The sequence below is a fragment of the Leptodactylus fuscus genome, chromosome 5 (assembly GCF_031893055.1).
Source record: "Leptodactylus fuscus isolate aLepFus1 chromosome 5, aLepFus1.hap2, whole genome shotgun sequence".
Classification (NCBI taxonomy): domain Eukaryota; kingdom Metazoa; phylum Chordata; class Amphibia; order Anura; family Leptodactylidae; genus Leptodactylus; species Leptodactylus fuscus.
In genome coordinates, this window is record NC_134269.1 from 79,690,160 (window position 1) to 79,978,517 (window position 288,358).

At 41.2% G+C, this 288,358-nt stretch overlaps 6 protein-coding genes across 7 annotated transcripts; 1 reads left to right on the top strand and 5 right to left on the bottom strand.

Moving 5' to 3' along the window:
* Positions 1 to 9,273: 9,273 nt before the first annotated feature.
* PIGBOS1 (PIGB opposite strand 1) lies at positions 9,274 to 11,295 on the bottom strand. 2 transcript variants are annotated; one of them, XM_075273541.1, is made up of 2 exons: positions 11,151 to 11,295; positions 9,274 to 9,590 (listed from the first exon to the last, which is right to left on the bottom strand). In XM_075273541.1, the coding sequence occupies exon 2, from the start codon at positions 9,532 to 9,534 to the stop codon at positions 9,370 to 9,372; it is 165 nt and encodes a 54-aa protein (XP_075129642.1). In that variant the 5' UTR covers positions 9,535 to 9,590; positions 11,151 to 11,295; the 3' UTR covers positions 9,274 to 9,369. The 2 variants fall into 2 exon arrangements, with proteins under 2 accessions (XP_075129642.1, XP_075129641.1); XM_075273540.1 differs by lacking the exon at positions 11,151 to 11,295 and adding an exon at positions 10,931 to 11,089.
* On the top strand, positions 11,161 to 22,787 carry PIGB (phosphatidylinositol glycan anchor biosynthesis class B). Its single transcript, XM_075273526.1, has 12 exons — positions 11,161 to 11,384; positions 12,413 to 12,545; positions 13,019 to 13,139; positions 14,022 to 14,126; positions 14,776 to 14,906; positions 14,993 to 15,133; positions 16,730 to 16,781; positions 17,817 to 18,028; positions 18,411 to 18,475; positions 19,712 to 19,913; positions 21,065 to 21,245; positions 22,387 to 22,787. Exons 1-12 carry the CDS (start codon positions 11,258 to 11,260, stop codon positions 22,504 to 22,506), a joined length of 1,590 nt encoding a protein of 529 aa, XP_075129627.1. The 5' UTR covers positions 11,161 to 11,257; the 3' UTR covers positions 22,507 to 22,787.
* Positions 22,788 to 22,807: 20 nt separating this feature from the next.
* On the bottom strand, positions 22,808 to 49,771 carry CCPG1 (cell cycle progression 1). The gene is made up of 10 exons (XM_075273508.1): positions 49,640 to 49,771; positions 44,505 to 44,569; positions 39,861 to 39,972; positions 39,705 to 39,778; positions 36,728 to 36,989; positions 31,383 to 31,622; positions 30,726 to 30,847; positions 29,546 to 29,671; positions 24,535 to 25,907; positions 22,808 to 23,365 (listed from the first exon to the last, which is right to left on the bottom strand). The coding sequence occupies exons 2-10, from the start codon at positions 44,562 to 44,564 to the stop codon at positions 23,182 to 23,184; spliced, it is 2,553 nt and encodes an 850-aa protein (XP_075129609.1). The 5' UTR covers positions 44,565 to 44,569; positions 49,640 to 49,771; the 3' UTR covers positions 22,808 to 23,181.
* A 5,850-nt stretch (positions 49,772 to 55,621) lies between these two features.
* DNAAF4 (dynein axonemal assembly factor 4) lies at positions 55,622 to 76,607 on the bottom strand. The gene is made up of 9 exons (XM_075276204.1): positions 76,470 to 76,607; positions 75,046 to 75,193; positions 73,392 to 73,525; positions 69,423 to 69,633; positions 66,010 to 66,131; positions 62,394 to 62,503; positions 61,102 to 61,255; positions 58,666 to 58,771; positions 55,622 to 55,871 (listed from the first exon to the last, which is right to left on the bottom strand). The coding sequence occupies exons 1-9, from the start codon at positions 76,590 to 76,592 to the stop codon at positions 55,768 to 55,770; spliced, it is 1,212 nt and encodes a 403-aa protein (XP_075132305.1). The 5' UTR covers positions 76,593 to 76,607; the 3' UTR covers positions 55,622 to 55,767.
* A 9,458-nt stretch (positions 76,608 to 86,065) lies between these two features.
* On the bottom strand, positions 86,066 to 95,752 carry PYGO1 (pygopus family PHD finger 1). The gene is made up of 3 exons (XM_075276205.1): positions 95,428 to 95,752; positions 89,864 to 89,949; positions 86,066 to 88,968 (listed from the first exon to the last, which is right to left on the bottom strand). The coding sequence occupies exons 1-3, from the start codon at positions 95,453 to 95,455 to the stop codon at positions 87,895 to 87,897; spliced, it is 1,188 nt and encodes a 395-aa protein (XP_075132306.1). The 5' UTR covers positions 95,456 to 95,752; the 3' UTR covers positions 86,066 to 87,894.
* A 15,033-nt stretch (positions 95,753 to 110,785) lies between these two features.
* Positions 110,786 to 216,245, bottom strand: PRTG (protogenin). The gene is made up of 20 exons (XM_075273490.1): positions 216,146 to 216,245; positions 210,206 to 210,508; positions 177,995 to 178,139; positions 177,243 to 177,376; positions 175,639 to 175,776; positions 175,353 to 175,511; positions 174,656 to 174,815; positions 174,111 to 174,358; positions 170,685 to 170,849; positions 169,360 to 169,665; positions 167,708 to 167,896; positions 128,516 to 128,611; positions 124,161 to 124,347; positions 123,724 to 123,851; positions 122,918 to 123,088; positions 118,418 to 118,600; positions 115,561 to 115,675; positions 114,040 to 114,205; positions 112,717 to 112,821; positions 110,786 to 111,136 (listed from the first exon to the last, which is right to left on the bottom strand). The coding sequence occupies exons 1-20, from the start codon at positions 216,213 to 216,215 to the stop codon at positions 110,810 to 110,812; spliced, it is 3,495 nt and encodes a 1,164-aa protein (XP_075129591.1). The 5' UTR covers positions 216,216 to 216,245; the 3' UTR covers positions 110,786 to 110,809.
* Between the last annotated feature and the right edge of the window lie 72,113 nt (positions 216,246 to 288,358).

Genomic DNA, 288,358 nt, shown 5'->3' on the forward strand with positions numbered 1-288,358 from the left:
GGAGTCAAAAACGAAAATCGAAATATAATCACCAGCGGGAAGGTGTTATTTAGCGGGCACCATTAAACAACCAAAGATAGCCGGGTTGGGCATCTTTTTGGGGGCTCCTTTCTATATTTTGCCTATAGCAGCAGAGAGACCATGGTCACCCCTGGACAGGCGCTTTTTCACAGTCCTGAAAAGCATAAACAACGAAGCCATAAAATAACACTGAGCCATTCTTAGGGCTCATTAACACGTGGGCAAAGGGGCGGATTTTGACAGTGGATTTCGCTTCAAAATCCGCCCCTTTACAATGGTGGTCTATGCAGACCGCTGGGCTTCTTTTTTCCGCTAGCAGCGGGCTTCTGCTAGCAGAGAAAAGAAGCGACATGTCCTATCTTCAGGTGGAAACCGCGGCACGCTGGGCCGCGGCTTCCGCCTACCGGCAGCACCCTCCTATGTCGGCTCATTCATTTGAGCCGACATAGGAGGGGAAAGCCGCAATGGTCGCGGCAGGCGGGTTTTCACCAGAGAGAGACGCGGCTAGCTGCGTCTCTCTCTGTGTCAAAACCCGCACGGATGGTGCACATGTGAACTGACCCTTATATGGTGTCCAAAGGAGTGATATCCTGGCACTGGCAAAAAGAAATCCAGAACATGTAGCACTGCACTATAGTGTAGATGGGCGCTACTCATCCAGTCAGTGCATGCACTTCAGTATTGCAGGGGTTTTAGCAGAGAAATAACCAAGATGATTTGTTGGAACCTTCCGCTAAGCACTGGATGTATGTATTGCATTGTATATTGAAAATATTGTATCCTGGGGGAATAAATTGAAGGATCACTGTATAGTATGCTAAACCTATCGATTTCGGTTGTCCAATCCTTATGTTCTTGTGTCTTTAAGAGGAGTCCAGCAGCGACTTTCTCCTTTCTCGCAAGCGGAGTGTGGAAAGGTAAGTAACACGTTTATTATGTTCCTTTACCTTTCCGGGGCCTCCGATCCTTATACTCGGGGGTCTGAAAAGACCCCCGAGTATAATGATAGTGCTTGTGGGGCCCGTGGAATCACTTACTAATCCCGGCCTTTGCCAGGATCAGTAAGCAAATAAGACCCGTTACCGACTGGAGTAACTCGGCTGATTAAGAAAAAAACAAAAAACACAGGCGTAGCGGTTGTCGCCGGGCCCCTAATGTCCCGGGCTCTGTGGCAGCCGCTACCCCAGTAGTTACGCCACTGCTCTTGGAGGATTGTAGATACCATTCTTTATTCTTGAGTAGTCTTGTTAGTGAGCCCACTCCCCTGAATGAAAAGCAACCCTATGAATAGTCTCATGATGCTTTACTGTTGGTGCTCCCATTGCAGTTCTCCCCTGGTCTGTTCTCTGTTTATACGAACCTATTCACATTTGTGGTTGAGTTGGGTCCGTGAATACATAGCCAACAGATTGATCTGTGAAAAAATAGAACATATCTTATTTTCATAACGGATCGTAAGCACCACACAGCCGAGAAACTAGGTCATGTGAATAAGCTCTTAATCTGCAACTATTGGGTTTTGTTGTAGCATTTGACTTTCTCATTCAACTCTGAAACGAAACTCGCAATATACTCGCCACAAATCAGATGAATATTAATCTACAATAAAACGGTTTGTCTAGACATTGTGGAACTAATTGGAAAATCTGTATAAAAATCCACATCTTCACATGAGTAAGAATTGGTGAAATGCACTGTGAATGTATACAAAATATAGGGCTTGCTATGGGTTTAAGCATGCTAAACAGAATTTTGCTAAACTTTGAGGCCTGGTGTTTATCAATGTTTTATCTCATTGTATCAATAAACAGCACTTGATACATTGATAGTTTGTGATATGTAACAACTAGAACAGTGAGCAACCCAGTTTGGTAGATGCCATTATTTTGGTCTGATTTTGACCACAATCCACTGCTATTGAAGTTCATTTTTTTGGACTGTGATGTGCCTATCATGCAGAAGGATGCTGTGAGAGGGACCCCTAATGTGCCGCATCTAGTCACAAAAATTACGAGCAAGGTTAGACTCAAAATGGTGGCACACTAGGGGCTGCTATGTGACTCCATTCACTACGGCCTTATGCACACGGCCATGTGTGGTATACAGGTCAGTGAAAACAGCAGACTGGTATTTGTGTGTCATCCGTGATTTTCACTGACCCACACATTGCTTTGAATGGACTGAGCCACATATAAGGACAGGTACATTGCAGCGCTTCACTATAGCCCAGACAGACAACCCCAAAAACTCTAGCTGTGTTATGGGCCCATAGAAATGAATCAGTCCACAATTGCAGATAAAGACTACAGTTGCGTTCATGGAGCCTTACATTAGTGAAGGAGTCACAGGGTGACCTGGCAACCTTTTGTCACATGACATGGGTTATGGTAAAATTTCCCATGTAGCCCTAGCCTAATTCTTTGTTTCTGTATATCATGTTTCTAAGGATTAAAATCGTCAAGACAAAACCAGTGGGTACCCAGTAAGGTTTATAAAAGGAATGGTGGGATCGGTTCATATCAGAGTATCATGTAGAAAAAATAAAAAACGGTTTGTAGGCGGAGAGGCCACATACGGACACCTGCAGTCACCTTTAAAGGGATTCTACCATTAAAATCGAATTGTTTCTCGTTGACACATAGGAATAGCCTTGAGAAAGGCTATTCTTCTCCTACCTTTAGATGTCTTCACTGCGCCGCCGTTCGGTATAAATCCTGGTTTTCGTCGGTATGCAAATGAGTTCTCTCGCAGCACTGGGGGCGGGCGCCAGCGCTCAAACAGCACTGCAGGCGTCCCCAATGCTGTGAGAGAACTCTTCAGCGCCGCCTACATCTTCTTCAGGAATGGTTTCTTCACATGTCTTCTTCCGGCGCAGGCGGTCAAACTTCTAGGGCAGGGCTGACTACGCATGCTGTGTAGACTCGCGTTTCTAATCCTCTGGTGATGGTACTATGTGAAGACATGCATATCTAATCCTCCAGTGTGTTGAACTGTGTACAGATGTATGTATCTAATCCTTCCCTGTGTGGTATTGTGTGAAGAATGTTATCAGAATGCCGAAGTATAACTACTTAAAAATATATCTAGTCATTAAGCATTTTTCATTGCGTTTTCACTGAGCTTTCTGCCTCTATTATACGTATACGGAAAATGCCAGCATTTCCACAGGTATAATTGACATAGAGTGATTTTCAAAAAACGCGGATGTATTTCAGAATTTATTTTTTTATGTAATGTGTGGTTGGGATTAACCAAAATCCCATTCACTTTGCAGGTACTACACCGACGGGCTTTAGGCTAACGCTAATGCCCCACGTACCGATCCACACCCAAATAAGGCTGCGGAAAAGACTATGGCAGAAACAGTGTTTTTCACGGAAAGTATGTACAGTTTTCCACTGCAGACTTTCTGCTTCTATTATACCTATACGGAAAACGCCAGCGTTTCTGTAGGTATAATTGACATGATTTTAAGTGGAATCTGCGACGGAGTCTCTTATGGAGACATGAATCCAGCCTTACGCTTGGAGGTGAGTGCACTGTAACACTATAAAAGTTTATATTACACTGCCATCTACTGGTCAAACAAAAATACAGAAATATACATTTTTCAAGATCCACTTATAGCCAAAAAATAAATTGATACCACTCATCCAGCCAGATGAAACTGGTCACAGCAACATAACAAAACGGTGCAGAGACAATCCCTAGAGCTCCAGGGCTGACTATACTAAAAAACACAACAAATGACTTAAAACTTCACTTTCATTCCATCAATTAAAATCCATGGGGTACATTGGCAGACCACTTAAAGGGGTATTCCCATAACTCTTGTTCTGCAGCCTGAAGGCTCTGTACTCTCTTCACTTCCTGGATTTCTCGCACATTGGTGGGCAGGGTTTCACTTGCTCTGCTATGATCCACAGTATGACGCTGATGTGGAAACTGATGTAGCAGAGCTGGATTTGAGTCAGTTTGCATTACATACAGAGGTAACGGACTCCTTATCTCAGCCTGTATGCTGGGTTCACACTAGCACCCGGACTCCGTTCTGCATGCAGAAGGCGGAAAGCTATCAGACTGGGTCCGGCTGTGAGCACCGGTGAGCGTTTTATGCTCTCCGCCGCGAAACCGTTTGTTTTAAACCTGACACAGAGTACTGCATGTCCGACTCTGTGTCTGGTTTAAAAAAAAAGGTTTCACGGCGGAGAGCATAAAACGCTCACCGGCGCTCACGGCCGGACACCTTTCAAACCCATTCAAATTAATGGGTTTGAACAAGTCCTGCAGCTTTCCGTCTCCTGCTGTTTTGTGCAGGAAACGGAAACCTGTATGAACGGAGACCGGGCGCAGATGTGAACGAGCCCTGATCAGTCAAATTCAATTAAACCGGCTGATAAGTGGAAAAGCTGAAGACAGACAGCACACTAATCCCGGAGCTCTCACCTTCCCCTCCCCTATATGAGGCACTCCGTTGCTTATCAGCCCCTTCCTCCCCCCTGAGAGCAGGCAGCTACATCACTTGACAAATGAGCAGATAATCCCAAGGGCCAGTGTCAGTGGCAAAACTAGGAATGGCGGGGCCCCGTGGCAAACTTTTGACATGCCCCCCCCCCCCCCCCAAGCCGACGCCGAAGACCTCAACCGACCCCCTCCTCAGAACTCTATTATGTCCATTAGTGTCCCCTGCACACAGTATTAACCCCAATAGTGTCCCCTGCACACAGTATTAACCCCAATAGTGTCCCCTGCACACAGTATTAACCCCAATAGTGTCCCCTGCACACACAGTATTAACCCCAATAGTGTCCCCTGCACACAGTATTAACCCCAATAGTGTCCCCTGCACACAGTATTAACCCCAATAGTGTCCCCTGCACACAGTATTAACCCCAACAGTGGCCCCTGCACACAGTATTAACCCCAATAGTGTTCCCTGCACACAGTATTAACCCCAATAGTGTCCCCTGCACACAGTATTAACCCCAACAGTGGCCCCTGCACACAGAATTAACCCCAACAGTGGCCCCTGCACACAGTATTAACCCCAACAGTGGCCCCTGCACACAGAATTAACCCCAACAGTGGCCCCTGCACACAGTATTAACCCCAATAGTGGCCCCTTCACACAGAATTAACCCCAATAGTGACCCCTGCACACAGTATTATGTCCCACTGTGGACATCCATAAACAATTATTATACTCTGGGGTCTTTTCAGACCCCAGAGTATAATAATCGGAGACCCGGGGGAATAAAAACATTTAAAAAAAAAAAAACAGTTGCTTACCTGTGCCCGGCTCCTAGGCTGTCGGCTGCCGCTCTTGTCCTGCATTAATGACGTCGGACGTCACATGACCCGGGAAGCAGACCCGGGTCATGTGACGTCTGAGACGTCAGACACGAATGAGGGAGGCCGGAGGCACGATCGTGGAGAGGTAAGTAACACTGTTTGTTATGTTCCTTACGTCTCCCGGTCCGCTGATCATTATACTCGGGGGTCTGCAAAGACCCCCGAGTATAATGATAGTGTTTGTGGGGCCCGCGGTGTCACTTGCTGATCCCGGCCCAGCCAGGATCGGCAAGTGAATGGGGCCCGTAACGGACTATTTAAAAAAAAACAAAAAAAAAACGCAGCGGTAGCGGCTGTCACCGGGCCCCCTAATGGCCCGGGCCCTGTGGCAGCTGCTACTGCTGCTACCACGGTAGTTACGCCCCTGGCCAGTGTCAACAATGAAGTGAATAAATTAAGATAGTGGCCAAACAAAGCAGTTTTGATAAAGCAATGTATTTAGGAAAAGTCTTAAATCCACATAAACTAGCAGTATAGATAGGATCCTTGTTATGGGACAACCCCTTTAATGCATTTATCACAGTGCCAGACCTAGCTAGTTTTTATATAGCAAAAAAATATTGCTTTGAAACATATTTTTCCATATACCTTGAGGTTGATTTTACAAAAAGTCCTTTATATGCAAGTTTTTGACTGAAAGTGGATTGAAAGGGAATAAGAAGTGTAATGAAAACTTTTCCTTTCTGCTGGATTCACTTCTGACTACCACAAATAGACCATTTGACAACAGCCAATGTAAGAACACAAGTTCAGGTTTTTTGATGCATCTATTGAAGAGAAACTACCTACCTCTGGTTTCAAAAAGTGTATCAACATACTTGAATATGTGCCCTTAGGCCCGCTGCACATGACCATATGCGGATTGCCGGCAGTGATTGAGCATAAGTGTCAGCCTCAGCGGTCACATGGGTCACGCAGAGTTGTGATGCTTTACGTCTATACGGCATAATGCCACATGACCCACCAAGTCCAAATCACAGGCCTCAGCAGTCCCTGACGTTAGTGAGAAGACCCGAAGACAGCAGTTAGACATGCCAGAGCCCAGGAGAGGTGAATAACACTATTTTTTTTTTTTTTTATGGACCTCAGCATATTATACTCTGTATAGTAATAACAGTTTCAGTTTGGACATATTCTGTCTGAATGAAGCTGCAGGCAGAACCTTGCAAATATTGTAATAACCGAACTGAAATAAGCGTCGTGAACACAATTCCATCGGTTACATTTGGGCTGATGTTCAGATTTGGTTATTTTTTAATTAATCACCCAACCCTACTTTCCAGGTCACACGGCTGCAGTGACAAAGCAGTGCTGGGACTAAAGCGTGCGCCGGCAGTCAGAAGAAAGGGAGAAGCCGTCCCACAGGAGAAAGTCTGGACGGAAGAGAAGTAAGTATGATAGGGTGGATAGGGAGCAGTAGTAATGTTCCGTTTCCAAAAAAAAAGGGAAACGGATCTTCACCAGATAACCAGGCATTGTCCCTGGGACCGCCCCAAGGATATGGACAAATATACATTTTTGTTAAATTATGTAACGTAGAAAGTAGGCGGGGGGCTGTTTAGATTAGTGTAGTAATTAGTTTTTATGCCAGAAAACCCCTTTAAACACTCATCTGGCTCTGTGAATATAAAAATAAAAAAAGTTATGAGGTTTGGAAGGCGGGGACCAAAAACAAACATTGAAAAATGTCAACAGCGAGAAAGTGTAAATCTGCACAAGAAAATTTGCACCATATTTGTTCTTTGTGGTTTCATAAATCTGTCATAATGTTAGACACCTGTAAACAATGCCCATTCTGGGGCACACTCTCCAAATGTGCTGAATGATAGATAGATAGATAGATAGATAGATAGATAGATAGATAGATAGATAGATAGATAGACTCATCTCCAGGAGCTTCAGACACATCTTGAATCTTCAGACAGCATAGCATGCTTTTCCGTGCAAGCTTCAAATGCGCACTGCACAAACGCATGAAACTACCAAGTCATGACTCTTTGGCTACATCTGTTCTAAATGTTTAAATCCAATAGGTGTGTGACAAGTTTGTGTGTGCCCTGTTCTATCCAGAACACACTGTATATAGAATATATTAGACACTGCTCATAATCATTAAAGGGATCCTATCACTAAAACTCAAATTTTTTTCTGCCTACCACATAGGAATAGCCTTAAGAAAGGCTATTCTTCTCCTACCTTTAGATATCTTCTCCGCCCCGCCGTTCAGTGTATAATCTGGTTTTCGTCAGTATGTAAATGAGTTCTCTCGCAGCAGTTGGGGCGTCCCCAATGCTACGAAAGAACTCTCCAGCGCCATCTCCATCTTCTTCAGGAACAGGTCTTCTTTGCGTCTTCTTCCGGCGGTGGCTTCTAACTTCTAGGCCTCGGGCCTAGGACAAAGTTGACTGCGAATGCCCGCCGGCCACAAGAAAATGGCCACTTACACAGTATTGTAAGCGGCCATTTTCTTGTGGCTGGCAGGCACGCGCAGTCAGCTGCCCGAGGCCTAGAAGTTTGAAGCCACTGCCGGAAAAAGACGCAAAGAAGACCCGTTCCGAGAAGAAGATGGAGGCGGCACTGGAGAGTTCTCTTGCAGCATTAGGGATGCTCCCAGTGCTGTTTGAGCGCTGGGGCCCACCCCCAGTGCTGCGAGAGAACTCATTTGCATACCAACGAAAACCGGATTATATACCGAACAGCGGCATGGAGAAGACATCTAAAGGTAGGAGAAGAATAGCCTTTCTTAAGGCTATTCCTAAGTGGGAGGCAGTAAAATTTGAGTTTTAATGATAGGATCCCTTTAAATTCAGGCTTTACTGCTCGATGTTCCACCATCAACTTTGAGTGGCATTATTGAAAAATGGAAGTATTTAAGAACCACAGCAACTCGACCACAAAATGGCAGTTCACATAAAGTTTTAGGGCAAGTTCACACGGGGTTTTTTGGAACGGATTTTGACGTGGGAAGCTGCCTCAGAATCCGGACCAAAAAACACTTCCTGTGGCTAGCCATGACTGGATTAGGACCAAATGAATGGGCCTAGTCGGGAGGGAGTGTCGCGCCACAGAATCACGGCAAGACAGGGCAGCTTGCTTCTTTTTCCGCGAGCAGGAACAAACCGCTTGCAGAAAAAAGAAGTGAACGGCTCCCATTGAAGTCAATGGGAGGCATTTTTTGAAGCCGGATTCCACATCAAAATTCGGTCCAAAAAACCCCATGTGAACTTACCCTTAAAGTGGGGTTGCTGAATGCAGAGGCACATAGTGCATAAAAGTTGCTAACTTTCTTCTGACTCAATAACTACAGAGTTCCTAACTTGGCAACATTTTGAGATAAACATATAGTCAAATAGCCTTTATGAAGGCTAAAATCAGGCACACCTTTTGTTTGATAATCCTCCAAGCGGTTTTGTTGTAAATCTCTTATTTTCCCAATATGTAAATAAGCTCTATGGAGCACAGGGAACGATATCCCTATACTCCGAAAACAGCCGTGTCATCCTAATTTGAATATCTCCTTCCACCTTGCTGTAAAATCTTTCCATCTTGTTATCTTCTTAGCTGCATCAATAGCAGATTCTGACATAGATGAGAACCAACTCTCGTGCATGCGCTGTACACCTGTTCACTCCCAGAATGAAGTTGGAGCATAAAGCATTCTCTGTACTCTAGGCCCGAACCCGAAGCGGCCAAGCGTACAGCACATTCGCAAGATTTGGATTGCAACTATGTCAGAAGCTGCTATTGATGCAACTTAGAAGATAACAAGGAGGTGGACTGAATTCAACGATCCCTTGTTGTAAAAGTCCTCCTAGCTACAATAGTGGCTCACACTAGCACCATTTTCCTTTATCTATATTATTGGTATATAATAATAAAATAATAGAACAGATAAACAGATTTTTCTTAGACATGTTATTACAAATTGTAAAATATATGAAGAACAGCCGTTATTATAAACCTAAGCAAATTCATGTCAACAATTTAACAAATGCTTCAATCATTTTCTTTCTTCTCAGCTTCAGTTTTGGTGACATCAGCTTGTAATGCTTTCCTCTCCAACATGTACTTCTCTAAAAGGGGCCTGTAGATGTACACACCACCAGCAAATCCTAACAGCACAGCCAGAACTACCTGGCCAGAGGGAAGTCTGCTTATCATCCTCAATGTGCAGCGTAATCTTCTTCCCAAATGGAAAACTCACAAAATCTGAACTCCTGTAGCAAATTAAAGAAAAAAAAAAGTCAATGAAGGTTTTCACATGGAAAAACATATTTTACATGATTCCAATTGCACTAGTCTTGTGTTCACTCAGTGCTCAACGACCTTGATCAGACAACTTTTATACTGTTTATAGGGAGGGGCTAATAATTCCCTTATAAATAATAATGTCCTCTTCTAAATAATAGTCCTTAAAAATAGTCCTCCTTATCAATAATATTTCTGCTTATAACTAGTTCCCTCTTATAAATAATAGTTCTACTTTATTTATAAGGAGGGGAATTATTATTTATAAAAGAGGGTAACTATTATAAAGAGGGGGGGCTAATACTTAAAATATTGCCACATAGCCCCCTTATAAATAATAGTTCCTCCCTTATACTATCTCTCCTTAAATATAATAGTTCCCCTCACTATAAATAATATGTTCATGTTCAGAAATGTGTCCCCTCAACAGCAATTGCTCCCTTTTACTATAAAAACAAACAGCTAATCTAATACTCACCTCACCGTGATCCCCTGATGAGTGGAGCAGATGACTCCTTCTCCTGTTGTTGCACTGTGGTACAATTCCAGGCCTGGCACAGGTGACGCGATGCAGTGACGTCACCACCTTTCCTAAGACGTCCTGTACATCACTTTAAGTCTCTCTTGGCAGAGGAAGGGCTTTACACCTCCCTGCTCTGTAACAGATGTAAGTGGGACTCTCCCAGGCAGAAACTCTGGTGCCTGCCACAACCATATGGCCTGGTACAAGTGCACCGTTTGCCCTATGGTTAAAGTGGCCCTGTGTCACTATATAATTATACGAACATGTTACGCCAGTCTTAATAAAGTCACTGACTGATGTGAGCCGTGTCTGGATTATTAGCAGCCTCTGACCTCTTAATAAATCAGATGCACAGCTGTCTGTCAGAATAGAAGTCTATGCAAGTCAGGTACTGCTATAGATTTCCTATGGAAGTATAATTGCTGCGCCAAGGCGTCTCTGTGGTGTTCCGCTCAGAAAACTGGCATAGATGGTTTAATAAATTCCACCCATGGTATAACTAGCCACACACAAGTTTACTGACTTTCTTGCCCAGTGGTGCCCAAGCCACCTGTTGTTTAGGAAACTGCAGAACAGCCTTATTCAGGTGAATGGCGCTGGTTTAGAACTGGATGAAGGGTTATATCAGGACTGCAGGCCCTGTCATTCCCAACATTGCTGGGGTCCCCACACTATAAAATCATGGGATAAGATAGCATATTCCATTCGTGATATTATACACAGCCTCATAATCTGGGAGCCATTCTGAGACTTGTGGTACTACAAGCATAGCTCCACACTGCCTACCTCTGCTGTCTCAGCTCCCAGTGTAGCCCCGCACCGAGCAATGACAACTGGATACAGATGACCTTCTTCTCACTGAGCCTGTCTCCCGTCATGTATTAAAGCTGTGTGGGCAGCCATATTGCTGGTGATCACACGCTACATACAGGAACAAGACCTACACTGTTGTATAACTGATGTAAGCAGCCATTTTGTTGGAGCCCGCTGTAACACACAACCTTACCTCCAGTGATTTGACCAATGTTATGGACGAAACTGGTTGGTTCTCTAGTTTAACCTGACTAAGTGACAGCGGGCGTGGTAAGCCATGACAACAGAGCGTGCAGAGCCATGGAGGTGATCAGGAGCCGGGCACTGCCAGCCATCAGGAGGCCGAACACGGAGGGCTCTGTGCAGCTCAGGAAGAGGAGATCCAAGCTGTACAGCAAGGAGGGGGAGGAGGCGGCTGTGGGTGCAGGTAACTGCAGCCGGGGGATGAATGGCCAGCCTTACTACATGGGCCAGAGCTCAGCCTGGATCACATCTACGGCCATAGAGAATGAGCAGTTCTGTCAGGTTCTGGTTGTGTGCAGTCTGAATAGTGGGGTGTTTGATAGGACAGAACACACACTCTGCGGTTCTGTACAATAGGTGGAAAACGCAAGCAAGGATTCCTGTGTTTTATGTACTGCAATATGGACAGTAACATGCCCATGCCTTATGTAAAGCCATACAAAATGAAATTGACCCTGTAAAATGCAAAACCTAAAATCCTTAGACTTTAAGGAATTGTCCCAAGATCGACACTTAGTGACAGGATAACTGTTGGTTCGCTGGAGGTCCCACTGACTATGAAGGGTCCTGTTACCTGAATGGAGTGCTGCTCAGACCTGTGGACGCCCCTACATTTTATCTGTGGGGCTGACTGCTGAGCACAATGCTTGGCAGCCCCATAGACTTAGAATGGAGCAGTAGTGCTGCTGCCTGACCTTTACTCCATCCAGAGTACACAGGATTTATTGTCCTGATCACAGCAGGAATCAAATACTTATTAGACATTCAGTGACCTGGTAACAACCCTTGGAGCTAGGTGCGGAACTGGCGCTATCCTTGGAGCTAGGTACGGAACTGGCGCTATCCTTGGAGCTAGGTGTAGAACTGGCGCTATCCTTGGAGCTAGGTGTAGAACTGGCGCTATCCTTGGAGCTAGGTGTAGAACTGGCGCTATCCTTGGAGCTAGGTGTAGAACTGGCGCTATCCTTGGAGCTAGATGGGGAACTGGCGCTATCTTTGGGACAGGTTCAGATTAGTGGTAACTGGGGGACATATAGTGCCCTCGACTATCAGGGCTGTATTAGCTAGACATAGCAGCTCCCTCATATCACTGTCATGCCAGCGGCCAGGTCTTGTGTTTGCTTTCTTGAAGACATAAATGGTAATAATAAGGTTATTTAGGTAATGTCTTGTATTTGGTTATAACCGGTCTCTCTTGTGTTGTTCCCACAGGCCTGTTCGGAGAAAATGTTTACTTTGTCTTATTCACAGTTGCCTTTCGGATTGTTAACTGCGGTTTGGTACAGACCAGCTTTGTCCCCGATGAATACTGGCAGTCCCTTGAAGTGGCGCATAATATGACTTTTAAATATCCTTTACTGTAGTAGCAGTATTATTTATCACCTGAACCAATATATGTCTTATATATCACCTACTTAAGTTTATGGGCAAGTAGTCACTGCTGTTCCATAGCAACTTAGTTGTACATTGCACCAGTGCTTGCACGTTGACGACTATATGTAGGGAAAAAACTGCATGCCGCTGCCAAATAGCACTGAGAAAAAGGTGGCGGCAGAAATGCATCCCAGTTTTTTCTGCAGTGCTTTTCATAGAAAGTTTCTCTCACTGTTATACCTATACAGAAAGCACCAGTGTTTCCTTAGGTATAATTGACATGCTATGATGTCCACAATCTTCATTTAGGTTTGATGCAGCCAAGCACTTCCCTGCCACTTCTCTTATCTTTCTTGTGACTTCTTATCATAGGGAACTTTTATAGGTGAAGTTCTGTAAAATATTCGCAAATGTAAATTCATTCTGTATTTACCTTAATGGTGGTAATTATGGCTATTTAACATGGGAGTGGAATGAAGGTTTGAGGGGGTTCACATACCCCCTTCTGTTTGCCATTGTTTACAAAGTTTTATACTGGATTGGCAAGGATGATGTCTCCTTTCTGGTAAGTGTTCTTCCCCATGAGATGCCAGGATAGTATTTATGAGTTGCCATACATACAGTTTTCTAATAATTGGATCATCATGAACAATGACCTAGAGCTGGGGTCACACGGACAGTAATAACAGTGGGTTAGTTGCTGCAAACTCTCCAGCCGCTAACCTTCTTCCATCTACAGAGGCAGCTTAATGGCTGAAATCAAATCTCATTCACATGGTGCAACTAAAACCCTCAATGCAAAGTGACCTGTACTATGGACTTTAAACCTGCAGCTTGTCAGTTATTGGTACAGTTTTTGGTCGTCTTTCAAGCTTTGCATTGCAGTTGCAGGGGGCCCATAGAGAATGCCTGTAGTTTATCCAAATCAAAAAACATCCGATATGAGCTGGTTTTTGCAGAAAAAAATGTCTGCACAATGTTCATCCCATGTGGCCCCAGCAGTTGAACACTTATCCATTCAGATGTAGTCTGAGTATAGTCATGGTGTGAGGTCTTGCAGCAAATCTGCAGTTTTGTGGTTTAAGTGCGTTTCACTTTTAACTTTGGTATCTCTCCAGTAAGTGGTAAAACTGCATGCATGTGCCAAGGACTGCACCATGACTGCTTCATCTTAATACACCCTTTCTGTAGAAGATACTGCTTGCCTATACATCTGTGGTATGTGCAAGAAAGTTTCATCCCCTCTGCATTTCAGCATCTCGGCTCCATTACTTTCTATAAAATGTAACTGTCTGTGTGTATATATATATATATATATATATATATATATATATATATATATATATAATATTTTTCTATATTCCTCAAATAGTCTCATTGATGGCTTGTATCTTGGTTACTAAATTACATATATAACTCACTTGTGTTTTTTTTGTGTTTTCTCCAGATTTGGCTTCCAAGGCTCATTCAGGCTGTGTTCTCCAGCATTGCAGATGTAAAACTGTACAGTTTAATAAGGCGAATAGAAAATTCAAGCGTGGCAAAATGGGTGGTATGTGTTAATACAAAAAAATATATTAAGGCTTTCCCTGCTACATGTAATGGCTGTAGTAATTACTAAGGCTGTATTCACACTGCACTTTGCTTTCTGCAGCACTATTCTGGCTGTCAAAGATACCTAAAGCCTGTTGTGGTCTATTTAAGAATGTGTCCGTCATATCTCTTATGTGACAGTCTTGATGCTAGTATCAAGAGTAGTTTCACTGGAGGGAATTTTTCCAAAGGAGTACAAAAATAAAAATAAAACTTCACCTTTATTGATAATGTCGATAAAAACCTTATGGTTTTTATCGACATTATCAATAAAGGTGAAGTTTTATTTTTATTTTTGTACTCCTTTGGGAAAATTCCCTCCAGTGAAACTTTTGTAATTGGAAGTACACAATATCTGTAAGTGAGTGAATTCCTAGTATGAAGAGTAGACCATTTATATTATTTTTATATTTCACAGCCAATACACAGTCGTAGTTACGAGTATTTTTTCCCTTGGTGAATCACTGAAATCACAGTAACACTGCAATTGTACCACAAATCTCAGGCAACTCTATGTCACTGTAAATGTGGCCTAGTGTTTAGAGTGACTATTCTGTATGTGTATATATAAAGGGGGAAGATAAGCATTAGTGTTAATTTTATTCCAGTACTTCAGTCAGCTCTGCTCCTGGTTTACATGGTACTGCTCCTCCAGAACCCTTACAAACACAATGGAAACAGTGCTTGGCACCCTGGCTTTGTATTACTACCCTCTGGAAGGTTCACATACAAAGAACAGGTATGACATCCTCATAGTCATCTGAAAATACTCCTCCTTCTCCATTTAGCTTACATATTAAGAATGTCACTTTTCTTGTTTTTCAGCACCAAGTACTTACTCTTCGTGGCTCTGGCCTTTCTAGTCCGGCCAACTGCACTAATTCTTTGGATTCCATTGCTTCTATACCATTTTTCCAAAGAACAGAAGAAATTAGACTTAATAATTCATCAGTGTTTACCAGTCGGGTAAGTAGCAAGGGAAAACTGCATGGTAGCATCATGGTAAAGTCAATATGATAGCACAACGATAAAAAATACATTGCTAAAGACTGAAATTGCTTAAACTGAAAGAGTAAGACTATGGAATTTGGAGCTGATTTTGAGGTGGATTCTGTCTCAGTATCAGCTGCTACCTGAATCATGTTATTCAATTGGATGGAGAGACTGAATCAAAACGCTGAAAATATGTGTCCTACTCAATCTTACCATTGATTTAGCCATAGAACCCCTAGCTGGAGACCATCTACTGCATAGTCCTACTCATCTGACTCATCTGGGGCTGATCAGTGAGTAAAAGCCGCATCAGAAAGTCTAAGCTCTACTTCAGCTTTCCGCCACAGGAAGCTGAAGGTCAGAATGTGGAGACTTTAAGGAAGAAGCCTGCCTCCTTCTTCACTTTCTGCCATAAGAAAGGATCCTCTCATGTCAGAAATTTTTTGTAAATGAATAGTTCAGGTAAATATAAGAAACTTTGTATTATAACAGATTAGAGAATTTCCTGATGTAGAATAAAATAGTATATTGTATTGATTCCCATTGGGTTTTCCAACAGCTTCTTGGTACACAGTCAACAATACAAAACAAACCATCACAAATAACAGCGTATATAGTACAATCATAATACAATCAGGTAGTATACCGGCTAATACAGAGTCATCCATTGTGTCAGCGATAATACAATTAATACCTCTGACCCCCCCCCCATTATGGTTCCACCCTGTCGTTGCAGAGAGATCCCCCCCAGAGTTAACCTTTTAGACCTCTAACTACTGTAACAATGTTGTATCTTCTGCTGACAAAGCTTTGTTGACCCACAAGGACCCTATGTGGAGGGTGAGAGGTCTTTTCTCTAATCGATTTAAATATCCCCATGGTCTTCCTCCTCACTCCCAGTGGTCAAATTGTAGCCCTGCTACTGACCCCGCTCTTTAATCAACTTATCAATCTTCTTAACTTGCCCTGGCATTGTTTATTCCCATGCTGGACCCGCATAGAATAAGAACACAGCTACCACCAATTGGTAAAATACTCCAAGTAGCTTGTTGCACACATCAAACGGCCATAATTCTTGAAGGAAGAACAACCTACTTTCTCCCCTCTTTTACACACCTTACCAGCACTCAGTCTCCAGTCTAGTTTGTCATCCATAAGTATTTATAGGACCTAGCCTGTTCCGCATCCTGACCCTCGATGCTGACTGGAGAAACATCCAATCTCATCTTCCCAAAAACAAATTTTCCTGGTTTTAGTTATGCTCAAGATGTGGCCATTCTCAACCTGAGAGCTTCATTCTATCTCTCTATCAGCTCCTTACCTGCCTGCTAAACCGCTCAGCCCTAAGATAAAGTTACACCGTCTTCGAATATACTTTTTGGATCAACGCATTATGGTTCCCATCATTCAAAGGGAATCTTTATTATTAACTGGAATTTCTGACGGTGTTTCCCTCATATGACTAGTACTGATTTGTATCCAATAATAGTACCATGCAGTAATGTGTTTCAATGCACAAGGGTTTATTTTCAATTAGTTGAGGGTCATAAACGCTGTTCTTTTTTGCAGCCTGTTAACCCTTGGAGGCTCAGTGATAATTGACTGGATATACTTTGGCAGGGTAAGACCAAGTAAGCTTATTGAAAGTTAATAAAAATGTTTTCCCTGGCTTTAAAGGAATGCTGTAACTCGAACTCTGCATATTATCCCAGCCCTGCAGATAGGCAATGGTCACCTAAATCAGTCGGTTTCCCCTTTTGGCGAGATATCAGTTTTTTGGAGCAATGCGGATCTTCGCACTTTTGGAACAATGACAGCACCCTAGTTGCTCCAAAGATCTTGTTTGCATATTGGCAAAAACAGTGATAATGTTACAAAGGAGGCATCTATTCACATGGGGAAAACACTGTTTTATTTAGGTGATCATAGCCTCTCTACTGAGCTAGGTTGATATGCTGGGTTCTGATGACAGACTCCCTTGACAATTTATAACCTATGTTTAGGGCATGTCATCCATGTCAGCTGACTGAAGAGGAAGAGGAACTCTTGAAGTAGCCACAGCCCCATACCTTGTGTGGTGGCTGGGAGTGGTAATGCAGCTCAGATTGAATGGGATTTAGTTATGGATCATCAGCACCGCAATCCCATTAAGCAGTTAATTGGCAGCTCATCCCATTCTGACTAATTTGATATTGCTGACCTATGCTAAGGCATAGGTCATGAATCTCTAATTCCTGTTTCTTTAAAACAAACAAACATATCCTGTGATACGGTTATCCACATTGTGGATTCAGTACATGACCAATAATATCACATGCAGGGAAAAATAAATTGGAAAGGGAAAAAAGGATCAGGGCTCTAGGTTACCTGGACATATATTAGCAATAAAGCTTTCCAGTTCAGACAATGCACTGGAAAGTTTTATCTTTCTCTGCAAAACCCCTTTAACATAAACTGCTGCCATTATAGACATATAACATGCGTGATAATTTAGTGTTTTTGTTGCAATGTATGGTTTGGTGCAGCATGTCACAGATCCCCTTCTTTTGCTGTGTAAACCTGTCGGCTGCCCTGTGTCTGCTGACAAGGAAACTGCCAGAAACAATCTTTCCGATACTCTTGTATATAAATGTGGCGTTTTTTTCTTCTCTTACAGTGGACAGTTGTTCAATGGAATTTTTTGAAGTTTAATGTGCTCCAAAATATTGGCTCATTCTATGGGTCTCACCCTTGGCACTGGTACATCACTCAGGGATTTCCAGTCATTATTGGTATACACTTGCCATTTTTTGTACATGGCTGTGTAGTGGCACCAAGAAGATATCGTGTTCTATTAGTCGCCATAGTTTGGACTGTATTAATATACAGGTAAGCAATACTATGTATACTTCATGTCAAAATGCAGAAATCTGCAGAAGAACAACTATAATGTAATGAAACTGAGTGCAAGGAATGGTAAAAAAAAAAAAAAAATTGCTCTCCTCTTCTGTGATGTCCTCCCTGGTGCTACATATCTGCTGCAGCCAATTACTGAACTTTCCCGTCATCCGGCAGTAGTTTTGTCATTGATGCAACATGGAGGGCTACTCACGCCAGCCCCATCTGGCTTCTTATGCTGCACTGTACAGCTAGGTTGTAATACAGATAATCTATAAACCAAATGAAGGATTCTGCTATTGATGTATAATGTGTCCCAGACTATGGGATAGAAAGATTTAATCTCAGCTGTAATATCTGTTTAATTTTGTAGCACTTTGAGTCATAAGGAATTTCGATTTATCTATCCAATACTCCCGCTCTGCATGATCTTCTGTGGTAAGAGTTGCTTTTTTTATTTCTTCTCTTTGGAGCACTCTTATTTTACTAACTTTCAATTACACGTTCCTTAACAGCTGATTAATACGTCACATTTCTAAAAAAAATAATTCTTTTGCAGTCTTCCCTTATTTTAGAAATATTTCCTAACTGAACACTCCCGTTTTACACTATGGCATCTCTCACCAAAGCATGAACAAGCTTTAAAGGGAGTCTCTTACCTAGGAGAAGTATATTAAGCCAGCAACACAGTTACATAGGTCAGACACTCCTAAATGCAATGCCTTTTTCCCCATGAATATGCAAATAAGGACAGCTCTGTTACTCCAAAGTGCTGTAATACACCCAACTTCCCCCTCCTTTGTGACAGAGTCAGGGAACTATGCTGAAATCACCCACCCCTGTGTTCTTGCGTTCACGCTGGAGTATTATAGCAGTCTGTAGGCACAGAGTCATCCTTGGTTCTCCAGACTGCTCATTTGCATATTCTGAAATAAATTACTTTCAGATGAACCTGATCTATCTTGCTCTTTTCCTGGTTTAATATGCTTCAACCCGGAGACAGACTACCTTTAAAGAATTAGGGTATGTTCACACGGGAGAATCTGGTGCTGCAGATGCAGAGTCCACATCGCGAAACATTCAATGGCGAAAAGCTGGGGGGGGGGGGAATGAAAAGGAATCTGAGATGGAATCAAATTCCTCTTAATTTTTGGCTCCAAATTGCTGTTTCAAATTTTTTTTTTGAATGAATAGTTCAGGTGACTTGTAAGAAAATTTGTCATATGCTTTTCATTACTCTTATCAGCTTCTCTCCTGCCTGTTATCCTGCTCAGTTCACTGCTTAGACCTGTCTTTGCTGAAGACAGGCTGTAGTTCATAGAAGTCTATGTAGCAGAGACGAGGAAGAGGAGTGAGAAGCAGAAAGACACATACTGTAAATCATGGGCAGGTATAGTAAGATTTTTATCTCACCAGAGCTTTATTCACATCTATAGTGCTCAGTGTGCTGGTAACTGCTATAAAACCGCAATAAAACATATTATAGTCACCTGAACTATTAAAACATAAAAAATGAAATGACAGTATTTAAACAAATGTACCTTTCAGAAAAGCTTGTTATCAGGGAGATCAATGTGTACAAAGCATTCCTCAGACGTTTTTGTTGTTTCCATGGATGCTTCTGGTATTCTGGTGTGGATTTCCATATTCTTACCCAAATAATTCTGCTTTTAGGTTATTCATTATCAAATATTAAACGTTGGAAGAAACCAGCCATTGCACTTTTGGTTTTATTAAATGTACCCCTTGCCCTCTACACTGGGTTGATTCACCAGAGAGGAGCACTAGACATAATGAGCAACATTCAACAGTTATGCAACAAGGAGAATTCTTCCCTATTAACTCTGATGCCTTGTCACTCTATTCCATATTACAGGTGAGTAGCGGTTTATCCCGTAGTTGCATTCCTCCATGCACCTTAGACAACTGATTGTCAAACTGTTCCTCCTGACTTCCCGTCATTATACACATCAGCCAAATGTGCATATATTTTCAATAAGGAGGGAGAAACAGCCCCCTCTGATGTTGGCTAATGTTCAGTGAAAATGAGCCCAATCCTTGTTTAAAGAAACTGTCATGTAAAAATGCTGTACAATTTGTAATGTTATAGAGTAATTTGATACATAGGTTGGTAGGAAAAAATTCTGTATAAGTAGTTATTCTTATCTTTACTGTTTCTAGGTTTATAAACAGTCACCTAGTCATGGGGGTGGGCCTATTAGTGATTGTAAGTTGTATCTGTATAATGGGAGTGGTCAGCCAGCCCCCATGATTATTTCTAGCAAAGGTATAAATTAAGGTTTTCCCATAAAATTATTTATCAATCTGCTCAACTCCTCCTTCCCTATACTATGCTGCCTGCAGATAGAACCTCTTGCTCCTGATCACAAGTTCACTTTAACCCTTAAATACTATCATGGTGTCTATCATAATGATATGTTTATGATAGTGGTGTATGATAGACACATTGATAGTACTTAATGGTTAACCCAACAGGAAAGAGTCGTAACAACCTCATACACAATAGATGGTTGGCAGGTGCCATCATAATCTAATATGTATGGGGCGCCTTTAGGCTTGTGTAATTGAAGTGGTTGCCAACCTGGCAGTCAGTTGATGTAGCAGGATGACTCCTAAAACCCCGGTCATCTCTTATCCCTGAGGGAAATGTTGGTTGGTCACCCATTCTTTCAGCAGCTCCTGGAAGGAAAAGGTTGCATTATATTTGCCTATTCAAATAAATAGGTTAGTGTGTAATATATGACTAGACTAAGCAGGGGCCACACTCTCAGAAGCCCCTCTACTCTGGCTTATACAGGGGGACGCCAGTATTTGACATCCTTATACATCACATATGGACATATCGCCATAGCTTTAACTGCTGGCTTTGCACCTGTTGTAATTTTACCTCCTAAAGCTATATACTCTTTTCCACATCATTCTATAGCAAATTGTCCTTATTGTGTTTTGTTTTGTACATGATCATCTATAGTACAACAGAGATCTAATTTTCTTCCTTTTTTTCAGTCATGTTCATTGTCCCATTAAGATGAGTTTCCTTGAGTGTCCTCCAGACTTAGAAGACCATGACACATATGTTGATGAAGCTGATCTATTTTACTTAAGCCCCCTGGCTTGGCTCAATGCAGAGTTTTATGATTCCAAACGATTACCAACGCACTTAGTTATGTTTAGCGTTCTAGAAAAGGTGAGTATAGTAAACCCAAGAACAATCTGGTGGTCATTTTCCAACTAATTTAAGGGGCCTCTGGAATTGTTGAGTCAAAATCTCAAGAGTAAAGATGGGTGTCCATATATGCAGCACTCCATAGGTTTCAGTCCGTGAATAAGCCAAAGATAAGAAAACTATATACTTGAGGCTGGGTTCACATCTGTCCTGGGCTTTCCATTGTTGGGTCCGCTGGGGGGAGCTGAACTATGGAGATCGGGACCACTAAAACAGTGTTTACCCGCAAACACTCCATGCAGGACTTTTCTTTCTACTGATTTTTACAAAGTTTTAATATGAATATTACAAATGACCAAGTAGAAACTGGAAGCAAGAGAGAGCTAAAATTGTAACTTGCCCTGTAAACTTGCTGCCTCATAGATACGGATACTGGGTTATAGGTTACTATCATGATGCTCCAGGGTAGCATCTCTTAGAAAACTTCACCATTTAAGACATGTTTATTGTCAATAAATCAATAGAAAAATCTTGTTTGTTTCCAAAGACTAAATCCATATAGATGTAAGTCACTTCAATGTCTGCATTTTGCATCAATATTTATGAGCCAAAACTATGAAAGGAGACTACACAGAGAAAAAGTAACTGGAACGATCCACGTCTCCTCTTTGTTCTGGAAGCATTCCTTAATTTAGCTTACAAGTACTGATGCTAAATACTGATGAAACACAGGCCGTGTGAAAATGGCTTTATAATGATCACAGATGTTAACAGTTTGTCAATCTGTATCCAGTCCAGGCAGTCCTGTTAGCTATATACATCACAACGTCCTTCTTTGTGCAAAGCGTCCAGTGTAGTTAACATGTAAGTGTAGACAGACAGGTGATTGATAGACAGCACTTCTCAGTGTCCACCTCTATATAGGATGTAAAAACCCTCACCGCTTTCAAGATATCTGCTTGTTACAATCATTAGAAACTTGCATATAATGCTTTGCTATATGCATAAAACTTACAACTGAGACCCTCTTAAAATATTTTTTGTAAAGTGTCACAGTCTTTATAATCCTACATTTTAGTGAAAGTTTGGTTAAATTGTGGGGATGATGTTTAAAAATGATGCAGCTACTGAATCTTTATCTGATTTCCTATTTTCTTGCCAGGAAATAACCCCATTTTTGGTAACAAACCATTATGTGAGGACAGCGTCTGTGTTCCATACTCATCTACCAGAAGGTCGAATTGGAAGTCACATATACTTGTATGAACGGCAAGTGAAATAAAGACCTGAAGTCTTTAGACTAATGATGGGTTTATGATTATGTGAAGGGGGGACCACTGGAAAGGATGAAGGATTGTTATTACTGTGCCAATGCCATTCCTTAAAGACCGTGACTGCTTCTAATTCGTAGATTCAGTGTGATTTTTTAAAGCAATCCAGCTGCACCTACAATAAGAGGAAAGCAGAAATGATGCCAACGGCTCCGCGCCAGCTCTGTGTATATATGTGTAAATAACCTTACAGACGACAAAGATGATTTTAAATAAAGTTTCTTTTTTTTAATTAAGTCTCCATTATCTTACAAATAAAAGAGAATAACTTTTTTGAACTGCAAGGAAGATGCCAGAGAGAAGTAAGAACTTTAGTTTAAGTAACCAGTATTCCAATAGAAAAAGAAAGTGAACACTGCACGTGTAACAGCACAACAAACATTAGACGGAATTACTTGGGATTCAAAGATAATAGATGACATTGAATCGTGCAAGCAAATGGAAAGGAACCCATTACAAAATAAGACACTATCAAAGCTTAGATTGCACAACAGAAAACACCAGACATGTATCTCTAGGATAAGACATCTGTGACTACAGCATCAGCAGTTACAGAGCCATGTGGTACTTATCCCACCTCTAATCTTATACCTATGCCTTTAAGATCTGAAAGTGATCCATGCTGGTCAATATTTAGGATCAAAGGGCAACTGCCCTAATTCTATTTCAACATTTGCCATCTGTCGTCCATTGGCACGTCCATGCTTATTCCATTTACCTTCTCTCTTATATCGTGCCTGGTTCTTTTCTTCCTCCTTTCTGTGATTTTTATTTTCTGTGTTCCTGTAAGAAGTTACTCTTTCTGGCTTTCTACAAAAGAATAATGTTAAAATTACAATCTGGAATGGTTCACATTGATAAAATCATACATAATTAATATAAGGCGTTTATGCTGTTCTTCATGACAATCCTATAACTAATGTCCAACAACTAGTTGATAGCAGCAGCAGAACTGCCTGGAAAATGGGATTCATGTAATGCACAGATGTCAGGGTCTGATTATAAATGATACTGGTAGCTATACAAAAATATTATAGAATAATCCTTATTACATTTCCCCTGTAGTAAAATGAATAGCTAGTAGCAACTCCCCCCCAATATCAGTCATCTGCTCTTACTAAATGTCCTAATTTCCTTCTCTTTTCATTCAAGTCTTAACATCATGGTAACAGTATCATTTTGTGGTTGTTGTTAGGGGCTAAAAATCCATTGCAAGTGCAGTTGAATTCATTGTGCAAAGTTTAAGTGTCAAACCAAATAACGTATATGTAAAAACCCATACATTTTACATAAGCACGCTGCCTTGTCTACAGGAGCAACTGTTATTTAAAGCGATTTTCCGGCAAAAAAACAATATTTAAATAAGAAAAAATTGAAATTCAAATAATGAAACATTTTGCAGAGTTTTAAAGTTTTCCTCTCGTGGTGACAAGTCTTTCTTGACCAGTTGCCAATGAATACAACCATGAACCATCAATGTTCTTCCACTTGTTAGAAACCCAGTCTTGTTTCCTTACTGTGGCCAGGTTATTGTCTAATTCATGTAGTATTCCTGCCTGATACCTGAGTTTCTGACAAGTAACATAGACCATAGAAACTTCCTGCTTTTGTGGTCGTATTTGTTGGCAACTGATCAAGACAACAGATTGCCACCAATAAGATGATTATTAGAGTTGAGCGAGTACTGTTCGGATCAGTCGAGCACGCACGCACGCGGCGGGTTAAGCGGCCGGCTGCCGTCAAACCGGAAGCACCAGGTGCTTCCATTCATTTCAATGTGTGCGTGCTGTTTGGATCGGCTGATCCGAACAGTACTCGCTCATCTCTAATGATTATAAATAATCTTAAAACTCTGAAAAATTTTAATTGATTTATTTCAATTTACAAAATTGCTTGTATAACAGTCTACAAATTTAAATATGGTTATGTTCATGGGAAAACCCCTTTAAGACACAGAGTTCTGGAGAATATCCACCAACCTTGGTCCGTAAGGTATAGAATATGAATTCCCAAAGTAATGCCTGTACACAAATTCATCCAGATCTTCAAACACCCCTCCAGTGTTGGTTTGATATTCTTTCATGTCTTCAAGATAATCCTCAACATTTTTTACAAAATCTGTGAAAAGCATCTGATCATGAATGAAAATACCATTTGGGAAAAATCTATTGATGAACTCTTCTAGTTCTTCCCAATGTTGGAAATTATCTACTTGTTCCTGTAAATATACTTGCATTAGGTCATTGAACTCTTCTACTCTCACGGGGTCCAGAACCTTGTTGAAGAGGCTGATGGATTCCTGATGAGCACAGTCGTATACTCCGGAGCAGCCCTTTTTATTGGGGTAGTTCTTGATCTTCTCTTCACCGTCTGAGTCCCAGGCAGCTGTACCTTCAAAGCGTTCATTACTTTGGTCATCTTGTGGATCTTCGTATTCATGGTGACTGGCTGTTGCTTTCTTAGTATACATTTTCTCAGTATCAGTTTTGTACTCACGGCGCACTGTGCGAGCTCCCTTGGTTTCTTCCCTTCTCCTTTCGCCATGTTTCCTATTGCGGTTTTTATCAAACATACCTCTAGTGGTGTCTTTGAAGTGCCTGAAAGTATTTTTCACAGAATCTGAGAACTTCTTCAAATTCTCCTTCACAGCTTCTTTTGCTTGTTTGATCTTTTCCTTGTGATGTCTCACAAATTCCTTGGTAGAATTCTTCATGGCATCAAATGTATCTTTTACTGAATTAAAGAATGTATCTTTTGTTTTCCTTTTTGTCTTACCATTAGATTTTCCCTCCCTAGAATGACCACTTTCTTGATGAGATTTCCTAGATTCCAGTTTCTCATTTTCTTCCTTGGTCTCAATGTAAAGCCTTTCCCACAAATCTGACCTTTGTTGCTCAAAATTTAGTTTTTTCTCTAACTCTGAAAGGCGGCCCTTCAAGTCTTCTATCTCATGGTCACTTTCGAAGGAGGCTGCAGATGATCTCCTCTTACTTATTTCCTCCAGTTCTACCCTTAGAGAGTCAGTAATTCTTCGCTCATTATCCAACTCTTGTCTTAGCAACTGGGCTTCATTTAACAGAGTCTCCTTCTGTGTTCGGAAGTTACGAATCTTCTGCCTTTCCTCTTTCAGATGTTCTTTTAGCTTTTGGTTCTCTAACAGTATGATCTCATGCCTTCCCTTTTCATCAAGGTTTCTGATCTGCTCTCTTAGTTTCCTGAGCTCCTCTTTCAGAGAGGATAACGCTTGTTCTTCTTTCTCCAAAGACTCCCTTAGATGTTGGTTTTCCAGTGCAAGGTTTTTCTTTTGTACCTCAGTAGTTTTAAGGCTGGTTACAAGGTCTTCTGCTTCTAACTGAAATATTAGAATAAACAAGGATTACTTATTGAAGTATTAATTGTTTTCTACTTCTTGTTCTTAAGTCTAAATTATTATTATATAAAAGGAAGCAGACAATAACGGTGCTGCTCACTCTGCTGTCACAGCTATCTTTTACAAGAGAAACCGTGTGCTGTGCAGAATTCATCTTATGGCAAATATGAAATGAAATTGTGGTGGCTAACATAGCTCACCATGCTGCACTTTTCTTTATGACAAAAGTGACATAAACCACGATAGAATGTTAAAGCACTAGTAGGGGCCACACGGTGGCTCAGTGGTTAGCACTGCAGCCTTGCAGCGCTAGAGTCCTGGTGTTCAAATCCCGCCAAGGGCATAAAACCATCTGCAAGGAGTTTGTATGTTCTCCCCGTGTTTGCATGGATTTCCATCCCATATTTCAAAGACATACTGATAGGGAAAAATGTACATTGTGAGCTCTATGTGGGGCTCACAATCTACATTTATAAAAAAAAAAAAAAAAAAAAGAATGTTAAAGCACTAGTGTGAACATGGCCTCAATTTAAGCTTATATGACCTTGAAATGTTTGCGGCTCTGTCCTAGGAAGCCTCCTGGACCCAGTACAATTGCTGGGTGACAGAAGGATACTGTCCATGCTGGAGAACAACTCCCATCCCATGTATGAGACCTGACAGCACTGGGCAGTACTGTCAGGGACCGACTGCTTCACCCCAAGTGTGAGAAAGAGGGTTATTGAAGAGCCTTCCTCCCAACCACAGTCAGGCTGTATAATCAACATCAGGCTAAGTGGAGATCACTCCGCACAGAGAACTAAATGATCCTGAAGTCTTTCTTTTTCTTCTTAGTTGCTATGACTCCTAGTATCTTTTTTTATCTGCTATGAGCTTGTATGAGTGCTTTTGTAACATATATTACTGTATTATCATGCTGCTGCAACACATTGAATTTCCCCATGGTGGGACTATTAAAAGGATTATCTGATCTTAGCACATTTGGAAGGCTGTTTTTCCAATCCATGAGGTCTCTCAATACCCTTACTCACTGCATAATCTCCTGAACCTATTTTACTTTCCATTTGTAGAAATTAAAATTTCACAACAAAGGAACCACCAAAGCTGCAGAAAGTAACCAGTAAACACAATTGTTCCTTATATATTACAGGTATTACTAATTTGATCTAGTTTGTGTGGGGATGGCTCATGCAGAAGGGGTGTTAGTTCTCAGTAGGGGTTATATCATATTCGATCTTCATATCTATACCTACCATAATTGCTGAAAGAAAAAAACCAAAAAAACTTTGTTGCCCATAGTAACCAATTATGTTGTTTTCCAGACTAAAATATGATTAACTGGTTAATAAATATACCCCACAGCAGATTAGAAGCTATTATGGAGAAAAATGTTACAGAAAAACAAGTGCAAATACAATGATAAATTTGAGCCAAAGTTTTTTGATGGATCTTCATTTTTTTCCCCCACTTTAAGCATTGAAGAAAGGGAAGGATTTTTGCATAACCCGTCAAATTTGTTACCTATGCCATAGGAACATTTTTGACCAATACCCAGCTTGCTCTGAAACATCAAAGAGGTCAAAAGGCTGACTCCTATTAAGTATAAATAAGTAATCCGTAATAAAATTTTGACATCTCAATAGTAATGACTACCGTAGTTTGTTTTCCTCTATATACATGTGGAGGTATTTCATGTTTTATTCATGTTATTTGTATTTCATCTTCATAATAACACACTGAATAAACTGGCCTACAATATGCAAACCCCAAAACAGTATACATGTTGCTACTGGATTTTAGAACCTGTGATAAATTGTTCATGTTCTGCTGCGTGAATAATTCAGTGCTGCCTCTTAGGTACGGCGTTTAGAGATGAATTATTAACCGAGGTAACAATCTCAATGAGGGAATCCCTCTCTAACTCGGTTACTGGAAGCCTATAAGACACTGCTGTTCGATCTAAAGCTGCAAAATGTTATCTGTCCATTTCCCACAGAATATATAAATAATGTGAATAATGGTAATAGGGGATTACAACTCATGAAAGAAGTATAACAAGATACAAACAAAAATCGAAGCAGCAGCTATAATGGTATTAGCTATATTGTTTCTAGACTGGCAAATTCATAGGTGAGTTGTAAGCTGCAGCTTATTGAGTGGGAAGAGGGGATTATTGAAATAATTAGGCTAGGGCTACACAACAACTTTGGTCACATGAGATCATGTGATGCTAAACAATGTGTTTCGTTTGTGTGTTACTTGATGTTGTAAGTTCAATTTGTTTGCTAGCCGTATGCAGTTTAGAGTTAGCAACACCTATCAGACATCCCAAAAAATAGTAAAAAAAAAAGTGGACATGTTACAAGTTAGACATAGTCGTTGATGACATACATTGATGTCTGTGCAACTGAAATTCAGTGGGTTTGGATTTTTTGGTTACGGTTGTTTTGCGTAACTAATCTAAACACCCTCCGTCCACCTATTTTCTAAATGACATAAGTAAGCAAAAATGTATATTTACCCATATTGCTGGGACAATCATGTGACTGACCCACGGACATATTCTGATTATCTGGTGACAATCCATTTCCCTGTTTCCAGAAAGAGTAGGTCACTACTACTCTCCACCCCCCCAATCCTCCGTACCTATCTTATTCCTGTCCAGATTTCCTTCTGCAGGGAACCTCTCCTCCTCCTCTTGAGACGTCTGCTGTTAAGCTGAAGCCGAAACTCCATCTCTATTGCGCAAGCATGGGAGCCCGAAGTAGCTGCCCACGCCTGCACAGTAGAGATGGAGTGAAGGCTACAGCACAGTGACGGGAGTTCTTCGCACTGGTAGTCACAAAAGAGGAGGATCTGTTCCCCACAGAAGGAAGTCTGGGCAGGAAGACGCCAGGTAGATATAAAGGGGTTGGGCTGAATTAGTTGAGAAGAGCTAGTAGTGGACAAGGTAGCTAGGGAGACAGGGAGGGGGGAGGAGTGAGAGGGGGATAGTGTGAATGCCTTCAACTACCAGAATGCATTGCATTAGGTAAGAGAGCAGGATGTTACACCAAGTAAACAAATGCAGAAGATGCTAAGCGCTCCCAGAGAAATCCAAAAATCACTTGAAACACTGCTAAACGTATTTGGGTGTGCTTATTAACCCATTAATAGCACTAACAAAAAAAACGTTTTTTTTTGCCTGAAAAAATCCTTTTAAGTTTAAAGTTTATGCAAACCATTTCATGAAAAAAAATATTTGTTTATAGGTGCAAGAGGTATTGCTGGCAGATTCCTGTATTGTTTTTTAAAACTGCTTTTTAAGTTATACCTATCTGTGATTCTTAGTGCCCATCCCTAATACATAATGTGCTCTTCCCTTCACTTAGTGCCGTAGCCTGTGACAAAATGCATCTCAGAGGTCTTCTCAGAGATATGAAGCCAATTCTTTTTATCTAACCTGTTCTGACTGTGGTGCACAACTTTTGGGATGAGAAATGTTCTTATTATCAGAAAATACAATTAAACAGAAACCCACTAAAGTTTATGATTTTATCTGGTCTCTTCTAGATTACAGAAAAAACAATACATTTTGTAGGTTTGCTAGTTGCAATGTATGGAAACAACATAGCAATCACCTTTAGGTCATTGTGTTTTTGTTTTAGTACATGGTTTTCTTTGGTGATTTTATCCATTAGGTCTTCAAGGGATAGTACTAAATCTTGTCTCTCTTCAAGGTCTTCTGTAAGCTGTTCCACAACTTCCTGAAAATACAAAACAAATTCACAAAAAGGTCAAGATTATCCAGAATTCTTTGACAACCCCAAATTTTGTAGCCATCAGTTTGCAAAGATTTACACAAAGAACATGAATGAAAAAGTTTCCTTGCTTAAAGGGATCCTATCATTAAAACACAATTTTTTGTGACTAACACGTAGGAATAGCCTTAAGAAAGGCTATTCTTCTCCTACTTTTAGATGTCTTCTCCGCGCCGACATTTGGTAGAAATCGCGGTTTTCGTCGGTATGCAAAAGAGTTCTCTCGCAGCCTTGGGAGCAATCCCCAGCACTCAAACAGAACAGGGGGCGTCCCCAATGCTGCGAGAGAACTCTCCAGCACCGCCTCCATCTTCTTCAGGAACAGACTCTTCATGCGTCTTCTTCTGGTGCTGGGGGTTAAACCGGGATTTCTACCGAACGGCGGCGCGGAGAAGACATCTAAAGGTAGGAGAAGAATAGCCTTTCTTAAGGCTATTCCTACGTGTTAGTCACAAAAAATTGCGTTTTAATGATAGGATTCTTTTAAATCATGGGATTAATCCTGAAAAGTGAATCCAAAATATATACATAGGGGAGCTTATAGAGCATTTCATCATTGTGTCTTCCAATTTTCTTTTCTGTAACAAACTTGCCACACAACCTGTATGCACTCCAGTGCCATGTTTTCTCCCTGTACATCTTGCAGTAGGGTGGGTAGGTATGCTGGACAGCACATATAACGCAGCACAAATGGACTATTTGGTTTGTGTTTGCTATCTGAACTTGAACTGCTGACCTGTTTTCCTGACTACTCATTTGGATTCTTCACTGTAGTCTAACCCTGCTTGACCTCAGTTTACTGACTACTTGGTCATCTACGCTTCTGGCAAATTCGGCTTTACATTATCGACACCAGCTATCACCGGCCCAGCTTTGGGTACCTAAGTCTACTGGATACTCAGTTTTTTTTCTTTATAATTAAGATGCCATTTTACGACTACAGTTAAACTATTCAAAAACATCTGTAGCTCCTCAAACAATAGTAGCTAGAGTTACTCACCTTCTGTTCAACTGTGGCTTCTTGGTCCCTTTGACACTGAACTAGATCATCCTTCATTTCATTAAGTTCACTCTCATGGATTTTGTCTACATATTTTTGCCGTTCTAATATCTGGATAGTACCTTTTTTGATAAAAAAAAAAAAGGGGGGGGGGTGTCTTTTAATTTGCATTCCACAACAGCTGCTTAACACATTTACAGAATTAGATAGGATATCTCGTGACTATTCCTAAAATATAAAGGTACTAAACGTGATGAACTATAAAAAAAAATGATTAATATTTGGGTAAGGACTACAGTGCGACTTTGGAAAAATATCACATTGTGGTACCGTTTTCACTGCAAGCTGTAAAATTGAAGACAGCAGCACTGTGGCTCAAATGTTACCACAAATGCACCACAGCAGTTGCAAGAAATCCAATCCAATTTTAGTTTCATGGTAACTTGCAAAAAGACTGCATTCACTTTCATTATTTGCAATAAAGACAGCGCTACACTGAGATTTCTGACCACAGGACATGTATCACAACCAAAGTCATCTTGTAGCCCAAGTCTAAACCTGTATTGAGATGATTCCAAAGCAAGTTTATGAGCAGACTCTGGTTCAGAGGATCAAATGGGAGGCGATCTGGGAACATCTTATAGCAAAAACACTTACCATAAAAATGTCCAAAGCCCATGCTTATCGCTATTACTAGGGCAAGGATAATGCACTTGTTTAAGCTGCTACTCATCCACCCCAGGGTCCTTGGAGCAGGAGCAGCGGGTTGTTCAGCAGGTCCTCTATTCTCACATTCTGAATTAGACTTCTTAGAACGCCGGCGTCGCAGAATAGGAGCAGAATCATCACTTGCTTCATCATTACTTGAGTCTTCTCCACTAGCCTGGGATGAAAACACTGTCGAGAGAAACCATAACACAAATCTCAAGCAGTTCCATGAAACTTTTACCAATCCAAATTATACCTGCCTACAAACAAGACTAGAGATATTAAAGATCACTTTACACAGTACAGAAGCTTCCTCTGGGAATCCTATTAAGAAGAAAAGGATCTTAGCTGCAGAATCTCCCATACTATCTAGAGAATCCAAGGAAATGGAGCTCATGCTTAGCCCTCCCTCTGTTCTATCAGTGACCGAGGTCCTATAAAAGTATTATGTAACAAACTACCCATGTAATTAATTATACAATATTAAAATAAAATAATTTTATTTTTAAGCCAAAGTCTGTAACTTTTTTCCCCGATTCCACCCAAAATAAATGCTAACTATGATACAGCCCTGATTATTACACTCAGCCATATCAAAATGCCAAATATTGTTTAAGCTAAAGGTACACTTTAAAAGGAATATCCAGCAAGTAAGTTGTTGACTAAATAACTATGAGCCTCTGGACTTCCTGGTCCCTGTTGACATAAAGATGTGGCAGGTAAATGCTTCATTCCTCTGCTCTTTTGTCTACATGCTGACCAATGCCAGGCCTATCGTGTGACCTCACATTCACCAACAGCTATACACTAACTCTAATATAACAATACATGTACCAATAATGTAGTATATTTGGAAAGAACACCCTGTTCTACAATTACTGAATTATCAACAGTACGCTAGTCTGCAATGTTTGCTTGGTCTTGCTACCATTACATAACCAATATTTTACCATAAGTAAGGGGAAGTTCACACTACCGTCAGTGTCCAACAGGTAGTGTCCGTTCCTACTGTCTGTTCAAAATCTCGCACGGACATTAGGAGCGGACACTAGCTGTGTCTGTGACACTTGTCATTCACTTAAATGGCGATATATATATATATATAGTATTCCATCACAACTGTATGATTCCTGTGCCCAAAGTTCATCCCAAAAACTATATATTCAAACACACTGGTAAACCGTGCACCTATTATTTTACATGGATATTTCACATTTGGTTAGAACTATCGTGATCATTTTCTTTCCTTTTTTTCACAAAATATTAGTTATTTGTCACTGCTTAGATACAGCAGCATAGGCATACCACTGTAGCTACTACATGCCTACAACTGCAAATAAAAAGCATAGTAAGCCCCACAAAATATGGGTTTAAAACAGAATGGTTGTGTGAAAAGTAAAATTTTAACTGAAAATACAGATCTCCTTTAATCTCCGATGTTACTTTATACAGAATTCACAGACTATATATATCAAAACTCTCTATATAGAAAAGTTATGTGGCTAGAAATGTTAAGAACATGAAGAAATGTTTACAACAGACAGGCCAATGAACACATATTGGTTAGAGTACTAACATGCTTAAAAACAAGCACCAAGAATAGTGTATATTAGCTACAGTACAGAGTTTCTCCAATTATATAGCTGTGTAATATATGGCTTGAATGTTGCTCTGTTTTTATCATTATGACATACTAAATATACTGCACTTGGTGGAATCTATTAAAACCACTCTCAGCATGATTTGCTAGTTCAATCCTTTTTATGTACGAAGTGTGGAGCACATTACAAATCCTCATTATACAATGTACTCATTGATGCAATAAAGACTAATAAATTATAGCTGGTGCCTGCTGACTCCACTGGTCGGCTGTATTCCATCATTTTTACTTCTAACACGTAGAAGATACATATGAAAAACATGTACGGTACATCGGTTAGTAGTGGCGGCAGAGTTTGTGCATTACTGGTGTTAGCAGGTTTATCTTAAGATAATGTCACAAAATCAAGACAGGAGCATGCCACCGCCCTTACATTATCTGCCATCTTCCTCACTGCTCCAGAGCACACTGAGGTGAAACATATGGAAAGAAAAGCCAAGGGTGGAAAAACAAGGAAAAAGAAAGATACACATTAAAGGAAACATGTCACATGGAAAATGCTGCTGAATCTGTAGACAGCATGTTATAGAGCAGGAGAAGCAGACTATAGCTTTATGGGAATAGACTCAGTATAACTGGTCATTTATATCTGTGCTCACTCTTTGCTATAATGTCAAGGAGTCAGTACTATCAATGATTGACAGGCTCCCCTCTATGACTGTACATACAAAGATAGCTGTCAATCACTAATAGGACCACCTTCCTAACTTAGAAAGAGCAGAGAGTTCATTGGATACATACAGGTTATACTGAATGTTTTCCTACAAACTTCTACATCTGCTCAGCTCCTCCTGCTCTATAACATGCCATCTACAGAACAGACTGTATTTTTCATGTGACAGGTTCCCCTTAAATTACAAAGCAACAACATAATTAAAAATATTGTACATAGTATAAATAATTCTTATTCCTTATATCAAACATATAACTGGCAGGTAGGTAGCTTGTGGCCACCAAACCTCGAAATAGCTTCAGGCAGTCTTATAATGTAGACTTTGAAACTAAACAATAATTTAAAGAGGACCTTTCACCACTTTTGGGCACAGGCAGTGTTATATACTGCTGGAAAGCTGACAGTGCGCTGAATTCAGCGCACTGTCGGCTTTCCCGATCTGTGCCCGGTGTAAAGAGCTTACGGTGCCGGTACCGTAGTGCTCTATGGTCAGAAGGGCGTTTCTGACCATTAGCCAGGAACGTCCTTCTGCCTCGCGGCACCAATCGCGCTGTGCTGTGGAGCGGGGAGGAACGCCCCCTCCCTCTGCTCACACAGCTCGTCCATAGACGAGCATTATCAGGAGCGGGAGGGGGGAGTTCCTCCCCGCTCCACAGCACAGCACGATTGGCGCCGCGAGGCAGAAGGACGTTCCTGGCTAATGGTCAGAAACGCCCTTCTGACCATAGAGCACTACGGTACCGGCACCGTAAGCTCTTTACACCGGGCACAGATCGGGAAAGCCGACAGTGCGCTGAATTCAGCGCACTGTCAGCTTTCCAGCAGTATATAACACTGCCTGTTCCCAAAAGTGGTGAAAGGTCCTCTTTAAAGGGGTTTTATGGGCTATAGATATTGATGATCACAGTATATGGAGCCATAAATGTACGATGTACAGTGGCTGTCCCTGGTTATTGCAGCTGAGTTCCTGTTAAAGTGAAATAAAACTAGTACTAGGATATGGATATATCAAGATACATTATGTAGCCCTATTTAGGGCGTTACAAAAAGGAAAGGGTTATGAATTAAGGTGTACCTAGAATCATAAAATAACTTCTCATAAATTAATATTGCAAGAAACTTTGTAGTATATCTTATTAAAGGTAGTCTATCATTTGAAAAACTCATTTTCAACTAAAGGCACGATGGAATAGCCTTTAAAAAGGCTATTCTACTCTTACCTTTACTCTTTTGATTCTTCCTGACGTTTCTTCAAAATTCGGTTTCTTTTGGTATACTAATGACGATCACGGAACACCACAGGCATTCCTCCAGCATTCCGAGCACCCCCCATGTCATACCTGTCCACTGACCCTTTCATGCTCGTGCTTCATCCCCTCCTCCTCTTCTCTGGAACTTGTGCCTTGCACTGGCCTCTGACACCATGCTGCATACGCAATCTGGTCTGCCACTGCAGGTTTAGGTAGACCTAACTGCGCATTCTCGAGCGGCCATTTTTTGGTGGTCTGCTACATCAGACCACCAATTTCTAGTGGTCTGGAGAACTGAGCACACGAGTGCCGTACGCTCGTGTAGCAGACCACCACAAAATGGCAGCGCGAGAAGGGGCCACACGGTGGCTCAGTGGTTAGCACTGCAGCCTTGCAGCGCTGGAGTCCTTGGTTCAAATCCTGCCAAGGGCAAAAAAAAACAACTGCAAGGAGTTTGTATGTTCTCCCCGTGTTTGCATGGATTTCCATCCCATACCCCCCGCCCAAAAAAAAAAGACATACTGATAGGCAAAAATGTACATTGTGAGCCTTATGTGGGGCTCACAATCTACATAAAAAAAAAAATGGCAGCACGAGCATGCACAGTCAGCTCTGCCTGAACCCAGAGCGGCAGAGCAGATTGTGCATGTCCAAAACTTTAGATAGGCACAGCGCAGCGTCTTGTGCAAGGCACAAGTTCTAGAGAAGAGGAGGCGGGGACGGAGCACAAGCATGTAAGGGTCAGTGGACAGGCATGACATGGGGGGTGCTGCCTCCACCACCCTTCTCCTTAGACTTCTATTTTTCTTTAATAAGGTATAATACAAAGTTTCTTAAACTCACCTGTACTATTAGTAAGCTATAATATAAATGAAGGTATGCTTTAGGTTAGCTGTATGAATGTCTTCATGTAGCTAAAGCTATAGTTAGAAGTGGAGCTGACTTCAATATTAAAATATGAAAGGCTGCCAGACTAATGGCATTAAATATACAACCAACCTTAAAAAGTCAGTTGGTAGTAATGTTTCTGTTTAATATCAAGTATCTGAAAAGTGAAGGAAATAAAAATTCTGAATATAATGAATCTTTAATCTGGAAATTCTGAGAAAACAGTAATTACAGTTTCTATTTAAGGATGGTAATGAATGTTTGCTATGGGAGGATGCCAGGAATGTTTAAAAAAATAAAAGGGAAGAAACTCGTGAAGCGTGTATTTATGAAGAACATTATTGGTATTGTTTTCTATTATTTCTGACAACAAAAATTGTACTCTGCTGTCCTACTATTGTAAAAAAAAAAACCGGAAAGCTGCCAGGATTTTGTTGCATTTGCTCACATCTAGCATAGTAACGACTATAGTGGTATTTCAGAGCCATGACAAAAGTATGCAGTGAACAAAACTTAAATGTGATGTCTCGGAATTAACACAATGAAGTGTGTGATGGTTGGTGGTCCCTCCACTAGTATTCTTATAGGAGCACAAGTTCTATGCCCCCATCTGAATCGAGTGGCATCAGTACAAATACTTGAGTGATACTTCATTCAAACTGTGGACAAGGGGCCCTCGTTCTCTTGATCTGTGGGGGCCCCAGTGGTGGATAGGTGTAAGTAAGTGATAAGTGTGTTCTGGGATAAGCTCTTTAGGCCCTGCTCATCTCTACCTTTGTAGCAATCCATTTACCTAACGGACTAAAAATGTGCAGCAACTTACCAGCTTCTGGTTGGTTGAATGTATACTGGCTACTAGAAGAAAAGCTCATGTTAAGATCATTGATTCCAGACAGATCCCCTGTAATCTCCTCCTCCACAGGCCCAACTTCATCCACTTTGGGAGTTTCCAAGGTAACAATGTCGGAGTCATCACTAATGGCCTCGCAGTGTGTATCCTCACCCAAAGCACCTCTCTCATTATCATGTTCAGCATGCACAGGTACATTTTTTGGTTTTGTGTATGATCTGTAAGAAGGCAATTGCTGCAAGATAAATAATAAAAATAGTTGTAAAATAAGTCATCTCCACATATTTAATTAGTTTAACCTACTGGATCCTCCAACAAGTATCTAATTTTTCTAGGGGTAGCTACAGTGAGCTAGCCAGCCACTTTCTGCTATCAGGACAGCTATAAAAGCTTACTACACACTGCCTTCTAGGTTCCCTCTAGTGGTAGCTGCAAGTAGCTTAACTTTTATATCTACTGTGTGTCTATACAGGACAATCTGGAGCTTTGTATCAGAAAAAGAAAGCTCTGACCACTATGATGAAAATTATAATAAGAACAAAATTTTGTTCTAACAACCACAAAAAAAAAAATCAAAAAAAAAAAATCAAAAAAAATGTCACCTTTTATTGGAGATTTTGAATTTCCATCTTAAGTAAATATAGTTGGCCCATGACCCCTATGTCACAAGTGCAGAAGATTTTATTACTGAATAGGACATGGTGCAGGGGCGAGGGGGCACTCTAATTTGGGCAGAGAATTCCTTAACAATACTTTGCCATGCTTTATTTTACCTCTTGTTGGTCTGAGCTAGCAGGAGAAGTTGTAGCTGCTATTAATAAGCTTCTCCCTACAAATAGGCTTAGGATGAGCTGTAGTCATTTAGAACAGTATTGGCATTTTCCATGTGGACAAGCACAACTCCAATAATTAATAATTTCATTAACATAAATTTCAAGGGCTTACAATTAATTGGAGCACGCACTCAACAATGACAACCCCCCCTCAAAAAAAAAAAAAAAAAAATCAGCAGATCAACTTTTCCAAAAATACCTGCCTTTGGTTTGCATGTGTTTGAATCATTTATGTTAATAAAGTTGTCAGCAGCCAGCAAAAAATAGTCTAACTAGGCTATCCAAAATCTCCAGCCTAGTAAATAAAGGACACTAAACCACAAACAAGTCCTTATGAACCAGTGGTTTAATCTCTTAAATATCCCGAATAAAAAGCCTGTCTGTGTCCAGAATAAATAGAAAAGTACACAGACACTGGGAACATGCGTAATGAAGCAGAAATGTATTGTCCAAGCTTCACTGAAAAACTGCTTATGTGCTAACAATCAGTTATAATCAGGTAACTATATACTTTTTTTTTTTTTTTTACCCCCGGCACTGACAAACTTTCAATATGGATATTTCAAAAGCTAAAATATTAGTCTACACAAATCCTTCTGGTGATCCTGTGTTCCAAATTTACCTAAAAAGGGTCCCTTTAAAATCCCTAGTAAACATAGTCCAAAAAAAACCCCCACATATAATAGCTCAGTCAATTGTCAGCAATCTAAAAAGTGACTATATATCTGCAGTATATTATAAATAGTTATTCCAAGGTTGACAAGCAGTGATAACAAAGACATTCTGCATGAGATCTCATCATATGACAGGCTTAAGAAAACATGTAACACGTGAAACACAGCTGAAGGGAATAAAACAGTTGTTCCTTTATTAACCTCTAAGACATCATGGGAACAGTGACCAAGCGCATATATTACAGTGACCGCTGCATTTTTACATTTATAATGATTCTTACATTTCCTATGCCTTTCCACTACTTAGCTTCCAAAGGGTAAGAATTTTCAGAACACTACAGGAAGCCTACCACAATCAATAAAGCTTCTACACCTTTTAAATGCTGTTATAACTTTCATTGCATATGAAAATGAGTTGTTTGGTGTACCCAGGGTATGGCTGAGTTTTTTTGAAGTTTTCAGCTGTGGTTGCTACCCAGCATTGTCCCCTAACAAAGCCTGACAAGTCCCAATGTGTGGCGATTACAAGTCTAAAAGGGGTTCTTTGGCCGACATGGCATTGTCCAATGTGCACCAATCAGCTCATTTGCATATGGATTACAAATTGATTTTTTTTTCACACCTCGGTATGTGCACTATACCACTAACAGCTCCTCCAAGAGCCTATAAGTAGTCTAGAAGAGATTTTGATGGTAGTAGACTCCCTTTAATACTGATAACCTATCTTTTGATAAGTCATCCATATCAGCTGACTCAGTGGTGTCCTGGGTGCCCAGGACAGGGTGGAAACTTCTGTGCAGCTATCTGGCAGTGAAGAGGGCAGCTACATCGACTTCTCCTCTCACACTTCGATGCTGAAGAGGGGGAGGGGCGGCACCTGCAGATGATTTCTCTGCTGCCGATCTTGTCCTTATGGTAGGGAAAGGATGGGGCCCCTGGGCAATTGCCCAGTTTGCTTCCCCAACCACCCCCCACCCCCACCGCCAGCCCTGGGGCCTGGTTTAATTCCAACCGGTAACAGCCTATTAAGGAAAAAAACCTGCAGGGGTAGCGGCTGTCGCCATGCCCCTAATGTTCCGGGCTCTGTGGCAGCCGCTACCCCTGCTACCCTGGTAGTTATGCCACTGAGCTGACTGATGATTCCCTGCTGCTTTGGAAATGGGGACAGCGCTATTCACTGAATAGTGGTTGTGAATGGTACTGCAGCTCAGACTCATTCACTAGAATTGAATTGAATTTGGGAAGTTCACAATAAATAACACACAATAGTCTATCGATAACTACATAAACAAACAAATTATTTAAAAAAAAAAAAAAAAAACGGTAAACCTGACAGAAAAATGTGACCCGAGCCTTAAAATTTACATTATCATTTGTAATGTGCTTATAATTTACAGATATGCTAGCAAATTTGATATTAATATCCCAAGATGATTGCAGTACCTCAGAAGCTTCTGGGTGATCTTCTAAGTGAATATTTTCCACATTTGATATAGTAACCACATTGCTGGAGACATCTGCATTGAATATAACAGCGTCAATAGGTACATGTTATGTTTCACAATGTACTCTCTATAAACCATGTTCATATGCTATTACCTGCGAATCCAGCCGAAGAATCTGGATGAACATTTTCAGCAATCGTACTTTGTTCTAAAGCAAGTTCTGGACAAGGTTCGACTTCAGAGTGAAGAGTCTCTATATCTGAGCCCTAATAAACATACAAGAAAATGAGTACATTAGGAGACGTCTGGGTAAATTATTAGTAAATTAATAGAGGGTTTTGCATCTTCAGTACAATTGTATGAAGGCTATTAAATGCCACTCTGGAATTGTCAATTAACTGGTTACCTATACTAAACCCATTAAAGGTACTTTCACGCTGCATGTCGCAATGTCTGCTTAAAAGGGTTGTCCAGGATAAAGTGAGAATGAACCCAAGAGCAACGCAGCGGCTCAGTGGTTAGCACTACAGCCTTGCAGCGCTGGAGTCCTGGGCTCAAATCCCGTCAGGAACAACATCTGCAAGGAGTTTGTATGTTCTCCCCGTGTTTGTGTGGATTTCCTCCCAATCTATAAAGGCATACTAATAGGGAAAAATGTACATTGTGATCCCTATATGGGGCTCACAATCTACATAAAAAAGTGATAATGAACCCCTAAACTAAACTTCCAATTTACTTCAACTAAAAAAAAATAAATCTATAATTACCCATAGCCCTGGAGCAGTCATGTGACCACCCCAGGGACATTTTCTGATAATCCGGTGACTTTTTTTGTACAAAGATGATTCTTCTTAGGTATATATGACTTTTGGCTCACCACAGAATTGAGTGATCTGTAGTAATCCAGGTTTGTAGGGGCAGAGGACTCACATAGCCTGGTCTTTTTTTGTTGTATAAACCCATACAAATCTATCCAGCCTTGTTGAAATGAACAAATCTGTACTTTAGCGTACTCAACTACCATATTATACTTTTGCACCTGCTTCAAGGTACATAAATGAAAATGCAGAGTCAATTGTTGTCTTCTGACCCTCAGTGTATTAAACATTAGAGAGATCCCTGTGCCGAATAAACATGCCTGAAGTGTCAACCTCAGCAAGATTGCTAACTCCTGTGGTGGGAACATGGTGTGTGTGTATTATATAGTATATATAAATGTAGAACTGTTTAACTCGACTTTCTGCAGCTTGATAGCCAATATCAGAAGACAGCAAAAGCCATTAAAACCCATTACGGCTTTTCCCCACATCGCTTTTCAGAGAAGGCTCCTGATTCCATCAACTACAGGGAAACCGCCAGTGTTTCTGTAGTTATAATTGACATACTGCGATTTCCAAAACCACGATTTTGAAAATCAGAGTGTTTCCGCTGCGTGTATTTTCTGCAATGTGTGCACGGGATTGCAGCGACTGTAAAACGCCACATCTTTTACCATATATTTTTAGACTAGTGCAGTCTTCTGCACTACTCTATACGTAAAAGGAAGGTATAATGAGTACACAGTTTATGGCTTCTATCAGATTAATCAAAGCATATGGATAAATTTGACAGTAGAGGGTGCTTTGGTGGACATGAACAGGAATTGGATGCATCAGGCTTGCATTCTTTATGTGCTAGAATCACCTAGCAATAAATCTGTAAAAAAAAAAAAAAAAAAAAAAAAAAAAAACCGGATAAAACTAGGACAGTACACAGATGACATGTGTGGAGTCAGTTTTTTTTCTTGGCCCCATAGACTTGCATGGCTAAGAAAAGGATGCAGATCGGATTGAGGTATAATTTTGTGGGAAAAGATTCATTATAATCTGTCATTTATCCATTGACATCTCTACTCTTTCTATCTTGAAATGTCAAGGAGGCGGTTCTATCAGCGATTACCAGCTACCTCTGTATGCAAAGTCATAGGGGAGACTGACATGACCGCCTCTTTGACTTCAATATATAGAAAGAGCAGAGATTTTAATTGATAAATGACAGATTATGCTGAATCTTTTCCCACAAAACTATATGTCAGTAGGCTCGGCTTCCCTTGCTCTATAACCGGGGTAGGGAACCTTCGGCTCTCCAGCTGCTGTGAAACTACAACTCCCAGCATGCTCCATTCACTTCCATGGGAGTTCCAAGAACAGCAGAGCCAGTATGCATGCTGGGAGTTGTAGTTTTGCAGCAGCTGGAGAGCCGTACGTTCCCTACCCCTGCTCTATAACATGCTTGCTGCACGTTACACTGCATTTTTAATGCAACAGGTTCCCTTTAAAAGGTGGAAAATCCTTTTCAATGTTAACTGAGCTACAAATGACACAGAATCTAAAAACAGCTCATCCAATAAATTATTCATTTACACTGCTCTAAAATGCAAGTGGCTGCGCTCAAACACTATGAAGTATAAGTTGGGTAATTGCTGGTGGCAGGAATAATTCAGAAAAGCAATATATGAAAACTGCATCAGTGCTCTATTAGAAGATGTACCATACCTTTTAAAGCCCTGTTCACACAGCATTCTGTGTATAGCCTCTACTATAGAACCATACAACCACATGTCAGCTATTACTGTAGTACAACTATTTCAGTATAGCACAATTCCGTGATTAAATGGCACATTCTAGCATTTGTACTTATGACCTTTTATGTATAGCATGGTGCCCAACGTACAGTGTTTGTTACAGTTCAATGTAATCAAAATACCTATGGTAGAGCAGTATTAGTTGCAGGTTTTGCCAAGTGGGTTACGACCACTGGAACACGGATTAAAAGATATATTACTCCCATACACCTTGACCAAATAGGTTTACACTGATACCCAGGTAACAGCTAGGGGCACTAAATATATACACTAAAAGTCAAAACAATTACGCACCAAGAAGTTGTTAGAATAAAATTAAACTTTCTATGTGTCAATGTAATAAGGATACACGGTAGTGATCACAATATTATAACAAAAGGATAAGTTTACAAGTGAAAGGAAGCTCAAGTACCGTGTTGGGCCACCCTTAGTCTAGATACAAGATGAGATACAGTTGGGTATAGTGGCATACAAGTTCCATATGGTGTTCTGTGGCACATTTGCCAACAGATGTTGCACCTGAGCCTGTAGGTCCTGAACACTTGTAGTTTGCCGATGCTGGTTCCATAAATGAGTGATTGGCAATAAATCTGGTAACTGAGTGAGCCAACACAGTATCACAATCAGGCACAGACATTTGTAGTAAACCCTGTTGTGTATGGATGAGCATTACCCTGCAGAGAAATCCAAGTTGGAAGCCCTACCATGAGAGGCAACAAATATGGCCACAGGATGTCCTGCACATATTGCTAAGCTTGTAGAGTTCCTGTACTACTACTAGAAGTGACCGACTGTGGTGTGTGATGGCTTCCCAGATCATCACACCAGTAATTGTGTGTTTCTCCACAACAAAGGCAAGATTGAAGCGCTCACCAAAAGTCCTCCATATTGGAATCCCAAAAAGAGTCTGTATTATTTGCTGAAGACAATATATAGTTCCAATCTGTAGCAGTCCCAAGTTTCTCACTCATGACACCACTGCAAACAAAGGTAATGGTGGCTGGTTGTCAATGGCAGGACATACAATAGGAGCCATGACACCAAATTTCCTTCTGCTAAGTGCCTGGAAATGAGCTGGGCAGAGACAGGGATGCATAATGAAGTTGCCACCTATATCTGGATGGTGAGAGTTGCTTGTACTTGTCAGCAAATCAAATGATCCTCTCCTGGTGGTCTGCCTGGGACGTTGAGAGTCTGTCATTTCTGCATGCATGCCCACTTATAAGTACTGCTCCCAATACCTCCTAACAGCTGGGTTAGAAAGCCTAGATGACAGGCATTTTGTCAAAACTAGCATCCTTCCTGCTTCTCTCAGTCCAATGATGCACCCCCTCTCAAAGTCTGTCAACTGGGAAAAATGTCTTTCAAAGCATTGTGGAGAAATGTCTAGCAGTTAAGAGGTTCACTACCCAAAAGTAGCCTATGAAAGCCTTTTATAGGGAAGTGGGAGAAGCGCTTTTACACACTCTTGTGGCGAAACTCAGAGTCTAATCAGATCACACCTGTAATCCTTTACATATCTGCCTCAGACATTACTACATCTTGAGTTTTGTAATCCAACATTTCTATCTGGGTGCGTTTTTTGTTTGTTTTTTTTTATTTGTCAAAGAGTATATATGACTATACCATATATGTCTTATAGGCTGTGATTATCACAACATATACCCCTAATGATGATCATAATCAATCAGTCAGTCATCAACGCCCTTCCTCATAGCACCATATAGCACTGTACTGTGAGAGTGGTGAGGAATGCTTCCCTCCCCTTCTCATAATACTCCTCCATAGATGAGTACTGGGGGGGGTGTTCCTCACTGGGCGGTAAGGAACGCTCCCCCTCTCACAGCACATCCATGACGTTGAGCGGTGGGGAACGCCTCCTCACCACTCTCACAGTACAGCACAATAGACGTTTCTGTGAGGAAGGGCGTTTCTGACTGACTGTCAGAAATGCCCTTCTGACAGTGAAGAGCTGTGGTACCAGCACCGACAGCTCTTCACTGGGGGCACAGAATGGGAAAGCCGATAGTGCGCTGAATTCAGCGCACTGTCGACTTTCTAGCAGGGTGTATTAAACCACAAGCCCCAGGTGGTGAAAGGTCCTCTTTAAGTACCCTGGTAAAAATTGGAAAAAGCCTAAACACTGTAACTAAAGTATAGAGAAAAATTCCTTACCTCATGGTTGATAATTGTCCATCCACATGATGATTCACTGTCACTTGAGTTTCCCGACATTTTTGCTAAAAAAACAAAAACAAAACAAAACATAAAAAGCTCATAAAAATTCAGTACAAAATTAAATAGCACTCAGAGTTAACTGATTTGTACACCAACGTACACTGTGTCCAGACTTCTGCATGGGTTCATGTCCTACTTTATTATTAACTCCACTCAAGCCTCCTTGACATAGACAGATAGCACAGAAATACAATTTAGCAGTAACATAACACAAGATGCAATATAGCTTCCTGTGGAGTAGGTGGAAGTCAGCAGGAAGCAAACAGCAGAATATTACTTATTGTAACCACATTGCTGTCGTGGCGTGGGCTCTCTTTATGTAGCATATTCTAAGCATAACTAGGTTACAAGAACAGGTGTCACATATACCCTTGTCTGAATGAAGCAACGGAACTGCTGGAGACAGCTGAGTTGTACTGGTGAAGAGAGGTGTACTGTCCATTAGACATGTTAATAGGTATTAAACTCAAAGGGACATCAGGGACTCATACTGGAAGGTTTACTGCCTAAGCCTCAGTAGAGAGTTAAAGCAGGCAGATAATTCTTGGGACATGTAGTTTGTCTATAGATTCACTACATGTTAATAACAGGGATACAACAAGGCAGAAACTAAACAAAGACAAGAATAGGCTGCACAAGAGAACAGTACTGCTGGGAGTATTGAGCACTGCTGTGGATGGATTTGCAGATAATTTTTGGAAACTGGATAACCCCTTTAAAGGGGTTGCTCGTGATAAAATGCATTTTCTACACTAATCTAAACACCCTGCCTACTTTCTAAGTTACATACTTTAGCAAAAATGTATATTTATCCATATCCCTGGGACAGTCACATGACCACCCCAGGCACATTTTTTGATTATCTAGTGAATGGAACATCACCAATACTCCCACCCCAACGTACTTACCCGTCTTACTGTCCAGACTTCCCATCTAGCTAAACTATTCCACCCACTACTAGCAGAGTGGAAAAGGGGAGGACACAGGAAGGCTTGGTAAGTACTGATGGGGATGGGGAGAGATTAATGGTGATGTTCCGTTTCGAAAGCAGTGAAACGGAACATCAACAGATTATCAGAAAGTGTCCCTGGGGCGGTCACATGACCGCTGCAGGGATATGGCTAATTATTAGAGATGAGCGAGTACTGTTCGGATCAGCCGATCCGAACAGCACGCTCCATAGAAATTAATGGATGCACCTGGTACTTCCGCTTTGACGGCAGCCGGCCGCTTAACCCCTCGCGTGCCAGCTACGTTCATTCATTTCTATGCGAGCGTGCTGTTCAGATCGGCTGATCCGAACAGTACTCGCTCATCTCTACTAATTATATTTTTTTTTTAAATTGAAGTAAATTAGAAGTTAGGCAGGGGGTTTAGTTTAGGGTTAAATCTTAGTTTATCCTGGACAACCCCTTTAATTCACACTATACGCAATAGATCATGGTGCAGTATAATCAGAGTTGTTGGACATAACATGCTGTATAGACGCGATAAGCTACATGTTCCAAACAACATACAGTGGCCCAGTTTTATTATTATGGTTAGGACTAGAAACGGATGTCAACTTGGTACATCTTCAGTCCAGTGTGGCACATGTAGTTTGGGTAAAAGTTTTTGCTTGACATGCTAGACATGTGGGCGTGGCTTCTGAGAGAAAGGTATGCGGCTTAAAACATGCCAGAATGTGTCAAAACTGTGTTATACAATGCTGTCTCAAAGTAAGTTAACTAGAAGGTGGTATAAATGTAAACTAGAGTCTAAAGATACACCAGATTTATCATCCAGCCAGTGATAAATCTGGTGTATTGTCACACTGCCTCTATTAGTAAATCTGGCCAAGGCTGTGCAGCTTTAAATGCAAATGAAGCAGCAATATTACAAGTAAACAGGAACAGCACTGACTCTGTACTGGGGAGGAACCTCTCACATTTGTCCCTGCAAATATAGACTACTTCAATGTGTTAGAAGTGACTTTACTAGAGGGGAAAAACTATGAGTGCTGACACACAGACGTTTTCAGAAAGCAGAACAAGCCCAGGCAATATAGAGATTGTAAATACACACGGTATATACATCGTAGAAGACTGTTCCTACAGTTTACATATAGAATCATTCTACATACAGCAGAATGCTGAATAACACTGTAAATGGATTCCATTATTTTACATGGATAATGATTTATAACCTGTATTACAGTCAAGTTTACATTAAACGGGTATTTACAACTCGGGAGGGGTATTTACATCTCACAAAGAGTATACCATAAATGTGTAATAGATTACAGGTCCCACCTCAAGGATAACAGCTATCTATGCATTGAGGAGTCCCCTGATCCCCATATCTTATTTGTGTATATATGCCGGCTCTCTCCATTCATATTAAAGGAAATTCTGAAAACAGCCAAGCATGCAGCCTTGCCTCTTTTCAGAACGCAGCGAGCCTGTGTATTTGCCATAAATGTGTGAGATAAAAATACCCGTTTAATAACCATTTCTGCTAATTCCTTTGGGCCGTGAACTTTATCCTGTGGCTTTACAGCTGTTGCAGAACTACAATTCCCATAATGCCCTGCAAAGAACTGTCCTTTATACCATGTTGTAGAGCCTCAACCTGAGATAGTGTCACAAGTTAGGCTACATTCACATCTGCGTCACAGTCTCAGGTTGGAGACACCACCACTGTGTAAATACAAAATTCCCAGGCAAAAAAAAGTCCTGCAAGTCCAAATTTATTGTTTAATGGTTTCACTTTAAAAAAGTGGACACCCAACGGATCCCATTAAAGATAAAGAAGACCTTTCATCACCTCCAAGTCCACTTCTTTACACCAATTACTATCTGCTGCTCCACTGATTCTGGCACAGTTGGAAGTTTTTCCATAGCCCTCACCATTCCCGAGCAATCAGTGCTGTTAGTTTTGGTGCCTGATATACTATTTAGTCTCTGTACTGTCAGCAGTGGGTGTCAGACAGGAGCAGACAAGGGGTGCGAGTCTGTATTTTGGCACTGGCTGCCTCTGATTCACATCCCCTGCCTAACAGTGCACTTCTGACATTACAGGGCTTAAATGGCACATCATGTACCAAGAACTAACTGTGGGGGCTAGAGGAAAAAATTACAACTCAGAATCAGTGGAGTGGTGCCTATTAAAGAGGACCTTTCACCATATCCGGGCACAGGCAGTTCTATATACTGCCAGAAAGCTGACAGTGCGCTGAATTCAGCGCATTGTCGGCTTTCCCGATCTGTGCCCGGTGTGAAGAGCTTACGGCCCGGTACCGTAGCTCTTCTATGGTCAGAAGGGCGTTTCTGACCATTAGCCAGGAACGTCCTTCTGCCTCGCGGCGCCTATCGCGCTGTGCTGTGGAGCGGGGAGGAACGCCCCCTCCCTCTGCTCACAGGGCTCGTCCATAGACAAGTATTATCAGGAGAGGGAGGGGGCGTTCCTCCCGGCTCCACAGCACAGCGCGATTGGCGCCGCGAGGCAGAAGGACGTTCCTGGCTAATGGTCAGAAACGCCCTTCTGACTGTAAAGCGCTACGGTACCGGGACCGATAGTGCTTTACACCGGGCACGGATCGGGAAAGCCGACAGTGCGCTGAATTCAGCGCACTGTCAGCTTTCTGGCAGTATATAACACTGCATGTGCCCAGATATGGTGAAAGGTCCTCTTTAACAAACTTGAATCGGTGGAGGTGGTGAAAGATCCTCTATAATGGGGTCCAACAGGCTCCGGATGTAACTGCTGTTATAGCACTGCCTAACGCCAGTGTGAACCTAGCCTCAGACACAAAACACAATGTTCTAAAATAATGTTTTCCATATTCATTTATCAATGGCTCTCTGATTCACAATCTAACAGCCCAGTAAATATCCTACTTTTTAGAAGAACTGACTGTACCACTTTCTACCAGCAGCATAGACGTTTGTTATCTGTCAGGGTTTGTAGTGCATTTTATTATTTCCTATTACAGTCAACATCTGCTGCATTTTCTACCACAAAAAAGTGGAAAGAACACTAGGAAAAACACATCACATGTTTTTTTTTGTTGCTGATTTTTTTCTGGTTTTTGAGACAAAGCCAAGAATTGCTTCAAAAACAATAAAATAAAAGGCTTTTATACTTCATTTTGCTAAATCCACTCCTGGCTTTGGTTCAAAGCACAGCAGCAAAATCTGCAATAAAAAGCTGCTTTTCTGCAATCTCTACTGAAAGAGGGAAGTTTTTCCTGACAAACCTCATGTATGAAACTGCCCTAAGGCTGAGGTCACAAATTCTAGAAAGCAGTGTTTTGGGCCTTTGCAGAAACAAAGGTCAGAAAACGCTGCATTTTACAGTCTCAGAAAAAAAATCTATGGAATTTTTTTTTTTTAAAAAAAAAGCAGTGAAACACAAATGGTTTTGATGCATTTTTTTTCCACTAAATTTTTGCAGTGTTTTTGAGCTGCGATTTGCTTTGTGTGGCCTTAGCCTTGGTACAATGTGGGCATAATGTACATATATTTACAGCAGACATGGCTATGCTGAGGGCAACCAATCAGATTCCAGAGCTCGTATTGCCACCTGCTTCAGAGAAATGAGAGCTGTATCCTGATTGGTCGCTTGCAGCCTGTGGTACTTTCCATAAATCACCATGTCATGAGCTTGTGTGCCAGTGTGGAGCAGACGCCCAGGGAGAACATCCTGCATACACCCTGGATTCCTGTCACATGATGGTGGTTACCTCTGAAAACTCGTCACGACTTCATATGTGATGCAACGACCTGCAAGATACGGCTGCTGCGACCATAACAGGGCACTATAATGAATATGCAAGCAGTTATCGCCCGCAACATATGGCCAGCAGCTCGCTTATCCTCAGGACATGCACACTAATACTGACAAGTCTCCTTATGAGGCAGGCGCCTGAAGAAACGCTACTCTATTGTTCCCTCTGTTCAGAATCAGAACAATAACAAGCAGCCAGCAAGTCACCCAATTATCAGGACTGCCCCCACTCTCAGGCCAATGTCACCAGGGACCCGCACCGCAACCCCCCAAGCAGACATGACACCCCACCACTTGTCATTTACCGCTGAGGAGAAGGCAGGCCCTGGGGACCCCCACTCCCGCTGTTTACATGGACTGCGCTCCTCCGCCTGCTGCTCGGTTATTGTCACTTCCAGTCCCCCAGTGACGTCTCTACAAAATAACAGCGCTGGGAGAGGACCAAAAGCAGCTGCTTCAACAGGGGGCGGGGTCTGCAGGCGCTCAATGCTGGGAATTGTAGTTCACCAGGTCGCAGTAAGAGAGCGGTATCTCTGAGGTGAAACTACATTTCCCAGAAAGCACAGCGGCCGAGTGGTAGTTGTCAACAAAGAGGCGAGGCCTAGAGGCGGGGACGTCCCCGGCACGGTTACTATAGCAACATAGGTGCACACATTGCTGGAGGTCCGGTGAGCGCTACTGGAGCAGGTAGTACATGGAAGCGGTTAGTACATAGCGGCGGCTTTCCTTCGCTGTGTATTGTTTCTCTGATATGTTCTGATATGAAGCCATGTGTTGTGTCTGGCTGTAGGCGGCCATGTATGTAGTTTCAGCGTCACATACTGCCTACTGAACAGATCAGGATGTCATTGGGGGGATTCTCACTGCGCCAGCTATGTCCTTTTGGACAAAGATAGAAATTGTCAGTTTTTTATGGCTGTTAAAAACAGTCAATAAAAATGGCCATATGGACAGACACAATGGGGCAAATGTATCAGAAAACTGACTTAGAAGGATGATATAAAGCACACATATGATGCACGGCACTTTCTTACACCAAATGTGCAGCTCATGCCCCTGTTCACACCTCACCTACCACATTATGCCAATTTGGGTGGGGATCTAGGAGCGCCGTCAACTGGCATAGATTTCTATTGAGATGCAGGGGTGGAAGACAAATTAATGAACACGTGGCATCCTGGTCATAAATCTCTCAGTCCCTGCACCAGTTGGGTGTCTATTCAGACTAGTCTATGATACGCCAGTCTTACGCTGGGTTCACACCTGCGTCTGGGGTCTCCGTTCTGTGGTTTCCGTCTTCTGCATGCCAGAAGACGGAAACCACAGACCGGGTCCAGCCGTGCGCGGCAGTGAGCGTTTTAGGCTCTCCGCCGCGAAACCGGATTTTTTTATCCGGACACAGAGTACTGCATGTCCGACTCTGTGTCCGGATTATAAAACCCGGTTTCGCGGCGGAGAGCGCAAAACGCTCACTGCCGCGCACGGGCGGACAGCTTTCTCACCCATTCAAATGAATGGGTGAGAAAGTCTCCTGCAGGCTTCCGTCTCCTGCATCTGTTTTATGCAGGAAACGGAAACCTGCAATAAGGACCGACGACGCAGATGTGAACGAGCCCTGAGGGGGAGTTCACACGGTGTAAAGTGGCGCGCAATTTGGCATGTATACGCGTGTCAGCAGTTTGCGCACTCAAAAAGATCCTTATCGATTTCAATGGGAGTTACGATTGTGCAAAATTACGCGCTGTATACGATCGTAACTCCCATTGAAATCAATAGGATCTTTTTGAGCACGCAAACTGCTAACATGCGTATACGTGCCAGACTGCGCGCCACTTAATGAGGACCTTCACGTCCTCATAGATGTGCAGTATTATATACCACTAAAAAGTGGACAGTGTGCTGAATTCACCACACCTTCAGCTACCCTGTATGTGCCCTAGTCCTGGAGATATTGGTGCCATTAGTTTTGGCATCGGTATCTCCCCAACATCAGAAAGATTGGCCTTAAAGCCTAGTGTCATCAGCAGATTGTGTGGACACCACCACCCACTGTTACAAGGCTATGGAAAAATACTGTATTGAACTGCAAGAGCGGCTTCCCTAAAATGGCCGCCGGCCGGCATGCGCACTCGGCTCTGCGGGTGTCTCACTGGCAGAGCCAACTGCGCAGGCTTTGGAGGTGGCGCAAAGGAAAACGACGAAAGGGAGGATCCAGCTGAAGATAGAGGCGTCGCTGGAGCGTGTTTTTGAGCAGCAGTGGGGACGCCCCCATCGCATTTTCAGCGCTAGGGCCCGCCCCCATTGCTGCAAGAGAACTAATTTTTATACCGGTAAAAAACTGTATTTCTAAGGAACGGCACAGCGGAGACCATGTCTAAAGGTAAGAGACGAATAGCCTTTCTAAAGGCTATTCCGACTTGTGATCGCCAAAAAAATTCATTTCAATGGTAGAATCCCTTAATACAGTTTGAGCTGTATTTGCACAAGAAATCACAAGTACTCAACCACACCACCTATATTGAAGTCCTAGCAGGTTTATGTTCATTCACTTTGTATACATGTATTTAAAATTCTGCTCATATAACTTATACCAGTTAGTAATACCTGTCCCTGCACTGTAGAATGGTATAGCTCATGGACTAATCATCCCTGTATAAGGCCTCATGCACATGACTGAGTATGCAGATTGAGGGGGTTCTAATGTTTTAATGGAAGGCACTTGGATGACACTCTGATGACAACTGAGTGCCTTCCTTGTTACACTGTTTTCAATGGTGGGTTATGTTCTGAATACGACTTGTTTCATAATTATTGGAACGGAACAGCAGCAGAACCTCCCTCAGACTGCCTTGTTCGTGAGGCCTAATGCATCCATTAACTAACTTGATAGGACTAAACATTGTGGCTGTCATATAACCCTCACACTCACTCTCCATTCTCATATGACTTGTGGCATTCAATAAGCAGCAGTGTTATCCATTACCATGGATATCATAACATTACTGTCTCCATGTAATTTTAATTAACTTTAATAAAACACACATCAGTCTGTGGGTAATGATGTAATTTTGTTAATAAAGTAAAAATAAAAAAAGGCACACAGAGAGGAGGCAGGGAGAAGAATGGGGCTGCTTCCCCAGACATGATGAGGTGCTGTAGTAATATTGTATATACATTGACAGACATGATGAGGTGCTGTAGTAATATTATATATACATTGACAGACATGATGAGGTGCTGTAGTAAGACTGTACATCTTCTGCTCCTGAGTAAGCTACTATTTATCTGTGAGGTACCTAGAGTGGTAAATAAATACCAGCGGTCAAATGATTGATGTCATATTTAGTCCATTCAATAGGATGCATTTCTATGGACGAGAAAATGGCCGCTTACACAGTAGGCCGTTCTCGTGGCCTGTGGGCATGCGCAGTCTGCTCTGCCCGAGGCCTAGAAGTCTGAAACCTGCCCTGGAAGAAGAGGATGAAAAGGACGTTGCTGACGAAGATGGAGGCGGCGCTGGAGAGAGCTCTTTCGCAGCATTGGGGACGCCCCCAGTGCTGTGAGAGAACTAATTTGCATACCGTCAAAAAACGGGATTTCAGGCGAACGACAGGGCGGAGAAGACGACGAAAAGTAGGAGACGAATAGCCTTTCTTAAGGCTATTCCAACGTGTTACTCAGGAAAAAAAAAAGCGTTTGTATGATAGGATCCCTTTAACTGAAGGACCCCAAAAGAATTGTGGTAATGGGTACAGCACTGTATAAATAAATACATACCAAAGAACTTATGTTATCATGGCCAACTCCTTGTGGGCACGCTCCTCATGTACAAGGCCTGTACTGTATCTTTATACTCCACAGGATATTTATTCCATTGTGTTTTTAGATCTTACATGCAATACATTTGGTTCTTGCAGGTAAAACGTATACTGCAGACGTTGAAATACCTTCCTTTACTACCCAGGTGAAGAAAATGTCTTCATTTCAAGGATCATCTGTTGTTCCTGAACCAGAAAAGAAGCAGGACAATACTGAATCTCACTGCATGATCCTTGGCAACCCTGTGTTTTCCTGTACCATGAATCCCAGCACTTCCCCAAGCAACATATTTCAGGCCAGACAAGGAAGTATCCTGTTCAGAACAACCTCCAGTGAATATGGTGCAGTGCGGCCATCCTATGAGATGGCACCATGTTACCACTACCCTGTTTCTCAGCAGTTTTCAGAACACCTGGGAACTTGTGGCATGTACAGAAATCATTCTTTGAATACTGTGGTTGACAAGAGCAGGGTGTGTGACTGTGTAAACCTCCACAATACATTATAATCCTGTGTTTACCAACTTGGAGAACCTATTATATTGTTATGTCTGGCTAGATTTGTATTTTCAGTTATTGTTCTGCAGCCATGAATAAACTGCAATGGAAAGTGCAATAAATTAAATTTCTTCAAAACCAACACACTTCTAGTATTTTTAAAAAAGAAATCAAACCTTAGCACCATAGGTATGGCATAATGTATGAGCAGACAGCTCTCAGGGCTCGTTCACATCTGCGTTCTCCTCTCCATACTGCAGGTTTCCGTTCCCTGCATAAAACAGAGCAGGAGACGGAAACCTGCAGGAGTCTCTCACCCATTCATTTGAATGGGTGAGAAAGCTGTCCAGCCGTGAGTGGCGTTGAGCGTTTTATGCTCTCCGCCGTGAAACTGGGTTTTATAATCCGGACACAGAGTCGGACATGCAGTACTCTGTGTCCGGATTTTAAAAAAAACGGTTTCGCGGCAGAGAGCATAAAACGCTCACCGCCGCTCACGGCCGGACCCGGTCTGTGGTTTCTGTCTTCTGGCATGCAGAAGACGGAAACCACAGAACGGAAACCCTGAACGCAGGTGTGAACCAGGTAGTATTGGCTTTTACATGCCTTTTTCCTGAGCTGATAATGCACAGTGGCCAAAAGGCTTGAAACTGACACAAAGTTTGACTTTTACAAAGTTTGCTGCTTCAGTGGCAGGGCTGAATAGTAACATAGCTAATTTCCCACAGCTTGTAATACTGTAGTATTGAAGTTTATGGCATAAGTAATCTGATGATTGCTAGTTCAAACCCCCAATGGGAAGGGCTAAAGAGCAAAAAAAAAAAAATTGCTAATTTTTTACCATTCCCAAAATTTGTTTTCCCTTCACAAAAAGTGATCTGAACAAGTCAGACATTTCTCAAATTATATAAAAATAGCAACATGCTATGCAACCAAACAAAAACAAAAGACAACTCCCACTGTTCCTTATACAAAAGAATAAAAAAAAAAGTTAAAGGGTGTCAGAAGTTGGCAACAAGAAGATTTTTATTTTTTTATTTTTAACTTATTTATGTATTTTTTAAGATGTTAAAACAACAAAAACTATAGAAACTTGGCATTGGCGTGACTGTACAGAATTGAGATAACCTATCACTTCCACATAGTGAATGCAGCAAAAACAAAAACTGAAGAATTTTTTTTTAAAAAAAAAAACATACGGTGCAATTGCATTTTTTTCACACTTTCACCCTCTTCTGATTTTTTTTTCAGCTTTCCAGTAGATCATACAGAAAAATAAATGGTACCATTGTGAAATATATTTTGTCCCGCAAAAATTCAAACCCTCATATAACTGTCAGCCAAAAAACCAAAAAAGTTATGGGTTTTGGAAGGTGGGGAGTAAAATGTGGAAGCATAAAAACGAAAATAATCCTGGTCCTAAAAGAGTTAAAGATCCGATTTTTGTCTCTGTCAAGCAGGGAACCTTGTGGTCACTGGTAAATTTCTTCCTTTTACTGACCTACAGAACAGCAGCTCTGCAGGAGCGAATAAATATCTGTTTTGGCTCCTTGCCCCTGCAGAGCTGCTGCTTTCTTAGTAAAAGAGATAAAAATCCCTAATAACTACACATGTCAAGGGCAGGCATAGGGACAATACAGCAATTGTGCAGTGTGAGTACTGATCCTTACATCTTTATTTCCAGAAGCCTGTGAATGTTTGCAACTGAGGTGAAAGGTATTAAAAGAATGTCGCGGGTAACAGTCAGTGAACCCTATTTTTTTTATATATATATATGTATTAAATTCTGCTTACATGATCATCCTTGAGATCAAAAGTATTCAAGTATTTATACTGGTAATTGTGGAAACAACCAAAAAAGAAATATTGATCCTAAGAAGATTATTTGTAAAATTGTGACTAAATCTCCCATAAATAATCCAATGTCTTGAGGTCAAATAGAGATGAAAGAAATGAGTTCATTTACTGCAATAGTTTCCTGTCCTAGCAATAAAGCATTATGTATAGTAAAAAAAAAAAAAAAGAAAAGTAGTTACAAAATATACACATATTGGACTCTGGGTATGAATGTACAGATGAAGGGAACATGGTAAGGAGACATGCATCTGGTCAGCTACTCAGGAACTGGTGCCTTGAATGAGTCTTCTAATTTTTTCTGCATCAGATTTCACAGTTATGTTGGCAGGGTCAATCTTAAGTGCTGCTTCATAGTCCTGTAGGCCTGTGTGTCAGAGAATATATAAAATAATCAGAATGCTGTTCAATCACATTATAGCATAAAATCATGAGAACACTACCCTGAATATATTTGGATGTTTTAGCGGTCCAGTTCTCCGTCGTTCAGGTCTCCCGGTGGACCCAAACAATGGAGAGCCATGCGCAGGTGTAAACCAAACCTTAATCCACAGGAATAAATTCCATGCACAACTTCATCTTCTGTTACAAAAGTAAAGAAACATGACAGAAGCTTTGTTTACATTAGTGTCAATGGGAACGGACACAGAATCAGTCCTATGATGAAAGGCAGCAACTGACATTAAAGGGGTACTCCCACGTCGCATACTTACCCGTCTTCGTTCCTCTAAAATCTTCTGTCTTCCGGCTTTGTCTCGTCATTGGTGGGCGGGGTCACATATGCAAAGCCAAGCGGCGAGATGTCGCCGGCCCTGCGTGCGCGCTCATACACCAGCCTACCCTTCACAATGCAAATACAGACCCGACACCCTGCGGGTCTGTATTAGCATTGTGAAGGTTAGACTGGTGTATGAGCTTGCACGCAGGGCCGGCGGCATCTCGCCGCTTGGCTTTGCATATGTGACCCCGGAGCGGAACAGCATCGCTTCTGCCGCTGCTGTCTTCATGCAGGGCAGAAGCATATCGATGTGCCTGTGCCGGCGTCTAACAGAACCCAGCATCCGCCTATTACAGCGGATGCCGGGGACAGTTAGATGCCGGCACAGGTGAAGCCAGAAACATCGCTATGTGCCTGCCCTGCATGAAGACAGCAGCGGCAGAAGCGATGCTGTTATTCCGCTCCTCCGCCCCCCGCCCCGGAATAGCAGCATCGCTTCTGCCGCTGCTGTCTTCATGCAGGGCAGAAGCATAGCGATGTTGCTGGCTTCACCTGTCCCCCAAAGGGTAAACTACCCCCCCTCCAGGCTCGCTCCCGTGCTTAGCCCCTCCTCCCTCCCCCTGAGAGCAGGCAGACACATCACTTGACTCAGGAGCAGCTAGGTCAGGGCTGTGGCCACAAAAAAATGAATAAAGTGAGATAATGGCCAAACAAAGCAGTTTTGCTGAAGCAGTGTATTTAGGAAAAGTCTTACATTCACATTTACAAGCATTATAGATAGGATCCTTGTGACAGGACAACCCCTTTAACAATGGTAGTGTGAACTGAACTCAGTTTCAGTGAATCATCTTTAATGTCTTGGCACAATGGAAAAAGTGAAGAGTTGAGAATGAGTAATTGTCTACTAGTGACTCTGAAGAATAGCTATTGTTTTCTTAGTCTTCTTTGTTGAAGTTTCATGCCACGATTCATTTCTCTGTAACCAGTACATTACCAGAAATTTCAAGCATTATATAAAGTGGCCAGGTTAGAGTTTACTTCTATTGTCAGTGACTTATTGCAATTTTCTTTACTGTAGTTATTTTGCTGTCTACTGACACTGGTCCGTTGCACAAACATCTCAAACAATACAAAGAAAATTGCTTTATTCAGGAAAACCTTGAATAGTTTTATTTTGTTCTATTCAATGTCAGAAGCCCTTGAGAAAAAACTGTTCCTTGCATCTGCACTTTTCATAAGATGTAATTGCAAAAGACAAGGATTAATAAAGATGACCTTTGGGAGAATATGGGGAGCAAGTGAACAATAAATCTTTTTAGTTTGCTTTAAAGGCCTTCCATACATTCCTGCCTTTACAAGTTCCGCTGCTTCAGTTAAAATACTCGAACATCAAAGCATTTATATATAAAGAGAAAAAAAGAAAGGGACAAATATTGATCAAGAAAAACTATTGAGCAAAAGTGCAATATTGTGAAAAGTTCTCCAAATGTCACAACACGCAGAAAGTAACTAGTCACAAGCAGGTCAGGAGAAAACTCCTTTGCCAGTGTACCAAAATGTGTAACACCATTGCACAATTACTTCTATCCATTTGTATTATATCCCCTAGTTCAGGGGTCAGCAACCCCCAGCATGCTTGCCAAGAGCCATTTTTTGTTTTTCGTTTTTCCTCCCATAAAAATTTGAATAAAAAGCGAGCAAAATATCAGACATTCCCCAAGATGATATAACTTAGGGCAGGTACACAACTGCGCCTGGTCTCCGGTTTAGTCAACTGTCCCGTTTCCTTCTTCTGCCTTGCGAAACTGGACAGGAGATGGAAACCCGGCGGTCAGCTTTCAAACACATTCACTTGTGCGTCTTCTGCCTGTCCGCGGGGAAACTGAGTTTTTTAACCGGACACAAAGTCCTGCATGTTTGACTTTGTGTCCAGCTAAAAAAAAACGGTTTACAATACAGTTACATGTCATTTTGGCTGCACAGTGAACACTGTAAAAACAACACCCATTCTATTTAAATCCTCTCCTTTAGACACGCTTTCTGAGGAATATAGCTTCAAGCTTAGCATGTTCCTATGAGAGTATCTGCTAGCTTGTCCTCCATTCTGACAATTTTCCTATGTTTAGACAATTGGCCTGTATTCTGTTCATCCTGACCTGCCTGATACCCATTACCATCCTCGGTTTGCCTCTGATGTCCCCCCCCAGACCTCTTGCTTGTTTATGAATATGAACAGATTCCATCAGCCAACAAACTCAGCCTTGTATTTGCTTTGCACCAGTGTCTCTCTGGCCTTTGGCCAGCTGCAACCTACACTGGGCCACTGCTTTTGGCCAGCTGTAACCTATACTGGGACCACTCTGAGAGGTACCAACCAGTTAATCTCCTGAAGTTTGACTATTCGTTTTTTTAGGGGTTTTTTTTAAACAAAATCTTTACCTACCTTCCACATAGAGTTCTAGTTCACAGAAGGCAGTGCCACGTCTTACATAAGCCTTCAGCCTGGCTGCCGCATTGTCTGGAACTGGTGGTGTGAGCAGGTCCAATGCCTATATAGAAAACCACAAATAAGAGCCATCATTACAAATAACTAGTTTTCAGTAGAATCAACTTTATCACTAAAGCTAGGTTCACATTAGCGCTCGCTCTACATTCAGGGATTCCCTTCCCCATTCCGCTTGAAAAATCCGGGACTTTTCTCTCCAAATTTCTCAGGCAGAAACCCGGCAGACCCTGTTATAGTCTTGACATGTTTGTTGCCTACGATTTCCTGCCAGTGATGCCATGGCACACCACATCAGAGCTATGGCATCTCATTGAATTGAAGCCACTTTTGATAAGCTGCAAGCTGATGATTGTGTTCCCTACATCACTTATTAGCTCAAGCCTTGCTGGCAGATCTATCGAAAACTTTCAGGGGTTCTCCCATCATACAACTTTATTCAAAACCATTAGCATTTGCACATTAACCAAAACTACTTCTGCCTTTTCTTCCAAGATCTGACCCCAAAGCTCCATTATATTTTCAGTATAAAATGGAAAGGGTGGGTAGTCCTATGCATCATGTGACTGTCCACTTCACTAGTTTAAGCTACACAAGTACACCATTCTTTGGACACTCATATCCTAATGTAAATTTTTGCGCTGCACCTGCTCCATCTGTTAAAAGGAGTCGGTCAGCAGGAAAATTAGTGTCAAACTAATGAGAGTACCCTGTAGGGTTGCTTCTACACTTTCCAAAGATGTCTTTCTCATTTGATATGGTAGCTTCATTTTCAGGAAGATCTGCATTTAATTATTATGCAAATTAGCTGAAAAGGACTTTAGAGGAGTTTCTTCTCCTGTTGGGGCTTCGCTCTGCATGTTAGATAACTGCCCTTAAAGAGGTTGTCAAGGCTAAACAATCATTTCTAATTAGGCGGGGGATGTGAAAAAAGTTTTAAAAAAATACATTAAAAACATATTCACCTGCCCCTGACATTCTATTGTCCTCCCAGGGCGGTCCAGTCCTGCAGAAAGGCTGCCTTCTTGCTGCTGAATTTTGCCAGCTGTGACATCCCGGTTCCCTTTCGCTGAGGCTGCTGATTTGCCTCAGTGGTCACATGACTGCTGAAACCAATCAGCGGCCTCAGCAAGGGAACTAGGATCATAACAGGTAGTGACGTCCCCAGTTCCCTTCTTGAGGTTGCTGACTGGCCTCAGCTGTCACGTGCGGCAGGTACTTCTGCCAGAAGACAACAATGCAGCTGCAGGACTGGACCGTGCAGGGAGGCACCAAAGCACTGGAACAGTATGGTTTTCCTTTATTTTTTTCCTCCCACAGCCTAATTAATTAATAAAATTTTAGCCTAGACAACCCCTTTAATTACCAGCAAGCTCCACTGTCATAGCTTGAGTGACATCTCCCATTTTGTCTGTAGTTAGGGGGAATTATTTAGAGTGGAAAACAAAACCCTAGGAGGTGAGAAAATACTCTTAAAATGGACCTCTAAACCTTTATGAGAAATGCATCTTTAGAAAGTGTAGAAGCAGCCCTACAAGATACTGCCATTAGTTTGATACCAATGCATGTGTATGATCAGAATTTTGATACAGGGTAAAAGCGTCACAATGTTGACATTACTCACATGGCCGCCAATTACAAGCCTCAGTGGTGACCCTGAGGTGTGTGACATCAGCCAACGACCAGTGGTGACCCTGAGGACCAGGAGAGGTGAGTAGAACTGTCTGATGCTTTTACTCTGCTGATGCCAACCAAGTTCAAATGTAACTTATTGGATTACTCCAACAGGTAGCGGCCAGTGTTTTACTCACAGATCTTTGCTCCTGTCCACTCAGGCCTTTGCTCCTTCCACCAGAGGGCACCGCAGCGCTCTTTAGCGACCGCACCCTGAGGCAGAAGCGGCCGATTAAAAAAAAACGCCATCGCTCAGTTTATGCCAGCTGACGCCTCAGGTTGCCTCATGGCAGGTGCACCCCTGTGGTAAATTATACAATATTGTCTAGAACATCAAAGTAACTGCATTTTTCACACAACTATGGCCACAAACATACCGTACAATAGCATATTATTACACGCAGAATACACAAGAACAGTTTGTAACAAGAAAACTTTAAGATTCAACTTCTTAAAGCAAGGCAAATGAACACATACATCCCTACGTAATGATAAAATCATTAGCAAATAAACAAGCCGGTAGAAAACTCTTCGGAGACTAAGCAGCAGTTCATAATGCCACGCTATAAAAATCAATATTAGCAAGGTCATGAAAAGTTTATGCGCTAAGTGGTTTGAGCTGTAAGAAAAGTCTACAACAGTGTCCAAGTGCATGAAATAATTATAGACAGAGAATTATACAGTATATCTTTTAGGTAGTACCTTGGAGGCATCTTCAATAGCTTTATGGAGGTTTCTTAATTTAAGATGGCAGGCTGATCGATTGAGATATAGGGTTGGCATCTTGTCATTTAGTCGGATTGCTAGGTTCAAGGCATTCACAGCTGCTAAATAGTCACCAGCCGCAAAGAGCTTACTGTGGTTGAGAAGAGAGCATTGCTTTAGGAAAACTTGGAAATACTGAGACAGATTTACTAAGTTTTTAAGTTTTAGACAGTATAAATTCGGACAGTCTTAAACTATGCCAGATTTATCAAAGGAATGCTGTTTGCTATATCTGGTGTATTATTAGTGTCTAGTCTAACATTACACCACTTATTAAAAATGTAAAAAATTAAATTTTGATGCATATTTGGAGCATATTTAGGTACATGGCAGGACATCCTAAATTCCGCCCCTTTTCACATGAGCCACACTGTGGTAGACATATTTTTGGGCACAAAGTATACCAGAATTCTGCTGCACTGCTTTACAGATCTTCTCCAGTGTGTTTTATATACAATGAAAAAAACAAGAACAAAAAAAAGGTAGAAATATTTTCTTGTGCTGCAACTATCCCCAAGTAAAATGAGCTGGTACCGGATATGCTAAGTAGGCTTTCTAGTGTCGAGTGAGTGGTCTCATCTAGGAGCAAGCAAGACGGACAGTCTTAATCTGCTCTGTTGCAATATAACCCACTTGACAACAGAAAACCTAATTAGCATATCAGGCACCAAAATTAACAGCAACGATTGCTGAGGAACAATGGGGGCTAGAGAAAAGATTTCCAGCTGTGCCAGCATCACATGAGGTAGGCCTATTAACGGATGCAAAGAACTGAAGTCGGTGGAGGTGGTGAAGGGTCCTATTTAAGTAAGGGAAAAAAATCAATAAGGGCCTGTTCACATCACTTTATGGATCTACACTTGCCAAATACACCGAGAAAAGTTTCCAGCATACAAGCCAATTGTAGCTAAAGTGCTCCATTCGCCCAGCAGAGGCCAAAGATCATTTTGTTCTTTTATGGACTAGAAGAATCTATGCTAATTTGAGAATACACATTTTTTACATATACGCTTTTGTTTCATTTTACAATGGTACTTTATTGGTGACCTATCCCATCATATATGACTCAATCATTGAATACATCACAGATATGGAGGTGTACATCAGGAGCTCTCCCCAGTGTATCCAGACTGACATGGTGAAATGAACAGGGATTTATATATGGGCTTTATATATAATACAATAAATAAATGTATACAGTTCTCTAGGACACTACATAATCCACTTACTTTCCTTTGTCCTTTAGCCACTCTGGGCTCTTCTCTTCTTCTTTTAAGTCTTGAAGGTCAAGATTGTCAATGTTAATGGCTCTGCGGGCTTCTGCCTGTTTCTGTAACCACTGAATGCACATTGGAAAAGAATAATGGGTCTGATAATTAATTCTTTACAGCCACTTATTCTTCCTATTAACCATACATGGTATCTATTAGAACAGTATGAGCTGGAACAGAAATGGCTATTATTGGCCAAAGACTTGTATGACTACATTTCCTTTACTTTTCAGATTGTTGCTATGCAAAATGCTAACTTTCTATATAAGTGGTGTCTACTGAAAACCATCAGCTGTTATCGTTCCCTAGAGACTAGATGGTAAGCCTATATTAGAATATATCATCTCACCTAGAGGAAATGTACAGCAGCTAGAAAGCCTGCATACAGATGTAGCAGAATGAACTCAACTTCCTGTTGTGGATAAACTGCTGCAGCAAGATATCTTATCACACAAAACAACAAAATCCAATGAAACGTCATTAAAGAAAGATTTTTCAATGACTTTTTATAGGCTTTTGTTGCTTTCTGTGATAAACTATCATGCTACAGTAGCTTACCCTGCTGCAGAAAGTCAGATTAAACCTGCTACATCTGTATGCCTTATATAATACTAGCTTTTACCCGCGACTTCGTCTGCGGTGTTTGGAGAATTGGGTGGAGACAGACGTGTGAAACTGTCAGAGCATTTGAGAAATCTTGCTATAGAAATCTTTGTATTTTTGGATTTTTTTTTATTTTTTTTTTTTTAGGTCAGGTGGTAGATGGTAAACTTGAAATGTACATACTGTATTCGTGAGCGTGGATTTTCAAGTTAATATACTTCTATATATGTAGGATTTGTTATTGGGATGTGGCGGTGGGCCGTGATGGTTGAGATGGTCGTCCCGTACGCCGTGGGGCACTGTGGAAGAGCTTGTGAGGTGTTTTTTTTTATTTTTGAGGGGGGGGAAGTGGTGTTGTAGGCCGGAGGTGATGTGATGTGCCGGATGGCCGGGCGACTGTGGTGAAGGACAGAGGAGGAAGAGCAGGGCAGCTTATGTGTGTGCTGCGAACTTCCCGGTGAGTGTGCAGACAGTGAAGGAAAGTTGCCGGGTCGGGGCTGAGTGGCGGTGCGGGCCAGACTGTGTGTGCGCTCTGCGGTCTGATGTGTGCCGTGCGGGCCAGACTGTGTGAGGGCTCTGAAAGGGAACTGTGCGTGTGGCGTCATCAGTGAAGTGCAGTTGGTGTGAGTGGCCAAGCGGTGGCGCGTGGCTGATAAGAGAAGATGGCGGTGGCATGCGGCTGATGAGAGAAGATGGCGGTGGCAGAGCGGGACCTTTGTTTTTGGGGTTATGTGAGTGTGTAAGGTGTGGAAATACATGTAAATGTGATGGAGTGGGGTTAGGGCTACCGTAGAGGCAACAATATGGAGTGTGGAGGTATTTTGGGGCCGGAAATGCAAGGAAGTGTATGTGTGGGGCTAGGAGTCCTACTTTTGGGACTGTCCTGCTAAGGAGCCATGTTGTTTAGCGGCACGAAAAGTAGCCTAGGTTTCAATCGCAAGGAATAACTATGTTTCTGGAAAATTTTAGGGAAATCCGTCCAGCCGTTTTAGCGTGATTGAGGAACAAACATCCAAACATAATATTAGTAGGATACAGTAAACATGCAATTGAAACCTATTATAGTACAAGCTAAAGTAAAACCTTGCCAGAGTTACAGATCTACAAATGTAACAATAAAGGTGTTGGCTACTTTCAGACCAAATATTGACAGACAAATAGTGTTTTGTATAATAAATAGAGATGAGCGAACAGTGATATATTCGAGATTCGATATTCGTTTCGAGTAGAGCCTCAATATTCGACTACTCGATCGAATATCGAATCCTATTTTAGACTATGGGAAAAAATGCTCGTTTCAGGGGAGACCACTATCCGACTAAAGGAGAGTAACCAAGTCCATGAATAGCAGGAGAAGAGTGTTTAGGAGGAGCGCTGTGCAGTTAAAGCGCACGGACCCCATTATAGTCTACGGGGACCATGTGCTTTAACTGCACAGCGCTTGCAGTTGCACTGATAAAAAGTAAGCTCCCTCATAACCGCAAGCTGCCAGCTCTCCTGACTAGCAAGGACGAGCCTGCTGCAGAACCAACGTTGATTTGCCGCAGGCTCGTCCATGCTAGTCAGGAGAGCTGGCAGCTTGCTCTTACAAGCGAGCTTACGTTTTCTCATAGGAATGAATAGACCAGCGTTGATTGGCCAGTGTACAGCATTCGGCCAATCAACGCTGGTTCTGCCGGAGGCTTGTCTGTGAGGAGGCGGAGTCTAAGATCAGACCACAGCAGTCTCCATTGTGGTCCGATTTTAGACTCCACCTCCTTACAGACGAGCCTCCGGCAGAACCAATATTGATTGGCCAAATGCTGTACACTGGCCAATCAACGCTGGTCTATTCATTCCTATGAGAAAAAGTAAGCTCCCTCATAACAGCAAGCTGCCAGCTCTCCCGGCTAGCAAAGACGAGCCTGCGGCAAATCAACGCTGGTTCTACATCAGGCTCGTTCTTGCTAGTCAGGAGAGCTGGCAGCTTGCTGTTATGAGGGAGCTGACTCTCTTTCTCATAGGAATGAATTGACCAGTGTTGATTGGCCAGTGTACAGCATTCGGCCAATCAACGCTGGCCCTGCCGGAGGCTCGTCTGTGAGGAGGCGGAGTCTAAGATCGGACCACAGCAGTCTCCATTGTGATCCGATTTTAGACTCCACCTCCTCACGGACGAGCCTCCGGCAGAACCAGTGTTGATTGGCCGAATGCTGTACACTGGCCAATCAACGCTGGTCTATTCATTCCTATGAGAAAAAGTCCGCTCCCTCGTAACAGCAAGCTGCCAGCTCTCCTGACTAGGAAGGACGAGCCTGCTGCAGAACCAGCGTTGATTTGCCGAATGCTATACACTGTATAGCATTTCGCCAATGAACGCTGGCTCTGAATCGAATATTTACTGCGAATAGCTAGTAGTATTCGATCAAGTACGAATATTTTGAATAACGTAGTATTCGATCAAATACCTACTCGATCGAATACTATTCGCTCATTTCTAATAATAAAATAAAATTTCTGTATCAATTCCTCACAGTTTTCTAGATCTCTGCTTGCTGTTATTTATTCTGCTTACTTCCAGTGGATAAAAATCAGTCCATGGTCATGTGACATATGCCCCATTGTCGTGTGATGTACACACAGGTGCACAGCTCGTTACCGAGCGGCTGTCTGACTACTGTGCTGTGACTATACCAAGCTGTGCACCTGTGTGTCCATCACATGACCACGGACTGTATATTACATGACCATGGACTGTATATCACATGAAATTGCTCCACAAATTGAAAATCTGCAATACAAAAAGGAACATTGTTCTGAAGGTTTTTGCAATTTACATGTGACTGTTAAAGGGTTACTTTATGATAAGCAGGAGGGTAGGGGTTAAACATTGAGACACTGAACTACTAAAGATGCTATCCACTTACAAGATCATCAACTATGTAGATATCAGCTCACTTTAAGGAATTGTAGCATACTTGTATTTACTTACCTCTTCCTCCTCTGCCATTCGAGATTCTCTGAGAGCGGTAGGGAAGACCCTAGGAGTAAATTGGATTAAGATGCTGCCAGACTTCCTGGTGGGAGGGATAGTTTTTTCAGTCTTTTGTTTTTCTGCAGATGATATATAAAATAAGCTGAATTTTTCACTCTTAAAGATTACATTAAATCAGTTTATTTGTATGGGTCCATCATTTTACATTAGTCGTAATCATTAACTATAAATGAAGTGTTTCTTTCCTTTTTCCATTGACAATTGTATCAATTGTATGAAGTGGAGAATAGTATAAAGAACAAACAAATATGGCAAGAAGAGAACACTGAAGAAAAACTAATAAAAGCTTAATATACCCTCTGAAGGTTATACAGATATACTGAGAACGTTGTTGTAATTCTTAAGTACAAAAGCATGTCAGTGTTACACCTGAGGAACAACGTCTTATTTAACACCAAGGTTGTTACCAATAACAAATGTAGCAATAAACAGTAGAGGAGACAATAGGTCTATAAGGCGCTGCTTTCATCATCATCAGATCTGTCGATTTGAGGAGTAAAATAACCTCTGTAGACGTGTGCTCTGCTTATTTTTCCGTCAAAAGTAAGATATCTCAGCAGAACCCTACAGACCCAATTCAAAGTCGATGGTGGTTGTTGGGTTGGTGTCGTCTATATCATGCAATGGATCTAGCAGAATTTTGTGGCTTCTGTCCTAGACAAATGTCACAATGTAAATGTGAATGTAGCCTTAACGGTGTTTTCCCACAAGTACTTAGCCCCTATCCACAAGACAAGGGATAAATATCTGATTACTGGATCCCAACAATGATGAGAAAGGGGTCTCTAAGCACCCATCACTGCTCCATTTCATTCAGCTCCATTCTTGAGATTGTTGGATGCCCCAGTGATCAGACACATATCCCCTATGCTATGGATAGGGCGTAAGAATTTTTAGTGGAAAACCCCTTTAGGCTAAGGCCCCATGGGACAATTCACAGCTATAAAGCGCTGCGGGAAAAACCGCAGTGGGAACGCATCACGGTTCTTCCCGCAGCGCTTTGAACAGAAAGTTCACTGAGTTTTTCTCCACGGACTTTCTGTTAACATTATATCTATTGAAAGCTGCTGGCGTTTCTGTGGATATAATTGATATGCTGCAATTTCCAAAACCGCACCAGTTTTGGAAATCACAGCGTGTCTGTGATGCGGTTTTTCTTGCAAAGTGGGCACAGGATTCACATGAATCCCATCCACTTTGCAGATACTGTAAAACGCTGCTATTTTTCCCTCGACGTTTCTGCCATGGGCAAATCACAGCGTTTCCAGCCTGTGGGGCCTTGGCCTCAAATGTTTTTGTCGAACATATTTTACCTTGAGTCATATAAGAAATATTTAGTTATTGGTAAATTATTAAAGTGACTCTCCATGTCCCCCTTACTATGGCTCGTTCCCTTCACCATATTTCTGTCAATTACCTGCCATTGGTGGTTTAGTACAATATTTCTCAACTCTTTCAAGTAAAGTACCCTCTAATGAGAAAAAGTCCAACCGAGTACCCTCAAAGTAGTGATCTCTTATAAATGACCGATAGCAGTTATGTAATGGCTCCCACTGTACCTGCATTGAAACATAATGGTTCCCACTCTGCCTCCACATGTAATATGTAATAATGTTCTGAAATTTCCCCACTGTGGGACTATTAGGGAGCCTTCACACGGAGTAAACACGCGTGTATTTTTGCAAAATACACGTGTAAAAATAAGACTTCCATTGACTTCAATGACATTTTACAGGCGTATTTTTGCAGGCGTATTATTTTTATATGTGTATTTTTACACGTGTATTTTGCAAAAATACACGCGCGTTTACTCCATGTGAAGGCTCCCTTAAAGGATTATCTTATCTTATATAATGGCCTCCATGATTGGACCAGAGATGTTTATATTATGTATCATGTATATAGGTTTATATTATATGCTGCACTGCATACAGGTCCCCCCTGCTCAGGAATGACGACTGCACATGGTCACAGACACCATCCGCACTTTTGAAGCACAATAAGCACTTTTATCAGTACTGAGAAAGGTGCTCATTGCAGTTACTGGTGCTCCGAGAGCGAGTGGTGAGCTATATCCATCACTGATCACTATGTACCTAGCTTGCTTCAGCACACAGAGCGGAAATGAAGTCAGGAGCAGAGTAGCGCGTGATACATACAAGGCACCACTAACTGCAATGAGCGCCTCCATCTGTACTGATGGAAGTGTCCATTTCATCTTTAAGGTAAGGATGGCGCCTATGGCAATATAGACCAGTGGTTTTTAGATGCATCACCTGAGCGTACCCCTTGTGGTACCCATAACACAGATCGAGAACCACTGGTTTAAAAGACGCTACTTTATAATCATTGTGCACTTATTGTGCATCTCTCCATACACTGACATCCTAGTCAGCCTAGGATCATTCAAATCAATTACCTATGGGTACATGGATAGACTTATCCTATTCAAACTATTGCTAAATAAGGCTTTGACCCTGTTGATATCATACACTTAGTAGATCCATTTTAATTGATGTACTAAAAAAGAATGTGATCCATTTATATCATCCCATATGAAGGACAAATGCTGAAATGATGGTGTCTTTGGCCTTTCCAAAACAGTGAAGCAATGTGAATTATTTGCTTCCAGACAATTTACTTATTTTTTTTATAGATATGATTATAACTAAGGGTGCATTCACACTGAGTAAACGCTAGCTTATTCTGAACGTAAAACACGTTCAGAATAAGCGGCGTCTAAAGCAGCTCCATTCATTTCTATGGGAGCGGGGATACGAGCGCTCCCCATAGAAATGAATGGGCTGCTTCTTTCACTCCGTGCAGTCCCATTGAAGTGAATGGGGAGTGCCGGCGTGTACGCTCCGGCATGAGCAGAGCTTGCCGTATACGCCGGCACTCCCCATTCACTTCAATGGGACTGCACGGAGTGAAAGAAGCAGCCCATTCATTTCTATGGGGAGCGCTCGTATCCCCGCTCCCATAGAAATGAATGGAGCTGCTTTAGACGCCGCTTATTCTGAACGTGTTTTACGTTCAGAATAAGCTAGCGTTTACTCAGTGTGAATTCACCCTAAGGGTGACTATCCATGCTTTACTAGGAATATTCAGTGCTGTCTGCTAATTCACGTTTTACCACAAGGGGGCGAACACAAACCAAAACAAGCTAAAGAAACCTACAATTTCATGGGCTAAAACTGAAAACAGAAAAATTAAAAATAGCTATTCTGGTGACATCTGTCACCTGCACATTGTTTTTTTTGTATTCTCTTATGGACTATCTTATTCCACTGGCAGAAAGATGAATGCTTCTACCCTTTTGTATTTTCGGCTCCATGTTTTAAATATACCTTGTATGCAGGGTTTTGGAACATCTGAGATCACGGGTTTATTTAAAGCATTTCTCCTCTTTTCTTCCTCCTTCCTCTTTTGCTCCTTTTGGATTTTCCTTCGTTCCTCTTCTATTCGTTGCAGCTCTTTAAACTTCTCTAACTCTTCACTTGCTTTCCGTCTCTCCTCCTCTTTACAATGCTCTATTCGTTTTCGTTCTTCTTCATCAATCTAAGTGAGTGATAAGTAAATAGTTTGAAGGTCTACACTGAAATTACCGGAAAGCTGGTCAAATCACACTAATGTTGGTGAACCCACCGATTGCAGCAGGACCAGCCAACCATGTGGCCTTCTGACCCCTCCTCAAATGGCAGATGTCCTGACTGCACACACACCGGTTCCCTCACAGTATAGTAACCCCTTTAGTAGCCCTAACATAGTATACTGCCCCCATACAGTACAGACCTCCATACTGGTCCCCACCGAGTGACTTTACCAACTGAATTATTCAAGCAAGTAATGGCAGATATTCACTTACCCATCCCCGTTCCTGCTCACCTTCACCTCTCAGCCTCTTGCTGCATGTTACATCCCAATGCCAAACAGTACCGCAACGTAAAGGACTTAATGATGGGGTGATGTTTAGCGTTGAGTAGTATTGAAGGCAAAGCAAAGATGGAAGTGAGAAGAAAGTTTTAAAAAGCAGCAGTAGGCCGGACCCCTAATTTAATAGTTCCCACAGCAGCTGCTATGGTGGCAATTCCACCCCTGACCTGTTGTACAAAAATTATTGTGTGCACCAATACCCTTTAAACGGCCCTTAAGCGGGGGGTATATCACTGGACTAGAGAGTCATCCCTGTATATATGAACAAGGAAATCATTGTTTTATTTTTATTCAAATGAGCTGGAAAGGGTTTTAGTGCGATTCTTTTCATGACAGGGTTTTGCTCTCCGCTCTAGATAACTTCTCCTAACTGCAGACAAGGTGGAAGGTGTCACTCAAGCAATGGGAGACAGAGCTGGACAGTAGTTGAGGGTGGTTATCTAGAGCAGAGAATAAAACCCAAGAAGGAGAAGAAACACCCCTAAAGCCCGTTTCATTTAATCTGCATAAGAATAAAACATAGATTTTCATGAAAATGGAGCTGCAATGCAGAATAGAAAAGACATCTTTGGAAAGCGTATAAGCTGCCCTACAAGGTACTGTCAAAATGTTAATACTGATTTTCCTGCCGACAGACTCCCTTTAAAGGGGCTCTATCAGCAAAATCATGCTGATAGAGCCCCACATATGCGTGAATAGCCTTTAAAAAGGCTATTTAGGCACCGCTAAAGTTATATTAAACTACACCCCCGTTTTAAAATAATACCCTAAAAAAAGAATGTGATCTACTTATGCATCGTGCACGGTGGGCGGGCATTAAGGGTCCGCCATCTTCTTCATCCACGCCTCCTCTTCTTGCGATGTCCTCGGGTCCCGTCTTCCTCCGGTGTTCGCGACCTGACATTTCTTAAAAAAAAATGGCCTGGGCGCATGCGCAGTAGCATGCTGCTTCTACTACGGCTACTGCGCATGCGCCCAGGCCATTTCTTTTAAGCAATGTCAGTTTGCGAGCGCCGGAGGAAGACGGAACCCGAGGATATCGCAAGAAGAGGAGGCGTGGATGAAGAAGACGTCGAACCCTCAATGCCCGCCCACCGTGCACGATGCATAAGTAGATCACATTCTTTTTTAGGGTATTATTTTAAAACGGGGGTGTAGTTTAATATAACTTTAGCGGTGCCTAAATAGCCTTTTTAAAGGCTATTCACGCATATGTGGGGCTCTATCAGCATGATTTTGCTGATAGAGCCCCTTTAACCCCTTAAGGACCAGGCCATTTTTTGGTTTCGCATTTTCGTTTTTCCCTCCTCACATTTCAAGAGCCATAACTTTTTCATTTTTCAGTTCACAGAGTCACATGATGGCTTATTGTTTGCGGGACAAATTGTACTTTGTAGTGGCACCATCTAATATGCTGTGCAATGTACTGGGAAGCTGGAAAAAAATTCAGAATGAGGTGCAATTGGAGAAAAAATGCATTTGCGCCATTTTCTTATGGGTTTAATTTTTACAGCGTTCACTGTTTGGTACAAATGACATGTTACCTGTGTTCTACGTGTCAGTACGAACGCGGTGATACCAAATCTATATAGTATTTGAAATGTTTTGATACTTTTAAAAAAATGATAAACTTTGCAAAATAGAAAAAAAAATTTGTGTCATCATGTTCTAACACCTGTAACTTTTTCATATTTCCATGTATGGAGCTGGTTGTGGTGTCTTTTTATGCGGGACAAGATGACGTTTCTATTGATACCATTTGGGGAAAGATCTGATGGTTTGATCACTTTTTATTCAATTTTTTATAAGAGGCAAAGTGTTGAAAAAAACGCTTTTTGGCTGTTTTTATTTTTTTTGCCGCTACGTTGTTCGCAGTACGGGATAAATGTTTTAATATTCTAATAGTTCGGGCATTTTGGAGTGCGGGGATACCTAATATGTTTATGTTTAATGTTCTTTAATTACTTTTATAGCTAATCTAGGGAAAGGGGGGTGATTTGAACTTTTATATTTTTTTTATTTTTTTAATACTTTTAAAAACTTTTTTTTTTCTTCTGTTACATTTATGATCAGACCCCTTAGGTACCTTGAAACCTAGGGAGTCTGATCGCTCATACTATTCACTGCAATACTACAGTATTGCAGTGAATAGCAAAATCGCAGCACTTCTATTAGACGATGCCTCTGGCATCGTCTAATAGATCTCATGCAGAGACAAGCCTGGAAGCCTTCAATAGGCTTCCGGCTGTCATAGCAACCGATCACCGCCCTCATGTGACGTTCAGGAGGGCGGCGATCGGGGAAACATGGCGGCGCCCATGCCGCCTGCGCTGTTTACACGCTGCGGTCGCGTTTGACCGCAGTGTGTAAAGGGTTAACAGCAGCGATCGGCTCGGGCACCGACCGCTGCTGTTATTGGCAGGTCCTGGCTGTATGATACAGCCGGCATCTGCCGTGTATGGAGCGAGCTCAGCGTGTGAGCTCGCTCTATACATCCCCATGCGACCCATGACGTACAGTTACGTCAAGGGTCGCTAAGGGGTTAAATATCTTGTTAGGTCTATCATCTGTATGTTGTTATGGAGGGCTTTTTTTGCCTGAAATGTGTCAGGAGTTCACACCCTTCACACCCTTCTATATGTTGATCTGGATAAAGTTTACTTTTTTCGAATAATAAAGTTATATGTTTTATTGTAGACTGTGGCATTTATCTTTTCTAGTACAAATAGTGTCTCATGCTCTGTAAGGCTGTTCTGCATAAGGCTAGAGCTACAAGGAGAATTGGGCTGCAGCAGCCATTACGTGTCCAAAAATTGCACAGTATCGCTGCATTCACTGCAGCATCATGTTGCAGCGGTGGCAACTTGTGAGCACGTAAACTTTCATTAGGTGTGAAGAACCTAAAGATACTCTGGAATCGTAGGCCATGCCACAGATCTTGCAGCCAAAGCTACCATGTAAACCTAGTCCTGAAAGACAACCCATCTAACTGAATGTGCACTGTGTAATGCACAATTCTCCCCACTAGTAGAGCTGCAGGGAAAATGAACACTTGCTGTTGGGTTTTCCCACAGATCAAAGTGGATTGCTAAGGGCCACTCTGTGATCTGCTTATTGTTAAAGGGCCCTTCTAACAAGTAGAGAACCCCTTAAAGTATAAATGATCATCATAGCATTATGTGGAAATCAAAATGATCCAATTTATGATAAATGATCTTGATGTACAGATGTTACTGGATAGACCATAGGATACTACAGAATATGTTCTTCTATCTCTAATCCACAATAGTACTACACAATATTGTTTCATACAATGTAACCTGCTAGAGGAACAGACAGGGGATACTTGCAGAGTTGGTCACATCATTTTATTTTAGTTTTACCTTCAGCATGACCTCTAAAGAGTATTTCTGATTTTCTCTTTTACTTGCAGCTTTGGACTGAATATCTTCCTTGGCTTTCTCCTGTACTCTGACAATGGCATTCTCTCTAAGTTTACGCATCGTCTCCTTATCCACTAAAATAGAACCAAAAAAAAAGTGACAGTATGAGTCAGGTTTCACTGCAAGTTATTATTGTTGGATATGTGCCTCATTACAGAAGACGTTTACCAAGTAGAAAATGCTAAATTTAATTGTGGTAATATTTCACATAAGGCAAACTGGTAATACAAAAATATTTCTTTGCCACAGTTATTATTTATTCCAGCTGAACATTACTATATTGTATATTGTGAGAAGGTGACAAGCAGAGTGCTGGAGCCCAGATATATCAGCCCCAGGTTTCTGATATGTGTGGTCCAGGGCGGATCTGGAGTAGGCCTCAGACCAGGTGTAGATCCTGCACTCATTACTGACTCAGAAAAGGCTGCAGAGTCTGCAGTTCATGGCAGTTCCATGAGGTGAAAGGAGGTATATGGGTCTGTCCTGTAACCCTGAGTTCGGTGAGACAATATTGCTCCTGTTTTGTTCGTGTGGCTGGAAGTAAGCCACATGTATAGTTAGGTTATCACTTCTGTTTAGTTAGTTGCTCAGACGAGCAGGTTTTTTATTTAGTTTTTGCCTGAATTTAAGGCTGTATTTTGTTTTGTTTATTTTGTGTCTGAAGTCAAGGTTTATTTATTTTCCTGTTTTTTTCTAAATAAACCAGTTTGCTGCACGCTTTGTGTCCCTGTCTTTGTCTGTTTGGGTCTGCATCACTGCACCCCTAACTTCCCCACAATATACACTGAAATGCATTATACTGTACAGTATATACCTCAGAATTAGTTGATTGACAGGGTTTTCTGGAATTTTTTAATTGATGACCTATCCTTAGGATAGGTTAACGTGACACATTGGTCTCAAGAAATCAGTCAGGTTATGCTTTCTTGCAACCGTCATAATGCTGTCACAGTAACTTGTGAGTGGCGAAGTGACGGAATTTGGTGTTATTACATGCAATGCAGGTAGAACCAAACTGTCACCTTTGGATGCAAAACTTGTCGAAGTTTACTCTATTAATCCCGTGTTTACAAGTAAAATTCTCCTTTAAAGAGGACCTTTCATCACTTGGGGCACATGCGGTTTTATATACCGCTAGAAAGCCGCCAGTGCACTGAATAGCGCTGTACTGTGAGAGCGGGGAGGAATGCCTCCTCCCTCTACTCACAGTACTTGTCACCTGGGGCACAGATCGTGAAAGCCGCCAGTGCACTGAATAGCGCTGTACTGTGAGAGCGGGGAGGAACGCCTCCTCCCTCTACTCACAGTACTTGTCACCTGGGGCACAGATCGTGAAAGCTGAATTCTGCACGCTGTCGGCTTTCTAGCGGTATATAAAACCACATGTGCCCCAAGTGATGAAAGGTCCTCTTTAAAAATATTTGTTATATAGAAACTTACTGGAATTGTCTGTTTCTCAACAACACCATGACTGGACTAAGCAACTGCAGGGGCATACAGGTCTGAAGCAAATGCTACCCCTGCACCATCTTTAGGGCCACTATCCAGTAGGTCAACAAGGCAAATTTATCTAACAGCAATTATTGGCACTTACCATTAGTCAGGGATAGTGAATCCCAAAGAGCTAGCTCTTGCTTATAAAGAGTGAACAGAATGACTCCATTTCCAATCTTTGTGATGCTTCTGTCTACATCAATTGGTGCAAAGAGAAAAACTTCAAACAGGAAAGGTGGGAAATTCACCTATTTTGGAAAGATCAAACCAAAGGGTTAATTCTTGTTCCATTGCAATTATACATTTCTTCTTATGAATACCAACAACAATGCTCTTTTCTTGCCACACACAACAGTCTGATTTTTGGTAAATATATGGCAGTGTTTAATCTATATTATTGTATTAGTATGGGTAATGTATGAATAAGCAATTCCCCCATTTTCCTCTATGACCCATCTCCCAGCCCCATTACGCTTAACTTTGCTTCTTTTCAGCTTTGGAACCAGGATGTCATAGCCGGATGGCACCTCTTCTTTGTGACATGTGCTGGCCACCCACTGTATTGCGCATGTGTGGGCGACTGGCACAGGCAATGAAGAGTTGGCCTTCCAGCTTTGAGATCTCAGGGTCTGGATATCCACAAGAGAAATGGTGAGCCAGGTACTTTCCACTAACATTCTGGGGTGCGGATATCCATTAGATCAAGACCCCGCAATGTCAGCAGAATGACCTACATATATTACACTAAAACTAGAACAATTGTTAATAAATGTTATTTAGAAAGTTAGAGGGGGAAAACATGTTGCCTTAGGTTTAAGATATAGATTTATCCTGGACAACCCCTTTAAGGTACATACACTATAACTACACAGCTCTGGAGGGCTGACACTTACAGGTCCATTGGACTCACCTCTCTTTTTTTGTACTGTGATTGATAGAGGTGTCTCGGCCAGACCAGAATTGTCTCTAATCCCAGGCATTACTATAGTAGTTCAGCTGTCAGTCACTCCTGACCGTGATGACGTGTGTATATCTCATCATACAGGAACTACATGATGTACATGCATGACTTTTGGTATTGAGGGGGTAACAGGGTGACCATTTTCATTACACAAAGTCAAAGCTCATACATTACTTTTCCATAGCAGGACCTGGAAGCAGCTAGCTCTATTGGAGGTCCCTTGTGCTATAAATATACATGGAAACAGATAGGAGACACTATGGAGGTGGCCGCTAGTGTCATAAGCCATCACACCAAAGTGACCATACATCTATTACAACCTGGTGAAGTCCCTTTGAGATTCCTCGAAACATTGGGGCAGGGATTGGTACAAGGTGTGTACTGCGCTACTGAGTATGCTGGTGCTATAGTAAGCAAAAGGGAAATATGATACCTGTTATGTTTTACAGGTAGGAAAGAGTGGAAATCCATGAGCTCTCAACAAGAGCAAATGAATCTGAGCACAAGTGCGATATCAGTATATCCTGCACTAGTGAGATACAGGGAAGCTACCTGCGTCTTACCTTGATATAAGCCTCCGTGCACATTACACTGCTGGCACCCGCCGCGGCTCCCTTCAGCGGCACAGATACAAAGATCTCCTTGTCGGTCTGCTGCCATGTGTAGTCCTTCACTATAATCGGCATCTTCACCGCTCAGGGGACACGCTTAACACTTGTTACTAGTAGCAACAGACAACATCCTGTCCAGACTGAGAGCACTTCCTGTCTCACCGTCACCCAACTGATTGGGGAACTACAAGCTCCAGCCACCCCCGCGCACGCGGCTGCTTGTTCGGTGAAGAAGCCCTGAGTGTTGTGCTCATGTTGGTGGAACTTGTAGTAGATACTGGAGACACCCAGAGAGCGGCCATGTTATTAACCCTTGTCTCTATCAGTAAGGATAGATGGGTCTACAACACTTGAGAGCTCTTTAAAATCTCACTTTTAATTAAATCCATATTTCGTTTAAAAATAAACAGTAAATGTACAAAAACCATTGTGAAAAAGAAAGAAAACGTGACTAAAAACCGCAGTCGCTAAATGTCCCTAATTCATAGCATAGATGGCTGCTGTCTATTTTTAAACAAAATATGGATTAAAAGTGACATTTTAAAGAGCCATTATCCTTTTCGGCGATATATTTTAGTTCTAAATATTATTTGTTAGTTAAATGCTAAAACAGCTTTAACCCCTTCCTGTCACGGGCATTTTTAACTCTCCGCTATCCAAAAGCTATAACTTTTTTTTATTGTTCCATCCACAGCGATATCAGGGCATAATTTTTGTGAGGCAAATTGTACATCGTAGTGGTAGGATTTAATATTCTGTATGATTTATTGGGAACCTGGAAAAGTTTAGAATGTGCTGGAATTGGAGAAAAACTAAGTTCACACGGGAGTTTTTTTGTCAGGATTTTGTTGCAGAATCTGCATCAAAAATCCAGCTAAAAAAAACACCTCCCTTTGAAATCAATGGGAGACGTTATTTTCCTGTTCCCGCTTGCGAAAAAAAGAAACGACACGCCCTTTCTTTAGGCAGATTCCGTAGCTAATTCAGCCATGGATGTCCGCCTCAGGACACTCCCTCCCGACTAAATCTATTCATTTGGGCCTAATCCGGAATAGAATGCCACTACACTGTATGCACTGCATCGGCATCCAGTCGTGGCTAGACTTTTTTTGGACTGAATTCTGAGACGGCCACCGATTGCTGGCTTCAGAGTGGATGCACTAGCCGCCAGGTTTGGACTCCGCAGCATTGCCCTTGATCAGATATGACTAAATCATGGGCATTTTACCACTCAGGTGCAATGGTGAAATGCGACCACAGCATCTGAGAGGTTACCTTTGCTTTTTATGTTAGGAAAGGTAACAGGCCTAAAGTCAGACTGCATGGTGGGCTGGATTTTATATACCGTATTTTTCGGACTATAAGACGCACCTAGGTTTTAGAGGAGGAAAATAGGGAAAAAAAATTTTGAAGCAAAAACTGGTAAAATATTTAATATATGGGAGTTGTAGTTTTGCAACAGCTGCAAGGCCACATTGACAGGTGACCCTGCAGCTGTACGGGGATGCATAGAGCGTTTTTTTTGCGGGGCCAGCTGTACTTTTTAGTTATACCATTTTGGGGGATATCTATTGCTTAGATCACCTTGTATTGAAAAAAAAAGAGGAGGTGATTTAGAACTTTTATTTATTTCATATTTTTAAAGCTTTTTTTTTTTTTACTATTTTATTCCCCCCCGGGGGCTTGAACCTGCGGTCACTTCGCATAGACGGCATAGACCCAGCCGCAATACTAATATATAGCAGTGACAGACCCGGGAGCCTCATTAGGCTCCCGGCTGTCACCCGAACAGGTCGGCTCCTGCGATATTGCCGCGCAGGAGCCGGCCTGCAACTTTACAGGTACGGGGCCGGTGGGGACCGGCCCCGGGGGAGAAGGGGCCACCGATACTGACCCGGCATCCGCTGTACTAGAGAGGCGGATGCCGGGGAGGGATAGACGCCGGGGCCTGAGACATCGCTACGATCCTCTTCCCTGCATGAAGCCAGCGGCGGGGGCACGGAGGAGCCCCTGCCGCTGCTGGCTTCATGCGGGGCAGAGGAGCGCAGCGATGTCGCAGGCCCCGGCACCTGTAATGGCGTCTATCACTTACCGGCTTCCGCCTCTCTATTACAGCGGATGCCAGGCGCCACCTTCAGACTATAAGACGCACCCTTCTTTTCCCCAAAAATTTTGGGGAAAAAAAGTGCATCTTATAGTCCGAAAAATACGGTACCTTTGGCAATAAGACTGACTGAAACACCAGCATTAAATGATTGAGGTCTGAGGTGTGTCCCAATACTTTTGTCCATTGGAATTACTCTTTAGAGCAAATATCAACTAAAATCAACTGTTACAAAAACTCAACTTTGCCCCCAAAATAAACTCAATTGGGTGAATTCCCTGTCACGCATGAAAATACTAAAGCCAAAGTGAGGGAAAAAACTAAAATATAAAACTTTTATTGGAAATTCATAAAACCGTACTAGTGTCCTAAAACAGCCGTCCGTCCCTAGAGGAGAGTAAATATAGTTGTCCACATTATTGCCCACATTGCAATACCTTTCTCTCTTTATGTTGGAAAATATTCCACAAGGGGAGGATATATCACTTTCTGACTATTATTACTTTGTTAATTTGGAGAAATTATTTATTTTGTACGTGGACAAGTAGATTTAGTCTCACCCAGGGACAATTTATTTATTTTTTTAATTAGGCTGGGGGAGATAAAAAAAAAACAAAAAAAAACAAGATGCTCACCTGGCCCCGATGCTCTGTTGTCCTCCTGCTCAGTTGTCTTCTTGAAGTGGACTTCCTTGCTACCTGTGATGTCCCGGGTCCTTTCTGCTGAGGCCCAATCAATGGCCTAAGGAAGGGACCCAGAGACATCACAGGTAGTGATTGGCTTACGTGTTCACATGTGGCAGGGAATTACGCATATATTGTCTCATTTTTGTGAACTACTTTGCTGAAATTCATTGATTATGTAGATAATCTGTTTTCCCTGTCGTCTTAACAGCAGCACAATGCGGGGTATTTCTGCCCCTGTGTGCTGGTAGGACAGGTGGAACTTTTAATCAACATAAATTGAATATGTAGGACTACAACACTATAAGAGGGCACAGAGACCTTGTGTTAATACAAGAGTACAATAAAAGTGTGTCTTCAGGGAGAGAAACTTGTGCTGCTTATAGGAATAAGGGAAAACAGATTATCTACATAATCAACAATTCCCTTACGTCCTACCAGCAGCGCAATGTGGGGATGTAGCAAGTAATCCCCCTAGGTAGGGTTTCCTGGCCTTACAGCGTTCATCACAGAATGCCTAAAGGCGGTAGCCTCTGAAGCACGGGAGCTCAACCTGTAGTGCTTGACAAAGGTAACTTGTGAAGACCAGGAGGCCTCAGAGCAGATCTGATCCAGGGGCACAGCACTATTCTCCGCCCAGGAAGTAGAAACCGCCCTAGTGGAATGGGCCCTAAGAAATTCAGGGGGAGTTAACCCCTGAATGGAAAAAGAAACTTTAATAGGGAAAGAAGAAAAAGAAGACTAAAAAACTAGATCTTAGAAGTAAAAAAAAAAAAAAAAATGTCTTCCAAACCATAGAGCCTCCTCCACCTGTCCCACTAGAAAAAAAAAAAACACACGGGGGGAGGTCTCTGTGCCGTCTTATAGGGTTGTAGTCATACATATTCAATTTATGTTGATTAAAAGTTCTGGCTGTCCTACCAGCACACAGAGGCAGAAATACCCCACATTGTGCTACTGGTGGGATGTATGGGAACCATTTTTCCAAAGATGCATTATTTCTCTCACGGATTCTCACTGGAGTGTGGGTGTAAGGGGCTCTTATATAATGCAGGGAAGCTGATTCTCAGGCATTCTAAAATGTATAACTGATTCTAGTGCCATATAAAATATGAGAATTATCTTTCATATGACACCCAGATCTGCCTGTATTATTTCATGAGATCTCCAGTTGAAAACACAGTTGGAATTGGCAAATCTATATGCAACTGTTCCAAATTCCAACTGTGTTTTCAACTGGGGTTATCTCCAGAAATTATAAAAATAAATATGATATATATAAATAAAAACAAAACAACATATGGTTGATGTAACACAGTGCTACTCCATCATGACCAGCTTCAACAGTAAGTTCAGAAAACAATTATGGTTATTTAGTCTCTCTAATGTATAGACAGAGTTACAAAAAAATATTACAGAATAAAGATAATATTCACCGTGATGTCTCAGGCCTGGTTCACAGTTGTGTTTGGTATTTGGCTTGCGGACCGCTGAATGGAATACCCCACACATTAAAAAGCGGTTAGCTAAGAAAGCACATGGACCCCATAAACTATAATGGGGTCTATATGAATCACGTGGAGAGATAAGTGCTGCTTGCAGTACTTTTCTTTCTGCATGATTCGTGCGGAAACCACATGGACCTCATTATAGTCTATGGGGTCCATGTGGCTAACCGCTTTCTAACGCGTTTGGTATTCTGTCCGGTTGGTCCCCAAGCGAACTTCCCGAATGGAATATTGAAGATGTGAACTAGGCCTAAGTATGGGGTTAATCTACTCAGTGATGTTACAACACACAAATAATACAAAGTTATGTCAAGGTACATAATGTACACCATGAGGACATATGTAAAGTATATAGTCATCACTAACTGCATCTTATGTTTGAGAAGAAACTAACCCCAAGCCCCCCACCCATGTACTGCACATCCGCTCCACAGAGTTTCAACTGTGAAACTTAATCTGTGTATTGGCCTGATTGGTATTCTGGGAGAGGGAGTATAGCAGTATAGTTATCTATTATACTAGGAGTCCCTGTCTCCCAGCAACATACTATTGTGTACAGTTTATAGTACAGGACAGTATGTCACTGAGAGGCAGCGGCTCCTAGCAGTATAAATAACTATATAGCTATCCCAGCATAGTGTTCAGACCGGTAAACCCAGCCAACAAATGGCTGAAACTCAGTCATGTGAATGTGGGGTTAGGTAATGGGCCCCGTAACAGCTGCTAAGGCTTTGTACTGCAGCCCACACACCATGGTATGGATACACAGCAATCTAATGTACACTTGCAATGCAACCTTGCAGCTAGTGCAAATGAAGGAATAATAGACGATGCATTGTGACTGCAACATGAGGAGGCTTAAAGGGATCCTGTCACCAGAAAACTACAGTGCAATCTACAGGCAGCATTGTCCAGAGCAGGAGATGCTGAGCAGATTGATCTATAGTTTATTAGTAAATAATATGGTAGAACCCTTCATTATTATTCATTGAAATTTCTGCTCCATGCTATGGAGTCGAGGAGGTGGTCCTATCAGTGACTGACATTATAACAGAGATGGTGCAAATATTCCAATGAATAAATGACAGGTTATACTGTATCTTTTCCCAGTAAACTATACATCAGTCTGCTATGTAACATGCTGCCTGCAGATTGCACTGCAATTTCCTGGTGATGGTTCCCCTTTAAAAGTACATTTTAAAACCATATGCCTAAATGAGAAATGGAAACCAATATCTGACCTATTTCTCAATTGTTTAATACAAAAATGAAAACTCTACACCGGTCCAACACTCCAGTATCCCGACACGAGCACAGTATCTGAACCGCAGGACATATGGAGGAAATAATGACTCCAGTGGGATTGTAGCCAGGGTCTCCAGTAATTGCCGACATTCACACGAGGGTTCATTGATACAGACGGTTACTGGATGTTACTACTTTGCAATTACCTAGTTATTTTTGTGTCAGATAAACAATGTATTCCTTAGAGAGCAGCCGGCTCTAAAGATAATGCCCTTAATATCCTGTCCCATTATGTCGCATAGCAACACGCTGTTGTTGGCAAGGAGTTCAGTGTCAAGGGTGGCTGTTGAATGAATTCTATGCAAATGCCTAGCAAGCAAGATCAAGAACACAGCCGTCAAATAAAGGTTCATATCCAAACTGAGCGATAATTATCTTGTACGTCGCTGTAATTTTCCATTTATTGTGGAGTCATACAGATGAGAATTACCTTACACAAGAGTTTTCATTTAAAAAAAAAACCAACCTTGTATAAGGGTTAACGCACATGACTGTAGGAATAGCTCATATCACCCTTAGGGTGCATTCAGACTACGTAACGCCGGGCGTGTATGAGAGCCGTACACGCCGGCATTACGGCAGACTGCCGAACACTTCCCATTCACTTCAATGGGAGCGCTCGTAACAGCGGCGTTTACGAGCGCTCCCATTGAAGTGAATGGGAAGTGTTCGGCAGTCTGCCGTAATGCCGGCGTGTACGGCTCTCATACACGCCCGGCGTTACGTAGTCTGAATGCACCCTTAGGGTGCATTCACACTGAGTAAACGCTAGCTTATTCTGAACGTAAAACACGTTCAGAATAAGCGGCGTCTAAAGCAGCTCCATTCATTTCTATGGGAGCGGGGATACGAGCGCTCCCCATAGAAATGAATGGGCTGCTTCTTTCACTCCGTGCAGTCCCATTGAAGTGAATGGGGAGTGCCGGCGTGTACGCTCCGGCATGAGCAGAGCTTGCCGTATACGCCGGCACTCCCCATTCACTTCAATGGGACTGCACGGAGTGAAAGAAGCAGCCCATTCATTTCTATGGGGAGCGCTCGTATCCCCGCTCCCATAGAAATGAATGGAGCTGCTTTAGACGCCGCTTATTCTGAACGTGTTTTACGTTCAGAATAAGCTAGCGTTTACTCAGTGTGAATTCACCCTAAAGACAGTTTCTCATACTTATTCTTGGCCGCAGGACTCTCCAGTTCTATTACACTGAGCACAGATTACCATATAATTATATTGTGGAAGGTCAGATCAGGTGAACCGTGGGGTGGTACTGCTGTCACAATATGGAATGGAATGCCCGGTTCACACATGCTGATGTGTTCCGTCCGTAAGAGTCCGCATGAGGACCCCCTACGGACAGAACACAAGCGCAATTGCTGTGCAGTTCAAGCACTCGGACCCCATAGACTATAATGGGGTCCGCCTGCTTGCCGCGCACGAATGATTCATGCGGACAGTGCGCGGCAAGCAGACGGACCCCATTATAGTCTATAGCAGGGGTAGGGAACCTTCGGCTCTCCAGCTGCTGTGAAACTACAACTCCCAGTATGCTCCATTCACTTCCATGGGAGTTCCAAGAACAGCAGAGCCAGTATGCATGCTGGGAGTTGTAGTTTTGCAACAGCTGGAGAGCCGTACGTTCCCTACCCATGGTCTATAGGGTCCGGGCGCTTGAACAGCACAGCGCTTGCAGTTGCGCTAGTATTCCATCTGGGAAGGTCCTCATGCGGACTCCTTCCGCACGGAACACATCAGCATGTGTGAACCAGCCCTAAGACATACAGCCTGTGTTTGCAGGTTCTCAATACTACATCTTGGATTAAAGGGATCCTTAACTACTAGAGGAGATTGGTTATGAATCTTTTTCACAGGTTATTTTTGAAAATGTACTATTAAAGAAGTAGTCTGGGATTGAAAAGAACAAAAAACAAAAACTTATACGGTAGTTACAAGCTATATGCAATGTTGCTCCTACAGTGATGATATCAGACATTCACGGGACCACTGCTGCAAATTACTGGTCACAGTGCTAAGGCTTGCCTTTACAGCATGTGACCACTGAGGCTCGTGGCTAGTTGCAGTGGTCTCATAAAGAAGTTATCCCAGAAAACAAGCTTTGTAAAAAAAAAGATTCATAACAAAATCTCCTCCCTTGCAGGAAGGCATTTTGCTTCTTCAGATCTACTTGTGCTAGGTTCACACCTGCGTTGGGGGTTTCTGTTCTTTGGGTCCATTTGGGGACCCAACAAATGAAAACCCATCCTGCTTAAAAAGTGGTTTCCCATGGACTATAATGGGGTCTGCTGGTGTTTACACCCAAAAAAAACAGAGAAAGGTCCTCTGCGTTTTTCAAGTGGAATAGGGGACAGAATCCCCAAACTATCACCCAACACAGGTGTGACTGTAGTCTTAGGCCCCATGTTGTGGAAACGCAACTTGTTTTGTTGCAGATTTTGCTGCGATTTTTTTGAGCCAAAGCCAAGAATGGCTACAAAAAGAATGGGTAATATATATGAAGTTCTTATACTTCTACCTACCAATCAATTCACTTCTACCTTTGGCTCAAAAAAAAAAAAAAAAAAGCAGCAAAACCCGCAACAAAAAAAAAAAAAAAAGCTGCAGTTCCGCAACGTGGGGCCTCTGCCTTAGATAGGAGAAGCCGCAGTCACTTTTGATTATTAAGAAGGTGTTATTGCATAGATCTTCAGGGCATATAAGAGTGTAAGGCTAAGTCCCCACGAGGCGTAAACGCTGTGATTTGCCAATGGGAAAACGCAGCAGGCAAAAAAAAAAAAAAAAAAATCAAAAGAAAAATCAGTGTTTTACAGTCAAGGCAAGCGAATGCCATGACCACTCAGCGGTAAAAATCACGGTGCAGACACGCTGCGGTTTAGGAAATCACAGCAGGACGATTATACCTACAGAAACGCTGGTCCGCAGAGGAAACCTCTGAAATTTTTTTGTCTAAAGTGTTGCGGTAAGCCCCCTCCCCCCAATTCTTGAAGAGTTCCTTTAAAGTGGTTGGCCACTTTCAGAACAATATTGAGAAAGATATTATTTGTACAATAAAAAGATACAGAAAGTATATTGGAAAATTGTGTATCAGCGCCTCACAGTTTTCTAGATCTCTGCTTGCTGTCATTCATTTTGTTACTTCTAGAGGATAAAACTCTGACCATGGTCATGTGATTTACAGTCCATGGTCATGTGATTTCCGGTCCATGGTCATGTGATGAGCACACAGGTGCACAGCTGATTACCAGGCAGATGTCTGATTACTGTGCTATAACGAGCGCCACCTGTGTTCTCATCACATGACCATGGACCGTAAATCACATGACCATGGTCAGAGTTTTATCCACTAGAAGTAACAGAATGAATGACAGCAAGCAGAGATCTAGAAAACCGTGAGGAATTGATACAGAAAGTATATTGGAAAATTGTACAACTTTTTATTACACAAACAATAACATTTGTCTCTCAATATTGGTCTGAAAGTGGCCAGCCCCTTTAACTACTTCCACATTTGTCACTGCGGGTAAGGAGGTTGAGGTCACCATACATTAGATATGTAGCTGGTCCTACTGCCATTGGTGGCCTCCATCATTAATATAAAATCTAATTTCAAAGATTATAAGGAAAGATTGTAGCTCACCGCTTCTGTTGGTTTGTAAGTATAATCCACTGGGTGCACGGCCAAATGGCCCCGGACTCCTGGAGCACAGTAAGTCCAATCACATGTAAAAAGATTAGGTCCGCACTTCTGTCACAGGAGTGCGGACCTAATCTTTTTACATGTAATATAAAGTCTGCCCAGATTAACACCTTAATTCTTATTTACTTTTGTGTATAGCAAGATAGAAGATTGTAATAAAAAAAAATGGCAGGGGCCACATACTGAAGCATCATGAAAACAGGAGGCGGTTTGGTTAGCCTTTATTATTACACTGTTTATTGGTAGAGAATAACATTTTGCTGGTCTCAAGGTGCATGGTACTTTATCTCCTACTTACCAGAAAACATTTGCTTCAAAGTAGGTATACAATAATTAAAATAAAAATCTTTCAAAAAAAGATAAAGCCCTTAGTACAGGGTAAAATCATCATAAATATTGTTCTGCAGGTGAACGACATAGTAGTATTTAAAGGCAACAAAACCGTTATATTTTATATGTAGTAAAGCTAAAAGACCACTAATCTCCTCACTTGTAAAAGGTTGCTTTTATTCCAATATGTCCAATCTTTACATTTCTTTATGAATCATATTGTGAGGTCACGGTGTGTGGAATGTCAGAATGAAAGCAACAGATGAGAATGAGGTTCTAACCGTGTATTATTTCCAGCAATCTTTAATATACCATCTGCCCCAAAGCAACTGATATGTAGTTAAAGTGAACCTTGTGGAGGGTAAATCCTGACAGCAGTCCTAGTATGCTACAGCGAATCCTGCTAACCCTGCCTACACACAGTGATTTAAAGGGGCTCTATCACTGGGAAAAGTCATTTTTAACTAATCACACCTTTGCATAGCCTTTAGAAAGTCTATTCCACACCTACCTTTAGTATGTAGATTGCCTCAGTGGTTTCTGAATAAGTCCATTTTTATTCATATGCTAATTAGACTGGTGCACGATACATCGTTAACTCCTCTCCTGTTTCCTATAGGAGGCTGCTGATGATGATGATGCAGCTTCCTGTTTGCCTCACACATATAGGAGATAATAGAAGAGAGGAGGCTGCTGGGAACTTCCTGTGCTGGCTGGAAGCTCATTAGCATATTAATAAAAACGGACTTATTCAGAAACCACTTAGGCAATTCACATACTAAACGTAGGTGTGGAATAGCCTTTCTAAAGGCTATGCAAGCATGTGATTAGTTAAAAATGACTTTTCCCAATGATAGAGCCCCTTTAAATACAGGGACATTTGTCAATGTGTTTAGAGTTGTTGCATCCTGTATGCGCGGGGTAATCCGGACTCTCACTGTCTCTCCTAGGAGTCCTGTCAGGGTTTCCTGCTTATAAACCTACAGATCACAGGGCTCCACCATACCTTGGTTTCAGATAGGGGCAGCAGAAATCATCCGACAGGTTCGCATCAAGTGCCCCTTCTGAGATCACCTAACTAGACATCAAAATTGCATACTGCCCCTCAGTGACAGCCCTGTTACCTGCACACAGAAGTAAAGCAAACAAAACTCCAGGCCACACACCCTAATTCCCAGACTTCACAGTGCTAGTTATATAAATATTCAAGAGATTCTGGCTAAATCACATTGAAAGGGATAAGTGCTGTGATTCAATATACACAATTTCTAATAATAACCTCCCACCCAGAACAACAGGCAAGTCCTCACTACAGGTAGTCTAGTGCAATTCTCACAATCTAATGTCTTTTCTCACTTAGGGTTACACTTTTTTTCTGCCCCCAAAAATTTGATCTGTATTAAAAATATTATTCTAAATAGTGCAAAAAAATTCCAAGCAGCATAAATTGTTCAGATAATCTGACAGGTGAACAAAAACCTTGCAAAAAATTAAAAAAAATCTTGTTTGTATTAATAGGATTTAGATTGAGAATTTGGGGAAGAAAAGAAAAATAAACACTTAATTCATGGTGCTCAGTCCTACGGTGCTATTAATATTGCTGCAGAAAGAGGTTTCAATAAAGACTAAAACAGGGATTTGGTGGAGGATTCATAGGGCATCGATTGAGAATGTTACAAAGGATATGGCTTAAAATCCACTGAAAAACACACAAAAACCAACAGCCCAGAGGATGTCTTATTTACGTATGCACACCAGCTGCACATCCTTCTTTGCCATACAAGCATCGCAACCCCAAATCGCTGAGGGCTCTGCTGTAAGTAGCGCATAAGCAATCTCTGTCATCCCAGTGCATGCTCGATGAAACCACTTCCGACAAGAAACTTCACACATTATGGCATCGCCAATATTATTAACTTCAAGAGAACAAATACCACACGGGTGCACGGTGTCAGTGGATAAAGGACCACAGAAACTGGTCTGGAGAAGCCATCTATTGCATTTTTCACTCGGCGTCACATCATTCTTTGAAAGTTTAGAAAGTGAAATGTTGCTGTGGGCGTCATTACCAGGGCCACAATTGGTTAGGTCTATGGTTTCAGGCTGGAAACTTCTAGAATTAGCTGTGTGCTTCTTGGAGCCCAGTGGGTCAGTAGTAGGCTGAGTAAAATCATCCGAATTAGTTTGGTCTTCAGCTGAAGTTGGGTTAGAATGTGTGTTGGATGCGGATGCAGATACAGATTCTTGCTTATAGTTAAGAATTTTTGGATGCGAAAAGTGAGGCTGTACCATCTCATATAGGTCAACGTCCACAGGTTGCTGATTCAAGTGGGCTTTGCTACTTTGAGCCCTATTAGACAAAGGCTGCAATGTGTTTCGGTGGCCAGAGTTGAGGCTTGTCATGTTAAAAACATCTTGAGTATGGTTAGGCCTAAAGTGCTGCCCAGGCATAGTAATGGTCTGCCCAAGTCCAATGTTCCATTCATTTTCAAAAGGTGATTTTTCTGGCATATGCATGTAGGGGTATGATCTCCCCAGGGACATGCTCTTTATTTCTTTTGAGAAAGGCAGTAGCTGGTCTCTATAGTTATGGAAGCCACCAATACGAGAAGATCTTTTTGATGATGAATTAGGTGGCATCTTAAAAGTGGTAAAATCCCCAATGTTGCCATATGCTGGTTTTCCAAAGTAGGTGTACCCTGATATAGAGGAAGCATTATGCGCATCATCAAAAGGATTGGATGCAATGAGATGGTCTGAGCTCGTCTTCACTGGTGGAGCATATTCTGAGACAGGAGAAATAGTGGACACCTAAAAGTAGATAATAACTTTACATTAAATTATATTTTCCTGTTATCACAAGCAAAAAAAATTATATAGACTGATAGCGTGAAACTAGAGAGCAAATTAAAGGGTTGCCAAGTTCATTGTTATTGATGACCCACCCTTAGTATACCTGCTGATGAACTATTTGAAGGGGACCTATACAGATATGAGCACCATGAGGTCTTCACTATTTATATTGCACACTGCCTGCTTTCAGAGCAGTTGTGCCACGTGAATGTAATGAAGCTGTGATTACGTCTATGGGACGAGGCTGTCATTTCACTGCACGGCCACTACAAAACCGATGGCATGTGATGTAAATAATGAAGAGATCATGGTTCTTGCACAAGCGATATGGCTTCTTCAAACTGCGAATCAATGGCATCTCAGATGTTGGACCCCCACTGATCTCTTCTAGACAAACCTATGGGGGTGCATAATGCGTTTATTTTTATATGTGATCGATTGAAGGAGGAAGAGGCAATTTGGACTTTTTTTTTTTAAACACTCAGGGGGAGGGGGAAATCGCACCTGCGATTATTAGATTGCTTATGCCATAAACTGCAGTACTACTGTAATGTATCTGAGGGGTTAAAGGGCCTGCGACCAGAGATGTCTCTGGCATTATACAAATACACATCCTGAAAGTATACGCCTGAAAACAGACAACTGCAATGTATACAGAGCCTTAAATAGATCATCAGCAATGTGTAAAATTCTGGAAGTAGTCATTTACACCAGTTACAGTATAATGGGAAATAAACAAAACATAATTTTCATAAGATTTCTAGTTTGTCAAACATTCAGCTTTCTTTGTCACAGGATAGTTTAGACTGGGTGAGAAGGATATAAATAACCTGTTCCTCTATGTGAGATTTACCTGCACATTTGATTTGCGCTTCTTCTTTTCAGGGATTCCCAACTGTGATCCTGATCGGATTAACCCATCCAAACCTCCAACATCTCCTGTTAGGCAAAAACCAGGCACAATATGAGAAACATCATACATTTAATACTTAACTGCAGTGAATTTGCAGCATCTTCCACTCTCCCCTCGCCTATTGTCTGTATCTCTTTTTCCTCATAGATTGTAAGCCCTTGTCGGCAGGACACTCCATCCCACTGTGCCAGTCGGTCATTGTTAGGGCCCGTTCACACGGCACAGAGGGGGCGGATTATGGCATGGAATCCATGTCATAATCTGCCCCCTCACAATGATGGTCTATGGAGACCGTTAACGTTCAACATGACCTTTCTTTTCTGAAATTTCCCCAATGTTGGACTATTAAAGGATTATCTTATCTTCTTGAGGCAGATTCTGCGTCAGGAACTCAATAGAAGTGAATGGGAGGTGGAAAGAGTGTCGCGTTTTTTGGCAAAAAATAGCAACGCGGGTTTTTTTAAGGTCAGGGTACAATGAAGGGGAATGGGTTAAAGGCTATGAGGAAGAGGGGTACATGGGTGTGCAGGCTGTGAGAAAGAGGAGGGAATGTGGGGGTGTAGACTGTCAGCAAGAGGGGTACATGGGTGTGCAGGCCGTGTGTGAGAAAGTCTGCACCCCCACTCCTTCCTTTCTCACACACAGCCTGCACACCCATGTACCCCTCTTTGGGTGGGGCCCCACGTCAAAAGTTCGCCACGGTGCCATGCCATTCCTAGTTACGCCACTGGTTTACATGTACAAAAATTGTTACAATCTCATTCCAGTAGGGGATGGGGTACATAGAAAGTACAGCAACATCTCTGAACAGAAATATTAAGACTTAATGGGGACCTTTTACCACCTGTTAATAGTCACTGCTCCACTGATTCCAACTCACTTGGAATTTTTTTCCATAGCCCCCACCATTCCTGAGTAATGAAGTGCCATTCATTTCTGCACCAGATATGCTGAACAGGCTATCAGCAATTGAATCCAATGGACGAAAAAGAATTTGCCGGCAGCTCTCCGTAAATAAAATATAACTTTTATTTTGAATACATCATAAAATGACAAAAACTTTGATGTAAATGATAAATCAGAAAAAAGAAAAATCCCCCTAAAAAAACGTAGACGCGTTTCGGAACGTCTGTTCCTTCCTCAGAGCGATGTGGAAGGAACAGACGTTCCGAAACGCGTCTGCGTTTTTTTAGGGGGATTTTTCTTTTTTCTGATTTATCATTTACATCAAAGTTTTTGTCATTTTATGATGTATTCAAAATAAAAGTTATATTTTATTTACGGAGAGCTGCCGGCAAATTCTTCTTCGTCCATTGGATTCAGTTACGCTCTAGGAATAAAGCGTGCCGTGCACCCCGAACTTATTATTGCTGCAAGCCGACATCTTCATATAAAAGGGTGAGCTGAAAACTTTTTTCTATTTTTGTGCACATATCAGCAATTGAGTAGCTGTTCTGGACTGGATCAAGAGTTGGGTGGCGATTCTAGGCTATGAAAGATGCACCTATATAATCATTTTGCAAGATTTCATAATTTTGCAAATAAAGGTAATGTGGTCTCCAGCAAAACTGACTGTACTAATGCCCTTCATGAGGACTCTCTCTATGTTCTACATCATAACTTGGTCTACAACATAGAAACCCCTGAGAAGCATAAAAATAACAAATGACATGAGCTAGTAAATACTGGGGATGTAAAGATTCACATTAATGTCAGTACACATGGTGGGAGGCACCATTCCATTTCAAAGATTCATGAATTTTGTTGGGTAAGGGGGAGTGGCATAACAATGACTGGAGTGATGCCATATTATGTCGTATTCAGTTAGACCATGGATGTATTATACAAATATATGACAAATATGACAAACATGTGACCATCACCATGTTCAGGTATTCGTGGATCTCTTTTTATTGTACCCTTTAGGTATTTATCTAAAGGGAACCTGTCAGCCAGTTTCATTTACGTTCTCTTAGGGCAGCATATATTAGTGACAGAATTTTACCTGAAGTGTAAATAGGTTTTATAGTTTTGCTGGAAGACACACAAAAAGCTACAGCTGCTACAGTGACAGATTGGGAAAACTTTTAACACTGACATTTTCAAGATAAAACTACCAAAGCACTGGAATGGGGCAATAAATCAATTAATTTCCCCCTACCCTTGCCATAGACTTCAGTGTGCTGTTAGAGATAACAGTATGTGAGTGAAGATAACAAGGAGTACAGTAGTCTAATAAATAGCCCAGTGACAGAAATGGACCCGTTTTAGTCGTTACAGACGGACACCGGTGGACCCCATTGACTATAACAGCGTCTGGTGTTTCAAAGCAAACCGCCAGAGAGAAAAGTCCTCCGTGCAGTTCACACAGATGTAAACTTAACTTAAGATTTACAACTGTATTAGTTTAATTGCCCCAGTATATACTACAAATACAGAACATTCATTGCTGCTATGTCATTTTAGCAACATTCAACCTATCACTGTGAAGATTAAGGACTACCCCTGACTTCTGCTGGAAGAGGTCAGAAGAAATGAAGTGAAATCTGTTGCCCTGTTCACATCTCCTTTCGTATTCCGTCCGGTGAGAATCCGCATGGAGACCCCCTGAACAGAATACAAACGCAATTGCAAGCAAACATGATTGGTGCGGGCAGTGCTCAGCAAGCACACGGACCCCATTATAGTCTATGGGGTCTGTGTGCTTTTACAGCACAGTGCTTGCAATTGCATTTGTATTCCATTCAGGAGGCTTCCATGCGGACTCTCCTCAGACGGAATACAAAATCAGATGTAAACAGGGCATTTCACAGGTTCTTGGTAACAAAGCTAGAAAAGGTAGGTCTAGGAAAGGGGTGACAGGTAATATTTGCAACATCTCAGGCTCTGTTCACATCTGCACCCGGTCTCCATACGGGCATCCCCAAGCAGAACCACCAAATGGAAACCCGTGTGTAGATGTGAACCAAGCCTCACACTGAAATTGCTTACGCAGCAGGACATTTGGAAAGAAACCAGCATATTCATATGTAATATTCTTTTAGTTAAAGAGGACCTTTCACCATTTTGCCCACAGGCAGTTCTATATACTGCCGGAAAGCTGACAGTGCGCTGAGTTCAGCGCACTGTCGGCTTTCCCGATGTGTGCCCGGTGTGAAGAGCTTCCGGTCCCGGTACCGTAGCTCTTCTATGGTCAGAAGGGCGTTTCTGACAGTTAGCCAGAGACGTCCTTCTTCACAGCACAGCCAATCGCGCTGTGCTGTGAGAGTCGGGAGGAACGCCCCCTCCATCTGCTCACACAGCTCGTCCATAGACGAGCATTATCAGGGAGGGAGGGGGGAGTTCCTCCCGGCTCTCACTGTACAGCGCGATTGGCTGTGCTGTGAAGAAGGACGTCTCTGACTGACTGTCAGAAACGCCCTTCTGACCATAGAAGAGCTACGGTACCGGGACCGTAAGCTCTTCACACCGGGCACACATCGGGAAAGCCGACAGTGCGCTGAACTCAGCGCACTGTCAGCTTTCCGGCAGTATATAGAACTGCCTGTGTGCAAAATGGTGAAAGGTCCTCTAAGTTTTTAAAAAGCATTAGGTTGGACGACCCTTATAAAAATGGCAGTGGGCTCTATTCAGGGGCTGTGGAGTCAGAACCAATTTTGGGTGGATTTGCAGTGAGAAGAAAAAAAAAAAAAAAAAAAGTTACTAACTTTAGTTTGCAGATAAAGCTGGGTTCACACTACCGCTGCTGTCCGCCCCAGGGTTTCCGACCTAAATCCCAGGGAAACTGGACAAGGGATGGCTTGCCGGCGGTCGTGCATGCATTACTTTTTGCACCAACTAAGTATCAATGTATAAATAACAAAAAATTCTTTTGATTTTAAATCTAAATTTATTGTTACAAAAATGTTTTTAATTGTAAAAAATATTGGTATCAGGAAAACACAAACACATAAAAACATTTAAAAGCACACAACAAGAGTGGAGGTCGCACTGGACTGAGCAGCTCCAGCAGCTGTATAATCTGCTAGTGGTGTAGGGGATGAGAACAGCCACAATAAATGTGTGTATAGAGAGGCCCAGTATTTTGTATATATAAGTGTAAATAGGCTCCTATTGCCCACAATATCACAAGATCAGGGCACTTAATTGAAAAATATCTGTAGCATTGCAAAGATCATACCCACATCACCACTATATAGTAAGAGCATATAAGGTAACAGAACCAATGTAAAGTTACACACACATACCAGTATTACATAAGCCAACCTACATAGGACAAAATGTGAAGCATATACATAAACCACTGCTCACCAGCTGCGACCTCCACTCTGAGCCCTAACGGACCGTTTCGCCCCTGCTTCTTCAGCCTGAGCCCCCTGAAGAAGCAGGGGCGAAACGGTCCGTTATTCTCATCCCCTACACCACTAGCAGATTATACACCTGCTGGAGCTGCTCAGTCCAGTGCGACCTCCACTCTTGTTGTGTGTTTTTAAATGTTTTTATGTGTTTGTGTTTTCCTGATACCAATATTTTTTACAATTAAAAACATTTTTGTAACAATAAATTTAGATTTAAAATCAAAAGAATTTTTTGTGTTATTTATACATTGATACTTAGTTGGTGCTTTGAGTTTTTGCGGGTATCTGTTTTTTTTTATCTAGTATTGAGATTGCTTTGGGTTTGACATGCATTACTTTTAGTCTGGAAAAAAAAAAAAAAAAGTTTCCAGGCAGAGAGGCCGCATACGCATCAAATTAATAGGTTTTAAAGCTGACCGCAGGTAAGCCGTCCCCTGTCCAGTTTCCCTGGCGTTTAGGGCGGAAACCTCTGAGTGGACAGAGGCGGTAGTGTGAACGCTGCTTAAAATGATGAAACATACTATACAATTCTTATGATTGCAGAAATAGATAAACTCTGTTACATATTTAAGTCACTAGAAATTCAGTCTTTAGCTTTTTAATGACTTGGAGACTCTTTGTGGTTTCTGATAGATCCCAGCTGTCAGCCATTTATGGAAAAATCAAGGTGTCAGTGGTTTGGCCTACCGACACCACAGCCCTGGTCTAGTCAATGCATAAAGTTCAACCGCATTCACTATTTAATAATGAAGAGAAGCCCAGATACAGCTAAATAAGGACTATAGGATTAATGGACGCACATGGGACTGGTCAATATAGCTTAGGCCATTCACATATCACACAGTAAAACAAACTACCCCCCTCTCCCCTAGAAGAATATATATAGCTGGGCATATGGTTAGTATGATCCTTCTAGCTCAGGAACCACTTAATGTGAACAGGGTGTAATAAGGCAGTGTGCAAGAAGCCCTGTAAAGTGAATGTAATAAAGCAGTGTACATGCTATATATAGAAATCCTATGATATTATCTTTAAGTGAAGTATGGCAGCTATATAGTGCACCAGGTGGAGCCTTGTATACCCCCTCCCCCATCATGGTGGGGTCCCTCAATCACCACAACTATATACACACACAAGTACACAAACCTGCTTTGTCCCACAGTGACTTGTCCATGTGACTGTCCCTGGGTTACGTCCTAGGCCCCAGACCTGCCCTCCCTGCACATGTAGAGCCCAGGCCGGCTACAGCGATCTCTCTTAAAGGGTTTCTGTTCCTGTCCTGCGGACATAACAAACACATGGAGCCGGAAGAGCGGAGACCTGGCCGGGAGTGAGTGTCACTGCCTCCCCTCCTTCTCCGGACACTTTGGGTAAAGTTTCAGAGATTGCCCCGGCTCTTGTCATAACTTGTGGAGCGGAACACGGGGACGGGACTGTAGTCACAACCAAGCTGCGCTACCGGGAAGTTGTCCTGGAGGCGGCCCGGTAATGGAGCGCACATACACGCAGACTATGTAGTGCCAGAGCTGTCACACACCTCATGTAAGAACAGAGCGGAGACTGCGCCATCTGCTGCTCACACAGCGCGATGAAGTCACCAGGGAGCGCTACCTATTGATGAACATACTAAACACAGTCTATATACTGGTGCTCACAACAACCAATCAGAGCCCAGGTTTTATCTTGTAACATGTTCAGGAGGAACGAAAACAGTAATCTGATTGGTTGTCATTGGCACACAAGCCATTATATCTGAAATTAATTAAGGTCTCATTTACTACAATTGTGAGGAAAACAGGTTTGGTGAGGAAGTTGGGATGGTGTGCCCCTTTAAATAAAGTACATAACAGCTAATAACCGTTGGCGGTGGAATGGCTACAAGTTGACACAATTTTGCCTCTGTCATACCGCCTATGTATGCTATAAACAATGGCAGATGACCACTGCAGTCTGATACCCCGATCCAGAAGCATAACCTGCAGCTCCTGGGCCCCATTGTAATATTTGTAATGGGGCCCCTAAGTACTATGGGCCTGTATAGCGGTATATTATATGTGGTAGAGGGAGCTTTGGGGCCTCCTCATACAGAGAACTGCTACTTCTGCACCCCTTACCCACTGCTCAGATCTGTTCCCACCAGACTTTCCTGCATTAGCAGTTACCCTCCATGGAGGGGCAATGGTTTGAAGTCTGTACTGCAGCAGGTGTCAGAACAGAGTCAAACAGCAAAGCAAGCAAACGTCAATCACACTGTAACAGACTGCTATCATAAGTGTCACACTGTCCATAAACTGCAGGCCTTGCTGATACAGACAACAGGTTCTGATGATGGAGGACATTCAGCCTCAGAGGACTAAAACTGCCTCCCACAGGAAGAAATCCCAGTCACAGAGACAAGTTGCATCACCAGATGCAGGCGACTGATTTGTAAGAGCTGCCTGGCACCCACTGCCTAACATCAGCAGTCACTGCACATATGACTGACATGACTTCTGCTCCAGACAGGGCCGCCTTCTATCCGCCCAGATCCTTCTGGGAATGCAGTCTGTTATAGCTGCTTTCATTTGTACTTAGGGCAACTTTTAAGATTGTGGACATTTTGGCCTCCTCTGGTGTCTGTCCAATCCAACCATATTATGAGTCATAATGACCTACCACTGGACATAGAGGTTAAATGGAGATCTTTACTGAAAGGGAGACAATAAATTTGGTGGTTACAACCCTGTCAGATGAGACAACAGGATACTTGAAGAGCAAGAACTTGATGACATTTTGTGACAAAGTGCCGCCACTTGGTCCTCAGCACCACCTCAGTCTGCAACTGGATGTTACATGGCTGTTTTTGACATTTGTATGAATAAGACCTTATTGTTGGATTAACTGTCTCTTCCTCTTGTTATGGGCTTGGTAGCACATTTAGGCCACTTAGGCTGCTCATAGTAGCACGAGCAACATTCAGCCTAGTGTTGAAAAAGAGCCTGTGGGACACTTTAGAGAAGTGGCCATCACTGACCAAATCAACATGACACCAAGACTAAAGGGGACTGGCTATCGTATGCCAATCCACTCCATGATCCCAGAAGTAGGATGGGTGTGACATTCTCATATAAAGGCCTTTTCATGGCCTACATGTTCTCCAGACTAGTGATGAGCGAGTAGTATTCGATTGAATACCTCGTCGGCATAGGAATGCGTGTAATCAGCCGAACACCAAGGGGTTAAATGCATTGAATATTCGCTGATTACACGCATTCCTATGCCGGCGAGGTATTCGATGGAATACTCGAATACTACTCGCTCATCACTACTCCAGACTAATCTCCGGCTAGCAATACATCCTACAACTCATCATAGAAGAGGATAGACCTCCATTCCAGCCTCCACTGCTGTCTTGCTCTACACCATGATAGCCTGTAGCTGTATGTCTGGCTTGTAGCCCATTGTCATACAAATGCCTTCTAATAATTTTTGTTGATAATGTTAGCTACACTAGTCTTGGGATGTGACGTCCACTTCACTTGCTGCACAGAATGGATCACTATGCGCCATTCTTCTCTTTTCTCCAATCTGACTCTGGGAGCGCATGTCCAACAGCCATTTTGGTGTAGTTTGCTGGAGAACTGAGCATATTGGAGAAAAGAGGACAGCACAGTACGCGGGGAGGAGAAGGGAAAACGAAGCACAAGCACTGGAGAGGGCAGAATGAAAGGTATGACGCAGGGGGTGCTTGGAGGCCCTGGGGAACGCTCAGGGTGCTCCGTGTGTTCATTTGCATAAAATTATTAACCAGAATTACAATGGAATGGTGTTGAGAATCTAAAAAGAGAAGATAGTAGTAGAATAGACTTTTTATTCAGGCATGTGTTTATCTCAAAACCACTCACACCAATGATAGAGTCCCTTTAAGCACTGTTAAATGCAGTGTTGAAAGGCCTAGGCACATAGCAGTCTGCCAGAAAAATTAACCAAAATCTTCCAGTTCAAGGATTCTGTCCCTCTCAGTTTGCGACTAATGGTGATAACTGGCATGTCAACAAACAGGAGGCATTGCATGATCATCTCACACCACTTGATCCAATTTTTGAGGTGGTTACTTTGCCTTCAATTTGGCATTTATACCCCTCCCACATGCCACAGACTGGAATCTGGGCTTGAAAATTTGATCATGTGCAGATTTTAGCAACATCTGCTACTTATATTACTTCTGCCCCCAAATGCGTTGTAGATTCCATGCCAAAATCTGCCTCCCATTGCTTTCAATGGGAGGCAGAGATTGTAGCAGGATGCAGAAAAAATTAATGTCCTGCTCCATCTTGCCACGGATTCTGCGGCTTGGAACTCCCTGCCTATTAGACCCATTCATCTCGGCCTAATCAGCAGAGGAAAGCTGCAACAGAATGCCCATGCAATTCCACGGCTGAATGTAGTGGGGGAAAATGAGGAATTTCTCTTCATTTTCCACTGTGTGTACCTAGCCTAACTACAAATCTAGACACTAACTAAACAACTCACAATGTTTATATTTTTCTCTGTGTTCTGTGTGCAGAATCTTCAGTGGATTTCTATCAGCATCTCTATCACAATACTCTACCTTGTTTCCAGCTTGGAAGAGTTGTCAGACAAACATATCAATGGAAGGAGAATGGAGACAGATTGAAGCCTTGTCTCATAAGAATATACTTACTTTTAGGATAACATGCAGTTCAGAGCTAAAGTGAAAACCAGTACTAGATACACTGATTTAAATGGTCAACACCATCCAGGGCAGCACCAACTCCAACCCCACAATGGTGTTCACCAGAGCCCCAGATGGTGGGGATGGACTTGACTGCACTGCTGGGCAGAGCGGCATGGGTCGGGAAACGCTAAACATACTGCGCAACACAAATCATGGCAAACCAGACACTGAGATCTCTTACGAGCAGATGTTTCGGGTTGCGGTGTAGATCCAAGGATCCAGAACGCTGAAGCGGGTGAACAGAATGTGGCAACAGAGAGTAAATTGTATTCGTATGGTCCGGGTCGTCAACAAGGGGGCAATGCAGTACAGTGGGAAATCCAAAGGGAACGTCAGTCAGTAGTCGGTAACAGGAACGGTAGCATAGTATAAAACGGTGTTCAGGAAGCAGAGATCTAAAGGTAAGCCAGGGTCATAAACAGGAGCAGGCAGAGAACAAAATCAAGAGGCAAAGGCAAGGTCAAAGGTCAGGCAAGGGGTCAGAAACACAGGCAATCGGATAACTAGAGAATGCTTACTACCAGGACACAAGTACAACTGAATAGACAGCAGCGGTCCAGAGTCAGAGCCTTTCCCTAAATAGGCACAAGCATGCTGCTAGGCCGAAACTGGAAGCCCCCCAACTGGCTACGCGTCCGGCAAACCCCCCCCCACACACACACACACACACATCACTGCGGAAGTTCCAGCCTGCTTCCTGAGACCCTGAAGTGGGGACTAGGGAGTGCAGTGAGTCCCGTAACACTTACACTCAGCAGCTTAAGTTAGGGGACAGAAAGTTTAAGTCCCTGATCTAGCACTTCTTGTTCTTATATAAAACTCAGTGCAGTGCAAGTGAAGTGTTCTAGAGGCATAATGGGAAATGCAGTTTGCATTAGGAATACCATATAATGAAAGAAGGAACTAACTAGAGATGAGCGAACACTGTTCGGAACAGCCGTTCCGAACAGCACGCTCACAGCATGCTCCCATAGAAATGAGTGGAAGCGGCCGGCACGCGGGGGGTTAAGCGGCCGGCCGCCGGCTAAGTCTGCGTGCCATGTGCTTCCATTCATTTCTATGGGAGTGTGCTGTTCAGATCGGCTGATCCGAACAGTGTTCGCTCATCTCTAGAACTAACCCTTAGTTCACATCTACGTTTGGTAATTCGTTCAGGTGAGTCCGCATGGGGACCCCCCCAAACAGAATGCCAAACGCACTGATAAGTGGTGTGCAGTGAAAGCACACAGACCCCATAGACTATAATGGGGACCATGTGGTCTCCGCACGGAACATGCCGACAGAAAAGTAGATCGTAATTAAAGATGAGCGAACACTACTCGGAACAGCCGTCTGAATAGCACACTCCCATAGAAATGAATGGAAGCGGCCGGCACGCAGACTTTACCGGCGGTCAGTCGCTTAACCCCCCACGTGCCGGCTATGTCCATCCATTTCTATGGGAGCATGCTATTCGAAACGGCTGTTTCGAATAGTGTTCGCTCATCTCTAATTGTGATATATAGTCTATTTGGGACCATCCCGAACGGATTACCAACGCAGATGTGAACGAGGCCTGAGATAGCAGGTAATCCATAAAGGGCGCATAAACCCAAGCAGGTATACACAAAGCACACAGTAGAACATTTTATTATCTTTTAACAGTCTATTCTGCACTATATGGGCAAGATATTTTTTTTTGCCAGAGTGCTTTTTTTAAATATAATTGTTTTAAGGTTATAGGGATATTCTGTTCTTCATCTTGTCTTCTCAGACCATTTGTGACCTATGTACCAGCACTGTCTTATAAAGGGGGCTACTGGTAGCCTTTCTTATTAATATCTTCCTTCCAGTCTCTTACCATTTGATTATAGTCTGCTCTAGGCACATTTACAGCTATGTGACTTACATTCATAAAACACTTTATTGCACTACAAGGGATATCAGGATATTACATCCCCCGGCTGCTACTTTGAAATAATCTTGTTACAGGATTCAGTGGGGTGCTATTTTTCAATCTGACTCATCAATAGTTAAACCATTAAATCAGGTGAAAGATAAGTACTATGGAAGCTCTGCACTTTCTGGTGCATTACCTTTCCCAGCAGACCTAGCGGCCTGGCTACCTCTGTGAGAGTGCTCCTGTTTCTTTAAGGATTTGTGTGTTCACCTACTTAGCTTTCCTCTGTAAATCCCGGTCTGCTTGTATATATAAAAGTCTCTTTCTTCAGCCGCACCCATTACCTGTTCTTGAGCTTTTACTATGATATATGTGTGTTATTCTTCAGTTATCGAGATCTATATATCCCAGTTATGTTTCTGTCTGCATGTCAGTGAATGCATAGTCCTTCCTTCCTTTGCTGTCATTAATATATATATAACAAAATCGTGGTATACCTAAACTATGTTGTGTACTATTTGTTTTTTATATGATGCGGAAATACTAATATAAATTGAAGACCCTGGAGCGCTGCGAACTTCACTTCTCTCAAGTGTTTGCTTCTATTGCTGTATGCTCCCTACAAGTCCAGGGACGAAGTTTGGCACCTCCGGTAAAGGTCATCTTCAAGGGGTAAGAAACAGTCTTACTACTTCTTTGACTTATGGTATACCTAAACTATGGCAGAAATTATGAGTTAAAGGGGTTGTCCAATGCTTTATTTTGATAACTGTTCGCTAGGGTTGGACATCAATATAGGATTGCTGGAGGTCCGACACCCAGTTTCTGCACAGTGTACAGAGTCAGAAGCAGACAGGACTGTACACTGTGTAGCGGCCATTTCTACATACTGCAGTTCAGCCACAGGGACTACACACCATATGAGTCCATCTGTTTCTAACTCTGTACACTGTGCATATATAACCTGGGTCTCAAACCCCCACCAATCTCATATTGATAACCTATCATAATGATAGGCCATCAGTATGAAGTCTTGGACAACCCCTTTAAATTATCTACTATAGTCTAAAGTACATACAACCTCTCAATGTGTTCATATTATGCAAATATGATGTAATAAACTACTTAATCGGTTCTTAAAAGTCTACAGCTTTGAGTAAATATGCAATATGCATATATGTTCTCTCTTTGTAATGTATTTGTGTTTCAACTATAAGACACCATGCAAGATAGACACAGGAATTGTCCAGGAGTCCTTCATGCCAGTATCCTTACTTATTAAAGGGGTTTTCCAGGACCCTAAAATGTATGATCTGTCCTTGGCATCCTCAATACCAGATCAATCAGCTGTTTGAGGAGGCCATGGAGTTTGGACAATTGCCAATTGACATTGCGTGTATCACATTGAAAGGAATAGGGAAAAAAGCAGCCCATTCATTTCAATGGGGAGCACAAGTATGTTGGCTCCCATAGAAATGAATGGGATCTGCTTTGTACGCGCTCATTCTGAACGTGTTTTACGTTCAGAAAGAGCTTAGCGTATACTCAGTGTGAATGCACCCTTAAACTTACAAATCAAAATACTGCATAATTCACAAATTGTTTTAGACTCCTTTTTAGACTCATGGTATCTCCATAGTTTGAAAAGTGTTTTGCAAAAAAGGGAAGTGTGTGACATGTAACATTTCTAGGCACGCGGTACTGATAGCAATGTACACTAGCCACAAGTTGGTGTAATATAGCCATTTGCTCTCTTCAACACAATTTATAAATCCGCATCAAGAGGTTCGAGTGATTCCTAAAGTTAGAAATAAAACTACATGGCTGTGGAGTTGGTAGACCAAAGCACTTACTCCTATTTTTCCACAATCTGACTTGAACTCCTTCATAAATGGCTGACAGCCATGGTCAGTCAGAAGCAGTGAAGATCGTGAATTCATCTGAAAGTAGATATATAATAAACTATGCATCTAAAGAAGTATATGATACTAGTAATTGTATAATATAGTTAATAGGCATTTGGTTTTGAAGGCCGAGTTGTTGGTCCTGTTGTTGGTATGGGAATATAATAATATAAGTAGTAACACAACGAACCAGACATTACTTAAGAAAACCTTTATTAGGACTGTGCAACTCACTGATATTTTGGACTTCTCACAGCAGAAACATTTGGCATTCAACAGTTATACTTTTTGGCAAAACTTGAGGAGCAAGTACTTTCTCCAATGACATGAATAATTAAACTAAAGTCAAAATAAAAAAAAACACATTCTCTATGTTTATATAAAAACAATGTACAAAAAAAACACTGAACAACACACTACTTAAAGAATTACAGTAAAGCAAAAAACAAGTTACATTCACAATTCAAGGAGAAGTATGGCTAGAATGAGGTAGATTGTCAGAGAAGATCCCCTGAGAAGAGTCCATACTTAACCAGCTCTGCTATCTACCACAAACTACCAGTATCACCTTTACATAAGGAAAGATAGAGTGAGAACAGGAGGCAAAAAAAAAAATAATCACAGACAAAAATACATTCCAAGGTATACATTTACTGAAATATTTGAAGCTGCTATATAAATTGTATATATATAATGCTACACTATTTTCATTTTAATGGCTGGTACAACCTGTTGGCATTGGTAATCTTTGGGCATGGTAACATCACTCTAAGGGACCTAAATGAACACTTCTTCCATAACACACATCCTAAAGCAAGTTTAAAGTTGAGGCTTCACGTTGTGGAAACACAGCCTTTTGTGTTGCAGATTTTGCTGCGTTTCCGCAACGTGGGGCCTTAGCCTAAAGGAATGTAAATATAAATGTATGTATGTAAGTATGCAGAAGCACCCAATAGGTATGATCTAGTATATTGGATGTCTCTCTTAGACCCAAAGCAACTCTATAAAGTATAACTATAGCAGTGAAAGAACATATAACCATAACTGGCGATATTACTTACTTACCAACATAATACATTAGAAACCCTAGGACAGCGGTTTCCTCAATACTTTTTTATGGTACAAACTGTATTATTTTAACATGCCTTGCAGCTTGACCTCATATGGACATACAAAATTACAGTTAATAGTAGAAAATGTTCCCTATACGTAAAAGTATACAACCATAGAAATATTTAGCAGGATTTCATAAACTGATTATGCAGCTCAACTATAGAGGACAACGTAAGAGTTTGTTCACATGAGAGCATCTTATCTTCACAACTATTGTAAAACAATGTCCCTGAAAAATATTTTCCAGTAAAAACAACTAGTTACTCTTTGTAGACATAACATGTTTTACATACAGACCAGAATCCAAGGACACTGGTTTGGTGAGGATGCCTGTATATATACAAAATAATAGTTTGGATTTGTCCAGACAATTCTCAGCTAATCCACTGAAAGTTCATTACAAGGTTAAGAGTGACACAAATGAAGTATTCTGTTTGTATTTACCCTGGCTAGGGTCATACCGGTGCTGGGGACCTAAGCGACAGAGATCCAGACCGCTAAGACTAGGTACACATCTGTGTCCAAGTCTCCTGCTGCAGAAACTACTGAAAACCGGCAGAGAGAAATGTCCTGGAGAGAGAACTTTACGCTCTGCTGTTTTCAGTATAAAGGTGGAAACCTGATGGACACCCAATGGATCCCATTATAGTCTAAGGGGTTCGCGGGCAACCGCCGCTTTAGAGGTCCAGATCTCCATCCATTGGGTTTCCGCTGTTTTTATACTGAAACCGGCAGGTAAAAGACCTTTGTGCAGGACTTTTCTCTCTGCTAATTTGCATTGGTTTCTGATGCAGAGTCTCCCACGCAGATATCAACCTAGCCTAAGATAGATGAGATGTTCTATCTTCCAAATGCTCTTTTGGACTTTCCACTGTATATCATTTGTAAAGGACTTTGTATAAAATACCAGGGAACTGCATTAAAGCAAATCACTGTTATTTCAAATTTGTTCGCCTCAGAAATCTGAATATGTAATAAGATACTTTTGTCTACACAACTGAAGTTGACTGTCAAATATGCTGTAATAGTAGCTTACAGACTACCAACAGGACCCTAGGTCAGACGAGAGATTTAAAGGAGGGCCAGTTGCCATAATACGTAATAGTAAACCTATCAGTAAGGCTACAGAGAAACAAAGCTCCTCTCAACCTCCCCCCTTACTGCTTGTAACTACTTGATGTGGCAGAACTGTAACATTAAAGATTTTGTTCCATGTTTTCACCTTGTAAACTATTCATAGCAAAGGTGATAAATGTTTGATCAGTGATGTTCTGACCACTGAGAGCCCCACCGATCTCAAGATCAGGGATCCTGTATCACTATATGAATGGAGCAGTAGGTTGAGCATGTATACTTTCACTCTATTCATCTCTGTGGGACTCCCAAATATATAGACGCGCTGTACTCTGCTGCCTCTCTGACAGTCCCATAAAAATGACTGGAGCAGCAGCGCACATACTCTGGCGTCTTGAGAAATCAGCTGCATATACCTGTAGAATGTTGCAGCTCCACCGAATCCCCCTCTTATTATTTGTCTTGCTAGAACCATTGTATTCCAAAGATATTAGTGACTCTATTATCGCTGCTGATACAAGTGTACCATCAAGTAGGTGATCCTCTTCTACACAGTTATAAAGCTAAGCAGTGGAGAATGTGCACTTGACATTTTTATTGGTAGCAGATTAGTGATAAAGTAGTGGTACTAATATCTTTGTAACAAAAGTAATAGCAATAGATTCAGCAAAGCAGGGCTAGTCTATAGGTACATACAATTCAAGATTCCAAAGCACAAGACAGCAGGCTGAGCACTGTATTTTCTTTATGGCTGCTGGACTGTATTTTCAGTCTCATTGCCATTGGGAGACATTTTTAACAATTTGTTAAAGAAGATCTTTCACTACCTCCACCTCTACAGATATTTTCATCTCTGAATAGTGGCCACTCCAGTTATTCCAACAAAGTTGGAATATTTTCTCTAGCTCCCATTGTTCTCAAGAAATCGGTGCAGTTATTTAGGTTCTGTACTGTCACATGTGTGGTGTAAGGTGTGATTCAGAGGCAAATAGTGTCAGAATCACCCCCTTGCCGGCTTCTGTCTGGCACTACCCAACAGTACAGATTAAATACATATCAGGCACCAAAAATAACAACACATATCACTCAGGAATGGTGGGGGCCAGAGAAAAAGTTTGAACTAAGCCCGAAACAGTGGAGCAGCAGCTATCAGATAATGCTAACAGCTGGACATGGAGATAGCGGTTTCTTTAATGAAAAACTGTTCTTATGTAATTCCTTACTATCTTATGAATACGTACCTCATGACTGATTATGTCAAAGTATTAAAGGACAACACTTTCTGTCAGAGATGATTGATTCCCAATAGATTTCACTGCAGTATAAGGCTACGTTCACATTTGCACTGGAGTCTCCGTTGGATAATCCGTCACAATGTCTGCCTGAAATCACACACTGGTTTCAGTTTAAAGCAACGGACACCCAGCGGTCCCCATTATGGTCCTCCAATGGACCAGAAAAACAGATAACTGACGCCAATGTGAACTTAGATTAAGGGCCCCTTCACGTGGCGTAAGTGCGCCGCTCATTTAGACCCGTACACGCGAGCGCTTCAAAACACATCCCATTCAGTTCAATGGGAGTGCGTGTAAAGCCGGCTTTACGCGCACTCCCATTGAAGTGAATGGGATGTGTTTTGAAGCGCTCGCGTGTACGGGTCTAAATGAGCAGCGCGTTTATGCCATATGAAGGGGCCCTAAGGCATCAAAATAATTATACATTGATTTCCTCATATACAAGAGTTGAATTACCATAATAAGCCAAGTTGGTTGGGTGGATGTCACAGTAAACAGTATAAGGAAAAGTCCTGCCATAGACAGACACCCTCGTAGAAGAGCCTACATAAGCTAGTGTACATTAAATATTTACATATATATATATATATATATATATATATATATATATATATATATATAGCAAACTTGTAACCTTCACAAATACAATGGAAAAAAATAATACAATACTGCAAGTAAAATGATATAACAGTAAGTATGTAACACAGAAATACCACAGTCCTTCAAGAGATGGGAGACGCAACAGAACACGATACAGCTGTCATCATAGCAGTGGACAAAAGTCTGCTCCAGTTACAAATGCAGGAGTATGGGATAAAACCCAAAAAACGTAAGAGTGTCTGGATGTATGGTCTAGAGATACAGTACATACTTTTATACTCTCAGCAGCTTGTCTATTGAAGTTTTGGTTACAGTCATTGAAATACTGGTAGAAAATATGCCTGAGGTGCCCAGCGCTATCTTAAAACTAGATAAAGGGTCTGTTCCCGCAAAACATGGATCTTGAGAATATAAACGACACATTTGGGCAACGTACCAGCGAGAATAACATACTTTTAAAGCCTTATCATCTGCTAAATATGCAGGGGTACCATAAATATCTTTGGTATAAATTGTTAACAGAGGAAAGAAATGCTCATGGGAATTATTAGCACAACATATAGCAGCGATATATCATCTATTTAACCCCAATGGATGGGATGGTGCAGCAGAGAAACACCATAATAATCACATTTCTGATAAATTCAGTTTAATTTTGAGTTTTTTTGTCCCAATACCGCCCAAATATTGTCTCTGAAAGTGTACGATGAGCTCAGAAGTTTGGGGCGACATATGCCAAAATACTTGTTAAGTGATTTATTCAGCAAAACTATGAAAAATTGCTTGTGATCTGACAAATATAGGACTCAGTGGACCAATGGCCCTTGAAGACACTACTAGATGACACTGATGTAATACCATAGCACATATTCAGGGTAGAGATGCGGCCAGAACAAATGATATATATTTTCCAATACCCTCTGGCCATTGTTTTCCCGCTGTAATTTTTTTTCCATCCATCCATTTTCATAAGATGAGCTGACACATATAACTTATCTATTTGCCAGATATACGTCACAGATTGGTCACCTGTATTATTATATTTCGTGCATACTTCCCAGTAGCATACCTATCTCAAAAATTAACAAAGTAAAGGTTTATAGTTTTTTGGTTACCCCTACATATTATATGCTTAGCATGCATGATCACAAGATATGAACAATTACACACGAAGCATCTAACAATATAGTAAGAACTGACAAGACCCAAAAATAAATCTTTGGTTACACTTTTTTTTTCACTTAGCATATAAATCAATTTGTTCAAAAATAGGTCATCTAATACTGTAATAATAATAAAGAGCTAAAAGCTAAATACTAAACTTGGAACTTGGAAGATTTTGGACATGACTATTTAAAGTCTAAGGTAGTTTAACATGCAGATCGTATTCTTCAGCTCTGCACTAATACAATCACTACTACTACTTGGCAGCTATGCCAACAACAGAATAGTAGATTTTTTTTCTTTTGGAAAAAAAAAAAAATTTTATCCCTTAAAATATAAAGAACAATCTTTGGTATGAAAAAACACAGTTTTTAAAGACTGCATTGAAGTTTACCGGTCACGTACGCAGTAAGGAGCCATATGACAGCGTATTATTTGTGACAAAGCAGTCTTCAATTCAATAGGAAATAAAGAGTTAACTAAAGTTCGCTGGTGTTCCTAGGGAACTGAAAAAAGCTTACTTCACATATAATCTGCAAATCAGATGAGTGACTACCCACTAAACAAGTTATCCCTATGGGAGTCCTGGAAGCTGAGATTTTGGGTGTTTTTCTGCAGGATCTTTACACTGGAGAGTTGGTTTATTTGTCTCTGAAAACTGGCAGTAAGGAAACAAGGAGGTCAAGAGAAAATAAGATCATAATCTTGACACAGAATAACTCTTGATCACCCTGATCCTCACAATATAAGTTCTACAGGCACAGAGACAAAGGAGCTACGCAGTGTAAAGACACAGCCGATGCTAAGTCTCAGCTTCCTGAACTTCTGTAAATATGTGGTTTGGATGAAGGTGAAAGAGATTTTCTACACCCACATCTTAATGTTCAGGTGAGAAGTTGCTTATAGACATAAATAATTGCCGGCAGACCAACCTGCTCCTGCAGGATCAATAGTATAACTTCTGCAGGCCTTCGCTATAGTTGTATTCTCCCCTACTGAAATGTAAATTTAGCTCATTGAAACATACACATTAAGGCTGAAGCCCCGCGTTGCAGAAAAGCTGCATTTTTGCTGAGGCAGAAGCACCAAGGCAAAAAATGCTGAATTTTACAGTATGTGAAAAGTGAAAGGAATTCCACATACTGCAGACAACTTCTGCAGGGGAAAAGGTATAAAATATAGGTATAATAAGAGCAGAAAGTCAGTTTCATTTCCGCAATGAAAAACTCTGCAGAAAAAAAGCAGTGTGTTTCTGTTGTGTTTTTTCCTGCAGTGTTTTTTTACTGTGTTCTGCTACACAGGGCCTTAGACGAAGGAAGAATCAACCATCTAAACTGTTGGCCTCCAATTATTCATTGTCTATGACCGACTGTCCCTGCTGTCAGTGCATTGTAGGTGATAGGTAACCTTTTATATTGTAGCTAAATAACTGATCTACTTCATTTCCTTTCAATATCAAATATGAGCATGATACCCTGTCACATTTGCCCCATATATTCATGGGATATAGACACAAAAACATTATTCCCTGAGTACAGGAAATGAACACGTACATCAATTTAAAAAAGAGGTAGTATAAAACAGGAATTGTAAAGGCAGCAGGCAGGAATAGCCATGTCATAGGCCATTTCTATATGCTCTGTTTAACATTGGATCAGCGATGAACAGTCTATTCCAGATTTTTACATTATTCACGGAATAGAAGTGAAAGGGTTATTGTAAAAACTGACCACCACTGGTCATCCTGAGATTCAGAAAAAATATCAACTTTTCATATTTTAAACAACAAAATGTAATAAAATCCATTGACTTGTTTCTACTGTCATTGTGGGGATCGCAGGTAGTTGTCCAGGTTACTGAACCCATCAGCAAGGCTGGCCTCATGGTAGAGGATTTGTTAGCAATACTTTTAGAGTAATAGAAATAATAAGAATGTGAACTCTGTACATTAGGGTACAGGTAGATCCCTGCCTCAATAAGCATCTGTAAACAGAAATTTATGGTTGGATTGAAAATTGTCCAATGCATTTCTGGGATTTAAGGCATTTTGTCATTGTCCTGAGTGATGTCCTGAATTCCTTGCAGTAAGGCAGTTTTGTATAACGGAGATATTTGAAGGCACAGTTGTTGCAAGGTAGTAAGTGTTACCGTGGGAGGATTGTTCACGAGAAAGTTGCTCTCCCTAAAGACCGATATGTAGAGGTAGTCATTTATGCAGTCAGGTAGAAAGCGTTCATCGCATGATACCGTGGACATGTTAAAAAAGCAATAGAAAATGTCATGTATCCGTGTTGCCTTTACAACTCCTTAAGTAACACATTCATCACACATAAAAAGCAATAATAAAAAAACAGCAAACAAACACTTAGGAAGTACTTTGGATAAGGGTTAAGGGGAGACAAACACACACAAATGTAGGTAAAGCAGCGAAATGGAGTTCATAATGTGACCAGCTGAGGTAGACATAAATCAAAGAGACTGCTTGACGTCCCTTTACAACAAAGACAAATGGCAGAAAACCTGGAGAGTTTCAAAGCCATTCACCATCCTGCAAACCAGCCTTCACTGTCAATAGATTTACCCAGTGGAACATTCTGCAGAAAAGTGATAGATTTGATGGGAGAAACCAGATTTCACAAACATTTTTTTTTTGCTCTGTCATTGTCCTTCGAACAGACACAATGGCCGGAGTATCTGGCTTGATGGAATTTTTTCTTCTTGAAATGTTTAGGGAATATGAGGTATAGCTGAAATGACCTCCTCAGGAACACACACTGGGAGGCCTTTCATGTTTGCTTAAGGCAGAGTCCTTCCCACATTCTTGAACATGGTATGGGTCTGATGTTGGCGGTGAGGTACTGATAACAGAGTAAAGGTGAATTTCATCAGTTGACTCGTGAGAATACCGCCCAGAATCATTGGTTTCATGGCTCTCCTCGCTGTTCCCAGAATGCTCTGTATCTGTTGCTATACTATGTCGCATCTGGAAAGTGCCAGGATGACCAGGTGAAGTAGGAGACCCATCTTCCCCCCTCAATACCGTTGCGCCAGGACGATAAGAACAAGACTTAGCTATTCTTCTTTTGGACTGTGAAAAGAAAGCAAACGAAAAACATTAGGGTGTCAGTATACTAATACATAAAAGGTGAGCTGTTTTGACAGGGACTAACTTTGATTGGCTGCAGCGTTCACTTGATGTCTACACCATCAATTAGTGGTAGGTTGTAGTGGACACATGGACAGATTTATTATGAGTTGTACACCAGTTTTCTGGGATACAGGGCAGGAAAACTTTTCAAAACTTCCTTGCAAATGGGATTTTTGGACAAAAATGTACAACTCTTTTCTGTTTTGTGAGTGGTGTGTAAGGGCCACTGGCTCTGTTGAATTTATGATCATTTACACCAGTTTACTGATGTAAATCATCCCTGAAATCTATGCCAGCTACAAGCATAACGCCCCATACAGAGTTCAGCTCATTTATGAAAAGACTTGTGCATTCTCATAAATGAGCTGCACCCTCTACCAGTGGATATGGACAGTTGCCTTCTGCCCCATGGAGTCTAATGTACTGGTTGGCTTTAATCGCAGACCATGTCACTAGATTTCTTAGAAAACCAAGCATTGATGTATAGGGAACCAACTTCCAAAAGGTTGTACTATAGCAAGTTTAGCTTTTTTTCATCAATAAGAACGTATTTTCATATTCCTTTCCTAGAATCCCTAGTAACGCAAGTATGATCTATTAACATTCTACAATTCATCAGGTGGCCTGCAAAGGCAGTCTCCCTAAGGGCTCATTCACATCTGCGCCTGGGTCTCCGTTATGCAGGTTTCCGTTTCCTGCACAAAACAGAGGCAGCAGACAGAAACCTGCAGGACTCTCTCACCCATTCATTTGAATGGGTTTGAAAGATGTCCGGCCGTGAGCGCCGATGAGCGTTTTATGCTCTTCGGCGCGAAACCATTTTTTTTAAAAAAATCGGACACAGAGTCGGACATGCAGTACTCTGTGTCCGGTTTTAAAAAAAACGGTTTCACGGCAGAGAGCATAAAACGCTCATCACCACTCACGGCCGGACCGGCTCTGACAGCTTTCTGTCTTCTGCCTGCAGAAGATGGAAAGCTGAGAACGGAGACCCGAATGCTAGTGTGAACCTAGCGTAAGGAGACATGGTACCTCTTCTAATCCAAGTGCAAACTCAGAATAGATAGTATACGCCAGATTTTTTGAAGTATTTAATGCGGTTTGTTATAGCTTACGCACTTTTACACTGTATAGTCTAATTTTACACCACTTATTAGGGGGCTTACTCTCCAACAAAAAATGTGCCAAAATATGGGTGCATATGTTGGAAAATAGTTTTGCATAAAGGGTTTCTTCCATTAAAGGGTTTCTTCTGCTCTCTACTTCCTGGTTTCAGTTGCCAGCAGTGTGTACTCGAGGCTAAGTTGCAAATTATTATCTCTGGATATCTATAGCCCAATGTATTTTTTGCACAATGGGCTCAAAGGGAGCACTCTGGTGTTGGGATACCTAGGGGACAATGAAGACATAAAGGGGACAGACTGGTGGCACCCAGATGGCATGTTAGGGGCAGCATTTTCTAGAAACTATTGTATTTTTTTCACACAACAGGAAAACGCATTGACACCATAGTTGTTTACCTGTCCTGTATTGTTTATGGCATTGTCCTTGAAAAACAGCCATTTTTTCTTTGTGTTTTTTTTTACAATTGGCCCATATCCATTTATAATAAGATCAGATCCACCCTAGAATAAAAAGCAATATACAATTTAACATAATTTTAATATGTATAATATTTTAATATGTATAATAATATGTATAATATGTATAATTTTAATATGTATGTTACATTATTATTTAAGCAGATTAATTTTTACAAGATACAGTATGAACATGTGATGAATGATTTAAACCACAGTTATGGCCACATACACTGGTTTCAATACAGCATTAACTTTGGCAATATTTCACATGTACCGATACCCTTGAATGGTATATTACCAATTTGTCAAATATAAAGAGGACCTCTCACCACCCCTGACAAATTCATCTCTTTACATCAATAGCTGCTGCTCCACTGATTCTCGTTCTCTAGCACCTCACCATTCCTGAGCAATCAGTGGCTTTAGTTTTGGTGCCTGATATGCTATTTAGGAGGGTAATGTCAGGCGGGAGCAGGCATGGGGTGAGATTCTGAGCTCTGACACTGGCTGCCTCTGACTAGAGCTCTGAATCACACCCCTCTGACTGACACAGCCCGTTTGAAATTACAGAGCTTAAATAGCCCATGGCATCAAAAATAACTGTGCTTGTTGCTCAGGAATGGTGGGGGCTAGAAAGAAAATTCCAACTGCATCAAAATCAGCGGCACCTATTAACAGATGCTAAAAACTTGAATTGGTGGAGCTGGTGAAAGGACCTCCTTAACATAAAATATCTGAAAATGGTTGCAATATTATGATTTTTCATTCTCTTTGTATAATGGACTCTGCGAGTCTCTGCTCAAAAGGAACTATAACTGCCTTATAAATTTTTGGCCATTGGTAAGTTAAAGTGGTTGTCTCATGAAAACAACCCCAGTTCATATGAAGTTAGTCATATGCACATCACAGGAGGGCCCCCCTAATTGGAAATTCCCTTTATGAGCTCATTCTGAAGATCTTAAGCTTTCCTTCTATTACAGCCCTTCATCTGAATGTCCAGCATGTAATACTACATTTTCCCTGCAGTAACTAAACAAAACCAAAATGCTTGGCAGGTGCAGCTTACATTGTCAGGATGCATGGAGTAGAACTCAGGGTCCATTCTGAAAAGGATTATCTCTTCCCTATAGGAATTTATTTACATCTTCTTAATATCTTGCCAACAGTTTCTCAACATTTTTAGAAATTTGTCCATGGTGAAAATCTACAGTCTTAATAATAATCTGAAGAGAATCCAGCTATAGCTCTGCAGAACTTTACCTTTGTATCTAAGTAGTGATTTACTTGAACAGTAGGGATTAAGGGATCTGCATTTTCTTCCATTTGATTCATGGCCTTCCTTTCTTGAGTCTCGTGAGAAATTAAAGTAGCCGAATTAGGTATGCCATTAGTTCCTTGCTGAGCAATCTTTGCAATGGATGCTTTCCTGCAGGTGAAAAGGATATTCTTAAGGGAAGATCAAAATTGTGTTGTATTCTTGTATTCCACCTGTGAAGGCTATTTTCACCACAAAGGATAGCTATAACAATAGTATTATATGTGGATTCTAAGTTCCATGTGAAGAAAATCATTTTACATAAAAAAAACTTTGCCTCCAGCTATGGGCCCCTTGTTTTCTAATATCTTAGCATAGAGCACCCCAATTAGGTTTCTCTTACAGTGCACCAATAATTGTGAGCCATGATGTTCAATAATTTGGGTTTTTACCCTCAATCTAGAGGATTAGATGAAGATGCCCCTCTGCAGCTGCACTGGTTGTTTCATTCACCCCTGCCCTATATGCAAGGATTGGTGATAAGTGTCAGATGGCCGGAGGACTGCCCCTGGGTCTCTCAATGGGAGCCAAAAATCCCCCTATGAAGGGAATGCATTTGCGCAGGCATGACCAATGCTCCATGTACCTCCTTGCAGTTGCCAGAGATTGCAGTCACAACAGCCCCATAAAAACAAATGAAACTGTTGCCACAAACCAGCATCTCATTCTCATGGAGCATTCAGGTATTATTTTGGGTTTCTGTTCTCTTGATCGCTGGGAGTCCTGGGGAAATATCTCCAGCCATCTCCACTTTGGCTAGGGGATAAGTGTCATTAATGGCATGATCCCTATAATACTTTATACAGTTACTTCCAAGTTAAACTGATCTTCAACAAACTTAACAGATGCTGAATGATAATCACTAGTGGCCACCATAGATGTTGTCTTTAAAACTTTCTACAGACGTGAGTTGGTTACCAGAATAAGTAGATTGACTACAAGTTGACATGGCTGAAAGAATATTAAAAGACTTCACAAAGAACAACGTCTAAATGTGTGTCTATTTTTGCAACTCGGATCTTGTATTTTTTCTTCTCTAGTGGAAATGTGGCAACATGTAGGTAACATACCCCAAGACAGTTCACAATTCTTTTTGTATGACAATAATGAGATCTCAGAAAGCATAATGAGTATTCAAGACTACATCCATATTAAGAACTTTTGGAAGGTGGTCAAAAGCAGGCTTTAAATGAAATTTAAAGGGTCCACAGCACAAAAAAGGCTAAGAAACCCTCGATCTAACCAGCTGCTTTGTTCTTATACATGACTTACAGGGTTCTGCCACTGTATATGTTGATATTCCTTTTTAGAAGCTGAGATATTGCGTTGAGAGACATAATAACTCATATACTATTTCAACAAGAGCGCCTACAGGAGACGGCTGCCGCTAAATAGTGGGGCATGAACCTATACATAATACTCATGCCATCCAAATAAAGTCATTCTTCAGTATTTCTTGTACAAACCTGGCTTTGCTATGATATATCAGTATAAGCACACAAATGAGAATACAAGTCAGTGCGATGCAGACTCCCACAACAATCCCAGTCATTGATTTCTGGTCCAGGTGATAAAAATAATCTGAAAGGAAAATATCATAAAAAGTCTTAACATCAAGCAAATGTAAAGTGGTAGTGCACATGTGTAAAATGTCTACTGTTATGTTTTGCACAAAAGCTGATGACAAAAAGATACCCCCGAAAGTGTAGTATAATAGATCGTATTATGGTATATCTTAGCATATGAATAGAAACATATGCATTCCAATAAACTAAGCGTGCTTTCACACTCCTAGGGCATACATCAAAAGTACCTATTGGCCCGAAGGAAGAGTCCTTTTGGCCTCTGTTGGGTGCGTATATGTTGATATTCCTTTTTTAGAAGCTGAGATATTGCGTTGAGAGACAAAACAACTCATATACTTTTTTCAACAAGAACGCCTACAGGCGACGGCTGCCGCTGTATGCTTATACATGCCTATGCTCCTCCTACTCTTTGCTGTTCTATTAGGGGATATGTTAGCTTTTAATATATCCTCTAATCCTTTCCCTGTCTGAATCTACAGTTAGCATGTCACTAGATAAGGTGATGATAGGCACAACAAAACATGAATTGATATAAAGACCGTTCTCCATTTCTGTTTTTAAAACGGAATCTACCACCTTCCCTAAAGTGCAACTCCTCTTTCATTTATTTTTATTTTAATATACTTTATTAATCTATAAAACCTCCTTCTAACAGAAAACAGGCTGTAAAGTTCCCATTAGCAAAGTTGTAACTAAGCAATGCTAGCAGACTGATTGTATACATGTATTCAATGTAGTGACATAGAGATGAAGCATATACCAAAGTGAAGGGGGGTGATTTCAAATGGATGTATCTTCTGTTTTATACCACCTAGAACAATGGTTCTGGCATCATTCTTAGCTGCATATGATACCAAAACCATTTTTCTGGGTGGTATAAAACCAAAGATACATCCATTTGAAGTGACCATACCCACCTTTTGGTAAATGCTTCCGCTCTGCATATTTGCAATACAACTGTGTACAGGCTTTCCCTAGCAACAGCTCAGTTAGACAGTTGTAAAGGAGAATGTTACAGCCTGTTTAAATAATATAAAGGAAATTAGATAGAGGAATAAAGTATATAACAAAACTGGTCACCATATACCCTCGACACAATAATGGGGGGGGGGGGGTGTTACACTTTTACTATATCCCACAGCCATCACCGCATTGCAGAGCACCTTACAATGATATATAACAAATCTCTGTTCTGTATGTCACTTTTGTAGATTTGAAAAACAACTTTAAAGTATTATGCAAATGAGGCAGCTGGTGCACTGGGGGGTCGGCCTTCACCATTTGGTGCCCTGCTTCTGCAGCAGAAGTAAGATAGTTGATGTCCTAGAAATGGAAAGGTCAACTCACACTGCAGGGGGTGGCGCAGGCAGAAGATGGTAGGGGTCTGAGTGCCAAAAGCAGTGCTCCAGAGAGTTAAAGGCCTGCCCCCAGTGCACCAACTGCCTCATTTGCATAAGTCTTCAAACTTGTTTTTTCCAATTCTCTAAATGTGACATAGATAACAAAGGTATATTGTTTAGCACTGTAATGTGTTCTGTAACATGCTGAAGGCAATTGAACATGCCTGGTGGAGGTGATGGACTCCCCTTAAACCAACAGAACAGCCAGCCAGCCTGCCTAACACGGACATCTACTTATCCCTACCCTAAAGCCTTTAAAAAGGCTATTCAGCCACCGTAAATGTTATATTAAACTACCCCCCCGTTTTAAAATAATAACCTATAAAAGAATGTGCTCTACTTACGGAACGTGCACCCTGGGCAGGCATTCTGGGTGTGTCTTGATCTTCTTCTCCGCCTCTTCTTCCTCCGATGTCTTCGGGTCCCGTCCTCCTCCGGCCTTTGCTCGCGGACACTGATAAAAAAAAAATAGCTTGGGCGCATACGCAGTAGCACGCGGCTTCTACTACGGCTACTGCGCATGCGCCCAGGCTATTTTTTTTAATCAGTGTCCGCGAGCAAGCGCCGGAGGAAGACGGGACCCGAAGACATTGGAGGAAGAAGAGGCGGGGAAGAAGATGAAGACACACCCAGTATGCCCGCCCAGGGTGCACGTTCCGTAAGTAGAGCACATTCTTTTTTAGGTTATTATTTTAAAACGGGGGGGTAGTTTAATATAACATTTACGGTGGCTGAATAGCCTTTTTAAAGGCTATTCACGCATATGTGGGGCTCTATCAGCATGATTTTGCTGATAGAGCCCCTTTAAGATCAAGACTAAGCAAGAACAGAATTACTGCTACTAGACAACAGTGATTTTAGCAAGGATTTTAGCTGTGCAAGACTGTGAGTTTCACAATACCATACATTCTGAAAGAATAGAAGGTTGCAAATTATTAATCTAAAAATTTTGAACAAAAGAACAAAACCCGAAAAGTGTATAAAATCAATAAAGCGTGGAATAAATTAAATAGCTCTCCATTCACTACTGCTGATCTGTGACGTCTTGCTGAGAACTGCAAATTGTGTGATATACGATTCAGACTTGCACTTTCATCTACAAATAAATCACTGTCATTAATTTGTTTATTTTAAGTTTATTACAATGACAGCGTATCACCTCCATAGAGTAATTCTGAGGCTGTGTGCTTCTTCTCAGTCTGGGGTCATTTGTCTTTGCAGAACAGAGTACTGCTTTGCAGACACAAAGCCACAGATGGGTGTCTAAGAGAATGCACGCTTCCAAGTAAATAATGAAACGGTTTCGCTTTGTTTACTGTAAGTATTCCCAAACTGACCTTGACTGTTGGCAGAATTTAACTGCTTTGACTTCATGCTGCTGCGCACAGTCTCCTTGGGTTCGACAGCCAGCTCTACGGCATTTGAGAATGGGCCCTCTCCTACTTCATTGGAAGCCGAGATCTTGACCAAATAGATATCTCCAGTCACAAGATTTTCCAGCAGAGCCATAGTTATCGCCCCTATGGATTAGCATTCAGTTTATATCACATAGACAAGAGAAACGTTGCACAAGTCATTCACAACTTCAAACTCAAATGTGCTTCATTACATGTTTTAAAGGGATTCTGTACTTTAGGCATGCACTCATATAAATGAGAACATAGTATGAAAATCTGCAATTTATTCCATAGCAGAAAATTATTAACAGCTTTGCCCACCTTGTGTAACATAGACATTTTTGTAAATTTTGTGCTATGATTTCTGACTTTTTGCACGTCTCACTAGAAAATTGTCTGGAGTTAACCAGAAGGGGAAGAGCCGCCATTTGTTTTTACCTGATTCCAAAAACTTAGTGAAAATCTACGCCTGTTCTCGTGCAGATGTAATTTTTTTGCAATTAAAACAGCTGAAAATGCTCCAAATTTAATAGGAAGCATGCACCCCTTAGTAAACTTGGTGCCTATTAGGATGTTTAAAACACTGTTCTTACAAAAATATTTAATTGTATAAGCCTGTGAAGCACTTGAACCGGGACCTTAGGCTCTACTGAGATACTAGATTTTTTTTTACACAAGCATTTTTAAAGAAAGAATGGAGAACAAGCAAGCGGAACTACTGAGAAGTTTTTAAACTGTTCAGAGGCATATCAAAAACAATTGCAATATGTGGCGCAATTTACGGATATCCACGTTGTCAAAATAGGCAACTAATACGCCTCCTAGGTCGTGCCCTCTGTATATAAAGTCCATAGAAAAATACAAAAAAAGTAGAAAAAGCCAAGGCACTCACCAGACAACGGGTATTTAAAATCAATAGACTTTATTTCATCTCTTTAAAACAGCATCAGTGCATGGGAATGGAGTTTGATGGAAAGACATATAGTTCAAGCAACGATCATTTCATGCAAGCCTGATGAAATGCATACTGCATAAAACAATCGCCGCTTTCCATCAAACTCCATTCCCATGCACTGATGCTGTTTTAAAGAGATGAAATAAAGTCTATTGATCTTAAATACCTGTTGTCTGGTGAGTGCCCTGGCTTTTTCTACTTTTTTGTACAAACATTTTTAAGTTCATGAAGTAGCTATGAACATTAAAGTCATTGAAGGCACAAAGTGGAAAGTACGAGTAAAACTGGGGTACTCCAACATTTGCAAGTTTACAGTATAAATTACTTTATAAATGCCCCCTCATGTCTGAAGTACAGAATCCCTATGTTGTTATAATAGTGAGATTTTATATCATTGGACTGCATATAAATTCAGTCGACCTCTGACATTGGTCAATAATTAGCTTGTTATTCAAGAATTAATGTTTGCCTAACAATAAAGATAAGTAGCAAACACTAAGGTAGTTGTATTATTCTATGGGCCAATGGGTTCACGCATTCTCAGGAGCAGCACACAAAGTCCTGAAAATCATACTATCAGTGATCACAGAAGCTTAACACTATGCAAGCCAGTGGGTTATTATACAACATATAGTAATCTTGTTACACCAGACAGCTGACATCAGCAGTCCTATATAAAAATCCAGCCAATATGGTAGTCAGAGTTAGACGTCTAAAGACCATATTCTATAAATAGATGTCCAAACACCACTTTCTACAACCTTAGATTACTGCTACTATGATGCAGTTGATAAAAATAACTTGCAAAGCATTGAGGGACAAACCTTGCCAAAGTACTGATAGACTGAAGCCCCACATTGCAGAAACACAGCTTATTTTGTTGCAGTTTTTTGAGCCAAAGTCAGGAGTGGATTGAGCAGAAGGGAGATGTATAAGCGCTTACTGTATATTTCCCATTCCTTTTGTAGCCACTCCTGGATTTGGCAAAAATAACTGCAGCAAAATCTGCAACAAACAAAGCAGCATTTCCTTAACGTGGGGCCTCAAGCCTTAGGGGTTTTCAAGGCATTATTGAAGAGCACTTCAATTAAATGAAGCTTTAAAATCCTCAAGTTTTTTCATCTATGGTTCACAAGCATAATCCAGTTATTTCATTCCATTTTATTATTATGTTCTGCGTAGCTGATGACTCTGTCAGACTCCAGGCTGCAGATCTGCCATTACTACAAGGTCTTAAGCACAATGCCTTTAGGGTAGCACAACTTTACTCTTGCCACTGGTAATTTGTTTCACCAAGGTGATGCCATATGTCCACCCTTGGCTCCATACCTAGCTCTTCATTATAGTCTTTTGATGGGACACTGACTTCAGGCTTCTACTGTCTGGAAATTCTCCCATTGCTAACAGAGGTGTGTCTAATAATATGCTATGCAAGCAAACTCCTATTTATGCAGTTCCTTAATACATTTATTCATGACAAACATTATCATGTGTATCATTAATAAACATTCACAATAATGCAGCTTTCAATCACATGCACAGACACAAGTATCCACGAACAGGAACGCATCAATAATACATGAAAGGGCATGTGAGAAAATCTGAAAAATGTATGATATTTAACACATGTTTTCCTGCTCTAATGTATCAATTAGAATGCTGGAAAAAGGATCTAGTTAAAAAGGATCTAGAGCACAACTTCCTCAAGTCTTCTCCATTTCGCTTCTAATGGTGGTTCAATGACATATCACGGTCTTAGAAATGGCTTTGTAACCCTTTTCAAACTGGTAGTTTGTTTATACATTTGCAGCAGATTAAAGTGCACTGAAAATCTGCATGATCTGTCCCAATATATATAGATTTTTTATTTTATTTTGGAGAGCTGCACACAGCACTTTTTATCCCATAAAATGATGGAACGCTCAGCAAAACCTAATATAACCCATCTTAAAGAGGACCTTTCATCGATTTCGGCACAGGCAGTTCTATATACTGCTGGAAAGCCGACTGCGCTGAATTGAGCGCACTGTCGGATTCCGCGATCTGTGCCCCGGGTAAAGAGCTATCGTTCCCAGTACCGTAGCTCTTTACAGTCAGAAGGGTGTTCCTGACAGTCAGTCAGATACGTCCTTCTCCACAGCAGTGCCTATCGTGCTGTACAGTGTGAGCGGGGAGGAACGCCCCCTCCCCTCCTGATAATACTCGTCTATGGGTGAGCACTGTGAGCAGAGGGAGGGGGACGTTCCTCCCTACTCACACTGTACAGCGCAATAGGCGCTGCTGTGGAGAAGGACATTCCTGACTGACTGTCAGAAACACCCTTCTGACTGTAAAGAGCTATGGTACCGGGACTGATAGCTCTTTACCCGATAGCTCTTCACCACTAGTGTCATGCATCAGATCAGACAAAGCATCATGTTTTTCTGTTATTAAGGTGCATTCACATGGAGGAAAATGGTGAGGAATTTGGTGTGGAATTTTAGTGCTGAAAAAAAGCCTCCCATTGACTTCAATGGGTTCCTTTTCTGCAGAAACCCATTGAAGTTAATAGGAGGCTTTTTTCTCAGCGCTGAATCTGAGGCAGATTCCACACCAAATTCAGCACCGTTTTCCTCCGTGTGAATGCACCCTAACACAGACCATGACGCAGATGTGGACAGTGCCTAATAGAGCCATTTTTCCATGATGACTGATACACAAGCCCTAATATGTCTACTATAATGCATTTTTTCCATGAGTTTTTTAAGTATGAATTCAGAATTGAAGTTTTTGTGCAGCTAGTCTGCATCAAAGAAATAAGCAAGTGCTTCATGGAATGGGAACTGACCAGAGACGTCACCATATTATGAGGTGTTAGCTGATCGTGGCTTTCTTTGTAGCAGCTGTGTCTTGTCCTTTGTGACATAACCTTTGCTATAAAGTTATAAAGCTGTCAGGGTTCTGAATACTTCACAGGCTTTCACACTATAAAACACTGATCAAAAACCAGTAAAGAGACTGCAAGTCTGATTGACTTTCAGTGAAGTCAGATTTAGGGCTAGCCCTTCATAACTTCTAAATGAATAAAGACCCACGTGTGTGTGCAAACCTCCCGAGTGGTTCAATCCACAGGAGTCCATTAATTCATTAATGAATTCACCGCCCCAGCGATAATGGCTCTAAATGACCTCACATCCTAATGACTTCAAGTAAGGTAGTTCAGACCAAAGCCAAGAGAAGTAGCAAAGTAATAAATATTTAATAATTGGTGTAATAAAACCTCTTTCTAATGAGGTGTTATATATGCTTTCCTTCACTATGTAGAAAATGTCAGAGCAGAAAATGAACAACAGTGAATCTCAACACTTCCCCAGGATCATGACTGATACTACTGAGTGTACATGGACATACTGTTGTACATACTGAACTTAGGTAAACGAACAGGACCTATACAAGTATATAAAATTGAAATAACACAAACGTAAAGAAAACAACAAGTAAATTACCATCTCTGTGCATAATCTGCCAGTGGCCACTAGCCCAGTCTTTTCTAGAAGCATATAATATAGTGTAACGGGTGACAGCGGACTCCAGCTCTTCAGGGGGTTTCCAGGAGACCAAAGCAGTGTTTTCTTCAATCAGTGTCACCTTGACACTGACAGGCGGACTACTTGGAGCTGAATGAAAATAAGAATATGAAGCACTTAGGTATTGTGCAATGTAAACATGTGGATCACTCACAGTCTTGTTCAATGATACGTTCCTTACAGAAGATACTGGCACATACCCATGGTGCTCTCTAGTGCCGCACAGATACACACACTTCAGTTGCACAGTGATTTCAGTGCTTCATTATAAGACAGACAAGTGCTAGTAGAAAAGGCATTTCAGATGTAGGTTCACCTATTTTGCCCTTTATATATTGAGAAATTACATAAATAGCTACTCCATAATACACTGTATAAGTCCCTAACTTATATAACAAGACCAAGGAAAATTCTAATTCACATTTGGTTTCCTGAAAGGCTACCCTATAGTCCAACTGTGGTCTGTGATGGATTGGCATTGCAACTGTCTATAATCTTTATTGAATCTATTACCATTAATAAATGGCAAAATGCCAAGTCATGCTATGCAATTCAAGTAAAAAGAGACCCCTGTTTTTACATATGGAAACCTCCTGATCCCCACATCACACACTAGTACCTAAAATAACTGTACAATGTAGCCAGCAGCCAATGTAGTCACTATTTTACAAGGCCTGTGGGACTATTCAGCCGCTCTATAAGTAAATGGATTCCATAATTCATACCTTCTGGAAGAGTGGAATGGTAAACCACGGGACTCCAGGGACTTGACAACTGGTCCACATGCAGCCTCACAGCAAACTCATACTTAGTATTTGCTTCAAGATCTTGAACTAAAATATGAGGCTCAGACCTGTGGATAAAAAGGACAGAATATATTTTGTTATAACTGGTGGTGAAGTGGAAAATCACATTACAAGCCTGTGTATTTGTATCACTTTTTTATAGTCTCTGACATGGCAACCAAACTGGGGCTTCTGACTTTTCAGCACATGATATCAGTCAGATAACAAATCGCAAATCTAATATACATTTAAGTGCTGTAATATAAATATGTTATTGCTTAATATTAAGGCATCAAACCATATTTATAGTGATTATAAAATAAATGCAGAAAGTGTCTACAGGAAGATTACATGAACTATTTCTGTACTTTACTTACGTTTGGAGGTAAAGCACTAAAGAAGCATTCTGCAGACCAACAGGATTACAGCGTACAGTATAGTTAATAGCTTGTCCAGAAGAAAATGCAGGTCGCCCCCAATATAGGTAGATGGAAGAAGAGCTGTTTGCTTTGGCATAGAGATGATGAGGTGGAGGAGGAGGGGGAACCATGTGATCAGGAACAGCTGTTTCAGAAGAAAAAAATTTGAAAAATTATTCTCGTATTGGATGTCACTAAATTCCAAACAGAAGATTCTGAAATCTTATATGATCCCTCTCTTTCTTTACAGGAATCTTATACATTTTTTTTTACACATTATATATATATATATATATATATATATATATATATATATATATATATATATTTTTTTTTTTTTTTCTATATATATATATATATATATATATATATATATATATATATATATATATATACACACACACATATACACACACACAATTAAAATTTTAGATCAGTGGGTGTCTAACTTACAGGACCCCTGCAAATCAACTATTTCCCAGTGCCGACACAAGCCACAATGCTCACCTATTTCTTTTTTTTTAAATCGTATTGTTTTTTATTAAAACAACCAACTAAAAATATTTTCCAATTTTGGAACAGAGAATACATACAGTGCAACTGGTATAAATGGCATGTGCCTGTATTGCAATTTATTGACGGCATACACAATCTCTCCATCCTCCACAGATAACCAAACACTAAAGAGCACAGGGGCACCGACCATCTATGCAGTATCACCTGTCGTATGTGTAATAATGGGTGAGGACTGCAGTGGTTGCCGCTATTAACAGTATGGCAAGTGAGCACTGTATCTTACTCCAGCACAGGGAAATACAGCTGTCTGCCAGTTGGATATAAAATAGATGTCCTATCCAATGGATGGGATATCAGTTTTAAAATACTGGAAAACCCCTTTAATACATCTGCACTGGGCTCTCCGCCATTTGGCTCCACCAGGGGACCCGAACAATGGAGAGCCGGACTGCTAAAACAGCAGTTAAACATGGACACCGCCATTTTCAAACTGAAAGCAGTGGAGAGAAAGGTCCCCTGGTGCAGATGTGAACTTAGCCTGACAGAGTGAATAAAATGCTACACATACACACTGCTACAACCTTCACCACCTTCCTTTAAGTCGTAGTAGATTATCTATTTCTACCATATTGGTAGTATTGACTAACTAGTAAAACATACACAAAAAAACAAAATGTGACAAATGCTACAACGTTATATACATTTTGGGAACCTTCATTCTGGCACACACACATCTTAAAGCATTACATCATTTGTATTGTCCAGCACTGGGAACTGAAGAATATAATTGTATAATTATAATATAACATAATTTAATATTATATTACAGACCTTGATAAGCTTTCAGCCTGGCAACATGGTCAAGAACATGGCAGGGAAATATCATGCGGATACATGTAAAATAATGCACTTAGGCTCTAGTAAATGTATATACATAAACATTAGAAGAACTAGACGAGGGCTTGGGTATTCTGGTTCCAAGCAAGTCAAGCAGCAGACCTCAAAGCGAAGAAGCTGTGATTAAATGTAATATTATCCCTCTTTGATTTTGGGTAAAAAATATGCAAATCTATTCTCCAGGATGTAATTAGGAGAACAGTGCACTCTGTACGCCGCCCTCATGCATGACCCAGTTAATAAGCCTACTAACATGATGCGGAGTTTATTGCCAAATTAGTATTTCTATCCCAAAAGGAACAGATTCCCAGCTATGGACAGCGCTGTTTCGGTCTTTTGGACCTCCTCAGCATAGCGCAGGGATACTGATTTGGCAGAGTGAGAGACTATAGACCAGGGTCAGGGGATAATCATACACATTAGGGAGGCACACACTCTCCCTAATGTGTATGATTATCCCCTGAACCTCTTCGATTTTGGGTGCTGAATTATAAAGAAAATATAGAATAGTGGAGAGGGTTTGAAGAAGGGCAAGTACATTATTAAATAGATGGATCTATCTTATAATAAAAGACTACAAAAATTGGGCATGTACACCTTGGGATGAGTTAGAGGTAATCCTATTTACATGTCTTACTATATGTCTTACTAGCTGGTACCCGCGACTTCGTCTGCGGTGATTGTAGAAGTGGGTATATACAGGCGCGGGTAAGGTTTTCGTACTGTGTATAAGGGATGGGATATGAAATGCAACTTTGTATCTTGTTTTTGCTGTAATTCAGACAATACGTGAGACTTTTGTGTTGAAGTTACTTTGTATTAGAGCTGCTATATATACGGTGTTGTGAGAAATTTTACATAGTGACTTTGGGACAGAGGTATTTGAAGTTAACCCTTTCCCGCCGATGGCATTTTTGTGTTTTTGGTTTTTAGTTTTTGACTCCCCTCCTTCTAAACCCCATAACGTTTTTATTTCTCCGCTCCCAGAGCCATATGAGGTCTTAATTTTTCTGGGACAAATTTTTCTTCCTGATGCCTCCATTATTTATTATATATAATGTACTGGGAAGCAGGTAAAAAATTCAGAATGGGGTGGATTTGAAGAAAAAATGCATTTCTGCGACTTTCTTACGGGCTTTGGTTTTACGGCGTTCACTGTGCAGCCACAATGACCTGTCCCCTGTATTCTGTGTTTCGTTACGATTCCGGGGATACCAAATTTATATGGTTTTATTTATATTTTGACCCCTTAAAAAAATCCAAAACTATGTTAAAAATTTTTTTTTTGAAAAGTCGCCATATTCCGACAGCCGTAACTTTTTTATACATCCGTGTACGGGGATGCATAGGGCGTCTTTTTTTGCGGGACCGGGTGTACTTTGTAGTTCGACCATTTTTGGGAAATGTTATTGCTTTGATCACTTTTTATTCAAATTTTTATCCGAATCAAAACAGTGAAAAAACGGCGGTTTGGCACTTTTGACCATTTTTCCCGCTACGGCGTTTACCAAACAGGAAAAATATTTGTATAGCTTTGTAGAGCGGGCAATTTCGGACGCGGGGATACCTAACATGTATTTGTTTCACAGTTTTTAACTACTTTTATATGTGTTCTAGGGAAAGGGGGGTGATTTGAATTTTTAATCCTTTTTATTTGTTTTTATATTTTTTTAACTTTTTTTTAAACTTTTTTTTTGCATTTATTAGACCGCCTAGAGGTATTGACATGGGTGGGCGGTGTCGCGGATTGTTAGAGCGGTGGGCGTCGGCAAACATGGCTGCTCCGGAGCGTTATAGAGCGCCTCCTGGAGTATCGTTAAGGTGAGGGGCAGAGTGGTAAAGTATATGTATATGAGATTGTGAGGGGTTAGGGGCGAGGCTGCAGAGGGCAATATGAATTTTGTGGCTTGCTATGGTCCAAAGTGTGTGAGATTGGGTTTTGTGGGGGTCCTGGCACAAACGTATGTGCGCTATTGTGACGAAAAGTAGCCTATTGCGCAATCAGGTGTATTAACTATGTTTGTGGAAATTTTCAGCCAAATCGGTCGAGCGGGTTTTGCGTGATTGAGGAACAAACATCCGAACATCCAAACTCACAAACCCACAAACTTTCACATTTATAATATTAATAGGACTAAATGAGTGATTGATACATAGAGTCAGTCATAGGATTTGTTCTTTCTAAGGGCTTTACAGAGAACCATTGGACAATTTTTATATGTGGAGCTAAGGCTTTTAAACCATCAATACAGAAAAGGGTTCTTTAGTTTGAAAACACATAATGTAGCTGAATACACGCCTGGCTGCTGATGTCTCCACTCAGATTGTTAATCATTTAGTGATTATTTCTTGTTTCCCCGTTATTAGCTGCACTTTATTGGTGGAAAAACCACAGGGACACTAACAGGGGCACAAGGAACAATAAGTATGAGAGTAATAATCTAATTGAAGACACCAATGCCAATCTCAAGCATGTGGCCAAAGCTGTAGTGTGTGTCTTCACCCTTACAGTTACAGAGTATAACTATGGAATGTCCTTCCCCAAGAGGGAGAATTGGCAGATACAATAAAACCAATTAAAAAAGGCTATATGCTTATCTGACAAACGGCATTAAGGTTTATAATTAATTTCTATCAAAAGCAGGTTTTTGCTATTATAGATGAGACAACTATAAGCACAAAAGCCTTGATACCGGTTACATCAACATAATCAACTGACTTGTGTATTATCTCATCCTAGTCAATGCCAATGCTACCATTTTGTGTTCCAGCCCACTGTATTTCCTGCATTTCCCTACTTGGAAAAATGGACAGCCCATAGAATAACTACCTCTATTGACTCCTGATGATGTGCATGATTTATTATAACTTTCTAGTAAAGATATTTTAAAGTTACTTACCAATACAGACTGGTGTGCTGACTGTTTGGTCTGCTTGATATCCTTCATCCATATTGTTATAAGCAAGCAACCTCACATGATATTTTCTTCTGGGATCTAAGGGTAAAGCAAATACAACATCAACATAAAAACTGAAGTCACGAACACTGAAAAACAGATCAATTTTAAAACCACTGATTATATTACTACATATCTGGTTATTTGAGTACAGACATGTCTGTATTTACAGTAAATTCTTTGACCCCACTTAAGAGGAATTGGATTTCTGCTGTAATCTGTCCCAGTTCCTGAGCATAATAATACGGAATAGCACATGGGTTACAAATATAGGAATATACAAGCCCTTAGGCCTCATACATATGGCAACTGCAATGCTTTTGGTGAGACACTATATTATCCTCTGGGTACAGTACTTCTAGGGGAGAATACAGTATGTGTTGATTATATGGAATCAGCTTGAAAAACAAGAATACAAAGCACAGGGATGTAGAGTACTGGCCCAAATGGATATTGTATATGTGGTGTATCTGCAAAGCAGATTACTGGATTACAGAATAATATCCTTAGCACCACAATCATACTCCATCATGCCACTGATAAGACAATGTATCATGAAGACAGACATTTCTTCACATTCAATCACGGCTGAGAAACTGACTCTGTTTCTCCTAATGTGTGTTTAGAACTGGAGAAGGATTAATCATGCTGCCTCCACATTCATAAGGAGTGTCTGTAACCCACACCAAGACCATAGTGTGGAGTAAGATGTTTTCTTAACCTTTTGATGCCCATTTATCAACACTTTGCATGTTAGCTAGCCATACAGCTGCATGACACATAACACATTCTTAGTTATTGCTATGTCCTCTATCATTCCACTCCACTATATCATTCCAACCTCCCTTGGAGATCTCTGCAGTATCTACATATCTTACTTCAATACCCACAGTGCTTCAGCATATGGCATAATCATCCTGCATTTTCAATAATATTTCCCAGTGAGGTGCCTTGAGCATCCTCGAGGTTAAATCTCATTGAATGACCAAGTATGCTGCAAATCAATCTGATTGATACAAACAATTATTCTGTTAACTGGACAATTTGTTATAGCTGGATGATGTTCCATTAGAATTGTTACATCTATCAACAGCTTTAATATGTTACCAAAGACAAGTAATGGTTTTATCACTTATCAGATCTTTAAGAGACCAAGCTTGAAGATACAGATTAACTTTCTGCAAATCTGACAAACAGAACGGGAACCCAGTTGTGCTGTTTCAAGGTGTATGCCATGTTGCACAGCAGTGAACCTCAAGACTCGCTGTAAAATCAATCCTTATTTATGAGTTCCAGTTGAGTGGCTCATCATTACCACAGGTTTAGTCATGGTATCTCTGAAATGTAGAGACACCCAGGGTCCCACTTATCTGAAACCCCCTGCGTATATAGCATTGATAGAAATCTGTAAACGGTTCACTGCTTGGTTTTCTGGACTTCTCTCCAAACAAGCAGCTCAGTTCAGATTGAGGATGACAGCTGAAGGTAATTGTACAGAATACCAAATGCCATACTTTTCTTTAAAGATCTCCCCTGGGGTGAGCAAGAGTCAATCAGCTTACGATGGAAAATGACAGAAATGATTAATATTAACACCAATGCTCTTCAAAATACCTCATAACTGGCTAAAAAAATGTCACAGAATTACAATATTACAACACAGAATGACGATATTACAAACAAAAACTAATAATAATCCATGTTTCATTCAGATATTTCATTACAACAGCTACATTTATAAGCATAATAAAGCCTATACATTTCTTAGTAACTACACAATGATTTCTCTTTGAAGATATGGTAGTCAAATGATGGAAAGGAAGACAAATAGGGTGGCCTATGGCCACAGGCATGTGACTACCACCAGATGTCACTGCACACACACCGTTCAAAGGACATTCAGTCAGTGCTTAAGGTAAGAAGTGGGATACTTTAGTGCCAATAATGAATAACACTATTAAAGCTCTTGACCTCACTGAAGTAGATAGTTACTTCTGCTTCAGAGTCAACGGATATGAAATGCTTACTGTGTTGACAAATATATTGCTTGGCATAAAGCCATTAGCAATGTTGTACAGTTAAAGTATCTCAAGTACAGGACCACGAAGGTTTTCAGCACTCGAAAAAGCAATTTCTAATTGTAAATTCTAATATATCACTGTGGCTACAATAACTGGAATCAAGGATGTTCTACATTCATTTATATACAATACTGGACAGGGCTAATTCTCCATTCATAAAGCAATGTACTTTCAAATGTAAACACTTCACTTCAGACCTATAAGCCCTACAATGCCTTGGGATAGAGTCATAAATAATTATATATCTAATCCATAATTCATAGCATTCTAATTTTTTTCTTTATAGCTCTTCCTGTTTCAAGGAAAAAAGCAGAAGGTCTTTTAGTGAAAAATATAAAGACAGCTTCATTTCCAAGTACTCTGGTGCTGCAGTGAGTATATCATAATTAATCTGGTTTGCTAGATTGATATACAAAGAACAACATGTACGGCTAGATTATTAGCTTTCAATGGCATTTTGTCACACTCTAATGTGAACCAAAGTATAACTAAATACTTAATATGAACATTTAGCCTCTCTGATGACTCAACTATTAAAGCTAAAGACTCTATGGAAATTGGTATGGTATGGTTACGACTTTAAACACAAATGGTAATGGATCACTTGACGCTAACCTAATACATATATCTAGTTTATATAAATGTACTGATCCATCATTTCTGTTCAATTGATGAACCAAGTGAAATTATTCTAAAAATACGTACTTATGAGTCGGTGTCCCCTTCTATGACAACAACTACTTGGTATCCAATGATTAACATTTATTGTACTTTATAAGCTAAGTTTTATGATCAGTATATAGCAACTGTTGAAATCCAAAAGCACTGCCAAAGCAAAAGTTCTGTGCTGTATTTTTCTGATTCCATTTGTTTAGAACATATAGCAAAAGATACTGCTGTGGAGACTACAAAAGAAATAGTCAACACATTCATGTGTCCAGGGGGAGAAAGGTATAATGCAGCCAAGTTAAAAGTCCATGTATAGATATTAGGTAGCACTAGGGCAGGGCAATTCATTGAAAAATAATTGAAATTGGAAGACAGTTCAATTGTTGTGAATCTGCCCACGTCGATTATTTCCATTCTTTTGCCTTCATGCCATCCTGTCTTACACAGCCATTGGCTAAAGGATGTGTTACTGACTGTACACTATCCAATCAGCATTGCTTTTACATGAGTAACGGAAGCTAAAATTCCCTGGCATATAAATAGAGGGCGTGGCAAGTGAAAGGGGGAGTGTCAATTACTCATAATTTCAATCTGGATTATAAATAACCAGTTCTACATATAGCTGTAGTCCTCATTTATTAGTCTTTATGCCATATAGGTAAGTAGACACATGGTAAGCTATACAAAGTATGTAGATAAACCCTTGCAAGTAGCACCCCATGTATATAAAAAGACAAAACAAAGATGGCAGGTGTTTGCGATGTCACAAATGTAGAAAGTCCAGTAGAGGTTTCCTTATTCTTCCTGCTGTTTCCAGTTTTTCCTTTAAATTTTTGTCTCATCTAATCACAGCACCTTCTCCAAATGACTCTCAGAATCATTCAGATTTGTCAGATGAGATAAAAATTGAGCTTTTTGGCATTAACTCAACTTGCTGTGTTTGGAGGAAGATAAATGCTGCCTATGACCCAAAGAACTCTGTTCCCACTGTCAAGCATGGAGGTGGAAACATTATGTTTTGTGGGTGTGTCTCTGCTAAGGGCACAGGACTACTTCACTGCATCAATGGGAGAATGGATGGAGCCATGTACCATAAAATCCTGAGTGACAACCTCCTTCCCTCCACCAGGACATTAAAAATGGGTCGTGGCTGGGTCTTCCCACAGGACAATGACCCAAAACATACCGCCAAGGCAACAAAGGAGTGGCTTAAAAAAAGCACATTAAGGTGATGGAGTGGCCTAGCCAGTCTCCAAACCATAATCCCATAGAAAACTTATGGAGGGAGCTGAAGCTCCGAGTTACCAAGCGACAGCCTCAAAATCTTAATGATTTAGAGATGTTCTGCAAAGAGGAGTGGACCAAAATTCCTCCTGACATGTGCGCAAATCTCATCATCAACTACAAAAAACGTCTGACTGCTGTGCTCACCAACAAGGGTTTTACCACCAAGTATTAAGTCTTGTTTGCCAAAGGGATGAAATACTTATTTCCTTTATGCAAAATGCAAATACATTTATAAAATTTATACAATGTGTTTTTCTGGATTTTATTTTTGATATTCTATCTCTCACTGTTAAAATTAACCTTCCCTTAAAATTATAGACTGTTCATGTCTTTGTCAGTGGGTGAACTTACAAAATTATATATAAAACAGATAAAATGGAGTTTCAGGAATCAAATAATTATTTCCTTCACTGTATATGTACTACACTGTAGGTAACAGTACTCCTTACTCCTTACATGCAATTGTGGTGGTTTTTAGATTTTCTTATTTACCTAGCTCTTTGGTCTAAGGCCCAGGAGAGTGCTGTTTATATATAGAACTTTAAGAGAAGTTGAAGAGTTGAATTGAGGTGCTAAGGTCAGACGTATGGTGTGGTCAAATGTACATTTTTTACAAGCTCTTTTGTATTGTGCAGTTTTTGTATATCTTACCAACCTATTGTTCTCAAAGAGTCCGACTGGAAAGCTCATTGGTCCCGATTTCTAGGGTGAGTGCACTGCCCTCAAGACCAACCTCCCAACACAATAAAGTCTACATCATCATTCAACCAAAGGGGCAGCAGTGTAGGCCAGTGTGACATCTGGGTCAAGACCTTTGCCATAAAACCTGGGGTTGACCAAAGTGTGCTTGGAGCAATTGATGCACAGTGAAACTGATGTAGGGGGATGGGTGGGAAAACTGAAACACTGCTGGCACCAAAATGTAAAAAACGCAAACAAAAACAACAAACGTAGTAGGGTTTTGTCTCAGAAATTAGATAAGAGAAGTCTGCATACTGTATTATACTAGAGACCATAGAAAGATCTCTAGTATCACATTAAATCCTCTAGTCTGTGACTATTTTTAGGTCATCAGGGAAAATGCCATGGTGAAACCACATTTTACAACCAGAACCTCAATTGTTTTGTTATCAAAAAGGTAGTCACTAGAAATTGGCTGGGGCCACTGTAACTTTGGATTGCCCCAAGGGCCCATTTAACACATTTTCTGTCATAAAAGCAAATTACTTACTAGTGTTTCATCAACTAGAAGAAGAAAGAAACCTGGCTATTTATATGACCCTGTCTTGTATTTGGCGAGGTGCAAATAACACACCTCTCTAGAATACATTTAACCTCTCCAGTGCCAGAGGGAACTCGCATGCATAACAGATCAATATTTTTATTCTCAGGTTTATGCTTGCAATAAAGAACTGTGCCTAGAGGTTGGCTTAATATATTGTGTAAGCCTGGGGCATTGTAAGGTACAAATACAAAGAAATAGGATGTGTTAGTTTACTGATTTAGTGGCATAATCTGACTCCCAATACACCATTAATCCTACACCACAATATTCTGTGAGGTCAAATGCAGGATTAAAATGTCATGTTATTTGTAGGCACATTTATATACTATGTTATTAAAAGGTAAAATTGGTAGCCCATAAGCGAACCCATCTTTCTATTTTAATGATTATTAATGCTGCAGAAGCGGTCACGTTTGTTACATATATGAATACTACTGCATATCGTATTACATTTGTAAATGTGAAAATATTCACTGTTGAGTATTTCTTGAACATGTACATCATCATGAAAAAATGAAGGGGAAATTTATTTTTTCAGGTTGTTACATAATTTAACCTACTCCACATCATGGGCTAAATTAAGATTTTTTGCAGTAAAGGGGTTGCCTGAGCTTTGTGACATTTTTGATACCAATGACCTATACACCGGATGGATTAATAATATTATATCAGTGAGGGTCTGAACCCGAGCCCTCCACTAATAAGTTGTACCTGTCTGCCGTTGCCTTTGGACAATGTACAGCAAACAGAAAAAAAAAGCACCTTCCATTGTAGAATGGCACTACTGGAGTGCTGCAGGTCTACTCTTATTCAAGTAACGCTTCCTACTCCTGCAGTGCCACTGTGCAATAAATGATGCCTACTGCTTCCAGCTCCGTCTACTGCAGGGGTGCTCACACTTTTTCAGCGTGTGAGCTTTGTTAGCTGACCAAGGCAAAAGATCTACTAGGGCAGGGCCGGGGCGGGCCTGTGGGCGGGACTGGGTGGGCTTATGGGCATGGCCTGGCATGTGGGCGGGCCAAACGGATCGTGAGAGCAGGAGACAGCGGCATTCTGTGGCCGCCCAGGGATCCCCCGTGTCTGTTCACAGTGCAGGCTGAGAGTTATCTCTGGACACTGGCAGGCTGGGGCTGCAGCAGCCCCACCTGCCAGTGTCAGGAGATGACTCTCAGCCTGCACTGTGAGCAAGCAGACACCGGGGATCCCTGCATCCCGCAATCAACCCATACGTCCTTTGTGATCTACCAGTAGATCGCGATCGACGTATTGGGCACCCCTGGTCTACTGTATATTGTCCTGCACCAGAGGTTGACCAGTACTGCTCATCAGTGTTGGGTACGTGTGGCCCCAATGCTGCAAGAGAAATCTCCAGCACCGTCTCTATCTTCTTCTGGAACAGCCTCTCCCTGTGTCTTCTTCTGGAGCTGGATTCAAACTTCTACGAATGTTCAGTCAGCTCTGCCGTCGGGCATCGAGCAGAGCCAACTGCGCATGCTCGCTTGGTGTAAGCGGCCATTTTCTTTCTAGGTTGAGTGGCCACAAAAAAAAATGGTCGCATGCATGTGCAGTCAGCTCTACCCAAATCCCGATGGCAGAGCCGACTGCGCATGCGTAGAAGTTTGAACCCAGCTCCGGAAGCAGACACACAGAGTGGCCATTCCCGAAGAATATGGAGGCAGCACTGGATATTTCTCTCGCAGCATTGGGGACGCCACCAGTGCTGTTTGAGTGCTGCAGACTGCCCCCAGTGCTGCAAGAGAACTAATTTGCATACAGACGTAAACCGATTTCTACTGAACGGCGGCACGGAGAAGACATCTAAAGGTAGGAGAAGAATAGCTCTTCTTAAAGCTATTCCTTCATGTGATCGAGAAAAAAAAAGTGATTTTAATGATAGAATCCCTTTAAACTTTTCTATAGTTCTCCTTCTCAAATACTAGAAACATACTTTAGATGGAATGTTTCTCGGTATCTATGCCTTTGATGCATAAGAAGAGAGTGATGTGAAGGTGACTCTCACAGATGATTAAAGAAATAAACACAACTGCCAGTGACTAGATTTATTGGAAGTGATTCACTAACCCTCTGCAGTTGCTATGTAACATGGGAGTGACATGTAATTATGCTCTCAGAAAAACTGACTTCACAGAAAGAGGAGAGAATTTGCTCCTGATCTGTAATTATCTAAACCATCAGTTTCTTAACAGGATACTTTACATGGATATTTAGCTAAAAGTGTCTGGTCTAAAGAGTATAAGGTGTAATAAATATAGGTGTAAATAATGAATCACAGGAGCTAACATCTATTTAACCCAATGCAGACAGCCATTTGTATATGGTACAAACACTGTTGATGTAGCTTACCGTTCCATGAAAGCTGCTGAATCTTTCATATTTATAGATCAGTCCATTCTTAACACTAAGGTGATGATTATCATGGTCGACCATGCTGAAGTACTGGAAGATACCATCTGGCCTCTGGGAACTGCGTTTTTTTCCGCATCTAATCCACATAGGGTAGATTTTTTTTTCCTGATGAGCCTCTAGAAGTTAGGAGGCGAAACGCATAGAACACCCAATGCAATCTTATTAGGCTTTGGATACTATTAGGGCCAATGGCTTTAATACAGGGAACCTATGAATCGCATAGGAAAGATGTATTTTATATATGGCCTCACTAGAAATGATTGTCCAGTCGACCCAGATTTATTGATGGACAGAGAGGTCAGGCATTGTTGATTCGGCCCCTGTAAAGCGACTACGTGGCCCCCAATACCTACCTGTGGAATTGTTTGAACAGCGAGCCCACGTTTGTTTCCTATAGGTGTAATGTAGTGTATGGGGAGATTTAAACATACACCAGAGTGAATTCCACCCCACCCTTTGATATTTAGATGTTAATACAGGTGGACCACACTGCATGAAGATATTGACTCCTTAAATATGTATTTGTTGTTTCCCCAATCATATTTCATGGAGGAGGTCACCTAGTATTGACAGTGTGGCTGATGTTTTTTAGGGACATAAGTTTTTAAAGATCCCAAATAAAAGTTACATTTTAATTGTTTGTTTTTGGGGACACCTCCCTTTCCCTACCAGTGCTTCTATTTGACACCTGTGATTTAATTTATCTTTGCACCACTTATTGGCTTAGACTACGACACAATTTTGATGCTAGCACAATGACTGAAATTTTTAGAATTTTTACTATTTTGGTGCAATTTCTGTCACTCAGGTCAGCCTATTAAGCCACATCCCTTATCAACATGCACCACCCAAATGTTGCACGAGGCAGACAAACTATTAGAAAGTGTCAAAAACACACACAAAATGAAGCATTACGCATGTACACCAGTTTTTTTTATTGTTTATATGCACCATTGAATTCAATGTGTTCTCAAAATGGCCATCATACAACCATTATTCATGGCTGTGTGAATACGCCCTAACACTGAGATGCTATGGATTTAAAATCTTCACAGCAGGACAATTACCGTGTGAATATTTTTCCTTGCATGTGGAAGAAATTTGTTAAATCTGTACTACAAATACACGGCAGATTTTCCTGCATACTAATTCAGACAGAAGATCAACAGCGTATTTGGTAAGATTTCCCTGACCATGTCTACTGTTCGAACAGGATATCATCTAATGGAAATACTCAATGGTGTTTTGGTCTAATATTTATGACACAGATTAGCTGAAATTTTGTAGTTGACCTGTATGCATGGGACTATTCCAAAGCATTGCCTTGATATAGGACCACATAAAAAAAAAAAAAAATCTGGAAATTGTATTTAATGTAGTAATATCTTCCTTCTAGTCTTTACAAACTGCTAAATAAATAGTGTTACAATGTTAAATTTTTCACAAAAAAGTAAAATATTGCAGTTTACTTAAATTCACCGCCACTAAAATTTGTCAAGAGGATTTTATCTTCCAAAATTTTGGTAAAAATAAAGCAATTCCATGAAAAGGTTCAAATGACTGCTAGTCAGATCCCACAATTGTAAGGCCTGGCTGCTGGCAGCTAGTGAATATTTATGATAGTTCTCTGATTTCCTGTGGTTCCTTAAAATAAGGGCTTTTTTCTTGGGGGGCATGACATCAGGAAGACAAATGCCACAGCAATTAGTTAATATTATAATACTACACTAGCCAAAGTAAATTCTCATCATCATTATGTTAATCTCCAGTTTGTTCTCAATGGTTCCCATGTAACTCAAAGAATCGGGTCTTCTAAGACTCTTTTTCAGAATATGTTTTGCTTTCCAGGATCTCAATGGAGCGGCAGATGCTGCCATTACAGCAGCTTACACAGGTACAATCAGCAGCTGCCACTGCATTGTAATGAACTGCCCTTCTTATGGGGATGTCTGAGAAGAACTGATCCAGCATTTCTAACTTTCACCAACTGCTGTTTGAAGCGATTGTCATTTGGTGCTGTTTAACGCACCCCAATATTTTTGTGTTATAATACAAAAAGCATATGGTCACATACTCACTGCATGGCGATGACACTGCACGCTTGGAATATATGAATTTTATTTTTGGAGAACACATATCCCGGGCCAACACTTTTTTCTATAAAAATGTTTATTGGGAACGTGAACGTTGTCTATAACAGCTGCACATGTAATAGTCTACATATGGTTTATACCGTATAAGCAGAAATTAGTATTTTGACCGTGACAGAAAGAAATAGATGCAAATCATATGTAAATCAACACAAATCTTTTCTTTCCCAAATTTCAACCCAGTAGATAGTTTGTCACTTGATTGCATACAAACAATACAGCAATGTGACTGCAGTTCTAATCTTGAAATCGCTAAGAAAAGGATGTTTGTGAATATGGTCAATTTATTCCAAACTGGAGAATCACTGGGAAGTATTTAATGCACTCAAAGAGGGACAGGCCAACATTTCATTCACTGACTGCAACATTTACATATGTACTTCCATCATTCTGTGCCATATTCTGATGGTTACATGATGCCAACTGTGTGAAAACTCATAGGCTGGATTTACATGTTTGTATTATAGGCACAAACCCATTTCCAATCATGGCTCAATGTGGGGAATCCAACTGCTAGTTTAGGTCATTAGACTCATGGCTAGCTCAGCATCTCTGGCTGGAACATGTTTTGTATAAAAGGGATGTACTATAGCTGTGTGCATTCTGCTACATAGGTGTGCTTTATGTAACACTTGCTTTAAAAAAAAAAAAAAAAAAAAAAAGCAGACTTGTATCTTCTTTTCAGTCAATTGGTAGTTAATAAAAATGAATAAATTAATGTGTTTGTGAGCATCTAACATGTGATCAGTCCACATTGCCACACACACACACCACTGCAGATGATGAATGGAAAAAGGTAAAAACAAAATGTAAAAAATGTCTTGTTCTGAAGACGTCTCTTGGGTGTGCAAAGTATCCATATAGCTAGCTGAAATCAGGACGTATCAGTTACCTTGATCAATTATTTATTGTGTGTGAGTAGCTTCATGGTGGTGATGAACATTAGATATAAATCCGCCATTGGATGCATGCACATTCTGACGTGTGACTGCAGTTTTACCTCAAATTACCTCAACTTTTTTGAGCATGTCAAAACTAACACTGTGACAAGACACCCCAGAAGACCCAATATGTGACAAACATGTCTTGTCTTTATGTTAAAGAGGACCTTTCACCACTTCCAGCATCTGCAAATCCTTACAACCTTCAATAGCTGCTGCTCCACTGATACCACTGCAGTTGGAATTTTTTTTCTAACTTCTATCAATAGTGAGTAATTGGTGCTGTTCGTTTCAATACCCAATATGCTAATTAGGCTCTTCACTGTCAGATGGGAGGGGCCTCGTGTGGAGTAGACTTTCAGGAACCGCCCCCGACAGTAAAAAGCCTAATTAGCATAATGGGTACAGAAACTAACAGCACCAATTGGTCGGGATTGGTGTGTGTGTAGGGGGGCTAAAGAAAAAAAATCTTCTGTACCAGAAACAGTGGAGTGTCATCTACTGAAGGATGCAATGAGTTAAAGTCGGCTGGAGGTAGTAAAATGTCCTCTTTAGTATATACCGTATATACTCGAGTATAAGCCGAATTTTTCAGCCCAGTTTTTGTGCTGAAAAAGCCTCCCTCGGCTTATACTCGAGTCAGAAATTTTTTTTTTTTTTTTTTTTTTTTTTTTTTTTTTTAGGAGGGTGAGGGGGATCTATGACCAGCCACAATATCAATGTATAGAATCTCACATAAAATAGTGCAAAAAAAAAAAAGTTTTTAAAAAAATAAAAGTTCTAAATCACTCCTTTCCCTAGAATACATACAAAAGTAGAAAATGACTGTGAAGCACATATCCATATCCCCGTGTCTGAAAGTGCCCAGTCTACTGAATATAGGGTGTCTGCAGTGCTCCTGTTCCGTCGGGTAGGGGTTAATAGGAGCACTGCAGATACCCTATATTCAGCCAGACTGAATTCCAAGTGGGAGAAGAAAAAACAATCCTCAAGTTCAAGGAAGGGACAGACAGACAACCAAAACACCCCCTCACCTTTTCCAGCACCCAGCAACTACTGCACCCAAAAACTCTGACCATTTTAATTTTTGAAATTTTCCAGTAGCTGCTGCAGTCCCCCCCCCCCCCCCTCGGCTTATACTCAAGTCAATAAGTTTTCACAGTTTTTTGTGGTAAAATTAGGGGGGTCGGCTTATATTCGGGTCGGCTTATACTCGAGTATATACGGTAAATAAGATAACAGAACCGTAAAAGTTTAGATTACAACTGAAAATCAATTTTAGTCAGAATCTAAGTGACCGACTGAGCAGATACAGCTGTCAGCATGCTACATGGTTTACACCAATATAATGTTATTCAGAAGGTTCAAGGGTTTGAGAACTTGTAACCATTTTTTTTTATTAGGTGACAAGCTTATATAAAACTGATGGAACGGTTGTCTAGTCATGCTGTCATATGATGGAAAACATGACAGAGTTTCAACAGTAGATAACCCAAGATCAGAGATTGTAGCCTGTACTAGAATACATGGAGTATTCCTACAATTCCAGATACCCTCTCAAATCCCCCAAATGTAGTTGCTTTAAATAAAGGTTGTTCAATGTAAAACTCCTAATAACTTTCTACACATTTGTGATATAGTTGTACTAATAACTTTATAGCACAAATACCAAGGCAGCGCTCTGCATAAACCGTCTTCTATGTGTAGATCAATCTTCAGAGACCAATAACATGTGTATTATGTCATGACTGCAAATAGCTCTATTGTGCATATTAGCATAATGAAGATTGCATCAGCAGGAATGTGTCATATCAAGGATGTATACTTTCTAGCAATCGAAAACCTTCTGATCTTAAGCTGGTGTGACATAATCTCTTGATGACCATTACTGAGGTCATAGACGCAATGAGATCATGCAGGAAGACTACACTACTCTTTCCCAAGCACAGTAAATGTTTTCTGCTGTCCACTCTCCAGGCTTTCATGTGGTAATAGTACTGTTTTTTCAAGTCATCCCCTTTGACTTTTCAGGACCTTAGAAAGGCCCCACACATCTAAATGGCGACTTCCATTCACAGAGAACAATTGATAAAGGCCTAAGGTCTGGCATGCACTATGATTAATGGACAATACTGATTTGATTTTCTTCAGGGGATTTTTGTTAAAAGTCTTCACCAGAGATGTCTCAAGTTGCTATTCATTATTTTGCTTAGGTTTTTTATGGTCCATTTCGAGTTTTATATGTTTTCCCACTGTGAAATGAACTTGGGCAAAAAGTATTTTAAATGTTATCATAAAATGTATATATTTTTATTTTTCTAATGTGCATAGTCCAGCTATTATTCTTAACCCCCTGGGTGTGATAAGTTATTTTATCCCACTCCAAATGCTAAGCTTTAAGCTACAGGGGGTTGCATTGAAAAGTACTTAAACTAGTTTTGTACAAAAGGTCACATTTACAAATAGCCATCACTTAAATGTTATCCATAAATGTATCTTATTTATGCTTACAATATACAGGAGAAAAATAAATAACTAGAGAAAAAAAAAACTATTTTAACAGCAGTGTGTGCTGTGAACATAAATTATTTTCTCTCTCTCTCTCTCTCTCTATATGTATAAAGTCTATCTATTTATTTATAAAGATACATTTGAAAAAGAATATATGTTCTGCAATGTACAAATACTACTTCTTCTAGCGTTTCTTAGATACAATGTAACTACCTGATCTAATGTTTACGAGGATTATAAACTTTTGAGGCCTCAAAGAGAATTTCACAGCTTTAATTCACTTTCACAGATACCGCATGTTAATTGCCAAAAACAGGACAATCTTATCATTAACATTTCTCCCCCCCAAAACCTCATTTTGAGCACTAATTATAGGGTTACCTAACTGATGAATAATCCCTGAACAACAGGACCATTAAGTTACATACTATCACAATGCCCTTAGTGGATCTTAAGGGCTGCATCATCCATACAATAGTTTACTTGTCAACATATATTGTCTGTGCATTTCCACTGTGTGCTACTATGGAGGATGACATACAAATACTATCCAATACTGACTTGGTAATTTTGTATTTGTATTTGAGACATAGTATATTTTTATACTAAAGGTGTACCCGTCATAAAAATGTAAAAATATTTATTACATGGATGGCCATTTAAATGATTAACCACCATTTAATACTACATCACCAGTCCTCGCTGGGACATCCCCTAGCAAAATCAAGTGTTTGCTAAGGATATCAAGTGTTTGAAAGCTGTGGAGTTGCTAACACATCCTTAGGATAGGTCATTAAATGAAGATTAGTGGGGGTCCAACACTTGGGACCACATAGATCAGCTTTTGGAAGTGGCACAAGTCATGTGATACCACATTTATTGATCATGTGACCTGTTTGTAGCTCAGTCCCATTCAAGTGAGTTGGCAGATGTGCTTGATTTTTTGTAAAGAGTCCTCACCTGAATGCTACAGTCTCTTCGAACAACTGCTCAGCAGTGGTCACGGTGTCAGACCTCCATTGATCTTTAATTGATGACCTATCCTAACATACTGACTAGCTTAAAAAAAAACATTTAACAATGAATATTAGACAAGAACAGTAAAAGCAGCTTTAATGTAATATAGTGTGGTTGTCAATAAAATAAAATGAAATATACCTATCATATCTTATCTATCTACATATAATATCAATCTTTCTAACCATCAATCATTTCTTTCATGTGGCAATTCAACATTCAAAGGTAATATGGAGTCAATGTGATATCTTAGTAAATGAGATAACCAAGATAAATTTGTAGTCCATCTGAATATGCAGAACAAGCGTAAACTAATTAAATTTCATTGAGAGATGAAGTACTGGTGGAGGATCGGATGGGGGGGGGGGGTAATGAATGTTTAATATTCCAGCCACTGCTAGGCAAGAAGCTCCATATTTTGCTAGCAAAATCATGACCCTGCATTTAATTCAAGTAAGCCTAGAGCTTTACTCAATTTTTTTTATTAAGAGTGTTTGTCATGTTTTGTCACGTGTAGCCCATGATCAATATAGCACAGATATGTTGCCTGTAGAGATGCCTACTAAACCTGATTGCAATCTAAGCCAGTAAATTATTGGAAAGCCACTAAGCTGTAATTTAAAAATTGACCTAGCCGATAAGCCTCAGCAATGCTATCATGTGTGTGCGTGTAAGTATAGGTTTATACACCTATACATATCTGTAAGGCATAATGCAGTTTTCACTGACACAGTACAAATTGCTGCAACAAAATAAACATTGTTAACAACAGAATTCTTTTCTATGGTGTTAGAATTATTTCATATCTTTTTCAACATGCCTACAGATTTTTATGCATAGTGGTTTCCAAAATAGTTACTCTTGCAAATAGACAGTCATGTAGTTACTTCCATCTCATAGATATATGTCCTAAAGATCGTCATACGCGTTCAATAGACATTACAGAAGTTGATGACTTATCCTTAGGTAGGTCATTAATACTAAACCAGCAACACCCAGGACTCTACAGATCAGCTGCTCTGGGAGAGTGCGGCTGCTGGTAATGTTTACAAGACAGAGTTACATTGCTCACTCACCATACAAAATGCACTGGCAACTTTATGTATTGCAGCACTGCCCCACTGAAGTCTAGGTTCTAAAAAGGTAGAAAAGTCTATGTTTTCAAATGGTAGAATGGAATAAAAGGACCAGGGATGTTGAAATTAAACTTCCCAATCCTTCTCCTCCAACATCAGCTTTTAAAGAGAGTCGAGAGGCCTCCATACGCCTTAAGCCCAGTTCACATCAGTGTTCGGCAAATCCGTTCGAAATCAGTATTTGAAATCTTCAAAAACTGATTTTGAACTGTCTGGATTAAAGCCCGTTGAGTTCAAAGGGTTTTAAAAGTAATCCTTAAGTATCAGTTTGTGCCATTTCCCTCTGGTTTCCGCTTTTTTGTGTGGAGAGAAAAGTAGAACATGCAGGACTTGGTCTCTGTACTAAAAATAAGGATTACAGACAGACCGCAACCAATCAAGTTTTTTTTTTTTGTTTTTGTTTTTTTAACATTGAGGTCTATGGAAAACGGATCACAAACGAAAAGCAATGAGTTTGTGTCCATTTTGCAATAATTTTTCCCTCTGCACATGCTCAGAATGAAGAAGGGGTAAGGAAAAAAAAAAACGGATTGGTCAAAAACGGATACAAACGGTCAGGTTTTTTTTTTTTTTTAACTGACACCCATTGATTTAAGAGGCGTTCACACTTGAGCCCATGTCCGCCCACCAAGTCTCCATGCTATTCCACAGAGAAACTGCATAGGGGATGGCTTCCCAGTGGTCAGTTTTAAAACCCATTCATTTCAATAGGTTTTAAAAGCAAACCACTGGTGTCCGTATACAGCCTCTCCGCGGGGAAACCATTTATTTTTTTGGGTCAGACACAAAGTCCTGCATGTCTGACTTTCCGACACAGCCATGATAACTGTGCTATCTTCCTGTGAGATCTACTTTATCAATCTAGAAGTTCTGTTTTCTTAGCAATACATGGCTCCACTTCTTAAAAGATCAAGAGGTCACACAGAGCTGATAATACAGAGTTATCAGTAGGTCACTATACATCTGTGGTTTGTACATACAAATTTGTTTTAAAACGGTTATTAAACCTGTCCATTTCATGTACCAAAATCTGTGCAATGATTTAGTATGTTGGAAAATCTCATCAATATTTCAGTCTACATTCCTAGTGTACTTCTAGCACAAAGTGAGGCCTGAGAATCAACAAATGTTTCACTAATCACAGAAGCTATGAGATATCTCACAATGGGCTTCATATATGAAACCAGTCCATGACAAATATCCCATTAGCATTTAAGCTTAGCTTAATTTATGTCAGGTTTAATTGACATCCCAGCAAATTAGTAGCTAAATGCATTTAAGAAGCCCCGTGTAAGGCTGAGGCCCCATATTGTGGAAATGCAGCTTTTTTGTTGTTGCAGATTTTGCTTTTTTCTTTTGTTTGTTTAACCAAAGCCAGGAGTGGATTGAGCAGAAGGTAGGAATATAAGAGCTTCCTATATATTCCTCATTCCTTTTGTAACCATTCCATACCTCCCAACTGTCCCGATTTCCGCGGGACAGTCACGATTTGGGTGACATGTCCCGCGGTCCCGGTTGGAGGGAGGTATGTCCCGATTTCAACTCAGATCTGCGTCCAGAGGACGCAGATCTGAGTTGAACACATATGCGGCTGAAGCAAGGAGCTGACACAGGTCAGCTCCTCGCTTCGCCACTGGCCGCCTCTCTCCCTGACACATGCGGCTGAAGCTGCTCGCGTGCTCGCTTCGCCGCTGCGTCTCTCTCTCGCTGACACATGCGGCTGAAGCGAGGAGCTGACCTGTGTCAGCTCCTCGCTTCGCTGCTGCCGCCGGCTCCTGGCTTGTAGACGCGATGTACAATCCAGGAGCCGGCGGCAGCGGCGAAGCGAGGAGCTGACACAGGTCAGCTCCTCGCTTCAGCCGCATGTGTCAGCGAGAGAGAGACGCAGCGGCGAAGCGAGCACGCGAGCAGCTTCAGCCGCATGTGTCAGGGAGAGAGGCAGGCAGCGGCGAAGCGGCAGCTCCTTCCTTCAGCCGCATGTGTCAGCGAGAGAGGCGGGCAGAGAGCGGCGAGGGAGCGGAGGAGAAGGTAAGTTTAATGTGGAGGTGGAACGTGAATCTGGGGGCAGATGAAGAAGAGGACGGCATGACACTGGGGGCAGAGATGGGGGACATGAATCTGGAGGCAGAGATGGGGGGACAGGAATCTGGGGGCAGAGATGGAGAGGACATGAATCTGGGGGCAGAGATGGGGGACATGAAACTGGGGGCAGAGATGGAAGAGGGACATGAAACTGGGGGCAGATGAAGGGTGTATATGAAACTGGGGGAGAGATAGAGGGGGGACATATAATTTACGGGTGACTGTAGGAGGATTATACTGTGTGCGGGCACATGAAAAATTAACGAGTGGGCGGAGTCAACACAAAAGTGGGCGGGGGCTAAATTTGTCGCGGCGCGCCGCACATTTTGTCCCTCTTTCACTTCTTCAAAAGTTGGGAGGTATGCCATTCTTGGCTTTGGCTCAAAAAAAAACTGCTGCAAAATCTGTAACAAAAAGAAGCTGAGTTTCTGAAATATGGGGCCTCAGCCTAAACCTGGCTTAATACTGACTTGCCTTTCAGAGCCCTGATATTCTGATCTGATACAAAGTGTTTTCACTGTATATACAAATTGTTTTCATTTTCTTTGGCTGCTCAGATATTTGCCCTCTTCTTTAAGGTTTAAACTTCTTTCTAAGCATAAAACTGAAGTGGGAAGCGAACAAGACAATAGTATTTAGTTAACCGTTAACTGGGAAGTTAATGGTTAAGTGACTATTGCTATCCCTGGTAGTAAATAGCAACTTTGTATAATTTGGTAAAAATATGACAAAAAAAAGTTAGTGTTTCACATCATGTACAAGTATCTCAGATGTGGTACACATACACTCACCGGCCACTTTATTAGGTACACCTGTCCAACTGCTCGTTAACACTTAATTTCTAATCAGCCAATCACATGGCGGCAACTCAGTGCATTTAGGCATGTAGACATGGTCAAGACAATCTCCTGAAGTTCAAACCGAGCATCAGTATGGGGAAGAAAGGTGATTTGAGTGCCTTTGAACGTGGCATGGTTGTTGCTGCCAGAAGGGCTGATCTGAGTATTTCAGAAACTGCTGATCTACTGGGATTTTCACGCACAACCATCTCTAGGGTTTACAGAGAATGGTCCGAAAAAGAAAAAACATCCAGTGAGCGGCAGTTCTGTGGGCGGAAATGCGTTGTTGATGCCAGAGGTCAGAGGAGAATGGCCAGACTGGTTCGAGCTGATAGAAAGGCAACAGTAACTCAAATAGCCACCTATTACAACCAAGGTAGCCAGAAGAGCATCTCTGAACGCACAGTACGTCGAACTTTGAAGCAGATGGGCTACAGCAGCAGAAGACCACACCGGGTGCCACTCCTTTCAGCTAAGAACAGGAAACTGAGGCTACAATTTGCACAAGCTCATCGAAATTGGACAATTGAAGATTGGAAAAACGTTGCCTGGTCTGATGAGTCTCGATTTCTGCTGCGACATTCGGATGGTAGGGTCAGAATTTGGCGTTAACAACATGAAAGCATGGTTCCATCCTGCCTTGTATCAACGGTTCAGGCTGGTGGTGGTGGTGTCATGGTGTGGGGAATATTGTCTTGGCACTCTTTTGGCCCCTTGGTACCAATTGAGCATCGTTGCAACGCCAAAGCCTACCTGAGTATTGTTGCTGACCATGTCCATCCCTTTATGACCACAATGTACCCAACATCTGATGGCTACTTTCAGCAGGATAATGCGCCATGTCATAAAGCTGGAATCATCTCAGACTGGTTTCTTGAACATGACAATGAGTTCACTGTACTCCAATGGCCTCCACAGTCACCAGATCTCAATCCAATAGAGCATCTTTGGGATGTGGTGGAACGGGAGATTCGCATCATGGATGTGCAGCCGACAAATCTGCGGCAACTGTGTGATGCCATCATGTCAATATGGACCAAAATCTCTGAGGAATGCTTCCAGCACCTTGTTGAATCTACGCCACGAAGAATTGAGGCAGTTCTGAAGGCAAAAGGGGGTCCAACCCGTTACTAGCATGGTGTACCTAATAAAGTGGCCGGTGAGTGTATATTCATATATTCTAAATCAGGGACACCTTTTAAACGGATGGGTGTTATATCTTCTATTTTTCTACATCTGGGGGCGCTGAGTTTTAGCTTTAAGAGTCCAGATGTTCAGCTACAAATGATGGTCTTTGGTAAATGCTTTGTATTTTAGGTCTTTCCCTTGAGTACTGTCCATGGATATCAAAGCTATATATTGTACTATAGCGTATTTTACTCAATAAAAGCAGTTCGTCAATAAGACTGAATTAGATGCGAATATATGCAAGTGATGTTTTTCCTTAAGAATATGCACATTTTTAGGCTATGTTCACATCTGCTTTGGAGTCACAAATCTTACAATTTTTTGGAAAAATGACACAATGGAATCCTCTAAGTGCCATTGGTGTCTGCCATCAGCTCTCCATAACACAACAGAGAACTGGAAGTACTAATGCAGTTGTAAACAGAGATGGCTGCATTCTTAATTCTAAGCAGTGCAAGGTTTCCTCTGCTGACTTTCGGCTTCAATTATACCGATAGGGAAACCGCTGGCATTTCCATACGTAACGGAATTAAATCTTGCACATGTGCTCTACACTCGGCCACTTTGGTTTTGGGCTGAGTGTACAGTGCAAGCACGAGATTTAGTTTCAGCTGACACGAAAGGCTGATGATGAAAGCAGTGAAGGGGAGGAGCCCCAATTTGAAGATGGGGCAGTGAAGAAGGGTTGTTGCTAATGATGCTTGGAGCACAGGGGTAACACCCCCTGTGCTCCAAGAAAATTCATTTACATATAGGATAAAACTTTTTTTTGAAAAACAGAGAAATGGATTTCTTAGGGGAGGTATGCCAAGAATAGCTTTTCTAAAGGCTATATAATGATGGGATTAGTTTATATGACATAATACTAATGATAGACTCCCTTTAAGTAATCTCTATTCCTACATTCCCAGAGAGAAGTGCCACAGGCTCAAATTCCCACCAAAGTTAATTGAAAATTTCACAGCAAATTGGATTACTGCCTTGTTTGTTAGATGGAAATTAAAAACTTCAGCATAAATATCCATATTAGCTATCTGAAAGAAAAACTTATTAATATATAGTAATGGTTATTGATGTAATCCTACCCACATTTAACCCTGGGATATCCAGGCCCAATATCATCTTTCAAATGACTACATATACAAAGTGACATATCCTATCTCCTTGACATCCGTGTAGCAAGAGGGATTATGAGAGTGATTGACAGGGAGAAAAAGGAATGGAGATAAGAGAAAGAGAGAGTGAAGGATTACTAGAAAAAAAGTGAGTGAGCAAAAGCGAGTGGGGGAAAGGTTACTATAAAGAGTGAGAGAGACAAAGAAAAGGAAAATTATAAGGTCAGAAAAAAACAATAAAAAATAAATAGAAGACGTCATACCTTATCTATACACCACCATTACCATCCCAACACTTCTCTGATGGTCTCTAAATATTTTTTAACCAATTAGACTATCCATTTAAGTCCAAGAAGACACCATGATTTTATACCACCAGCAAGACACCATGATTTTAAACCACCACCAACACACGATTTTATAATCTTACAGACTAATTTTTAGCATGCCAGAAGAGTTGTCATCACATTTTTCGATTACCTCACCAGCTGCATGGTAATGTTTACTCGACAGTGATAATTATACAAATTATCACAGCATGTAAAGCCTTTAATAGGGTAAAAGCCACACGTGCAGTAACACATATGTGTGTGTTTGATAGCAAGAAGCAATTCTAGGAAAATATCCTACAACTGTTTGTTTTTTTTACCACCCTCATAGCAACAGAATGTGCACATATGTGATATTTACTCCTAAATGAGCATGGCACTATAACAACATTCACATTCTACACTATTAGGGTCCATTCAAATGGAGGAATGCACCCTTAAGATTATTCTGTGAAAATCAGTGGAGGACCTGTCTGTTTTAACCAGGGTTGCTGTTGCTTGTTTGCATTTCAAGGCATAGATATCAATAACACAAACTAGTTTTGACATTTTGTGAATTGATTGTTTGTAAAGACGTACATGGTTTATAAGTGAAACAAGTTCTGTATTTTAAGTTTAACCATATTTAGGGGGCATAAAAGTCTTCTGTGTGCCAATATCCGAGATTATCATCTGCAAAGGAGGAAGACTGAATGCTTTAAGAGTCAGGAAGCAAAGCTGCACTTTTTCTTTACTGCCTCCCCATCACCTTTCACCTACTGGCCTCTTCAATCCCAGGAGATTTTACCCTTCTTTTAACAAAAATGTCATTAAACTATGTGCTGAATATCTGTTCCTACCCTGAAGGAATAAAGGAGGGGGCTTCCAAGGCCCCTCTATAATCACAAAAGAGCATAGCAGGAGCATAGCAGAAGCACAGCCCGCAAACAACATAGTCATAATTCAACTAAACGTTCAAGGCTAAAAGAGATTAAATCCAAATTATTCTTCTGGTCTAATGATTAACAATGACTACTTTTAAAAAATAACACAGGAATACAGGAGCACTGTGCAATATGTCCTGGTTTGCTAACCTGTACAGTCAGATTAGCAATTCTTAGTATGACTGCACATTACTCACCAAAATAAGTCCCCAACATCTCAGAAGAAGTAACTAGGTGATAAATTCCTAGATAAGTTTGTTTTTTTCCATTATGATTTTACCAGACTGTCTGTAGTTGAACCCACTGATGTGTAGAAGACCTCTTGACTCACCTAATGGCAAACGTCATTATTCCGAAAATGGATTTCAACTGCCTGATGCTTTTGTTGTCAGAAAAGGAAGCCACTGCCAAAGGTGTCTAGAAGTGCTTCTCTCTTAAGAGATCACGCTTGGCCAAGCATGCATGTGTGTGGGGTAAGAATAGATAGTTTGGCTGAATGCTCCCTAATGTGTGACCACTGCCACTGAAACTAAGTTTAGTGATACAGTCTTCTCTTCTTCTAGTAACCAACTGATAACCCAGTATACCAGTGGAGATGGATGGATGGATGGATGGATGGATGGATGGATAGATGAACAGATAGATAATAAATCAGACAAGCAATGGAGCCTAAATAATGTAGAACACTACATGAATGCCACAAGAAAAAACATTTTCCTCCTAATCCAACTAAGTAGCACTTGAAGAACACTGCATTTTTAATAGGCAATCTCCAATGTTTCATTATTAAAGTAGTCTTTTTCTGGGGTCATCAACCCGCCTTTTTTCGTCTCCCTCCTCTAGGCAGTACTCCATGACCTCTGCACCAAACTCCCACCTGACACTAAGAACTCTGCATAAATTCTCCAACAACAAAAGCTATCTTGAACCTCATGAAAATAGCCACATAATTCATTTTCCTCTAAACCATTTAATGAAATCCGGACAACTCGATCTTCAAAGTGCTTTTCACAAAGAAACCCATTAAAACACTGACACATTCAAATTGAAATGAAAGAATGAAAAACACAACTTCCGGAATCTGTAATAAAGGTTTCTGGTACGTCAAGTGGAGACTTCACATCACACTTCTAGCAAGGAACTAGTGCTTAGCCTGTCATACATTATTGCCAACACTATACATCTGCTTTATATTCTGCTAAATAAAATCATTTTGATTGCATACTAGTATGTTTATGGAAGTGAAGAAACGGCAAATGTGTTGGCACCATATAGTCAAAGAGAACCAAATACAAATGTTATGGTTATGGAATATTATCTTTAAATGCAAGACATCACCTATATTTTATTTACTGGCTAAACCACATGCCAAGTTATCCTTTACTTTAGTCTGTTTTTATTTTCCGTCAGTAGATATTTTTTATTGCATTTTCTGTACATTATGATGGGGCAGCCATCTTGTATAAAGCTTTACAACAGCCAAATGGACCACAGTAACTTTTACAATGCCTGTACACATGAGATAAAGTTGTATGAAATGGCAGATTTTGCCCCTTGTTTTAAAATGAAGCTTGAAAAATAACAATTATAGATGTTAGGCATCTGTCTACTGAGAAAGGTTAAGAAACTACACTTGTATGGCATGAGAGACTGAATTCCGATGATTGTTTGCCCCTTATGCACATCTGAAGAAGTGTAATTCCTACAAACAATCCCACAGATACTAGATCCCATGTCTTCTAGTTGTTCAAAATTATATATTTTTGGGCAGCTTTAGACTGGAGACTATCATGGGAGAAAGTTCTAGGCATACTCAATATGGATGTGAGCTGTGACTATCACTTAGTATGAATGGTGGATCCTGTGTTATCATCATATTGGTCTCATCATTCATTGTATTCCTTCCTGTGATGATTATGACAGTACTGCTGAAAAACGATCTCTGCAGAACAGGAAGATTCAGGGTATTATGAAGCTCATAAAGAAAACTGCAAGATTTCAGGATTTTTTCAAAAATTCTCAAAAAATCAAAAGATGATTTATACAATAGGTCATTTATAAGAAAGTCAATCTGTCTATCTGTCTATCTATCTATCTATCTATCTATCTAAACAGAAAGTCCACAGGAGCACCACAAAAAAATAAATGGCTGCTACGCCATAGATCTTTGACAAAAAAGATCCACCATAAACAATCAAAATAAAAAGGCAGCACTCCAAAAATATGTGAAAAAAAGCTCACTTAGTGGTATTTATTCTGTGTGCAGTGTTTCAGCTCCATATTCAGGAGGCCTTCCCAAAGCTTGAGAAAGGCTCCTTAATATGAATTTGGATCATTGCACTTAGAATAAGTACCACTTGCGAATTTTTTTTCACATAGTTTTGGAGTACTGCCTTTCTCTTTGATGATCTATCTTACTATGAAATACCTGTCTTTTATCTTTTCAGCAGAACTGCATACTGAGGACATAAAAAATCTGTACATGCAAATCAGGTTTTTCATTATTCACATACTCGTGACATTAAAAGGCAAAATGCTTTTGATATCAGCTTCGTGTGCAGATATTGTCAATAAAACATGGATCTCTGGCTTTGAACTAGGCCAATTACAGGGAATTGACAGATCTGACTTGGTCTACATATACACAAGAGCACAATCAGACTTCAGACAATTCAAGGCTATGCTAAACAGGATAAGAAAGGATATATTCTTTGTGTAATAGACATGCTTACTCTTTCACAGGCATAGCAAGCAAAACAGCAAAAAGGAGGATTCTGAATAATAACAATTCTAAAGAATCTTGCTCCCTGAATTCCTGCCATACTATCCATTCATTCATAATGCACAGCCATTTCTTCTTTACCTCTCATAATCCTGAAAATTTACAGCTGGAGTGGCTCCACATTACTAAATTATAGAGAACAATCAAAACTTAAGAATGTGATTGAAAACCAGAAATTCATCTAATGTGGAAATACGAGAATTCCAAGTATCCAGATCATGAGACCCTTACTATGCACATGATCGATGGAGCACTGAACCGACATATTGTACAATAACCGTAAGAAGCAGTGAGCTACCTAAAGAGTAATTTTGGCTTTGGAAATAAAGCCTAGTGGGAGACCTGCAGCCCAAAACATTAACTGTACACCTCCCCATTTATTAAAGCTTTGAGACCTGTAGCGGACTGGAAGAGGGCTGAGCTGATTAATCGCAGGCACAGATTTTCCCTGATAGCAATACATCAAGCTCAATTTTGTGTTGGCGCAGCCATTTTTCTTGTAATGTCCATTGACTGGATTTACAACTGCCCCATTAGCCTTAAACAGAGATCTGTGATTCACAACCACGCAGTCTCATTATTAGGAGAATTTTTCTTTGTATGATCTGCAATTCCCAAAATGCTGAAAACACGCAGAGCATTGAAATAAACAAACAATCACTCTCAAAATCTAAAGCTAACTACACTTTTTCAGTAGTAGTCAGCGACAACTATTCCGCCCAACCCCATCCTAAAGCTAGCCATGCACATTAGATAGCAGCTAAATAGTAAAGATAGATCGGCATCGCTCCGAAAAGGATTTTTAAGATATAACTTTTAATCCATGTTGATCGTAAAATACAAAAAGAAATACAGAAAAGAAATGAAAAAATAGAAAAAAACATTAAAAAACGCCAGCGTTTTTTTTATTTTTTCATTTCTTTTCTGTATTTCTTTTTGTATTTACGATTAACATGGATTAAAAGTTATATCTTAAAAATCCTTTTCAGAGCAATGTCGATTAGAAATGAGCGAACACTGCTCGGATCAGCCGATCCGAACAGCACGCTCCCATAGAAATGAATGGAAGCACCTGGCACGTACACTTTGCCGGCGGCCGGTCACCATGCCAGGTGCTTCCATTCATTTCTATGGGAGCGTGCTGTTCGGATCGGCAGATCCGAGCAGTGTTCGCTCATCTCTAATGTCGATCTATCTTTATTATTTTGCTGCTGCCTCCATGCTCCTCGGTCCGGGAAGCTGATCGTGCACCCCGAAGGAAACTTTACATTTTCACGGTGAGCTCCTAGCTTTTTGATATATGGACATTTATGCACATTAGATGATTGTCTGCAATTTCGATAAGACTAGCAGGCATCTAATCTGTATGGGGTCATTCTTACAGGCAGATGTCAGAGAAGATAAGAACTCGGGTTTGATTTCAACTACCCAATCCTTTTGTTCTTAGGAAGACATGTCCCTGTCTAAGAAGTCTGGCAGCAGTTTACTCCCCTTTCCCATTCAGGACACTTTATTGCAGTTCCCAATTGCAGTCAAATATAGAAAAATTGAATAAAAGGAATTACTTGGCACTCACCGAGAATAGCGTAAAAAGTTGAAACTTTATTGAAGAATGTCCATACAAAGTTTTAAAAGCGGGAGGAGGCACGCTCAGCAACCGGGCGACAGCTGTTTCGTATACAAAATATACTTTTTCAAGCTCGTTGGTCTCTAAGAGTGTGCTACCTTCTATTTATACTGGTGCAATCACATACACGTCAATCACATTTGTCTATTAACTCTTACATGTCTGTAACAATTTTAGATACATAGAATAACACCTCCATAATAAAAACACTTCCATGTGTGAACAAGACTCAAGTTTTCAGAATTACAACATTGAATAAAGTTGTGAACACTTTTAATAAACTTTTGAAAAACTTTCAATATTCAGAAAAAGAGCTAGAGATCCATGGAAAAATATCCATAGAACTCTATAGTGTCAAATCAACCAATGGGGAGCCTGCCGACAATAGGCTCCTCCCCTAGAGGCGTGTTTAACAAGTCGGACTTGAAGGAGAACTAAGGTTTTTTCTATCTTTATTGCTATCAACAAACACCCATAGAATCCTTTTAGGTTAAATAAACCAATAAGGAGCTCGCCGACAGCAGGCTCCACCCCTTATGGGTGTATCCATGTCACTGAGCTTGGGGGGGGAAAAAAAGAGAATTCTTTTACTATGGTCTAAATCCGACCGATGAGGGGACTGCCTACGTCTAGCCCCTCCTTTAAGGGTGTGTCCAAAAAGAGCCGGACCTGAAGGAAAACTTCACTAGTTTATTCTTATATCTGTACAACAGAGACTCCGTATTTTGTCTAACGGCAGCTGGCCAATGAGATTCCTGCCTACACTTCAAAGAAGAGCCGTCGACCAATGAAGCTAAGAGCTACACAATGTAAAAAAATCATAGCTCTAAAGCTCCTCCTCTTTTTATGTTGGAGAGCACGGACCTGAAAGAAAACTACTCTAAACAAAAAACCAGAGAGAGAATGTGCTGACACTCAAAAAATGAGGACCAATCGGAAAAGAGCCTACACATCAAAGTAAAACCGCTGTCCAATCAGCGGTTCACCTACTCTTTTAACAGGCTATAATACCTTTATAAGGAAGATTATGAAAAAATGATATGGTAAAGAAAGAAGGCAATAAAGTAAATATGAAATATCATGAAAAATACCAAAAAAACTAAATTATATATGAATATAAAAATAAATTAAACCATAAGAATGATCAATAAAACGGGGCCAATATAAACACTGTTCTACAAAAAAATACTCATATCTAATTTATCATTCAAGCCTAGCGGACCCATAGCATTGGTGGCTATAATAATTCTCGCTTCCTGTTGCAATAAATATTTACTTAAATCACCTCCTTTTGGTGAGGGGTTCAGTTTTAGCAGACCCATAAATTTTAAGCAGCTAATATCACCTCCATGTATTGAATTTATATGTTCTATAAATCTTTGCGATCCCTTTTTTGTCTGTACCGATCTAAAATGTTCTCTGATCCTAACAAATAAGTTCCTGATAGTTTTTCCAATGTAAAAAAAGCCACAAGGGCAAATAATAGTATAAACCACAAACTTGCTGCGACAATTAATAAACTGATTCACAAAGAACTCCTGTCCTCCTAATTTGCAATATTTAAGTTCTGAGTTAAACCGACAAAAAGAGCAAGATTGACACTTAAAGTTACCTTTAGGTCGATTTATATTGATCCAATTATCTTTGTTGGGGTTAAAGGTACTAGATGTTATACAGTCACCTATTGTTTTACTTTTTTTAAAAGTGACAATAGGAGGATTCTGACTTATTGATTTAAGTGCGGGATCACTTTCTATGATATGCCAATTTTTTCTTATTACTGATTTTATAATCTGTGACATGGGACTATGGCGAAAAGAAAAACAAAATCTAGGTTCTAAATTTCTATTTTTACTGTGTGTTAATAACCTTTCTCTATTTAAGTTTTCAGCCCTATCATATGCTGTTTCCACCAATCTTAGAGGGTATTTTCTTTCCAAAAACCGTTTTTTTAAGTCATCTGCTTGTTGTTTATAAGTACTACTCCTACTATTAATACGTTTAAGGCGTAAAAACTGACTATAAGGAAGGGCAGTCTTAACATGGGGAGGATGGTAGCTGTCAAAATGTAGTAAGGTATTTTTTGATGTAGGCTTACGAAAAACACTAGTCTGAACCTCATTGTCTTCAATTCTCAGAAGTACATCTAGAAATTCTAATTCTCTTTCATGAATTTTTGAAGTGAAAGTCATATTAAATGTATTATTATTCAGATAATATATAAATTCATTGAATTCTTCAGACGTTCCAGACCATACTAAAAACACATCATCGATGTATCTATAGTAGGCCTGTATAAATTTCGAAAAATAATTATTCATCGAAAAAACATATTCATCTTCAAAAATTCCTAGGAAAATGTTAGCAAAGGTGCAAGACACAGGCGTGCCCATTGCCGTCCCGGTTACTTGACTATACCACTGATTTCCGAAGACAAAAGCATTATTAGTTAGAACCAGATTAAGTCCTTCTATGATAAATTCTATCATGTGATTGTCAAATCTAGCATGTTTTAAAACTTTTTTAACCGCCTCAATACCTCTCTCATGCGGTATTCGGGAATACAAAGATTCCACATCTATTGAGGCTAATTTATATTCAGACTGCCATTTGATGTTTGTAAGTATTGATAAAAAATCTTTAGTATCCTTAATGTAAGAAGGAATACTAGTCAGCATAGGTCTTAATAACCAATCTAAATACTGAGAGAGGGGTTCTGTGGCTGACCCGATACCGGCAATTATAGGACGTCCTGGAGGATTTTGAAGTGATTTGTGAATTTTTGGTAAGAAGTACCATGAAGGGTTTTTCGGGTATTCAATGAAAAGTTTTTCAGCAAGCCTTTTTGAAATCACATTTTTTTCAACATTTTTTCGTAAAAAGCTTCTTATTTTATTATTGATTGAAAAGACTGGAGATTTTTTAAGTTTAACATAAGTACGAGTATCTGATAATTGACGAGCGGCTTCTTTTTCATAATAGTCACGGGACATCACAACTGTACTGCCCCCCTTGTCCGATTTTTTAATGATTAAACTTTTGTTATTTTTTAACCAATTTAAAGCTCTAGATTCCGATTGGGTGAGATTAAATTGTTCCTTCTTATACAACAAAGCTTTGACATCTTTCAGTGTCTGTTTCTGAAAGATCTCAATGGAACTTCCTGGAGGGATAGGGGGGTTGAATTTAGAACTAACTCCTCCTTTAAAATATTCATGTGTAGCTTCTGCTGCACCTTCTTCACTGATATAATCTCTGGTATCATCTAGATCAGCTAAATCCAAGATGGCTTGTTGCTCTTCATTTGAAAATGTGTCAGAGCAAAAAAACCCTAAAGGGCCTATTTTACAAGGTTTTTCCCCTACTAAGGTGTTCCCTTCAGCACTAGATTTTTTGGCTGTGTAAGTTGGAATATCATTTTTAAGAGAAAAGTGCCTTTTCAGATTTAAACTTCTTATGCATTTAAACAAGTCAACTTCAAAATCAACTGGGTCAAAACTTTCTGTCATACCAAAGTTTAACCCTTTGGACAAGAGAGAAATACAGTGTTTATCTAACACCACTTCTGTAAGATTAACTATGTTATTGACATTGGTTGCATTTTCATTCACACTTGACCCAGAATTATCGACAAAACCAGAGGAAACCGTATGCATAACAACATGTGAATTAGGTTCTGAGACCATCCCTTCCTTATTAACTACTTCTTCATTTATTGTCTCCAAGACACTTGTTTCCTTTTTGTTCCGATTCTTAACTCTTCCTCTTCCTCGCCGGACGTGCTTTTGGATAAAGGGAGTTTTTTACTCTCTTCATTTCTTTCAATTCCTCTAAATTTCCTTCTTGTCGACAATTCTGGGTCATCTGAATTACTGGACTCTGTGTCCGTGGTCCAGTATTCCTTCATACGGGGCTTAACACCGTTGGCATTGCTTGCGTTACTGGTGCGGTTTCTTCTAAATTTATTTTTGTTGATCGGGTTTTTCTTTTTAGGTGTATTCAGGTCAGCCCAATTGAAAATGCGGCCCTCTTCAAAATCCAATTTGTCACGTATAAACTTATCTCTTTTGTGTTCTTTAATGTCAGCTTGGATCGAGGCTAGTTTGCGCTCTAATCTCTTAATGATGGTATTGAAATGGTCTTCTTTTATTCTCTTCCTAAGCTCGGTTTTTGCTTTGCATAATTCAGAAGTGATAAGTTCATACTCCTTCTCATTCCGCTTCAGGATCAATCTCATAGTATTAGCAGAATGTTGTAGATGTAGATCTTGCCACTCAGAGACAAATTCAGGATCATTATTAAACACAGAAGGAGGTTTATAAACTCTCAGTCCCCTTGGTACTCGGTTATTGAAATTGTATGATTGTAATGATTTTACAGTCCAAAAAATTCGGATTTCTTTTTCTGCCAATGAAAATATTTTTTGTTCTAAAGATTTAACGCTCATAACTTGCAACTGGTCTTTCTGATCACACATAGAAAAAAATACTAGAGCGTCCTCTCTCCCCTTATTGACTGTTTGGCTGTCTCCAGTATCCATAGATTCTTCTTTACCTTCTAAACTACCTTCCATGTTGGAAGGAATTTATTTCACAAAAAGTTAGAAGGCAGATAGTCGGATTGTTGAGTGTGCTCAACCTTAAAAAATAGCTTTAAGAGAAAACTTCCAAAGATGCACGTAGGTATAGGTGGCACTACTCATACAGAGGTATATATCTTCACGGGAGACAAAAAAACGCTAAATGTGGTGGTGCTCTAAGTCCAGAGTAAAGAAATGTGAAAAAATGAATAAAAGGAATTACTTGGCACTCACCGAGAATAGCGTAAAAAGTTGAAACTTTATTGAAGAATGTCCATACAAAGTTTTAAAAGCGGGAGGAGGCACGCTCAGCAACCGGGCGACAGCTGTTTCGTATACAAAATATACTTTTTCAAGCTCGTTGGTCTCTAAGAGTGTGCTACCTTCTATTTATACTGGTGCAATCACATACACGTCAATCACATTTGTCTATTAACTCTTACATGTCTGTAACAATTTTAGATACATAGAATAACACCTCCATAATAAAAACACTTCCATGTGTGAACAAGACTCAAGTTTTCAGAATTACAACATTGAATAAAGTTGTGAACACTTTTAATAAACTTTTGAAAAACTTTCAATATTCAGAAAAAGAGCTAGAGATCCATGGAAAAATATCCATAGAACTCTATAGTGTCAAATCAACCAATGGGGAGCCTGCCGACAATAGGCTCCTCCCCTAGAGGCGTGTTTAACAAGTCGGACTTGAAGGAGAACTAAGGTTTTTTCTATCTTTATTGCTATCAACAAACACCCATAGAATCCTTTTAGGTTAAATAAACCAATAAGGAGCTCGCCGACAGCAGGCTCCACCCCTTATGGGTGTATCCATGTCACTGAGCTTGGGGGGGGAAAAAAAGAGAATTCTTTTACTATGGTCTAAATCCGACCGATGAGGGGACTGCCTACGTCTAGCCCCTCCTTTAAGGGTGTGTCCAAAAAGAGCCGGACCTGAAGGAAAACTTCACTAGTTTATTCTTATATCTGTACAACAGAGACTCCGTATTTTGTCTAACGGCAGCTGGCCAATGAGATTCCTGCCTACACTTCAAAGAAGAGCCGTCGACCAATGAAGCTAAGAGCTACACAATGTAAAAAAATCATAGCTCTAAAGCTCCTCCTCTTTTTATGTTGGAGAGCACGGACCTGAAAGAAAACTACTCTAAACAAAAAACCAGAGAGAGAATGTGCTGACACTCAAAAAATGAGGACCAATCGGAAAAGAGCCTACACATCAAAGTAAAACCGCTGTCCAATCAGCGGTTCACCTACTCTTTTAACAGGCTATAATACCTTTATAAGGAAGATTATGAAAAAATGATATGGTAAAGAAAGAAGGCAATAAAGTAAATATGAAATATCATGAAAAATACCAAAAAAACTAAATTATATATGAATATAAAAATAAATTAAACCATAAGAATGATCAATAAAACGGGGCCAATATAAACACTGTTCTACAAAAAAATACTCATATCTAATTTATCATTCAAGCCTAGCGGACCCATAGCATTGGTGGCTATAATAATTCTCGCTTCCTGTTGCAATAAATATTTACTTAAATCACCTCCTTTTGGTGAGGGGTTCAGTTTTAGCAGACCCATAAATTTTAAGCAGCTAATATCACCTCCATGTATTGAATTTATATGTTCTATAAATCTTTGCGATCCCTTTTTTGTCTGTACCGATCTAAAATGTTCTCTGATCCTAACAAATAAGTTCCTGATAGTTTTTCCAATGTAAAAAAAGCCACAAGGGCAAATAATAGTATAAACCACAAACTTGCTGCGACAATTAATAAACTGATTCACAAAGAACTCCTGTCCTCCTAATTTGCAATATTTAAGTTCTGAGTTAAACCGACAAAAAGAGCAAGATTGACACTTAAAGTTACCTTTAGGTCGATTTATATTGATCCAATTATCTTTGTTGGGGTTAAAGGTACTAGATGTTATACAGTCACCTATTGTTTTACTTTTTTTAAAAGTGACAATAGGAGGATTCTGACTTATTGATTTAAGTGCGGGATCACTTTCTATGATATGCCAATTTTTTCTTATTACTGATTTTATAATCTGTGACATGGGACTATGGCGAAAAGAAAAACAAAATCTAGGTTCTAAATTTCTATTTTTACTGTGTGTTAATAACCTTTCTCTATTTAAGTTTTCAGCCCTATCATATGCTGTTTCCACCAATCTTAGAGGGTATTTTCTTTCCAAAAACCGTTTTTTTAAGTCATCTGCTTGTTGTTTATAAGTACTACTCCTACTATTAATACGTTTAAGGCGTAAAAACTGACTATAAGGAAGGGCAGTCTTAACATGGGGAGGATGGTAGCTGTCAAAATGTAGTAAGGTATTTTTTGATGTAGGCTTACGAAAAACACTAGTCTGAACCTCATTGTCTTCAATTCTCAGAAGTACATCTAGAAATTCTAATTCTCTTTCATGAATTTTTGAAGTGAAAGTCATATTAAATGTATTATTATTCAGATAATATATAAATTCATTGAATTCTTCAGACGTTCCAGACCATACTAAAAACACATCATCGATGTATCTATAGTAGGCCTGTATAAATTTCGAAAAATAATTATTCATCGAAAAAACATATTCATCTTCAAAAATTCCTAGGAAAATGTTAGCAAAGGTGCAAGACACAGGCGTGCCCATTGCCGTCCCGGTTACTTGACTATACCACTGATTTCCGAAGACAAAAGCATTATTAGTTAGAACCAGATTAAGTCCTTCTATGATAAATTCTATCATGTGATTGTCAAATCTAGCATGTTTTAAAACTTTTTTAACCGCCTCAATACCTCTCTCATGCGGTATTCGGGAATACAAAGATTCCACATCTATTGAGGCTAATTTATATTCAGACTGCCATTTGATGTTTGTAAGTATTGCTGAGCGTGCCTCCTCCCGCTTTTAAAACTTTGTATGGACATTCTTCAATAAAGTTTCAACTTTTTACGCTATTCTCGGTGAGTGCCAAGTAATTCCTTTTATTCATTTTTTCACATTTCTTTACTCTGGACTTAGAGCACCACCACATTTAGCGTTTTTTTGTCTCCCGTGCAGATATATACCTCTGTATGAGTAGTGCCACCTATACCTACGTGCATCTTTGGAAGTTTTCTCTTAAAGCTATGTTTTAAGGTTGAGCACACTCAACAATCCGACTATCTGCCTTCTAACTTTTTGTGAAATAAATTCCTTCCAACATGGAAGGTAGTTTAGAAGGTAAAGAAGAATCTATGGATACTGGAGACAGCCAAACAGTCAATAAGGGGAGAGAGGACGCTCTAGTATTTTTTTCTATGTGTGATCAGAAAGACCAGTTGCAAGTTATGAGCGTTAAATCTTTAGAACAAAAAATATTTTCATTGGCAGAAAAAGAAATCCGAATTTTTTGGACTGTAAAATCATTATTATTAAAATATTCATGTGTAGCTTCTGCTGCACCTTCTTCACTGATATAATCTCTGGTATCATCTAGATCAGCTAAATCCAAGATGGCTTGTTGCTCTTCATTTGAAAATGTGTCAGAGCAAAAAAACCCTAAAGGGCCTATTTTACAAGGTTTTTCCCCTACTAAGGTGTTCCCTTCAGCACTAGATTTTTTGGCTGTGTAAGTTGGAATATCATTTTTAAGAGAAAAGTGCCTTTTCAGATTTAAACTTCTTATGCATTTAAACAAGTCAACTTCAAAATCAACTGGGTCAAAACTTTCTGTCATACCAAAGTTTAACCCTTTGGACAAGAGAGAAATACAGTGTTTATCTAACACCACTTCTGTAAGATTAACTATGTTATTGACATTGGTTGCATTTTCATTCACACTTGACCCAGAATTATCGACAAAACCAGAGGAAACCGTATGCATAACAACATGTGAATTAGGTTCTGAGACCATCCCTTCCTTATTAACTACTTCTTCATTTATTGTCTCCAAGACACTTGTTTCCTTTTTGTTCCGATTCTTAACTCTTCCTCTTCCTCGCCGGACGTGCTTTTGGATAAAGGGAGTTTTTTACTCTCTTCATTTCTTTCAATTCCTCTAAATTTCCTTCTTGTCGACAATTCTGGGTCATCTGAATTACTGGACTCTGTGTCCGTGGTCCAGTATTCCTTCATACGGGGCTTAACACCGTTGGCATTGCTTGCGTTACTGGTGCGGTTTCTTCTAAATTTATTTTTGTTGATCGGGTTTTTCTTTTTAGGTGTATTCAGGTCAGCCCAATTGAAAATGCGGCCCTCTTCAAAATCCAATTTGTCACGTATAAACTTATCTCTTTTGTGTTCTTTAATGTCAGCTTGGATCGAGGCTAGTTTGCGCTCTAATCTCTTAATGATGGTATTGAAATGGTCTTCTTTTATTCTCTTCCTAAGCTCGGTTTTTGCTTTGCATAATTCAGAAGTGATAAGTTCATACTCCTTCTCATTCCGCTTCAGGATCAATCTCATAGTATTAGCAGAATGTTGTAGATGTAGATCTTGCCACTCAGAGACAAATTCAGGATCATTATTAAACACAGAAGGAGGTTTATAAACTCTCAGTCCCCTTGGTACTCGGTTATTGAAATTGTATGATTGTAATGATTTTACAGTCCAAAAAATTCGGATTTCTTTTTCTGCCAATGAAAATATTTTTTGTTCTAAAGATTTAACGCTCATAACTTGCAACTGGTCTTTCTGATCACACATAGAAAAAAATACTAGAGCGTCCTCTCTCCCCTTATTGACTGTTTGGCTGTCTCCAGTATCCATAGATTCTTCTTTACCTTCTAAACTACCTTCCATGTTGGAAGGAATTTATTTCACAAAAAGTTAGAAGGCAGATAGTCGGATTGTTGAGTGTGCTCAACCTTAAAACATAGCTTTAAGAGAAAACTTCCAAAGATGCACGTAGGTATAGGTGGCACTACTCATACAGAGGTATATATCTGCACGGGAGACAAAAAAACGCTAAATGTGGTGGTGCTCTAAGTCCAGAGTAAAGAAATGTGAAAAAATGAATAAAAGGAATTACTTGGCACTCACCGAGAATAGCGTAAAAAGTTGAAACTTTATTGAAGAATGTCCATACAAAGTTTTAAAAGCGGGAGGAGGCACGCTCAGCAATACTTACAAACATCAAATGGCAGTCTGAATATAAATTAGCCTCAATAGATGTGGAATCTTTGTATTCCCGAATACCGCATGAGAGAGGTATTGAGGCGGTTAAAAAAGTTTTAAAACATGCTAGATTTGACAATCACATGATAGAATTTATCATAGAAGGACTTAATCTGGTTCTAACTAATAATGCTTTTGTCTTCGGAAATCAGTGGTATAGTCAAGTAACCGGGACGGCAATGGGCACGCCTGTGTCTTGCACCTTTGCTAACATTTTCCTAGGAATTTTTGAAGATGAATATGTTTTTTCGATGAATAATTATTTTTCGAAATTTATACAGGCCTACTATAGATACATCGATGATGTGTTTTTAGTATGGTCTGGAACGTCTGAAGAATTCAATGAATTTATATATTATCTGAATAATAATACATTTAATATGACTTTCACTTCAAAAATTCATGAAAGAGAATTAGAATTTCTAGATGTACTTCTGAGAATTGAAGACAATGAGGTTCAGACTAGTGTTTTTCGTAAGCCTACATCAAAAAATACCTTACTACATTTTGACAGCTACCATCCTCCCCATGTTAAGACTGCCCTTCCTTATAGTCAGTTTTTACGCCTTAAACGTATTAATAGTAGGAGTAGTACTTATAAACAACAAGCAGATGACTTAAAAAAACGGTTTTTGGAAAGAAAATACCCTCTAAGATTGGTGGAAACAGCATATGATAGGGCTGAAAACTTAAATAGAGAAAGGTTATTAACACACAGTAAAAATAGAAATTTAGAACCTAGATTTTGTTTTTCTTTTCGCCATAGTCCCATGTCACAGATTATAAAATCAGTAATAAGAAAAAATTGGCATATCATAGAAAGTGATCCCGCACTTAAATCAATAAGTCAGAATCCTCCTATTGTCACTTTTAAAAAAAGTAAAACAATAGGTGACTGTATAACATCTAGTACCTTTAACCCCAACAAAGATAATTGGATCAATATAAATCGACCTAAAGGTAACTTTAAGTGTCAATCTTGCTCTTTTTGTCGGTTTAACTCAGAACTTAAATATTGCAAATTAGGAGGACAGGAGTTCTTTGTGAATCAGTTTATTAATTGTCGCAGCAAGTTTGTGGTTTATACTATTATTTGCCCTTGTGGCTTTTTTTACATTGGAAAAACTATCAGGAACTTATTTGTTAGGATCAGAGAACATTTTAGATCGGTACAGACAAAAAAGGGATCGCAAAGATTTATAGAACATATAAATTCAATACATGGAGGTGATATTAGCTGCTTAAAATTTATGGGTCTGCTAAAACTGAACCCCTCACCAAAAGGAGGTGATTTAAGTAAATATTTATTGCAACAGGAAGCGAGAATTATTATAGCCACCAATGCTATGGGTCCGCTAGGCTTGAATGATAAATTAGATATGAGTATTTTTTTGTAGAACAGTGTTTATATTGGCCCCGTTTTATTGATCATTCTTATGGTTTAATTTATTTTTATATTCATATATAATTTAGTTTTTTTGGTATTTTTCATGATATTTCATATTTACTTTATTGCCTTCTTTCTTTACCATATCATTTTTTCATAATCTTCCTTATAAAGGTATTATAGCCTGTTAAAAGAGTAGGTGAACCGCTGATTGGACAGCGGTTTTACTTTGATGTGTAGGCTCTTTTCCGATTGGTCCTCATTTTTTGAGTGTCAGCACATTCTCTCTCTGGTTTTTTGTTTAGAGTAGTTTTCTTTCAGGTCCGTGCTCTCCAACATAAAAAGAGGAGGAGCTTTAGAGCTATGATTTTTTTACATTGTGTAGCTCTTAGCTTCATTGGTCGACGGCTCTTCTTTGAAGTGTAGGCAGGAATCTCATTGGCCAGCTGCCGTTAGACAAAATACGGAGTCTCTGTTGTACAGATATAAGAATAAACTAGTGAAGTTTTCCTTCAGGTCCGGCTCTTTTTGGACACACCCTTAAAGGAGGGGCTAGACGTAGGCAGTCCCCTCATCGGTCGGATTTAGACCATAGTAAAAGAATTCTCTTTTTTTCCCCCCCCAAGCTCAGTGACATGGATACACCCATAAGGGGTGGAGCCTGCTGTCGGCGAGCTCCTTATTGGTTTATTTAACCTAAAAGGATTCTATGGGTGTTTGTTGATAGCAATAAAGATAGAAAAAACCTTAGTTCTCCTTCAAGTCCGACTTGTTAAACACGCCTCTAGGGGAGGAGCCTATTGTCGGCAGGCTCACCATTGGTTGATTTGACACTATAGAGTTCTATGGATATTTTTCCATGGATCTCTAGCTCTTTTTCTGAATATTGAAAGTTTTTCAAAAGTTTATTAAAAGTGTTCACAACTTTATTCAATGTTGTAATTCTGAAAACTTGAGTCTTGTTCACACATGGAAGTGTTTTTATTATGGAGGTGTTATTCTATGTATCTAAAATTGTTACAGACATGTAAGAGTTAATAGACAAATGTGATTGACGTGTATGTGATTGCACCAGTATAAATAGAAGGTAGCACACTCTTAGAGACCAACGAGCTTGAAAAAGTATATTTTGTATACGAAACAGCTGTCGCCCGGTTGCTGAGCGTGCCTCCTCCCGCTTTTAAAACTTTGTATGGACATTCTTCAATAAAGTTTCAACTTTTTACGCTATTCTCGGTGAGTGCCAAGTAATTCCTTTTATTCATTTTTTCACATTTCTTTACTCTGGACTTAGAGCACCACCACATTTAGCGTTTTTTTGTCTCCCGTGCAGATATATACCTCTGTATGAGTAGTGCCACCTATACCTACGTGCATCTTTGGAAATATAGAAAAATAATAACTTATTATGCACATTCTTATAGGATAATATCCAAAAATGGTGGAGTCTCTACAGTTTCCTATTCCCATGTCACGTTCTTCCTTTCCTACTCAAAGCGAGTTCTTATTAGATTAGATATAAACCAATGGAATTGACCATTGACAAAACATTACACATGTAAGTTTACCAGCAAAGTACAATATATGTACTTACCTAAACCACCAATGTTGTAATCAAAATCTTTGACATCCAGAAGGATAGGTCCACTCTCATGTTGTCCTTCCTCCTTGTAGTACAGTTTGTAGCCTTGGATTGTTGCTGTGTCCTCAGGATCCTGTTGCCATCTCACAGCTATGGTTGTGCAATTCAGTGGATCCAAGCGTAATTCTGGGGATCTGGGTGCTATAAAATAACAGTTATACTTTCAGGATTGACCTTTAACAATGTTTTTTTTTTTTTTTTTTGGGGGGGGGGGGATAGGGATATGTTGAGTAATACTCATTTATTTATGAATGGGGATATTGTCACTCCTTAGGGAGAGACCACCATGTAGGTATGTGGAGTCTTACCAAACCATTGTCGCTCCACTGTGGGGGGGTTCATGGGAAGAATATGCAAATCTGCCTCCCACGATTTAAGTAGGGAGACAGTGTCTCAGTCATGCAGCCCACTAGGGGGAGCTCAATTTAACATCATGCCCGACCTTCCTAGAGGTCTTTGCTGCACTTGGCTGTTTCGATCTGATTGTATCTCTTCAGCCCAGCGTAGAGAAGACTGATTTGGCAGAGGTGAGAGGCTTCTAGACCAGATTATGGGGATAGTGTCACTCCTTAGGGAGAGACCACAATGTAGGTGTGTGGAGTCTTACTAAGCCCCTAGTGGGCAGCATAACTGAGGCACTGTCTCCCTATTTAAATCTTGGGAGACAGATTTGTAAATTTTTCCCTTTATTTATGTAGTAATTCTTTCTAAAATGCCAAATGGGCTTGAGGATATAAGTTTGTCAAAAGTCTTGTATGAATTCTTTTTTATTCTTTATCCTATTCTTGTATTAATTGTAAAAACATGAAAATTGTAACAATATATGATAAAACATAATGGACCTACAAATACTCAGGTTGGCCACTTATGAGTTATCTTGCTCTATCAGGTGTTGGACTGCAAAAGACTACAACTATTGGTGGCAACTGTGCCACATATAATGGGATACTATCCACCATTGCAAATAACCTGGATGGCATACAACCAGAATTAGATACATAATTACATCCCAAAACAATGGGAAAACTTTCAGAATCTGTGGAAAAATAGGTGACATTCCCTACTTTCTAAAGCAGAACTGAAACAAACACAGCTTAAGTCGTATCGAGTTTACATTCCTATAAGATTTAAACGTGTACTTAAAGGTAGGAGACCAACTGGTATATCAAGTCCCTCGACTAATAGGCTACTTTGTACACCCACAAAAAAAAAAAAAATCACAAAACTGAAGCTACAGTCTTGTTTGCTCTTACTGACAGCTATCAGTGGTCCCTTAGACCCCAGTTTTGTTTACCTGACTTGAACTTTTTTAACTTTAGAAGTTATAGTCAAGTATTCATAGTCTACATTATCCATTTTGGCATATTGTTTCCATAAAATAAGTCAATTTTATTCCTGTTCCTTAGGTTTGAGAAAAAATATTAAAAGTTCACACAGAAATCTCCAAGTACACTTATATTAAATTGTTCTCATCATGAGTGGGAGGAAATGAGATTTCTGATCTATCATGTATCTAGTGACAAGACATATGCAGAATCTACAGAGTGATTTTTTTGATTATACAGTATATATAATTAACCTATATGTTTTAACAAAGTACTTGCCTCTAATACTGCTTGCTTTAGGTGTCCTGTGTGAGGTCCAGACTGAGGATTCTCCCCATCCTACTTTAGTAGCTGCTGCGATTCGAACCAGATAAACACTGTCAGATTTCAGACCTTCCAAAAAGTACTCAAGTGTTGTCCCTGGAAGTTCTAGAACTTGAATAGAGTTTTCGGTGCTCATTCGGAAAGATAAGCGATAAAGGATGATTTTTCCCCGACGGAATTTTGATGGAATGGGAAGCCACGAAATTAGGACATCTGTCGGACTACGACTTGTCAAACTGATTTCTGGAGCACGGAGAGGAACTGAAAAAATAACATATGTTTTTAAACATTGTGTACCACCAGTCTAAAAACATTCTTGTAATATTTATACAGATACTTGGTGAACCCTATTATATTCTAGGGGTATAGTATAGGTAGTATAGGCGTCCACGAGTTTCCGTAGGTAATCACTTTTTAAGCAGATGGGTTATCTGTCTTTCAGAGACCCGAACACTGGTGTGAATCTAGCATTAGTTGGGCAGTTTAAGACTTAAAAACAACTAAATAACTTGCAGCCAGAGTTAGTATAAAAAATGTAAGAAGACTGGCTAATTAACATAGCCAGACAAGAACAATATAAAACTATAAACAGCGCTACAGACTGTAATAACCAAAAACTCAAATAAAAAGAAGGTGGCAACACCTGAAAATGATGAAAAAGTTAACCTGATTTATTCACCCAAATGTTTACATGCATATTTATCTGTACAAACATATGCTAGTATTAAAGGGGTTGTCCCATCACAAGGATCCTATCTATACTGCTAGTTTATGTGGATTTAAGACTTTTCCTAATTGCATTGCTTTATCAAAACTGCTTTATTTGGCCTTATCTTAATTTATTCATTTCATTGTTTACACTCAGTTTCTATGGCCCTTGGCATTATCTGCTCATTTGTCAAGTGATGTAGCTGCCTGCTCTCAGGGGGGAAGGGAGGGGCTGGGAGCAGCTCTGAGCTGTTTGTGTCTTTTAAGTAGCGGAGCGGGATTTCTGAGCTCTTATCAGTCGGTTTAATTGAATTTGGCTGATAAGGGCTGGGATAGGGAGTCCTTTACCTCTGTATGTAATGCAAACTGACTTAAATCCAGCTCTGCTACATCAGCTTCACACTTACAACCAATTCCATGCAAGTGAAACCCCGCCCACCTATGTGCCGAGAAAAGCAGGAAGTGAAGAGAGCACAGCAGCCTGCAGGTTAGTGAACAAGCGTCATGGGAATACCCCTTTAAGTTAACATAACATGGGATTAATATTAAACAGACAAGGTAAAATCTCTTACCATCTTCAAGGGTATTCTGCGTCACATGATCTGACATCTGGCTTGCACCCATTGGCATATAGGCAACAATGTAGAATGTGTAGTTGCTGGCTGGTTCCAAATCATCAATAATGTAATGATTTGTGTCATTTCCAATAACCACCTGGTATTCTTCATTATTTAATCCTATGAAAGGACAAAGTAAACAGTGCATGTAATCTCTCATATCTCTTTATAAGGGCTTGCTCTAAGACAGCCTGTTTCTCTAACATTTTATTGTTATGTTCATTTCTGCCTTCATTTATAGCTTTAAAGTAAAAGTGTCTCCTAAAGATGAGTTATGAATAGAAGTGATAAATACTAACTTCTAATTTACATAAACAAAAATCGACTCAAAATCAATAATTCCATTAGCAATTGGCATTTCATAGCTAAGCAATGACGTGACACACTGGAAAATTACTCAGCACCAATTACATCAATATTAGATGCTACCAACCTCTACCCCTCCCCTATTAAAACACACAAGAATGAATGTTATAAGACTGGAAATGGAGGAGATGATAAGTGTCAAACACCTTTAGTGTTCCTTATTTCCAGGCTAAACAATCGAATCAGATAGTTAAAGGGGCTGTCCGTGTTAAATCTATTTTAGATTTAATTGGTATTTTTAGGATAAATGGAAAACCCATGAGAGGCAGGGGAAGACATAAAATAAAAGCTGGGCCAGATACAGCTGGAAGTGCTGAGGTTCAGATGACCACTTTGGTCGATCTCTAGATTTAAGAGTCAAATGTATGGTACGGGTGATGTCACCAATGTGGGGTGACTGGAGCTGTCACCAGTACCCCACATTTCACATGAGCCTCAGCAAGCCCAGTCTGGCATTGGAGGGAATGGAGACACACTTCCCAAATGGAAAAGTGGGGGGTAGGTGAGTATAGCTTATTTTTCTATTTTACGCCTCCCTAGGCCACCCCTGAGTTTTCAATCTATCCTGAAAACCCCCTTTATGGCTAAGGCCCAAAGTAGTGAGTTGCAGCCAAAAAAGCAGCAAGAAAAGACAGCAACAGAAATGCATTTTGTGTTTTTTTTTGCTCTGCTGACTTTCTGCCTGTTACACCTATATGGAAAACGCCAACTTTTCCGTAAGTATAATTGACATGTTGTGATTTTTAAAAACACAGGCATTTTTGAAAGTGCATTTTCCACTGCAGATTTTTTTCTGCAATGTGTGGATGGGATTAGCAGATAATGAAAAAAAAAATGTGTGTTTTGGCGCTGTGTATTTGCAGCGTAGGGCCCTGGCCTAAAGCACTACTGAAGATGAGCTGATCACAGGGTGCCATACTTCTGGAAATCCCAATGATCGGTGGTAAATAGTGGGAGAATACAGAAAGGTGTTCAGTTTTCCTGCTGTCCCTCTGCAGTGAAAATAAAGCATCACGCAGTTCTATTCGAATCAATGAGCTGACTTATCCGTGGATGTGCATGGCTCTCCATAGTGTGACATGTTTAGAGTTGCTATGACTGATAGATGAGGGTCTATTAACAGATGATCCTCCTTATTTACTTTATTTTCTAAACTAGACCATCTGTCCGATGTGTGGTACTAAGTTGAGGAACTGAAGCCACTACAGGTTAATGGAATGATCTACAGAATAAAAACAAATATATATGCACCAGGTAATCACCATAGTACTTTACTTACATTTAGAGATCTGAAAATGCAAAATTCTAGTTTGTTTCACCTGACTTTCATCATATAAAATTGTCAGGAAGAGATGATAAAAGCCAATAAATGCCTAAAACCACATTGTGTTAAAAGAAATAGCCTAAAACCTTTCATAACATGAAGCTTCTTTTTAATTTAGCAGCTGTACAGAAGGATCACCATCACACGCAGGATGTGTATTATGTAACAGAAACTTGTGTCTTCTTATAGCCCATCTGTAATTATGATTAACTCAAGAGCATTAAAAGTAACAATCGACTTGTGTTCCACAACTAGGCACAACAAGTTTTAGTAAACTGTTTCATTAAAGAGGGGGGGGGGGGAACACGGCTAATCGATGGACCATTTACCCACTTATAATTCCTTCATCCTAAATCCTTGTGATTAAACGTTGGGAAAAACAAACCACGTTTTCTGAGCCGCGCCATTCAAGAACAAGCCGTTTTATAGGAAACAACAACTACACAAAAAGCTGCATTGTAAAAGGGGGCGATTATATAGTTGAAATCTATTCTGGACATTGGATAAGATGAAGGAAGGGGCACTGAAAGAGAATGCGCTCTATAAATGTGTTGTGTCTTAATGAGCTTAGGAAAAATTTCAGCAATTCATATTAAAATATGCAGAGGGTTGCATTGCTGTGATTCCCTTTGTTGGGACTTAATTCCTATACATAGGAACTGGTAAGCGGAATAAGGTTGTTGAAGGCTGTTGTGGTTCAAGTCCATTTCACACCAAAATGCATGTCAACTTAATCAAAACTCCCCCACTGCCCATTACCATTAAATTTATAAACAAAACCCAAGCCCAAATTCCGCTATTAAGCTTTCCCACATTTCTGAATCGACTAAAAAGCATTTTAATTAGACAAGATTACTGGCAACTCACAACAGAGCCGTTGATGGTTTGTTAATTAGGAATGTCGTGGCACGATTTTTGACCCACTAAACAAGATCCTTAAGCTCAAATTAAAAGGCCTTGTTCTTGTAGTGAATGAGCCACTGGGCCTCATGTGGAGGCCTGATGAAATGGCCATAATAGGGGGTGAGACCAGCCTACAAACAGAATCACTACACCCTTTGTAGAGCTTCCAAATTGCTAACAAGGAATTAATACACTCATGTACTCTCATCAGACCTTTCGTTTGCCCAGCGCACTAACCCGCTCATTTACATGCAGGATCGGTCTTTTTTAAAGAACACCTGTTGGTTTTCTGTGAACAGCATCTCTTTCTATTACACACTAACTACTTATATGTTAAGTTGCATTCCTCTCTATAGAGAATATTGTGATACACAAGTTCGCTAAGCAGAGGTACAAAAGATGTTTGTTTTTCCTTATACATATCTAAAGAAACAGATAAAAGCATTGTAACAAAACTAGAGACTCTGTATACATGTATATACGGAATATCGCTACGTTACTATTGGCATAGACAGATCAAACATTCAATTTCCATACTTAAAGATAGATGTAGGTTAAGGTATGAATATGGTGGAAGTTATATTACAAGCTGAAGGAAAATTCACTTCTTAGTTAAAAAACAACATGTGAGACATTTACATCAATATTTGATGAAATAGCGCACTCTCGAGTGAGATTGAAGGGACTTCTGGAAAAGCAAATCTTATAAAAAGGACAAAAGCCTTGTGCAGCTGTCAAAAATCTATAGGCTTTTCATAAAACGCATTCTGCAATTCACTTATTCTTACCTTCCGCCTTCATGTAATGCACAGAATAAGCAATGACTTTTTCAGAGTTATACAGAGGCCTTTCCCACGATAGAATAATGGCTGAACTGGACATTGTCTCTGCTCGGAGGTTACGGGGAGCACTAGGCCTGTCTTCAGACATCACAACAGTCAGCCTTGCCTGGGACATAGCAGAGCCCTGGCTATTTTCGGCCATGCACTGATACACTGCATCATCTTCAGGGATAATCTGATTGATTACAAGTTTACTAGAAGAGAAACAAAGGATCAGTATATAATTAAACACTCTAATAACTATTATGCTCCCAGTAGCTAGTACATGCAATAACGTTACACTATATACTACCATGATGTGAAATATCATTACTTTAGTGATAGTGTTAATAAATTATCTTTTTGATCAGGTATATATATAGTACGGTAATTGTTTTACTGTCCTTTCCATTGCAACACTACCTGCAATAGACAATTTGAATGCTGGATACTGAAAAATAGTGCTTGTGGGCCACAAAAGACATTTTGTCAAGGCACAGAATGTTATATACCTGCTGTACATTTTTATCCTCCCATTAGAATGCATTTTTCTGCCATTCTTCAGCCAGGTGATTTTAGGGGTTGGAATTCCTTCTGTCTGGCACACAAAGCGAGCAGTTCCTGCACGTGGTCGTGTCAAACTTTCTGGTCGCTCAATGAATGATGGTGGCGCTGTAAAGACACAGATATAGAACCCTGTTATGCACTGTATTCTGTGCACCTAGCTTTCAACATTCCATATATGCAATGAAACGTAATACTTGTAACCTTTATAATATAGCTGAGTGTTATAACTAAACATCCGCTTACACATTCTGGGGCTGATTTTTATCTTAAATATAGACCACTAATACTGTATAAGAAGAATAAGATTAACAACCACAAAAAAGTTTTTGGGCTCATTTGTGCATACATTAAGTATTTAGTATTTTCCATTTTTGTTCATCACTCAGCAAATTAACCAAACATCATGTGTCATTTGCAAACTCCAGCAAAGCTGACTGTAAACACCCCCCCCCAGATAGATCCTATCCTATCCTACTAATCCTATGCTACTTCCTTCCTACTAATATTATACTTCCTACTAATACTAAGTCGCGGGTACTGCTAGTATTCATATAAAATATATTATTTTCTGTCCCTCTTGATACTACATCATGACAGGTGTTCACAAGAAACCAATAATGAGGAACCAATTCTATGCCTTACCCAACACGATAACATTAGACATTGCTACGGTGAAGTTACGAGTTCCTGGTGTAGTTGCTCGGCAAATATAGATCCCAGCATGTTGCAGCTTCACATCAGATATAACAAGATTTCCATTTCCCACAACTCGGGTGTTAAAGACATCAATGGGTTTTTGGTCTAGAAAACAATAATTAATATTTTTTGCAGTAAGTAATATTTAGTGAAGTGCCGAATATCAAATGAATTCTGCAATATATGTGATGTAAAATGCTCTTACAAGTTACTTATTTAATCATATGCTTACCAAGCCTGCTCCAGGATACAATTGGTTTGGGGTTTCCCCTAGCAATACATTCCAGTGTAACAGTTTGGTGCACAGAGGTAGTTGTATTTTGAGGAGGCGCTATGATGACTGGCTTCTGGAAAGACTCCTCCTGTGTGGCTATGAAAAGATCAAAAAATAAAATACATACACATTTTTGCTGACAAATAACAGATGAGATACAAGCAGGACACTAGAACAGAACTATGTGATGCGACTTTTAAACATTTTGAGTTGCAGATTTTATTTCCACATAGAAGTCAATGGAATATTGCACTTTGTGACTAATGTGACCGTGGCATGTAGGCTAAAATGTCCACATCCATATTAGATCATACAAATTGTATAATACATGACTTTACCTGTTGCCTGTGATTGTAGATTGAAAGTTTACAGTCAATTCATAGCTTGAAAGTAAGCACTGTCGGCTTTCCCGATCTGTGCCCCGGGTAAAGAGCTATCGGTCCCGTTACCATAGCTCTTTACAGTCAGAAGGGCGTTCCTGACAGTCTGTCAGGTACGTCCTTCTTCACAGCAGTGCTTATCGTGCTGTACAGTGTGAGCGGGGAGGAACGCCCCCTCCCCTCCTGATAATACTCGTCTATGGACGAGTACTGTGAGCAGAGGGAGGGGGCGTTCCTCCCCGCTCACACTGTACAGTGTGATAGGCGCTGCTTTGAAGAAGGATGTACCTGACTGACTGTCAGGAACGTCCTAATGACTGTAAAGAGCTACAGTACCGGGACCGATAGCTCTTTACCCGAGGCACAGATCGGGAAAGCCGACAGTGTGCTGAATACAGTGCACTGTCGGCTTTCCAGCAGTATATAGAACCGCCTGTGCCCAAATCGGTGACAGGTCCTCTTTAAATTGCTGAACAAAAGAAGATCCAGTCAACGTTCCTTTCACAGATGCAGCTATTTGCAATGTTGCATATTGAGAGTTACTAATACATGTTCATTGACACTGAGCAAAGGTTAGGCATTCTTTCTGGCAACGTTCTGAGAACATTCTTTTGGAGAAAAATTGTTTGTGAATGAAAGATCTTTAATTAGACAAAAAAAAAAAACTTCTTTCTAGAGGATGACTGTGTCAATGGTCAGCTAGAATGACTGATCATTGAGAAACTTCACCTGATTATTTTGATTGGTTTTATCATCTTTAGGCTAATGTGTATGGGAGCCGTAAAGGGTTTTTTGGGCAAAAAGTATAGATGACTTATGCTAAGGATAGGACATCAATATCAGATCAGTAAGGGTCCAATACCTGTCACCTCCACCAATGTGCTGTTCTCAGCAGCTAATACATAGAGGAAGGAGCAGGAAGCAGACAACTTCATACTCTGCATAGAGGCAGAACAGAACCACAATAGATAAGCAGTAACCAGATCTGACAACTATGTACAGAACAGAGCTCCCTGCTTCCTTCTACATTTTATTTGTATTAGCTGCTGAAAACAGCAGATCAACAGAGGTCACAAGTGTTGAACCCCTACTGATCTGATAATGATGACCTATCCTTAGAATAAGCAATCAATATTTTTGGTCGGGAAAACTCCTTTAAGGACGTTGCATTGTAGAACATACCTGACAGAACAGTCAATGTAGCTTCAGCGCTCTTCCGTCGACTAAACTGGTTGGTGGCTATGCATCTGTAATTTCCAGTATCTTTCTTAGTTATTCCATAAATCTGAAGAACACCTTTTGGTAGCATAGTAATCCTTTTTAAATGATACATAAAAAGTATATGTTAGATAGCTCATCATGCAGTTTTATATATAATCTGTCCATATCCTTAAGAATAATCATTTATGGGATATCTGTATATTCAAAAATGTCTATATATGTAGATTAAACAATAGACAGGCATGTAGCCAGATGGTCTTTTACATGTATTGACAGATAGGTCAAGTAAATGAGAATAATACAAAGCTTAACTCCATATACTTGATTGAAGATATCAGTTATTACATTAGAAGAGCTTGTCACTACTTTTTAAAACCAATTTCAGATGAATCCATCCATAACCATATTCCAATTTGATACTGATAAGTTCCTGTACGAAGTGGGCACTTAAAAAGAAGCCCAAGTTTGAGAAAAATATGCTATGGCCTGTTAACGACCACATGAGCAAGTCGATGGGGCCATCTTTAATCGTAAGATCACAAAAACATTATTGATTTTGACAGTGCAAAACCTTTAATATCAATATTCAATATTGTACTGTGTATAGCCAGCCTCATCGATCTCAAGAAAAAATTTATGACGTGTCAGCTTTAACAGTACAATTATGTCAAACTCGGAGTGTAGATACATTCTTCAAAGGACTGGTTGCTTACCTGTCCATGGCAAGAGGCAGAGCTGTACGGTTTACTTCCCAAGTAATGACGGCCGGAGGGTTTCCTGTTATCTTACAAGAGAAACGTGCCATCCCTCCCTCTGGGACCTTTATTGAAACTGGTTGTTCTTCAAAGGATGACAAAGCTAAAATATAAAAACAAGTCTTAATGGTATATACCGCACCCCCAAAAAGCACAACTATAATATTGACTACTATTATAAATACATATATATTATTCATATATAGCAATGGTGACCACGGGTCCATTCCCAGAACAAGCGTATTAAAGAGGTATTTCATTTGTATTACTTAAAATGCCAGCTTTGGTCATCTCTGAATTTATTATCTGACCTATAAGTGTGAGGTCTGACTCAGTCCACTGTGATGGAAATGGGAACAGTTAGAAATACTAATTAGAATATTGCCTACAATGCACAATAGCGAGTACCCGGGTGAAAGGTGAAAAGTGCATATAAGTAAGATAGCAACATAATTTACAAGCACCGTGAACAATCACTTTATAACAAAGAAGACCTTCACGTATATATTCAGCAGGCCACAATACACAAGCTTGTTAGTTGTCATGTATCGCTTGTCTTGGTTCCATACAAGTATTTCTACAGTCCTTGGATAATGGATATTCCTGGAAATAGACAAAAGACCAATGGAAATCCTGTCATCAGGGAAAAGCACAAATGAGGCCTCTCAAGGAATTCTTTAAACACTATTTTCCGTGTTCACAACTGATATAAACGGTCTTTATTCCCATATATTACTTAGAATCAACATCTTGAGGTAGATGAATACATAAATCTAAAAGAGAAGTTCAATGGAATGGAAAGGGCCATATTTATTTTTTATGCACCTTGGACTTTCCTAAAGACAAAACAAAATCCATGCCTAACATGAGCAGACATAAGTTTTTGCTAGTGATGATCACTATGTGGGATGTCACTTCATAAGTTCCCGCCTGTCAGTTCATATCCTCAGACTTGACCATGTAGGCCAATGGAAACAATATTAAATATGGCATTTATTCCCTGGTGATTTTTTCCATTCTGGATGAGACAAGTTATACAATCGTAACATGCACAAGTAGAATCTTCCTGTTCCTGCTCCAGTTTGTCTACATCCCTGCCTGCCTAGGACTGAGGACTCATCAGCTATAATGTAATTTCCAGAACAATGGCGTCTTTTGTAGTAGCACAATCTGTTACTGCACCTTCTTAGTCAGCGCTAATGTCAATCTAAAGCCCAAATTGTAAAAGCAATGCAGTGATGGGAGGAACAAGCCATAAAAGACCCCACATCAAAGTCCGGGAGAGGCTTCTGTTGTTCCAGAAAACAGCTCCCTCCACAACACCATAAATGTAATTGCCTTTTTATGAGAGGTTCACTCCTTTCTATTAGTATGTAGATAGTTCTCAGGTTTACAACCTGGCAAAAACCACACCAGCTATTGTGTTATACACACAACCTCAAGCCTTGTGAAATAATGCTCATAGCAACTGTGTTTGCCCCACTCAGGACAGAAGTGTGAGTAAAAATACACTTTGCATTTTCCATTGCACATCTGCCAGAAACCCACAGCCAGAAACTGCAACGGTTTTTGAAAACGTTCTGAGTATTTGCTGCAGATTTCACCGTATGCCTTGCAAAGGGTAAGATCCACTGTGTAAAATGAGATGCTGCAACCTTCTGCTGTAGCGCAGGTCAATACGCACATTGGCACTTAGTTTTTATCCAGCAGGAGGATGAAATTTGGTAAATTTTGTAGATTTTCCACCTGTAATTCGCCAGGAAATAATATGCAGCATATCTGTCCCATAACTATTATGAGGGACCAAACAAGACCAAAAAGAACTGTATCGCATCCGATCATAGATTTACATCCTACCACATCTAGAAATACCATCTCAGTGTAATTCTCTACCATATACCAATGACTGATGATAGATAGATAGATAGATAGATAGATAGATAGATAGATAGATAGATAGATAGATAGATGAACTTAAACAGTTTACAATCCGAGAGAAACTGAGAAGATATTACACATGGGTATCTTTTCTGAAAGATTTGTCATGTACTGTATGAGAATAGCCAGCTTGATGCTACTTACAATCCTGGAAACTAAAGGCATGGTATATTTCATTTCCTGGACACATCTAGATAATTTGTTCTGTGGTTTACAAATCCAAATAACCTAGAACACTATTGTTACTTCCCTAAGCTGTCAGACTTTATTACTATCAAGTGTGTTCAGACCCCATGTAACACTAGCATGGCCTTAGGGAATGAGAGAGTCCAAGATGAAAGTTTATCAGATTTCACATTCATTTGCAGTGTCCGCTGATAATGGATAGTCACCTAAACTCCCTAAAGGAAACTGGTTAATCCCTGCCTACATTTGTGTGTATATGTGGCATATAGAATGGCATATTTCTATACTTCCATGATCTGTAGCTTATTTAAAATGTCTGCATATCAAAGCAAAGTTACACATACAAGGTGTACGTATCTATCAATATATCTATCATCCATATCCTTAAACATATGTAATGGATATATCATGTAACTCATGATGCATTAGGACATATGAAAAAGATTCAAATCAGAAACCATTATATCCTATTAATATTATAAATGTGAAAGTTTGTGAGTTCGTGGGTTTGTGGGTTTGTGTGTTTGGATGTTTGCATGTTCGGATGTTTGTTCCTCAATCACGGAAAAACCGCTCCACCGATTTGGCTGAAATTTTCCACAAACATAGTTAATACACCCGATTAAATAATAGGCTACTTTTCGTCACAATAGCGCACATACGTTTGTGCCAGGACCCCCACAAAACCCAAATTCACACCACCATCTCTGCAATCTCACACACTTTGGACCATAGCAAGCCACAAAATTCATATTACCCTCTACAGCCTCGCCCCTAACCCCACACAATCACATATACATATACTTTAACACTTTGCCCCTCACCTTAACTATACTCCAGGAGGCTCTCTTTAACGCTCCGGAGCAGCCATGTTTGCCGACCCCCACCGCTCTGACAATCCGCGACACCACCCACCCATGTAAATACCCCTAGGCGGTCTAATAAATGCAAAAAAAAAGTTTAAAAAAAGTAAAAAAAAATATAAAAAAAAAATAAAAAGGATTAAAAATTCAAATCACCCCCCTTTCCCTAGAACACATATAAAAGTAGTTAAAAACTGTGAAACACATACATGTTAGGTATCCCCACGTCCGAAATTGCCCGCTCTACAAAGCTATACAAATATTTTTCCTGTTCGGTAAACGCCGTAGCGGGAAAAATGGTCAAAAGTGCCAAACCGCCATTTTTTCACTGTTTTGATTCTGATAAAAATTTGAATAAAAAGTGATCAAAGCAATAGCATTTCCTGAAAATGGTAGAACTACAAAGTACACCCGGTCCCGCAAAAAAAGACGCCCTATACATCCCCGTACACGCACGTATAAAAACGTTACGGCTGTCAGAATATGGCGACTTTTCAAAAAAAAAAATTTTTTAACACAGTTTTGGATTTTTTTTTGAAGGGGTCAAAATGTAAATAAAACCATATAAATTTGGTATCCCCGGCATCGTAACGAAACACAGAATACAGGGGACATGTCATTTTGGTTGCACAGTGAACGCCGTAAAACCAAAGCCCGTAAGAAAGTCGCAGAAATGCATTTTTTCTTCAAATCCACCCCATTCTGAATTTTTTCCCTGCTTCCCAGTACATTATATAGAATAAACAATGGTGGCATCATGAAGAAAAATTTGTCCCAGGAAAAATTAACACCTCATATGGCTCTGGAAGCAGAGAAATTAAAACATTATGGGGTTTATAAGGAGGAGAGTCAAAAACGAAAATCAAAAAATGCCATCGGCGGGAAAGGGTTAACTTCAAATACTTCCGTCCCAAAGTCACTATGTAAAGTTTCTCACAACACCGTATATATAGCGGCTCTAATACAAATTAACTTCAACACAAAAGTCTCACGTATTCTCTGAATTATAACAAAAACAAGATACAAAGTTACATTTCATATCCCATACCTTATACACAGTACGAAAACCTTACCCACGCCTGTATATACCCACTTCTACAATCACCGCAGACAAAGTCGCAGGTACCAGCTAGTATGTCATATAAAAATCCAAAGAGATGTCAAAATACATTCCAACCTTTGACTAACCCACTATTTTACCAAAAACCTTAATAAATACAGATGGATACAGTACAAAATGCATCAAAGTATTAGAGCTATCAAAACAGCGATCAAGAAGTAGAAGAGTAAAGTGTAAGATATAATAAATAATAATATATACTATATATATATATATATATATATATATATATATATATATTAATAAATAATGTATAATAAATAAATTATAATAATATATACAATAAATACCATTTTATACAGCACATAGCAAACAATAAGGCTACCTTTACAAGAACACTGAAAATCGGCCCTGAAAAACAGATGAACAGTCTGTTTCTTCACAGCTCTTTTGCATTTGTGAGGTATCTGATAAGGCTTAAGTCTATTGAGGAAACCATGCAAAAAGGACAAAAACAATACATGTGATTAGTGACAATGGAATCAATGTGACTAAGGCTGTTACAAAAGTGGCCATCACCACACGGCCATTTGAGATGTTTGAGTGAATAAGGCCTAATGCACACTTTCTATTCCCTATATCACAGGCTATGAATTCAGAAGCTCTACAAGCTATATACACATTTGCTATATCAATCACCAAATTCTTTCAGGGTCCAGGATGTGAGGAGGTGCCCAGCAGCCATTACAGCAGAAAAACATTTCAAATGACCATCTAAACACCCTCGTCCACATGGCAGTAATTAAAAGGTCAAGGAGCAAACAGCAAAACGTTTAGGGGCAAAATCCCAAATAATAACCCTCAAATAATTTCCTCAACAGAGAACAAATCTAGTCATAAAAGGGAAAGATAAAACATCTCGCTTAGGATCATCTGGAATGGGAATAAAATCAAATAAAATAGGAAGAGTATAACTTCCAGTTGTCTAAGGGCTAATGTGCTGTAACACTATGTCCTACATGTACTTAATATCCCATGTCATTTCTGACATTCCCATAACACGTATTTCACTGCTACATCTTTTCATTAACAGTGTACATAACTACAGGAGAGAGTTTTATTGTGCGCAGTGAAATGAGACATCACTGTATAATGGGCGTGAGGACAGACTTTGTACACAGTTGGTAGCTCAGATTTCTCTCTGTTAAGAGCATCAGCAGGGGATCAGCATAGCTAATAATCGGAATAACCAGCTCTGCCAATGATGGTGGCTAATGAAGTATTCATTGTTGGGTAGAAGAACCGTATACCTTATGGGATTGAGGGATTACTTTTCCGCTTATTTATAGGAAATACTCAACAGCAAATCCTCCCTAGGTCTTTGAGAAGAACACCCACTGACCCACACCAGATTTCGTGTTGCAAATTTTCAGTTTTACCATATCTTAACATACTGAAGATAGTCAATCCCCTAAAGAACAAATTTAAGGCAATTTTTGGTGGTTGGATCAGGTTTCACTGTATGTAATAACAATATTCACTGTGGTGTCTAGTACAAACCAATATAAAATGAAACCACCATGTCTGTGTGCATAATCCTTTGATAATGCATTAACAGTCTACTAGGATATATTCACAGTATATACTATAAATGTGTAGGAGATGCAGATCCCAAAGCTGTGAGGTTGATAGGCCGAGCCACTGACTCCAATTCCTATTTTTCCATAGCCCAACTCTTTCATAAATGGCTGAAGCCATGGTCAGTCAGAAGCAGTAAAGATCCTCTAATTCATTCAAAATGCTGTGATTTAATTCCTATGAAAGCAAATATGTAAAAAATTATGGATCTTATAAATTAATCAATAATTGTATAACATAATTAAGAATAACCATTTTATTTTGAAGCCGGAGTCAATAATTTTTTTCTGATTCTGACTCCACCCAAAATTGGCCTCAACTCTGAGTCCTCAGGCTTAGCAGCTCCAACCTTTGACCTGCATCTATGTGGAAAAGAGGGGTCCCCCAACCCCCATGTTGAGCTGAGTACTGCATTTGGCCAGAGCATGAACTTGGTGGTGCACATGTATAGCTTTTTCTTTTTAGGCCTTATTCACATTTTGCGAATTTACAATTTTTCAAAGATGGCATACGTATCTATTGATTTTATTGTATAAATTCACATCATGTTTTTTACATCCGCTTAATCATTTATGTCCATTTCTTTGAATCTCCTAAACCATGATCTGAATGGTGCCTAATATAGATCCATTACATCAATGCAAGTCTAAAGGTCCATGAAAAAAAATAAACAGATGGCATCCATGTGTCATTTGTTTTTCACAGACTCTGAGACATTGAAAGTTGATCTTTTTCATGTGAAAAACAGCTCAACCAATGACACCACATGAGCAGCAAATAAGCAGGACAGAGATGCAGACCATTATTATCACAGACATCACACATCCGCAAAATGTGACAAGTGCTCCTGACATACAATTTCATTACCCCAACCAGATGTGCCATGGCTATATCAGTTGGAGTAGGATTTTTGAGATTTAATGGTGAGGTCCCAGATTACTTTCCTGTTTACGGCTAATGCCCATATTGCAGAAAAATGTTAAAGGTTTAAAAGCATTTTTTAAGCTAAAACCAGGAATGGAATGAGCAGAAGGGAGCTGTATAAGAGCTTTCTTTAGATTTTGCATTCCTTTTGTAGACACTCCGGGGTTTGTCTCAAAAAAATGCAGCAACATCTGCAAGAGAAAGTTGTTTTTCCGCAACTTGGACCATAGGCTAGAACTGTTTTTGTTTTGTCAAATACTGTGTGTTCAATTCATATCCTGACATATAAGATTATCAATACTCAATTTAAAAAAAATTTGGTGTACAATAACTCCCAACACATGCATGCACAATAATAAATTCAGTCATACGGTGGGGAGAATACATCAAAATTCTCTTAACTTACCACTTAACTACCATGGACTATCAATTACATGGCGCAAATTGCAAACACTTGATGAATTTGTCACAATTTAAAGAGGACCTTTCATCAGATTGGGCACAGGCAGTTCTATATACTGCTGGAAAGCTGACAGTGCGCTGAATTCAGCGCACTGTCGGCTTTCCAGATCTGTGCCCCGGGTAAAGCGCTATCGGTCCCGGTACCGTAGCGCTTTACAGTCAGAAGGGCGTTTCTGACACTTAGCCAGGGACGCCCTTCTGCCCAGCAGCGCCTATCGCGCTGTACTGTGTGAGCGGGGAGGAACTCCCCCCTCACTCGCCTGATAATACTCGTCTATGGACGAGCTGTGTGAGCAGAGGGAGGCGTTCCTCCCCCCTCCACAATACAGCGCGATAGGCGCTGCTGGGCAGAAGGGCGTCCCTGGCTAAGTGTCAGGAACGCCCTTCTGACTGTAAAGCGCTACGGTACCGGGACAAATAGCGCTTTATCCGGGGCACAGATCGGGAAAGCCGACAGTGCGCTGAATTCAACGCACTGTCAGCTTTCCAGCAGTATATAGAACTGCCTGTGCCCAATCTAATGAAAGGTCCTCTTTAAAAAAAAAAAAAGGTGGTATTTTGGAAACTGAACGAATGTATCCAGTCAGTAGCAATGTGCATAACTCCAGAGGTTAAGAGGGATTAAAAACTCTTCATCTTGTTTATCTTCTGATCAGTTATCATTTGACCTTGTGGGTTGCAATGCTTATATACACAGTCCAGTCACATTGATGTGATCACCTGTCAAAATCCAGAATAACCACCTTTCCCAGAGCGGACCGCTGCGAGACATGCAGGAAGAGAGGGGATGTTGTGATGATGTTCACTGGGATGTTGAGCCATGCCAACTTCAGTGCTGTGTCCAGCTGTGCTAGGTTACGTGGTTGAGCATCCAAGGTAAACTCATCCTGGTGCTCCTCGAACCACGCACGTACACTGTGAACTTTATGACACGTCACATTGTTCTGCTGGTAGATGCCATCATCCTGAGGAAAAACAATTCGCATATAGGGGTGAACATGGTCTGCAAGGATAGATGCATACATCCATCAAGCCTTCCACAATGATGAGTGCACCAGATGGCTGATGACACGTGCCTTCTGCGACTGGTTATTTAACGTTGATGTCAAAAGTAGGCGGTGGTCACAATAATATGACTGGACTGTGTATGAGGTGCTTTACACTTGGGTGTGACTTTTTTTTGTTAAATATATTTCATAAACCCTGCATCTTGTAAGAGGCATACGTCAGGATCAAATGTGACTTTTGAAATGCATGCAATTTTTAAAAATTTCTTAACATATATGCAGGCCACACCCACTTTTTACAAGCCAGATGCAAATAACGTAATGAACATGTATAGTAAATATGAACTTATTTAAGTGCAAATGATTTGCTTGACAAACCATTTGATGAATTCTCGCCTATGCGTACTCTTGATACTGTGGGCTATAGTCGTTTGCTACTTTAGACACATTTCAGTTCCTCTGGCATTACAGGGGTTAACAAATGTAATTAACAGTGAGAGTGCGAGCATCGTGTGTCCGATCGCTTCTTCCAAGTGCTGTTGACAGAATGTATTTGATTTTGCGAGCTTAGCAAGTGTGATTTGATCTCCTCACTTTTAAAGCAACCCAGATGGGTTTCCTCTTCTCAGATTATCTATCATCCAGGCTGCGGTGTGTGGCCAGAGAAATGCACAATAAATGTTAATACACTTATCAAGTAGCTTCCCTTCAACCCTTCAATTTTCAGCAAAGGAGAAAACGGTACAAGGAAGGCAAGCAACAAGCCACATTAAACAGCTTCAAAGCTCTTCATCTTGTGTGGCCACAATGCTTTTAGGGGCCAAAGGGCACATAGATTCCCCCTTGCCAGGGGTGCTTTTTCTGGACACTTTGCCAAATGATTGGCTTCTTGCGTTGTTAACTAATCCTACACATACCTTTTCCCAGCGCATGCTTCCATTCCATAAGGTATTAGCATTAGTAAGTAGATCAATAGTCACATGAAAACCACACAGAATTCCAGCAAGTGCTCGCAAGCAATTAAATATTAGGAGCAAATGATGGGAATAATCCTCTCATCTGTGGCAATGTGACAGCACACACCTAACAACAGCTTCATGCTATTGTGTCTAGTACTATTTTATAATGGCATCCCTTGCTGTTGTCATCTGATTTCCTTACTAGTTCCAATCTGATAGGAGTCCCGGCACAGATAGATGTCATGGTGCAGGTAACAGCACGATACTCAAGTAATACCGCTGTTTATAATGCAACATCCTGTGACCAATGGTAACATGGGTAAGCAGACGTTTGTATAGGTGAAGTTGCACCACAGCCACCATGTGAGCTTTTACCTGAACAAGGCAGTCGGTAAATAACTTAATTCAGGAGTGTCATTAAAGGGGTAATCCATTAATAACAAATCAACCCCTATCCAACGGACTGAGTCCGTCCAGAAGTACCTACAGAAATTACAACAGAGGTTCCAGGTCCCATATATGAATAGAGTGGAGGTTGTGCATGTCCTGTGTCACTCCATTCAATTCTATATGCACATGCACAACTACCTCTCCATTCAAACAGGGGGATCCAGGACTTTGAATATCGCGATGGTTTAGGAAATTGCAGCATTTCCGCAGTGCGTTTTTTTCTACAATGTGTGGATGGGATTCAGAATTGCAAGGTGTTTGTGCCGTGGCCAAACCAGAGCGTTTACGCCACATGGGGCCCCCGGCCTAATAAAGAAATTTTATGGCATTCTGTAAATAACACTTTATAATTGTATAAAAGAAAATGTACGCTTGTAGCCAACAAATGGAAAGATTCTTGTCTACATCTCGAAAACCTGTATAGCTGTAGACCTGCTCACAGCTGAGAGATAGATATGACTGTATTCACTCCATGTAGTTCTTTTGAAATTAAAAAGGTTTTCTAGGCAAAGTCAAAAACTCATTGGAGGCCAGAGGTGGTCTAACAAAAAAAAAAAAAAAAAAAAAAGAAGCAATATACACCTATCCTGGTCTTCTATTCAGGCATCAAGTCCTCCATTCCAAGCCCTGCAGGCACTGGCTGCGCTGGAAGTGAAGTGGATCATGTGACCACTCTGACCAATGAAAATCTAAAAAATCATTTCAATACATCAAGGGGACAAACCTCATGTCATGTTTGCCACTATGTATCCAGACTGTTTATCACACAGACGCTCCCAGCCGAGAAACATATTAGGCCCTATTCACATCTGCGTTCGGGTTTCCGTTTGGGGATTTCACTTGGAGACTGCAAGCAGCACTTTTCTCTGAGCATGTTTCATGTGGAAACCGAGTGGAAACCACAAAGACCTCATTATAGTCTATGGAGTCCATGAGTTTCCTTAGGTAACCGCTTTTTTTATGCGTATAGTTTCCGTTCAGGGGGTCCCTAAGTGGACTTCCCAAATGGAAACCCTAACGCAGATGTGAATAGGGCCTTAGATCTGCACCAGTTTCAGCTTTTGGATATCAACAGAAATGTGTCCATCACTGACTACAGACAGAGATCTTGAAAATGATAAACAGCAACAGTGTATATGGAAGTATTATTAATATCAAATCTAATAATAGAAATGTTATTTAATATATACCAGAGATAACAGTTTTGCAAATCACTAATGGTTCTGAAAATATGTTTACTTTATATCAAAATATAAACTTGGGTTCTTATACTTTAATACAAATTCTATTGTCAGATTCCAAAAATAAAGGCACTATGAGGGGAATAGCTGATGTGTATGAGAGCAGAGATTTTCTGTCAGGGTAAACCTAAGGTATAAGTAATATGGCTGTCTGCAGCCATAAGAACTAGCATACATACATGAATCCGCCACTAAGGAATCCCTTACCAGCATATACTGTAGATAGATGACACAATCTAAGGTGCTGGATTTCGGCCACTTATCATAATAAGTGAAAAGGAAAACTACAATTCCTATTAAGGCTGGGACTCCATGTTGTGTAAAAACAATGTATAAAACAGTACTGGCAAAGTGCATGGGATTCTGGCTAATTCCACCCACACATTGCAGAAAAAAAAATCTGCAACGGAAATGCAGCGATTTAAAAAAAACAAAAAAAAACACGTGTTTTTGTAATTTGTGGATGTCAATTATACCTACAAAAATGCTGGTGTTTTCCATACAGGTATAACAGAGACAGAAAGTCAGGAAAGGAAAACTGCGGACTTTCTGTGAAAAGCCAAGAGCAATGAGTTTTTGCCACAGTCTTTTCCGCAACGACTCGCTATGTGGGGCCTTAGTGTAACTTCTGTTTTTTCACTTCACCAGTCTAAAGACCTTTATATTTCAAATATGTCCACAGCAATCCTTGAGGGCCAAAATTTTCGGCTGTTCCTTATAATTAGGGGTACAAGTTCCCTCTATGGCGCTGCCTACACATGGATACTTCAAAGAGCTGTGTTATTCTTCCAGCTGGATATAGAGCTAGACCTTCTCCTGAGCTAGGACTTCCTGACACATGTCCAGACAAAACTTTTCTCTGCAAAGTTCATCAAGGTGGCATTTTTCTAGACCTCTGCACACACCATGTGGACGCCAAGCAAGTAAGGATACTAGTAACTAGATTAGCAGACATTTCTCTGCATGTAATCCTAAAACTAACATATATGGAGAGCTTGTTCTACTGTTGGGCAGGGTCCCCCCCCCACACACACACACACCAAGTTAGTTTACTGTATTTGTTTTTGCATTGAGTAAGTAAATTCTTTTCATGTGTACATCACCATGGAATTAATGGTGATACAAAAACAAATAATAATCATGGATACGTTATCATCTGGCTGTTAAGTATGTGGTTGCAGAGTGAACACTGAAGATGGCCATACACATAAGGCCGGCTTCACATCACCGTTTAGCTCTTCGTGCAAAATCAGTTTTTGAATCTGTCTCAAAATCCTCAAAAACTGATTTCGAACAGTTCATATTAAAGGGGTTGTCCCGTCACAAGGATCCTATCTATACTGCTTGTAAATGTGAATGTAAGACTTTTCCTAAATACATTGCTTCAGCAAAACTGCTTTGTTTGGCCACTATCTCACTTTATTCATTTTTTTGTGGCCACAGCCCTGACCTGAGTCAAGTGATGTGTCTGCCTGCTCTCAGGGGGGAGGGAGCGAGCCTGGAGGGGGGGGGGGGGTAGTTTACCCTTTGGGGGACAGGTGAAGCCAGCAACATCGCTATGTGCCTGCCCTGCATGAAGACAGCAGCAGCAGAAGCGATGCTGCTATTCCGGGGCGGGGGTCGGAGGAGCGGAATAACAGCATCGCTTCTGCCGCTGCTGTCTTCATGCAGGGCAGGCACATAGCGATGTTGCTGGCTTCACTTGTGCTGGCATCTAACTCCCCGGCATCCGCTGTAATAGGCGGATGCCGGGGCCTGTTAGACGCCGGCACAGGCACATCGCTATGCTTCTGCCCTGCATGAAGACAGCAGCGGCAGAAGCGATGCTGTTCCGCTCCGGGGTCACATATGCAAAGCCAAGCGGCGAGATGCCGCCGGCCCTGCGTGCAAGCTCATACACCAGTCTAGCCTTCACAATGCTAATACAGACCCGCAGGGTGTCGGGTCTGTATTCGCATTGTGAAGGGTAGACTGGTGTATGAGCCAGCGGCATCTCGCTGCTTGGCTTTGCATATGTGACCCCGCCCACCAATGACGAGACAAAGCCGGAAGACAGAAGATTTTAGAGGAACGAAGACGGGTAAGTATGCGACGTGAGACAACCCCTTTAAAACCCATTGACTTCAAAGGGTTGTAAAAACCATCCATAGGCGTGTGTTTGGAGCATTTCCATCTGGTATCTGCTCTTTTAGGCAGAGAAAAAAGTTTCACTTGCAGGACTTTTTCTCCATCAAAAAAAGGATACCAGAGGGACACCAACAATTTTTTTTTTTTTTTTACATTGAGGTCTATGAAGGGTGGACACAAACAGATTACCAGCGGATAGTAATTTGTTTGTGTCTGTTTTGCAATCTGGTTTTCCCCCAGTGCATGCTCAGAGTGAGGAAGGGAAAAAAAAACAACAAAACCTGTTTTGTCAACAATGGAAACCCATTGGCTAATCCATCTAAGAAGACAGATTCGGGTATCTGCTGAGTAACTGTTTAGTATCAGTTTTTGGGCCAATACGTTTTTTATTTTATTTGGCAGCGGACAGATACCAGGTACAAGTGTGAACCTAGCATTTAATGTATATAGGTTGAACCCTGTGGTGTAACTACAGTCTTGTGGGCCCCGATGCAAGCTTTTGTCTGGGGCCCCCTACCACATCCCTACAGTGAATTCTTGATAGTGATGGTTATGGGTGGAAAGGAGTTTAATCAACCTGTATAGTAGGGTAATCTGTGAGTCTCCTTGGTTTAAGGGCCAGATGGAAACGGCAACCTCAATACTGATACCAGTGCTTATGGGCCCCCTAAGGCTCCTGAGCGCCAGTGCAACTGCACCCTCTTAAGTTACGCCCCTGGTTGAACCTGTCGATGTCAACAGGTGTATTTCTTGTGTATAAAGGCCTCCTGGTTCTTTCTACAAATTCAGTAGACATTCAATGTATGGGCAGCCCAATTGTGCATGTGTATGGGGGTTTTGGGAGAGATAGCTATTGCCCCACAACTGTCTAAATTATTAACCACTATTTCAGAGCAGAACAATGGAAATAACTAAAACAGATGTGAATAAAGCTTAATCGACATATCAACCTTTATAAGTAAATTATGGCCTGGTCCATTAGATCTCCATCTAAAGAAAAGAGCAAGTTTTGGGGGATTTAGAAAGGATTAACTTTAGCAGAAGAGACCAGTTCATGCCAATTAGACAGTATTCTATCTATACCAAATAGTCAAATTGTAATCTTGTTATAAGTCCTGCTGTTCACTTGGTGAATTAGGCTGCAGGTTGGAATAATCTATAATATACATGAACGCTGGACTTCACATCCCGTAGCCACACGGCATCTTCATTTGTTACATATTCTAGCATATTTATCACAGAGTACAGCATGAATGAGCAACCGCAAAATCAGCAGCAGGTTTACCTCAGTCACACACAAGACTCAAAGTGTGACAATCTGGCCCCGAGCCAACTGGAAATCAAGCATAATACTTGGAATAAGCCATATCAAAACAATTTGTGGTTTATACGAGTGAAGTTAAAGCAACATGTAGGTCATATTTCATCTGTGGATGGCTGGTTATGAATGCTTAAACAACAGCAGAAGGTCAGCTGTGAGATCTATACCCCACAGTTTATTTTTTCTAGTGCATTTGAAACTTCTCTCAACACTTCATGAAGTCCATTAACCGTGGGAGTCACAAAGAAACTATGGCAAAGATACAAAGAAATTCAAGCCAACAGCCTGCAGCAAAATGTAGTCAAACATATCACTTCTTTAGGAGAACTTCTGTATGTCAAAGCGCCCTGTTTACATTAAACGTGAGGAGGAAAAAGTTCTGGCAGTGTACATACTGTACCAAAAGAGTCAACGTATTAATATAGATACCAATCTTGGATTGCACCAATTTCGAACCATTTCTGCCCAGGAACCAGACGCAGCAGGACTAGAACAGGGACCGCTGACAAGAGTCAGACTGAAATAGAAAATCTCCAATCAGAATGAGTGCAGAGGGGTCTGGCGCCTACGTTAGTAAGTTGACCCTTTTGGTGCAGTATGTACACTGCCACAAATTTTCCTCCTCCCATAAGCACTTTAAAGTCAATGGGGTCTGTCAAGGTAACAGCCTTTCATGTATTTTGATGGCAAAAGCAGCATAGTTTGCATTGAAAACATAAATCTATGGCGTCTGTCAGGATCCAGCAGAGCTGTCATGGCCCTGTCGTTCAATGGAAGCCATGATGCTTTATAATCATTCTTAGGCTGGAAATGCACACTGTCTTTTCACGACTGTATTTGATCCAACCTTATGAAATAAAACCAGGAGTGGCTACAAGAATAACACAAAGTGTAAAGCAAAGATTGAGATTTCTACTCTGTTTCATAACTGCTCCTGGAATTGGTCCTAAAAAATGCATCAAAGTCACAAAGACCATGTGTGATACCAAAATTATAATAAAAGGAGACGTATATAATAGTAACAAATAAACGTTCATATGAACTGAAACAAAAAAATAAAACGTCTTTATTATTATGAGTCCTGGTTCTGAGATGTATTACTGTAACTATACATGTAACGGTGGTATGCTGAATGCGCTAGATGCCATATAAAGACGTACAGATGTAGTAACCTGGGGAAATCAACAACAATAGGCCTTTAATTATTAAAGATAATATTACGTGACCTTTACAAAGGCACAGTTCTGTGGGGGAGAAGAATGACCACTGCAGCAAAACATGGTTAGAGGCAAACAAACCCTCCTAAAGTTACTGTATGTTAGGATTTATCAAATTTCCAGTCCTGGGGGAGGCAATCTGCCTTTGTAGTGCCCAAATACTTGCCTGCTGTGGAATTAAATTACATTTTAACACAGCATGACTGAGATGTTAATGGATAGGTCTGAAAGCGGCCGCAGAGGGGGCTGTCATTTCAGAAATTAAAGGGTTATTGCTATCATTTAGAAATACCGCTGAGTACCTTAAGCTACTTAAAACTGGGGGATAAAGAAACATTAACCCATTAGTCACTTCAGTACCAAAAATAGGGCAAGATTTGGATACATTCAGCTTGGATTGCTTTATTTCTATTTTTTGGTTTTCATTTTGGTACTGCATAAACAACAGGACTAAGTAGATCAGAAATTCTATCAGATAATATATATTGGAGGTAAGTGATGTAGTGACCTCTATGCCGTAATACTGTAGTTGTTACAGTGAGGCGGACTATGACAGGGAATACCCCAAGGGGAAGAATAGAGATAAACCCACAGCAAGAAGTATTGCCATTAATACACTGCCTGGAAATGATGGTTGTAAGTCATTATGACAAAACTCATTTACACACTAAACGGGTTATTGAAAAACTGACCTTGATATTTAAATGAGCAAGAGGGGACGCGGCGGAGCAAATGTGTCTTTATGTGGTTTCTTCACAAGGGCAATTTTCCAATGCTGATTTTTGTTTGACACGTAAACATGTATATGCCATAAAAACCATCCCAATGCCAGCAGATGTGCATGAGGGAAAGCTACGCAACTGCTCAAGTATATACAAAAACGCATAATTCACAGATTTGTCCACTCCATTAACCATAGCTTCTTTACACCTAGCTACTGTACAGCCGCCTCCTTTTATATTGTAAGACCCATGAGCTATTGCATTCACCACACCGATCGGCTCATCTTACAATCTCAATCTGTCGTGCTCCAGAAGATTTGTGATCTAAAGTAGTTGCCTGTGAGTCCTTATACATCGAGATGATGGTAGTGAAACATTAACATTATGTCAAATTATATTTATTAGTACCTTAGGGCTCACATCACGTTGATGGGCTGCATTTAATATATATTTACAAGATAAAAGGGGTTTTCCAGCCCCAAATCAATTTTTTCATACTGATGACCTATCCACAGGATAGAAATAAAACACACCAACCAGGAAATGCTTAAACAATATTTCTACATATAATAGACACCTTTAAAGTTTTTTTTAAAGCTTTGTACATGGTTTCCTCAATTTGGAAAGTTATTGTGCTGATAGAATGTAATAATTCCCTCCCTCCTGGAGCATTTTCTAGTTTATGCCTAAATCCGTCTTTGATGGCTAGCCAAATTAAAAACCAGCAGCAAAGAGACGTCTTCTGACCCAAAAGTAATCCACTCAATCATATAATACGTCTCCTCCATTTTAAGGAAATGAATGGCTCTCCATAGAGCTGTTTTGTCTCTTGACAAGCTCTTCTCTGAAGAATGTGGGGCTGGATGGTTACACAAATCAATCTCCAGCTGCTAGCCTGCGACCTATATGGTTAGCAAAAATGCCTGTCAGGGTTCACTGACCAGTGGTCAAGCTCTTGCAAAGCTGCAGACCTTCTGAATAGACCAGTCACCCCGGGGTCAGTGAAGATGCCCCTACAAAGGTCTACACATTCATTCTACTCAGATGTCCTCCAGCTAGGACTATTTGGGGGTTTCCTTATATTTGCATCCATTGTTCTAATGTTCAACCAGACAAAACAGATTTTAATGACTTCTATGGAATGAAAGAGCCATGATCTTACAAATAGCATGAATTGATGGAAATGAATCAATGAGTGAAACAGTCTGGTCAATACTGGTCAGGATGTGCTGACATGGAGCATACACTCAACACTGACCCAAACCCAATGAAAGAGGATTGGAATATGCTAAACCGGAGCTCAATCTTATTCCACAAGCAACTAACTTTCAAGGTTGATATTCCTAGAGAAATAAATATCTATCTATTTACAACTAAAAATCTATAGTTGCATCCATAGAGGCAGGGCCGGGTTATAGGGTGGGAAAAGGACAAAATCCAATCGCAATACATTGTAAGTGTGCCACACAAAACTACACTAATGGCCACATAACTTTGTACATCATGAAAATGAAAAGATCACTATTAGACACATTAAGGCTGAGGCCCCATGTTCCATGAAATGCAGCTTTTTTGCAAATTTTGCTGCATTTTTTTCAGCCAAATCAAGGAATGGATTGAGCAGAAGGTAGAAATATAAGTGCTTACTATATATTTCCCATTCCTTTTGTAGACATTCTTGGCTTTGTCAAAAAAAAAAAAAAAAAAAAAAAAAAACATAGCAAAAAACCGCAACAAGAAAAGCAGTGTTTCCGCAATGTGAGGAGTTTTCCACTTTCTAATGTTGATGGGTTATCTGTATTATAGGTCATCAATAGTAAATCTGTGAGGGTATGAAAGCCAGGACCCTCACAAATGAGCTGCTCTGGACCAGCACAGTTCCCAGTAATGTTTACAAAGTGTAGCAGAGACTTCTAATACTACAGTGCTGCCCCAGAGCGGCTGATCTCCAGGGTCCTGGGTGTGAAACGCTCACAGATCTACCATTTAACCTCTTTAAGGCTAAGGCCCCACGGGCCGTAATCGCAGCGCTAAAGCGCTGTGGAAAGAGTTTTCCTCTGCGGACTTTCTGCTACAATTATATCTATGGGAAAGCCGCCGGTGTTTCCGTAGATATAATTGACATGCTGCGATTTGCAAAGCCGCAATGGCTTTGCAAATTGCAGCGTGTCTGCACTGAATTTTTTTCCGCAAAGTGGGCATGGGATTCGCACTGTAAAATGATGCTTGCACTGTAAAACGCTGCGTTTACGTCCTGTGGGGCCCCAACAGGTTTGGAATTGTTATTATTGAATATGGTTTAAATAAGGACATATACATATATCTATACGTGTGTGTGTATGTGTGTATTTATATATATATATATATATATATATATATATATATATTATACACATACATGCACACATTTACATATATAGATATTTATCACAGCGACTGATGCTGGATGGAATATTTTTGGAGCATCTTGGTGCGTTTAAGTCGTGCCCCCTTTTTCTTAGAAGCCACACCCACATGTCGATCAAGTAGGAAAAATTTTAGTTCCAAGTGGATGCATCAAGTTGCACCTAAAATGTGCCAAGATGTACCACATTTACTCCAGACTCTATTCCTAACCAAAATAGTAAATCTGGCCATAAAACATATAAAGACAAATCACGAGAAGACAATTAACTTGTCTTTAATGATCAGATTCCTTTTTGCCCTAATGCTAAATATGGTGACTGAATGTTCTGAATAATGGGTTAAATCTGGCCGCCTTTTTTTTTCGCCCCTGCTACTCAAGAGGTCAGCAAGATGGTCTACAATTCCCCCCAGTCTAAACATGGGCATTGAGTGGTAATGGTGTGAAATGAAATTGTTTATTGAACAGTGGATCTTGTATGGCAGTATTATTATTATTAGACCCACTGATCACAGTCATGAGAAAGAGTGAGGAAAGTAGGACGTATCCTGTCAGAGAAACCCAATCATTCGCACGGGCTTGCATGGCATTTATTTGCATTTCCATGACATACAAAGATTGGGAAAAGTAAATATCACTGGCTATTGAGCAGCTTTAGGCAGATTACCATGAAATGAATGAAGATAAAAGACAGCATATGTCCACAGCACAAAGGAGATGCCCATTTCCCCTTCTATAGTGAATCACTACCAGTCAGCTGTGCAGCATACAGCAAAGCAATGTGTTTCGGGTCTGCAAAGCCACAGAAAGACCTCCACTGTTTAGATTTAAAGGAACATTACCGACAATAAAAAATGATAATATAACAAAGAAATGACAAGCAATTTTTGTATGTATTTGTAATTGTATTTTTGTATTTTTGATGTAAATCACCACGCTATTATAAGAAACACTGACTTTCTATATTGCCAGACCTATGCAGCTTGTGAGCTGTCAATGATGTATTTTCAGCAGGTGCTAAGTTCTTCAAAAGTTTTATTCCTCAGGCAAAATGTCATGTCCAAACTCCCCCAAAATATTTTCATCATTAATTTGCCGGATGTCAAAGACAAGTTTAATGAAGTGAATGATAAATATCTGTCAGGAGCCTACCAAACACTGTGTACTAGAGTTATGGTAGTATTTATGGATATATTACACCCCAGGCAGTTGTCCTGTAATGAAGCTTCGTCTAAAAAGATGACTTTACAAAGCAGAACGGTTTAATGAATTGTATCGCTAGGCTTTTATTATAGGAAAATCAAATGGTCTACAGACACAAATAGCTAGAAACTTGTGATCTCAAAGGCAGAAAAGTCAACAAAGAGGAAATAAAGCAATAAAATTATAGGAAACATATTCTGAATAATAAATTACTGATCATTACATTTACTTTGTATAGAAGGATGTGAATTTTAGGAGGAGCATTAGCAATACCAATAAAAAACTTTCTAGAGGCATCTTGTACATAGTGCTTAGAGTGGTCTTATCAAAGCTACTGTCAGCACATCGATGGGGAATGTCACCAAGGTTCGATCAGAAATGTTCTGTTACCCCCTGACAATTTCTGGGACACACAGACAACATATTATGCCACTTTGTATCCCTGTGGGTCATTTGGCTGGTCCAAGTTGGCGTGAAAGTCTTTTTTTTTGTAGATTGTGAGCCCCATATAGGGATCACAATGTACTTTTTTACCCCTATCAGTATGTCTTTGTAGAATGGGAGGAAATCCACAAAAGCACAGGGAGAACATACAAACTCCTTGCAGAGGTTGTTCCTGGTGGGATTCAAACCCAGGACTCCAGCGCTGCAAGGCTACAGTGCTAACCACTGAGCCACCGTGTTGCCCCGCATGAAAGTCTTGATAAAGGCCCTGACAGGCACAGGGCACAAAGCTGGAGCCTCTCCATAAATCAGGTACACACCCGCACCCCAGAATGGAGATCTACGCTAGTTAGATATGTCAAGCTGATGTGTCCCTGGTTCATCCTGCTTGTGTATCACAATATCACCACTTTTCTGGAGAAAAGGGATTGTTAAGTTCCCCCATTCTGTTTAATAGGACAACCATGTAGGAATATACAAATCATGATGTTGACAAGCCCCCTCAATAAAGAATATTCACATACCTGGAAACCACAGGACATGTGACGTACCTAAATACACATTTCCTCTTCATCTAAACAACGGTCATCAATAGCCAGTCAGGCCCATCAACATAAAGATATATATTAACTCAGCGCAGGGCCCCTTTTTTGCTTCTTCATAGAGGCCATAAGTACTATTTTTTTTTTTTTTCTTTACTATATTGAGAAAAGAAATACAGTGGGGCAAAAAAGTATTTAGTCAATCACCGATCGTGCAAGTTCCACCACTTAAAAAGATGAGAGGCATCTGTAATTTACATCATAGGTAGACCTCTACTATGAGAGACAAAATGAGAAAACAAATCCCGAAAATCACATTGTCTGATTTTGTAAGAATTTATTTGCAAATTATGGTGGAAAATAAGTATTTGGTCAATAACAAAATTTCATCTCAATACTTTGTTATATATCCTTTGTTGGCAATGACAGAGGTCAAACGTTTTCTGTAAGTCTTCACAAGGTTGGCACACACTGTTGTTGGTATGTTGGCCCATTCCTCCATGCAGATCTCCTCTAGAGCAGTGATGTTTTGGGGCTGTCGCTTGGCAACACAGACTTTCAACTCCCTCCAAAGGTTTTCTATAGGGTTGAGATCTGGAGACTGGCTAGGCCACTCCAGGACCTTGAAATGCTTCTTACATAGCCACTCCTTCGTTGCCCTGGCGGTGTGCTTTGGATCATTGTCATGTTGAAAGACCCAGCCACGTTTCATCTTCAATGCCCTTGCTGATGGAAGGAGGTTTGCACTCAAAATCTCACAATACATGACCCCATTCATTCTTTCATGTACCCGGATCAGTTGTCCTGGCCCCTTTGCAGAGAAACAGCCCCAAAGCATGATGTTTCCACCCCCATGCTTTACAGTAGGTATGGTGTTTGATGGATGCAACTCAGTATTCTTTTTCCTCCAAACACGAAAAGTTGTGTTTCAACCAAACAGTTCCAGTTTGGTTTCATCAGACCATAGGACATACTCCCAATACTCTTCTGGATCATCCAAATGCTCTCTAGCAAACTTCAGACGGGCCCGAACATGTACTGGCTTAAGCAGTGGGACACGTCTGGCACTGCAGGATCTGAGTCCCTGGCGGCGTAGTGTGTTACTGATGGTAGGCTTTGTTACATTGGTCCCAGCTCTCTGCAGTTCATTCACTAGGTCCCCCCGCGTGGTTCTGGGATTTTTGCTCACCGTTCTTGTGATCATTTTGACCCCACGGGGTGAGATTTTGCGTGGAGCCCCAGATCGAGGGAGATTATCAGTGGTCTTGTATGTCTTCCATTTTCTAATTATTGCTCCCACAGTTGATTTCTTCAATCCAAGCTGGTTGCCTATTGTAGATTCAGTCTTCCCAGCCTGGTGCAGGGCTACAATTTTGTTTCTGGTGTCCTTTGACAGCTCTTTGGTCTTCACCATAGTGGAGTTTGGAGTCTGACTGTTTGAGGGTGTGCACAGGTGTCTTTTTATACTGATAAGTTTAAACAGGTGCCATTACTACAGGTAATGAGTGGAGGAAAGAGGAGACTCTTAAAGAAGAAGTTACAGGTCTGTGAGAGCCAGAAATCTTGATTGCTTGTAGGTGACCAAATACTTATTTTCCGCCATAATTTGCAAATAAATTCTTACAAAATCAGACAATGTGATTTTCTGGATTTGTTTTCTCATTTTGTCTCTCATAGTTGAGGTCTACCTATGATGTAAATTACAGACGCCTCTCATCTTTTTAAGTGGTGGAACTTGCACTATTGGTGACTGACTAAATACTTTTTTGCCCCACTGTACATGAGAAGAAAACTTTGTGCTTGCAGTCTTGGGCTCAGTTGTACACAAGTGTCCAAGGTCATAGCTAGAGTTCGTCATGTCCCTGTTCAAGAGTAATGTATAGTGATATATACCATGCAGGTTTCTAGAACCATACTTTGAAATGTTTCGAGAATTTGATTTTTTTTTTTCCCAGTTGCTTCTTTTATTGTGACTGAAGGCCCAGAACTATGTCCTTAGGTCCTTAGTCACAAAGTCTTCAGATTTTCTAGAATCTTAGTGACTAACCAGAGACATTTGGCCTTATTTAATCACAGGGCCTCCGATGCAATGTTGGCCAATAGTAGGTCTTTATAATAGGTGGAAAGCACTTTATTAAATAACAGCACAGATGAGAGCCGTTCTGGTATTTACCTTGTCTTCTTTATTACAATGTACTTGCTGTACAGGAAGTATTCACTGCATTTTATTGAAACCTCCGTCCAATAGGTCAATTGTAAGTAGAAAAATCACGTCTTGTAAATACTAATTGGGGACTTCTGTATCACATGCACTGTAAATAGTGGATTGCTTTGACAGGAATCCATTTTCCGTTCCCTGTATCCAGGTTAACAGTATTGATGTTCACATGCACGATACTCCCCCACCCTGTATAAGCCTCTTTCTTGGCTAGAATTTAAACAACCACCAAAGGTCAAACAATATGGTAAACTGGCTTGCAAAGAGTGATAAAGAGTGATCAAATACCATTGCTTGATTACCAAGATTCACCAAAATTTTGATAAAATATTGTAGTTATACTGCTATGCCCTAAAGCAACACAGTATACAGTATATTCAAACAGACTCAGACTATTCAGTTTGGTTATGGATATAAAAAAACCATATCACTCTGTGATATGTTCATGGCACTAGTGATGTAAATGTATTGTAAAAGCAGCTACGGACATCACCAATATCACCCCAAATGACAGGTTTTAGACACACACATAGCAGATTTGGAGCAACGATAACAGATAAATAATTTGGGAGACCAGTTTTATGGTGTAAAAAAGTTGCAAACTTTGGCTCAGGTTACATTTGTACAAACATTTAAGACTTTTTTCCATTATGAGTTAGACTTTTTCAAAAATGGCAATAAAAGCGCGTGGGGTTTTGTGGAAGAGGGCAAGAATTCAGAAGCTGAAATTGAGTCAGAAATTGTATAATTGCACAAATATATACCCATTTACCTTTCTGGGAAATGTGTTCCTGGGAAGTCTTCTGCAAAAGAGCTGATGGAGAGAGGGGTGGGCACTATGACCAGTAAATAATATGTATTCTTGGGTCTAGACCTTGTATGGTTTCTGTTTACACTGGTGTCTAGGATCTGTTCAGGACTCATCGCTATGTTTGTTGCTGGCTCAATTGATGTACAAACCAATTGGAGTGTTAGTAAGACAGGTAGGTAATTTGGGGGGGAGGGGCTTTTGCATTGGAAATCTGATATAGGCAATGATCTGCGCTGTGGCAAGCAGATGGAGTTGGGAACTGGCTCACAGATTGATCACAATGTTTGCCACTAAGTTGCCAGTACTGTTGGCTACATTTTCACTTTGAAGATACTATGGGAAGAATATGCAAATCTGCCTTCCATGATGTAATTAGGAAGATAGTTGCTGCCTCATTGTTGCAAACCAATAGAGGGCGCTCACTGGAATGTGCAAGCCTTGCAAAGTGGAGTGCTAAAGGCTTAACAAGTCTCCACACACCTATATGGTGGTCTCTCCCTAAGGAGTGACAATATCCCCCAAACTTTGAAGATAGTAAACTCGGTTGAAGGTGTGAAAGTCTTGTTTCTTTCTTTTTTTTATGTAGATTGTGAGCCCCATATAGGGATTACAATGTACATTTTTTATTTTTCCTATCAGTATGTCTTTGTAGATTGGGAGGAAATCCACGCAAACACGGGGAGAACATACAAACTCCTTGCAGATGTTGTTCTTGGCGGGATTCGAACCCAGGACTCCAGCACTGCAAGGCTGCAGTGCTAACCACTGAGCCGTGTTGCCCCGTTGAAAGTCTTGTTTCTTACCTACATGTGTAAACTACTAACTGTATTTTCACTAGAACTAACAACATTATTATTGTGTACAATGTTTTTTATACTTCACCTAGCAAAAAGGTAACAATGTTTAGAACTTTTGACTTTCAGGCTCCATATCGCACATCCACTACAGCTTCGAACGTGAGACTACCAGAATTTTATAGACAATCATCTTGGCTATCTCACACATAAATTTGACCAGCAACTATTCAGCATATATTTAGTTATGCAGACTGTTATCATGTAACTGCATTATTACAGGGTTTTTTTTTTTATTATTATTATTATTATTTTGTAAATCCACCTTTGGATAAGGAGCCTGAAAGATAAAAGATCAAGACATTGTAACCCTTTTTCTGTTGAGTTTATCACTGGATACCATGTACAAGCTGTTCATAAAATGAAGGATCCATTATGAATCCTGAAGGTCACATACATGCTCTACAGAGAAGATTCTAAAGAATGGGTTATGCACTACTTCTGACCAGCTCTGATCTAAAACTACATAATGCTTAAAAAAAATAATTTTTTTTCTTTGACTCATTTTTCCTGAAGTGGTTCAGGGAAACCTATGACTTGCTTTCTATTGTCACACGCAAATCTGTGGAAAAAGAAATAGTCTCTTTGTTTCCAATTGTAATAGAAATTACTCAAAGTGTCAGACTTTCCTTTTAGAAAGAAGAGAGGAATCAAATCACTTGAGAGAGAGAAAATCAGAGGTTTTCAAGGCAAAGCTAGCAACAATGATATAATTATTCGCATCATCCAGACCTTTCAATATTAGTATTAGCAGATTTACCATATCTGCCATAAAGAACACATTTAGCTATATATATATATATATATATATATAGCACACATTTATTTTTGCCTTGAAAGAACATACACCATGTTGTATAACTATATATAAATATATACATACATATGTAATATCTACATTTATTTTGTTTGCACAAGTAGCATCACCCTTAGTGCCCAAGGAAGTTCTATAAAATCATAGATGTCCATTTATGAATAACAACTTATTAAACCAAGATAGGATGATAAAGTGTGTGAACACTGATATTTATTAAAAAGTATTCACTGAATGGTAACCATCTCAGTGTTGGCCATAAATTATTCTGCGTTGTGCACAATAGGCACAGCTGCAGAATGGGAAAACATGACAATAGACTTTGGACCAAGCAACTGTTTTGAGATAGAAACCATTCTTTAACAGTCATGGGGTGCAAACAAAAGAAATAAGCTGAATACCTCCATGGGCTAGGTACTGAGAAGCCAGGGAGGTATCCAGCTCAGCAGTGTTGCACACAGGGGGTTTCTACTTTTTACATATCTGTGCGCGCCAGCTTCTTTCTAAAGGAATGCCCCAGGCATGCCTACCTGCCTGCTGAATTCAGCTGTGGACCAGAACACAATATGTATTAAATGTTGAGCAGAATGTGTACTATATAATATCAAAAAATGCAAAGCCACTAAAGCATTTCCATAGCCTTACAAAAAGAGTTCCATTTTTTTGGAGCAGATGGAGGAAATGCAACGACACGTTGCATTTCCTCTATCTGCTCCAAAAAATGGAACCCTTTTTTCAATACCCTGTGAAATATGTAGTAGCAATATATTAGCAACAGGAAAGAAACAACAGTAACTTCTGGCCCATGAGCATAGCGGTTCTGTATCTCCATTTTTCGGTCTGTTTTTTCTCACAGACGGAACATTGACCCATTCATGTCACTGTTCTATCCATCAATAAAATGAACACAACACTGAAGGAATAAGGGTGGGTTCACACTACCTTTGGAAGTCCATCATGATAGGGTCTGATAAAACAAGAAAAATGGACATCTATCTTAATGGATATTAACGAATACTAACCATCTAATGGATCAGTTAAAAAAAACGATGCATTACCATCAGTTAGTGTCCATTAGGGTAAGTTCACACGTTGTTAGGTGTTGAGGATATTGGTTAGTAAAAAAAATCCGCTTCAGGAATTAGGAAATGGTTTTTTGAAGCGTTTTTTGACATGAGGCGTTTTTAGAGGCATTTTTGGGTTTTTTTCCTCCAGCACAGTGTATGGACCTTGAAAAAACCGTGTCAAAAACAGCGACAGGGTTTTTCCGCCTCCCTTTGACTCCTGTTGTTTTTTCAGGCAAAATCTGCCTGAAGAAACATCATGTCGCTTCTTTTTTTCCACTAGCGGTAAAAAAAAGCTAGCAGATTACATAGGACACTATTTTGAGGCCTTTTTTGGTAGAAGATTTTGAGGTGGATTCCACCTCAAATTCCTGACCAAAAAACTCAGTGTGAATCCAGTCTGTTATTATACTATCCCTTTTTTGGGGGTTTAAAAAAAAGCAGACAGAAATAATGGACGGTGTAACTGATGACTGTCCGTTACCATCCATCATATGTCTGTTGGCCATAGACATTAATGTTAAAAAGAACGGGCAGTTCACATCCGTCATAAGCCAAAGTCTTACAACCTGCGTTATTATTTCCGCCAAAATAACAGGCCTGTGATAGAGTTGGTGAAAACGGACACTAATGGACAACAGATCAAATCCCATTGAAATCAATGGGATTTTTAACGGATCTGTTAGGCTGGTTTTACACGACAGTAGTGGTTTTTGCGGTCCGCAATTTGCTGATCAGCAACACTATTTCAGTCATATTGCAGACGTCCCTGTCCATTCACAAAGTGACAGTCCATGCCGTGATGTCCGTAACTTTGCGGACCTGCGGTATTCAGTGCAGACCCCGGTCACGGCACGACACACCACGGGTAAAATATCCGGTGGTGTAAGAGGCCGCACTGAATACAATGTGTCCGCAAATGGTCTGCAATTGAGAACCCACAATTGAGGATCGTTTGAGGACTTAACTTACGTTCGTGTAAGGCCAGCTTGATAGTGTCCGGTGTTTTCTGACAGAGGCTAACAACAAACATTAACAATGGTAGTGTGAAAGCCCCCTAACACTGTGGAATAAACCAAGGCATGCGTAATAAAATGAAAAGCACTAGAGAAAAGTAGACTTTTGCCATTTGTAAATTCACTGGCATGTCCTAGAAGAAGAAGGGTTAATGGATAGCCCTTCAGCTGCATGATAAACTAGAGAAGTCTATAGGAAGAGCCTGCTGGTGGACCTGCTGGGAACAGGAGATAAGGTTCTAAGGGACACCACAAAAAGGTCTGCTTACTTTCCAATCTGTGCATTCCTACAGAACAATCCCTGGCAATCACTCTTTGCAGAGGACAGACATGAAAGAATTGTCCAAAGAATCAGGGTCATCTGCCCTTTATCAGGAGGGTAAGCCGCACCCTGGCCAGTTTCTAACCTTTTAACCCAGTGAAGCCTTCATTTGCACAGACATAATGACATTCCTGTATGGAGTGCAACCTCCAGTTTCCACTTCTTAAACTTTAGAAACCTGGTCCTCATCTACTTGTGTGTTCAGCCCCTAAAACCACAGCGCAGGCTAAAGCTCTACACATCTCCAAATGCAAAACTCTGCATTGTGATCCTAAAGCTAAAGGCAACCTTACTTGTCAATGCTTTGGCTAGCCACAGAAAAAGCACATCCTTGCCCCCTGCTGTTGCCACTGACTAAGATAGTACTTGCTCTTTGACTAGAAAGAATGCCCATTTAATGCCTATTCTCCACCTGTTTAATATGTATAGCTTCCCTAAAATATACTAAAAAGTCATCTGGGTTTCCAGGACCTTTCCTAAAAAACCCAAACAAACTGAGGCTAAGTCTTTGCATTCACTTCTAAATATCCACACATTGTGTATGCTAATAATTCTATTACACACTGTTTGTGGTAAAAAGATCTTTAGGAATTAGAGGCTTTTGGTTCCATTTCCTTAGTTGCATCTGCATATATTAGCTCATAAATATTAAGCTAGTAAGTAGGTGACTAGCACAAAAGGACACATGCTGATAAAGCAATCACTGCCATTCACAGATTTTTTATAAGGCTTTGCACCAGGATAAATTTGACCCCAACACCAATTTCCATAGGCGTGTGTATTTATCTAGAAGATGTTCATTTAAGGCGTTCAGCTCTATTGCAGTTGTCTCTAGGCGACTCTGAAGAAAAGTTTACATGGGGCAAACAAAATGAAAAATGCCTTAAGCCTGAGTACACACTGCCCCTTTTCTCCTATTTACTATTCTATCCCATGTGAAAAAGGCTTTTGGATATTCTCAGAGCTACCCACTGATGTCTCTATTAGGGGATGTGATTAACAGTGTATTTGATATTCTAAACAGTGTGCTAATTCCATACAGCGCCCATTATCATCTTCAATGCTAATTTATGTATCTGCTTACACACAGAACCACGTTGTGCCCAGCATTTTACATTTACTGTTGGAGAGTCTAGACTCATTAAGCCGTCAATGCCTTGGAAGAAAATGAAGACACTATCTAACGTGAATAGTCGGTGACGTGGCTAGCAGCAGCCAGAGAGATATGGAGATATAGAGCCACATTCTAGATCAACAGTATACATAACACTTGACAGAACTGTATTTCCACGTAGCACTAATTTTTGCCAAAATAAAGTTTAACATAAGACTGGTTCTGGCTAACACTTCTATCGATTCACAATTTTTACTAGTAATTTATTTAATAATGTTCATTTCCACACCAGAGGATGATTAGGATATTACAGTCTGAGGCCAGACACTTCATATGATGGAGTCATACTGACACATATTAGATAGAAGCTCGGTAATTGTTAAAGAAGTCAGTCCATATTAGCTATTGTAGCAGTTTAAAATTACCATATATGTTCAATGACATCAGTTAAAGAGGACTTTTCATCAGAAATGCCAGCTCTTCATATTCATTAAAGGGATCCTATCATGAAAACTCAATTTTTTCTGCCTAACACGTAGGAATAGCCTTAAGAAAGGCTATTCTTCTCCTACCTTTAGAGGTCTTCTCTGCACCACCGTTCAGTATATAATCCGGTTTCTGTCAGTATGCAAATGAGTTCTCTCACAGCATTGAGGGTGGGCCCCAGCGCTCAAACAGCACTGGGGGCGTCCCCAATGCTGCAAGAGAACTCTCCAGCGCCGCCTCCATCTTGTTCAGGAACGGGTCTTCTTCCGGCAGTGGCTTCAAACTTCTAGGCATTGGGCCTAGAGCAAAGCCGACTGCGCATGCCCGCCGGCCACAAGAAAATGGCCGCTTGCACAGTATTGTAGGCAACCATTTTCTTGTGGCCGGCAGGCATGTGCAGTCATCTGCCCGAGGCCTAGAAGTTTGAAGCCACCGCCAGAAGAAGACGCAAAAAAGACCCGTTTTGAAGAAGATGGAGGCGGTGCTGGAGAGTTCTCTCGCAGCATTGGGGATTTCCCCCAGTGCTGTTTGAGCGCTGAGGCCCGCCCCCAGTGCTGCGAGAGAACTCATTTGCATACTGACAAAAACCGGATGATATACTGAATGGCGGCACAGAGAAGACATCTAAAGGTAGGAGAAGAATAGCGTTTCTTAAGGCTATTTCTACGTGGTAGGCAGAAAAAAATTGAGTATTAATGATAGGATCCCTGGGGTTTAATTTGGTGGTAAGTGGGCGGTTCCAGGCTGTCGGCCTGTCTATAGAGAGACTAATTAACAAATTGGTTGCTGAAACTAACAGCATCAAGTGCTCAGGAATAGTGGGTGCTAGAGGAAAAAATTTCAACGCTAGTGGCATCAGGGGAGGAGCACATATCAAAGGATGTTAGGAGTTGGAGTTGGTGAGACATTGTATTCAGAGGATGTTCCAATCTTTCTGGGAATGTTCTGAAAACATTCTTTGAACAAAAGATTGTTCATGGACTGATGACTATTGAATTAAAATTGAAATTTTTTTTTATTTTTTATTTTTTTACAGACAATGACACTTTTTTCATTAGTGGATTAAATTTTGTTGGGGTAAACTGGGTTGTTGGCAACTGTTCACATTTTAGTTCACCTCAATTGCCATTAACAAACAGCCCTATTGATTTTACAGATCCAAACCACACGACTCATTCACCATACAGTTTAATCAAGACAACACCTTTCTATGTAGCTTATTCGGACACATGGGCATTGTAATGTGGGAAGGGGGGTACACATAATTCACAATCTATTAGAGACAGCAGACGGCCACTAAGAAAGGCTGCCTCTTTCTGTGTTGGTCCCTCAACGATTATTGCTATGGTTAGTTCCACCTTTAATTCTAATAGCAGACTCACAGTGATCACTTAACCGTTTTGACTTCTAACCTTTTAATTTATGGGTCTATATATAATGCACTATCCTATGGACAACCCCTGCAGTGATGTATACAGTCACTATGACTCTAAATTATTCATAAGGAGCCATAGGAAGCACTGTGCATGAGCCTTTAAGGACATTTTAAAAGTCTCTTCTCTGCTTACTATACCCGCCAAATGTATGCTAAATTAATGCTGAACTAATAGATACAAAATGTCCACAAAGCCATTAGAAGGCACCATATAAAGTAAGTCATAACCAAAGGACACATGATGGCCAGAAAGAATCTTTCGCATGTGATATGTAGAAATAAACAGTACTGGCAAGAGAATTGCTTGTCTTCAATCTTAAACCCCCCCCCCCCCCCCTACTGTTTATAGCGAACAATAATAGTGGATGTGAAAAGAGATGTTATCTGGTACAAATATGAAATGGTAGGCAAAAAGCTTGCCTTGGAAACACAGCCTAATGGAAAAATCAATTGGTTCACAGCCTAGCTTTTACAACCACAGATAAATGTTTAATCCTTAAGGGTACTCTATACACAGGTGTCAAATAGGAGAACCCATTATGCTTCAAAAAACTGAATGAAAGGGATTATATGCGGCATATCACACATGCTCTGGACCGCAAGACCAAGCAATTAGAGGAATCAGCCGTTATGACATAGATATGAAGAAAAAGCAGTGTTTAACCAGAAAGGTAAGGAATAATGTGGTATACATTCCATTAAAAATAATCTGGCTACATTTAGGGAAAGGGCTTACGTCAGAGCCAGGAACACAACATATTGCCACCATGTGATCTTACTACAAAGAGAGTGTGATTATTCCAAAGGTGTCTGCAGTCACGTCTGTACCCTGTGGACTTGTCTCTAATGTATCAGACACGTTCAGTAACTGACTAGGAAATTCTCCTTCTACTAGTAAATTGATGGACTCTGGTGTGAAATAAATGAACGGAACAAACCTTGATCTGTATTCACACATCTCATTAAAAAGTAATATCTGTTCAATGCTGATATAAAGAATGCACACCTGACCTACATCACATATATTAAAAATGCATTTGATGCCTCTTTATCTCACAACAAATTTTTCACCACCGCTACCATCGTATTTTTCCACTTCTGAGATATTGTAAATATGGCCATCTTCTTGATCAAAAGCTAAGCTAAGACATGTGACTTCTAACACAAATGGCAGCTGTTTGTTAGAAATATTCTTGTCCCATCGTAAAGACTGAAGGGTGTTACAATGGACAGAGTATTTACTTTGTGTGAATACAGTTCAATTGTTTTCCAAAGTCCATAGTAAACCAAGACTGACAACTCAAGTGAAACTAAACACCAAACTTACTTGCTAATGAAAGATGAGCCTTTTGACTTAAAATGGCACCATATTTGTTCAGAGCCAAGCATTGGTAAAATCCTTCATCAGACTGATCTCCTTTCCTGCCCTCCACCTCCTGGATGTACAAGGAGCCATTGTTTAAAGTTGAGATCCGTTCATTCTCGGAAATCTTTGCTCCATTTTTCAGCCATGAGATTGTGACTGGAGCTTCCCCTTGAGCAAGGCAATCTAATATTGCTGAATCTTTCCGATAAACTATTACATCCACAGGTTCTTTTACAAACAACAGGTCGCTGAAACACCAAGATCCTGGAAGGAAAAGAAATGACAGGATCAATTAAGAAGTACAATTCATTCAACCACTATGAAGAATATAGGTGTATAAAGAGCAGTGCTCAGGGCAATGCTGTGCTGTGAGAATCTTTTTAGTTCCAAACAAGGTGGTGCTAACTACACACACATTGGTCAATTCTATAAAAACAAACTTTATACACCAGTTTGGTTTTGTATAGTAGTAAATAGCAGTGCCTAAAATAACTAGAAAAAACAAGGTATCGAAAATCAACATGAATGATGCTTTTGCAAAGCGTAGTATACTTCCAATAGCAAGAGTTGACATAGAAAACTGTATAGGCATAAAGTGGCATATGTTGGCCATATGGTAACAGTGTAAAACTGTGTATACTGTATGAAATACTTGATTTGCGCTGAACCATTCTATAGGAAAGAGCTGTCTACAATGTTTCTTCCCAAACAGATGATAAAAGGTATTCCAACACATAAGGGAAACCATAAAAACATTATTCTGCCCTCCACTGGAAGAACACAGTCGTATTTCCCTTCAGTCTCCACAATCCCTTGCAGTCCCTTTTATGCTGTGTCTTCCATGGTAATAACAGATCATATTACCATAATGGGCGGATAAAATTATTACTGTTAAAAAAGTATAATTCCCCTTTATAACTAGCAGGAACTAAAATTCTAATAGATGTTACCTCTAAAACCACACAAACACTTGTCACTTATAACAGTCTAGACTATTCTGTGGACCTGAAAACAAGAAAAAGGCTAGGACTGCGTGGCGACTTTGGCCTCAACTTCCATTACAAGATCACCATGTCACCCTGTGACTCCTTCACTAATGCTAGTAATTGGAGTTGCATCACGACCCCAGGGTGCCATGATTGAAAAGTGCTCAATTTTTTTTTTTTTTTTTTTCTTTGGGGGGGGGGGGGCTAAAAGTTGTAGTCACTGAACCCTTGGGGTGCCAATACGATTACATTCACTAACATTAGTGAAGGATTTGCAGTGTTACCTGTCGATCTTTGGTCACACAACAGGAATAGCAGCCAAAGTGGCCATGTAATACTAGCTTTAGAGTAAATCCACATGGGAACAATTTCGCATTGCAGAAAATCAGCAGTGGATTTGACCAAATTCCACTGCAGCACAAACAATGACCAAAAGGTGTAGGTTTTGTGGCAGAATTCATAGTGTAACCACTGTAGGTACTCCACTGCTTTCATCCTTCAAAATGCAAAGCAATGAACACCATTAGCATATATTAACATGCTATAAATAAAAAACAAAACTGTAGATTTGTTTAAAGGGGATGTCCGGGGTTTATTTTTTATGGCCTATTCTTAAGATTGTCCATAATACCTGATCTATGGAGGACCAACAGCCCAACTCTGCAAGGACCAGCTGTCCAGGCCTGTATGCACTCCCCATACTATATAGAGTATGGAGCCAGAAGCAGAAGACTCTGTTCAACATATAGTGGCCAAAAGGCGTTACTGCATCTCAGCTCCCACTGATTTGCAGAAATGCTGCCAGGCCACTATACAGTGTACAGAGTCCCCTTACCTCTGGCTCCATGGACTATATAATATGGGAATCGGTGCAGCCACAAACAGCTAATCCATGCCAGGCTGGCTGCTGACCCTCAAGAAACAGATATTCTGTCGTAAGGAAAGTCCGTAAAAAAAAAATCCCAGGAAAACTCATTTAAATCTTTATTTAATTTTCTGCTACTGTGAAATGAGTCATTTCATGTAACAAAAACAATAAAACCTGTTCTTTCCTCCCATAGCTCTTACTTCCTAAGCTACACTACAGTAATTGAACATAGACTCTGGTGGTTAATGCAACAAAATCATTTTTTATACACTATTTTTAAACTATTTTGCTGGTGATCCTCAATGTCTACTCATCCAGGATTCAACATGTTATGGATACAGTCGTTAAATATACCTAAATGAAGACTCGCAAAAAGAGAAGCTGTCTTGACTTTTTACCATATTTATTTACCAAACACTCATAAACCAAGACACTTTCAAGAAAATGAGACTTCACAATGTGAGGTTTCGCCATCATTAACAGGAAAACAAGAGGTAAAGCTGTTTGCTAATTTTACAAGCTTGTCACAGAGATCCTAAACAAGGAAAGTCATAAAAGTTTGATTTTACAAGAAATCATTAACATCCCGGCGGCCTCTTTATATACAAGCAGGTTCTCCACCCTGGGGACATTTAGCACTTCTACACCCATCCTGGTTAGGGTTAAAACCATAACTGTACTTATATAGTCTGCAATACCTTTTATTGGAGAGCTGAGTTATTCTTTGCATTTAGGCGAATGGTAAACCTCTCTCCGAAATAATTGTATGTCCTAGGTCAGAAGGTGTTTAGGGTCTGTTAATGCTCCACACTTTAGCCATTTATTATTACTCCTCACAACCTGCTAACTTGCTAGATTTACCCCCTTTTTTTAAACAGATGCGTTTAAATGAACGACAAAGCAACTTCCTAATATTTGTGACTCTTGCTGCTAGATCTCAGTGGGAGAGGGATTAGGGAAACTTTCTTTCCACGTTTGTGTATTGCCAACTGTTACAGAAATGCGGAACTAATTGGCTGCTTACTGTCTCATGCGGTGGGGATTACTTAATTACCCAATACACATTTTCTAAGGAGAACAGATCTCTCAAGGAAGTACATGCCTTCTTTACCTAACACAACAAGCCTGCTTTCTCCATCCATCAGGGGCCAGAGATAAAAAGAAGCCAGACCATTCAAAGAGCCCCCAGCCTTAGGACACAATCTCTGTGCAAGCCACTTTATCAGTCCCTTTAATCTTTGCTGTGTCTTTAAGGGCATTAAGGGTGATGTATAGAAATAGTTTTGGACTCCCCATTAACAATTGATTTTTCAGATCAGGATCAATAAGTGGACTGTGTAATCTGATATATTTTACACATCTTAGGCTGTTTCATTCTTGGTCCAAAAGTGTGAAATCCATCAAACAAGCTTTATCTGATTTCACATCTGAATAATGGCTTGCTCATCTGCCTGACAATACATAGCCCTAAATGATCCCGGACAGCAACATTAAGAGCTGCTATAATGCCAAGGTAGTGTGAAGAGCAGCAGGACAAAACCTGTACATAAACAGTGTGTAAATCCAGGGATCAAGCAATATAGGATCCAACATATGCATAACAAGGCTCTTATACTGATATTACAAAGCATTAAAAACTGAGTGCCAGGATATTGTAATGGGTCAGCATCAGTCATACTGACATCAGCAGAGACATCTGCAAACCACAATGATAACATGAATTCATTACAATAATTTCTCTGGGTATATGAGCAATAACCAGTCATTTGTACTGTATAAAATGAAGGGCCCCAATAAATGGAGCACACTTGATAGTTCTGCTTGTTACTTGTGAACTAAACAAACATAACACGCTAGTCATGTATATTTCAAATAAAAACACAATGTCCTGTAGAAATAGTTTGCTAGCAAATATACCTTCTAGCAGAACTACTGTATACCAGGCTGAATAAACTATGCTGCCTTACTACTCTGTCACGTCATTCTGAAAGGAATGGAGACTAATAAATGTATGGAATGTATATAGATTTATCATTTATGTAACCAAAGCGTAATAATCATTATATGCTCTGCATTAAGACTAATGCCATTAGGCTTAGACAGTATATGCCCCTGTCTTTAGACATTACACTCATTTGCTCAGAAACTTCTATGTGTTTCTTTTATCTATACATGTATGGGTGATGTACATTAGCATTTTTTTTTGCAAATGTTGAGACATAATCCTTCAACTCAGAATAGGAAACACTTATCCTTGCTGGAAGCCAACAGAGAAAATCAACTCCTGCTTCCAGGATTGTACCAGGAGAAATGTATATGGCAGTTTATGTGTCAGATATTGTACAGGACATGTAAAGCTCCTTCTGAACTGCTGTATTACAACCGCTTAACCAAAGGGCTACAAAATGCAGTCACAAAGAAGAGAAATGTCAATATCTGTGTAAGTAAGAAAACCTCAATGGCAGCATCTGCACTGGTAACGGCAAACGGTACCAGTATGACATGGGCATCAATAGCAACATATGTATTAATATGACCACCTTAAGCTTCTAATGGGCATTCATTACAATAACTGTATCAGTATGAATTCCTTCAACTCGTTATGGAGATCAATGACAAGGTTTGTATGAGTATGACCACATTAAACTATTTAAGGGTATCAATGACAACATCCGTATTGGTACAACCACCTTGAACAATTTATGGGCATCAATTACAACATCTGTATTGGTATGACCATCTTAGACTGCCTATTAGTATCAATGACATCTGTAACAGTATGACCACCAGTGAAAACATCTGTATTGGTATGACCACCTAAAACAGCCTATGAGTATCAATGACAACATCTGTATTGGTATGATCACCTTAAACAGCCTATGAACATCTTTGACACAACATCTGTATTGGTATGACCACCTTAGATTGCCTATAAGCATCTATGACAACATCTGTATTGGTATGACCGCCTTAGATTGAATATAAGCATCTATGACAACATCTGTATTGGTATGACCACCTTAGCCTATGAGCACCAGTGACAACATCTGTATTGGTATGACCACCTTAGCCTATAAGCATCTATGACAACATCTGTATTGGTATGACCACCTTAGATTGCCTATAAGCATCTATGACAACATCTGTATTGGTATGACCACCTTAGCCTATGAGCACCAGTGACAACATCTGTATTGGTATGACCACCTTAGATTTCCTATAAGCATCTATGACAACATCTGTATTGGTATGACCACCTTAGCCTATGAGCACCAGTGACAACATCTGTATTGGTATGACCACCTTAGATTGCCTATAAGCATCTATGACAACATCTGTATTGGTATGACCGCCTTAGATTGAATATAAGCATCTATGACAACATCTGTATTGGTATGACCGCCTTAGACAGCCTATGAACATCTTTGACAACATCTGTATTGGTACGACCACTTTAGATTGTCTATAAGCATCTATGACAACATCTGTATTGGTACGACCACTTTAGATTGTCTATAAGCATCTATGACAACATCTGTATTGGTACGACCACTTTAGATTGTCTATAAGCATCTATGACAACATCTGTATTGGTATGACCACCTTAGATCGCCTATGAGCACCAGTGACATCTATATCAGTGTGACCACTTTAAATGGCATACAGTCATCCTAAATTGGCCACCTTAAGTGACAACAGGAAGCCATATGAATCCCGACTCTGCCAATACAACTTTCTCTCTGTGCACCATCCTGTAATATTTGCACTTACTGCACAATATTATATAATACCCGGCAAACTTTCACCTGAGAGGCCATCACTTCCCGGCGATGCATGCTGCCAGGCTGCACTATGATGCCTGTGCTCCCATATCAGCAGATAAGAGCTTTATCCCAGCGGCGGCAGCAGCAGCAGCTAAGGTGGGTATTCCCATGGCTGAGTGTGGAGCTATGTGCGCTCCTGCGGCAGCCATACATAACAAGCAGGAGACCGCGGCTTGTCCTCACTACACTAAAGTTTTCAGTCAGAATTCCCCCCTGCACTCACCTGGAGAGCTGAGGAGCGCTGCCCACAGGAGCAGTAGCCGCCGGGCCATCCTTCCATAGTACGCTGCCATCACCGGGGACAGGCACACATGCCTGGGCTCTCTCACTGGCTGCTTAGTGTTTGGAGCTCGCACTAGGTTCTCCTCAGAGCCCTCCGGGACTTTTTTTTCCTAGAGCTCCTGCGCAGGCACACGAGGTGGAAGGAGGCGGAGGGAGAGAGAGCACTGAGGTGGGGGGCGCTGGACACAGGCAAACCTTGAGTGGCCGGCACTACATAATAGTGCATCCTCTTGTGAAGGGGGGAGGGGAGCAGAGCTCAGGCATGTGGAGAGTGTGTGTGTCACACAACTGGGCTCTATAGGGCACAGGGTCATGGGGCTGGGGGAGCTGTGTGTGCCTGGAGCTCACATGCTCGTCTCCTGCACCCCCCACCCTTATTCTCACATCATTAAGGGCTGTCCTGTGGTGCCCTGAAATGCCCCTCTTTTATGTGCAGGAAACAATTGTCTGAAGAGCTCGCCTGCACAGAGGTTACCGCACCGGTTTCTGTGCCATACGACTACTAGTGATATGTTTTTATACCTCTAGTTACATGGGATCCTCTAAATCACTTTAGAAAAAAATATTAGAAGAAATTTAGATTTTCCATCTCTGATTGTTTCCGTGTTTAGCAGCCTAAATGCAAGTAACAAAGTGTCAGATTTCCCTGACATCCTGCCGGTCACTTGTAGTAAATGCTCAGGTCTGATAGGGTTAAATGGAATGTGCCATAGGGGGGATTATGGAGTATCTGTGGGATGTAACAGCGCAAATTCAAGAAAATATGAAATAATTGCAACTTATGCAACTGTCCAAATAAGATGTATACATTGAAGGATTAGCTGAATTGTGGGTGAGATATTAGAATCCCTCATACACGTGTGGAAAAATACTGTATGGAAAGGGAACAGTGGTTGTGGGCTAAAATCTGCATGATGTTACTATGGGGGAGTTTACACACTATGAACTAATGCTCACATCTGCTTTAGGGTCTGTCCAGCATATAACCTGCCTGATATAGTGGACAAAAAGTCCTGCAAACACAGCTTTGTCATCTAGCAATGTCAGGATGGAAAAAACAGACACCCAACTGATCCTACTTTTTTTTTTTCCTGGGGTCCTCCAGAATATGTTGTTATCAGTCTTAATAATAATAATACATTTTATTTATATAGCGCCAACATATTCCGCAGCACTGTACAATTTATAGGGTTCAGATACAGACATACATAACAAAGAACGTCATTTCACACAATGGGACTGAGGGCCCTGCTCAAAAGAGCTTACAATCTATGAGGTAGAGGGGGTGACACAAGAGGTAACAGGGGCGGCATTGCTTATACAGTGTTCAGACAATTTTGTAATAGAGGTTACAGTCATTACACAAACAAAACTTTGTGAGCCGTCACTAGTCGTGTCCTTTAACATGTGGATAGAGCTTGGACAACTATGTTAGGATGAAAAGGCATCAAGACCGGAAGGGTTAGCATTAGGAATTGTGATAGGCTTGTCTGAAAAGATGTGTCTTTAGTTTGCGTTTGAAACTGTAGAAGTTGGGAGTTAATCTTATTGTCCGGGGTAGAGCATTCCAGAGAAGTGGTGCAGCTCGGGAGAAGTCTTGTATACGAGTGTGGGAGGTTCTGATAATAGAGGATGTAAGTGTTAGATCATTGAGTGAGCGGAGAACACGGGTTGGGCGGTAGACAGAGATGAGGGAAGAAATGTAGGGAGGTGCGGCATTATGGAGGGCCTTGTGGATGAGAGTAATAACTTTATATTTTATTCTATAATGAATAGGCAGCCAATGTAGTGACTGGCACAGACCAGAGGCATCGCTGTAGCGTCTAGCCTGATAGATGAGCCTGGCCGCTGCCTTCAGAATAGATTGTAGAGGGGAGAGTTTAGTGAGGGGAAGACCGATTAGTAAGGAGTTACAGTAGTCAAGGCGAGAATGAATCAGAGAGACAATAAGTGTCTTTAGTGTATCTCTGGTAAGGAAAGGACGTATTCTGGAGATATTTTTGAGGTGGAGGTGACATGAACGTGCGAGTGATTCAATATGAGGGGTGAAGGAAAGGTCTGCGTCAAATATGACCCCGAGGCAGCGGGCATGCTGCCTAGGAGTTATAGTAAGGCCTGAGACTGCAATGGATATATCAGGGACAGATCTGTTAGATGGTGGAAACAGTAGTAGTTCAGTCTTAGAGAGATTTAGTTTCAGATAGAGCGAGGACATGATATTAGAGACAGCAGAGAGACAGTCACTGGTGTTCTGTATGAGTGCAGGGGTGATGTCACGGGAAGATGTGTATAATTGGGTGTCATCAGCATAAAGATGGTACCTGAAGCCAAATCTGGCGATGGTTTGTCCAATGGGGGCTGTGTAGAGAGAAAAGAGCAGGGGGCCGAGGACCGAGCCCTGAGGAACCCCAACAGCAAGGGAAAGAGGGGCGGAAACAGAGCCCGCGAATGATACACTGAAAGTGCGGTCTGAGAGATAAGAGGAGAACCAGGAGAGCGCAGTGTCCATGAGGCCGACTGAGCGGAGCATAGTGAGGAGAAGTTGATGGTCAACAGTGTCAAAAGCTGCAGAGAGGTCCAGAAGAATAAGAAGAGAGAAGTCACCATTGGATTTAGCCTTTAGTAGATCATTAGAGACTTTTGTGAGAGCTGTTTCAGTAGAGTGCATAGCGCGGAAACCAGATTGTAAGGGGTCAAGCATAGAGTTAGCAGAGAGATAACGGATTAACCGAGAATAAACTAGGCGTTCCAAAAGTTTAGAGATGAAGGGGAGGTTAGATGGGTCGATAGCAGCACAGGATGGGTCCAGGGAGGGTTTTTTCAGTAGCGGGGTTATAACAGCATGCTTGAACGAGGATGGGAAGATTCCAGAAGAGAGAGAGCGGTTAAATATTTTAGTAAGGTAAGTAGTGACAGCAGGGGACAGAGATTGGAGAAGGTGTGGGGAAGGGGTCACTACTGCAGGTTGTGGGGCGAGATGAAGAAAGTAGCTGGGAGACTTCCTCTTCTGTAACAGGTTCAAAAGATGAGAATGGACAGTCTGAGGTGCGGCTGGTGAGGGGATCAGTACTATCGTAGGTGTGGGAGTCAATGCCACCTGGGGCTTGGGCAGTAATTTCCTGACGGATCTTATCAATTTTATCATGGAAATACATGGCCAGGTCATCAGCACTAAGGTCTGTGAATGGCGTCTGTACCTTGGGTGTGAGTAAGGAGTGAAAGGTTTCAAAAAGCCTTTTAGGGTTGCTGGAGAGAGAAGAGATGAGGGCGGTGAAATAGTCTTGTTTGGCGAGGTAAAGGGCAGAGCTATATGTTTTAAGCATAAACTTGAAGTGGAGGAAATCTGCAGGTGAGCGTGATTTTCTCCATAGACGTTCGGCACACCTAGAGCATCGCTGGAGAAATCGTGTCTGTGGCGTGTGCCAGGGTTGCTGCCTCCTATGTGGGACTTTACGAGTGGAGGGGGGAGCAACCTCATCCAATGCATTTTTGAGGGTTTCATTATAGTGACTGGTGGCCAGATTGGGACAGGAGATTGAAGAGATGGGGGACAGGGAGGACTGTAGAGTATCTGAGAGGTGCTGGGTGTCAATAGCACGCAAGTTCCTATATGTGTGATGGGTAGGGGCGTCTTGTGAAGGGGAGAGAGCACTGATGGTGAGAGATAGAAGGTTGTGGTCAGAGAGCGGCAGAGAAGAGTTAGTAAATTTAGAGACTGTGAGGAGTCGATGGAAGACTAGATCAATCGTGTTACCATCTATATGTGTGGCTTTATTGTTAATCTATTTTTTGATCCTATGATGGACAAGAAGAATTAAAGGGGTTCTCCAGGCAAAAATGGGCAACCCTTTTAGTGTTTAAATCAGTCAGGGGCAGAGAGATTTTTTTTTTTAAATGCAAACTCATATGTCCCCGATGCTCCGGTGTCCTCCCATGCATCCTGGTTCTTCTCTGGCAGCTTTTTCTGGAGTTCTACTGAAGCCGCTGATTGGCCTCAGTGGTCATCTGACTGCCGAGGCCCTTTACTGATTGGCAATCAGCGGCTTTAGCGGACATCCAGAAGAGACCCAGGAGGACACTGCAGCATTGGGGACAGGTGAGTATGCATTTAATTTTATTTTTTTTCAATGCCCTCAGTTAATTTAAAAGGGTTGGCCATTTTTGCCTGAACAATCCCTTTAATTCTTCTGGTCCATCATAGAATTAAAAAAGAATAACAATAAAGACTGACAACAACATATCCTGGAGGACAAACAACAAAAAAGGGACCAAAAGAATCACATACAAATTACAGAAATATTTATTAAATATCCAAAACAATAAAGGACATATAAAACAATGGAGGACAACAAAGGAGGGTCCACCTAGATGTTCGGCGGACAAATACCGCAACCCTCCCACTAATGGGTGACCGGAAGTAGCCCCTGGATATGTGAAGTGTACATATTCACATAAATAATAAAGATAATAAAGTATAGACACTGTCTAATAAAAACAATGTCCAAGTGGTAGCATACACATATTATGCAGAATAGTAGCTGATCCAAGTGATAAATGATTATTTCCTAAGTATCACATAGACACCACTAATTAAACATTCACAGCATAGGAGCAGACCACACTATTCAGACCATAGGAACAAACCACACTATTCAGGGGATGACTACCAGGACACCACACGTGGGACAGAGAACCAGATGCCCTGTCCCACGTGTGGCGTCCTGGTAGTCATCCTCTGAATAGTGTGGTCTGTTCCTATGGTCTGAATAGTGTGGTTTGTTCCTATGCTGTGAATGTTTAAGTAGTGGTAAACTCGTTCAGAGTGAGCGGCGTAAAAACCAGATCCCATTGACTTGAATGGGTGCCGGCATACGCGCGCTCCCCATTGAAATCAATGGGAGGCTTTTTTACCTATTGCTTTCAAAGTGATACGCGCGTATGCCGGCAGCCATTCAAGTCAATGGGATCTGGTTTTTACACCGCTCACTCTGAACGAGTTTTACGTTCAGAATGAGCGAGCGTAAACTCCGTGTGCAGGCTCCCTAAGAGATTAAGAGGATGTTTATGGATTGATTCACTGGATATCCTAGATCTGGGGTTGCTATGATATATGTGGTTGGTGTTTATATCATACACCAAGTGTTTGGGCTGATAGTACTTGATTTTAGATTTATCAATAAAAGTTCATTTTTATTTATTTATCTTTTTCTTCCCGGGACACTGTACTGTGATACGTTAAAGTGACAGTGTCCCTGAATGTAACCTGCTCGAGGTGAACTGTGATGCACTTTATTCGAGATCATTCATGGGTAAATTTCATTTATTTAGCTTGTACTTTATTATGCTGCAAATTTTCCCATGCAAATCTGCCTTGTTATTCCATAGGTAATATGCAACATAAGTATTCACCCACTGTTCACACACAGAAAGTTTATTGCAGAAATTACTGTAATGTTCCCAAACTTCTGATTAGGGCTTTGCTGTATTCATAAAGGTGCTACATACAGTATATACTGCCCCATTCAGCTGTAAGGGAGAGATTTCAGTTGCAGAAATTTTGTGAATAAATCTGCCATGTGTGAACATATCCTAATGCTGTGAATAAGATTACGGCCACATACAGTGGGTTCATATATTAAGTGTTACAGTTTTAAGAGGCTGTACAATGACAGCGGTAGATCAAACGTTTTCGCAATGCATTACTTACTTCTTAAAGTTCTTGCTTGTGTACATGTTCTCCCTCTGGGCATAACAATAATGTGACTTTAAAAGCAGCACATTATAAGCACTCTGAAGGTCAGTAATATATTTTATTTATATAGCGCCAACATATTCCGCAGCACTTTACAAATAAATAAGATACTGTAGACTTTTTATCTAGTGTCATTTAGCATCGACATTGCAACTTCTTTCCAAACCTCAGCTCAGAATTGTCTTGTAGTCGCAATGTATAAACATTTTTTTTACCCCTCTAGGAAACAAGGCTGGGTTATCTGCATTTCAGGTTCCCAAAATGTATTAACATCTGTGTGCAATAATAAGTGCTTCCAACTGTCAGAATCATTTGCTGTATTCCCCCTATCTAGCTTTAGCTCATTGCAACAGACCATATGACTGGACTGGCCATGTATGAAGAGGAGGAAATAAGACTTGAAAATAGAGACTGTATGCTGTTTATGATTACATCAGGTAAGGCATTAATAACATGTAGTCACTATTAGGGCGATCTCACAGATTGTGGCAAGACTGCGGCAATCACATGCAGATTTCTACCGATTTTTTTGCCTAATGGGACGTTCACACTAACATTGATAGTGTCCATTGCTAGCATCCGTCAGAAAATATTAACAACAGACACTAACAGATTCGTTAAAAATCTCATTGATTTCAAAGGAATTTGTTCTGTCGCCACTAGCATCCATGTTCGTTAAATCCATCAAACATCCATAATTTTGCAGGGATAATAATGCATGTTGCATGACTTTTGGCTCTGTTCAAAATAACAGACTTATGACAGATTTCAAGTGTATTTTTTTTAACATTAAAGAGATTCTACCACTAAACCAACATTTTTTCTAATTACCACTAATCTAATTAAGAAAGGCTATTCATCTCTTACCTTTATACGTGGTCTCCGCAGCGCCGTTCCTTAGAAATTCCGGTTTTAACCAGTATGCAGATTAGTTCTCTGCAGCAATGAGGGCGGGCCCCAGCGCTCAAACGGCAATGGGGGCATCCCCACTGCTGCCCGATAGATCACTCCAGCAACGCCTCCATCTTCAGCTGCAACCCCGCCTCTTCTGACTTCCATGTCAGTCCAACCTCCGACGCCTGCGCAGTACGCTCCTGTATTGAACTAAAAGAGAAAGAGCGGCCTCCCAAAAATGACCGGCGGCCATTTTTGGGAGGCCGCTTTTGCTCTTTTAGTTCAATACAGGAGCCTACTGCGCCCGGCGGCCATTTTTGGGAGGCTGCTGGCCAACACGGAAGACAGAAGAGGCGGGGTTGCAGCTGAAGATGGAGGCGTCGCTGGAGTGAGCTCATCGCTGTTTGAGCGCTGGTTAAAACCGGTATTTCTAAGGAACGGCGATCCCATTGACTTAAATGGGAGGCTTTTTTTTCAGCACTGAAATTCCACACCAAATTCCTCACCATTTTCCTCCGTGTGAATCGACCCTTAAAGGACCGTTCACCACATTCAGCTCTTTGCTTTTATCAATGAGCTCTGCTTCACCAATTCTGGTGCTGTTGGATTATTTTTCTCTAGCCCCACCATTTCTGAGAAATTATTGTTTGAGCACAATTATTCTATCTGCTGTCAGGGGGTGGGCTCAGGCTGTCTGCTCCAGTCCAAGACAGCCCATCTGGCAGCAGAGAGTATAAATGTGCTGAAAATGACAACAAAAATTGCTCAGGAATGGTGGGGGCTAAATAAAAAATTACAAGTGCGCCAGAATCAGTGGAGCAGCACCAGAAGGATGCAAAGAGTTGGTGTTATTGGTGAAAGGTCCTCTTTAGCAATTATGTTATTCACCCCTAATGAGCACAGATTTGGAATGAAGTCAGTTGGTGTATATTCCTGTGTGTGTCTGTGTAAAAGGATCTTAAAGGGTTATTTCCATCACAGCAAATTTCTGGTAATATAGGAATAACTGCTCCCCATCCCCAATTCCTAGGGAGGGACTAATGGCAGCATTGCTGCTCCTCACTGTCGATGTAACATCAATAGACAAAAATGGGAGCTACAAAAACCACATAGCTATCTAGATACTCTGTTTTTATTTATGTAGCCATTCATTTTCATTATAGTTAGCAGCACATCCACTGTTTATACAGGCAGACTTGCAATTTTAAGTTTTAGTCTGGCATAAAAAATGTGATCAGCCAACAAACAAGCAATTACTTATTGTTAGCTCATTGCTGACCTGTTTTACCAGAGCATTGAGCAAAGAAAAGCATTCTAATAATTCGGTCAATCATTTGCATGTGTAAAAGGCCCTTACCTGTCCTTGCCATAGTTTTAATTTGAAAGTCCAATTTAAATACATGAATTAGGCTGCATTCACACGGAGTAACGTGCCGCGTGATGTGGAACGTATACGGCGTGTGAGACTTTGCGGGTTGTAAAAGCTCCCATTGATTTCAATGGGAGCCTGGATCGTATACGCCGCGTTATCACGGCTGCAAAATAACGCGGCATATACGATCCAGGCTCCCATTAAAATCAATGGGAGCTTTTACGGCCCGCAAAGTCTCACACGCCGTATACGTGCCACATCACGCGGCACGCTACTCCATGTGAATGCACCCTTAGATGTAAACTGCCTTCAGTTACTGTGGCTCTACTCAAAGGTGTAAGGACATCCTTAATCTGGCCGTACACAGATGTATTTTGACTGAACCAGCAAATTTTTGGTGGAATTGGCTGACCATTAAATCTGTATGTGGGCCTACCAATTATCCCCTGAAAGTAGACAAAGGGGGATAAGGATTGGGCAGTTACATTGCAGTACCCAATGAGAGGATTGCTTTTTGATAAGTCAATAAGAGCTAATGCGGAAGAGGCATTGCTTACCCCTTCTGCTGGAGACATTTTTTGATTTTCGTTTTTGAACTTCCAAGCCCCATGACTTGTTATTTTTCTGCTCACAGAGCCATGAGTGCTTAATGTTTGTGGGACAAATTGTTCTTCATGATGCTACCATTTATTATTCTTTACAATGTACTGGGAACATGGAAAAAAATTCAAAATAAGGTGGATTTGAAGAAAAAGTGCAATCATGCTACTTTCTTACGGGCTTCAATTTTACAGCGTTCACTCTACGGCCAAAGCAACATGTATTCTATGTATCAATACAGTTCCTGGGATATCAAATTTATATGGTTTTATTTACATTTTAACCCCTTAATAAAAATCTAAAACTTTGCAAAAAAATTTTTTCAAAAAGTCACCATATTCTGACACCTGTAACTTTTTATATTTTTGTGTACGGGGATGCATAGGGCATCTATTTTGCAGGGTCAGGTGCACTTTTTAGTTATACCATTATGGGGAATGTCTGTTGCTTTGATCACTTTTTATTAACATTTGTATCAGAGGCAAAACTGTAAAAAAAACAGCATAATGGCACTTTTGATCCCCCCCCCCCACTACAGCATTTACCATATGGGAAAAATATTTTTATAAGTTTGAGGTTGTTTTTGGACACAACGATACCTAATGTGTATGTGTTTCATAGTAATATTTTACTTTTATATGTATTCTAGGGAAAGGGGGGGTGATTTGAACTTTTTTTTTTTTTTTTTTTTTTATTGTTTCTTTTTATATTCTTTAAAACTTTTGGGGGACTTGAACCTGCAATCATTTGCAATCAATTTATTACATAGCCATTGAGGCTAAGCATGGAAGAACAGGTCAGCTTCTGAGAATTTGCCGCTATTTTTCAACTGGTGGGGGTCCTGCCCTACATTGCCCAATATCAGAGTTCACTAGAATGCTATGGCAGCTGTGCTGCAGGAGAGTAGCCACCATCTTTAAAGACCCAGCATCCGCCATGCTATTACAGCGGATGTCGGGAAAAGGTTAAAGGAAGTGTACTACCTTCCCTTAAGTATAATCAACTATCACCACTGCATTACAGAGCACAATACAGTATTAAACATCATACCTCTGTTATACGTCACTTTGTAGATTTGGAGAAAAACAACTTTGATGTCTTATACAGATGAGACTGTTGGTGCACTTGGGGGGGGACACTGTAGGACTGCAATTGCTGCTCAAGTAAGATGGGCGATTTCATAGCAATGGGAGGATCAACTCTCTACACAGGGTGTGGCGTGGACAGTAGATGGGGGAGTCCTGAACAGCAAAAGCAGTGCTCTGAGAGCTGAAGGCAATGCACCAAATGCCTCATTTGCACAAAACTTCAAAGTTGTTTTTCTTAAAATAACAGAGGTATGTTGTTTATCACTGTAATGTGCCCTGTAACAGTGGAGGCAGTTATGTTACACACATACCTATTACACATTAAATATAGTGCACACATACACTTACTTATGTATAGTGAAAATAATCTGTGACACCATTATGCCCCTGCCCATCCTAAAAAAAGAAAATAGAAGCCGGAGAGGAAAGGTACACCTAGGACTGTTCACCTTCCATACGCTCTTTGATTTCAGCCCTGTAGTGTGTTAGCGGATATCCTTTCCCTCCCTCCTGGTTTAGACTACTAAACTTTATGCTACACTACAACAGCAGGAGGAAGCTCCATCTCCTCTATTGTATTAACTATAGTAAGGGAGGGACAAGACCTGCATTATGGGGAAAAAGTGAGGTGGGTTGGTGGGGTCGACGATAGATGTGTAGCTGACAGATGTGCATTTATAAAAGGCCAGCACTTCTCCTTCATGTTACCTCCACTCATTCTGCTGACTGGCTAAGTTGATGTTGAGTATTGTACGCACCAGCCATAGGATTGTAACATCCTATCCTATTCTACTAATCCTATCCTACTAATCCTATCTTACTAATCCTACTAATATTATAAACGTGAAAGTTTGTGTGTTTGGATGTTTGTTACTCAATCATGCAAAAACGGCCAAATGGATTTGAATTAAATTTGGCACATAGATAGTATGTAATCTCAATTAAAACATAGGCTACTTTTATCCCGGTAAATTACATGGTTTCATGACTGTTATGAATTTATGTACACATACTATATTAAACTGCTCTTGGCAGCAGCTTATCTCAGGTTCTGACAAAAGCCAGATCTGTTATCTCTATGTGTAAACAAAGAGCTAACCTTCAGTCTATTGTGTACATGCATTTGCATATTATCTGATCTGCTCCAGGTAGTGCTGACACACTGGATGGGAAAACACCTTTAATCCAAATTGGCAGTTTGCCAATTTTAAACATGCTGGGGGAAAAAGAAAATCTAATTTGTCGCAAAATTCTAAAACAACGAGAGCTATGAAGGAAGCCAAAAGTCAACAGAGTTGTTCTCAAGCGGAGCTCAGGGGGATCATCAACACCAACAACACACTCATTATATGGCATCCCAGCAAGCTGCTGAGATGCCAGAACAATCACGGGCACAGCACGAGGAACAAGTTCAGTGGCAGGCCAGCTTGACAGGTGCCGAAACGCCAAACAGGCGGACCATTGATGCCAACCACACGCTCATTATATGGTGTCCCAGCAAGCTGCTGAGATCCCAAAACAATCACAGTCACAGCACAAGGAACAAGTTTAGCTGCAGGACAGCGTGAGAGCTGCCGAAATGCCGGAGCAGGCAAACCATCGACAGCAGCAATTTACATAAAATAGGCAAATCATCAACGCCAACAACATGCAGATGAAGTTGCAGGCAGAGGCTAGTTCAATATATAATGTAAACTAAGTGTTAATTGACTGTTCAAATCAGCACCAGGGCAGCCATCCCTCACCGCGAGTCCCAGCGCAACTGATTTTTATAACTGTACTATTGACTTGTGATTAAAAAAAATAACAGTTACATTTTAAAGAAACCTTAGCTTCTAATGGTAGCCCCCTTAATTCCAGTCCATAGACAGGAGACTATTTGCAGTGTATATCAAGCATAATATGTCTGAAATATACTTGCACTTAATCCATTGGAGGCCAAAGCCCAGAGAGAAATTAGTTATTACAGTGTAGGTTATAATCTAAAGTGGTTGCCTTGTTGATGACAGATGGGCTTATACAATTTGATCAAAAAGTAGGCCAAGAACCTAATTTCCATGTATTTTTACATACAGTAGGTATTTACAGTAATGTTTGTGGCGCAGAGTGCTGTTGGATTTTTTTGTACTCATATTTCTATTTTAGCTTTGGCAAACTGCACCTGCACATTAAAGGGATCGTCCAGTTTCAGCAGATAAATGTTATTGTATCTATAATGAAAAGTTATGCAATTTTCCAACAAACTTCACTTTTCAATTCCTGATAGATTTGTAGATGTCTGGTTGCTGTCATGGTTACATAGTTAGTAGAGTCGAAAAAAAGTCATATGTCCATCAAGTTCTATTTTTTACTTCCAGTGGATAAAGACCAGTCCATGATAATGTGATGACCACACAGGTGCACTGTTCATTACAGGGTAGATGTCTGATTGTTGTGCTGTGACTGTAACAAGCTGTGCACCTGTGTGTCCATCACATGGCCATGGGCTGGATTTTAGCCACTGGATGTGAACAATGGGTGACAGCAAGCAGAGGGCTAGAAAAATGTGAGCAATACAGAAGGATACAGAAAAGTATATTGAAAAATTGGAAAACTTTTCATTATACAAACTAGGAAACCCATTTAAGGTCTATTTGCTTGGCAGCTCTGAGTTTTTTTTGTGTGCAGGTTTCATTGTGCAGATTTATGTCCTAAAAGCAAGAGAGTTCTATATGAATGACCAAAGACGTTCCAATCTCCTTCCAAGGGCTACACCTTTTTAGGTCACAGGTCAATGCTTTTCATGACACCAACAATTATGACAGATACCGGCCGATACAGAAAGCTATGAAAGGCTACTGTTTTGAACGCCTTCATCTCCTGTTTTTCCGGAGGGTTGTGTTCAAATCCTGCGCGTGCGCAGTAGCGCTCCCTCCGGAGCGCTACTGCACACGCGACGCTACCATTTTTGCTGTTCTAAGTATCCCTAGAGCTACGCGAGCATGCGCAGAATGCTCGTGAACGTCTTCATATCCGGAAGAAAAGAAGATGAAGGCGGAGAAGATCCAGAAGAGAAGGACGTCGCTGGAAGAAGAAAGAAGAGGAAGAAGGAGGGACCGAAGATGACGTCGGATCGCGCACGACCGCCCAGCATGCACATTCAAGTATCATTTACATATTTGTTTTTATAGTTTTATTTTAAAACGGGCAGGGGGTTTAAAATTAGATTAGCGGTGCCTGAATAGCCTTTTTAAAGGTTATTCACGCATACGTGGGGCTCTATCAGCATAATTTTGCTGATAGAGCCCCTTTAAAGGTAAATAGTAATTCCTTTTTCTTTATTCTAGCCTTATCTTCTGTGGAACCTTATGTCTCTTTCCATGCAGGTACGGTTTATGCCAGGATTTGGTCCCAAGGGTCCTTCTTAGACCATCTTGAACCAGTAAATATATCTCTGCCTGTATCCTTCCCAGATCCAATTACTCCCAAAGAGATTAAAGATTACTCCTAGGATGTCACTAGATACCTAAGGATTTATATTGGAAGACCTCTACCCTGTAGTCAGTCAGAGAATTTTTTTCTTTCTTTAGAGGGAGAAAAAAAGGTTTAAGGCTTGTAAACCGTCCTAATCCCGTTGGATTTAAGAAGCCAGAAATTTGGCTTTCACATCCCAGGGGTTGGAACCCCATGAATTAGTCGAGGCTCATTCCACCAAAGTCATTTCTACTTCTTGGATTGAAAGAAACACTGTGCCTCTGCAACAGATTTGTTCGGTGGCTTCTTGGAACTTGCACCAAACCTTTATAAATCAATATAGATTTAATATTCATGATTCGGAGGCCTCTACCTTTGGCCATCACATTTTAAATTCAAGAGGGCATTTCTGTATGGATTCTTCCTGATAGATCCCCACTATTGTTCTTGTTCTGCTGGTTGGACTGAAGGAAAGTAAAGATTATGATGTTAAAGGGGTATTCCCATTACTCTTGTTCTGCAGCCTGCAGGGCTCTGTGCTCTCTTCACTTCCTGGATTTCTCAGCACATTGGTGGGCGGGGTTTCACTTGCTCTGCTATCTGCTATGTTTGCAGTCAGTAATGAGAGATTGGTTGTAAATGCATTACCACAGTATAAAACTGATGTGGAAACTGATGTAGCAGAGCTGGATTTGAGTTAGCTTGCATTACATACAGAGATACCAGACTTCTTATCTCAGCCCTTATCAGCCAAATTCAATTAAACTGGCGGAAAAGCTGAAGATAGTCAGCACAGTAATCCCAGAGCTCTCACCTGCCCCCCAACCCTATCTGAGGAGCTCCGTTGCTTGTCAGCCCCTCCCTCCCCCCTGAGAGCAGGCAGCTACATCACATGGGGAATGAGAAGATAAGCCCAGTGGCCATAGAAACGCAGTGTCAACAATGAAGTGAATAAATTAAGATAGCGGCCAAACAAAGCAGTTTTGATAAAGCAATGTATTTAGGAAAAGTCTAAAATCCACATAAACTAGCAGTATAGATAGGATGCTTTTCATGGGACAACTCCTTAGTCCCAACAGTAGCACAAGACTCCCTTCCTATGTATATATGTATTTGTCTTCAGAATTACACATTGGGGGTTGGTACTTTCTTCCTTATTTTGAGGAGGGGGAAGGGTTAATTATTTAAGCATTTAATGGTTTAGTAAAAATTCCATTCTGTCCTACCGACACACAGGGGCAGAAATGCCCCACTATTTTGCTGCTGCTGGGACTAAGGGAAACAGATTAACATCATAATATTCGCTTAGGAGCTATTTCTACTTAATTGAAGAGGCGCAATGTTGCTGTAAACCAGCACAACCACCAGAGAACTGAGCACTGCTTCTGACTCTGTGCTCTGTATTAGTTCTAGACCTGGCGGCTGCTGAGAACAACTAGCTGATTAGTGAGGGTGCAGGGTGTCTGACTCCACCAATCTCATATTGATAATTATGGAACAAGTAGATCATCAATATGTTTAGCACAGAAAACCCCTTTTAGCTGTGGCAAGTTCCTTTGTTTGACCAAGCAAAGATACAGGTAGAAACAAAAATTTTTTTACTCCTTTTCACAGCATGTTATTTTCTATCTTGTAGTTCAAGTAATGTAAAAACAAAAAAATAAAACTATTACTGAATAAATCTATATAACCAGTCTGTTTTGTCCAATAGTAATAACATTATGTTCCCTTGAGTTTTCACTAGAAAGAAGGAGATGTCTTCTGATCAATTACAAACACACAGAGAGATGAAGAGCTCATATTGTAGTCCTTGGATACATATCAATCAATAATTATGATGAATACAATGGTGAACGCCAGTTACTCTGTTTATAATGTCAAAGGAAATAACTTTGCTTTGTATCAAGGGAAAAGTTCCATGTTACAGTATTTTATCTTGTAATGCAGGAAATATGTAATTCTGTTTCGGCACAAGAATTGAAACAGAAAGATTTACCCTGTTGCCCAGGTTTGCCGTGTCCAGATGCAGAAATAAGACATTAATTTAGTGAATTCAGCTGAGTATGTGTAATTGAGGAATGATTTTATTATGATTTAAAAGGAGCCATTAGTAGCTTTGACCCTGCAAAACTGCTGACTACGCCATATGGAGGACATAGAGACATAATAGACCAGGACAAGGGGCATAGCTATAGGGGTTGCAGCGGTGGCAAGTGCCACTGGGCCCTGGTCTCTGAGGGAGCCCCATAGGTCCCACTGACACATAAAATATACCACTATTTTAAATGGCAAAAGGTAGGTAATGGCCCCATTACAGATTTTCTGTTGGTGTATAGGAGCTTCAAGTTACACTTCTGTTCAGGACTATATAGAGTAGTATCATGGGTCATGTCATACCTGGGGTGATGGTCTTGCAGACCTAGCATGACCTTGTAATGTACACTTTTATATCGCTGATGCCACAGTCCCAACTGCTTAGAAGTTTCTTTTACAATGTCCAGGGCTTTCTGCACTGAATGATACCCACCTCTCCATCCTCCTATTCTCTATCAGCCCCATACATGGTATAGATAGAGAAAAAATTGCATGTACTGATGTGAGTAAAGCACCTTTGTTGTGATAGAAAACTCCTATTTAGCTGCAGCATCACTCTAAACCTGTGTTTCTCTCTCTGCTCCTGCTCATCCTTCTCCCTCCCCTGTCCATAGACATCTATAAGCATCTGTATTCTTAGTCATGTACTCTGTAGTCCATTTTGCAATATATAGATTTAGAGTGAAACTCAGTTTAGCAGAAGGAAGGGGAGCATATAAACTGCCTGATAAAAGAAACATTTTTTTCCTCTGATAATATATTACCAAATTTCTTATAATTGCCTGAACAACTTCAACATTTGTTGAACTGTTAGTTTGTCCCACCCCCATCGATGGGTGTCTTCTTAAAGAGGACCTTTCACCATTTTTCACACAGGCAGTTCTATATACTGCCGGAAAGCTGACAGTGCGCTGAGTTCAGCGCAATGTCGGCTTTCCCGATGTGGGCCCGGTGTGAAGAGCTTACGGCCCGGTACCGTAGCTCTTCTATGGTCAGAAGGGCGTTTCTGACTGTTAGCCAGAGACGTCCTTCTGCCTCGCGGCGCCATTCGCGCTGTGCTGTGAGAGCCGGGAGGAATGCCCCCTCCCTCTGCTTACATAGCTCGTCCATAGACGAGCATTATCAGGGAGGGAGGGGGGAGTTCCTCCCCGCTCCACAGTACAGCGCGATTGGCGCCGCGAGGCAGGACGTTCCTGGCTAACAGTCAGAAACGCCCTTCTGACCATAGAAGAGCTACGGTACCGGGCCGTAAGCTCTTCACACCGGGCCCACATCGGGAAAGCCGACAGTGCGCTGAACTCAGCGCACTGTCAGCTTTCCGGCAGTATATAGAACTGCCTGTGTGAAAAATGGTGAAAGGTCCTCTTTAACATAAGGAACGCCAGTACAGGAACTAAGGCAGCTATGAGAAGTATGATACCACTTCAGGGTGAGTTGATACACTAGGTTTATATTCTTATTGTGATTACATCTTCATTACAATTGTAGTGACTTTTTATTAAGCAAATGGGGCTGAGTTACAATTGATATACTGGGTAATAATCTGCAAATGTATACTTATGGAAGCTGATGCCAATTGGGGTGAATTATGCTCCTTGCCTCTAACACTTTAAACTGAATGATTCTGTGGTGAGGTGTACTACAATAGACAATTGCTGATCTTTGGATGGATTATAAAGTAGAATTATTTAATATATTATTCATCTATTAGCTAACTGGATGGTGATAGATAATATATATATATATATATATATATATATATATATATATATATATATATATATATATTATCACCATCTGCTATTACAGATTCATATGTGGAAGGTTAATCTAGAAATGATTGCGATGATATGAGACATATATACTAATACCTCATTAATGTTTTATTTATTTTTAGATGTCTGTTGAAAAAAAGTCCACACAGGACTAAAACTTCCATATGGCATCACTTATACTAATCTACTAACCCGTCCTAATGCTGCTATCACTAATGAATTTTTTTGTATTTATTTATACATATTTTTAATTTTCGTCTTTGATGTTATAATAAAGATTTTCTACATTGTGAATGCAATGGATGTTGTAAAATTTTGTTCCACCCCCATAAACATGAACAAAATAGAGAGCAGAATAAGCCAGACATATCTGCCAGTGGCTTATACCCCATAAGAACATGGCACTGGGCATGTTGAAAATCAACATGTCTGACCTTTGTTTTCAATAGTCAGGACTCCTCCATGTACATAAGATAGCTGGCCAGTTTAGCTGACATTATTCTTATGTGTATGCACACCTTTACATTCATACAGCAGATAATGTTAGTAAAACACACATTTTGCTCTGCTATAAAAAAAAATGCACATGACATTACAAGACCAGATCAATGCAAATGGAGTCACCATTGAAAATAGAATGAATTATTTGTAATGTTTATGTAATTCTAAATCGCTACACAACACTGATGGAGATGGAGATCACATAGATAATCTTTGTTTCTAGAAGCAATGAAATTATGTAACTAGGCTGATTGGCAGAAAACAATACAATAGCTCTTCTGTTTGTGCCCCTCTTTATCCAGTATTTTTTTAATTGGACCCATGACTAAGATCTTGTATTTTTATTATATATAATCTAGTATCATATATTATTTATTCTATGTTATTAAAAGGATTCAATCATTTGAATCTCATTTTTTCTTCCTAATATGTAGGAATAGCCTTAAGAAAGGCTATTCTTCTCCTACCTTTAGAAGTCTTCTCTTCAATGCCGTTCTGTAGATATCCCAGATTTCTTTGGTATGTAAATGAGTTTTCTTGCAGCATTCATTTTTAATCAGCATCAAAAATGAATATGCATGATTGGGACCCTTTAAGAGGGCACAGAGACCTCCCCGGTCTAGAGTACTCAAAACCTAACCTAGGGAGGGGAAGCTTGTGCTGCTATTAAGACTAAGAGAAAACAAATTATCTACATAATCAACAATTCCCTTACGTCCTCACAGCAGCACAATACGGGGATATGGCAAGTAATCCCCCCAGGGAGGGTTTCCTCGCCTTACAGATTCAAAAACTTACCAACCAAAGGCGGTGGCATCTGAGACACGGGAGTTCAGTCTGTAGTGTTTTACAAATGTCAAATGTGAAGACCAAGAAGCTGCAGAACAAATTTGGTCTAAGGGAAGCGCCCTATTCTCGCTGAATGGGCTCTCAGAAAACTCAGGGGAGACATACCTCGACCACACAAAGAAATCTTGATGGCCTCCCTGACCCATTTAGTAATAGAAGCTTTAGAGGCCCTGAAACCTCTGTGTCTCCCTGCTAAATTAATAAGGAGATTCTTCGATCTTCCAAAAGATCTAGTGCGATCCAGATAGATACGCAAACACCTTATTAAATTCAGAGTATGGAGCCTCCTTTCCTCAGGGGAGGATGGCTCAGGAAAAAAAACAGGAAGGGAAATTAGCTGACCTATGTTAGCCAAAGAAGGCACTTTTTGCCTGAATCCTGCAAGAAATCTCAATTGTACCCTATGTTTTAAGAAAGAGATATAGGGTTCCTTGGAAGATAATGCCTGGAGTTCTCCCACTCTCTTGGCAGAGGTAACAGCCAGCAGGAAAATGGTCTTGAATGTTAAATATTTTAGGTCAAACTCCTCCAGGGGTTCAAATGGCGCATCACATAGCGCTGAAAGGACCGTGCCCAAGTCCCACTGCTGCACCAGAGCGGCAACCACAGGCCTAATCTTCATAGCCCCTTTGAGAAAACCACTCACCAGAGAGTGTTGTGATAACCGCCTCCCCAGACAGGCGGACAAAGCAGCCACATGCACCTTCAAGGTAGCAGGAGATAGCCCTTTGTCTAGACCGTCCTGAAGAAAATCCAGGATCACCCCCACTGGGGGATTGGAGGAACTTTTACCACGGTCCAGGCACCAGGACTTAAAGATGTTACCAATCCTTTTATAGAGTTACAATAAAATTCTTCAGCACCACAGAGCCAATATTATCATTGTTGTAAAAAATAACTTTTATTTGAAACAACAAAATATAAAAAAACACCTTCTTTTGTTTGTAGCACCAGACAAAAAACAGGTAAGTGAAATACAAAAATCAAAAAACTTACGGCATGTGCATGTGTGACAAAAGAGCTAGCCTACGCGTTTCGGGATGTCTATCCCTTACTCATGGCGATAACAAAGTGCTCCCAAGTCTGAACATTTAAAGCCATCATCACAGGTGACAACAATCATCATAATGAACAACAATACAAAATTAAAACCAGAGAAATTTTTTTTTTTTCCTCAATAAAATAATTGTGTATTGTTGTTCATTATGATGATTGTTGTCACCTGTGATGACGGCTTTAAATGTTCAGACTTTTTGATTTTTGTATTTCACTTACCTGTTTTTTGTCTGGTGCTACAAACAAAAGAAGGTGTTTTTTTTATATTTTGTTGTTTCAAATAAAAGTTATTTTTTACAACAATGATAATATTGGCTCTGTGGTGCTGAAGAATTTTATTTTAACTTTGTATTCCTTTGACCTCAACCGGAGGATATTTTTCGGGCACACTGAGCTACAATTGGATACAATTGAATGAGCTGTGGACTCTCCTCCCCTTTTTTGTTTAGCAATCCTTTTATAGGCCTTATTTGTTATCTCTGCCCTAGCACAGGCGAGAGTCTTCAGGATGGCCTCTGACAGTCCTCTATGCTATAATAGGGACTGGTCAACCACCAGGCTGTCAGGTTGAATCTCCTCAGAACCTGGCATTTCAGCTCTCCGTAATTAGTAAAATGTTAGTGTGTCCATCCTTTCGAATAATAGTTCTTAAAACGTTATTTAGTCTATGATGACTTACAATAAATATGACAACCCTTACAAACAGGAGTGTACAGTATATTTTATGCACCCTATCACCACTGTCAAATAGGAATTTTTACCAATTTACTTACCCTAGTAATTTAAGGATGTAGCAATTTAAGGATGCATATAATAAAGAACTGTCTTGACAACAGAATACACTATACTTTTCTGAGCTAAATGGTTTTGCAATCCCTAATAACCAGTCTAACTTATAAGAGGATAGATTGGCAGTCATATCTTCCATATATGAGTTTCAGAGCCAAATAGGTTTGTTCTAAAGTTATACCTACCACGCTAATACAAGCAGCCTTTGCAGTCTATATGTAATAAAGAATACTTTATTAGCAAGATACTTGTTTTAGCTGAGTCTGTATCAGCCTTTTATTAGTTTGCAACCCAGACACAACAATTGCTGCACTACCAGTAGCTTCTACTGATGATGTGAGCCTAAATTCATTTTTATAAGGACTGACTGAATTTGCCAGAAGTGTTCACACTATTTCAACCTTATGACTCTTGTGAGATATATACCATGTCATGGTATCAGAGGAACACATTATTTAGAAGTCTTTTTGTAAGTTCTGTCAGCTTTAATCATTGAGTTAGTTACTAGAGATGAGCGAACACTAAAATGTTCGAGGTTCGAAATTCGATTCGAACAGCCGCTCAATGTTCGTGTGTTCGAACGGGTTTCGACCCCCATTATAGTCTATGGGGAACAGATACTCGTTAAGGGGGAAACCCAAATCCGTGTCTGGAGGGTCACCAAGTCCACTATGACACCCCAGGAAATGATGCCAACACCTCTGGAATGACACTGGGACAGCAGGGGAAGCATGTCTGGGGGCATCTAACACACCAAAGACCCTCTATTACCCCAACATCACAGCCTAACAACTACACACTTTACACACTCAATACCACCTCTCTGACAGTAGGAAAACACCTTGAAACATGTGTATTTGGCACTTGCAGTGAGGAGAGCTTGTCACCAGCAGTGAATTTGGCCCTTGTAGTAAGTTGAGGTTGGCACCAACATTTGTTTTGAAAATCAGGGTGGATTGAGCCTCTAACCAGCAGAGTTTGGGCAAATTCATGGTGGAGGGAGCCTCTAAACACCCCAGTTTGGGCAAATTCATGGTGGAGGGAGCCTCTAAAAACCCCAGTTTGGACCAATTCATGGTGGAGGGAGCCTCTAAAACCCCAGTTTGGACCAATTCATGATGGAGGGAGCCTCTAAACAGCCCAGTTTGGGCAAATTCATGGTGGAGGGAGCCTCTAAAAACCCCAGTTTGGACCAATTCATGGTGGAGGGAGCCTCTAAACAGCCCAGTTTGGACCAATTCATGGTGGAGGGAGCCTCTAAACAGCCCAGTTTGGACCAATTCATGGTGGAGGGAGCCTCTAACCAGCAGAGTTGTGGGAAAACAGGGTGGAGGGAGCCTCTAACCAGCAGAGTTGGTGGAAATCAGGGTGGAGGGAGCCTCTAACCAGCAGAGTTGGTGGAAATCAGGGTGGAGGGAGCCTCTAACCAGCAGAGTTGGTGGAAATCAGGGTGGAGGGAGCCTCTAACCAGCAGAGTTGTGGGAAAGCAGGGTGGAGGGAGCCTCTAACCAGCAGAGTTGTGGGAAAGCAGGGTGGAGGGAGCCTCTAACCAGCAGAGTTGTGGGAAAGCAGGGTGGAGGGAGCCTCTAACCAGCAGAGTTGGGGGAAATCAGGGTGGAGGGAGCCTCTAACCAGCAGAGTTGGGGGAAATCAGGGTGGAGGGAGCCTAGTATTAGCAGAATTGTGCAACGCTTATGGTGGATGAGTATGAGGATGCGGAGGAATTGGAGAGGTTGAGTACAGACATGGAGTTTCATGTTGGGGTGCTTTACACAGGTGGGCACAAAAATGAAGGCTCTATCCAGTGGTGGTTCATTTTTATCAAAGTGAGGCGGTCGGCACTCTCAGCTGACAGACGGGTGCGCTTGTCAGTGATGATGCCACCGGCTGCACTGAACACCCTCTCTGATAGGACGCTGGCGGCAGGACAGGACAGCACCTCCAAGGCATATAGGGCAAGTTCAAGCCACAGGTCCAACTTCGACACCCAATACGTGTAGGGCGCAGAGGGGTCAGAGAGGACAGAGCTGTGGTCGGAAAGGTATTCCCGCAACATGCGCCTATACTTCTCATGCCTGGTGACACTAGGACCCTCCGTGGCGGCACTTTGGCGAGGGGGTGCCATCAAGGTGTCCCAGACCTTAGACAGTGTGCCCCTCGTTTGTGTGGACCGGTGAGAACTTGGTTGCCTACTGGAGGAACTGCCCTCCCTGCCGCCAACGTCACATGCTGGAAACATCTCCATCATATTCTGCACCAATTGCCTGTGGCAAGCATTGATGCGATTGGCCCTCCCCTCTACCGGAATAAAAGACGAGATGTTGTTTTTATACCGGGGGTCAAGGATAGCAAAGATCCAGTACTGGTTGTCCTCCATGATTTTGACAATACGCTTGTCGGTTGTAAAGCACCCCAACATGAACTCAGCCATGTCTGCCACAGTGTTAGTTGGCATGACTCCTCTGGCCCCACCGGAAAGTTCAATCTCCATTTCCTCCTCATCCTCCATGTCTACCCATCCGCGCTGCAACAATGGGATGATTCGAAGTTGCCCGGAAGCCTCCTGTATCACCATCACATCATCGGACAACTCTTCTTCCTCCTCCTCCTCCTCCTCCATTAAACGCGATGAAGCGGACAGATGTGTGGACCTACTCTCCAGCTGTGACGGATCGGATGCTATCCCTAACTCCTCTGTGTGATCTGAGTTATCCCTGATGTCAATCAGGGATTCTCTCAGAACACACAAGAGCGGGATTGTAAGGCTCACCATCGCATCCTCAGAGCTCACCCTCCTTGTGGACTCCTCAAAGACCCGTAGGATGTCACAAAGGTCTCTCATCCATGGCCACTCATGGATGTGAAACTGAGGCAACTGACTTTGTGGCACCCTAGGGTTTTGTAGCTGGTATTCCATCAAAGGTCTCTGCTGCTCAACCACTCTATTCAACATCTGAAACGTTGAGTTCCAGCGTGTGGGGATGTCGCACAAAAGCCGGTGTTGTGGCACATGCAGGCGTTGCTGGAGAGATTTTAAGCTAGCAGCGGCTACTGTCGACTTGCGAAAGTGGGCGCACATGCGCCGCACTTTCACCAGTAGCTCTGGAACATTGGGGTAGCTCTTTAGGAAACGTTGCACCACTAGGTTGAAGACGTGGGCCAGGCATGGAACATGTTGGAGTCCGGCAAGCTCCAGAGCTGCTACCAGGTTCCGGCCGCTATCACAAACGACCATGCCTGGGCCCAGGTGCAGCGGCTCAAACCATATTGCCGTCTCATCGAGGAGGGCATCCCTCACCTCGGAGGCAGTGTGCTGTCTGTCCCCCAAGCTGCTCAGCTTCAGCACAGCCTGCTGACGTCTACCAACGCCAGTGCTGCAACGTTTCCAACTCGTAGCTGGGGTCAATCATACAGCGGAGGAGGAGGCGGTGGCGGAGGAGGAGGCGGTGGAGGAGGAGGAGGAGGGGGGTGTTCTTCTCGTGTCCCTGCCAGGAATGTTAGGCGGGGAGACGAGGTACACCGGGCCAGTTTGGGAAGCAGTCCCAGCCTCAACTACATTCACCCAGTGTGCCGTCAGTGAAATGTAGCGTCCCTGTCCGCATGCACTTGTCCACGCGTCGGTGGTCAAGTGGACCTTTGTGCAAAGCGCGGAACTAAGGGCCCGCCTGATGTTGAGTGACACGTGCTGGTGCAAGGTGGGGACGGCACACCGGGAGAAGTAGTGACGGCTAGGGACGGCATAGCGAGGTGACACAGTTGCCATCAGGTCCAGGAAGGCGGGAGTTTCAACAAGCCGGAACGCCAACATCTCCTGGGCCAGCAGTTTAGCGATGTTGGCGTTCAAGGCTTGCGCGTGTGGGTGGTTAGCAGTGTATTTCTGCCGCCGCTCCAATGTCTGAGAGATGGTGGGTTGTTGTAAAGAAGCGCCTGATGGTGCCTTTGATGGTGCAGGAGAAGGAGATAAGACAGGAACAGGGGAGGATGAGGGAGAAGTCAACAAAGTGGCGGAGGCAGATGAAGTGGTGTCCTGGCTCGTCCTCTGGAGTGCATCGCCAGCACAGTCAGCAGTGGCAGAGGCAGTGGCAGAGGCAGTGGCAGTGGCGTGAACGGCAGGCGGCCTTTGTCCTGCCGTTGCTGCCTGCCACTGATTCCAGTGCTTGGATTCCAAATGACGGCGCATTGAAGTGGTGGACAGGTTGCTCTTCTCAGAGCCCCTAATCAATTTCGAGAGGCAAATTGTGCAGACAACACTATATCTGTCCTCGGCGCATTCCTTGAAAAAACTCCACACCTTCGAGAAACGTGCCCTCGAGGTGGGAGTTTTTCGGGGCTGGGTACGAACTGGAACATCTTGGGAGATTCCGGGTGTGGCCTGGCTTCGCCTAAGCTGCTGACCTCTGCCTCTGCCTCTAGCTACCCTTTTTGGTGCTGCACCTGCCTCAACATCCACACTACTTTCCCCGCTTGACATCCCCCCTGTCCAGGTCGGGTCAGTGTCCTCATCATCCACCACTTCCTCTTCCAACTCCTGTCTCATCTCCTCCTCCCGCACAATGCGCCGGTCAACTGGATGCCCTGACGGCAACTGCGTCACATCATCGTCGATGAGGGTGGGTTGCTGGTCATCCACCACCAAATCGAACGGAGATGGAGGAGACTCTAGTGTTTGAGCATCTGGACACAGATGCTCCTCTGTTAGGTTCGTGGAATCGTGACGTGGAGAGGCAGGTTGAGGGACAATGAAAGGAGCGGAGAACAGCTCTGGGGAGCAGGGACAGTTGGGGTTATTGTTCTGTGAAGCTTGGGAATTTTGGGAGGAAGGAGGACAAGACTGTTGGGTAATAGGAGGAGAGGAGGCAGAGTCTGACTGGCTGCTGGACAATGTGCTGTAAGCGTTCTCTGACAGCCATTGCAAGACCTGTTCCTGGTTCTCGGGCCTACTAAGGTTTGTACCCTGCAGTTTAGTTAATGTGGCAAGCAACCCTGGCACTGTGGAGTGGCGCAATGCTTGCTGCCCCACAGGAGTAGGCACGGGACGCCCTGTGGCTTCACTGCTACCTTGCTCCCCAGAACCATTCCCCCGACCTCGCCCACGGCTTCGTCCACGTCCCTTTCCGGGAGCCTTGCGCATTTTGAATTCCCAGTTAGAAACTGGCACTATATACCAGTAGCAAAAATTGTGGGTGCACGTAACCCCAATATATTCTTTGAATTACCAGTCAGAAACTGGCACTATATGGCAGTAGCAAGAAATGAGGGTATTTGTAACCCCAATATATTCTTTGAATTCCCAGTCAGACAATGGCACTATATACCAGTAGCAAGAAATGAGGGTATTTATAACCCCAATATATTCTTTGAATTCCCAGTCAGACAATGGCACTATATACCAGTAGCAAGAAATGAGGGTATTTATAACCCCAATATATTCTTTGAATTCCCAGTCAGAAACTGGCACTATATGGCAGTAGCAAGAAATGAGGGTATTTATAACCCCAATATATTCTTTTAATTACCAGTCAGAAACTGGCACTATATGGCAGTAGCAAGAAATGAGGGTATTTGTAACCCCAATATATTCTTTGAATTCCCAGTCAGACAATGGCACTATATACCAGTAGCAAGAAATGAGGGTATTTATAACCCCAATATATTCTTTGAATTCCCAGTCAGACAATGGCACTATATACCAGTAGCAAGAAATGAGGGTATTTGTAACCCCAATATATTCTTTGAATTCCCAGTCAGACAATGGCACTATATACCAGTAGCAAGAAATTTGGGTATTTATAACCCCAATATATTCTTTGAATTCCCAGTCAGACAATGGCACTATATACCAGTAGCAAGAAATGAGGGTATTTATAACCCCAATATATTCTTTGAATTCCCAGTCAGAAACTGGCACTATATGGCAGTAGCAAGAAATGAGGGTATTTGTAACCCCAATATATTCTTTGAATTCCCAGTCAGACAATGGCACTATATACCAGTAGCAAGAAATGAGGGTATTTGTAACCCCAATATATTCTTTGAATTCCCAGTCAGACAATGGCACTATATGGCAGTAGCAAGAAATGAGGGTATTTGTAACCCCAATATATTCTTGGAATTCCCAGTCAGACAATGGCACTATATGGCAGTAGCAAGAAATGAGGGTATTTGTAACCCCAATATATTCTTTGAATTCCCAGTCAGAAACTGGCACTATATGGCAGTAGCAAGAAATGAGGGTATTTGTAACCCCAATATATTCTTGGAATTCCCAGTCAGACAATGGCACTATATGGCAGTAGCAAGAAATGAGGGTATTTGTAACCCCAATATATTCTTTGAATTCCCAGTCAGACAATGGCACTATATGGCAGTAGCAAGAAATGAGGGTATTTGTAACCCCAATATATTCTTTGAATTCCCAGTCAGAAACTGGCACTATATGGCAGTAGCAAGAAATGAGGGTATTTGTAACCCCAATATATTCTTGGAATTCCCAGTCAGACAATGGCACTATATGGCAGTAGCAAGAAATGAGGGTATTTGTAACCCCAATATATTCTTGGAATTCACAGTCAGAAACTGGCACTATATGGCAGTAGCAAGAAATGAGGGTATTTGTAACCCCAATATATTCTTTGAATTCCCAGTCAGACAATGGCACTATATGGCAGTAGCAAGAAATGAGGGTATTTGTAACCCCAATATATTCTTTGAATTCCCAGTCAGAAACTGGCACTATATGTCAGTGGCAGGACTTGAAGGTATTTGTAACCCCAATATATTCTTTGAATTCCCAGTCAGAAACTGGCACTATATGGCAGTAGCAAGAAATGAGGGTATTTGTAACCCCAATATATTCTTTGAATTCCCAGTCAGACAATGGCACTATATACCAGTAGCAAGAAATGAGGGTATTTATAACCCCAATATATTCTTTGAATTCCCAGTCAGACAATGGCACTATATACCAGTAGCAAGAAATGAGGGTATTTGTAACCCCAATATATTCTTTGAATTCCCAGTCAGACAATGGCACTATATACCAGTAGCAAAAATTGTGGGTGCACGTAACCCCAATATATTCTTTGAATTCCCAGTCAGACAATGGCACTATATGGCAGTAGCAAAAATAGTGGGTGTATATAGCCCCAATTCTATTGCTAGGGGACTTGCAGGGTATTTCTGGGGTGAAGGTGGGGGGGCACACCGTTGGAACGGGGATTTGGGGTGTATATATGGGGTAAACGGGAATACACTGTCAGTGTATTCCATTCAGGATCCTGGGAAAGCTGGGTTGTGGCGATTGAGCCCGTCAGTGCCACGTTACACTGACAAGCTTCTCCCTGGAATTTAGCTCTTATAAGAGCTGTTGGTTGTCTTCTCCTTCCTATCCTAGCCTGTCCCTGCCTACCCAGAATCTAAGCCCTAGCTAACTGGACGGAAACCTCCGTCCCCGGTGAATTGCAAGCTCAGAATGACGCGAAGCTGGGCGTCGCTGTTCTTTTAAATCAGAGGTCACATGTTTTCGGCAGCCAATGGGTTTTGCCTACTTTTTTCAACGTCACCGGTGTCGTAGTTCCTGTTCCACCTACCCTGCGCTGTTATTGGAGCAAAAAAGGCGCCAGGGAAGGTGGGAGGGGAATCGAGTAATGGCGCACTTTACCACGCGGTGTTCGATTCGATTCGAACATGCCGAACAGCCTAATATCCGATCGAACATGAGTTCGATAGAACACTGTTCGCTCATCTCTATTAGTTACGTCTTAGACCAGAGGACCCCAACATTTTACAGGATGCTATTAACTTTTAAATATTATAGATGGTGTTGAGTCCCACTCCCAGCATGGAGTTCAAGCCATTAAATCTGGCTAACTCATGGACAAGTTTCACCGGTGAAACTCAGTCATGTGCAGATACCCTTACATAGGGCAATTATCAGATACAAGCATTAGAATGCTTGTCATCAGAGGCATAACTAGTAAAGACTGGGAACAATATCAAACTTTTGACTGAAGCCCGCCACACAAATATAGTGCCCCCTATCCTGGCGCTACTTTTACTGGGGCCCATGCAGTAAAATGCTCCCTTTTCTGATTCCCACATGGTACAATTTACACAAACTATTACGTCCCACGGTCACACCTTCGCCAAGTATAGTGTCCCACAGTGGCTTCTCCACACAGTATAATGTCCCACAGAGATCCCTTCAAAAAGTGTAATGTCCCATAGTTGTTCCTATGGTGTTCATTGCAAATATTGCAAAAATTTTGGGTTCAGTAGTAATCACCTCATCTAGGCCTCTGCTCATTACTCCCCAAATACTCTTGCTGTGGCTCTACTTACCAATGCCCACTCCTGTGCACGTCTGCCTCTGCTTCCCATTCAGCCCTCCAGGGGGCCCCCTGAATGTATCATATCACTTGTGTCAGTAACATCTTGAAACTGTTTAATGTTGGCGACATAATATGGGACACACTGGACTCCCTAGAGGGCTGAAGGGGAAGTGGAGGCAGCCGTGGGCAGGAGCAGGAATCACTAAGTAAACTCCAGCAGGTGACACACTATTAAAAAGCACAACAGTTCCGTCACTGTTTGTCATCCTGATATTAGCTCTGAGTATTGTGTAAAAGCCCCTAATAACACTACCCCTCACACCACGTGTGGCTGCCTAACTACTGGTTGGAGAACAATGTCTAACTGACATGTTACATATACTGATATATCTGAATTTTCTTTTCTGAACTTTGAGCATTTAGTTAATTACCCCCCTAATGATTCGTTGATGAGACTTATATTAGGGTTTTTTGTCCAAGCAAACTAAGCTGAAACTTTTTTACTTTTTCATCTTTATTCATTTTTGTAGAATTGCTTTTTAACTAGAATAAATAAAAGTTACATTTCAGCCATCACTTTCTTTGATCACATAGTTTGGTTAAAGTGAACTTTTTACTAATAATATGTCTGTTGTTTTGTTTCTTGTTATATGTGTGAATGATAAGTCCTGCTTTATCCTGAATTCCTGTTTAACTAGGCAAGATGTTCTTGACGTGACTGGACGAATGCCAGGTTAGGTCTTACCTTCACTGTATTTGAAGAATAACATCTCTATTTGAAATTGGCAGAAATAAGCTTTTCTGTGCATCTTAGCTACATGCATTTACTAAACAAATAGTATGCCCGTGGTTCTACAAATATTACTTACATTTAATAAGACATTGACACTCAGTGAAGTGTAAGCAGATATTCAATTGCTGGCAACAGACAAGAGCAATATACAGCAGAGCCATCACCGCCTAGTGAACACACAGCAAATATATCATAGTCTTTTCATTTATTACCTGCAGCTGGGCCATTTTTATGCTGTCTGTGCTGAGAAATGGTGTCACAATGTTTCTGAAGCTATTTCATACATTTTAGGGATTTTTTTAGCACCTTGACTTCCTTTCTCTATTAGCTCATTCTGAAAATGACAAAATGATATATTAGTGTAAAATATACCAAGCTGTAATGGCTAGAGAGGCCTTGTGGTATCAGCAGTCAGCGACTGATAAGCTGTTTCAATTGGCTAATGATCTCAGTTATCATAGGAAGCTTCACATTACTCTGGCATGTTAAATTGTACTGTTCCCTAAGCTTTTGTAAAAGAAAGATAATGGGGCAGATTTACTATTTCTGTCTTTCTTTGTGCTTGTTTATTCTGTTGGGTTTTTATTTTAGGGTGATTTATTAATTTGGTGCACGTGATTATGGGTAAAAAATATGCAAATCTATTCTCCAGGATGTAATTAGGAGAACAGTGCCTCTGTATGCTGCCCTCTAGAGGGCAGCCCCCTTAACATCATGCATGACTCAGTTAATAAGCCTAATTACATCCTGGAGAGTAGATTTGCATATTTTTTACCCAGAATCCCTAGCGGAGCAGGAATGACTTGTAAGTCTCCGTACGCCTATGTAGGCACACACTCTCCCTAATGTGCACGTGATTATATACATTTGTTGTAACAAAACACCAGCCACAATTAGCCACGTCTTCATCTTTGTTGGCCAAGGATTTACACTAGGTTTTTTTTTTGGCTGATTTAACTTAAAAAAATTAAAAAAAAATCTGTCACCACCCTTGCGACTTCTGTTATAGTAAACACTAGTATTCCTCATAAAATGCTAACATTTATTTTTCTTTTGAACTTGTGTTGTGCTGTCCATCTTTCTTCCCTATCAGAAGTAAATGAAGGCTGCCAGGGTTGACACTGTCACGACTCATGAGGCAATGTCAGAATTATAGGGACATACCTTAACTGGTAATAGTTGGTAATTATTTTATAGATTTATAGTTTTTCTAATATATGAAGAAGGAATAATGAATAGTACAACACAGCATTATTAGGAGATTCTCCAATTATATTATGGAAAATGAAAGTACAAGGCGATCCAGAGGTATGGAGACACCTAAATAAATGGAAAAGGGTGGTTGGGAACACCATCCTGTATGTGGAATGTTGCCAAGTGGAAGGGGTCAAATGTGTGAGGTGTAGTATCCAACACGTTGGACATTTTGAAAGCTGCTATCTTGGAACAGAGTCTCTTATTTTCAAATGGGAGAAAGTGCATGATGTGACATACATACATGTATATATCTGATAGAGAATTTGTGGAACCCAAATCAGATGCAGAAACTGAATCTCGTACAAGTGCCATTTGTTTATGCCCAACTGACGTTCAGCCCCATCCTCCACTGACAGACTCAGTATGTTATGATGTGGGCTATTGTTGGAATTTGGCAGTTTTGTTATGTACACTTTTTGACAGGTCCAACACATAACCTGTTTGTCAAAATTTAAATTTGGCAAGCAATTTTCAATGTTGCCATGTCAGGTGGATGGTCCATTAGGATGCCAAGCGTTGAAATGGGCTGCATTGACTCAAACACTGTGCTCTTTGGACATCAGGACAATCTCTGTGGACACAAGGATAGACAAGAGGTGGAGAGCAGCACACAATGGTAGATTCTCTTGTGTGAAGCCATGCCATAACATTGCCATTTGCTCCTTTTTAACCTAACCATTACTTCCAAGTCTATTTGTACCAAAACACAGTAATAATGCCCTTCAATGTATAACAAACTGTGATGATAAATCCTTAGTTCTTACCACAGATATCCTCAAGTGGTCTTAGATAGTATTATGCCCCTGTACTGTATGTCCCCTCACTTGCCCTCACATAAAATCGTGATGTCCCTTCAGTGAACCTCACATAATATAATGTCCGCCTAGTGGCCCCTCACATCATATAATGTCCACTTGGTGGTCCCCACATACAGTGGCGTAACTAGGAATGGCGGGGCCCCGTGGCGAACTTTTGACATGGGGCCCCCCCCCCCCATCCCAACTGACGCCGAAGACCTCGACCGACCCCCTCCTCCACACTCTATTATGTCCCTTACTTGCCCCTGCACACAGTATTAACCCCAATAGTGTCCCCTGCACACACAGTATTAACCCCAATAGTGTCCCCTGCACACACAGTATTAACCCCAATAGTGTCCCCTGCACACACAGTGTTAACCCCAATAGTGTCCCCTGCACACACAGTATTAACCCCAATAGTGTCCCCTGCACACACAGTGTTAACCCCTATAGTGTCCAATGCACACACAGTATTAACCCCAATAGTGTCCCCTGCACACACAGTATTAACCCCAATAGTGTCCCCTGCACACACAGTATTAACCCCAATAGTGTCCCCTGCACACACAGTATTAACCCCAATAGTGGCCCCTGCACACACAGTATTAACCCCAATAGTGTCCCCTGCACACATAGTATTAACCCCAATAGTGGCCCCTGCACACACAGTATTAACCCCAATAGTGTCCCCTGTACACAGTATTATGTTCCTCTGTGGACACCCATAAACAATTATTATACTCTGGGGTCTTTTCAGACCCCAGAGTATAATAATCGGAGACCCGGGAAATAAAAACATAAAAAAAAAAAACACTGTTGCTTCTTACCTGTTCCCCGGCTCCTGTGCTGTGCTGTGCTGTCCTCCTCTCGCGTCCTTCGTTAATGACGTCGGACGTCACATGACCCGGGAAGCATGCCGGGTTCATGTGACGTCAGACAGCAGTAGGACGGAGGCCTGGCAGGATCGCGGAGAGGTAAGTAACAGTTTTTTATGTTACCTTACCTCTCCGGTCTGCCGATCATTATACTCGGGGGTCTGCAAAGACCCCCGAGTATAATGATAGCCCTTGTGGGGCCCGCGGTGTCACTTGCCGATCCCGGCCCAGCCAGGATCGGCAAGTGAATAGGGCCCGTAACTGCCTATTGAAAAAAAAACGCAGCGGTAGCGGCTGTCACCGGGCCCCCTAATGGCCCGGGCCCTGTGGCAGCTGCTACTGTTGCTACCACGGTAGTTACGCCACTGCCCACATGATATAATGTCTCCCCAATTCTCACCTTGCCCTGTTCCCACGGAGCTACCTGCAGGCTCTGGCTGTATTGCTGTCTCCAGTTTGGCTGTAATTGTGCTTTCCTGCCACAGACAGAATCATGGAGTACAGAGCTGATGGCTTTATCTGTGTCATAAGGACTGAGAGTTTAATTGTTTTCCACTACCCAGAACAGCAGGATAGCACATAAAATGAGATTCTGTCCTCCTCGATCTGGGACTGCTGAGGGGGCCCCCACTAGCATAGGGCCCAATGTAATTGCATCACTTGCCATATGGTTAATATGGCCCAGCTTGTCACACAGGAGTAAACTGTAACAAAATGCTCTTCCTTGTATATAAATACACTGTGTGAATGTAATGATAAAATATATGTAATCAATTACAATATTAGAGCAAAATAATATGTTTATTAGAAAAAAACTGTACAATAGAAAGGAGAATCTAGTACCCTATTGAGCTGCATCTAGGTTGCTAATGTTGAAGTCCCTACTGATCCCATAAATGCTTTATTAAATGCAATAAATGGGATAAACCTGGTGACTGAGCAAGCCAAGGAAGTGGTACAATCTGGTGGAGGCATTCATGGGAAGCTGACAGCTCTGGTGAGCTATTAGTGTCACCCATAGGATGTAAAGTGCTTTCCCCACTGCCCAATAAAAAGGCTCTCAGGCACTACTTTTGGGTAGTGTAAGTCTTGGGGAGAGATCACCAACTGCTAGACATACCTCTGTGATGCACTCAAAGACATTTTACCTATTTGATAGCCTTTGAGAGGGGGTGCATCACTGGAATGAGAGGCAGGATGCTTGTTTCAACAAATTGCCAGCCATTTAGACTGTTGTGACCTAGGTGTTAGGAGTTGTTGGGAGCAGTGGTTACATGAGGGCATGCACACATAACCAATGAGCTCCGGACAGCCCAGACAGATCAGCAATACACAGAATTGTTTGAACTGCCAACAAGTAAAAACAGCCCCCACGGTCTCATTGTCTATCTTGACACAGGTGGTACCTTCATTAAACACCCCATTTCTGCCCTGATCATTACGTGTCCTACCATTGAAAACCAGCCACCATTTCTTTTTTTTGCAGTGGTTTGATACACTGCCCCCAATGCTGGTGTAATAAACTAGGGAGCCATCTGAAATATTAACAGCTCAGTGATATGGCAGGAATTCTAACTGGCATTTTTAGTATGGTAACCCTTATCCACACACTGCAAGAGTTTCCCAGGAATGGCCCCACTAGATTGCAACACTACCTTGGTCCTCCAAGTAGCCAGATTTATCATTAATCAAACTTTTATGGAACCATCTGGAACATTAGCTTTAGGAACCTAAGAGTAAGCAGGACCTACAGGCCCAGATACAACATCTGTAGGAAAGTGTGCCACAGAATACAATACAGAACTCGTATGCCTCTGTGCCCTACTGTAGCATATCCTGCATTCAGGCCCAGCAGGGTACTTGAGCTTTTTTATTTGTACAGTTCTCCTCAATAAACGTATCCATTCACTCTGATATTGTAATCACTTACATATATCTTCATTATATTCATACTTAGAAAGTTTCATTCAATTTCAATAACTCCTTCTTGGCGCATTTTTTTTTCTATGAGTGGACTATATTGTAGGGAGCATTTTAACATACATTTTCTGAGCAGCAATATGGGACAACTAAATATATAAGAAATATAGCAATACTACATGGTCTACATTACTGACCTAATGGAATGCAGCACCACCTGACATTGAATTACATCTTGTCTACTAGTTATACTTCCCATAAGCCTATCTTTCTGGGATTTAAGAACCAACTCAAGAAAGTGGTAAGTTTTGGTTCAGCAAACACATTTTAATACAAAATCATCTTTTCTCAGAAATACAACTTTTGTCTTCCAGACCAGTTACTTTCCTACAGATCCAAAACATGGAGAGCAATGAGAGGGGGTGCATCACTGGAATGGTTAAAAGACTTTAGGAGGAAAAAAAAACGAAACAGCACCTGCTCAGCAACACACACAGCTGAGTACATAACTGCCTGTGAACATTCGATTAAATGTAATAGCATTGGCAAGGAATGCTACAAAGATTAATATCAATGGGCATATGTATGTGAACATACAGTACCTTGAGAAAGTATTCAGCCCCCTTGAACTTTTCAACCTTTTGCCACATTTCAGGCTTCAAACATAAAGATATCAAATTAAAAATTTTGGGGGAAGAATCAACAAGTGGGATACAATTGTGAAGTGGAATGAAATTTATTGAATATTATAAACTTTCTTAACAAATAAAAACCTGAAAAGTGGGGCGTGCAAAATTATTCGGCCCCCTTGCGTTAATACTTTTTAGCGCCACCTTTTGCTGCGATTACAGCTGCAAGTCACTTGGGGTATATTTCTATCAGTTTTGCACATCAAGAGACTGAAATTCTTGCCCATTCTTCCTTGCAAAACTGCTGGAGCTCAGTGAGGTTGGATGGAGAGCGTTTGTGAACAGCAGTTTTCAGCTCTTTCCACAGATTCTCGATTGGATTCAGGTCTGGACTTTGACTTGGCCATTCTAACACCTGGATACATTTATTTGTGAACCATTCCATTGTAGATTTTGCTTTATGTTTTGGATCATTGTCTTGTTGGAAGATAAATCTCCGTCCCAGTCTCAGGTCTTTTGCAGACTCCAAAAGGTTTTCTTCCAGAATGGTGCTGTATTTGGCTCCATCCATCTTCCCATCAATTTTAACCATCTTACCTGTCCCCGCTGAAGGCTGACAGTGCGCTGAATTCAGTGCACTTCCTGCTTTCACGATCTGTGCCCCAGATGAAGAGCTATCGGTGCCGGTACCGTAGCTCTTCACCGCCAGAGGGGCGTTCCTGACAGCACTGCTACATAAGATGCAGCAGAGCTGAGTATGCATTGAACCATGCTGCACACTCAGCTCTGCTGCATCTGATGTAGCAGTGCTGAGTGTGCGTTGAACCATGCTACACACTCAGCTCTGCTGCATCTGATGTAGCGGTGCTGAGTGTGCATTGAACCATGCTGCACACTCAGCTCTGCTGCATCTGATGTAGCAGTGCTGAGTGTGCGCTGAACCATGCTGCACACTCAGCTCTGCTGCATCTCTGTGTTTGCTGAGCTCTGCCGTTTCTCCATGTAGCAGTGCTGTGTCAGCAGTGCTACATGTGAGATCGGACCACAATGGAAACTGCTGTGGGCTGATCTTAGACTCTGCCTCCTCCGGCAGAACCAGCGTTGATTGGCCGAATGCTGTACACTGGCCAATCAACGGTGGTCAATGCATTCCTATGGGAAAAAGTCAGCTCGCACATATCGCAAGCTGACAGGGATCCTGACCAGATAGAGCCCCAAAGAGCTGGGTGAGTAACATTCCCACCTGAATAAAGGTAATCCCTAGCTAACCCTGCCTGTAGATCTGTCCCTGTCTCACAGTCACATAGTTCACAGACTCAAATTAATCGAATGTTAAATTCACCATTCATCTAAAGTGGAGGTCACCTGATTTTGGCCGCCAATTCCTTTTTCCGATTTTTTTTCAATGCCTCCGTTGTCGTAGTTCCTGTCCCTCCTCCCCTGCGCAGTTATTGGTGCAAAAAACGTGCCATGGAAGGTGGGAGGGGATACGAATTTTTACTGTGTTTGCCTCGTGGTATTCGATTGTAATTGAATACCTCAAACGGCCTGATATTCGATCGAATATCTATTCGATCGAACGGTGTTCGCTCATCTCTAGTGGCAACAATTTCTAAGCAGTAATCGGTTGTTCCCTAGATGATGTCTGTTCTCATGCTACAAACTATTCCTTTCATTTATTTTTAAGTATAAGTTATCATAATCTAGATACTTCAGTGGTGAGCTTTTTATTAGAATGTGTGATCTTTTCATCTATCTGTATAGTGTCAGATGTTATTATTGATGGATTTTTATTTTAGAGACAAGATTTATGATGTTCAAAACATCAATGTAAAATATCTGTAACAACATGAGCACCTACTGATGTATTGCCGAGCTACACCTACATTGTGAATATTTATGTAAAGCTTCAAGAACATTGAAATGTTACCTTGCACTGTGCATATTCTTTTATTGCCCCGTCCCTGGGCCTATGCAACTTGTATATGACAAAATTAAAAAGTCAAAAAATGCTATACTGCAAGTATATAGACAGCATACCAAAATACATCCAACCAAATAAAATGGTGATAATGTTAGAAGTCAGCATTCATGAAGAAACAAGTCTCTTCCCACTACAGTTGCTGGAGTATTGTCTGCCTCCTTTCTCCCTGCAGTCAATGAGTAATGAGAATGAATTTAACCAGTATTATTCGTTGAATAGAGCTTGAAAGCATTGATCAGTGCAAACCCAAGAGACTTTCTGGCTATAACATCCACTATACATTGCCCCTTGTGTCGATATTATTTTATTTCTTGAGATTGCTTTCTATAGAACTAGTGGATCCTCTGTGACATTTGATAGCAGATGTTGTGCTCCTAATGTGAAACAGGTGCCACTTATATAGTAATATAGACCTCGAGCTGCGGCAGTCACATCTGTGCTTGTCACGATGGAAGAATTCAGGACATGGCTGCCCAATTCCATAGTCTTTTATTCACTTGTCGATCTTTTATTATTATTATTATTATTATTATATTTATGAACTTATTGACATGAAGATATGAGGTTCTTGGAGAACTATACTATTGATGGTCTTAGTATCAGTTAGGGTCTGACTCCTAGCTTCACCATTTATCAACTCTTTAAAGGGAGCTTTGCCTTTTCTGGGAATGCCATGGTCCTTTCAATCATTGGGAGTATCGGTTTTGAGAGTTAGACATTTACAGATCTGTTATTTAAAGGTCTTCAATATCAAAGTCTCAGCAACTCTATATCTCACTCTATCCCTTTGTGTTGTTTTTCTTCCTGGGTTAGCTTACTGAGATCTGTGATATAGTCACCCAGGCTTCATAGAAATATAAAGCCCCTGCTGTCTCCTCCCACTTTTTACCCTTGGTATAAATACTGGGGTAGCAGCGATAGCTGCTGCCACAGGGCCCAGGACATTAGGGGGCCCCAGTGCATTATTGTTCATGGGTGGTTCACTATGGGGCATAATACTGCGTGTAGGGGCCACTATGGGGCATAATACTGTGTGCAGGGGCCACAATGCTGTGTGCAGGGGCCCCTATGGGGCATAATGTGAGCAAGGGCTATGGTGGGACATTATACTGTGTGGAGGAGCCACTATGGGACATTATACTGTCTGTAGGCCACTTTGGGACATTATAGTATGTGTAAATGTGGCGTTATACTGTGTGGGGGCCAGGAAAGGGGACGCTATGCTGTGAGGGGAGGGGGGGGGGAATTGTTACTAGTTACACCACTGCTGTTCATTGCAGTATCTGATAGGTGACACAATGGACCTATAAAGTGATGTCTTCAACCAATTTATAGGCAAATGACATGACTGATATATTGTAGGAAAGATTGTCCTGCTACATTTCATAAAAATCTGTGTTTGGCATGTGTCTGTTAAAAAAAGCATGCCATGTTTTCTTATAACAACTAAAGGAATTGCAAGCATAGTTCTGGGCAGTAACACACAGTGTGTAACAGAGGACCAGTACAATATAAGTAATGTAAAGCATTACTAAGTTACTCAACCTCTTAGGGGGCGTTCACACTAAAAAACAAAAAACCCGGACCAAAAAGAATATATCAAAAATATATAAATTTTATTAATATAATAATACACAAACATGTAAACATAAATAATAATAAATGGAGGAGCTGAAGTGTCCACACTAAATGAGCAGGTGAGAATGTGGCATGTAAAAATGTACTAAATCAGCTGAAGTGCCAAACATACCAAAACAGCAAAAATATATAAACCCATATATATATAAAGAAGAGTGAACAACAAATGCCTGAGTGAATGTGAAAAATAAGGTAATGAATATCACATAACTGCAACGTGCAACTCTAAATGGAAGAAGTGAAAAAACACTGAGGTAAGATATAAATTACTGTGAAACCCAATGAATACCAAACGTAGGATAATAAAGGTATGCATGAAACTCCCTGTAAAGCTGTTACCTATACCACATACACAGTCTGCCCACGCCCGACGCGCGTTTCGCTCAAAAAGAGCTTCGTCAAGGGACAATGATGGTCACAAGATGGTGGGTATTTAAGCAGTACAAATCCGATACACCTGTGCAAAAAATTAAATATATAAAAAAAAGAATAAATACCGGCATACCAGCTTATCAGACAGAGCGTGTTAGCTGCAGCACACGTCCAGAAAGATGGCGGACCGGACGCATACAGCGCATGCGCCGCCGCCACGTAAGCATAAATTAACTGGCATGAACGCCCAGAACAATGGCGGACCAAGAGCCTACGGCGCATGCGCCATAAAAACTACAAAGCCCCAGCATGTATATGCCCATACAAAGATGGCCACTTCCTATGGGGCAACCAAAATGGCCCTCATATAAGATAATACAAATCTCGCGCATAGTGAATGCCAGGCGAGTTTGAAACCACGGCGTCTCACTGCGCCGACGCAGGAAAGAGTACACCACAAGGGGGCAGAAGTATACCTACAAGATAATAGTGTAAGGTAAAGGGCCTATACGCAATATAATAACACAGGGCATGTTTGAGCAGAGCTAACACATAATACAGAGATCTGCACTAAGCACAGATAAAAGCAAAATATTTGAGCTCATATCGAACTAATAGAAATATATATGAATTCACTCATACAGCAGATCTATGCTAATAACTGGTACTGCAACCAGTATATATGAAGTGGTTCATGAGATAAATATAAAATCAGAGGAATACACTTATAGAAATAATTATGTACGTAAGTGAAAAACACATATATAAGATGAAGTGAAAGTGCGTGCAAGAAAACACGGACAAAAGTGTGAGGTGAAGTGAGAAAGGTGAAGAGAAGGATAAGATGTCAGGTTTAAATAACACAAGTGAAAAAAATATATATATATTTTTTAAATATTTTTAAATATTTTTTTAAAAAATAATAAATAAATGTCCACAAAAGGTATTCCACATGGGTATCTCTTGATAGAAGAAAAGCCAACAGAACCACTAAAAGATGGATGGCAAGCGTCATACGGATCTAGAAAAAAATAAAAAAAACAGACAGTAACCGAAGCAACAAAAAGTCAGACAACACCAATTAAAAAATTTTTTAAAAATATATATATAAAAAAATATATATATATAAACATATATATGCACGGGCACGCAAAAATTACATACCCGTGCAATACATGTGTACAAAAATGAATAAACTAAATGAATAGACAAAGTGAGAAGACACAACCAGAGCAAAACTACAAAAAAGGAGTAAAGCTAATATTGTCATTAAGACCCATGGGATACACTGTATTGAGAGTATAAATCCACCGACTCTCTTTTTGGGCTAATAATTTCTTCCAGTTACCCAGTCTTGGGCCTGGAATGACTTGATCTATTGCCCTAACCCTGAAGAGTGAAGCATCACTGTTGTGACATAATTTGAAATGTCTCGGGATGGTGGTAAGTGATCCAATATCCTGAGCATCCCTGGCTTTGGTGATGCCCAGAACATGCTCCCTGACCCGACGGCGAAACTCCCTGGTGGTCATGCCAACATAAATAAGATTACAAGGGCAAACAGCAAAATAAATAACTCCAGATGATACACAGTTGAGAGTAGGACGGATCTGGTAAGTACGACTATGTTCAGAATTCCAGAATGTGCAGGCCGTATCAACATTTACACAGGCCACGCACTGGCCACATGGTTTGCATCCCGGTTTAGGGCCATGTATGCTTAAGATTTGTTGTCCGGAGTTACCTGAGAAATGGCTCCTGACCAACGAATCTCTAAGATTCCGGGAGCGTCTATATGTAATAGACGGAGATCCATTCAAGTATAATTTCAAAACTGGATCCAACAGTAGCAAGCCCCAAAATTTTTTAAGGATTGCTCGCTGCTGGCTACATTGGGAATTAAACGTAGTAATGTACCGAACCTGTTCAAGTTGAGAATCGGTCGATTTAGATTTTTGCTTTTTCTTCAGTAATTCAGCACGATTCGACGATCTAGCACGGACATAAGCTTTCTTAATCACATCCCGGTCATAACCTCTGGTTACAAAACGTTGTTCCAAATCCCGTGCTGCCGCTTCAAAGTATGCATCCGTGGAGCACACCCGCCGGGCTCGTAGAAATTGTCCAGTCGGTATATTATGTATAAGCTGTTTTGGGTGAGCAGAACGAGAATGTAATAAAGAATTAGTTGCAGTTGGCTTTCGATATAGGTCAGTATGTACATGACCCTCATTATCTACCTTGATTTTTATGTCCAAGAACTCAACCTGTTGGCGACTATACGACCATGTAACTTTGATGTTTTTATCATTGTTATTAATATGTCCCATAAAACATTCAAGGTCCTGTATGGAACCCTGCCAGACAAAAAGGACATCATCTATATAACGCCACCAACTCTGGACATGTTCAATAAGAGGGATAGGGTCAGTAAGAAAAATAGTTCTTTCCCACAGCCCCAGGGACAAATTTGCATAAGAGGGCGCACATGACGCCCCCATTGCAGTTCCCTGGAGCTGTAGGAAGACCGAACCCTCAAAAAGGAAAAAATTGTGTGTTAAAATAAACCGCAACAATCTCAACAGGAACTCACCTAGGGATTTCTCAATAGCAGACATATCAATAAACGTCTTAACAGCCAATAGCCCATCATCGTGTCGAATTGACGTGTACAATGCCTCAATGTCGCAAATAACCAGATACATATCTTCTTCAAGATGTAAGCCGTCAACCTTAAGCAAAATGTCAGATGAATCCTTAATAAAGGACGGAAGAATTTCAACCAATGGCTTCAAATGAAAATCCACAAACTTACATATTGGATCGCAAAGGCTACCCACCCCTGAGACAATGGGCCTACCTGGGGGACAAACCGGATTTTTGTGGATCTTCGGAAGCATGTAAAAAGTAGCACATGTGGGATGTTCAGGAAGTAGATAGGAAGATTGTTTTGGGGATATAACCCCATCCTCAACAGCTGCCTGTAATAAGAGGGTTAATTCTGATGTAAATTGTCGCATGGGGTTGTATGTCATCTTTTTATAACAAGTTGGATTTTTTAATTGCCTCAAGGCTTCCTTTCTATACATATGAACTGGCCACAATACTACATTCCCCCCCTTATCCGATTGTTTAATGACTATGTCAGACATCGATGACAATTCTTGTATAGCTTTTCTGTGATCATATGAAATATTATGATCATAGATTTTGGAAGGAATCTTTTCAAATTCTCTACTCACCATCTGCACAAAAAGATCAATATGGTGTACCAAGTTCAATGGTGGAAATTTGGTAGATGGAGGGATCAATGATGATGGAAAAAGTTGTTTAGGGGAACTCTCTTGTTCATCAAGTAATGACTGTAAGGTACGTAAAGCCTGTTGTTCCTCTGGAGTAGTAAGTGTACCTTGCGATTCGTCTTTGTGAAAAAATTTTTTGAAGAGAAGCTTTCTAGCGAAAAGGTGTAAGTCCTTTATCGCTGTAAAAGTATCAAATTTGTTAGACGGCACAAAATTTAATCCAAATTGCAATACCTCAATTTGAGGTGTAGTTAAATTAACACTTGATAGGTTAATTACCTGTAATGTGTCACTCGACCGATTGCCGTCTGAAGCAAATACATGTGCTGTCTTTTTCTTTTGTCCACCATCAACCGAATCCTGTTTCCTTTTGTTTTGTCGCGTAAAGTGCTTCTCACGTCTAAAAGGTAAGATGGAATCGCCTCCAAGAGAGCCGGTAGAAGACATAGATGAAGATCGTGACCTGGGAGGGCCATCCTTAGACTGCCATTTATATACACGGTTGTTCCGTACATCATTCAAGTCTCTTTGATATTTTTTAGTCTTTGTGGCTTGTATCTGTTTTTCCCACATGGAAGCAGCCTCCTCAAGTTCTTTTTTGAGGCCATCGAACTCAACAGTACTAAGTTTCTTCTGTAGATCTGTTTCCAGCCGTTTTACCTCCAATGCAAGTTCTTCTAGACATTTGGTGTTTTGATCAATAATAAGTTGCATGAGGTCACGGCTACAAGCATTACAGATTTCCTCCCATCTCTTAATAAATTCAACATTATCCAAACCAAAAGACGGGAACACTTGGACCCTAAGGCCTCTAGGTATAAGTTGTTTTGATATATAATTGCTTAAGTACGCCTTATTCCACCATAATTTAGTACGCCGATGCAGAATTTGCTTCAGGTTGTGTCTTAACTCACGATTAGTACGTTGATCTGACGTTTCAATGGGCACCTCCGCTCCTGACACCTGTCATTCACTTTAATGGGCATCGGGTGCGTTCATTTGCAATCCGTGTCCGTCCTTTCCTGTCCGCAAGAGAAGATGTCCGACTTCTCAAGTGGACAGAGGAACCCTGCATGCAGGGAAGTCGGACATCTTCTCTTGCGGACAGGGAAGGACGGGCACGGAGTGCAAAAGAACGCACCCGATGCCCATTAAAGTGAATGACAGGTGTCACGGACACATCTAGTGTCCGCTCCTAGTGTCCGTGACAGATTTTGAGCGGACACTAGGAGCGGACACTACATGTCGGACACCGACGGTAGTGTGAACGCTCCCTTAGGTATATTATATCTACGTAACCTGGAGAATGTTGTTCAAAAGTGAACATACAGAACTCCGATTTTGTATAGTTTTATCCATGTGTAATCTATTACATGGACAGGTATGACTAAAGGGTTTGGTGAAGGGCTTTCTGTAAAGTAACGTCTGGCTTGATGATACCCATTATGACATTACATATAGATTTCTAGGAAATTGTGATGCAACTACTGTACATGTGCCACTCTTGACTTTTCCATGTTTGATCACTTGTTGAACCAGACTTTTCCAGTGTACTGCATTCCTTAATGACAGTGGTGGAAGACTGTTCTGCGCAATCCTCTCTCTTCCTAGGGAGAGCAGGATAGATATGTTGTCAAGGCGACTGAGATAGAAGGCTAGTTTGATTAAAAAGTCTTCCAAGATTCCATTCTTATTCAAGGCCAGATAAATACGTGCATGAGTCATCAATGCATGGACAGCCTTTAACCCTTTAAGTGCCAACCAATAGGTTTCAATTGCTTTGCAAGAAGCCAAAGGAAAATATACTAATATTGCTCTATATTCAAATTATATATATATATATATAACAATATACATATATATATATATATATATATATATATATATATATACATATTATAAAGCCCCAGTAGAACTAATTTAATAGTCTCCTTTTTTCCCCTTAACCCCTGACTGACCAGCCTGTTTGTCCCTTAACTTTTTGCCTTCAGCCATTTATATATATATATATATATATATATATATATATATATATACAGTCCTATGAAAAAGTTTGGGCACCCCTATTAATCTTAATAATTTTTAGTTCTAAATATTTTGGTATTTGCAACAGCCATTTCAGTTTGATATATCTAATAACTGATGGACACAGTAATATTTCAGGATTGAAATGAGGTTTATTGTACTAACAGAAAATGTGCATTCCCTTGCGTCCCACCAGCGGCACAATATGGGGTATTTTCTGCCCCTGTGTGCTGGTAGGACAGGCGGAATTTTTAATTAGCCAGACTTAACACCTGGCTGGACCCTATATGAGGGCACCACAACCCTCCCCCTGCGTGTTTTTTTCTGTCCTGTGTGTGGACAGGTGGGGAGGACTTGGTGTCCTCCTATAGGGCTCTGTGGATCACTTACCTGATCCTGAGTCCTGTCCCTCGCTGGGGCTCCTGACCTGGAGAGAAGGCAGGGGTGTCAGTAGGGTCTTTCTCCTCCCCCCCCCTCCCCGTCCACTGACTTACTTGCAGGGTCGGCGCTTCATGCGGAAGCTTAGGCTTCTGCCGTCGGCTCTGCGAACGGGTAGGGGCCGGAACCTTCGGCCGGCTCCCTCGTTCCTGGACGGGGAGGGAAAACTTGCGCACACTTCCGGCGCCGCACTTCCGGTTTCGCGGCGGCCGAAAATATTTTACTATAGCTCCGGAAAGGAGCTAGTCTGGGGCAGGGTAAGGCAGTCCCCTGGCCCCAATACCCCCCCCCCCCCCCCCTAGATAGAACAATTCTTGTTCAGGGGCTTTGGGGGGGTTGGGAAGCGGGAAGGGGGCGGGGTTTTGGGCGGTCCCGCCCCCTTTTTTCGGCGGCCAGCTCAAAAGGGAGGGCAGGACACTCAGTCCTTGCCTTCCTAGTTTCCCACTAGTGGGGTTGGTGCAGTTTGCAGTTTGCAGTTGGTTTGCACTTCGCTGGTGGCAGCTGACCTTTGACAAATCCTGGTCTAAGCCGTTCTTCCAACGCCTGGTAAGAAACCATTATTGTGTTTCATGTATGTTACTCCTCTCATACACTAAATCTATTTAGGTGAACATAGCGGTCGCTATTCCGCTACCATGTCCTCTTCCACCACCCCTCCTGGGGACCAGGAGAGGAGGAAATCCTCGGCCAAAAGAAAGCATTTTTCCTGCCGGGATTGCGATATTCCCTTACCTGATGGTAAGTGTGATCTGGGGTAGGGGCTCTCTGCAGTAGGAGGTTGCTAATTAACCTCTATATTCCAGGATACGATTGGTCACGTTGTCGGTCCTGCAGAGGGCCTCCTGCTGATGAGCCCTCCCCCAGGGACATGGTAATATGGATGAAGGAGTATATGGTGAGTACAGTGCAGAGAACAAGAGGAAAGATGGTTTCCCCACTTCTGGTAAGCTCCTCCTCCCTTTTTTGTAGGAGGAGTCGCTAAAGGACATCCGTGTGTCCATCACCCAGCTCTCCAAGAAGCAGCGGACAGAAGGGCGCTCTGCTTCTCCCCCCTCCCTGGAAAGACTGCAGATGGAGGATGACTCCTGCCCATCCGTGGTGCAGTCGAGCGTGGCCAGCAAACCCATATTTTCATGGGACAAAACAACCAGTTTGCTGAAGGCCATCCGGTCAAGGGGCCTGGATGACTTGGGGGAAGCCTCCGCTTCTACCGCTGAAGGGCAGAGGGCCTTTCAGGTAGATGCGGCATTAATGGCCATTATGGAGCAGGAGTGGAAATTTCCTGAGAAGACTCATGTGGCCTCCAGGGTATTTAAGAATCTGAATCCGGTGGATCCTGTCCAGCTGTCCTCCTGGGGGCCACCCCCAAAAGTAGACCTGGCGGTAGCCAGGATGTCCAAACGTACCATTGTGCCTCTTGAAGACGGCTCTAACTTACAGGACCTCTTGGATAGAAGAATAGACTCCACACTTAAAAAAGCGTATTCTTCTGCTTCAGCTCAGACCTCTGTGGCCATTGCCTCCACCGAAGTAGCGGATTTTCTACGTGCCCGGCTGACGCAACTGGAGCGGGACATAGATACCGGCGTCGATAGAGACGAGATCTTATCATCTATGTCCTCTATTCAGCTAGCAGCAGATTACCTGGGAGAGTCATCCAGACAACAGTTACGTCTGTCAGCAAAAACCATGGCTCAGACCACAGCCGCAAGAAGACCACTGTGGCTCCGTCCCTGGAGGGCGGACTTACCATCCAAATACGCCCTGTGCGGTCTACCCTTCCAGCCGGGCAAGGTGTTCGGGCGCAGCCTCGACGATCTAATGGAGGGTCTGGCCGAAGACAAGGGCAGAACCTTGCCGCAGGCCTCCAGAAGCAGAAGGCCTCCCCCAGGTAGGGGGCGAGGAGCTCAATCCAGGCAACCTCAGAGGAGGTCCAAGATACGACCTAGAGGTATGGGCAGGGGGCGCGCCAGGGATGATTCAAAAGGTAAACCTACCTTTTGAGGGTGCGCAGCTCTCTGCGGCCAATCTTGCGGTAGGTGGGCGTCTGGCTCACTTTGCCGGTGTGTGGGATCAGATCATCAGAGATCCTTGGGCTTTGCGGGTGGTGGCCCAGGGCTACGCCTTGGACTTCAAGCAGCCTCCCCGCGATCATTTCACCAGCACCCGTATCCTGCCTGCTGCCCAGCAGTCTATCCTAGAGGCAGCTGTCTTGGAATACAGGACAAAGGGGGCCCTGGAGAGGGTCCCCCCTCGGGAGGAAGGCCTCGGTATCTACTCTCCAGTTTTCCTCGTCCCCAAACCATCTGGGGACTGGAGAATGATAGTAGATTTAAGGTATCTCAATCGGTTTCTAAGGGGAAAACCATTCCGTATGGAAACCGTAGATTCTGTAACATCCTTCCTCCAGCAGGACGAAGTAATGGTGACTCTAGATCTCAGGGATGCCTACCTGCATGTCCCTATTTTTTGCCCACACAGGAAATATCTAAGAATAGCTATTCAAATAGCCGGCCGCAGAGAGCATTTTCAGTTTACCGCCCTCCCCTTTGGCATATCGTCAGCCCCGTACGTCTTCACCAAGACGGTCGCCCCCATCGCCGCCGCTCTAAGATTAGAGGGGCTCTTCGTGGTTCCATATTTAGACGACTGGCTCATAAAAGCTCAGTCTACTTCTTTACTCCGCCAACATCTTCAGATCGCTGTATCCCTCCTTCAGAAACTAGGATGGGTGATCAACTGGGAGAAATCCGAGACGGTGCCATCCACCCGGAGGAAGTTTCTCGGATTTATTCTGGATTCCCAGAAGATGCAGATCTACCTTTCCGGCCCAAGGAAACTCAAGATAGAGGCAGCTGCCCGCTTTCTATTTGGAACTCGGCGAATAACCATCCGGACCGCCATGAGAGTTCTAGGCCTGATGTCCTCTTCAGTCAGGGCGGTTCCTTGGGCCTTATGGCATTTGCGTCCCCTTCAGAGGGAAGTGCTGAGCGCCTGGAACAGGTCGCCACGGGGACTGCAAAAGAAGATCTGCCTTTCTCCTGCTACCCGTCTTTCCCTCAGATGGTGGATACACCTGAAAGACGGAAGGTCTACGGTCCCTCCACAGTGGGTCCTGCTGACAACGGATGCATCCCATCAGGGATGGGGAGCCCACTTGGACGACAAAACTATACACGGCGTTTGGGCTCATCCGGAACAGGGGTCATCCAACCTGAAGGAACTTCAGGCAGTGTACCTTGCCTTGTGTCACTTCGCCCCCCTCCTCAAGGGGAAGGCAGTCAAAGTCCGGTCGGACAATATGACGACGGTCATCTATATAAACAAACAAGGCGGTACCAGATCCCGGGCCCTTCAAAGAACCACGAATCTAATCTTCTCATGGGCAGAAAAGAACCTGTCCCATCTATCCGCTGTTCACATCAGAGGCTCCCTGAACATAGTAGCGGATCAGTTGAGTCGGGGTATTTCCGTATCCGGAGAATGGTCGCTTCATCCAGGAATATTCCAGCAGATCGTCCAAAGATGGGGTCTCCCAGAGGTCGATCTTATGGCAACCCGACTCAACGCCAAGGTACAGACCTTCTGTTCCCTGTATCAGGAGGACAACCCCTTGGCAGTGGATGCCCTGTCCATCCCATGGAGGTTCAGGCTGATTTACATCTTCCCTCCAGTTCCCATCATACCCAGGGTATTGATGAAGATAAGACAGGACCAAGTCTCGGGCATCGCCATAATCCCGTTCTGGCCAAAAAGGACTTGGTTTGCCCAGCTCATGAGGATGAGTCAAGGCATTTATTGGAGGCTTCCCCCCCTCCCAGACCTGGTAACTCAAGGAGAGCTACTCTGCCAGGATCTGAGGAGGTTCAACTTGACAGCCTGGAAGTTAACCAGTCCCTATTAAGGAATAGAGGACTTTCAAAGGCCGTCCTAAAGACGATTTCCTGTGCCCGTTCAGAAGCTACAAATAGAAGTTACCAGAGGATTGGTAACATCTTTAAAACTTGGTGCCAGGAGCACGAAGTGGACTCCGTGGATCCTCCAGTAGAGGTGATCTTGGACTTTCTTCAGGACGGCCTTGAGAGGGGCCTCTCGGTTGCCACCTTGAAGGTGCATATGGCCGCCCTGTCCGCCTGTCTGGGGAGGCAGTTATCTTAAGACCCCCTAGTAAGTTCCTTCCTTAAAGGGGCGGGGAGGTTGAGACCAGCAGTATCTGCTCCAGTCCACAAGTGGGATCTCAGCACGGTCCTTTCGGCGCTATGTGGTAAACCCTTTGAACCTCTGGAGTCGGTAGAGCTGAAGTTCCTCTCCTACAAGGTAGCATTCCTCTTGGCAATAACATCAGCCAAGAGGGTAGGAGAATTACAGGCGTTCTCCTGTGAAGAACCGTACATCAGCTTCTACGAGGACAGAGTCCAGTTAAGATATCTACCGGGATTTACCCCCAAGGTTCCCTCTGTGACCAACAGATGCCAGCTGGTCACACTTCCAGTATTCTATCCAACACCCTCCACTCCGGAGGAGGTTAAACTTCATTCTCTTGATTTGTCAAGGTGTTTAAGGATTTATCTAGAGCGCACGCGCTCTTTTAGAAGATCAGAAAACCTCTTTGTAAACTTTTTCGGGAAGTTAAAGGGCCGGGCGGCTTCGAAACCCACCATTTCTAGGTGGGTGAAGGAGACTATTAAAATTGCTTTTGAGATACAGGACTTATCTCCTCCGGCCTTCTTAACAGCGCACTCCACGAGGGCAGTCTCTACCTCATGGGCAGAAAGGTGCGCCTTGCCGCTTGACCAGATCTGTGCGGCGGCGTCGTGGAGCTCAGACTCCACATTTGTAAAGCATTATAGACTGGCTACCCAATCTGCGGAAGCTTCGGCTTTCGGCCGTACAGTATTGAGTTCTGTAGAACGCCCACCCTAATAAAGGGACTATGCTTGCTATCTCCCCATATTGTGCCGCTGGTGGGACGCAAGGGAATGATGGGTTATGTAGATAACCTGTTTTCCCTAAGTCCCAACAGCGGCACAAGTCTCCCTCCCTATAATTTGGTAGAGGAAAACAGACTAAAATATGTAAAAGTTGCTTATATGCACCTGTAAAGATTGTATGTATGTGGAAAATACCAATATCTTTGCTGTAAACATATTGTATTGTACAGAGCCTATTATAGGTTACTTAATATTAACACGCAGGGGGAGGGGTGTGGTGCCCTCATATAGGGTCCAGCCAGGTGTTAAGTCTGGCTAATTAAAAATTCCGCCTGTCCTACCAGCACACAGGGGCAGAAAATACCCCATATTGTGCCGCTGTTGGGACTTAGGGAAAACAGGTTATCTACATAACCCATCAATATGCATTAAACCAAAATTTGACTGGTGCAAAAGTATGGGCACCTAAACAGAAAAGTGACATTAATATTTAGTAGATCCTCCTTTTGCAAAGATAACATCCTCTAGTCGCTTCCTGTAGCTTTTAATCAGTTCCTGGATCCTGGATAAAGGTATTTTGGACAAACAATTCAAGTTCAGTTAAGTTAGATGGTCGCCGAGCATGGACAGCCCGCTTCAAATCATCCCACAGATGTTCAATGATATTCAGGTCTGGGGACTGGGATGGCCATTCCAGAACATTGTAATTGTTCCTCTGCATGAATGCCTGAGTTGATTTGGAGCAGTGTTTTGGATCATTGTCTTGCTGAAATATCCATCCCCGGCGTAACTTCAACTTCGTCACTGATTCTTGAACATTATTCTCAAGAATCTGCTGATACTGAGTGGAATCCATGCGACCCTCAACTTTAACAAGATTCCCGGTGCCGGCATTGGCTACACAGCCCCAAAGCATGATGGAACCTCCACCAAATTTTACAGTGGGTAGCAAGTGTTTTTCTTGGAATGCTGTTTCTTTTTGGACGCCATGCATAACGCCTTTTTTTTTTATAACCAAACAACTCAATCTTTGTTTCCAAAATGAAGTTGGCTTCTCCAAATGTGCTTTTGCATACCTCAGGCAACTCTATTTGTGGCGTACGTGCAGAAACGGCTTCTTTCTCATCACTCTCCCTAACAACTTCTTCTTGTGCAAAGTGCGCTGTATTGTTACCGATGCACAGTGACACCATCTGCAGCAAGATGATGCTGCAGCTCTTTGGAGGTGGTCTGTGGCTTGTCCTTGACTGTTCTCACCATTCTTCTTCTCTGCCTTTCTGATATTTTTCTTGGCCTGCCACTTCTGGGCTTAACAAGAACTGTCCCTGTGGTCTTCCATTTCCTTACTATGTTCCTCACAGTGGAAACTGACAGGTTAAATCTCTGAGACAACGTTTTGTATCCTTCCCCTGAACAACTATGTTGAACAATCTTTGTTTTCAGATCATTTGAGAGCGGGCTGTCCATGTTCGGCGACCATCAAACTTAACTGAACTTAAATTGTTTTGTAGAAAGAAATGGTCCAAAATACCTTCATCCAGGATCCAGGAACTGATTAAAAGCTACAGGAAGCGACTAGAGGCTGTTATCTTTGCAAAAGGAGGATGTACTAAATATTAATGTCACTTTTCTGTTGAGGTGCCCATATTTTTGCACCGGTCAAATTTTGGTTTAATGCATATTGCGCATTTTCTGTTAGTACAATAAACCTCATTTCAATCCTGAAATATTACTGTGTCCATCAGTTATTAGATATATCAAACTGAAATGGCTGTTGCAAACACCAAAATATTTAGAACTAAAAATGATTAAGATTAATAGGGGTGCCCAAACTTTTTCATAGGACTGTATATATATATATATATATATATATATATATATATATATATTATTATTATTATTATTTTTTTATTTTTTTTTATTTTTTTTTACTCCCGCCATCCAAAAGCTGTAGCTTTTTTATTTTTCAGTTCAAAGTGCTGTACAAAGGCTTACTTATTCTGCAGGACAAATTGTACTTCACAATGGTATAATTTAATATTTTTTGTGTTGTACTGAGAAGCTGTAAAGAAAATTCAGAATGGGAGTGGAATTAGAAAACACTGAATTTGCACCATTTTTGGATTTTGTTTTTACTGCATACACTGTACAGCCAAAATGACATCAGCTATATTGTGCGGATTGGTAAAATTACGGCAATATCAAATTTAACAAAAATCCTGAACTTTATTCATGAGACAAGTTGTAGTTTTAATTTATATAATTTGGGGTATTGTCTGATGTTTTAATTCTCTAAGGCTGCAGGATAATTTGTAAGTTAATACTCAACAACTTTTTTATATTCTTCCCCTTTCCAAAATTCATAACTTTTTAATTCTTCTGTCTACATAGCTATGTGAGGGCTTATTCTGTGCATGACAAGTTATATTTTTATTTTCCACCATTTTGGGGTACATATAATGCTTTGATTTGCTTTTATTTACATTATTTGGGGGTGTATGTGAAATAACACACAATTCTATCATAATTTTTTGCATTTTGTTTTTACGGGACTCACTCTGCATTAAAAATGACATGGCCCCATGCATCCCATATCACATCGCTGCCAGCACGTGATATGGGAGACACGCGGCCCCCTGTAGGTCAGAAGAGGATCAGAGTCAGCTATAAGCAGGAACAGGGATCGGTAAGTAAATAGGGCTTGTTACCTTCTGGGGTTACTCCAATAGATAACGGTCTATTAAAAAAAGAAAAGTTAGCAGGGGCCCACCAGCTGCCACTACAGTTGTTATGGCGGTAGTTACACCACTATATCTAGCACGATCTGAAAGGCATGTATTGAAGGCAAACCTGGGAACGTTCATTAGCCCTCTGGCTACCATGTCCACCCTGTGATTGCATTTGCTAGGACACCAATGTCTAATAGTGGGACCACTACTTCTAAAACCAGTTAGATTTTACAGTTACTATTGACCATGGCATCTACATAGCTAATGCCGACGGATTGGTGGTCTTTCCCCTCTTTCTTCCCATTACTGTGTCCAAACTTGCAGGGGGTAGATAATGGGGCACAGAGGCAAAGCCATCATGCCCTAATGTCGAATTGGTATGGCATAGAACATTAGGCAGTGCCATGGAGGGAACAAGCTGTAATAAAAGGACAGTAACAAATTCTGACCCAGTTTGGAACAATGAAAATAAAAAATAATAGTGGGAAGAATGTGCTGTTTCTCTGTGAAAGTGCATTCTGTTTATTTCCCACACAAGCATTTTCCTGATTTCACATCTTTTAGCTTCTTTGATAAGTCTAACTACGAAAGCTGAAAGTAAAAAAAAAAATCCTGTCTAAAAATCAAAAACATAGCTCCCAAGTTGTATGGTGTCTGTTTTTTAGTAAAAGATAACCTTCTGTGCGACATGAGAAGTCTACCCTACATGATAATTTAGTGCATAATAACAACAACATTATAATCTAGTGCATAATGAAGTCTGACATACAAACTATTTTAGAACTGTGTTTTTGATTTGAACATATGTATGTCAATTCCTTTTAAGGGCTTGTTCACATGGGGCTAAAGGGGCGGATTTTGACAGCGGAATCCACGTCATAATCCACCCCTTTCAATGGTGGTCTATGGAGACCACTAGCTTTCTTTTTTCTGCTATCGGCAGCTGGTCACAGAACTTAAGCCAGATGATAGTGCCGGTCAACCGGTCTGTCCTCTCTTGAATATTTTTTTACTACTCTTCTGCCATCCAATCTTCATTCCCTACCACCTCTCCTCTCCAAACCTTCCTCCTTCTCTTCATTTCCCCACTGCACTCCTTCCAATTTCTCGCCTCTCCCTCCTTCCCCCACACTGACCCTCCTCTTATATTCCATGACATTATACACATGGGGCTTATCAGCAGGAGAAGGACCACATTATTATGAGTTGCAACAAAAAAAGGATTCATTTTTGGTTTACAAAGTAACTTAATAAATCCTACCCTTCTTTTTCCCCAAGTGTACGTTATAAAATTAAAACGCCAAATAATTGTCATGCCACTTGGGAAAGTCACTGTAGATTTTGAAACATTTAGTAGAATTTGTGTCCTTCCTCTTTAGAGATAGATTTGTTGAGGCGCTTTTTTTTTTTTTTTTTAACTCGTTTTATTGAAGGAGAAGTAACATAACAAACGATGCAGTCAGGAAAAAAAAAGCGAATAAGTACAAAATTAAAATAAAATACAAAGAAAATTTCAAACAAACAAACTAACAAAGATCTGCCACGGCACCCACCCACCTCGGTCTACCACCAGAACACACACAGGGAAATGCAGCAATGAGCAAAGCAACACGACAACTCCTACTCAAGGTGCAAAGGCGCCCAGGGCCGAGCGCATGGAAGGGGGAGAGTACTGAGTAGCAGGAGAAGCACACCACGCACCCCAGACCTTAAGGAATTTCTGGCGGCAGCCCCTACCCTTGTATATAATTTGATTAAACGGAAGTATTGAATTGACGAGTCTCCGCCACTGAGATACCGATGGAGACTGTGGGGCCATTCACCGGAAGGCAATGGCCATCCTAGCATAAAACAGACGTTCCTGAAGGAAGATCCGAACAGGATGTTGCCACAACTCCTCCTCAAGCACACCAAACAGACAAACCTTGGGAGAGAGCGGAACAGGACAGCCCAAAACATGGGCCAGAAGGTCCACCACCCCTCTCCAGAAGGCCTGCACAACTGGGCAACTCCACACCATGTGCAAGAAGTCCACGTGAGGACACGGACACCTGAGACAATTCGGGCCAGGTAGACAACTCATCCTAAAAAGATGGGCCAGGGTCAGGTAACACTGATGTAAAATAAAGATTTGAATCAGTTTATTATTGGCCGAGGGTGAAATGTACAAAGAAGATTCCAGAGCATCCTGAAACGTCTCATCCATCAGCTCCGGGATATTGGTGCGCCAACATGCCAGGGCAGGGGCCTCAGTCAAGGAGACTGTTGAGGCGCTTTTAAAAATTACCGCTTAAGGCCAGGGCCCCACCTTGCGGAAACACAGCTTTTTTTGTTGCAGATTTTGTTGCGTTTTTTGAGCCAAATCCAGGACTAGATTGAGCAGAAGTTAGAAGTATAAAGACTTCCTAAATATTTCCAATTCCATTTGTAGCCATTCTTGGCTTTGGCTCAAAAAAAACGCAACAAAATCTGCAACAAAAAAAAGCTGCATTTCCGCAATGTGGGGCCTCAGAATTTAGGCTGCAATCATACATGCTGTTTTGATGCAGTTCTTTTTTAGTCAAAACCAGGAGTGGAGTCGGAAAGGTAAAGGAAGGACATACAGTTCTTCTATATACTGGATGTGGCAAAAAAAAAAAAAAAAAAAAAAAAACCTGACCTAAAAACTGCATGTGATTTCATCCATACTTGAGATGACTGAATCGATTTGTACAGAACTAGAGGGGGCATTTAGGGGCGCTGTGTTATGTAATCATAGAGAAAGGTTAGATCCAGCTACACTGAATCCTAAATTCTCCCAAGCATGGATGCCCCTATGGTAATGGGGTAAATCATCTATACTGTACACACTTGGTGTAGTCCTCTCCTCAGCATGGACAGCTTCGTCTATTGCCATCCTCTGAACACCTCTGGTAGTGTCAAGTCTAGTTATGCTTTTGCCATCATTGTGATGTCATCTTGTTCTGGTGAGGTCATCATGGTCTTGGAATTCCTATGCAAAATGTCAAACTCATTTGCATATGCCACTGTTAATTTTATGTGTTTTAAACCCAGGAAACCCTTTTAATGCCATTTAATAATCTTTGGTCCTGACCTTGTGTACCTTCATTTTATTACTTTCTCTTTCATAGCCCTGTGTTAGGAAATATAGAAGAAGTCTGATATATAAAGAATTCAGAGCTCTGTGATTGGATAAAAGCACAAGGGCCTGTGATGACCTTTATACTGGTTACAGGGCTCCAAGGTGACAAATAATACCCTATATATAGTAATATGCAGTAGAGGATATATGACAGCACACAATACATGCCTCAGTTAAACCTTCCTGTCAATTACTGACAAAATACCAGAAAGCACTATCTTCGTTTTCAAAACAAGGTTCTGAAATAGCGTCCCCTGTGCATTCTGAACACCATAATTATCAACGACACTGCAGCCCTTGTTGGAATCAGGTAAAAAGAAAAAAGAAAAGCCTGTACTGGAATATACCTAAATATATGTTTCAAAATAGTGTCAGAATCACCCCCAGACTGTCCCACAACAGCGCTAACTACATATGTGCAAATTCAGACCAATCACTGTCAAGGAGTCATGCCCTACTGCCATATTGGAGGTTTGCCACCCATGAATTATTCTTATTCTCTATTCTCTGGGGTCTCTTCAGACCAATTGACTTGTACAGAACTGGGTTCGACCTGAATATTCCAAACCGACAGGCAGTGCAGCCCCATTGATTTTAATGCAGCTGACAGGCAGTATAGCTCTATTGAGTTTAATGCTGCTGACATATAGTACATTGCCATACAACTAGTTGACCAGTTCCCTGATATTTTTGTGAAATCAGTGATACTCAACTTCCTGCAATAGTCATTAAATGATCATGGATGGACTGTATTAACCCCTTCCCGCCGATGGCATTTTTTGATTTTCGTTTTTCGTTTTTGACTCCCCTCCTTCTAAACCCCATAACTTTTTTATTTCTCTGCTCCCAGAGTCATATGAGGTCTTAATTTTTGCGGGACAATTTTTTCTTCATGATGCCACCATTAATTATTCTATATAATGTACTGGGAAGCAGGAAAAAAATTCAGAATGGGGTGGATTTGAAGAAAAAATGCATTTCTGCGACTTTCTTACGGGCTTTGGTTTTACGGCGTTCACTGTGCAGCCAAAATGACATGTCCCCTATATTCTGTGTTTCGGTACGGTTCCAGGGATACCAAATTTATATGGTTTTATTTACATTTTGACCCCTAAAAAAAATTCCAAAACGGTGTTAAAAATTTTTTTTTCTAAAAGTCGCCATATTCCGACGGCCGTAACTTTTTTATACATAGGTGTACAGGGATGCATAGGGTGTATTTTTTTTGCGGGGCCGGGTGTACTTTTTAGTTCTACCATTTTCGGGAAATGTTATTGCTTTGATCACTTTTTATTCAAATTTTTAGCAGAATTAAAACAGTGAAAAAACGGCGGTTTGGCACTTTTGACTATTTTTCCTGCTACAGCGTTTACCGAACAGGAAAAATATTTGTATAGATTTGTAGAGCGGGCGATTTCGGACGTGGGGATACCTAACATGTATATGTTTCACAGTTTTTAACTACTTTTATATCTGTTCTAGGGAAAGGGGGGTGATTTGAACTTTTAATACTTTTTATATTTTTTTATATTTTTTTATATTTTTTTTTACTTGTTTTTTTATATTTTTTTTGCATTTATTAGACCCCCTAGGGGTGTTGAACCCCAGGGGGTCTGATCACTAATGCAATGCATTACAATGCTAATGCATTGCAATGCATTGCAAAAAAAGCATCATCTCTTTTGCAGGCTGTATACAGCAGCCTGCAAAAGAGAGAGTTTGCAGACCGGCTGGGAGCCTTTAACAAGGCTCCCGGCTGTCATGGCAACGGGGGGTCGGCCCTGGAGCATGCTCCAGGAGCCGGCGATCCCTGCCAAAATGGCGGCGCCAATGCGCCGCCGGGAAAATGGCGCCTCCGGCGCCTTTGACAGCAGCGCCGGAGGGGTTAATGCCTCCGATCGGTCTGGGGACCGATCGGAGGCATTAGAGCCAGTTGTCTACTGCTTGAAGCAGTAGACACCCGGCGGCTATGACGGCCGCCCGGCTCCCGGGCGGTCGCCATAGTTACAGACCCGACACGCGCCGTACTATTACGGCGCATGTCGGGAAGGGGTTAATATCTGTAGAGAAATCGATTGGGCCATCCTTGCCAGCGGCATTGAAATAAATAGGACTAGTCTGTCTATCATATCAATATCCAATGAAGAGATACCACCAAATAGAAGATTGTCCCCATCTGTAGACAGCTATTTTGGGGTTCTTCTGCACTCTAGAGAACACGTCAGCCTTATTGGTTGCATAGCATAATGATGCATATCGTCAAAGTGTCATTGCGCTACATAACCTACACCACTGTTGAGGCCCAATCAAGTTCCTCAGCAGTCCCGAACACCATCTCTGAGGAGCCCAGGAGAGTTAAATGCCATTGTTTATTGTGTTTGATCACCTCCCTTAGGCTAAAGAAACCCCAAAGTATAATTGTAGTTCATTAATGACAAACGCCACAAACTACAAATAGGTCTGGGAGACTCTCATCACGCATACCCCTGGGAATAGTTGGATGTACCCCTTGCATACAGCGCCTTGAGAACCACTGTTCTATGGTATATTGAAGTACAATTATAAGCATTTAATACATATTCACACTTTAAAAAAAAAAAAAGAAAAACAAACCAACCAACAACATTGTGCTTATGTAAAGATTCAATATTTAATTCAATAGTGCTGACCCTTATTTTTCAAGACATTTGCAACTCACCCTAGCATACTGGATGTCAGGATATGGGCCAATTCCTGACAGATGGTAACCCATTCTTGTCTACTCTGTGCTTGGAGTTTATCACAATTTCTTTGTTCTTGTTTGTCCACTCTCTTTTTTGCAGATTGACCACAGGTTCTCGATGGGATTGAGATCTGAGGAGATTCCTGGCCATGGACCCAAAATTTCAATGTTTTGTTCTTCGTGCCACTTAGTTACCACTTTTGCCTTGTGACACCGTGATTCATCATGCTGGAAAAAGCATTGTTCTTTACCAAATTGCTCCTCTTTCATTCCAACAGAAGTCACTTCCCTCCAAGAAAAAACATCAAAGACAGATTGACATGCTGTAGGAAGAAAAGGGATTGGACTGCAGTGAACTGGGTGTAAAGTTATGTTATCTGATAAAGCCTCCTTCAAGCTTTTTGAAACATATAGAATAGTGGTTCTTAACCAGGGTTCGATTGAACCCTAGGCCATATGAACGGTTCATTTTGTGTACCAGTAAAAAAAACATATACCTATGTCTTGAATTTGGGAAAAATCATATTTGATTTCTTACTAAAGAAGGGTTCTGTTCGGTACCTCAAACAAGGTTAAGAACCACTGATCTAGAAGAATCATACTCCAGGGAAGAAAAAGTGAACGTTACCAAGAGTCCTGTGCCATGTCAATAATAAAGCATAAGCATTGTGAGACCATTCATGTGTGGGGTTGCTTTTCATTCATGGCAGAGGGCTCAGGGTTGGTTCACATCTCCATATGTACTCTCTCTGGTTAGAGTCCGCATGGAGACCCCCCGAATGGAATACAAACGCAATTGCAAGTGCTGTGCTGTAAAAGTCCATGGACCCCATAGACTTATAAGTTCAGTTTCAGGGTCCCATGTAAGCATTTTCCAATTTGCATTGTTGAATCTGCATGGATTGTCAAGGTAAAATATATCCATAAAGGGTATGAGTTTGAATTGATTTTATCGATCTTTGATGTCTTGTGTGTGTCAATCAACATTATAACTTGATTATCCAGATGTAGTAGAGTTTCTGGACCTCCTGCGTTGTAAGATCTTATCACAGAAAGCAAATAAAAAACCATGAAAAATAGTTGCAAAAATATTTTCATTGATTTTTCACTGGTTTTTGTTGTCTTCTGCGATAAGATATCGATCATATTGCAGGAGTTAAACCAATTGCAGAGGTTTGGGTTAACTCTTGTACATCTGTACATTGACAATTCAGACGTGCACTTTTTCTCTTTGTTATAGTATGTGTATACTTTCTCATGGTTTGGTTTCTATATAGGAGAGGATTTGTACTTATTCACACGGCATTCACATGATGGCCATTTTAAAAACATGAGTGTGAACGAGTATACTCACATGTCTTTGTCATATTTTAATAAAATACGAAGTAGTTCACTTTCTTGTCATTCAATTTATTGGCATTTCCTGTTATAATAGGGATGGAAAATTGTGTGTATGTCCGCAGTGTCTTTGTATGCTTGTCTGATGTGATAACCAGTATGGTTTATTTGCTAAATTTTCTAAACTTTTAGCTGTTTGCAGTTAAACAAAACTATTTAAATATCTCAACTAATAAAAAATAAGTTTTAATGATTATTTATTCAACCCCTTCCTGAGCATTGCCAGGACTTAGTAGAGCTCCTTTTGTTGTTATGACCTGTAGCATACATAATGTACAACCAGACACCAGCTTCGGGCAGTGCTCCTGAGATATATCTTGGCCCGTTCTTCATGGGCTTTGGCCTCCAGTTCATTTGGATTTGAGTTTTACAACTGCTTTTTCTTTTTTTTTTTTAAACTCTCACTAAACATTTTCAATGGTGTTCAAGTCAGGCAACCATAAAAACCACTGGAGAATCTTACAGGCTTTTTTTCTGAAACAAACCATGGTATACTTGAGATCATTGTCCTGTTGGAAGGCACAAGCTTCAGCATCTTCAAAGAAGGTATGGTGTTTGCTCAGGTGTTCTTTCCCTCCAGACATACTGCTAATCCATAGGCTTGAGAAGTTCCAGGTTTTTGTAACAGAGACCTTCAGTATACAGTAAGCGCTTTACTGTGGACCAGTGGTGTAACTAAAGTCTTGTGGGCCATGGTGCAATCTTCTATCCGGAGCCCCCTACCTCATCCCTACAGCAAATTCTTGATAGTGATGGTTACGGGAGTTTAATTAGCCTTAGTGTGGTTAGTAATCGGTGGATCTTCTTAGCTTATGGGCCAGATAGAACCTGCAATCTCAATACTGATGCCAATGCTTACAGGCCCCTTAAGGCTCCTGAGCACCCCCTCAAGTTACACCCCTGCTGTGGACACTTAAACCTCACTGCCTGCTGCCATCAAATCTTGCTGCATGTCTCCTACAGTCAGACCACCTGCCTACTCAGGAATCTGGTGACAGCTGGAAAACTCTTTCTGCCTCATCCAGGTGGTGTAACCAGTGTCCCTTTTAAATTTGAACAAATTTTGCTTCCAACTGTATCGCTAGGAACGTTTAGTGCCTTTTCTAGTGCTTGGATGAGGCTACACCAGGTAACGTTTGCAGTACAGCTGTGAGAATGGAGAGAGCCGATGTTTCCACTTAAGTGAAAGTACTAGCTCCTTACTGGCTTTCCCCTTATTGGCCACACAGTAAGGGTAGGTTCACACAACCGTTATTCAATGTCCATTGCTCTCATCTGTCACAGATGCAAAGATGCAGATTGAGCCCCGCTCCGTCATATGTCTTTCTGCATTCACCCCCATGAAAAAAAAAAATTATGTTTTATTTTTCTAAAAGACGAAAAAGTCCTGCATGAAGGACTTTTCTTCCATTGCAAAAGTAAATGAACATGGCGGAAGACTGCGTCCATCATTGTGTTTTACAGTAGAGTTAATGTGAACAGATTAGAACAATGAACATTAGAGATGAGCGAACACTAAAATGTTCGAGGTTCGAAATTCGATTCGAACAGCCGCTCAATGTTCGTGTGTTCGAACGGGTTTCGAACCCCATTATAGTCTATGGGGAACAGATACTCGTTAAGGGGGAAACCCAAATCCGTGTCTGGAGGGTCACCAAGTCCACTATGACACCCCAGGAAATGATACCAACACCTCTGGAATGACACTGGGACAGCAGGGGAAGTATGTCTGGGGGCATCTAACACACCAAAGACCCTCTATTACCCCAACATCACAGCCTAACAACTACACACTTTACACACTCAATACCACCTCTCTGACAGTAGGAAAACACCTTGAAACATGTGTATTTGGCACTTGCAGTGAGGAGAGCTTGTCACCAGCAGTGAATTTGGCCCTTGTAGTAAGTTGAGGTTGGCACCAACATTTGTTTTGAAAATCAGGGTGGATTGAGCCTCTAACCAGCAGAGTTTGGGCAAATTCATGGTGGAGGGAGCCTCTAAAAACCCCAGTTTGGACCAATTCATGGTGGAGGGAGCCTCTAAAAACCCCAGTTTGGACCAATTCATGGTGGAGGGAGCCTCTAAAAACCCCAGTTTGGACCAATTCATGGTGGAGGAAGCCTCTAAACAGCCCAGTTTGGACCAATTCATGGTGGAGGGAGCCTCTAAAAACCCCAGTTTGGACCAATTCATGGTGGAGGGAGCCTCTAAACAGCCCAGTTTGGACCAATTCATGGTGGAGGGAGCCTCTAAAAACCCCAGTTTGGACCAATTCATGGTGGAGGAAGTCTCTAAAAACCCCAGTTTGGACCAATTCATGATGGAGGGAGCCTCTAAAAACCCCAGTTTGGGCAAATTCATGGTGGAGGGAGCCTCTAAAAACCCCCAGTTTGGACCAATTCATGGTGGAGGGAGCCTCTAAAAACCCCAGTTTGGACCAATTCATGGTGGAGGGAGCCTCTAAACAGCTCAGTTTGGGCAAATTCATGGTGGAGGGAGCCTCTAAAAACCCCAGTTTGGACCAATTCATGGTGGAGGGAGCCTCTAAAAACCCCAGTTTGGACCAATTCATGGTGGAGGGAGCCTCTAAAAACCCCAGTTTGGACCAATTCATGATGGAGGGAGCCTCTAAACAGCCCAGTTTGGGCAAATTCATGGTGGAGGGAGCCTCTAAACAGCCCAGTTTGGACCAATTCATGGTGGAGGGAGCCTCTAAAAACCCCAGTTTGGACCAATTCATGGTGGAGGGAGCCTCTAAAAACCCCAGTTTGGACCAATTCATGGTGGAGGGAGCCTCTAAACAGCCCAGTTTGGGCAAATTCATGGTGGAGGGAGCCTCTAAACAGCCCAGTTTGGACCAATTCATGGTGGAGGGAGCCTCTAAAAACCCCAGTTTGGACCAATTCATGGTGGAGGGAGCCTCTAAAAACCCCAGTTTGGACCAATTCATGGTGGAGGGAGCCTCTAAAAACCCCAGTTTGGACCAATTCATGGTGGAGGGAGCCTCTAAACAGCCCAGTTTGGGCAAATTCATGGTGGAGGGAGCCTCTAAAAACCCCCAGTTTGGACCAATTCATGGTGGAGGGAGCCTCTAAAAACCCCAGTTTGGACCAATTCATGGTGGAGGGAGCCTCTAAACAGCCCAGTTTGGGAAAATTCATGGTGGAGGGAGCCTCTAAACAGCCCAGTTTGGGCAAATTCATGGTGGAGGGAGCCTCTAAAAACCCCAGTTTGGACCAATTCATGGTGGAGGGAGCCTCTAAAAACCCCAGTTTGGACCAATTCATGGTGGAGGGAGCCTCTAAAAACCCCAGTTTGGACCAATTCATGATGGAGGGAGCCTCTAAACAGCCCAGTTTGGACCAATTCATGGTGGAGAGAGCCTCTAAAAACCCCAGTTTGGACCAATTCATGGTGGAGGGAGCCTCTAAAAACCCCAGTTTGGACCAATTCATGGTGGAGGGAGCCTCTAAACAGCCCAGTTTGGGCAAATTCATGGTGGAGGGAGCCTCTAAAAACCCCAGTTTGGACCAATTCATGGTGGAGGGAGCCTCTAAAACCCCAGTTTGGACCAATTCATGGTGGAGGGAGCCTCTAAAAACCCCAGTTTGGACCAATTCATGATGGAAGGAGCCTCTAAACAGCCCAGTTTGGACCAATTCATGGTGGAGAGAGCCTCTAAAAACCCCAGTTTGGACCAATTCATGGTGGAGGGAGCCTCTAAACAGGCCAGTTTGGGCAAATTCATGGTGGAGGGAGCCTCTAAACAGCCCAGTTTGGGCAAATTCATGGTGGAGGGAGCCTCTAACCAGCCCAGTTTGGACCAATTCATGGTGGAGGGAGCCTCTAAAAACCCCAGTTTGGACCAATTCATGGTGGAGGGAGCCTCTAAACAGCCCAGTTTGGACCAATTCATGGTGGAGGGAGCCTCTAAAAACCCCAGTTTGGACCAATTCATGGTGGAGGGAGCCTCTAAACAGCCCAGTTTGGACCAATTCATGGTGGAGGGAGCCTCTAAAAACCCCAGTTTGGACCAATTCATGGTGGAGGGAGCCTCTAAAAACCCCAGTTTGGACCAATTCATGGTGGAGGGAGCCTCTAAACAGCCCAGTTTGGACCAATTCATGGTGGAGGGAGCCGCTAAACAGCCCAGTTTGGACCAATTCATGGTGGAGGGAGCCTCTAACCAGCAGAGTTGGTGGAAATCAGGGTGGAGGGAGCCTCTAACCAGCAGAGTTGTGGGAAAGCAGGGTGGAGGGAGCCTCTAACCAGCAGAGTTGGTGGAAATCAGGGTGGAGGGAGCCTCTAACCAGCAGAGTTGTGGGAAAGCAGGGTGGAGGGAGCCTCTAACCAGCAGAGTTGTGGGAAAGCAAGGTGGAGGGAGCCTCTAACCAGCAGAGTTGTGGGAAAGCAGGGTGGAGGGAGCCTCTAACCAGCAGAGTTGTGGGAAAGCAGGGTGGAGGGAGCCTCTAACCAGCAGAGTTGGTGGAAATCAGGGTGGAGGGAGACTCTAACCAGCAGAGTTGGGGGAAATCAGGGTGGAGGGAGCCTAGTATTAGCAGAATTGTGCAACGCTTATGGTGGATGAGTATGAGGATGCGGAGGAATTGGAGAGGTTGAGTACAGACATGGAGTTTCATGTTGGGGTGCTTTACACAGGTGGGCCCAAAAATGAAGGCTCTATCCAGTGGTGGTTCATTTTTATCAAAGTGAGCCGGTCGGCACTCTCAGCTGACAGACGGGTGCGCTTGTCAGTGATGATGCCACCGGCTGCACTGAACACCCTCTCAGATAGGACGCTGGCGGCAGGACAGGACAGCACCTCCAAGGCATATAGGGCAAGTTCAAGCCACAGGTCCAACTTCGACACCCAATACGTGTAGGGCGCAGAGGGGTCGGAGAGGACAGGGCTGTGGTCGGAAAGGTATTCCCGCAACATGCGCCTATACTTCTCACGCCTGGTGACACTAGGACCCTCCGTGGCGGCACTTTGGCGAGGGGGTGCCATCAAGGTGTCCCAGACCTTAGACAGTGTGCCCCTCGTTTGTGTGGACCGGTGAGAACTTGGTTGCCTACTGGAGGAACTGCCGTCCCTGCCGCCAACGTCACATGCTGGAAACATCTCCATCATATTCTGCACCAATTGCCTGTGGCAAGCATTGATGCGATTGGCCCTCCCCTCTACCGGAATAAAAGACGAGATGTTGTTTTTATACCGGGGGTCAAGGATAGCAAAGATCCAGTACTGGTTGTCCTCCATGATTTTGACAATACGCTTGTCGGTTGTAAAGCACCCCAACATGAACTCAGCCATGTCTGCCACAGTGTTAGTTGGCATGACTCCTCTGGCCCCACCGGAAAGTTCAATCTCCATTTCCTCCTCATCCTCCATGTCTACCCATCCGCGCTGCAACAATGGGACGATTCGAAGTTGCCCGGAAGCCTCCTGTATCACCATCACATCATCGGACAACTCTTCTTCCTCCTCCTCCTCCTCCTCCTCCATTAAACGCAGTGAAGCGGACAGATGTGTGGACCTACTCTCCAGCTGTGACGGATCGGATGCTATCCCTAACTCCTCTGTGTGATCTGAGTTATCCCTGATGTCAATCAGGGATTCTCTCAGAACACACAAGAGCGGGATTGTAAGGCTCACCATCGCATCCTCAGAGCTCACCCTCCTTGTGGACTCCTCAAAGACCCGTAGGATGTCACAAAGGTCTCTCATCCATGGCCACTCATGGATGTGAAACTGAGGCAGCTGACTTTGTGGCACCCTAGGGTTTTGTAGCTGGTATTCCATCAAAGGTCTCTGCTGCTCAACCACTCTATTCAACATCTGAAACGTTGAGTTCCAGCGTGTGGGGACGTCGCACAAAAGCCGGTGTTGTGGCACATGCAGGCGTTGCTGGAGAGATTTTAAGCTAGCAGCGGCTACTGTCGACTTGCGAAAGTGGGCGCACATGCGCCGCACTTTCACCAGTAGCTCTGGAACATTGGGGTAGCTCTTTAGGAAACGTTGCACCACTAGGTTGAAGACGTGGGCCAGGCATGGAACATGTTGGAGTCCGGCAAGCTCCAGAGCTGCTACCAGGTTCCGGCCGTTATCACAAACGACCATGCCTGGGCCCAGGTGCAGCGGCTCAAACCATATTGCCGTCTCATCGAGGAGGGCATCCCTCACCTCGGAGGCAGTGTGCTGTCTGTCCCCCAAGCTGATCAGCTTCAGCACAGCCTGCTGACGTCTACCAACGCCAGTGCTGCAACGTTTCCAACTCGTAGCTGGGGTCAATCTAACAGCGGAGGAGGAGGCGGTGGCGGAGGAGGAGGCGGTGGCGGAGGAGGAGGCGGTAGAGGAGGAGGAGGAGGGGGGTGTTCTTCTCGTGTCCCTGCCAGGAATGTTAGGCGGGGAGACGAGGTACACCGGGCCAGTTTGGGAAGCAGTCCCAGCCTCAACTACATTCACCCAGTGTGCCGTCAGTGAAATGTAGCGTCCCTGTCCGCATGCACTTGTCCACGCGTCGGTGGTCAAGTGGACCTTTGTGCAAAGCGCGGAACTAAGGGCCCGCCTGATGTTGAGTGACACGTGCTGGTGCAAGGCGGGGACGGCACACCGGGAGAAGTAGTGACGGCTAGGGACGGCATAGCGAGGTGCCGCAGTTGCCATCAGGTCCAGGAAGGCGGGAGTTTCAACAAGCCGGAACGCCAACATCTCCTGGGCCAGCAGTTTAGCGATGTTGGCGTTCAAGGCTTGCGCGTGTGGGTGGTTAGCAGTGTATTTCTGCCGCCGCTCCAATGTCTGAGAGATGGTGGGTTGTTGTAAAGAAGCGCCTGATGGTGCCTTTGATGGTGCAGGAGAAGGAGATAAGACAGGAACAGGGGAGGATGAGGGAGAAGTCAACAAAGTGGCGGAGGCAGATGAAGTGGTGTCCTGGCTCATCCTCTGGAGTGCATCGCCAGCACAGTCAGCAGTGGCAGTGGCAGAGGCAGATGCAGTGGCAGAGGCAGTGGCGTGAACGGCAGGCGACCTTTGTCCTTCCGTTGCTGCCTGCCACTGATTCCAGTGCTTGGATTCCAAATGACGGCGCATTGAAGTGGTGGACAGGTTGCTCTTCTCAGAGCCCCTAATCAATTTCGAGAGGCAAATTGTGCAGACAACACTATATCTGTCCTCGGCGCATTCCTTGAAAAAACTCCACACCTTCGAGAAACGTGCCCTCGAGGTGGGAGTTTTTCGGGGCTGGGTACGAACTGGAACATCTTGGGAGATTCCGGGTGTGGCCTGGCTTCGCCTAAGCTGCTGACCTCTGCCTCTGCCTCTAGCTACCCTTTTTTGGTGCTGCACTTGCCTCAACATCCACACTACTTTCCCCGCTTGACATCCCCCCTGTCCAGGTCGGGTCAGTGTCCTCATCATCCACCACTTCCTCTTCCAACTCCTGTCTCATCTCCTCCTCCCGCACAATGCGCCGGTCAACTGGATGCCCTGACGGCAACTGCGTCACATCATCGTCGATGAGGGTGGGTTGCTGGTCATCCACCACCAAATCGAACGGAGATGGAGGAGACTCTAGTGTTTGAGCATCTGGACACAGATGCTCCTCTGTTAGGTTCGTGGAATCGTGACGTGGAGAGGCAGGTTGAGGGACAATGAAAGGAGCGGAGAACAGCTCTGGGGAGCAGGGACAGTTGGGGTTATTGTTCTGTGAAGCTTGGGAATTTTGGGAGGAAGGAGGACAAGACTGTTGGGTAATAGGAGGAGAGGAGGCAGAGTCTGACTGGCTGCTGGACAATGTGCTGTAAGCGTTCTCTGACAGCCATTGCAAGACCTGTTCCTGGTTCTCGGGCCTACTAAGGTTTGTACCCTGCAGTTTAGTTAATGTGGCAAGCAACCCTGGCACTGTGGAGTGGCGCAATGCTTGCTGCCCCACAGGAGTAGGCACGGGACGCCCTGTGGCTTCACTGCTACCTTGCTCCCCAGAACCATTCCCCCGACCTCGCCCACAGCCTCGTCCACGTCCCTTTCCGGGAGCCTTGCGCATTTTGAATTCCCAGTTAGAAATTGGCACTATATACCAGTAGCAAAAATTGTGGGTGCACGTAACCCCAATATATTCTTTGAATTCCCAGTCAGACAATGGCACTATATACCAGTAGCAAGAAATGAGGGTATTTATAACCCCAATATATTCTTTGAATTCCCAGTCAGAAACTGGCACTATATGGCAGTAGCAAGAAATGAGGGTATTTATAACCCCAATATATTCTTTGAATTCCCAGTCAGACAATGGCACTGTATACCAGTAGTAAAAATTGTGGGTGCACGTATCCCCAATATATTCTTTGAATTACCAGTCAGAAACTGGCACTATATGGCAGTAGCAAGAAATGAGGGTATTTGTAACCCCAATATATTCTTTGAATTCCCAGTCAGAAACTGGCACTGTATACCAGTAGTAAAAATTGTGGGTGCACGTAACCCCAATATATTCTTTGAATTCCCAGTCAGACAATGGCACTATATACCAGTAGCAAGAAATGAGGGTATTTATAACCCCAATATATTCTTTGAATTACCAGTCAGAAACTGGCACTATATGGCAGTAGCAAGAAATGAGGGTATTTGTAACCCCAATATATTCTTTGAATTCCCAGTCAGAAACTGGCACTGTATACCAGTAGTAAAAATTGTGGGTGCACGTAACCCCAATATATTCTTTGAATTCCCAGTCAGACAATGGCACTATATACCAGTAGCAAGAAATGAGGGTATTTATAACCCCAATATATTCTTTGAATTACCAGTCAGAAACTGGCACTATATGGCAGTAGCAAGAAATGAGGGTATTTGTAACCCCAATATATTCTTTGAATTCCCAGTCAGAAACTGGCACTGTATACCAGTAGTAAAAATTGTGGGTGCACGTAAGCCCAATATATTCTTTGAATTACCAGTCAGAAACTGGCACTATATGGCAGTAGCAAGAAATGAGGGTATTTGTAACCCCAATATATTCTTTGAATTCCCAGTCAGAAACTGGCACTGTATACCAGTAGTAAAAATTGTGGGTGCACGTAACCCCAATATATTCTTTGAATTCCCAGTCAGACAATGGCACTATATACCAGTAGCAAGAAATGAGGGTATTTATAACCCCAATATATTCTTTGAATTCCCAGTCAGAAACTGGCACTATATGGCAGTAGCAAGAAATGAGGGTATTTATAACCCCAATATATTCTTTGAATTCCCAGTCAGAAACTGGCACTATATGGCAGTAGCAAGAAATGAGGGTATTTATAACCCCAATATATTCTTTGAATTCCCAGTCAGACAATGGCACTGTATACCAGTAGTAAAAATTGTGGGTGCACGTAACCCCAATATATTCTTTGAATTACCAGTCAGAAACTGGCACTATATGGCAGTAGCAAGAAATGAGGGTATTTGTAACCCCAATATATTCTTTGAATTCCCAGTCAGAAACTGGCACTATATACCAGTAGTAAAAATTGTGGGTGCACGTAACCCCAATATATTCTTTGAATTACCAGTCAGAAACTGGCACTATATGGCAGTAGCAAGAAATGAGGGTATTTGTAACCCCAATATATTCTTTGAATTCCCAGTCAGAAACTGGCACTGTATACCAGTAGTAAAAATTGTGGGTGCACGTAACCCCAATATATTCTTTGAATTCCCAGTCAGACAATGGCACTATATACCAGTAGCAAGAAATGAGGGTATTTATAACCCCAATATATTCTTTGAATTCCCAGTCAGACAATGGCACTGTATACCAGTAGTAAAAATTGTGGGTGCACGTAACCCCAATATATTCTTTGAATTCCCAGTCAGAAACTGGCACTATATGGCAGTAGCAAGAAATGAGGGTATTTATAACCCCAATATATTCTTTGAATTCCCAGTCAGACAATGGCACTGTATACCAGTAGTAAAAATTGTGGGTGCACGTAACCCCAATATATTCTTTGAATTCCCAGTCAGAAACTGGCACTATATGGCAGTAGCAAGAAATGAGGGTATTTGTAACCCCAATATATTCTTTGAATTCCCAGTCAGAAACTGGCACTGTATACCAGTAGTAAAAATTGTGGGTGCACGTAACCCCAATATATTCTTTGAATTACCAGTCAGAAACTGGCACTATATGGCAGTAGCAAGAAATGAGGGTATTTATAACCCCAATATATTCTTTGAATTCCCAGTCAGACAATGGCACTGTATACCAGTAGTAAAAATTGTGGGTGCACGTAACCCCAATATATTCTTTGAATTACCAGTCAGAAACTGGCACTATATGGCAGTAGCAAGAAATGAGGGTATTTGTAACCCCAATATATTCTTTGAATTCCCAGTCAGAAACTGGCACTGTATACCAGTAGTAAAAATTGTGGGTGCACGTAACCCCAATATATTCTTTGAATTCCCAGTCAGACAATGGCACTATATACCAGTAGCAAGAAATGAGGGTATTTATAACCCCAATATATTCTTTGAATTACCAGTCAGAAACTGGCACTATATGGCAGTAGCAAGAAATGAGGGTATTTATAACCCCAATATATTCTTTGAATTCCCAGTCAGACAATGGCACTGTATACCAGTAGTAAAAATTGTGGGTGCACGTAACCCCAATATATTCTTTGAATTCCCAGTCAGACAATGGCACTATATACCAGTAGCAAGAAATGAGGGTATTTATAACCCCAATATATTCTTTGAATTCCCAGTCAGACAATGGCACTGTATACCAGTAGTAAAAATTGTGGGTGCACGTAACCCCAATATATTCTTTGAATTACCAGTCAGAAACTGGCACTATATGGCAGTAGCAAGAAATGAGGGTATTTATAACCCCAATATATTCTTTGAATTCCCAGTCAGAAACTGGCACTGTATACCAGTAGTAAAAATTGTGGGTGCACGTAACCCCAATATATTCTTTGAATTCCCAGTCAGAAACTGGCACTGTATACCAGTAGTAAAAATTGTGGGTGCACGTAAGCCCAATATATTCTTTGAATTACCAGTCAGAAACTGGCACTATATGGCAGTAGCAAGAAATGAGGGTATTTGTAACCTCAATATATTCTTTGAATTCCCAGTCAGAAACTGGCACTGTATACCAGTAGTAAAAATTGTGGGTGCACGTAACCCCAATATATTCTTTGAATTCCCAGTCAGACAATGGCACTATATACCAGTAGCAAGAAATGAGGGTATTTATAACCCCAATATATTCTTTGAATTCCCAGTCAGAAACTGGCACTATATGGCAGTAGCAAGAAATGAGGGTATTTATAACCCCAATATATTCTTTGAATTCCCAGTCAGAAACTGGCACTATATGGCAGTAGCAAGAAATGAGGGTATTTATAACCCCAATATATTCTTTGAATTCCCAGTCAGACAATGGCACTGTATACCAGTAGTAAAAATTGTGGGTGCACGTAACCCCAATATATTCTTTGAATTACCAGTCAGAAACTGGCACTATATGGCAGTAGCAAGAAATGAGGGTATTTGTAACCCCAATATATTCTTTGAATTCCCAGTCAGAAACTGGCACTATATACCAGTAGTAAAAATTGTGGGTGCACGTAACCCCAATATATTCTTTGAATTACCAGTCAGAAACTGGCACTATATGGCAGTAGCAAGAAATGAGGGTATTTGTAACCCCAATATATTCTTTGAATTCCCAGTCAGAAACTGGCACTGTATACCAGTAGTAAAAATTGTGGGTGCATGTAACCCCAATATATTCTTTGAATTCCCAGTCAGACAATGGCACTATATACCAGTAGCAAGAAATGAGGGTATTTATAACCCCAATATATTCTTTGAATTCCCAGTCAGACAATGGCACTGTATACCAGTAGTAAAAATTGTGGGTGCACGTAACCCCAATATATTCTTTGAATTCCCAGTCAGAAACTGGCACTATATGGCAGTAGCAAGAAATGAGGGTATTTATAACCCCAATATATTCTTTGAATTCCCAGTCAGACAATGGCACTGTATACCAGTAGTAAAAATTGTGGGTGCACGTAACCCCAATATATTCTTTGAATTCCCAGTCAGAAACTGGCACTATATGGCAGTAGCAAGAAATGAGGGTATTTGTAACCCCAATATATTCTTTGAATTCCCAGTCAGAAACTGGCACTGTATACCAGTAGTAAAAATTGTGGGTGCACGTAACCCCAATATATTCTTTGAATTACCAGTCAGAAACTGGCACTATATGGCAGTAGCAAGAAATGAGGGTATTTATAACCCCAATATATTCTTTGAATTCCCAGTCAGACAATGGCACTGTATACCAGTAGTAAAAATTGTGGGTGCACGTAACCCCAATATATTCTTTGAATTACCAGTCAGAAACTGGCACTATATGGCAGTAGCAAGAAATGAGGGTATTTGTAACCCCAATATATTCTTTGAATTCCCAGTCAGAAACTGGCACTGTATACCAGTAGTAAAAATTGTGGGTGCACGTAACCCCAATATATTCTTTGAATTCCCAGTCAGACAATGGCACTATATACCAGTAGCAAGAAATGAGGGTATTTATAACCCCAATATATTCTTTGAATTACCAGTCAGAAACTGGCA

Coding starts and splice junctions, on each gene's coding strand:
- DNAAF4 (XM_075276204.1), bottom strand. CDS start 76,592: ATGCCGATTATAGTGAAGGACTACACATGGCAGCAGACCGACAAGGAG. Junction 75,194..76,469: donor GCACGGAGGCTTATATCAAG/GTAAGACGCAGG, acceptor TTTCCAAAATAG/GTGAATTTCCCACCTTTCCT. Junction 61,256..62,393: donor TGGCTAAAGGACAAAGGAAA/GTAAGTGGATTA, acceptor TCTCAACCACAG/TAAGCTCTTTGCGGCTGGTG.
- PIGBOS1 (XM_075273541.1), bottom strand. CDS start 9,534: ATGATAAGCAGACTTCCCTCTGGCCAGGTAGTTCTGGCTGTGCTGTTA.
- PRTG (XM_075273490.1), bottom strand. CDS start 216,215: ATGGCAGCGTACTATGGAAGGATGGCCCGGCGGCTACTGCTCCTGTGG. Junction 210,509..216,145: donor AGCGCTCCTCAGCTCTCCAG/GTGAGTGCAGGG, acceptor TTTTCCTTCCAG/GATCTTGGTGTTTCAGCGAC. Junction 123,852..124,160: donor TTAGTGCTTTACCTCCAAAC/GTAAGTAAAGTA, acceptor TTTTATCCACAG/GTCTGAGCCTCATATTTTAG.
- PYGO1 (XM_075276205.1), bottom strand. CDS start 95,455: ATGGACAAGTCACTGTGGGACAAAGCAG. Junction 89,950..95,427: donor GTCACTGTGGGACAAAGCAG/GTTTGTGTACTT, acceptor TTTGCCTAACAG/GAGATGTTGGAGGTTTGGAT. Junction 88,969..89,863: donor AGCGCAAATCAAATGTGCAG/GTAAATCTCACA, acceptor ATCTACTTTTAG/GTGTCCACTATTTCTCCTGT.
- PIGB (XM_075273526.1), top strand. CDS start 11,258: ATGGAGGTGATCAGGAGCCGGGCACTGCCAGCCATCAGGAGGCCGAAC. Junction 14,907..14,992: donor GGTTCACATACAAAGAACAG/GTATGACATCCT, acceptor CTTGTTTTTCAG/CACCAAGTACTTACTCTTCG. Junction 19,914..21,064: donor CACTCTATTCCATATTACAG/GTGAGTAGCGGT, acceptor CCTTTTTTTCAG/TCATGTTCATTGTCCCATTA.
- CCPG1 (XM_075273508.1), bottom strand. CDS start 44,564: ATGTCGGGAAACTCAAGTGACAGTGAATCATCATGTGGATGGACAATT. Junction 39,973..44,504: donor GGACAATTATCAACCATGAG/GTAAGGAATTTT, acceptor TATGTTTATTAG/GGCTCAGATATAGAGACTCT. Junction 30,848..31,382: donor GGGCTTTGGACATTTTTATG/GTAAGTGTTTTT, acceptor TTATCAAAAAAG/GTACTATCCAGATATTAGAA.